The sequence below is a fragment of the Parasteatoda tepidariorum genome, chromosome 4 (genome assembly GCF_982258835.1).
Source record: "Parasteatoda tepidariorum strain Cologne lab strain chromosome 4, Ptep-v5.0, whole genome shotgun sequence".
Taxonomy (NCBI): Eukaryota; Metazoa; Arthropoda; class Arachnida; order Araneae; family Theridiidae; genus Parasteatoda; species Parasteatoda tepidariorum.
In genome coordinates, this window is record NC_141758.1 from 74,692,388 (window position 1) to 74,980,745 (window position 288,358).

The window sequence follows — 288,358 nt, forward strand, 5'->3', positions numbered from 1 at the left end:
TTTAGAAACATTTCTGTATCTATACTAGTTTGCACCAACTGCAAATGCCAAGGAGCTAAATGATATTTAAACTTCTAAAAATGAAAACAATATTTAGAAGTTTTCTCAGGAGGAGTTGTGCCTTTAGAAATATTTAGATTTATACCTCGTTTGGGATTTTTTCCTTCTTGTTTACCAATGTCCTGAAGTTGCTAAATTGGTAATTATTTTGGGGCAGAAATCTGTTATACTTTAAGGCATAAAGTCCTAAAAATCTTTTATTTTTCTTTCCAAATTTTATTTTTTGACTCAAAGTTAACTCTGCATTATTTCAGATTAAACTCTGCTAGGAGCTCATAGCATGTGATTATTAAAATAATTTAATTGTGTGGATGAATACATTACATAGCTGCCTATTTGTGTGCCAAAATGGTTTTTTCTTTCATTAATATAATAAAATTCTTATTTTGCTATTAACAGAAAAAGTGTCTTTTATGATAAACTTGTCCTTCAAGAAACTAATGGTAAAATTGTTTATATTATCTTTTTTAAGAGGAAATTAATTTTCTTTTTTTCTTCAAAAACTTGTGCAATAAAATCGTTGCAAAATGTTTACATTTTAGTAAATAATCTTTTTATAACATAAATAAGTTCATTGATGGAAGAATCTTGTAAAAATTGGTCTAATATAGTCATATAGTCAGAAATCGAAATTTAATACTGTAACCATTTGCTTTACATTTTACATAACAAATTTTATTAGTAAAATCAAGATTTTATCCCAAAACTCACTACCAAAGCATTTGAAGAGTTCTTGGGATTTTTTAAAAATTTTATAGTCTTTTTTTCTAAAAAAAAAAAAAAAAAAACCTATGGAAACCAATTGTTTAAAAAATTTTTTAAATAATATTTGATATTAAAAGTATTGTTTTCTCCCCTCTCTATAAATAGTACTAATTTTACCTTAGTTAAATAACATAAGTTTTTTTGAGAATTCCATAGCAATATTGTTTTAGCAGAAAAATATTATCCGAAAGATTTTTTGCAAAATGGTGCTGTAATTCTTTTTAGGTATTAAAATTGAAATTTTTTTTAATTAAAAGTTGACTAAAATGTTGCATTTTCAAAGAGTATCTATCTTTCAAATTTACACATCAGTAACGATGTTTTTTGGAGTACATAATTTCTATGAAATTTTTGTAAAATGGTGTTATACAATTTGAGTTCTAATTTTACCTTAGTGAAATAACATAAGTTTTTTTTGTGAAATCTATACCAATATTTTTTTAGCATAAATATATTATCCGAAGGATTTTTTGAAAAATGGTGCTGTAATTCTTTTTAGGTATGAAATTTGAATTTTTTTTTAATTGAAAGTTGACTAAAATGTTGCATTTTCAAAGTGTATCTATCTTACAAATTTACACGTCAATTTTTTTGGAGTACATAATTTCTATAAAATTTTTGTAAAGTGGTGTTATACAATTTGAATTTTAGTTATGATAGCTTATTTTATGAATTTTTAGTTATGAAATCTCTGTTCAATTTTGTATTTTATTAAAGCAAATCTGCAAATAATATTTTAGGGGCTCAGATATATTAAATACTAATTTCACTGAAAGTAAGTTATGTCCAGAAGAACTATTTTTTAAACTTAAACATTTTCGACCAAAAAAGTTTCTTTGGATGATTAATATGGATACTAGAAATATGTCCTGGGTGAGTTATAATCCCATCTTAAATTTACAGAGTAGGAGATGGGATCAAAAGGATGGAAAGCTTAAAATATAATGATCTCTAGGCTAGTGATGCAGCATTTCCTATGCATTTTTACGTTGAATTGAATGATGCCAAAATCAAGTTGATAGGACCAATAGTTTAAAAATTATACTCCTTTAACGGAAGGCGAACGAGGTAGACTTTTAGCTTTTAAAGAAATAGGCTTGAGTAGTTCTCAAATTGCAATAAAAATAAGAAGAACCAAGGCTGCAGTGAGTAGTTGCCTCACGAATCCGGAAAGAAGAGGCAAACCCATGTAAAATGGTTTAACTAAAAGGAACAAGTTTGGACAAGGAAATAACAATGGGGAGATAAGCAGGTGTGAGGGTATTTAGTGTATACCCAGGGGCAACAAATTCAATTAAAATGGACTTCCAAATATTGGGAAACGGTTGGATACTCCTAATATCAATAATTAAACTATTCGAACGTTTCAGACTATCTAATGACTATGACGTTTTTTTTCTTCATTATTTGACTATTATTACTTTGGACGTTTAGGCACTGAAGAAATATGTTGGTTGGATACTCCTAATATCATTAAATAAACTATTGGAATTTTTCAAAATATCTAATGATTATGACGTTTTTTTTCTTTGACTATTATTACTTTGGACGTTTAGACACTGAAGAAGGTTCTTGTTAATAGAATTGAAACTATAGTATGTCCGTTTAAATATTTTCCTTTGTGCTTAATTCACGTTGCTTTTTGCTTTAGTTTACCTTAAAATTCTGTGGAGATTTGCGAATTGGCTTTTTTGGCTGCTGCAAACTAAAAATGCAATAAGTAAAAACCAACAAGTACACGAATACATTTTATTTGCGTCTCTTCTTTTCAAGAAATGAAGAATGAAAATCATTGTGAATTACAGAGAACACATACACAGGAAATAAACATTTACACATAGGAAATCAACATTTCCCAAATATATTTTACCACAATATGTTATATACTTTGCATTATCTTTATGATATATCAAAAAGGAAGATAGGATATCTGTTCTTAAACTCTTTGTTTACAAGCTCATTGCAGTATCATTGGACTACTATGTCAAAAGATAACGTTAAATAAAGATATTTGAATACATAACACACGTCCATAAATTTTGCAAAACAATATTTGTTCACCGAATTTTCTTGCTATAGTATGTTTAGATATCATAAAATTTCCTTTTTGAATCCACTAGAACTTTATACGTAGATCTTTACTACGTGTACATGTAAAAGTAATACCTTCCTAATTTTATTTTTATAATAATTTATCATAAATTATATCAATTGATTTAAATTTATATAATAAAATATCATGAAGAATACACAAATGCTACAGTAAGTACTAAAATGTTTACATTGATTGACCCAGTATTGTCACTATTTAAAGACAAAAAATTTAAGGCTTGTAAAAATTGTATTTTTGATTTACGTAAATTTAATTTAGTTATTAATATTATTCAGTTATATTTACTCATATTTTCATTAGAATATTCAACTTTCGTTCTAGATTTTTTAAATACGAATATAAGCGATCAAGGCGTCCCTTTTGCTGCGATTGGTTTATATAGCTCATTACGAATAAAGCATCTATGTAACGGTTTTTAACTTTAAATAAAATTTCTAGAAAATATTCAGACAGAATTTTTTAGTAATTGATTTTATAACGTTTTATGTTAGTGTATAAAAAATAATTGGGAAAATGCGACTTGGGAATTAAAAAATTAAGCAAATCTTAGGAAATTGCAGGATTTTTAGTTATTTTTAAGTTTTATTTCACTGCATTTAATATTAGCGTATTAATGTCATTGGGAAAAAGCGACTTTGGAATTAAAGAAATTAGCAGGTCTTAGGAAATTGCAGGATTTTTAGTATATTTCCAGCTTATTTGATTGCCTTATAATTAGTGCATAAAAATAATTGGGAAAATGCGATGTGGGAATAATAAATGAACAGAATCTTAGGAAATAGCAATAATTTTTTAGGTATTTGCCAGCTTATTTCATTGCATTTAATATTAGTGTATAAAATTAATTGAGGAAAATGCGACTAATAGGTTAAGCAAAAGCAAAAATTGCCCGATTACCTTTTAGTAATTTTACAATTGTATTTTCATTCATTTTTTTTTGGTATTGGTGAACAAAAAATAATTGGAATTATTAGACTTGTGAATTTATGGTTTATTATTAAGAAGAGTTAAGTAAAACAGTAAGTTTTATTTTAGTAATTTTCTAGTTGATTCATTTAATATTAGAGTACAAAAAATAATTAAAAAGATCGGAATTTAGCAGTGATGGGTTAAGCAGATGTTAGTAAAGTTTCATGGAATTTAGTATTTGAGTGCAAAAAATAATTGAAGAAATGCATCTTGGACGTTAAGAAAGACAAATAAATTACAAAACTCACATAAAACGATTTTTTTCATAGTTGTCTTTTAGATTTACTTCAAGATAAAATAAAAAAAAATTATAATATGGATTGTTTTTTTAAAAGTTAAATAGTATTTCCTACGCTGGCATATCATCTCAAATAGAAAAACAAATTTATAACTAAACCGTTTCTCAGGACGCATTTACTGAATTATTAGTAACTCTGTTTTAAACTCTTTACTAGACTTTCACTAAAATTTATTTCATAGGCTTTTAGCAGCTAATATGACAAGCATATAACTATACTAGCTAAGCAATTCTGGTCTAAGTATAACTATGCACTTATTCGACCACGATCGCGAAGTTTAAAGCCGCGTTGCGTGCAAGCTTATAGCTCTGTGGAGCATTAATACAATTAGCAACGTTATTTAAATATGTCTAATTACTGGATATATAATACTGCAAAAATTTACTACTTTTTAGTATAAATATACATAACGTTTTTTTTTTAATTCACTTATAGAATATATATTTTGCTGTTAAAATAGTACAAATTCTATTCTAAATTCAGTAATTTTAGAGCTCTGCTTTAAATGCTTATTTCTTGTTAGAAGCAAGGCAGTAGATACTTATGGCTAGCTCAGAAAGCACATTATTTAAAAGTCTGTTTAAAACTCATATTTATATAGATATATACTTTATTTAAATCTGAGATAAGTATTTTATAATTTTTTTAATTTCGAATAACTGTAAATAGATTTTTTTCTTCTCCATAATAGTCAACAATTGATATATGTGGTATCATATTACATTACATATTGTTTGAAATGAATTATAACGTTATACAAATATACACACTAACAAATATAAATCACTTCTGCAAAACAGATCTTTGATATAATAACGAAATGTGCAATATTGTCAATAGTATTTTAACAACTGACAAAAGTGCTATCATTGACATTACATATATTCCTAAATGAACACATTTTTTAAAAAAAATTTGTCTTGAGACTAAAAGAAATTGTTAAATATCGTCTATGCTTTGGACTATTTCAATGAATTTATGCAATATCAACTTGTACAGAATGTTGAAAATTAAAACTATTTAATAGCGTTATTCAAACATATACATAAAGAAAACAAATTAGTTCTGAATCTCAATTAAATATATTTTATCATTTAAATGTGTATTATTGGCTATAGTATTAAATATTGATTTTAATCATTGATATAAGTGCTATCATAGAAATTGCATATAATTAGAAATGTATGGATATTTTTTTTTTAAATTTCGTTGAAGTTTAAAGGAATTTGTCTAATATCAACTATTTTTTGGACTACTTTTAATGATTTGTTACATACTAACATGTTCTTGAGTCGAAGGAAAGAAATTTTTAGTTAGGTTAAGTTATTTATTAACGTATTCAAATATGAACGTATTAAAAATAAATTTGTATCTTAACTAGATATATTTTATTAGCGAATTATGCAATTTTGGCAATAGTATTCAATGATTTTAACAATTGACACTAGTGCTACCATGAGCATTACATATAATCAGAAATAAATAATTCTGTTTAATAAAATTTAAAATTAAAAAGTAATTAAATTTTGTTTTAAGTTATAGATGTTTGTTAAATATCGACTACTCTTTAGACTATTTTTATAAATTTATTAAATACCAACTTGCACCTGAATCGAAGGATAAAAATTTTAGCAACTTTTAAGTTTTTTAATAATGTTATTCAAATATAAACATATTAAAATAAATTAGTACTGCATCACAATTAGATATATTTTAATAAGGTTCATTTGAAGTCTACAAATTAGTAGGTTTCAGTAATATAACACATAAAAACACATCTCTTGACACACGAACACATTTTCTAAACGTTTACATTTGGGATATTCATATTTTATGTTATATTCATATTTTATGTTCACACTTTCAGCACAGAACACAAAGTCCACATTAAAAGCCACTTCTGGTCTCTTCGAAATGGCTTTGTATGAAGCACATTGACATCCTGATACAAAGATACATTGATAGAACATATTGATAACCATGAAATTGCAGGGCGTAGAATTAAATAATTTGTTTTTCAGTGAAATTATGTTGTCTTGGTTAGAGTGTAGGAATTGATTCATTCAAAAACGGTGAGTGGTCCGAAAAGGTAACATCCGGGAACGTCAGATTCTGGTGATCCAATGAATTGGGCGTATAATTCTTGATAACGGGCTTGATTAATGCCGCCAGCTGCCTTGTCTGCATCCTAAGATAAATAAATAAAAAAAAGCTAAATAATTAGAGGAAGAAGTAAACTCGTTTGATTCCAAAAGCAAAATTGAGTTTTTCCGTTTCATTATTCCATATCTGTGGTTTCTAATCTATATATCTTGGCAAACTTGTTTTAAAATTTAAAAGAAATTGACGAAATTCTTCTTTAATCGGTTTGACACGTACGAAAATAATCAAATGTGGTGGAACATTTATTTTCCATGTTTCCAATAGTTCGTAACAAGGAACGCAGGCATAGACGTAAAACATGGAACAAATATTTATAAATTTAACTCTTTTGAATCTTACGGTCATATTATGTCCCATGTGGACTTCTGGTCTAAACAGATCCGATTTTAACTTTAAATTTGCACATTTCAGTCTTTTAAACTTCCCACGTTCTATTTGGATGGTTGGCATCACTTGTAAAACAGAAGGCCACATAGCTTTGAAGGAATGACATGTTTGTGCAGATTTATGCATCATTTCGTGAGGAAATTAATTGAAGAAAAAGCAAACATGATATAAGCATTATTCTTATCCTTTTACGTTTTTTTTAAAATAATAATTTGGATGATTTTGAAAGTTTATTATATGAAAACAATAAAAACAACCTTATCTTATCAACTTGGGATGTATATGTCCCAGAAATCTTCTTTTATTTTTATGGGTCACTCATTGTAATACGGCAAGGAAAAATAATATTCTACCTAAAGAAAAACTGTCTGCATTAAAATTAGAAACAAGACATGAAATGTTTATAAATTTAAGTATTTTTATAAAAAAATAAATTAAAAAAAAAATCCTTAATGGGGTATTTATATGATGATGGAACTGCATAACGGAGCAACGAAATTCTAGGATTGTATCAATATCTCAAATCCTTGGTTAGATAATATATTGAAACCCGATTTCCCATTGGATAATGTTTTGAACCCTGACCTATTCTGAATATTGGGACCTGATTTTTCCAAATTGTGGCTATTCGCCATGTTTAGCAGTTTAAGAATTTGAATCCGATAAGAAAAGTATGTTTATTCAGAAAAGTAAGCTTTTATATTTGATTTCGTTTCTTAAATTATTGTCGGCCTAAATTAATTAGCATAGTTAATGTTAGATCCTGAAATCATTCGAATTGCAGTCTACCACGTGAAAATGCGATTATTAGACCAAATGTTCAAGTGTCATGTTTAATTTTTGCACGCTGTACGTTATTTTATTTAATTTATTTCGAATAAAACGATTTTTGATAGATGTTTTTTGTAAATAACTTTAACTCAGATTTGAAGATTATTGTTACAAATTACCGAGGTCGAGTTTAAAATTAAAACCTAGGATACTCTTTTTATTCTGGCAGAACTTCAGTACCAAAAAGTAAAATCGTTGAATTTAAGAGTTTCAGTTTCTTTTTTCCGTGCGTATAAACAATGACTGTTATAAGCAAACATTTGTGATAAATAATCCTGTCTTAGTTGAAGAAGACCGGAATTTCATTTCGTGTAAACGTATCGATAGTGTTTAATACAGGGGTGGCGAACCTTTATACACCAACGTGCCATTTTTTCTAAAAAATTGTTTAATGAAATCACGGACGTGCCGTTAAATAATTTTGACTTCATGATTATTGGGAAAATAATAATACTAAATACTATCAACTCAAAATTCTTTATTTACATTGAAAGGAAAATACATTTTGCAATGTCTCAGTTATACGCGTAATTAAACTTAAAGTAACATCAGAGGGACTTCTGTTATTGCAGATTAAAGGACAAATAACTTATATTAAGTTGTAAGATATTTGTTTAAGCAGGACTGTTGATTTTTTTGCTAGATATTTATTGTTAGCTTGTTTTTTTATGCTTATTAATCGTTTTTTTAGCATTAATTGTTAATTTTTTTATTAATAATTGTTTATTATTTTGTTTGTTTTTGTGAATTTTAATTTAATTTTTACATATGGTTCATAGTGTAATAACATTTGTGTAATAACAATTCATAGTGCAATAACAATTGTGATCGGTGGCGTGCCCAAAATATTTTGTCGCGTGCCATAAATGGCACGCGTGCCATTGGTTCGCCATCCCTGGTTTAATACTTAGTTTAAACAATAATTGAAGTTTCGTGTAAACGTACGACATAATTTCATTTTTCAAAATCAGCAGCAAAATTCGCTAGTGTTAAAAAATAATTACTCGCAAAACTAAGATTCATACAAGCAAAGCGGTATCGCATTATATTTTCTGTTGCAGAAATTCAGCATAATCATCGCTGCAGGACTTATTTCAATAAAACGATCACTGAATGGTAAATATTTATACTCCTATGAAATTCCAAATGCGCGATCCCGAATACGTTAGTAGTAATAATATCGTATTTAAAACATCAAGATTTTAAAAACGATGTGGAAATCATTTGACCGGAAGTAAGATAACTGTAATAAATGCCGAGATAACGATTGGAAAATCACGTTGATTTGCGACGGCATAGACACGAATTGAGCGAGTCAAAAGTGATTGCTCAAAATTATGAATTCACCTGGCGTAATAGCATACTTAAAATATCGGAATTTGGATGACCATGTAAAAATGCCGTAAAAAGGAAAAATAACTTGTCGAAAAAACTATTAAAAAAACGTCACGGGGCCGGGATAGCCTGGTCGGTAGGGCGCTGGGCCCATATCCAAGAGGTCGTGGGTTCGATCCTCGCCGGCCGAAGACTCCCCGTGTAGTAAATGGTGACTGATGCACGTTAAATCTGTCGAGTCTCAAAGTCCTCCATGTTCCCACAACAAATCAAAACCTCTGGGGGTACTGATCCAGGAGTTTCCTTGTCTTCTGGATTGGTTCAAAATTACAAGGCTACGGAGTTGAACGGAAGTAGTCGTAAACCCATGAAATTGGGTCGACTGTTCAACGACGGTTATAAAATAAAATAAAAAACGTCACGAATTAACGGCAGAATAGCCTTGAATCATGCGCATCAAAAAGTGATTACTCAAATTCAAACTTTGGGTGTTACAATATTATCGTTTTAAAAATACCGAATTTGAACAATCAAATAGCGATCGCTGAAAAAGCGATTAATAAATATTGAAAAAATCATTGGAAAAGATGGAGATTAGCGATGGAATTGTTACGCAAAGGCGTCAATAAGTGATAACTCTAATTCCAAATTCACTTTTCATAATAATATCGTATTAAAAATATCGGATTTTGAAAAATAATGTAAAAAATGAAAAGAAAAAAAAATTATCGAAAATCCAGACTATTTGACATTACTAGCAATTTTTACTAGTGCGTTTTTCTGTAATTAGCATTTTTTTTTTAAATCAGCTATTTTTTTTTTTAAATCAGCTATTTTTTTCTTGTTAGTCGACGAAATCACGCCTGGACTAAGACCGTTTAAAATTATGTCAAAAAATATCTTTTTTAGATAAACATGTTAAACGACGTTTTGAGAATTTTGATATAATCTGGTTTAGAAACATGTAATATAGTTGAATGTAAATCTTGAACATTGTCTCATTCAAATTGATTTAAACAAGTTAGTTTTCCATGAAAATATAATTTTTAGAAACAAATTTTTTATGTTTCTATGTAAATCAATGTCAATCCAAATATATTTGCAGACCAGTGACATTTAGTATTTATGCTAACATTTTTATAACATTAAACATGATTATTTCCGAAGCGATTAGTTCCTTTGTGAGTATCAGATTCAAAGAAAACTGCTACAATTTACCGAGGTGAAGGTTAGACTTAAAAATAAAACCAGTAACACTCTTTAATTCTTGAGTTGAAAAAAATATTTAAGAATTTCGAGTTTCAGTTTCTTTTTCGTGAGAAAAAACAATGATTGTAGTTAACAAATGTTTGTGATAAACAATGCGGGGAAGCAACTGTTAATAGTGACTGTTGATAATTGCAGCCTTTGTTGAAGAAGAACACAGGAATTTCTTTTCGTTTTTTCTCTTTCTTTTCTTTAGATGGGGTAGAAGGATTGTTCTTTTTCCACTCCTTTCTATTTTTTATTCTAGAGAATGCAGCATTTCTATAAATACTTCGTTAATGACTCACATTAAGAGCAGGATAATGATGTTTAGAATTGAAATAAAGCACTGCATGTTTACAAATGGTAGTGAATATTCATCAATATCCATTTTACTATATAGTTGATTCCGTGAGAAAAGATAATTTGAAGATAATTTTTTTTGAAAAAAAAGTTTGAATTACAATACTCTTTTCACGTGAAGATATTTGCCACGCGAACGAAACTTTTTATTAAATAAATGATGGTATTTAAAAGTATTAATAATGAATACAAATGTCAAAATATACAATTGAAAAAAAATATATAATTACAAAAATATATAATCAAATAAAATATAATGATATATAACCATGTTATCAATTTATTTTGAGAATTTGTTTCATGACAGGAAAATTTAAAGTATCTATATCGAAACATTTTCTGTTATATTGTTGTGAAATAATTACTACATCGTTGGAGAGTTTTTAAATCTGGACACAGCTCGAAATGCATGTTTCAGTAAAAGAACGCAGCTTGAAATGTGTGTTTACAAAAATAGATACAGCTTGAAATGCGAATTTAAAAATGGAAACAGCTTGAAATATATGAATTTAAGAAGATGAGAAAATCTTGAACACAGCTTGAAATACGAGTTTAAGAAATTGGGAAAAATCTTGAAATGCAAGAGTTTAATAAAATGAACACAGCTTGAAAAGCGTACTTAAAATATGGACACAGCTTAAAATACGAGTTAGTTTAAGAAAATGAGACAAATCTTGAAGTGCGTTTTCAATAGACTGAACATATCTTGAAATCAGTGTTTACGAAGTGAGAAAAACTTGAAATGCGTATTTACGATAATAGAAAGAGCTCGAAATGCATGTCGTAAAAAAATGGACACATTTTGATGTGCGTGTTTAAGAAAATGGAGACAGCCCGAAATGCATGTTTATGTAAGCAGACACAGCTTAAAATGCGTGTTATAAAAATGAACACAGCTTGAAATACGAATTTATGAAAATGGAACCAGGTCAAAAAGCGTGTTTAAGAAAATGGGTACAGCTCGAGATGCGTGCTTAGTAAAATATAGACAGACCGAAGTCCGAAATGCGGTCTTACGAAAATTGACACAGCTTGAAATGCGGATTTACGAAAATGGACACAGTTGAAAATGCAAGTTTGAGAAAAAAAATACAGCTTGAAATGCTTGTTTAGAAAGGTGGACACAGTCGAAATACGTGCATGAAAAATGCACATCTAGCTTTTAGCTACGTGAATTGAACTGCAGCCGAAGCGGAGGAAGGTGAAGACTATAATCATATTTTATAAGACTATATCATATATAAGACTATAATCATATTTTTTTTATAAGCATATGAAGTAAGTTAAACTCTGCGAAGTAATTTCCGGCTCTTAAGCATTTAATTCTTCACCGTTTGTGAAACGGCCAGCCATGTTACATTGAAGCTGCTTCCAAACCGCTGCAGCGCAATCGAGGACAATCAAACACCCCTAGCTCTTAGCACAGGGTATCGAACTTCGGCCGAAGTAGTGATAGATGAAGACCGAATGCACCAACAATGAATGGGCAACTACTTACATTTCAAATAAATAGTATCAGTAGTAATTACAAATCACTCTTTAACAGAAATTTTTTACTCTGTCATCAATCTATAGAGGAAATGTGCTAGAGTGAAAAATTTAAATAAGATCTGTGCATTACTTTTCGAGAAATTGTGTCCGCTAGTTTCAAAAATAGTTTTAAAAACTCTATTTCTGGTCGTCAAGTCTAATTAGAAGATGTTCTAAAATCTTTTGCACACGCTGTGTAAGCCTCACTTGAATTGCTACTCTGATTGTCTTCAGCCTTATATCTTTGGATTGACATTTTGTATTAGTAAATGGAGGTTTTTAAATTTTTTTTTTTTTTTAACTTTAAAAGAGACTTTTGTTTTGCTAGCTCTAAGCTAACTCTTTTGAATATATTCTTAAGGTATTTAAAAACTTAACTTCCTAAAAGTTCTAGGATTTTTAAATTAACGATAAGTATTAAAATGAAAATTTAAGGAAACACAATTTTTAAATTTTTAAAATAATTTTCTTAGAAAGAAGTTGTAAAGTTTCCTTACATTTACAAGTTTGTCGTAACAGTCATCTATTTCTTTTATATCCTGGAAAGCACTGCGGTTCACGCAGTCCAATCGGAATTCTTCTAAAGATACAAGGCCATCACCTGTAAAAAAAAATAGAATGTTTTCTTTTTTTTTTTTCTCTTTCAAATTAATTTATACTCTTTTATTTATTGAAATCTTTACAGATAATATGCTTAATTCAACTGCTAGCGTCAGTAATGAATATAAGCTCAGTGGTTGTTAAACTACATTTTTTGTAATTAACTACAACTTCAACTAATTTATTAAAAATGCAATTAGCAACTGCAAAGTGATTTTCTTACATTTTATTTCCGAATTTTAAAATCTAAAAGTAAATATAAGTTTTGTTCGATTGAAACTATTGTTCGATTGTGGCTAGCAAGCCACACTTTTATGATGTGTAATAAATAGCTCATCTTAGGAAGTTAAAATGCAATTAATGTATAATAAATAAGATTAGAATGATTGAAATTAAGATAGATAATGTATAATAAATGAGATTAGAATTATTGAAATTAAGATGGAATTAAATTTTCATACAATTGACGTCAGTAGCATGGAACTTGCAGTTGATAGCATGTTTAAGGGATTGTGGAAATTGTTCGAACGTCTTGCCCATGCACACGCCTTGGACGCCTTGCTTGAACTCTTCCACAGTGACGTTGCCATCCTGAAAAGTCAAATTAAAAGCAGGTATTTTTTTTTTAATAAATGTAAATCTTAAAACAAAAAGATAAATCATCGTTTATAAACACAAATGGCTCGTAAAGCAGCTGGTTGTTTTTGTAATATGCAGTTTCTCTGTCACAGGAAAGAGTAAAAAAAACTCAGAAAAAAAAAAGACGCAGGATATATCGAGTTGCATCAAGAAGTAAAAGCGGGAAGGAATCTAGAGTGTCCAACGCCATAGCTGGCAAATTCTGAAAACATTGATTTGTAGTTTTTCACGCTTAAGTAGTTCCAAATATATTACAAAATAGGCCAAAAGGAAAAACAACAAAAAGGAGGAGTCCAAACTTTCTACTGCTCTCTAAGCTATTGATACCATATCATACAGATTTTGGCTAAGAGTCTAAGTTTGGAGAGTCAGAATCAATTAAGAAAAATGTATGTTTATTTAGAGAAAATACATTTGTATGTATGGTTTTGTGACCTTAAATATTGCCTGTATTTATTAATTAGCATGCTTAAAGTTAAACCTTCAAACCATTAAGATAGCATCGTTACGAAAATTCGTAAATTACATCAAAAGCAATTAAAATGATTTTTAATAGCACGCTTTACACAAAAATACAGTGAATTGAGGTAATTTCGTCTCATTATAATAAAAATGATGCTTTTTAAAGGACTTTTTTCAGTACTTAGTTTAAATAGTTTTTGTTGAAAATGGTAGTTTATTTTAGAATTAAAATTAAAAAGGGAATGGTCAGTTTTTTATTCGAATCACTCAATTCAAAAGTTTAGAAATTAGTTAAAAAATAAAATATAAATGAACAATTTTGAAATTAAAACCGAATTTTTTTTATATGAATATGGCTTTTCTTACTTCATTAAAAAAACTATCTTTAATCTTAAAAAAAAGAAACAAGGAAAAACTTGTAATTTATTACAGAAATAGAGAGCTATAAACTAAGGAATGAGCATTAATTTCGCTTTTAATACTCGGGTTCGATTGATTCAAATCGTTCAAAAAATGAGTGATGTGCTTAGTTTTGTATTTATCAAATTTCATCTATAGCCTCTATCCTTATTTTATTATTTAGAATGTTACATTATGACTACCATAGTATGCAGTTTTAAAATCTTTAGCATCAAAAAAGTACACACATTAGAGATGCAAATTAATATCTATGCCAGGAAAAACCGAAAACGATATTGAAACTAAAAAACCACCATTGCGGATTATAGGAATAAAAACACTCATAACTGCCTTATTGACGGAGGAAGAAGAAGAAATAAAAGTTAGTTATTAAAAACTCGTTTGAATTTCAAGTGATCTAGTTTTAGTGTTTTTTCTTAGCTTAAATGTTAATTTGCTATTCTAAATATGTATATTGTCTAGACTTCACTTTTGACTAGGAGCTAATAAAGGACGATTATTATGAAATACCTTGCACAATTAGTGTTTAAAAAATTTGCCCAAATAATAAGTGGACACGACTGATAGCTTTTGAAATACAGTTGTGATAGCAGAACCGAGAATCAATGTTGAAAATGGGGGTCAGAGGAGTGCATAGCAAATTGCGTATAACTGATTAACCAATTAACATAAGAGCATTTAACGTAAATGTAAAGCCATCCCGAGATGCATGCAGCCAGAACAGTAGTAGTAAGTTTACAGTTTCAGAACGTGAGTATAATGTGGACATTTTTCACTGTATAGCGATCACTGATCAGGACAGAAGGCTATAAACAAATAAAGCTAAAGTTTTCGGGAACAGCGTTAATGAATATCGGATGTGCGAAATCCCAGGACAAACGATACACAATCTCCCTTGAATCTTTTGCTGTTGTTGAAGAAATGATTTGTAATAATCAAAGAATCATAACTCTTGATAGCTGTGTTGCTCTTTGGCTGAATATAGGAACGGTAAATTAACTTCGGCCCCTAAAAATCATTCTAATTGATTAATCCTAAATGCCTGTCTTAACGTGACTTTGCATTCACTTTAAAGGGTCTCACATGACTTGGATAATCAATTACAAAAAATTTTTATTACACCCCTATTAACTTCTTCTATTACGCAAAATACTATCGTAACTGAATTTTGTTCACTTTTCATTTGAGTAATCACTTATATACATGCACTTTTTATTTTCTTCCTGTTATTCTAGGTTTTCTTTTCTTTTTTTAAAAGCATAATTTTTGCAGATGAGCAATTAGTAGCTTTGAACAAAGTGAAAAGGATTAAAAAAGATGCAATAATTTTTAATAATAAAAATAATTTTTGCACATGAGCAATTAGTAGCTGTGAACAAAGTGAAAAGGATTAAAAAAAAACAATAATTTTTAATAATAAAAATAATTTTTGCAGATGAGCAATTAGTAGCTTCGAACAAAGTGAAAAGGATTAAAAAAGATACAATAATTTTTAACAATAAAAATAATTTTTGCACATGAGCAATTGGTAGCTTTGAACAAAGTGAAAAGGATTAAAAAAGATACAATAATTTTTAATAATAAGAATAATTTTTGCACATGAGCAATTAGTAGCTTTGAACAAAGTGAAAAGGATTAAAAAAGATACAATAATTTTTAATAATAAAAATAATTTTTGCAGATGAGCAATTAGTAGCTTTGAACAAAGTGAAAAGGATTAAAAAAGATACAATAATTTTTAATAATAAAAATTTTTTTTGCAGATGAGCAATTAGTAGCTTTGAACAAAGTGAAAAGGATTAAAAAAGATACAAACCCTGTTATAATCAGCTAGTTCTGACATTTCTGTCCAGAGATCGTGCATTACTTTCTTATTCTTATCATGAAGTTCTACATTGTATTTTCCTTTTCCCTCATATATAGTATATTTCTGAAACAAAGAGAAATAAAAATATACATTTTTTGATGATATGGGAAATAATAAAAATATTTTTTAAAGGTATTGTCTGATGGTATCGTTTGTTTTTATTGATAAACATTTACTGAAACTACTAATGTATTTACACAACTAACTTATAAAAACGTTGATATCATTGTTTTATTTAAATACCATTCTTATACTAATCATATTAAGTTTAAGATTCTATAACTTCAATTGAGCATGTTTTATGATTTGTAAACTTTTTTGATTTACTAATTAAAAGAAAAAAAACTTAAGATATATAATACCGTAAATGTACGAAATCCAGGTATCTATAAAATGCCTAAGTTTGACTGGCAAAGTATGAAATTGGCTAGTATTTAACAAATTGCCTAAGTAATTTATAGAATGACTAATAAGAAATTTACACGCATTCATATGATAACTAGTTTAATTATATAATAATTTTCATTGATATTTTGATCAAGCGTTTAGCATTTTTTAATCAAAGTATTAAGTCAATCGTCTACTTCATTTTATCATAACTTGGTGTTGCATATGGAACTGTCATTTAAAGTGCTAATGTATTTTTTAAGCATTATTTGTATTTTTCTTAATGTAATTTAATGTATCGTATTCTAATAGTCCAGCGTCATAAATTGGGGAGTGCAGGAACAATGGAAACTCTTCATGTGTTGAAGAGAATGGAGGGAATATTTTCTCAACTCTGGGACTCAGACCCCTGTTCTGTCGGACATGATATTGACAGTTTAGCCATTTCGGCTATAATATGTACCCAGCCAAGGAACGATAAAATTGGTGCGATAAAAATCTGGTTGTGTAACGATATCAGATAAAAGTAGTTAATAAACGGTCTTTCTAGCAGTTACAGTAAACAGTTTGAATAACAACTTATTTATGGTTATTTGACTTTGCTTGAATATGGTCAAATAACAATTAAATAAATTGTTATTGTCCGAATCATTTCTAATAGTGCGGATACACATGGTAAATTTATATGTGATGAAGTCAAAGATGTACTCGGGGGGGGGGGGCGGCAATTGTCTCAGTGCCCGGAAATGCTGAGGGTCAAACCAAAATTTCTAACAAAAAATAATTGTGTTTATTAAATAGTTTTCTTATAGATGATTGAATGTGGCCCACTCTATGAACGCGTATCTGTGGCAGTGTAACGTGGGTAATATCGCTCTCATCCGTGACTTAGGTTCACAGGTGCCCATCGGGTAATGTTAAATTAGCAACACATCTGGCATCTTCCGAGACGAAGTATGAAAATTTAGTTCCTGCTGTAAAAAAAAATTTTTTTAGAGGAAAATTGAAGAGAATTTCTATATATCTACATAAAGAGTACAATTTTGCACTAAGCACTAAATTCTTATTGTTTGCTCGGGCATGAATTTTTAGCAAATGTATAATAATCTGGCATTAAAATGATTTTTATAAGGATCAATAAAAATAGTTTAGAAACAAAAGAGCATTAAGGAGTTGAAATAGTAGAACAAACTTATATACACAGGCACCGTGATTAAATCAACATTAATACACCAATATGATAGGTAGCTAAGTGCAATTCAGACATTGTTCGCTGGAGAAGCAGAGCAATTTCAGCACAATCCGGGTACCCAGTCTCACTCCGCTGTTCAGTTTTACCCCACTCTCTCAATTTTTATGTTTTCATATCTTTCATATCATATCATCACGTAGTATATAAAATTATCATTAAGTAATTTTTAAGTTTTATTTTAGTACCTTTTTCATATCTAATTCAATATATATATATTTTTATTTTCTAATTTGTTTTCTAAATTATATGTATGTAGCTGCATCCTAATCCTCCCTTCAAATAAAGATTCCGTCCTCAGCTGTTAACTTATAAGAAACAAAAGGATCAAGTGCAGGTCTGTGTGCTGGTATTGTTGTTCATATTGTTCCTAAACAGCATTAGTCATTCAATCTAATGCCAAATTGTTTGAGGCAATGAATCGACTGAGCATATAATAATTAATAAAGGATATTTTTAAGGCAGAGGGCACGCTTCTTGTTTTTCAGTGGTGCCATCTATGGCTAAGAATATGATTTGCCACACACATACCTCAGAACCCGGTTCACAGGAAGGACTGTTTCATACACTTATCCAATCGCAGATCGTAAATTCGACCTGAACCATAGAACGATCAATCTCCAATTCGGTACTACCAGAATTATTGATTTGTTACGGGAACTAGAAGGACTTTGTGACCTCTATAGATTTAGCATGCACCAGCTACCATTTAATACGCGAGGATTCTTCGTCCGGCTAGATATGAACTCCCGTTCTTACAAACGCGAGTCCAACGCTTTATCAACCAGACTAATATATACGCCACTCGTAAATATTCCGGTAATAGGTTAAAATTAGCTTCCAAGTTTTGTACAACATACAGTTGTCGAATAATTTATGTCTAAAGAGTTTATCCATGCAAACAATTTTGAAACTGTAGTTATCAAAACATATTTCAATTGAACGTAAATTCACAAATAAAATTTTAAATTGGAGAAAGTACGACGCAAACGTTTGAAGAAACGATTCTAGAAATGATGTTTCCTAATTTTCAATTTGAAAGTCTTTGCGAAGCAATTTAAGCGGGTTTCAGCATATTTCTCAGAGAAAATATGAATGCATAGTTTTTCTATACTTCAACTTAGTAACAATTTTAAGTTATTTATAATTTGATTTAAATTGAATTTATAAAGATTTCATTATCGACTGCTGTTATCAACCAGTTTACCGTTTATCTATAGATGATATCTTAAATTATTGGCTGACACAAAATTCTTTGAATCTCTTTAATCAAATAATAAGGAGCATTCCACGAAGAATCAATTATCGATACGGGGCGATATTGGAGATAAACGTTTTAAATGCCATTTTGTCTTTAGATGATATTTTTGACTGTCGCTTTGAAATTGATATAATATGTTACTTCGATCATTCCGAATGATTAAACAATTTAAAACCATTTTCATGCATTACCATCAAAGCTAGTTTAGAACACTTGTGAAGGTTGATTAAATTTTGTATGATTATTAGATATTTAGGAAGAGATAAATTCTTTGGGGAATTCTCGCGACCTTCAAATTTTATTTAATAAAATAGAGTATTTAAAGCAATTTTCAATTCACTACAAGTTAAATGAATTTAGAAAGAGATTCAGATTTCAATAATGTTAGCAAAGCTTGAAGGCTTTTGAACACGTCTTGTCACACATACTGTTTGTGCTCATGCGAGAGTTGTGCGAATCCTATTATGGGACAATTGGTTTTAAAAAAATGAATTTTTAAAAAAAATTAAACTAAATTCTTTATTGTTTTCAGAACGTGTTTAATATGTAACTTTATAATAGGATTGAGCAATGATGGCCCAGTGGTTAATGTTGTTTTTCGAAGCTTTGGCCACATGGAAATAAAGAAGCCTAAGTTTAAGCGCTCAAACTTGAAGCAATGCGATTATTTTAAATTATATCTATAATTTTGCCATGAAGAATTTTCTGGCCTTTGAAGCAGACAAACAACTCAAATATTTTAAAAGTTATTAAACATTTTTTAAAATATCCAATTTAGCGATATTTTTCTACTTAAATGGAAATTATGAAAAAACACTGGGTTATTCTGAATTTTTGAAAATTTTTAAGAGCCCAAATAATGCAGCATTGGAGTAAGTTTTTAAATGTTAAAAAATTAAATCACAAACGCTTTTCATTTTCGCAAAACTCTGGCTTTTCTCCATATCGGCGTTTTGCACCATTTTCAAAATAAGCATATACAGCGCCTGCTTTAGATAAACTAATTTTGACTCAACAGCCATGAGTAACTGTTGTAAACTCACAACAGTAATAAAAATAGCATATTTTTCACAAAAAGAATCATTTCCTATGACGACGGAGACTTCAAAAAACAACCTTAACGCACGGAACTGTCACGGTGAAAGACATTGGTTGGATCGCCAGTGGCGACTTGAAATCCAGCCAGCATCAAATCGTTTGGTACCAGCTGGTCTAGGAAGTAAAGGTGACTTGTGCGCATTGCTGACCGCAGTGTCACAATTATGTCATTTGGTTATGAAATTTCTGGCCCAAACTTCTCCGTCTCTGGCTTCCTCAGGACTGATGAAAGAAAGCTTTGCTTTACTATTACTCATAGAGTTAAGAAGGAGGTTATTCCTAGTGTTAATACCCCATGTTCTCAATGCTGACCAGGCTGATCATGCAGTTTGACAGTCATAATCACGCAATCGTGAAATTATAGAGCCTTAACTTACGTGACCTAAGACGGGATATTGCTGGAATAGCTTACTTTTAATAACATCATGAATAATGCACAGCGGTGACGCGTTTAAAATATATAGTTTTTATTTAACATAAATTTTTAATTTGACATTTTATGTCGGATCTTTCAAATAATCAATTGCTTTTGTAAATAATTAAACCTTAAAAATAATTAAAATATAACAATTACTGTAGAGTGAACAGAGAAAAAAATCCTTAATAACCTTAAATCTAGTGATTGAATTTTCATGCGCTAAGAGACAATCTGAATGGTTCGAGGCTTTAACCTCAAAACTGTTAATCAATTGGTGCAGACCATCGGTTCAAATAAAGAACAAAATGAACAGTCGCCATCAGCCACAGGCGACTAAATGTAAGTAATGGCGATTAAAACATTGTATGCTGGTCACCACCGATAACCACTTAATATAATGTTCGGTATCTGCATTTTTTTTTGAAATCCTGATTTTAATTTAATATTCATATTTGAAAAATAAAGCTGTCAAATATATAAATTTAAAATGATGGAAACAAAAAATTTCACTAAATTCTTCCAATTTAAAGTGTAGAAAATATGTCAAAATATTTTGCAAAATATTATTCACAAAAAAATAGTTTAATCTAAAGTATGATGCAAGCGAAGGACGATTGAAATTAAGCAATTACTTAATAAGAACTAACTTTTTGAGAAAGTGCTTCAACAATGGACAGCTAAAACTTTATCTTTTGTAATGAGACAAATGAGTGTCAGTATTAATGAGGAAGAGCTTGTTTTTTGGAAAAAAAAAATATTCTGACCCATTATTTTAAACACGCAAAAAAAAAACATTAAAATTATTCTCTAATAACGAAAGCTTTTGTAAAAGCAGTGATCGATTTATTGTATTAGTTGGGAATGGTTGTTGGTATACGGTAATTGATATACTTCTTACAAAATATTTGTATATTTTTGTCTTCTTTTATTATCGTAACTATGCTACTGACGTTATTTTAAACGGCAAAATCCATCGATGTGAAGGAAAAAAAAAGGAAAAATTCAATTCAAATAATAATTTGATATATAAATCACTTTGAAAGCATTGTCGTAAAATATTTTTTGTTGTATATTTACATTTCAGATATATTTCCAAACGGAAAAATAAAATGAAATGAGTAAATGCGTTTTCAATGTCTTTTCGAAACATAAGATTAAAGCTATTATATTTAAATGTGTAAAAAAAGAAGAGATATGAGACGTAAAACAAAATTTCGAGTAATAATTGAAAATGTTTGATTCAAAAACTTTTATTTATTTGCATTTATGAACAAAAGAGATTGTCTTTAACCTGAAGTTGTGTTGCAAAGAGGAAGTAAAATATTTGTATTTTCTTTAAAAATATTTTATATATATGGCAATTTCATTGGTGTTTCTTTACTTAAAAAAAAATTTAATGTGAGTAATAATATTCAAATTTGTTGTATTTTAATATATAGAGATGCAGGGATACTTTCTTAAAAAAGTGAATATAATTAACCTGTTACATAAAATTCTGATATCAAGCATAATCATTTTTTATGATTTCATCGGCTGAATTTAAGTAATAATGAAAGCTTATTTTTAGCTATAAATTACTGTACAATTTTTTTTGAAGTCTCTCGTTCTTATTCTAAGCTATGCTTGGTATTTTTTTTAAAATTTTGAATTTAATCTACCCAAGAAAAGGACATTAGATGTTACATAAAATTTTGTTTTCAAGCTTAAATATTTTTTTAAAATTTTAAGGGCTGGATATATTATTATTATTATTTAGGGGCTGGATATATTTTAAGTTATTATGAACTATATTTTGAGGTTACTGAATTGTTCCCAAGTTATTCCTTAAAATTAATCTCCAGCAGAATTTCGATTATTAGAAGATTTTGGGATCTGAATTATTTCAATAATCGAAATAATCAAATTATTAGAGGTAAATAGTTTTTCACCATATTTCATTGATAAACTCTGGAAATCGAAATGTCTTGCAATGTGAGTATATAGTATTTAAATTTTATCCAACAACTATTTAATATATATATATATATATATATATATATATATATATATATATATATATATATATATATATATATATATATATATATATATATATATATTTAATAAATGTAAAGATATTATGCTTTAACCATTACCTTTCATAAATATCATTCAAGCAAAACAGCACGTTAGATTGAATCATTAGCTGATTTCATTGAGTTATCAATTTTTTCTTCATTAAACTCTGGAAATCGAAATTTCTTGCAATGTAAGTATATAGTATTTAAATTTAATTCAACTAGTTAATAAATATACATTTTCTTAATAAATGTAAAGATACTATGCTTTAAACAAAACAGCATGTTAGTCTGAATCAGTAGCTGATTTCATTGTATTTTCCTTTTTTTCTTCATTTATCAGTCATTGCATAATTTGTTGGCATTTCTCCGATTACATTCGTTCTATAATAATGCAATTTTCTTACTCAGGTAATACAACACATTTTTTTGAGCAGAAATCTTCTTTAAAAAAAGCCCGTTTCCTTTAATCAGAAGTGGAATCCAAGCTGGTGGCCAAGCTAAGCTACACTAGTAATAATGCAGAGATAAATGTAAAGACGAAAATTACAAATTTCGGACAAGGCAGTCAATATCATCACCTACTAACAAAACCTTTAATTGTTATTCTTATAAAATAATCAGTCTTTTGTAGTCATGCCAAAATCGTTTATTTTAATTTTTTCTCCAAGGCCACATAGATATTTATTTTTTCTTAAAGACACGTTTAAATATTAAAAAAAATCGGAATATACGTAATCGGACACATGTTTTTGGATGAAAGGGTTTCGAATAACCGAGGTCCAATTTTACATTTTATTAATTCTTAAAAATTATTATTTTTTATTTTAAGATCATTGCTATATTTACTTGTATTCTTAATTTTACACGCTAACTTTTTCAAAATATGATTCTAATTAACAGTTTAAAGCATTATTTTGTTCTTTAAAAGAAAGAGTGACTATTGATTGGTTCAGTTTCAGAACTCTATCTACAAAACTATTAGATCATTTTTAAATGCTTGGTTCTAAATATCTTTTCTGTATGGATAAAAAAAATGTTTAATCTTTCCCGTCCTTCGGAAAAAAATCTAATTTCCATTTGATCTTTAAAAGCAGCCTTTGTTCTACAGTTTGATTTTTGAAACTTTTCCAGTGATTCGCAAAATATAGTAATTTTCGCATCACGATTTTTTTTACTCGTTAGCTCTCTCAAGTAACGCATTTTTACAGTTTGAATAACTGAATTTAAAAGGTAAAAGTATTCTCTTTTGTTACAAATTAACCGAGAGTTCATTTTTTATCTCCTAACAGCAATCAGCTAACTTTTTTTTTTGGCAAAAGTTTCCGATAGGGAAACGAAACACTCGCAATTAATCTCAATTTGAATAATTGCATTGTGGTTACAATTGAAAAAGAGAAATTAAAGAACTTAAGAACTTCGTCTTCATTGGGTTGTAGATATGCAAATATCATGACTCATACTGAATATTAACTTATGTTAAAGAATATATTAAAAAAATAGAACTGTTTCCTGTTACGCTTAATAGTGATGAAAAATATCCTTTGAATTTTTTAATAATATGCTCTGAAAATGACTCGAATACAAATCATTTATCAATTGTGATGATGTTTAATTTCATCACCTTTAATGATGAACAGCCAATCTATGAACTGGCTTTGGAGAAATGCATTCCCATGTTAATGCATTTTAAACAACACAGAAAACAATGTGCCTGAATGAACATTGCATAATAAATCCTTTCAAATAAAACAAATTTAGTATTATTTTTCTAAGAAGAAAACTACGAAGGACTTTCGTTAGATCAATGGTAATAAGAGATAATTCTTCCCCAAGATAAAATAAATGGTTGAATATAGTGATAAAAGAGAGGCAAGAACAGTAAAAATATAGGTTATAGAAATCGACTGGTAACACCAACTAGTAAAAAGATACATAAGTTAAAGAGTGAAAAGTTAAAAATTAGTGTTACAAAGTAAAAAATAAGATAATCCTAAATAATATGATCTGAGCCGCGATGGCTCAGGGGATAGAGCTTTCGCCTTCCAATGTGCTGAACCGGGTTCGAATCCCAGTCGATGTGAATTCTGTATCTGGCTTGCACCGTCCACAGTGCTGACGTGAAATATCCTCAGTGGTAGACGGATCATGGGTTAAAGTCCCCTTGCCGTCAGGCTAACTGTGGGAGGTTCTCACAATCTCCCTCTCCATGTAACGCAAATGCGGGTTCGCTCCATCAAAAAGCCCTCCACGAAGGCAAATTTCTCCCAATACTTGATCCAGGAGTTCCCTTGTCTTCTGGATTGGGTTCAAAATTACAAGTCTACGGAGTTGAACATTAGTAGTCGTAAACCCATAAAATTGGGTCGACTGTTCAACGACGGTTATAAAATATAATAGCATGATCTCAACATTGAGATAATTTACTATTGAATGTTTGTTTCTGATGATTTGAAAAGTCTCCCAGAAATCTGATTGGGAGAGTGATAAGAAACATAGCAGCTCAAACATTTTGGTTTCTAGAGCACTCAATATATACTTTTCGCCTAAAATGTGAAATAAATTACAGGATTATCGATACGATTGATAATATGCTGTTTAAACGTATTTATAATTTGAATGATTAGTATCATAAATCTGGTTTAGTTATTTCTGTTCGGTTAGTTTTTTTCACCAAGTTTCAAAAATTCTAATAAAGCACAAATTCAAAGTAATCCTTACTCTCAACAACAAAATTGTGTTTCCAAACTTAGAACAAAATTAATTTTGTAAGTTTTGGTTTTTCTGTATTATTTGTCTGTGCGCACGTCTGGCATTGACCTGGATTTCTGGGAGACTTTTTATGTTATGAAGAAAAATATTGGTGAACTGCTGTGCCGTATTTATCAAATCTTATTTTCTTTGATTTATTGACTGTCGATTTTATCCGTTTTACTTTTTTTAAAAATGTTTTTTCTCTCACAAGAGCCGAACCTAAACACAATTAGTTTTGTCAGTCTTTGTTTTTCAACCATGTTATTCATATATGCGTGTCTTGCATCGATCTGGAATTCTGGGAGACTTTTTATATCATGAAGAAAAATTAATTGTAAATGATCTTAATTCTGCGCCATATTTATAAAATATTTTAAAAAACAAACTTATTTTTTTTATTACCAATTTTTAAGTTTTTACTCTTTTAGCTGTTTTTCTTTCACCTCAAGTAAGCGTAATTTGTTAAGTTTAATCATCTTTGTTCATACCATTCTCTCCATTTTATCCTGTTGGGAATTGTGCATCCTTTGGTATCGTAATCCTTCTAAGTTTTAATAAATATACTATTTGTTATTTTAAAAGTTGGTTTCATTTAATCATATTGATAACGTAAAGAGTTATTCCTGTAATTTCTTTCATTTTTTTAAGATAATATTAAAAAACAGTCAATATCTATCAAAACAAAATGAAGAATCTCCGAAAAGTCAAAATTTGAAGCTTGAGATAGATAACTACTGTGTTATTGCTTTATTCCTCAGTTATCTTTGTCTGTAGTTACTATGAAATTGTCTCGATTAGCATGTATTAATGACTGTAATGATTCCATTGTAATCGTATTCGATAATTAAAGTGATATAATTGTTGCTGATATTTTCTTTTGGTTGATATTTAACATGAGACATGTAATACTTATCTATCGTGAAAATATATTTTCAAATATCGTTATTACGATGGTTAAGAAGTGACGATGAGGGGATAAGTTGCTCAGGTTTACTCTCCTGGTTCTAATTTCTAGCAGGTGACAATCCTCCATATTTTAAAGGTGAATATCCAAATTTTTCAAAAGCGTATGGTGTGCAAATTCCGAAAAAGAGAGTTTTTGTGTCTGATTCCAATTATTAGATCGAAAGTTATTTAGGGTAATGCATTTTTTTTGCTTCCTGTTAATTTCTATCTCGACTCAGGTTTATTTTATAGCAATATTTCCCTTTTTTTAAAGGGTGGACCAAATTATTGGCTTATGATCTAAATATAAGCAATTTTTTTGAAAACATCTACGCTGTAAAAAAGTCTGGATCAAATTCCGGTATGAAGTATCAGTACTTTGGGTGCATCATCTGTAAAATCCATTTTTACTGTAAAATATTATACCATAATTTTTTCAGTAATTTTTATTTAATTGGTGTGATTCAGTGGTTTTACAGTAATTATTACTGTAAAAATTAGGCTATGTAAGATTTTTTTGTTTTGTAACATGTTCCGGTACAAATGAATTTTGAGGTAAAAAGTTCCGGCACTCAAGGTGCCGGTACTTTTACACCGTATATTTTTTACCACAATTTGGCCCTAAATTTTTCATAATTGCGTATATTTAAAATTCAACGAGTTTCATTAAAGTACTTTAAGGGGGTTAGGCGATTTCATTCAAGTATGGTGCAAGAACAAGTACTTACGAATAAGTAAACATTCAAAACTGACTTCAAATTTAAGTCACTTTTCCTACTCATGAAACTTAAGGTATCTGCCTGCCTTAAAATGACCGATTTCATCAAATAATTCGAATTTCTGTTTTTTGCATTTTTGAAAAGAATGAACTCTTAGGATTCTAAAAATGCTTTGTTTTTAAAATTTCGATAATTAGAAGCAAAGTTATAGCTGATTTTGAAACTGGAAGTGAGATTCCGAAACACCGGAAGTGCACTGAAAACGTCAAAATTATGAGAAATGCTGAAAGCGTGATGATGCTGATATTGATGCTGAAAGCGTATAAATAAAGTGCTGTAGCGGGACGTTGAAAATAGTCTATGATTATTTGTTAGTGGCAAACGTTTAGTGAGACCTGAGTATGCCTCCACGACGGTAAACAATGTAGTTTTGAACCAAAAAGAAATTTTTTTTGCTTGTAACGCTATTAAAAATATTAATATTTGTTAATTTTTTATATAATATTAATTAAACGCATCTGGCAACAAATTATGTATAAACTTTTTAAAGGAAGCGAAATTGAATGGTATCAATTTTGATATTTATATTTTCTGTTTGCTATGATTTATTCAGCGTTCAAATTTGCCACGATCTTATTAAAAAAAGCTTTAATATTAAATTGACGGTAGTTTTAGTTGTTATTTAAGTACTTTTTATTGTTATTTAAGTACTTTTATTTCACTGTTTAGTTATAGTAAACAAATATGCTAACATAGTAAATCTTTTTTCAAAATTATGGACTGTAAAATTTTGTGTTTTCATAAGAAAGGCATATCTTATAATGTTTATTTTAAAATAATGCAGTTTTTATTTGAAATAAAGTTAAAAATAATATTAGTGTGTTGTATGAAGTTAATATTTTTACTCATGTAGTTGTGTATACAAAATACAGCGAAAATTAACGCGTCATTTTTGACTGTTTTATGAAAAAATATAAATATTTAACTATACTACATTCTAAAATGACTTAGGTATTGTTTGCCAATTGATTCTAACAACCTAAAACTGTTTTAGAAGGAGTTTGGAGGTAATTTGCTGTGAATTGTTGCACACATAACTAATATTTTGAAAAAAAGAAAATCGCGGGCTCGAGTTACTGTTTGTCGCTCAATAGAAAATTGGTCATAAAAAAAAAGATAACGGATTAAAATTCAAACTGTAAAAAGCAAGAGCTACATAAAGGGCTGAACTACAGATATTATTAAATTAAAGCTTGTTGAATAAGTCTATGTAACTATTTTTGTTTAAGTAAATCTTTAAAAGCGTTTTCTGAAAAACTGTATTTTTCAATATTTTGATTCACGCCAGACACTCATACTCCAAAACTAATGGAAATTTTCGTATGAAATTTGGTAACAATCTTATAAACTATATATACTGTGTTTTGAACTAAAACTAAGTTCCAATTTAAATATTTGGTCATGTTACAGGTATATAAACATAAAAAACTATTGAAAAAAATGAAAAAATTGCTGTTTTTCTAGATTTTAGCACTTAATTTGGGTAATTTTTAAAACTTTCATAAAACTTTAGTTCAGAACACAGATAAGGGTCAAAATAATCTGTACAGAAAAAGAAATTGTATTTTATTCATTTAAATTAAGTGTATGGTGTCTGGCGTAAGCTCTAAATTTCGCTCATTTTAGGCTTAATTTTTCAAATATTTTAAAAACTATGCGATATTCAAAAATATTTCTTCTTGTTTATATCATTTTATGTCACACATGAACCAATAACACATATGTTTAAAAAAAAAATTAATTTTTAAAAAAAATTTCATCGTACCCTGGCAGTAGCCTTAAAGAATATTATTTAGATATATTGAAGCATCTTTAGAGCAATGGAAAAGAAAAGTGACTTTTTTTTTCAAAATTCAAAGTGGTCAAACAGAGGAGAAAAAAAGCTAAAGACAGGCACAAAAAAAATCGGCAATGACAAATAAACATTTCTTTGAATTTGTTCGAATATATTCGCTAAATTTGCCATAGCTATTTCTAGTACTAGCTTCAGAAGCTATATACAGATTCTAATGTTGAATTGTGACTTTTTATCTGATCTATTTGCTTGTTGTCTTCGTGATTTCGAGAAATACTTGAGGGGGTTTAGCGAATAAAAGTCTTCTTTAACTTTTCAAGAGGAATGCTTCTTATCCTGCTTTAAAAAAGAATGCCCCGGAAATAACAAAAAAACAATATTTTAAAATCTTCCACGTATCCGATGGCATGGAAAGCATGAAAGAAAACGCTGAAGGAATGCTATACTCTTTTTTGTTTATTTCCTGTTCACAAAAGTTGAAAGAAAAGTTCGAAATGTATGTGGAATGTAGTTTCTTTCAATCGCTTGGCGTCCAGTTTTTAAGAGCAAGAATAAGATTTTGGTTTTGTATTGCAAATTTTTTGCTGCTGCTTGGACACGCAAAAATGGTGTTTCGAGGCGTTATTTATGTTTGCTTTCCCTTTTCTTCCAATGCAAAGTTCGAAAAGATTTATCACTGTTTATTCACCTTTTTTCAAATTTGAAACAAAGTGAGAAAAATATTATTATATATTAGATAAAATACTCTTTGAGCAACAAACTATCTGCGCAATTCGCAATAATTTTTTATTTTTGAAATCAGCAAAAGTGAAACATCTGAAGAACTCCAATTTAAAGATCACATCTTCAAAAAAAATTTTTTTTGCCATTTTTCTCTAACGCATTGATAAAATTCTTTAAAATTTTGTCAGTGTGCAATATTTTTCAAAGTGGAAATAAAGTAACAAGTTTACTATTATGAAGATTATTTTTATTTCTTTCCATTTTTTTCTCCAATGCCCACCTGTGTTAACATCAGTCAATTCAGGCATATACGGGCGCTTTTGTTGGCCTCTCTTTCAAGGGCAGCATATTAGGTGGGCCAACGTCGCTTCCACAGTGAGGACAGATAGTACAGCGAAGGAAAGAACTTCCATGCCTTGCCCGGGATTCGAACCCAGAACCTTTCAGATGCAAGGACTGTTCCCTGCCCCCTACACAGGCCGGTCGGCTTATGAAGATTATAATAAATTACATTTTTTATAACAAACTGACTGTCTAATTCACAATGTTTTTTTTTTTTTTTATATAAACAAATTAAAGCATCTAAAGAACTCCAAGTTAAAGATCACATTTTCCAAGAAAATTGTGAATTATACTTTTGTATACAATTGTGAATTTTACTTTCGTATGCAGTTTTGTATCCAATATTTGTATACAATTATGAATTATACTTTTGTGAATTACACTTTTAATTGCCATGTTACTATTGACTTTGTTAAATATTTCTAGTAACTTTGTCAAAAATGAATACACATTAGTTTTCGCCAATTAATGTTTAAGCGAAGAAAAAACTAAAACACTGACGAAATCTATTAAATTGCAGTAGAGAAAGATATAAAAATAATTTGATTACCTAATTAAGCTTGAACTATCATTTCTAACAATCGCTATCCAAAACAGTTTTGCTTCATGGGACATTGAAACAGGTTTATTTACATTAGCTTATAAAAATTCTAAGAAAATGGAAACCAAGTCTACAATGGATTAACTGCAAGTGACGTAGTGTTCGTATCTTGATCCTGATTGGTTGTTAAAACGTAGTATTTGTTTATATTAGCAACTGTTCTTTGAATTCTATTTCGAATAAGCCAAGTCCATCAAGTATCAATTCTCTTAAGCGACACATTCTATATTCTTACACAATGATTCTTTCACAAGGATTTAAATTCTTACACTATATTTTTCTTACTTTACATAAAGACAGTCACGATGCTATGTAGAACATAGACTAAATTTCATACATCGAAGTTACCAGATATACAAAGCAAGAATATATCATGGTTAAAATAAATGTCATAAGCAAGTAATAAATCTAAGTTAGGTAACAGATGTAGGCGGTAAATAATTATATTTCTACAAATTTGATGTGTGATAAGACGCTGTATATAATTAACATAACGTAAATTAGTATTCCAACTTATGTGAAACTTAGCTCAACCTTAACACGTTATCTTGCTTATAAACGTCATAATTTACATTTGTGGGTATACGTGATCTCCTTCTTCTTCTTGAAGTAAAAGTACCCAATTGTAAATTTTTAAAAAAATACAAAAATAAACAAATAAATATAGAAATATAATAAAAACTAAAAATATTAAAGACAGAGTTATGAAATTTTATAAACTTTTTTTGTAAAAATAATTACTTTCGTAAAAACTGTCTTCAACAAAATATAATATTTTTAATGAAATATTAAAAAAAAACTTGCAACTCAAGAAGAATTGAAGTGATTATGCTTAACCATAGGATTTAAATTAGATTTTATTGAATACCTGTAAGCGACATCATGGGCGTGTGTATCGAACCAGATTTGCTTCTCAATCGACAAATGCCATGATTTACCGATGACGTTATTTGCGGATATCCAATTGAAATGAAATATATTCAGTTAATTATCGACAACTTTATCAGGTGAGTCAATGACATAATACCTATTAGTTGTTGTAAGTAAATTATTTTGCCGATTATTTCTTCACTAGGCGTTATATTTGATTAGATTAATAAAATAATCTTTTTGTTTGTTTAGCAAGAATCATTTCTTTAAAACTATTCATAAAATATATTAGCCTTGAATATTATAAAAACTAAAGAATGAGGCATTGTTAACAATGGGATATATGGGATATATGCTTCATCAAGTATACATAAAAAGCAAAAATCTTTTTCTTTAACATTTATGATAACTTGATGAATTACGATATAATTCATAAAGGGAGAATTTATGAGTTCACGTTGTGAAAAATGGAGTTTTAATTAATTTTTTATTCCATTATAAAAAGAAAATAATACTGTGAATAGGAAATATAATTAATGATTCTTACCAAGGCCAGACATTCAAAATCATTTACGTCAAGGTATCCATTGTTGTCAGTATCTAAATAATGAAATGCAATATTAAAATTATAATAGTTGTAAAAACTTTCACCATTAATAAAAAAGTATTTTAAGCAGTTTAAAAACTATTAAGATAAATAATGGTATTAAAAATTATATGCCAAAAGAGCAATAACTATATTGGCTGAAATAACTTATACTCATAGTACATTTAAAGTTTCAAAAATATAATTACAATTAATATGATTTAATATTTAGCACTTTTACTGTAAATTGAAAAAGATACACATTTATTTAAAAAATGGTAAATTTATTTAGAATTTAGTTTAATTTTCATGTAACGCAAATGCGTTACCTTTTAATTCAAATGCGGGTTAGTTCCACCAAAGAAAGTCCTCCACGAGAGCTAATTTCTGTTCTATCCTTGATCGTCGTCTTCTGGATTGGGTTTAAAATTACAAGGCTATGGAGTTGAAGATCGGTACTAGTAAACTCAAAATTGGGTTGGCTGCTCAACGCCAGTTTTAAGTTAAAATAAGATTGCAGCATAGTACGTAAAAATAAAACTACTAGAAAAAAAAAATTATGGCGTTCTTTTGCTGTTTTGAGCAGTACATACTTCCCTAAGTTATTTCTGCAAAAGCTATGATAGTGACTATCTCACGATAACTTTTAAAGTTCAGAAGACGGCAAAAACACTCCAGAAATAATATACTCATGTATGAAAAATAACACTCCAATGCTGAAAAAAGTAAATTCCGAAATAGTCATCTTTTACAGCGTATTAAGTTTTGAGTACAGCGCTGGCTGTTTGGATAAGGCTGTTTATATTGAAGCCAAATCAAATTTTCTGTAAGTGTCGAAATGTAAGGCGGGAAAACCATGAGCCCTCAAAACTTTTCAAAATAGAGTGTTTATTTCATATCAGATGTGGATTTTAAATTTTAAGTGAAAGATGATCAAGAAAAAAATAGAAAAAGGAAGGAAAACGCAACAAATGTACTCAGTTTTCTTTATTAATATTAATTCCCCATTCGACGTTGTACTATAATGTTTGTATAATGAAACATGTGTGAGTTGACCACCATCGTTTAATTGCCGTAACTCCGACAAGTATTCAACTTAAAATTCTTTTTTTTTTTGTGTGTGTGTTTTTCTTACATGCAACACACCTCATGTTATTCCCCTATTTCTTAGTGCATTACCAATTAGTGATGCATGCTATTTATTAACTATTTATAATTTCTTAAAATATACGAAAACATATGCAATTATAAAACCTTATATATTAATTATAACCTCAAAATTCAAATTATTATATTTACTTATCATTGTAACAAAACCCATTAATAATTATCCTAAGCGCTCAACTTAAAAAGGAGCATAGGTTTGCTGCTAATACTGTTTCACTAATACAGTGAAATTCTAATATGTAACACAATAGCATACAAAATTTTCTGAATAACTATTTATTTTTCACAATTAACTTTTAATGGGCTTTAAAGAGCATTTAACAGCACTCCTAGGACAATTTGATTCACTTTAGTGCTCTGGATGAACAGGTGATCAGGTTAAAAAGTATTGCTTTTTTTAAAAAATTTCTATTATATACTAGCTAAATACCCATTATCAGTACAGGGTGAAAAAAGTAAGTATTAATAAATCAGCACTGAAAGACATTACAAGATCGTGCTCCAAACAGTAAGACAAATAATAAAGCTAAAATAATTCTAATGCTTCTTTATTTGTTATATTTTGTTGCTTTTCTCGGTGGCTTAAAGGTATTAAGCAAAGCACGCATTTAGTAGTTCATCTTATCAAAATAAAGATAAAAAGTATTCAGTATCATCTGTAATAATAATGTATTCGAGGCATCTCACGATATTTGAAATTTATCACAATTAAGCGCTTTTCTTCTGCACTTGTATTTTCAAGAAATCGTCGAAAATGTGTCACAAATATGTACAGTATTGGTGTTGCTGTAATTGGCACAAAATTTACTCAAAACATACCTTGTACCTAGATAAGAGTATATTTGGTAAATATTATAACTAAGTTTCTAACTATTATAACTAGTTTCCCCTAAAAAATATCCCATTAATTTACTTTTTAGGTACGTAGCTTATCTTTTTTTATTTCTGTTAATACACATTACATTAATTGAGCCATTGGTATCAATAATAATATTGGAAATAATAATAATATTTCTAAAACGAATAAGTATTTTTTCTCAATTTATTTTGGTTTATTGTCAATTGGTTTTGTTCAGATTTTAATTAATACATATTATAAACACTAATTAAGCATCATTGTCGTCAATAATAGTATGGCAATTTTTTACGGCTTCTCTAAATGAATATATGGTGAATAGAAAACTATTCAACATTATTAAGTCAAATGCATTTTTTTTCTTTGTCCAATGATATTACGAAACTTTCAGGAATATAAAAAAAAACGATATTACTGAAACAATAGTTATTAAGAGAAGAAAACTTTAATGCGTAGTTTTGGAATAAAAATCATGCCCAAACGAAAGAAAATGAAGTTTTCGAAATCGAAAAAAAAACAACAATGAGTTAATTCTTGAAGTGAAATTAAGTTTTCGATGAGAAAACATGTTTTTTCCCCTTATAATTCTTACTTGTCATTTCAAATTATTTGAACTAAATGAATTCATATCCTGTGTTCGTAATTAAATGGAAATGACTTTTTCTTTATTTTTAAGTGACCAAAACGTATTTAATTTAAAAATGAGAAAATATGCATTTTCACGGTCTGTTTTCTACTTATTCAAACAAGCATGAGAAAAAAGGAAGATAAAATTATTTTTTTGGCAGATACACTTTCCTAATTTTTTAAATTTGAATTTCATGGAGCGTATGAAAATGAAAGACATATTAAGAAAAAAAAAAACGTTCAGACTTTCTGTGGCAAAAGAAATTAAAAATAGTTGTATATATATATAGTAGTATATATATATATATATATAGTATATATATATATATATATATATATATATATATATATATATATATATATATATATATATATATATATATATATATATATATATATATATATATATATATATATATATATATATATATATATACTTATTGTTTTTCTTAAATTTCTTCGTGTTTTTTTCCTTTTTTTTGTATTTATTTGTTATGCTATTTATATATATATCTATATCTATATATATAATATAATATGCTTCAACAATAGTGAGAAGAGCTTCAAAAACTGAAATCAATTCTTATCTTTAAAATAATCTAGTTAAGAAAAATTATTTTCTATTTTTAATGGTAAAAATCTAAAAAAGAAATAAGTTTTAAGTTTTGCTCAGTCAAGCTTATTGCGATTTTTTTATAATTGTTGAGAATTATATGACAGCAAATGTTTCAATAGGGCAAATTTCGATAATCAATAGATCTTAAAATGTTTAGTAAAATTGTATGCATTGTTATACAAATGCAAACAGAACTTTTTTCTTGAGACATTTTATTTAAAATGGTTCAAAATTAAAAAAAACTACCAATTTTTGTACAGTATGCCTACTGAGATCTGAATTTAAAATACTGAGAAGTACGATGTGACAACAAATGTTTCAAAAGCAAGAGTTTCCGAAGTAAATGGTTTTTGAAATTTTATCTAAAATAGTTTTGTTATGTAATAAACGCTGAAGTTATACAAATGCATACATATCTGTAATTTAAAAATTTCGTCAACTGTCAAGTACAGCACCTTTATTCAGAATGCTGAGAAGAACTATACTACAACAAGAGCCTTACACAAATGCGAACATAATTTTTTTTGTTAATTTTTTTGCGATCTAAATTAATCATCTTAACACCTATAGATGTTTTTGCAGTCATTCCAATTTAGATTTTGTTCAGATAGCTAGGAACTATACAGCAACAAAAGTCTCTTATTATTTTTTTTCCTTTTTAGCTCTTCATTATGAAATTAAGTTTTAAACTAATTGGCAAAAATAAAGTATAACAATGAATTATATAATATTTACTTAATTTAAAATGAATTTTGGTGTCTAAGCTTACACAATATTCGCAAAGTATAACAAAAGTAAATTATTTTCATGGTAAAGCATGTTTGAAATTTATAATAGACTCCCACTTTTATACCCTCATTTCTTTTGTCCGAAACTTTTATTGCAATTTTAATCTGTTTTGTATTGAAAACGTACACAAAGCAAAGATGATAGGATTTCGGTGCGAGAAGTTCAACTATTAATCTTAATTTCCGAGATAATACGATTAATATATCTTGTATGATATCAGGAATTTACTCTTTTTTTAGGTTCGTAAATCTGTTTAGAGGAAATGGTGTTAAGTTCTTTACGATTAATGGTTTTACCTCGAAGGACTTTAAACTTAATTAAGATTTTCAGGGCAATACTAAATCTGTCTATTACTTTTATGGGATATATACTTAAACGAAAACAGTATTGTTTTAGGGGCAAATTTATTATGTTTCCTTTTTAAATGAAATCGATTGTAATCATTCTTATGTCTTTATAATCCTTTTTTAGTTTAGTTAGCCTATTAACCTGATGGTTTTGCGCTTAAGTAAAATTTCAGATGATGTTATTTAAACTATATTATGTACGGCACTTAAACTTATAGCATTATACGTATCAGTTAAAATCAGGATTTTGTAGATTATTTAATTTTGTAGAATAATTAAAGTATCGTTAATTATGAATCTTCTAATTAAATTTTTTTAATTATAATTAATCATAATCTAGCTGAGAAGCAGTTCTTCATGAGGGGTAATAAAAATCGTAAATACTATGGTTACAAAGAAAAAGAAAGTAACTAATATGCAAATACAAAAAAGAAAATACAAAAATAAAAGTAAGTACAAAAACACAAAACTGGCGAATTCGCCCCCCCCCCTGCTGTTTTAACGAACAACTGAAACTAAGTGAGTTGTGAATTGTGACGTGATGAAAAATTAAATGCATATTGCTCGGATGAACAAACAAATTTGCAATATTTTAGTATTTACAATGTTTCTTCATTTGCAAAGTTTTTACAATTACAGCTTAATTTTTAGAAGTTTGAAATTTAAAGAGAGAAATTCGTTTTAATGAAATGATAGTAGAGCAGAATCAGTTGAGTACTGAAAAAAGTGAGGTCAAACCTACCAAAATGTGGTAAAAAATACCGCATTTTTTGATGCGATGGGAACAACAAAAAGTTCGGTAATTTTTACCAAAGCAATAAAATAACGAAATATGGTTTTATAATATGAAATAAAACTCAGTAAATGTGGTAAAATGAAGTAATTTACCACGATACTTTCAGGGTTGCTACGGGCGACTAAAAATGTAAAAAGTGGTGACGAACAAATTTCAAACTTTCATTAAAAGAAATTAAAATTCGCGACTTTTCAAGAAAATTATTTCAGCTTACTATTGAAAGTAATTGCAAAAAAATTCATGTATATGAATAATATGAATAATACAAGTCATGGTGGTATATACGATTGAATAATTAAGGAGATAATAAATTAATAAAAGAGAAGTAAGTTTCTACCACTTTTTACATAAATATTCGTCTGTGGCATTCCTCAACCTTAGACCATAACATAAAAAAACTTTTTCTTCAGGTAAAATTTTCGTTTTAGTTTTATAGTTTTTACTAAATGTGTGATAATACGAACTAAGGCTTTGAAATCCAGAACTTCCGCGAAATTGGTACACAGTTGAATTGAACAGAGTATATATACAGAAAACTTACCAAATGAAGGGTTTAAATACTGTATATTTAGGTTTTATTAACCAAAATTCCGCTTTTTTTTTACCACAAATGACCTTACCATAGAGTACGGTAATTTTAACAGAATTTTTCACTCCATGAAATCAGCAGAAACTATTGTCTATTAAATACTAGAAAAATTTTAATCTTTATTTGGGTTTAATTCCTTTACTACTGTGTTCCGAAACTTACAATTCTGTTACTACTGTGTTCCGAATCATACAAATTTACAATTATGTATGAAGGAAAGTTTTATAAATACACAAGCTAGCCATTTTTATGATACGCATGTTGAATAACGTTGTGTATCGAAATTAAATTTTTCGTTTTTATTCTGACCTTCTACCACAAATTCCCCTACTTTTTTAGCAGTATTTTTTGCCTTGCTTTACCCCTTTGTTTTAGATTTGTATACATCTTTTGATTTGTATACATAGAATTAAAAACTTTAAACTGCTTCCTCTCCAAAGATAAGAAGCCTATTTTTCCCAACGTCCGACAGGGGAATAACCTTTCGTCATATAGGTATCTGAGGGGCAGGTTTTTTAGCCACTTTTTTAGGGGCACCGCATTAGGTAGCCAACGTTGCTCCCAGAGTAAGGACATGATGAAAGAAGATCCACGACAGAGAATGAAATAAAATTCATGCCCTGCCCGAGATTCGAACCCAGAATCTTTCTGATGTAAGGTCACTTCCCTGACCCCTTCACAGGCCGATCGACAGGATAAAAACTAAGAATTGTGAATTGCATTTTGTAATTTTTGGATTTTAATTTTGCGAAGTGTGCCATTATTTTTACAAAACTATAGTAAAACTGGCCAAACGTAGAGATCTCGGATTTCGAAACGATTTTAACTTGAGAGTAAAAGCAGTTTCGATTTGTTGGTAAGTGCAGCGAGTAGGAAACGGGGCCTTTAATATACACTTAATTTTCCCAATAAGCAAATGAAATCAATCTGTAAGTGAAATTAATAAGCAGAAAATTGATAAAAAGTTTCAACACTAAATTCCAACGTCGAATTATTTATTATTTTTATATGTTATACATTTCTTTCTTTGATTATTAAATTTTAAAATTTGTTTAACAGTCAAAAGTCTGTTAAACAAGTCTGAGTAATGGGGTCTGAGTAATGGAGTTAAAATGAAATCATATGCAATCACATGACAAATTCCTATTATGTTTGCATTTTTGTTGTTGTTGTTGATAACCTTAAACTGTTATAGACATTCTTTTTAACATTATAATTTTAAATTCCACAAACGAATGAAATGTTTCATTAATTGTAGAATTTTCATGTTTTGCTTTAGAATATAGTTTCCAACTTTTTTATGCTTCAAAAAAACCTGTTGGATTAGTCTAGGATAGATGGCCATTGTTTTTTTTAAGTCGAAATAAAAGTGATAAAAATAGTGATATAGTTTTTTTTTATACATTTTTTAAATTCTCATATATATATTTGACATATTTTGAGCAGACAATAATTAAAAATAGAAAAATACAGAAAAAAAATTTAAAGAAAAGCTTAAATGTGGCCATTTTTAAAATGACGAGGAGAGTCAGCCATCAAATACAGTAAATAAAGAGTGAAATTAAAATGTGGAATAAACCGCAAAACAAACAGTTAACCATCAGAAATTTATGATAAAGTTGTAAAGAATGAATTGCATCATGGAAAATTAGTAAAAAAGAATGTAATTAACAAAATATAATGTGTAGATATCTGTCCAAACTGATCTAGATATTTGTTAATATGCATCCACTGCAATATATTTACAAATATCGGGGATATTCAAACGGGCCATCTGACCTAGACTTACACTAATTAACGAGATTAAAATAAAAACTTTAAAACCTTCCTATCAATGTTGGGTTTAATGTGAACTCCATGATTGTTGTTTTATTCAATAGATATATCTTCTTCTTACAGCAGCTGGTGCATTGACGATAAAGATAATGCACTTGTTACTTTGATAAAGATGATGTATGTAACGTAGATATTATATACTATATAATTTTCGATATTATATAACGTCCATATTATGTTGTTATCAGGATAATATGAATGTTCTTTCACTGCAAAAAATAGTACATATGAAACTCTTTTATATAAAGATCACTGTTCCTTTCTGTTTGAATTTTCATTCTAAAATTGTGGTAAAAAAGCGGAAGATGTCTGTTCATCCAATTAACCATAAAGTTTATGGTTAAGAACATTTTTAAGTTTCACAGTTTTCAAACCGTTTTTAATTAGTATGGTTGAAAAAAACTATTAATTAACCATTTGCATCTTGTATGGCTTCAAACCCATAAAAAAGAGATTTAACTAGATATTGTAGTTAGATTAGCAGCTTTATGATGCTGCCATCTATGTGTGAAGGAGAGTGTCGTATTCTAATATCCAGGCTCACAAATTGGGGAGAGCAGGAAACTCCTCATGGGGAAGGGAGAAATATTGCAAAAATGGAGAAACAACCGTTCTTTCGGCCATGAGATTGACCTATTAGCCCTTTCGACTATATTAAGCATCCATTTTTAAGAAACAAAGTGGCTTTATTAGGTGGGTCTAAGTTGGTGCGATAAAATTCCGGTCGTTTAACCGTATTCGGTTAAAACAGTTAATAAACAGTTTTTGCGCAATTAACAGTTTGAATACCGTTTTATTATGCTTATTTCCTTTTTATTCTGGTTATTTGTTTTGTTTGAATGTGGTAAAATAATAATGAAATAAATTGTTGCGTAACCATTTTTTTCTGAGATATTTCTAACAGTGTATATTCATGAATAAATTTCTTTTAAGCCTACCTAAGAGCTTGTCAATTAAAGGAGAACTATGTAGTGAAATTAACCATAAAGGATAATGATAAAAAATCTTGATCATCCTCTTAAGTAATTACAGTAAATTTGATTATCCAGTTCGTGATCGCACTAAAATGCAGTCATTAAAGGAACAAAATCTTTGAGTATTCAGTTGGCAGCATTGTTGTACTCAAAATAGAAGTCTTTAACATAAAGTTCTTTTAATAATGTTGAAGATTTCTTTTAGACACTCGAATTTTATTGTTGATTCTTTGGAAATGTGTTCTAATAGGCTTTTATTTTTGTTTCTAAGTGTTTTTGCACTTTCTTTGTTTTGATAGCTAGTTGTGAAACAAACGAGTACTGATTTATTTGTTAGGAGTTGATATATTAATAGTAAGGAATAGAAAATATAACTGTGAACTTCATACGGAAGTGTTATGATGGATCACCAAAAATATTTTATATTTGATGGTAATATAATTTGTTATTGTATAAGATTTGTTAAAGATTCTATTGACTATTTGTATCGTTAGCATCTACATTCTGATTAGAGTTTGATCTTATAATAGGAATTTAAAGCTTTTGGTTTTACAATTCTAAGGGTGTAAGGACATGTTTAATGAATTTCAAATATTGGTCAATAATTATTAGTGGTCAATTTAAAATAGCTTAGTTTCAAAGTTATAAAATCAATTGAAAATATGAATTATGTTTACTTTATGTACTTTAAGTTATGCTTACTTTATTGTATATGTTACGGTGAATGACCGAAATCTGGAAAATGTTGACTCTCATCGGTGAATGTCAACAATCATGTAGTCGCTTGGTGTATGTCCGAAATATTTGCTAAATACCTTTATTTCTGACTCTCACCGGTGAATGTCAACAATCACATAGTCGCTTTGGGGAATGTGCGAAATATTTGCTATATCCAATTTTATATTAATTTATTCGTTAATATATTTATATTTATTCTATATTTTAATACTTACTGACGATTGATTAGAAGAAACATCAGTGTTTGGAGTATCGGGCAAATATATACCGGCAATCGCACTTGACCTTAAAAAAACATCAGTGTAGGGTATACCGGGCAAATGTATACCGGGCAGTGGCACTTAACCTTAAAAAAACATCAGTGTAGGGTATACCGGGCAAATATATACCGGGCAGTGGCACTTAACCTTAAAAAAACATGAGTGTAGGGTATAGCGGGCAAATGTATACCGGGCAGTGGCACTTAACCTTAAAAAAAATCAGTGTAGAGTATACCGGGCAGTGGCACTTAACCTTAAAAAACATCAGTGTAGGGAATGCCGGGCAAATGTATACCGAGCAAATGTATACCGAGCAGTGGCACTTAACCTTAAAAAAACATCAGTGTAGGGTTACAATATCGAATAAATGTAATTATATCCACGAATAAATTCATATCAAATCGAATGTTATATATATTATTTCGGACATTCACCAAAGCATATCTGTGATTGTCGACGTACACCGGTGAGTGTCCGAATGTACCAGAATGTAATGAAATATTCGATCTTTCACCGATGTATTTGGTGTTAGTCGACATTCACCGGTGAAAGTCAACAACCACCGATTTCGGTCTCTCGCCGTGACATATATACTTTAAAGTTATTAAAATTTCTGCTTTATGCAAATTTCAACTTGAAAATTTAAAAATCAAAAATCAAAGGGTGTCTTATGATAACTATATCAAAATATTAACTAACAATATAAAGGGTTATTCATATTAGCTATATAAAAATCACAATATAAAAAAAACAACAAAGAAACAACTTTTAACCTTCGATAATTTAAATTCATACAAATACGCTTTTTTAAAAAATCTCATTTACAGACGAATAAAAAAATCTGGTTAATATTCTATGATTATGGCATTTCTGGTAAAAAAAACAAACAAACATAATTATGGTTAATAAAACTGAAATATGGGGTATTTAAACTCTTCATTTTAGTAACTTATCCGCTCATATAGCATCGGATTACCAAAAATTCTAGATCTTACTACCATACATTTAGTAGAAATACAAAACGGAAAAGTAGATTTAACCGAATAAATGGTTTTTATTGAATGCTCTAAAGTATCATGATAAAATTGCCACATTTTTATCCCTTACTATAAAACTATATTTTATTGTTAATTTTACCAAAATCATTACCAATTTGCTTCGGTAAAAACTATTAGACATATTGGAGTCACCAGAAACACGGTAAATTTTACCACATTCTGGAAGTTTTAACCCCAAATTTTTTTCATTTGCTTGTATCTCAGCTGTATCTAATGCAACTCAGAAGTTTAAAAAAATTATTCTAATATCTTTACTTTAAACTTATTTTCAAATTTTATTTTTAATGTATTGATCCCTCTTTATTGTATAAATAAGAATAGAAATGTAACTTGGATACAAGGAGCTGAAGTTGATGTAGCATAATTTAGTAGAATAGACGAGTTGTCGATTCGAAACGTTTCAGGTTTGTTAAATCTTTTTCTTGTAACAGAATATTTTTGATTAAATTTCTTCTGCTACTCCAGAGGAACATCGTCATTCAAAAAAAAAAAAATTATTTAAAAGTGCTATTAAAATTTTTTGAAATATTTTGAAACTTAGTTTTCAAAAATTCAAATACAATAGTGTAAAGAGCACCAAAAAAACTTAAAATGAAAATTGACAAAATTGATTTTGCTTAGCTTATATTAATGAAATATCAGAAAGCCCTCTTTTTGCGGATATAATTGTGTGAGCTGATGTCGAGGAGTTTTATCTTTATCATACTTACCTTCCGACTTCTTAAATTTTTTTTCTTAATACTTTTAAAAAATCCTTATATTTTTTCCATGTTTTATCGATATTTCAAGGAGTTCTATGCACTTGAAGATTATGCGCATGAAATAAAACTTATTATTTCTCTCTCTTTCATTTTACTCCTTTTTGTCTTTATTGTGTGATATATATATATATATATATATATATATATATATATATATATATATATATATATATATATACATGGAATGGAATAGAAGCACACATAATTAAAAAAAAGGGCGAAGTTGATGTAGCATAAATTAGCAGGAAAGAAAAGATGTCGATTCTTAAAGTTTCAGGTTCGTCAATTCTTCCTAATGAAACGGAAGGTTTTTTATTGGAATTCTTTTGTTACTTCCAGAGAAATATTGTCATCCGAAATGAAAACTGTAAAATCTTTCTTGTTGAAAGTTTACGATCCAATTTTTTCTGTCTGCTCCCTGAGTTCCTTTCCTCCATAGACATAGAACAAAAAAGTCTGATAGTTTTATAGTTTGAAGGGATAAGAGTTTTATGTTTATTACTTAGAATGGATTTTCAGATCGAGTCATATGCCAGACAGTTTAATTACTTCTTCATTTTCCAGTAAATTAACTCAACCTAATTTTGATCTTTCTTAATTTTGTGCATATTTTATTTTGTCAATTTTTTACTACTTAAAATCGAAATAAACATTACGAAATGCGATAAATGAATTTCATTCTTATATCCTACTGTTTAAGTGCAGAAATCAGTTATTCTGCAGATAATCTATGTAATGTGTAGATTATCTACAGTGATCCGTTAAAGTGCTAAATAGTGTTTCTTTCTTTAAATTTTCTAGATAATCAGTAAACTACCTAGGCAATCTGCACAATGCCTACTGGAAAAAACAAATGTTTTTGTTCGAATAAATTAACATAATGTTATCTAATTATTTTTAAATATCTGACTACTCGGGTCAATACAAATAAATGATCTACAAATTAGTTGATTGTTTATTTGCATTGATTATTTACGTATTAATTGTTAATGTATTGTTTATGCATGATTATTTATGATTGTATTTGCATTGATTGTGCTTGATTATTTGCATTGTAGGAAAAAAAATTCGGACGAAGTTACCGTACTGTATGGTAATGACATTACCCGCAAAAAAAAAAACCTAATTTTAGCATCAAAGCGCAAAATATGCGGTATATATATGATTTACATGGTAATTTTCCGTATACATGAAAACGGTTTACCGGAAATTCTATTTTTGAAAATTGTAGTTCTTATTACCACATTTAGTAAAGTTACAAAACTGAAAAGCAAATTTAACCAAATAAATGATTTTTCATGCCATGCTCTAAAGTAAGATAAAATTACCAAATTTCAACACATTTATAAATTTTTTTCTCATAATATAAAACTACATTTTATTGTTAATTTTATCAAAATCATATACCGGAGGGTTTCCTTAAAAACTACCAAACCTTTTTTTCAAAACACGGCTTATTTCCTAGCTATAATTGTTTCAGTTCACACCTATTTTCAGTTCCTCAGGTCTAAGAGAAACAGTTATTCATAATTGAAATGTTTTTAATTTACAAAATTAATTATTGAAAAAGTTGTAAACATGAATAAAGAAAAAAATTCAACCTACTTTCTTCGGATTTTCTTTTATTTTAGTACAAATATAATTACAATAGCGTAACTAATTATTTTTACTAACTATTAGGTTGTTTTTTTATAATTAAAAAATACCAAGATAATTGTTTATTTGTAATTAGAGAGTCAGAAATAAACAGCTATCCTTGTCCCCTATGCATTAAAGGGTTATTATCAGCGTAAAATTTTAAATCACCTAGTTTAGTTAGATAATGGTCACATAAACGGGAAGAATGTCTGAGAAGTCCTGAGTTCAAATCCCGCCGGCCGTGGAATTCCTGTAAAATGGTGACTGGAGCACACTAAATTCGTCGGGGTTACTAAGTCTTCCAAGTTCCTGTAACAAATCCATACCATTGCGGACACTGTATCGGAGATTGATCGTTCTCTTGTTCAGATCAAAATTACGATTTGTGTATCAATGACGTTTGAAAGAGCTCCTCCTGCAAAACGGGCTGTGACGTACGTATAAGGAAAAAGCCATAGATGGCTCCACTGTAAGCCAAGAAGAGCCTCATCTTTCTGCCTTAAATAAGCTTGATCGCATTTGCACGTTGTATGGAAAACAACAACTGAAATCAATATACTATACCTACTGATATCGTAAATTTTCAAACGGAAAATTCTGACTTTTTTTCGCGCTTTTTAACAAAAATCTGATAAAAAAATCTCAGAGAAACGAAAAAAAAGTGCAGTTACATGCAGTTTAACATATTTAATATGTAGTTTAGTAAGTTGAAATTTGGTGATTTAATCACTATCTATTTTTTTTTAAACTATATAAGACAAACAGCTTTAAAATTGTTAAATTTTTGGCATGTTCCTTTTTTTTAAGGTTATAATAGGTCTAAATGTAATTTGACTAAACTAGACTAGACAAGACACCTACTTCAGCTTGACCGCATTTAAGATCTATCAAAATTTATAGAGCTTGTATCAATCAATGATTTGATGATTGACTTTTGAGCAATTAATCTATTTTGTATTTATATATATATATATATTAAAAAACTGCGGAAGGGATTTTTTTTTAAATTTATTTCCAGTGTGATAAAGATACTACGGAGCGTTTCTTAATTTTTACAGTAAAGGAATTACAGAATTTGCTTTGCCTTTTATCAATGTGATAATGAAATTTCGAAATATTCTTGAATATTTTTCCGTTGAGAAAAGCGAATTGCAGAAATATTTGACAACATTTTTTGAGTGATATAAAGAAATTACAAAATATTTCTAGTATAAAATAAGTTAAAATTTCTTAATTTCTTTAGCTATTATGATGAAGGAACTGCATAATAGTTTTGAATTATTTTGAGTATGGTAAAGGAATTTATTTCTATATTACATTAAAAAATAAAATTTTTTATTTATTTTTTTTTATTTCTGATGAGCTGCATTATCGGTCTTGCCGATGAGCAGACCTAGTGCGTTCTCCAGAGGTGGTATCCACTCTTTCAGGACCACCACAATGGGTGAGATACCGTTGGTCATGTTAATTTGGACGTCTAGTTTCTGCCACACTAGATGGCAGCACCGAGACTCTATTTGGATGCTAAAGTGCACTAGGAATTTAATTTTGCCGGAAATGCCAAGAGCCAATAAGGCATTCCAGGGATCTTTTACATGCGGCATAATCACACGACATGGCTGTTGAGGATTTTCTGCATCCCGAAAATCCGGTGTCTGGGCCGGGGATCGAACCCGCAGACTTGAGCTCAGAAGGCTGACGACAAACCAACTGCGCCACCCGGCCACAAAAAAAAAAAAAAAAAAAAAAAAAAAAAAAAAAAAAAAAACTAACAACAGCAATGAATTAAACATTTCACTGAGAAAATTAAAGTAAATTTACCAGATTATGGTAAACTTTTCCTTGTTTCTGGCTCCATGGGAAGACCAAAAATCTTTGGTAATGATTTAATGATTTTTTTGTGCTTTAGTAATATATATATATATATATATATATATATATATATATATATATATATATATATATATATATATATATATATATATATATATATATATATATATATATATATATATATATATATATATATATATATATATATATATATATATATATATATATATATATATATATACATATACATATATAAATATATATATATACATATATAAATTTGGTAAATTTTATCATGAGACCTAAGAGAATGGCATAAAAATCATTTTATTCGGTTAAATTTACTTTTGAGTTTTGTAGTTTTCACTAAATGTTTGCTAATAAAAACTGTAACCAGAATTATGATTTTTTTTATCCAGAAATGTAATTAGTGTAATTTTATCAGAATTTTTTCTCTGTGTTTTAAGTAGAAACTGCGGGAATTTTTATTTCTGAAATATAAATGAAAAAATTTAATATCTTTTCAATTTGTCTTAGTCATATTGATTGAATAGTGGTAATAAATAAAAGAACAGCTTTTTTCTGTTACATGCACTGGTTGTCATGGAAAAAGGTTGGAACAAATATTTGGGGGATATTATTCACTGTACTTAAACAAGTAGCTTAAGTTTTTTCTTATATTTATGTTCAGTTTAAAGACAGTTGTATCAAAGGCGGGAAATAGGATTGCATGACAAAGAGATGTTAAGTTAGATATTTTTACACATTACTAGATACATTGCATTTTCCAATAAAAGTATTGGCTATTACCTCATAGCTGATTTTTTAACTCTGATACATAGATACTTTACTTCTTCCGTGTTAAATAGATATTTGTACAGACATATCATTGAGTTGTCATATTGGAAAATCTTATCATTAGGTAATGTTGTAAAGAGATTAATAAGAAGACATTTGTTTGGACAGTTATTACAATTATTTGAAATCCTGTTAAAAATAACTTTTGTAGCTATAGTAGTCATTATCGAACGCTAAATAAATTAGTTTATATCGTTCTTTATGTAATTTCTTAAGTAATGCTGAATAGCGAATTTACTTTTAATATGCCATTTCCTAATACTCAGTTTGATATTAATGACTATGAACAGAGCGATTTAGATTATACAGAAATAGGTTTAGAAATATTCCAAACCTTTTTAACTTATTATACCCTATCTATGGAATTACTCAAGAAAATCAAAAAGTTATTACATATAATTGTAAGACTACATGTACTATATATTTTTTTTATTTACACCTATACACTTTAAAAAAGTCTAGATTATGGTAAAAGGTGAGTGCTACATCCATGAAAGTCATTTTATCGTAAAACTTTTGTTTATTTTATGAGCTGCACAATCAGCAGCTCACAAGAGCTGCACAATCAGCAGCTGCGGATGAGCAGACCTAGTGCGTTCTCCAGTGGTGGTATCCAATCTTTCAGGACCACCACAATGGGTGAGATACCTTTGATCATGTTAATTTGGACGTCTAGTTTCTGCCACACTAGATGGCAGCACCGAGACTCTATTTGGATGCTAAAGTGCAATTTTACCGTAAAGCTTTATACCGCAAATTACTTTTACTGTAATATTTATTTGATTGTTTTAATTTAGTGATTTTGCAGTAGATATTACAGCGGAAAATATTCGATGGGATCTTTAGTTCCATAATTACCACAAAAAATGGATTTTACGGTAAATAGTACTGGCACTCTTACCGTACTGACACTCCGAGTGCCAGTACTTTTGATCCGGAATTTTTTACTGTTTAGCATACAAATATACGCATTTCAAGACTCTATTGCAAATAGAGACTTAAACCTATGTATCTGTATAAACAGAGGAAATACAGGGAATTTGAAAAAAAAATAATTTTTTTCTATATTAAGGGAATGGGAGAATATTTCATCAGAGTTTCGGTAAAAAGAATTTTTTCGAAAGAACTCATACTTTATCCGTCTGCAATTGGGAATATGTGAAAAGATCTTTGATGATAAAGCAGTTTTTCATTTTCACATTCAAATTCACTTACTTTTCTATCTCAAAGAAATCGGCGGGAATCGCAAACTCAACGGATACATTAAGTTTAGAAGAAAAACGTTGAGAGGTAAGAAAAATGGATTCCATTTATTTTATTTAAGAATTTCAAAAAGAGTAAATAGCTTTTATTTTTTAAAGTATTTGTTATTTTTCACCCCAACAAACGTTAGCTAAAGAATATAAATTTACCAAGAACAAAAGTCAAACTTATCGGAACCAAGACAGCAGCTTTTTTTAGAAGTTATTTAGTTTAAAAGGAAGCAAAACATTTGATTAGATTCCGTTATCTGATAGTCCAACAGCGAAATTATATTTTTAATCCTTGATCATCAAATTAATTCGCAAGTAAAGAATTTATGTAAATACATACTTAAATAAACGGTGTATATTTCAGGTTAAATGACATTTAATTTATCTCTGGCCAAATTATTAGACACACTGCAAGATTCTAAGTAAAATCTTAATTATCAGGTGATACTATACAGCTTTATTATTTTTACACCGCTGAAACCGGTTTGCACTTGTTTACATTTGTGTTCTCAGGTTTAGTCAAAGATTCCAAAAAAAAAAAGAAGATCAGAAATTGCTAAAATTTTTCCGCTTAACATACCAAAATATTTATTCAAAATTTAGACGTATTTTTCCTCAAATACATTTTTAAATATTTTTCAGATCTACATTATCTTCAGATATTTATACAAAAAGTTTTTAAAGTAACTGACTTTCTTTCAAAGACCTTTTATGTTCATTGGAAAAAACCTCTTTTATCGTTTTCTTCTAAATTATAAAATGTAAAAATTTATTTAGACGAAATTAGTTCGTTATTATATTTTTGTATCGTTATCAAGGGAGATCAAAAGAAAGCAATAAGAAGGCACTTCTTGGAGACTATATTTTAATAAGCGGAGAGTGGTGAAAATAAATTGCATATTTGTTTTTTAAAGAAAGCTTGAATTGATACGAATTTACTTTAAGCTCGTTATTTTCAATATGCTTTTTATATCTTTAAGCTCATTTTGCAAAAACTAAGAAGTATTAACAAGTATTTTAGATTAAAGACGATAATGTTTTGTTTCAAGAAAACTAATTAATATTTTCCTTTGTTTTTCTTCAATATTATCTCCCGTTATTATTAAATTGATATAATCCTTTTCTTCTTAAGTTTTACTCCCATTTTATTTCTATTAAGTAGTTGCACAGATAACAGTAACTATTTTTATCTAAAAATAACTTTCTCGAAGTGTGTTTATTAAAAGTAGCATTTTATTAAATTTGCTGAATTAGGCGATTTAAAATTTAGATGTTGTTCTTCTTTGTTAGGCTACCTAATCTTTGTTTTGGTAGTATATTTGTATTAAACTTACAAAATTTAGTAGATTTGATCTTTACTTCTTTAATTAATTGCTGAACAACGAAAGTGGCGCTAATATGACCCCAGTTGGAGATTTGACAGTTATTTACTTGTTTTGTTTATGTGTTTAAAATTATTTGAAAAAATAATTTTATAAAATTTCCCCAAAAATTATCATTTATAAATTTGTCTACCTAGTAAAGTGCGAATCATTTCGTTTAATTGGTTTAAATCGGTTCTAAATGCCTCCTGTGAAACGGAATAGGTATGACCTAGATCAAAAATAGAATAAAATATTTTCAAAATTACATACAACAAAGGAGGAATATAAGTGCAAATGTCATGCACTATTTATATTTTTGTTATTTTTCGTCCCTTGAATTTTTGTGCTGATTTGAATATTTTAATAGTAGCTAAGTATAAGTATTGATAACGGATAAAAATTTTTTTATTCATACTTTATTACATACATTTATTTTGTGTTGTTTTCCATGTAAATATTTTGTTATATATGAAGTATTTTGAGCACTATGAAATGTGTATTGTAGAAACTACCAGGATATGGTAACATTTGCCGTGTTTTTGGCTGTATGAGAGCATTAAAAATGATGGTAATTTTTACCGATGCGCTTTGGTAATGAGTTTCGATAAAATTAGCAATAAAATGTGATTTTTATTACCACGCTGCTTAATAATGAAAGTGAAATTTTTTTTCCTAATTTTATCGTGGTAGCTTTACCTAAAACAATTTGTTCGGTGAAATTTACTTTTCAGTTTTGCATTTTTACTAAATGAGAAGTGATAAGAACTATAATTTTGATAACCAGAATTTTTGGTGAACCGTTATCATACGAACGAAAAAATTATCGAATGAATGGTTTAAATTCTTAACATTTCTGTTATATAACCAGAATTATGTTTTTCTTTTAACCAGAAATATATTAATACTGTAATTTTAAGAATTGGTTTTTTTCTCCATGCGTAATAAATTTTGATGAATATCGTGTCCTCAAACTAATGAAGATAATTGTTGAACTAAACTAATGAAGATACTCAACTAATGAAGAAACTAATAAACCTCAAACTAATGGATACAGTTAAATTGGAGGAAATTTTGCTTGGAATATTTTCCATGAAATATTTTACTCAGTAACGAAAAAAAATTGAGAATTTTGCTATTCAGATTTTTAGTAGCGGGACGCAAGCAATTTTATTACTTGGTATTTAATAGCATTCGGTTTTTATTTAACTAGCACTAATAATTTTTAGTTTATCGTAGTTAAACAGATAGTTTACTCAAGTTTTATTTGCTGAACTTATAAATATATTTCTGTCAGAATATCGATAACTCAGGTTAGTTTGGCGTAAATAAAAGAGAAATAATCTCTAAAAATTCTCGCCTTCAATGATTTTGTAGAAAATATATGCTTCTTAAAGATTATTGAGAATCAATAAATTGAAAACTAATATTTTTTACACTGAATAAAAGTAAGCATTTTTGGTGTTGATATATCGGCACTGGTTGTAAGGATTTCGAAATGTCTGTGCAACAAATAAAATGAGGTACGTTCCTTATAAAGTAAAGTTAAAAAAAATTACTGTAAAAATATGTTAGTTATTGAATAGTCATATTTAACTGATGTGGCTGGTTTGAGCTGTAATACTCTTTAAAAATATTTATAATGTTTCATCATGTTATTGCTTTAATTTGATCTATAATAATCTCTTTAAAGTATTAATACATTTTTTTTTATAAGTTACAGTTTTAATTTGAATAAAAGAGGCACAGTATAAAAGGTGTAAAATATTAAAATAACCGATTAACGTTTGTGGATAATGCTTTTAACTTGCTTTTCTGTGGAATTATGTAATAAAAATAATATAAAAACATTGCAGAGATTTGAATTACTAACGCAATTAAAGCTTCACAATGTATGAGCTAATCTTTCTTTCTCGTCCTAAATTTGGTAATCTCATGATCACTAAGAAATAGTAAATAAATTTTTGCGTTATTGTTAGCGTAAAACAAATGCTATGCAAAATCCATCTGTTATATCGCAAAATACGTCATTATATAAGAAAATTGGAACATTTATTAAGATTTTAAAAAATTGAACCATGCTCATTCAAATAAGAATACACGAACAAATACACGAAGAAAGGATTCTCTACAAATTACCGTTCTGTATGGTAAAGGCATTTCTGACATAAAAAAAGACAACAACCCATAATTCTGGTAATAAAATCCAAATATATGGTATTTAAACGATTCGTATGGTAGCGGTTTCCCGGAACTTCTAGTTTTCACAATTATAGCTTTTATTATGACACATTTGGGAAAAATGCAAAACTGTGAAAAGTAAACGTAACCAAATAAATAGTTCTTAGGTATCAGGACAAAATTGCCAAATTTTACCGAATTTCAAAATATATTATAAAATAAAATTTAAATATTAATTTTCTCAAAAGCATAACATTTCAGTGAAAATTACCGTACTTTTTTGTTTCGAAAACGTGGTAAATTGTTTATATTATTCTGATAGTTTTAACCATAAATTTCCTTTTTTTTAGTTTATCAATGCAGGATAGTAAAATATTTGCATTAATACTGTTACTTACCTTTATCAACATTAGACATTTTTTTTACAATAGTTGATAAATATTTAAATGATAATTTGTTTGTTGTTTATCCTTTGGAAAGATAAGCAAACAGAAATTAATACAGATTGATAGTTTTTAACGATAGGATTATTATATATATTAGAAATTTTTGAAAACTGTCATGTGGGTATCATACATATACATATGAATATCGTACATTTGGGTATCGTACATTTAAGCATGCAAGAACACTAATCAAATCGATTATCGATTCTGAATATTTTTATCTCAGTTATTTTGATCTTAGTTTATCGCTGATATTTTGTGTTCAGGTCTTGGAAAATCAAGATTAAACTAAATTTAAATTTATAAGGTTAAATAAATTAAATATATATATATAATATCTAAAATACTAGCTTAATAAAATTAAAAGGATCTTTCGAGACTAAACTTAAAAAGAATTATAATTTATCTACAGATAAGCTTATTTGCTTTCTGAGAACATTAAATTTCTCTTTCACATACTTAACTTAGCTCTTCGCGTATATAGTAAGTTCCGTTGAATAGCGATGAAATCTTTATTTATACGATCAAAATTATTAATCTTTATATAATACGATCAAAATGAATCCACACCGCGCAGTAAAATATCTTAAAGAAGCCGAATTCCCATTTAAGTCCCGAACTATGTTGATATATTAATTCATCTCCATCTGGTCTTCAGATTTTACGGCACGCCGCTTCTAGCAAGGAAGATATAAACAAAAGAGGTCTGGATGGATTTTATAGATCACATGACATGAACATATGATACGTTAAAAAAGTGTACACTATCTTTTGGAAATGGAAGGCTGAAGATGTGTCTCGGAGGTCTGCTCCAATTTGTACATAATTTGTAAATAGAATTTCTTATTCTTTTCTTCCATAAAAGTATAGAAAATTCATTATGTTGTCATCCTTATAGAAAAGGATATTAAAAATAATTAAAAAATTACTGCAACAGAAAAACTATTAGTATGTATATATATATATATATATATATATATATATATATATATATATATATATATATATATATATATATATATATATATATATATATATATATATATATATATATATATATATATATATATATATATATATATATATACATATAAAATTACTTAAATTAAATATATGTTTAAATTAATTTATTCGAAACATTTTTTCGTAATATGCAGGCAGGAATAATTTCAATGCAAGCTCATTGTTTAATTATTAAAGGTAATTAAATTTAAGGCAACAACTCATAGTGCTTTACATATCCAAATTATCTGATAAAAATTATAAATCCATAAAACTAATTAAATACGTTATAATTTTTTTATTTTATGTAATGTTAGTATTTTGAGAAAGCTTAATTCTATATTGTGCTTACATTAAATATTTTTTTTTCTTCAAATTTTCCAACAATTTTTATAATGAAAAATCGTAAATTTCTGTAACTAATAAACAAGACACTTCAAATATTAGTCAAACGATGAAAAATGTTGACATTTATTGACTAAATATAATAAAATATTATGAAATAAAGAGTTCTTCTTTAAAAGAATGAAACTATTTTTAGAACTCGCCTCTTTTATTGTGTTCGGATCGAATTCCCTCCGGCTAAGCCTAATCAGATATTTCACAAAAATCCGAAACTTTTCTTTGAAGAAATACTCACTTCTTTCTTTCAAAAAATATTATTTGCCTTTGTAATGTTTGATTTAATTAAGAGTGAACCATTAAATAACATAATCAATAAGCTTTTTCTATCATTGATTTGTTATCTAATTAAATTCAATTATCCTCTCTGTCTCAAGTTTGGCGTTAGCATTGTTATGAAGTATTTGAAAACGTGATGCCTGCTTATTAATTTTATTCGGATGAAGTATTGAATTAGCTTTTTGGAATCTTTAAATTTAATTAGTTATTTAACCTTAACCATCCATCATTTTCTTTTTTCCTTTTTATAGTTCTCTAGTTGATTTGAATGTTTATTGTTAAAAGTAATCTAATTTAAATATAAGTAAGTTTGATCAGAATAGATCTTTGATGCTGATGAAAATTCAGATAATTCAAAACTTCAATACCGAAAAATTGGTACGTGTTGTTATTGCACTTAGAACTAAAGCTAAGGTATATTTCGATTTTATAATGACAATTTTTAAATAAATAATTAAAAACATTTGAAAGTCTATTACTGGAAATTATTATTGCTGTTTTCAATATTTCAAATAAGTTTTGTTTAAAAAATCAGAATTATTTTATTTTTTGATGAACGATGTTAAAAATATTTTATTTAACTTATTGTTTATTACTTCCCATAAATTCTTTGATATTTTATATTCACTGAGAATAAAGTATGGTCAAAACTACTAGAATGTGGTAGAATGTACGTGTTTCTGGCTTTATGGAAACATCAAATTGCTGGGTAATTTTTACCGAAGCGCTTTGGTAATGAATTTGGTACAGTTAACAATTAAATATGGTTTTATAATATTCCATAAAATTTGGTAATTTTATTATGATACTTAAGAGCATGGAATAAAAACCCTTTATTCGGTTGAATTTACTTTTCAGTTTTGTATTTTTTATTAAGCGTGCGGTAATAAAGACCATAATTTTGTAAACTAGAATTTTCAGTGAACCATTACCTCATATACGAAAAACTTATCAAATAAATGGTTTAAATACAGTATATTTTGGTTTTCATTTGTAGAATTATGGTTTTCTTCCTTGAAGTGGCCTTACCATGTCATTGCGGTAATTTTACCAGCATTTTTTCTCTGTGCTTAATGAAAGTTATCTTATTCTTAGTTGAAAATAACCTTACTTAGAATCAAATGCATCGATCAGAAACGATTATTAATGTTGAAATAAATATGAACATTCAAAAGATCAAAAACTGAAATTAAAATTATTTTTAAAAATATATTATTTTACAGTTCAGAGTTACAAGTTTGAGTAGATTTTAATTTCATATTGTTAGCATGCCAGTTTTTTAAATGAATCCATAAAAAAGGGTTGAAAAACTGTCATTGAAAAGTATTTTTTTGTTTTAAATTAATTATCCTGTTCATAAAAAAAATCTGAATTATTTTACTTCCTGACATAAAATCGTGTATAATTACTAAATGAGAGAAACGTTGAGTAATATGTGATAATTTTCACTTGCAACATCATAGTATTGTAGCCGATAGAGATGATGAAATCAGCTAAAAAAATGTTATAAACGCGTGCATGGGTGGTGTTTAAAAACAAACAAATTAAAAAATAAATGCCAAAAGCTTAATTAATGCACACTGTATAGTGTTTAATATATTTTGTACTTCTATTTATTGTAACTTTTATCATATCTTAAATAAAAAGTCAGCAGGTAAGTACCCGGTGATAAGCACTAACCAGTTGACGTAACCTCCTATGATTTGCTAGTTTAGTTTGTTAGAACATCAATTTAGTTCGAAATATACATTTCTGTTAACTTACCATACATGTGCCTCACTACAAAACGAACTCTGTTGTCCCATTTGTATGCGTCCATTATCAAAAATACCTGAAAAAAAGGAAGAAAAAGAAAAGAAATTAAAATAAAGAAGCAAAATAATTAAATGAATCACTTATTATAAATCAATTTAAAATATGAAAGTGCAAAATATATTGCCCTGTGTATAATTTAACTGCGATTTAAAACAAATTACACGAGGAAAACAATTATGGTTAAAATACTGTACGATAATGGTATTTCTGGTAAAAAAAACGTAATATTTGTTAAAAAACCAAAATATGCGATATTTAAACCATGCATAGATTAGGTTTTTTGTTGATATATTACTGGTTTACCAGAACTTTAAATTTTCAAAGTTATAGTTCTTATTATCAAATATTTAGTTATAAATATAAAACTGAAAAGTAAATTTTACTGAATAAATGGTTTTTATGCCATGCCCTAAGGTATTATTATAGAATCTAAATTTTATATCCTGATTCACCAATTTTTTCCTCATTTTTCCATAATATGAAACCGCATTTTATTGTTAATTTTACTGAAATCATTACCAAAGGGCTTTGGTAAAAATTACTGAACTCTTTGGAGGTTCAACAAAATCAAAAATACAATAAAAATTATTGAGATCTTTGGTGGTTCATAAAGTCAAAAATACAATAAAAATTACTGAGCTCTTTGGTGGTTCAACAAAATCAGAAATACAATGAAAATTACTGAGCTCTTTGGTGGATCAACAAAGTCAAATATACAATAAAATTACTGAGCTCTTTGGTGGTTCAACAAAATCAAAAATTCAATGAAAATTACTGAGCTCTTTGGTGGTTCAACAAAGTCAGAAATACGATACATTTTTCCAAGGTCTGGTAGCTTTTACTATAAATTTTTTCTCTGTGTAAGAACTATTAATAGACCAAAATATTGTATTTTAAATTAAAACGATTTAATCAATGACAACGAACTTCCAAATTGTGGGTAATTTAGCGGCGATTTAAAAATAGCAGCAGTATTATAATAACATTCTTTATTTTAAATTAAAACTATTTAACTAATAAATACTAACTACTGAAAAATGCTCGTAATTCGGGGATTTAAAAACTGCAGCAGTATCATACCAGCATTCTGCATTTTAAATTAAAACTATTTAACTTATAATAACTAACTAGAAGTTTTATTACCTTATAATAAAATGCGGTTATGAATATTCTTTTTTTAAGGCAAATGGAGAAGCTTAGTTGATGTCTGAAGTTGTGATGTTGAGTAACTTTAAAAGTAACTTAATGGAAGCGAAAAATTTTTATGGAGATTTTATTTTCATGCAACCTTTTTACTCACCTTTCAAAATGAGAAAGAAGTTTAAATTGATGAGCAAAACTTTTAGGAAGTAAAAAGGCGATTTTTTAGCAACTTAAAATAGTTGTATTACATATTCTAAACTGGATTAGGTTTTAGTTGAGAACTGAATTTTCATTGAGTATATTGCTATAAATTTAAATTAACTGTTTCTGCAAAGTGCGGGTTTTAAAAATTTGTTTTTAAATTCATTGCATTTGGTAAAAAAATAAAGACAACAATGGGATAAAAAAAAAGTTTTTATTTTATGCATTTTACTTGAATATGTTAAAAAAGTTTCTAAAATTATATATTTTATAAAATATGAATTCTAATATATTTTATTAAATTCACTAAGTTTGATAATATCAAGGATAAAAAAAATTAAGTTCAAGCTAATTTGATAAAAGGGCCATATAAAGATAATTATTCCTGATTACTTGAAAACTGAGGAACTTTTGGTTAACGGGGGAGAAACTAAATATTTTAAGAATATGAATTCTAATAAATTTTATTAAATTCATTCAATTTGATAATATTAAGGATAAATATAATTAAGGCTTAAGCTAATTCAATAAAAGGGTAATATAAGAAAAAACTATTCCTGATTAGTTTAAAACTGTAGTACTTCTGGTTAACGGAGAAAATCTAAATATTTTATAGAATATGAATTATAATATTTTTTTTTAAATTCACTCAGTTTGATAATATCATGAATAAATAAAATTAAAGTTCAAGCTGATTCAATAAAAGGGTAATATAAAAATATTTATTCCTGATTATTGAAAACTGTGGGACTTTTGGTTAACGGGAAAAAAATTAAATGCGCTTTTATGGACAGAGAAAACGGACCAACCGCGAGTGCAGTAAATACTGAACTTGGTTTTGAAAGGGTGACGAAACTCAAATATCTTGACTCAATTATCACTGAAAAAAATTAATTAAACCGAGAGATAAAGGATAGACTGACAGCTGGAAACAGATGTTACTTTTCAATGCTTCAATTATTTAAATCTTATCTGCTTTCCAGAAAATTGAAACTACAATTATATAAAACAATGTTTAGACCCATCGTCACATGTGCAATCGAAACTTGGACTATTAATCAGGAAGAAGAAAAAATATTTGTTTCTTTTGAAAGAAAGATTCTCAGGAAGATTTATGGATCAATCAAAGATGCAGATTTTTGGAAAGTTAGAAGTAATTTAGAGTTAAGTAAGCTATATAAGGATGAAGATATAGTAAATTTAAAAAAACAAAAAGAATTCAATGACTCGGACATCTGGAGAGAATGGGTGAAGAAAGAGCAACAGAAAAATCCATCAAGGAAAACTAGTGGGAAAGAGAAAGGTTGGACTCCCTAGAAAAATATGGCTTGCTGAAGTTGAAAGAGATCTGAAAAAACAAAAATATTGGAGGATAAAGGGGAGCTGTCTAGTAAGGGAGGCCAAGGTCCTTCATGGACTGTAGGGCCGAGGAGTAGAAGTAGATTAGTTGAAATTTTTGAACAGTGGACTAAATTCGGTCAGTTGGTCTGAAACAAGAAAATATTATTTTATATATTCTGAGTAGTCAAAATATAAAATAATTGACTGATCTTACAAAAAATTTTATTTGCTCCTTTTATTTAATTTCAAGAAGCAATTAAAAAAAATAAATTAAAACGTAAATATTTAATTCAGCTATTAATGAATAGTACATTTTTTTTATTCGGAAAGAGATTTAATGTTATTTTAACGGTCAATGAAGATTATTTTTAACCATTTAATTTAATTATTTAATAACTAAATATTATTTTTTATTATAAAATAGATTTATTATAATTTTCTATGTCAATAAGGTTTTTATATCATGATTAATATAAAGAAGATTTATTGCTATATTATTTTAGGATATTTCTATATTTAATCCGTAGCAGAAAATTACTTAGAAAAAGTTAATTTTTGAAACAAAAAAAAATGTTTGGTTTGTTGCTTTAGGTCTAGAACTTTCTTTAAAGATGTAAGATTAAAAGCACAGAATGTTTTTCAATTGGGGATTAAGGGATACTCAAAAATCATACTGTAAAAAAAGGATATTCAAATATCATGTACCTGGTATATGCTCCTAACAAAAATTTTGTCTAAGTCACTAAATGACTAATGTCACTTTTTCTAGGGAAGGAATTTCGTCTAAAGGGGAAAAAAAATTTCATCATTCTATTTCTGCCCCCTCCCCTCACAAAATGCCATGAAGCACATGAAATGCCTCATAGAATCTAGCAAGTGGTACTGTTGATAACTTTTTCGGGGGCATCATATATCTAGATCAACGTCACAACAACAACGCAAGAAAGACAGATAGGACAAAGAGATAAACTACATGTTCGAAGCGAGACTCAAACCCGGGATCATTTTAGTATTAGGTCAACCCCTTGAACAACATACAGGCGGTCGATTTGTTTCGTCATTCTAGTTTCGATCGTCTTGTCTTTATTTAATTTAATAATTCCCCTTAATACACTGCAATGAGGTTCAGGGTTGAAGAAACATTTTCGTCATATATGCATTTCGCCACAAATCACGTGATTTTGTGACGAGATGATTCTCAAAATTAACGAAATGCAACTCAGGGATTGCTGTATCGTAAGAAGAATTGATTGCTGAATCGTTTTACTTTAGAGAGTATACGCAGTCTTCATTTTGGGTTACAGAAATATTGCTAAACTATTAAAGCATATTGGAAAATATGAGAAAGTTTGCTAGTATAAAGTTCCTGATTTTATAAAATTTCAAATTGAATCTCATCATCTAAGTCTGAAAAACATAACCGGATAAATGATTTATTCTTAAATATAATCACAAAACTCTTAGAAAGAGCAGTGGTAAAAAAAACATGATTCTGGTAATAAATACCAAAATATATGGCATTTAAACCCTTATTTAGCAATTAGTTTCCTTTCATATGCTAACAGTTTACCGAAAGTATTATATTTCAAAATAATAATTCATATTACCACGCATTCTTTAAAAAACACAAAACTGAAAAGTAAATTTAACCAAATGAATGGTTTTTATGCTATGCATCATGGTAAAATTACTAAATTTTACCACAATTTTTTGCTAATTTTATCACATATACCAATTTTAATGCTAATTTTATCACATATTATGAAACCATATTTTATTAAGTTTAAGAAAACCATTACTAAAGCGTTTCACTAAAAATTACCAACCTTTTTGGTGTTCCTATACAGCTGGAAACACTGTTAGTGTTACCATATTCTGGTATATTTGACCATACTTATTTTTTCAGTTTAGAATGCACACAACTTATATTTAAAATACGACATCCTTCAATTTACTGAAAATGATAGCAAAAAATTGTTAGTTTTTGTTTTCAGACAAATGTTTAAATGAAGCAAATGTTTTAAGACAGGATTAATAAGTTAAAGCTTTTCGTAAATTTTACTTTTTATTACTTAGAAATCAATTTGCTTAATAGTGCCTAAGATTTCCCTTTTCTTAATCGATAATATACGCTTATCAAATTTCTCATTTTAAGTGTCAGTGATACAATACGAAATAATCTCGCTACAGTTTTGTTAGAAAACCTTTTAATATACTCTACAAAATTACATTTGTTTGGTTATAGTTGACGGATTCTGTAAACATTAAAACTTGATACCATTGTTGCAGTACTAGAAACTTCCTTTTAAATCTACTGAAATTGAGAGTTGAAATATTCTGTACAAACGACAGTTTAAAAATGAATTTTTATTAGCAATCATTTTAATAAAAAGAATTTTTATTTTTTATGAAATCTGTATCAAATTTTTTAAATTTTAAATTTATGCATACATTTAATTATATAATTTATGGTTTTAATAATTTAAAGTTTTTATAATCTAAGGTTTTAAGGATTAAAAAATTAATTAAATCTATGATAAAACAAATAAATCATGAATTAATTTGTTAATAAATCTATTAATAAATAAAAATTAATTGTTGATTCTTCAAAAATTTCACTCCTCAAATTATTGGAAGTTAGTTTGCTCAAATTAAATAACATAACTCAAGTGCGGACAATTTAAAATAATATTTAAAACTGTAGCGTAAGTTCAATTAAAATGTTCCTTAAATTACACAAATAAGATTTTAATCATTTGATTGTAATTAAAAATAAATCACTCACCCTTTTCTAAGACGTTAAATAAACCTCAATCACAGCGATATAAATCGTGATAAAGTAAATAACTTTCACGTTTAATCTGCGTCTTAAACTTTCTTTACTGAATCAGCAAGTTTTAAATTTTGTTTAGCGTAAGATTTGTTGAATTTAAAGTTTTCTCCCACTTCATTTAAATAGACTTTTTGTTTATTTTAATTTATTTAACTTTACAAAGAGAATTTAGTTCGTTATTTGTCTTCCAAAGTTTAACTTACCCTAAAGTTTGAAACTAGTTTGCGAATTTTAATTTCTAACAGAGTATTGTAATTTTAAGTTGCACAAATATATTACCAATATATGTTGCATTCTTTTTTTTCTAAATATTTATTAGGTAAAATATATAAATTTTTTTGAGAAAAAAATTTATATTAATGGTTTAATAACTAAAACAAGCGATTTATTTTTCATTATTCGGCAGTTCAATGAGCAGTATGAAGGAAAAAACATCAGTGCAGCAAACTCTCGATTAAGCGGGAATGGATTATCCAGAACGGTTTAAATAAACGGAAAAACATAGGGGCTAGACAGCAGTGTGTATGGGGAATATGAATATGCAACTTTTCCCTGTAGAAACTGTGGTGTAATACCTACTCGAATTCCTACTTGGTTTGACAAACTATGCATCCAAACTGCTATAAAATGCATCTTTATAGTTGTATAATAGAGATATTTATGTTCTCATAAAATTACTCATAAATCTGTCAGTTATATGAAATAATTTTAAAACATTTAACTTCTCGGTTTTAATTTTAATTCATATTAATATTTTGTCTGTGCTGCGTATATATATGTTGATTTAATAAAACTAATTTTATTTTAAGAAATATTGTACAGATGCATCCTATATTTATGATTTTTGCTTTCGATCGCATTGTGAAAGTAGTTTTAATGATTCTTATGTATATCAATCATATCTTACTTTAATTATAAATTTCAGTGTAACTGAATGTGGGGAAAGACCACAAGACAATGCCAACCGTCGTCTATCAAAAGATACCTCGAGATTGAATCAAGTTAGCATGTCTTACTATATACTAGTGAATTAATGTTTAATAATCGTAGTGGTAGATACGCCACAATACTCCCCCACCAGAATTTTATTTGGCATAGAATTCAATGAACGGATACCACTAGTTGTGTGTAAGACCGGAAGAGCTGGATTAAGGCCGCCGGGTTTTGAGTTTCAGCCATGAGAGCTGTATTAAGTTCATAGTTGTTTGTGTAGTCATTCTTGTGTTGCTATTAGCAGTCGAGTGTGTGCAGGATTCCCGTTGTGTAAAAATGAGACTGAGAAGCAACAGCGCATTGAGGGCGATGAGGCAGTCACAAATATCAAGTCACCTGTTCAATATGGACCATCGATCGAAGTAGGCGTGATCATATCATGTCCGCAAGTCATCAATGTGGAGGAAAGACCACTAGACAATGCCAACCTTCACCTAACAAAAGGGACCTTAGGATGGAATTAAGCTAGCATGTCTTATATAGTAGTAAATGGATGTTTAATAATCGTAGTAGTAGTTACTCTACACTGAATAACAAACATTGTTGCCGCTATTTTACACCAAGCAGTGTAAAAGAACATTCTAGGTGTTATATTAATCCAGGAACTGTCCTTGGATTTAGTTGTATAGTAGAAAACTTAGTGAAACACCCCTTTATGTTAAGTACTTGCCACCATTTTTGGCGTTCAGAAATACAAAAAATTTTTACAGTGAAAATTTTATTGAATCGTCAAGCCGATCTTGAGTTAAAAGGTGTTGTATTTGTTATTGCTAATTTAAATATTATTTTCTCTCCCTGAAAATTCTAATGATCTTTTTTCTGAATTGAAGGTAAAATCTTCCAAACATGGCTCAAACAATAGTTTTTAAAATTTGCAGTCATTTAGATCTAAGCGAAACAGTTATTCATCATAAGAATTTCCTTAATTAGCAGAATTAATTGCTGATAAATGTTTGAAAATAAATTTAAAAAAATTTCAAGCCATTTTTTTTTTGGATAATATTTTATCGCAAATACATACAGTTCCGATAAATCATGTAGATCTTCTTATATTTCTTAGAATGCTTTTTATAATTAAGAAATACCAAAGTATATTTTTGCTTGTAATTAAAGTGCCAGAAAAAAGTATATAAAAGGGACACAGAATTAATAAGTGGAGACGATATTTTAAGTCACGAAATTAGACACAAAAACGTACTTTCTCTGAATAAACATATCTTTTTTTCGATGAATTTGGAATAAAGTATAGGGGATAGCCACAATCTGGGAAATATGGTGCCAAGAGTTAGGTCAGCAGAGCGGTCCAAAATTTTTGACCTTTGAATGTTAATTTTACTTCTTGCGTATTTTGTCATATTTCGCGAGCTTTTTAAGCAAATTGAGAATTTTTTCCAGAAAATATATATATATTTTTTTATCCATAGAAAATTGCATGTAAATACTAACTTTTAGTAAATATTTATTATCTTGTATTATTTTATTTAATAATATTCGAAAAAAATTTGAATTGTGAGGTTAAAAGTAGACTTTTAAAAAAGGGTAAAGCAATTTTTTGCCAAAAGTAGCTCATCAAACAAAAATGTTAAACATATAAAAATCTGAATTTAGAATATTCCATTGTACAGCAATATACAAGCGTTATAGTGCACCTTTCACCCTAACGAAAGCAAAGCATTCAAGGTAAATAAAAAGACTCTTATTTTTTAAAAATAAATAAATAAATAAATAAATTGATCATTCATCAATCAAGTTAAGAAAATTTTGAGTGCGTTTTGTCTTAGAAACAACATTTTCCTCAGAAAAGAGACTTAAATGTATGTTCAATGTGATTTAAATCATTTCAATTTTTTTACCTAAAACAATAGATAATTATCCTCAAGCTATGTAAAACCTTCTTCATATCGAATTATCAATCACGATTAATTGCTTTTAGGAACGATACATTTTCTTTCGGTTAGGATATAACAATAGTTTCGTAAAAGCAGTTATTACGGAAAGCTCATCAATCTTAAAAACAGCTAATCATTCTACTCTACAGAAATATATTAAAACAGAAATGAGCAGTTTCTGCTTGATTATTCATGATAAAAGCCTTACTATCTTTATGTGGCATTAAATTTGACTATGTATCCTTGGTGAAGGCCACAACAAGAGTACTGATTCTGAATATATCTATCACACTCTGCTTGAATGAAATATTAAAATTCTGAAAATCAATGCACGCTGCCAAACATTTTATTCTCAGTTCTGAACACGTCGTTCTATAAATTTTGTAATATATTGCCACGACATTTTTTGAAGCGAAGTGAAGCAAAAAACAGTTCTGCTTCTATTTTTAGGCCTAAACAGTAGACGAGCCGAACGAAATAGAGTCCTCTTTGACGAAGTCTTTTATCAAAAAGCGAGATGGTTGCTGAAAGCTCGATTCAAACAAGGGAAAAATGGCGGGAAAAAAGAAGAGCATCAATCTTAACAACGTTTTTGAACTTTCGCGAAAGTTTTGAAAGGTGTTAAAGGGATTAATAAATGGTGATAGCTGAGACTCTAGTTCGTAAAGAAAAAAAAAAAAAAAAAAAAAAAAACAATACTTCTTTGCTGATGGTTTCGAGGCTAAAGGAATAAGAAAAAATCGTCTGAAAAAATGTTTTGTTTCCTAGATCCGGATTCGTTTCTGATTGGAGAGAAAATATTTCAAATCCTTCGAATTCAAAGAAGTTTACCATGTTATATCCTTAGATATATTTTAAATATTTAAGCAATGCTATTTGTTTGTCTCAGTTTATCTACGACAACAGAAACAGAGGATTGAAATGAATAGAATATATATTTTGCCTTGTGTCTTTTCAAAATACGGAGCATCGAAAGGAATGATTTAAAAACTCAAATAACGCATGGATCTTTAGTTTTTCTGAAAGCAGCTTCCTAGCGGGATTTAATAACTTTCACTTGTTTTGTGCAAATGCATAAAATTAATATTACATTTCGCAAAAATGGTTTCTCGTTTTAAAGGAAAAGATGCACCATGAATAAAGAATTATGGAAACTAAATTTAGATGAAAATGCATAAAGAAAGAAGCACGTGAAACTGAATTATTTATGTGACATTTAAAAATCATGTTTTGTTTTTTGCTTTCTTTAAAGTGCTTTTAGTTTTTATTATCTAAAGACTGAAACAGCAAATTATATTAAAAATTCCCCCAAGGAAAATTTAAGAGGGAAGAAAAACATGATTTATTATCGAAAAATGACTTCACTTGCAGTAATAAGTTTCAAAACTTCGATTTAATTAAATAAACTTTACCCAGTTTTCACCCAGAGGAAATAAATTTATCTTCATTATAATGAGTAAAGTGAAGTAAAATGGAGATAACTAACATTTCATAAGATGGTAAAGCTTAACTCTTCAACCTAGTTTTCACGATTTTGCATAGAAATACAAATATTCCTTATTTATTTGAATGTGATCTTTGCTAGAGTGCCATTAAATTAGTTTACTAGCTCTTAAATTTTTCGAAGAGAATCAAAGTATTTTATCTTACCAAATAATTGAAAAGTTTTACGCTACTGCATACTCATAGAGTTATTAATCTAAAATTTACTAAAATTCTAAAAAAACAAATAAAAAAAGCAAAAACTGAAATTCGGGGTGTTATTTTGAATAGGGGGTTCATGAAAGCCATTTACCACAACGCTATAAAAAAATTCGTTGGTGCAGGGGGTAGTAAGGTACAAGGAATGATCTTTACACTACTTTTGAAATAAAATAGTTGTCTCCTTTTTTCTGGCACTCTCTAATAGTGGAAAAAAAAGATATGATAAGCAGTAGAGTCAGTAGAGCATTTTTACGATACAACTTAAGACGAAGACATTTAATTTGGAATGCACGCACTAATTCTTATAATTCTTAAAATAAAATTAATTTATAAGTCAAACATACACTTATCAAAGAAAATATTAAGATGAATTCAACCGAGCGGAATAGAATAGAAATTAAGAATCATAAAATTAGTTAATACAATTGACGGATTTTTCAGAATTACAATATAGATATCCCAATTACAAGCGTGAAAAACAACAAATAATTCCATCCATTTAGTATTCAATTCACTGCTGACGATATACGAAATTTCCTAAAATTGATGTTTTCGCAAATGAAAATAATTCACGAATAGTGTGAATGTGCATGAGTTTGGTATAAACAATCTTCAATTTTGGTGTTTTGGATCTAACTACATCTTTTAGGTTGTATTTGAACGCTCATTTTGATGTTAATTTTAAATAAAGGTTTTTTAGGCTGTTTGACTCCAAGGTCGAATTCTTTTTCGCCACAATATTTACTGTGTATTAGTTCATTAGGTACCTATGACCTCAATTACTTAAGCAGCACTGGCGTCAATAATAATTAGCCATTTTCTTAAGATCCTCGGAAACAGAATAGTTCTTTTAGTGCTGCAATCATTTGCTATAATTTTTCTGTATATAGCTCGGTTAGTTAGCTAAATCTCAAGTTTAGAAGCCATAAAAGTAATCGAGAGTTCTATCCATGTAGGAGAGTTCTATCTAAAGTAGGAGAGTTCTATCCATGAAAAAATCTGCTATCTGACCACATTCTGCAAAAATGCTCATCGGGCAAATCCCTTGCCATTCTTAAAAATAATGAAAAACGCTACTTAATATCGTGTACTTCCGAATCGTGTATAACCGAAGTGAACCGATGACCCTTTTTTTTGTTACGACTACGAATAATCGACTCCATAGCTTTGTAATTTTGAACCTAACTCCGAAGTCAAGAGTCGCCCGGATTAAGCTTTGGGACTTCATGGAGGACTGTTTGGTGGAACTAGCTCGCATTTACGTTACGAAACACCATAAAAAACACCATGAACAAAAATCTATCGATATTAGTTCGATAGCAAAGGAAATACTAACGCATGATCCGTCATTTATTAAGGAAATGTTGCGTCAGCATTGAGGACAGTATGAACCTGGAGCATTATTTGTATTCACCAGTCATCACTGGGACTCAACGTTGGGTTTACTTATTGGAAGGGAGAGTTCTATCCACTGAGTAATATGACTAATTTCCACTATTTATAGGGATGGTGATTTTAGCATTATATTCTATGCTTCAACATGTGTCACGTATCCATGTATCTTATGCTATGGGGTTCTGGTTAAGTGATTTTGTAGGTGAATTTCGTAACCAGTAACATGATCTTCCAGAACGAGGAACTTCGCTGTTGCCATTTTTACAAATAGGTGTGTCAACAGCATGCTTATCGTGTTGGTCAAAAGGAAAACATTGAACACTCAGAAGGTTACAATGAACTTGCTGCTTCAAGTTAGAAGTCACCACAGTGATGTCTAACTTGAAACAGTAATAACTTGAAGCAATAAAACAATAAAAGTAAAAAAAAAAAGTCTCCTCAATACTATAGACCTAATTCCATTGCGTGATTCATTTCGTGGTTTATCTAAGGGTCTAAAGATATGAACAGTTTTAAACTCAAATGAAGACTATTGGAGAACTTCTAGAATGCACTGAGATTGTACTCCAGTTAGGCTACAGTATATTCAAATCCCGTGATTTTTGAACGAAATGATCGGAAAAATAGCTCAAGAATTGATATACTGTTTTAAATAAGAGTTTTGCTTCTGCGTCAGATATTTTCGGATAGAAGCTTAATTACATATTCCCACTAAAACACATTATTGCATCTAAGAAAAAGTCAGTTATGTGTTAAAAAAATTACAATTATTTTTGTTCGATAAATAATTTTATTTAAAAAAAAATCATTACTATTTTATACCATCAGTTTTGATTGTAAACACTTAAAAAGACTACGCATGTTAATTAAGCATTAATAATTTGATTTTTATAAAGTTATTAAGCCTAAATTAGGAGAACTACTCCTTAAGATGGTATCTTCACCATTTTGCACAAACAGTCGGTTTTCATTTGGCTGTTTTAATAGGATGTTGGAGTTTCTCAATCAAGACTTTCCTGCAATAAGCGAGTAATTAGAAGACGGGGAAGTGAAATGAATTCAGGAGAAAGTAATATAAGTAAGGTAAGTGTGATGAGAAGAGCTAAAGACGTTTGGAGAGATATTACTTTCATGAATTCGTTAATGATTAATAAAAAAGAAAGTTTGAAAGAACGAAGCAGAAAAATATATTTAGTATAAAGTGGTGTTGATACACCGAACACCTATTAAAGACATGCTATATTGTATATTTTATCGCATTAATTAGTTATTTAGCCCACCAGTAATTAATATTATTTCCAATTATGTTAGTTTTAGAGAGAGAATTTGCCACTTCAAAATAACAAATGTTTCATTTCTAAACTAATAATTAAATGCATCTTTAAATTAACATATTTTTCTAAAACCAATACATAATAACAATAAATTTTTATAATAAAATATATGTTTTAACCCAGTACGATACTATTGCATAATAATTATTTTATACAATGTAATAGGTCTCTTAGTAGTACACCATGGATAATATTAATATGCTGTGGTGATAACCACAATTAATATTGGAGAACTCGCAGCTTAATGACTTAATGGAAAAATAGCTTGGCACTTGCTAATAAAAATAATACTATCAGTTTTGTTTTTATTTGTTTATAATCAAATATTAACAATGTATGAATAATTTATGATTGGCTTGTAGTTCTTAGTATACCTATCAGTTCAAATGCAAGCTTCGGTCCCTCGTTAGATATGACGACACACTAATTTAAGAATAAATTACAAATTGGGAAAAAGATGTAGTTTTAAGTTTGGTCTCACATGAAGTGCCAGCTCTTTTCATTCTACACATATGTCTCATTAATATATAAATAATTTGCAAACGGAGCAAAGTATGCAGTTTTTAGTAAGAAATCAGTTCAAATGATCGCTCTTAACATTATATACCTCCCTAACAATGAATATAATTTGCAAATAAGGTAGAGTGTGCAATTCTAAGTAAAGGTATCAATTCAAATGCAAGTTCTTGTTATCTTGCTTAGGATTTGTTTTAAAAGTTAAAAAAAAATCCGGTTAGAACATTTTGATTATTGAAATCTCAAAGATTTTCAAATAAATCAGATTCGCATTTCTACCATACCACATAAGAAATAATTCTAGCATTAACAGCAAGATGTGCTCACGCATCCTTAATTAGTACTTTCCTTATATATAAAAAAATTTGCAAGGATCGTCAACTCCACCATTGTTTTGGGTGTTTAATTTAACCTTGCACTTCGTTTTGATGATTAAAAATTACGAGACTTAGGTATTGTAAAAAGTATCGGCATTCTGGTTGCCGGTACTTTTTAACGTGAAAGCCGTTAAACAAAAAATATGATAAACCGTAATTTTTACACTCTAATGATTAACACAAGAACACTGAATTATTCTGAATAAAGAAATATTACTTTTCAAATTACGGTATAATATTTTACGGAAAAAATGTGTTTCACGAAAGATGCACCCAACGTGCATCTATCCAATAATTTGATCCGAAATTTTTCACAGTGTATAAAAACTTGCTGATTAGCGACGATATAATAAGTACTGTTATATTCTAAGTCACAAATTTGATATTTAGTTACATAAAAGGTACACTGTTGGAAATTTCGTGAAAAAAATGATTAAGTAACAATTTATTTAATTGTTTTACCATATTCAAGCAAAACAGTCAAACAACCATAAATTAGATGGTATTTAAACTGTTAGAAAAGCCGCTTATTTACTGCTTTCACCAACTACCACCTTCACCATTTAGACCGGCCTAATGAAGTCACTTAGTTCCTTGCAGATGGGTGCATATCATAGCTGAGAGTACTAATCTGTCAATCTCATGGCAGACAGGACAGGGGTTTGAGTCCAGCGTTGACACCACTACATTTTCTTCATTCCCTTCAACACATGAAGAATTTCCAGTTACCTCCACACCCTAATTTGTGATCCTGTACTGTTAAAGTAAGATACTTTCTTTCACGCATAGATGGCAGCACCATAAAGCTGCTAAACTATCTCCAATGTCCAATTAAATGTCTTTTTTACGTTTTGAAATCATGCTAATTGTAAATGCTTAAAAAAACCGTACAGTTCATGGTTTTTAAGCTATACTTGATGTAAACGGTTTCAAAACCATAATAGTAAAAAAATGTTCTTTACCGCAATATTTACGGTTAGTTGGATAGACAGACTGCTGCTGTTCATCCAAATTATTTTACCATAATTTTCGAATTAAAATTCTAACAGTGTATTTATTGCTTTAAAGTTTAGTAAATGTTGCTATTTATTAGATTAAACTGTAGCTGCTAAATTCAGCACAATTAGTGGGGTAATGAAATTTTTATTAGAAAATGAAAAAAAATTCCTTCCCACCGGACTAATATATAATTACAACAGTTCAGAAATAAGTAATTAATTTTTTATGAGTATTTACGGCGGTTCATTAGAAGTACCGTGAAAGCTTCGGCGGTGCAAAAAAAAAAAAAAAAGAAAAAAAAAAGAAAAGGAAAACTAAGCATTCTTAGATAAGCTTCATAATTAAGTGCTCGTTTCAGATTAGGTGAATAAAAAACTGCAACTTTTACTTTTAACTTGAAACGCTGGGATGCACAGAACTAAATGACAGAATAATAATAAAAAAAAACATGGGATTGAATTTTCATTTTAAAAAGAAAAATTGTTTTGAATTAAGTAGAAGTATGCGTAGTTTCAAATTATTTAGCTGTTTCATCAATTTTTAATTGTTGGATAACGCTATAGTGTAATTGTTAGTGTAATAAGCATGCCATAATAACTGTTAAGATTCTATTAGAAGAAACTTAGTATTCCTTAATGGTTATGTACAGTTAAAAGTTTAATAGCCACTGTATTAATTAAATATGAATAACACTGGGGAACAAATGTTTTGTTGCTTTTGTACAAATACTTGGTCTTGTCTATTTTGGGTGTGGTGCTTTCAAATCTGAAATTAATTTTTCCTCTAAATATACGAATTTTTTTAAAACTACATTTTCAGTGTAAATTTTTTGTTGAATTGTACAAGTTTTAAAACGTTATATGAAGCAGTTAATCGCAGAAACGTTGCGACAAACTTCTAGGGAAGCTAGTGAGCATCATCAGGATTAAAATTGTATAGGTACTCATGCCCGGAAATGACGTCGCTTTCGGCTAGAGGCTCTTTCCTATTATGACCTATTCAAAAGTGAACGAGGAAACAGTTCATAATAGAAAAGCACCTCTAGTGACGTATGACGACATTTCCGGGCATGGGTCCCCACGCAATTTTAATCCTAATAGTGATTACTATGTCCTCCTGAAGTTCGTCGCTACTACCTCTGAGTCAACCCCCTGTTATAAATAACAATTTTGAAAGTGTGCATCTCGACAAAAAAATAGAATAATGCCTGTGAAAAGAGAAACTGTAGCTTAGAGCGAGAAACTGATTTCAGATTTGAAATCAGCAAAATGAATGTATCTAAGAACAAAATAAAAAAAGTGTGCCCTAGTGTGTTATTAATTAATTTCAAGGCAAAAAAGGCATCATTATCGGTAACTACTAGTTGCGTATCTAAGTCCTTAAACTTTAATAACTAGTTTTAAGGCAATAATGTTTCATCATTGGTGAGGACTTGTAGCGTATGTAAGTCCTTGAACTTTAATAATTAATTAATTTAATCATATGTAATTGGTGACGACTAGTAGAATATTTAAGTATTTGAACTTTAATAATTAAATAATTAATTTTAAGGCAACAACTATTGATGACTACTAGTAGCATATGTAAGTCCTTAAACTTTACTAATTAATTAATTTTATCATATGTAATTGGTGACGACTAGTAGAATATCTAAGCATTTTAACTTTAATAATTAAATAATTAATTTTAAGTCAAGGATGAATCATTATTGATGACTACTATTAGCATATGTAAGTCTTTGAACTTTACTAAGTAATTAATTTTATCATATGTAATTGGTGACGACTAGTAGAATATCTAAATATTTGAACTTCAATAATTAAATAATTAATTTTAAGGCAACAATGTATCATTATTGTATTATTGATGACTACTAGGTAGCAAATCTAAGTCCTTGAACTTATCAGAACTCGAGGACACCAACTTAATCGCGCTAAAGCTAGGAAAAGAGAAGAATGGTCGGGGATCTTAAGGAATTTGTTTTCTATACCTGGACGTTCATTGTTTTCTTTTGTCTGAGGTTTCACTATCAGTCGTTCCTAAAATAAGAACGAATTAAGGAAATTGACAAGAATCCAAGGAGTTGGAAAACATTTGTACTCGACAATAAAAAGTGGAATGGTTTTTCTTGCTTTCTGAAGTTGTTGAATCTTTTGCTAAGGGGATAAAAAAAAGAAGCTGACTAACTGACCTTGCTATCTTATTTAAAGTGTGAAGAGTTCACTGGTATTTCAAAGTCTTTGATATCTACTAAGCATATATTCGGCATGTTTGATGATATTTATAGTTTTCCTTTACGAATTATCGTGGTATTTCGAAAATAAAGTTTGATATCAGATATTTTAAAATTTATATATTCCAAAAAAACTGATGAAGATAATTTTATTTCTTTCAAGAATAAGATTCTCATGAATCCAATATCGGATAATGGGTGTTTAGTTTTACAAGCATTAAAGGCAATAAAAATGTTTCGAGGCCAGCGAAAATAAATCAAAAGGAGTTTAAAATGTTTGGATATGTGTAATTCAAAATTTCTCGTAGTTTATTGCAATTTCAAATCTGAATTGTTTTTATAATTTGCAAAAAAAAAAAAAAAAAAAAAAAAATTGAAATTGTAATAATTTTAATCAATTGCATTAAAAATTGATTAAAATAATTAATTAAGACAGATCAATTCTGAATTAAGACGCTCAATTTGAATTTAAGATCAAAAGTAAATGACTCAAAACCGCGAATTCAATTCAAAATTCAATATTTTGTTTCTTTTTTTGAAGAAAAGAAAACTTTACTGAGGACTAAGAATTGAATAGTAAAATTTCAACTGAAGATAAATACACCATTGAAAGTAATTCGAAATTTCGATTGAAAAATTCATGCAGTAAAAAAATTTTTACAATTTTAATCTTGAATTTGAATTTAGTGTGAGATCTTAATTTAAACTAATTACAGTAGTTGGACAAAATATTGGAAACACTTCTATGCTAACACATTTTTTGATCTTTCTCAAAAAACACATAAAGAATCATTTTATCAATTTAAATATGTTTAGGTTATACGGTTTCTCATATTTATCACTGAAGTTTATATCTTCTACAGATTTGAGGGACCGAGAATAAATTGCAAACGGAAAATAGTGTTTTTGAACATCCTATGCCAAACATTTAGCAATAAATTTGTAACTTGTAATATTTGTTTTGGTTATTATAAGTAATAATTGCTCAAATTTTCGTAAATCTGGCTTAAATATTTATAAAAATATAGAGATTTTTATAAAAAATTATTTTTTTGTCTCTTGCTTTTTTGTTATAATTTTAAAAATACACAATAAAATTAAAAAAAAAATAGAGCAATTTAAAATCTAATAAGTAATGAAAAATGTTCGATTTGTATATCTTAAACTATTTAAAAAATGGATTGAACCCTTTAAAATTTTTAGGATATTTAAATCGAAATTTTTTCATTAGTTGTAAAATATGATTCACTACAAAATTATGAAAAAAAGCTAAATTTTTTCCGTGCATGCGCAGTATAAAAGAACTACTTTAATTACTTATACATTGCACAGTTTTCAAGAAAAATATCAAATTTTATAGTAAAAATTTTGTAATTAATTTTAAATTATTTAAAAATTCAATTTCATTGAATATTTTGAAAATTATAGCAAAACAATGTAAGACACAAAAATTAGTACCTTACAAAAATGCCCATATATCCATAAATATTTAAGCTAGACATGTGAAATTTTGCACAGTTATTGTATACAATATACAAAAAAATAGTTACAAATTACAATTTTATTGCTGAGTTTTTTCGGAAACAAATATGTTCAAAACAAATTCCGAACAAATATGTTCGGAAACAAATATGTTCAAAAACACTATTTTTCGTTTCTAAGTTAAGTCCGTCAAATCTCTAAAAGATTTAAATTTCCGACATAAGTATGAAAATTCGCATGATCTAAATACTTCTAAATTTATAAAATGATTCTTTAAGTATTTCTTGAGAAACGTGAAAAAGTATATCAGTTTGTCTCCATTATTTTATCTTCTCCTGTGTGTGGTTTATATATATATATATATATATATATATATATATATATATATATATATATATATATATATATATATATATATATATATATATATATATATATATATATATATATATATATATATATATATATATATATATATATATATATATATATATATATATATATATATATATATATATATATATATATATATATATATATATATATATATATATATATATATATATATATTATACACATACAGGATATAATTATTTTTCAATTATATTCTTTGACATACTTTCATCTAATATGTAATAAAAATAATACCTCACTTTTCTTCTCATATTGTTAATAGTATATCAGTTACTTTGGAGCAGGATAGCCTGGTTGGTGGGGCGCTGGACTCATGTTCGTAAGAATCCAGCTATCGAAGACCTCCCGTGTAGTAAATGGTAACCGATGCGCGTTAAATCTGTCCGGTCTCAAAGTCCTCCATGTTTCCATGGCAACTTAAACCTCTGGGGGTACTGGATTGGACATTGATCATTCTCTGGTTCAGGCAAAAGTTACGATCGACGGTTGAATGAATGGATGCATGACTGGATCCGCCCAATAAAAAAGGTGGGTTTGGCAGAAGCTGAATCCTTGGCCATAGATGGTGCCACTGTAAACCAAGAACAATCGCATCCCCATTTGCCTTAATGGCCTACGACAGCAGGACACGACTACAGCAACATCAGGTTTTTTAAAACCTAATCACGTATTAAAACTTATGATAGTGTTGAAAAGAGGAGATATTACTATCTTTATTTTAATTAACTTACATAGTTCAAACCAGTTTTCTCAACAATCTTTTAAAAGTAAGCAATTACGAAATTTATGAGAATCGACTTTCAACACATGATCTCATAAAATGTACTCTTTTAGACTCTGCTTTGATAAATATAATTTCCAAATATAAAATTTCTACGCGTATATTTTCCTCGTTTTAAAATTAAACCACGTATTAAAATTAATATTAGTGTTGTATAGTGGAAATATCACTATCTTTTTACAAGTGGAAATATCAATATCCTTTTATTAGAGGAAATATCACTATATTTTTAGTAGTAGAAATATCCCTATCTTTTTGCAAGTCAATTTTTAACATGTGATTACATATATGATTACAATATTTTAACATATTTATTTCTTTACACTCTGTTTCGATAAATATAATTTTGCAAAAAACACATTCTTAAAAGTACTTAAACGCATTTACCTTAACTCAAGTAAAATGTATAGTTGAAAGTACTGGAATAATGTATAAAAACACTCTTAAATTACTTGGAATATTAAAAATACAGGTGCGTTTGTATTAAGTTATTTCAATGTTAAGCTATAGGGAAATTTTTAATAATTTGAAAGCATCGTTTATAATGCAAAATACTCAGAACACCAAATTCCCTTTGGCATCAAGAATTCTCTACTAATTATTTCATTTCCAGAGTTTTCAGCACTAAAATAAAGAATTAGAGATATTAGCAGCTCTCGCAATTTTACAACCCACATTCAAGAAACTTTTACAATATCGTAAAATAGAATAAACTCATTAAATTACGAACATGAGATGAATGCAATGGTACACGAGTTCAAACAGAATCTTCCGTTGTCGTTCATTTTCTGAAATTGTTCTATTTCCTTTGCAATAGTGCGTTACTACAATCAGTGCAACTAATGTCCTTCTAAACCTGAGGCAAAATTGTTTGCTTTAACTTCCCCTGCGTAATTTCCAACTTTTAGGAAATCTGATAACTTCCGAATACTTTATCAGTTTCTGTAACTTATGTGTAGCTGGGAGGCTGAAAGAGTGGACGAGATTAATATTCTTAAGGCAAATACAGGGATTGTTCCTAAATTACACCATTATTCTGGATAACTAAGATCTATGGTTATTGCAATATTAAAGTATCGTTTATAAATCCTTACGCCCACCAGAAAAGAAAAAAAAAATTCCCTAGCATATAAGGTATTTTAGATGTAGAATATTCTGGTAAAAATAATTTGTAGATGTAGATTATTCTGGTAAAAATGGCAATCATCATATCAAGGAGAAAAACATTCTGGTAAATTTACTGCATGGTGATGACATTTCTGGAAAACAAAAAACAATATAATTCTGGCATTTAAACCCAAAATACATGGCGTTTAAACCATTTGCTTGGTAATTTTTCCGCTCTTATGGTAACGGTTTACCAGAAATTTTGCTTTTCGAAATTATGGTTCTTATTGTCTCACATTTAGTAAAAAATACAAAAGTGAAAAGTATATTTTACCGAGTAAACGGTTTTTATGCAATGCTATAGATAAAATTACTAATTTTTACCATATTTTCCAAATTTTACCGCATTTTATAAAACCATATTTTATTGTTAATTTTACTAAAATAATTACCAAACCACTTCCGAAAAAACTATCAAGCTTTTTGTTGCTCCTTGGTAGTTTTGACCTTTTCTTTCAGTAAAAGGTTAAAAGTTTGGAGTTATTTCTAGAAGTATATATTAAAATTTGAAATAATTTAAAATTTTTGTATTATATTTTTAAAAAAATGAGAGCCGTTAGCTACATACTAGTTTTTTCAAGCATCTTTCAAGGACAGTTTTGAGAGAAAGTAAAAAAAGGCGGGTTCAAAAGTTAGTTTTAAGGCAAGCAGGTAAATTAAGCTGGTATTTGAATTGGAAAAATGTGCAGAAATGAGGATTTAATCGAAAAAAAGAGTTTTATTTAATGTTTTAATCGGAAAAGTGTATATTGGTTAATATTTCTTTTTGATTAAATCTATAAGAATGAACAAGTTAATTTGAACTTGAAGAAAAGTAATTAATTTCTGTACAATATACGTATTTTTTTTTACTTTATAAGCTTGACATAGAATGCATTTGAAAAAATAGTTTTTTAATTTTACTAAAATACAACTTTACTCACAAGTAAACAGAGATGTTACTTTCTTGGTTGTCAAATTAAATTAAAAATCTTTTATATCCTCGAATTTAGAAACAAACTTTGAAAAATTTTTTTAATTATCTCTTCCCATATTAAATATCGTTGAAATTTGTTCGGTATTTAACTCCAGCTTTCATCAGGTAAAAAAAAATCTTTATGTTAATGAATGAATTTTTAAAAAAATGTTTTGCAAGAATTTTTTTGTTCATTTCTTACACCGGAACCTTTTATTCTCAAAAATATAAATGAAATCACTTCGTAAATGAATAGACTAATCGCTCGGAAAATCTTTTTTACGGGGTATTCCATAATCACCGCTATTAATATATACTCTTAGAATTTTTTACCAGGAATGCAAGGAAAATGTTGGCACTTTAAGGAAAGCGAATAAATTGAAGCAGAAAGATATATTTATTGAAAAAAAAAACGTATTTTACTTTGGAAATTAAAAAGGGAAAGTCAATATATTAAGAGCACTCGAAACAAGACTCCCATTATAGAAACCCGCCAACACATAAATAATAAAAACTAAACAGATTTTTTAAAAAAAAAACACAAAGTTCTTAAAGAAGTTTGAAAATAAAATGAAGGTAAAGAAAATAAAATAAAATAAAAAACAAAACATAAACAGTTGAAGGTGAGGGGAACGATGGTGGCTGAAAGAGGCAAATCAGAACAGGATAAATTTTCAAGCTCAATGAAATAGAAGTGTGAGACTAATGCTCACGACTCTCAACAATCACTGAGCTAACGTAAAATATCCTAAATGATAGACAGATCATAGCTAAGAATTTCCTTACAATCGGGGTAACTCTGTGAGTTTTTGTGGATTTCCTCTCTCTTTAATGAAAATAAAAGTTAGTTCCCTCAAAAATAAAAGGCTACCGAGTTAAAAATCAAGTCGTAGTTTAAATTTATCGAATCACTAGTGAGAAATATGGTATGAAAAATGTAATGAACTATAGCTCGTTCACCAGGAGTTGGCACTTGGCTGCACCTCCTCGGACGCGAAGCTCATTTCAGAGCGGGAGTAAGAGGAGAAGCATTTCCGCGCTTTGAAATGAGACAACACTTAATGCGTGTCAAACACTAATCAGTGAATTCTTTTTCAGTTCATTCTTTTTCTTTCGCTTTGTCATCTGCTATTATACTTTTCATTACTCTAGCTCAAGGGGTTTCCAACTTACACGAGGCCGGGGGCCACAATTAAAAACACCAGTAAAGTGGCGGGCCACAACTTTATCAAAATTTCATATAGGACTCTTTTATGTTTGAAAGAACATTAAATATTGTTATTAGATTTTTATCAAAGTTTTTTAATATTAAAAACAAAATAACAAGCATTACAAATAATGCTTGTTACGTATCATTTTGAATCTTCTCTTAATCAGAAACTTAGTGACAAGATTTTTTTTTTAAAATTTAATTCTGTGATAAATTAACACTTTTTTCGACTTATTAGGAATTGCAGCAACAACAAAAAAATTCTCAAGCACCTGAAATTAATTTTGTTTCTTAGTTTCCGCTCATGAGATATTCAATTCAAGGAATTTAGATAAAACATGATAATCATTCCCTCTTTTATGAGGTTTAAAATTCATAAATGTAAATAATTTTGTCCAAAATGAGTAGTTTCAAAAAGTTAAATTTTGAGAAAATTTCTGATACGCACGTGCTAAATTATGTTCACAAAATACAAAAAAAAACGAGGTAAAAAAGAAAAACATACACTATTATTTTTGTATTTGAATAAATATTTTCTTGGATGCAGAACCTGAGAAATAGATTTTTTTGCACCGTTGGTATGTTAAATTTCACAGAAGCAAAAAAATTAATTTTTTTTAAAATTTCTTTTTTATTTAACGAGAAAAGTATTTTTACCCCACCTAGATTTTATGAAAATTGTCAGCAAAAAAATGAAAAAAATGGCCCGCGGGCAGCCAGTTGGAAACCCCTGCTCTAGCTAATTAAATATGCTTTAAATTTAAAAACCACTGTTTTCCCCGCAAAATGTCTAAAAAAAACTATAAAGATTGCGAAATAAATATTTTTGTCATACGATTGCCGAATAAAAACCTCGTTCAGGATTGTTCTCATCCTTTTCCCAAAAATATTGAAATAGTAACATCGGATACCACGTGACGAATGCGGAGCCAAGTGCCAACTCCTGGTACACGAACTATAGTTTTATTGCCCAACGAAACCTAAAAATGTTTCTAATATCCACTCCTTTTTGTTTCCTGTGGTAATCAAATATGTTTTGATGTTTTTCGTTACCGTTTCGTTAACAGTAATGCATTACTTTTCAAAGGAGTTTTTTTCCCTCACTTAAATATTAATATAAGACTTTTATTGTTAATTTCTTATTGAAAGGGATGCTAAAAATATAGCTGTTAGATAAGACCATACAAACATTTTGAGAACTAAACAGTGTAAGTAAAATAAAACTGAATCAGAATTAATATTATTTTTTAAAATTAAATGATAGGAATTTTTACATTAAAGGGGAACAATGCCGATGAGAGATTTCTAAAACTTAAAAGTCCTGATTAAATCAACTTGGAGAATTTTTTTCCCTCAGAATTTAATTACGATGTTAATTGTATGAACACTTTACTTTCAATTATTTAACTAATTTTTTAACACTTTACTTAAACACTTTACTTTCAATTATTTAACTAATTTTTTTAACACGAAGATTTATTCGATTTATTCTTAGCCTAAAACTCAAATCAGCAGTAATTCTAGTTGAATTTAAAATTTCCTTTGCAGTTTATTGAAATTAAACCTTAGCGACAATAACAACTTATTATTTTTAAAGTACATTAAGCAATTTGCAAATTCAATCATAAGAGAGGAAATTTATCAGTAGAATAGAGATCTCCAATTAAATTCTTCGATACTAATCTTGAGTTCTTTTAGTTTAGAGCAATTCAATTCTTGTTGCTGAAAGGTTTTCGCATTAACGATAATGGATTGTATTGTATCGCTACACAAAACGGGTAAAAGTTTTGCTTTTAAGCGAAGTTGTTGGTCGACAGAATTGAATGAAACGGCAAAATTTTCTTTCAGAATGATATAAATTTCCTGCAGATAATTAAGTCACCGTTAATTAATTCTGTTGAAATTAATTACACGCATTGACCTTCTATAGATATTTAGGATATTTTAATATTAAGAACATTGCTAAAAGATTTTGAAAAGCAATGCAAGTCCCGAAGAAGTTTTAACAAAAGTAGTCTTGGATACTATTGAGTAATAAATATGAAAGCAATTATGAACTTAGCAAAAATTGTTCTTAATTATGTCCGAACTCGATACGAAAATTCAGAAGTTCATTTGAATGTTTCTGTAAATTTACAAAGAAGAATCATACGTAAAATTTAAAATCCAGATATATTTGTATTATAAGGGTATATATCGTGTGTAACAAAAATTGCTACTGATTTGAGAAATCAAATGTAAAAATAAATAAATAAATAAATAGTCAGAAAGATATAAAAAAGGTATAGTTTGCTGCGTGCTTTTTTAGTTAACGAATTTTGTTAGCATCAGCAATAAGTTTTAAAATTAGTTGCCAAGTTTCTCAAGATAGGACATTGTTAATTTTTTTTAAAAAAAACTGGAAAAAGGTGTGATTAATAAAAGTATATTCTCTGTAACAACGTGACTCATTATGAGGATCAAAATTAACTGACACCCATTTGATTAATTCCATTGGAGTGATTTTTATAGTTTTACAGTATACAGCGCCATCAATATACGAATTTAAAAACTAAATTATAATCTTAATAATAATAAAGAGTAATTTTCAAAACAGAATGCAGAAAATGTACATGTCTGTCTCCTTTCCATTTTCTCTGGGTTTTTTTTTCAAATTATTAATCATTTTTTGGCCATTCTGGTATTAATGAGATCGCTCCTTATGTTATCATTTTTATCATATATTTTTATGTTATCTATGTAATGTTATTAATGATAAGAGTTTCTTGTTTAACTTTAATGAGATCTTAATGCATTTAATAATATCTCAGGATATGAAGTATGCATATGATAGCATTACTGTTAGATTAGAAATGCATCAAATCGTTGAAAATAAATTCATTTGAGAAAGTTTTTTGTCAATTTTAATTGTTAATTGATCAGCATTTAAAATTTTTGCCATAAATATAAAGCAAGAAGGCCATTAAAATATGCGTGTTCTGACAAACATACTCAACTGGCTTTACTTAAAATGACTTGGTGGGTGCTACAGAATTATTCTAGTCTACTGAGAAAGTTTGGAATGACGCTAGTAGTAACATATAATAAGATATCTTATTTAAAAGTGTAAGATTAAAATTTAGGGCAATATTTGTTTAATAAAAATTAGATCTCAGAAGAATAATTAGACTTCTGAGAGAAATACTCAGAGTTATCTGCGTAGCTGCTAAAGAAAACAGTGTTTGGCTGAGTCGGTACAATTATGAATTATACAGAAAATTTAGGCAACCAGACATAATTTCAGTTATTAAATCCTATAGAAGAAGATGGCTGGGCCACATCTATAGAAGAGATGATTATAACCCAGTTAAGAAGATGATTTTTGGAAAGTTCATAGGCAACCAAAAAAGAGGAAGACCAACTACGAGAAGGATTGATTCCGTGGGAAAATATCTCAAAACCTTAGGAGCCAATAGATGGAGAAACCTAGTGCCTGATTCGTAGGAATCCGTGGTCTGATCCGTATCTGTCATAGGCGACCAAAAAAGGTGAAGACCAAATACCAGATGGATTGATTTCGAGGGAAAATATCTCAAAACCATAGGAGCCAATAGATGGAGAAACCCAGTGTCTGATCAAGACAGATTGAGACGACTATTTGGAACAGCTCTACCCTATGCAAGGCTGTCATACTGATGGAAAAAGAGATTGAGCAGATTGTCCATTTTAACTTGAGAAATACTATACTTGAAAACCATTATAAATAATTTTAACTATCACAACAAAATAAGGATGAAATTAATCAAATAAAAACAATCATATAAAAACAATCATAATAAAAATAAAAAAAAACGATATTTTATTATCAAGTAAGTTTTCTTGTTAAATAAATATTTTTTAAAATGATTAACGTAACATACGTTTTGTTTTGATTATTTTTAGGATGTTTTTAATTTTATAAAAGTACAAGCTTCAATGGCTCTTGATTATTTCTATTTTATTTTGCAGTCATAAATAGCTAAGTATTCATTATTTATTTAACATATTTGAAAGTAATATGAAAACTTTATTTACAAGCCCATTTTATTGAAACTCCTTTACTTTAGTCAAAGTATTTTATATTAATATTTACATTTTACCAAGTACTTAGATGATTTTAAGAAATACTTTTACGTTGTTTTTGACAACTCAATTTTTGATCTGTCGTAACCAAACACTTAAAACTTCAAGTATTTCAAAAGATATCAATCGATTATCGAGGACGTAACTTGAACTTTATAATTAATATTTTGAGTTTTCTAGAACATCGTCTCCAGAATTTCCTCCATTAAATTGGAAAGAGTGTGCTTCATATAAAGTTTGTTTTCTTTCTTATTTTTAAGAAATTTCCTTAATAATCGTTTATCAGAAGAATAATTTATTTTCTATTTCAAAATGGCTAGACTATATTTGTATACGTTATATTGACTGTATGTATATAGTAATGGTTTCAAAACTTCGAGTTTACGATACATATTATGCGCTAGCAAATAAAATAATTGTACTTAATTATTGATATAACTTAAAAAAGAATATTTTTAAAGAAATGATGAAAAGACATTTTAGTTAATTTTACGTTATCATACAAAGGATTTTTAAATATTTGATTTAATATTTTAAAATCTTTTGTTTATTTTTTTATTTAATTGAAATATTTTAAATGTTTAGTTTAGTTCAGCAATTTAGAACAACTTGAAGCCGAAGTATGTAAAACAATTAAAATGCTTACTTTCACATGCTTCAAATTATTAAAAATCAGAGTATATCAAATACCAGGGATAAATATTTTGAAATGTACTGAAAAATTCTAATTTAATGAAGTTAAGCAAAAAGGGAAAGAAAAATTTGAAATTCAAAACTATCTGACTTTCGCAAAGGTTTTAAACGAGAATAATTATTTGTCATGAACCCTAAACCGCATATTTTTAAAAAATTGTGATTTTTACACATATATGTTTTATATATGTTTTAATAATTAGATGATTAATATGTTTATTAAGAAAAAACAGCAGAGAGGAACTTCAGGCGAGGATATTTTCAAGAATTATTAGACTTAATTTTTTTAAAATATATGAAAACATGTAGATAAATGAATAAGAAATGCATATGCTTTTAATCATTATGTGATAATGCAGATTTTTCAAGGGAATTGAGCCTTTTTAAGATGATTAAAGTAGTGCTAGTTTTTGGAAATCTTTAAAACACGTACTCTTTAAAAAATAAATCTTTAAAATAAGGAGTGGTAGTATATATGAACTTGCAGTACATATGGCAGTATATAAGATGATGTACATAAGTGAAATAATATTTGGTTCGATCAAAGGAAAACAGTTTTAAAATGAACACAGTCTTGCTAATACTAAAATTGCAAAATCACAAATATCACAAAATTCTGAAGTTCAAAGACTCCTTTAAATATTCTATCCCAATAACGCAAAATCGTTTCGCACTAGCCGAAAACATGTCTTCCAAAATATACATATATATACTTTATTGTATTCAAATCAGCGTTCATAACTTAAAATATCAAAGCTTAATAACATAAATTTACTAAATTTACTACAATTAAAATCGCAAAATTCTTCATTTAAAAAATAAAACTAAAATAAACCAATAAAAGGTAAAAAACAGTTTCGATCGCAAATGTAAAAAAGAAAAGATTTTTCTCCCCAGTTCAAAGAAACTATTCAAATTTTCATTTGAAAATAGCGGTAAAATAACCGCCCTGTAAATTAAATTACCACCGTTTGAGAAATAATAAAACAAAGAGTGACAGCATATATTTATTAGGAAAGCATATATTAATTTAAAAACAGCTTACATAAATGAAATAAAAATTAATTTAATTGTGAGGAAAAGAAATTTAGAATAAACATCATGTCTCTAAAATTAAAATTGTTAAATAGTTCGTTTTCAATTCTGTTTTCTATTTACTTCACAATACCTTCGAATCTTTATGACTTTATTCCCTTGCTTTTGAGCCGTAAAGATTCTCAGAAATCAGCAATTAACTTTGACATGCAGATTAACTAAAAACAGTTTGAATAAATTATACAAAACTGGAATGAGAAACAAGGACCAAGGGAGCTCTAAGCGTGGAAGGAAAGCTTCTTTTCATGAATTAACAATGACTTCGCAGTGAGATATTTTATTAAAATGCAATTTCTAAGCAGGAAGTGACGTCAATGCTTATGATTTCTTCGCAAATGGTATAAGCGGTAAAATGTTCTGGGTGGTTACTAAATAAATAAGAAGAACGCTTTAGGGTAAGTTTTGTCATTCACATACTACTGAATGTCAGGTGTTTGAAAAATAGTTAAGAGTTATAGCATCATGGGAAACATATAACTTTTTGGAGTTAAAATTTAATTAAATTTTAATTTTATTGCATGTATTCCTCCTAAGAATGTGTGAGGATATATTTTTTGGAACAATTGCAACTACTAAATATTTTCTGGAAAGTTGTGCTTGCTGCGACAAAGTTTTGAAATGTGTCTAAGCGCATCCCGTGTGAACTATTATAAATAATTCGAACAAAAATCTGCTTTAGGTATATTTTTAGTTCTTTGGGTACGACAAATTCCGCATTTTATGGATGTCATATTTTCAGACTTCAACAGAACGTAACAAAGTTTAAAAAAGACAAATAGATATAATAATTTTTGTTAAAATAATACTTAGTGTCATTTATATTTACTCCAGTTTTTAGTAGTCTGTTTAAAATCAATTGGAAACTAATATTTAGTTTTAAGGGCGTAACTCTGTAAATAGCAGGCAGTTTTCAATTTTAGAAAAACATTTAATTTTTCTAAAAAATAATAAAAATTGGAGCTTGTGTAAATGAAACCATCAGTTATTTTATAATAAATAAATAGAACTGCTTGATTTGTTTACTTAATATTTATTGTTATGACATTCGTAAGTTGTGATATTATCCTAAAATATTTTTTTTTTGAGCTTGTGCTCTTTTTGTACCATTTTGAACATTTAATACAGAATTTCTCTTGAATAAACAATTACTCTTCTACATATAATTTTTTATATTCTCAGTGCTTTAAAATAAAAAAAGGGATGTTAACCCTTTCAAAAAATACGTTTCAACATTGAACCATAGTATTAATAGCTTGAAATATAACGTACAGATTTATTCCAAATTGTATAGAGTTTAGAATTGAATCATACACTGAAAAAATGAGTATTCAAATTTCACGAAACTTTTCTCCTTTAAAGAAACCGTAACCTGGTACATGCTCTTAGCAAGTTTTTAATCAATGTGTCGAAATAATTGTCCTCACGTTTTTGAGGAAACGTATTTCGTCAAAATCAAAGAAATATTTTTTTACACTATTTTTTTCTAAAAAATAATTTTCGAAGTGCCTAACGTAGTCAACATTTTTAATAAAACTTTATCGTGGGCACCATATAGCTGGATCAATGTCACCTTAACAATACAAGAACGACGGACATGACAGTAAGATAAATAACACCCATGCAACCATATTTTCAAATCTACCAGAATTTGGTAAAATTTACCGTGTTTCCAGCTCCATTATTTTTACCAAAGCGCTTTGGTAATGATATTGATAAAGTTAACAATGAAATATGGTTTTATATTATGTGATAGAATCTGACAAATGTGATAAAATTTGGTAATTTTATCATGATACTTAAGAACATGGTATTAAAATGTTTTTTTTTTCTGGTTAAAGTTATTTTCAGTTTCGTATCTTTTATTAAATGCTTAGTAATATTAATACAAATTTTAAATGTCACAATTTCTGCTTTTAAACTTCGCTATTAAAAAAATTCAAAACGTCTAGCAAATTTCTTTTTTCAGCCTTACTAAACAAAGGTCGCAAGTCTTTTCCTCATGTATTTTGAATTTTGCACAGAATGATATCAACAATATTATGGTGTAACTAGATCCAAAATTATGGAATTATCGAAAAGAAAATTCTAAACTTTTGAGTAAGGTTTTGAAGAACTTATTGCTGGTTGGTGGCAGTAGAGCGGAATTCTTTAGTCTGAGTAAGCAAGTAATAGATTTTAGATGATGTTTGAACTTAATATAAAACTATGGATATTTTAATAGTTGGAAAATGTTGTTAGACTAAGTTATGTTACCAAAAACCTCGCTGTGGCTCTTGGTATAGAGCTCTCGTCAACCAATGACGTGGCCAAACAGTTCTAATCCCACAGATGGATTCTGCTCTCGGTGTGCATTGACCTCAGTGCGGACGTAAAATATCCTCAGTGGTAGACGATTACGAGTTAGAATCTCCTTGTCATCAGGCTAACCGAGTGGGACGTTTTGCTCCTTATGTAACGTAAATGAGGGTTAGTTCCATCAAAAGCTTCTCCATTATGACTAGTCTGTTCCAATGCTTGTCTCAAGGGTTCTCTTGTCTTCTGAGATAGATTCAAAATGACAATGTTACGAAATTGAACATTGGTAGCCGTAGTTACGAAAATAATCAACTGTTCAATGCTGGTTGCAAAATAGAATAATTTTTCCAGTTTTTAATGAGTTATATTCCTTTTCGTCAAATTTTGATTAATTAATTCAAAGCATTTATTGTCAACGTCTGGCTAATTTCGTCCCAGGTGTAGCATCCGTTTACAATATTATGGTTTCCTGATATAGTTGGAATTATAGCTGCTTCTTATGTCATTTGAATAATATCAACAAAACACCAAGTAAACAGCTACGAATAATATCAACGAAATTATGGTTCAACTAGATACAAAATATATTTCATTTTACACGGAGAGCAAAAACAAAATCTAGTAAAATTACCATACTACACAAAGAAACATTTTTCAGAAAAAAAAGTAAACCAACAACATAATTTTGGTGCATTAAAAACCAAAATATACGATATTTAAACCATTCCTGTGGTAATGTTTTCATTCTTATGGTAACACTCAAACGGAAACTTAGGTTATCGAAATAATAGTTCTTATTACATTATATTAGCAATTACAAAAATACAATTTAACCGTATAAGAGGTTCTTATGCCATGCTCTGAAGTATCATGATAAAATTACTGAATTTTATCATTTATTATAAAACCCTATTTTAAAGTTAATCTTACCAAAATCATTACTAAATGCTTCGTTAAAAATTACTTACCTTTTTGGTGTTTAGAGCCAGAAACACGATAAATTTTATCATATTTTGGCAATTTTGCCCCCACATTGTATTTTAAAATTCCATTCAAAGCACTTTCTCATATAACTGAAACTACACGAATTAAAAGAATAATTTGATGAAATAGATTGATACATTGATTCTTTGAGTATCGTTGAAAGGAACTTTATAAGGTGGTAGAAATCAAACGCAATAAAGGTGATAAAACTTTGGAATCTAATTGAGGTGCTTTTCAATTTATGTCGGGCACAAGTTCAAGTCCTAGATTTCGAAGCATCATTTATCAGTAAAAGTTCTGCTAAGAGAACTTTTATCTAGATTACTTATTTTTTTCTGTGGTTTTCTTCATAAGTTTCTCTTAAAAAGTATTTCCAAAGAAAGGTTTTCTATGCATTAATTCAAATAAATGTTTTTAAATGTTTATTAATAATCTTTTTAATCTTAAATGTACATTTTTAAGAAAAGAAAACTGAAAAAATTCAGTTAACTAAAGCATTTTGATATTGATGTTAGAAAAATATATAAATATATTTGTTGAATAAAATTTATATGAAATGTTATATTGTAGACGAAGACTGTATTTAGAAAAATCAATAAACAAACAAATTTTTCTAAAAATGCATTTATTGGAAACATTTTAATTAAACAAAATAAGAACAACTTTTGAAATTTAGCATGGGAAAAGTATATTTAGTGTCAAATTAAAAGCTCTCAGAGTGCAAAATCAGAGAATCGCTTAGACATATTTCCGAAATGCATAGAAAAGTCTATTTACGTTAATTTGGTTGCTCTGCTATTACAATCAATTATCACGCAAATAATGTTTGAGAAATTAATTATATGAACATAATTTTATCTATTATGCATCTTTCAAACGGTTAAAAATAGATTAATCTAAAGACGTTTACACTGAAAACAAGTTATGCCAGTATATTTTCAGACAATTATTTAAACAATATATTTAAACAAGCTTATTTTCAATATGCGTTTGAAAATTCAATATCATTTATAATATTTTAAGCGACTATTATTTAACTGGTATTATTATTGAGATAATTAAACGTTAATAAAAATTGCGTATTAATTAAAATTTAATAAAAAAATATAGATCAATATTATAGATTATACACTGATGAAATAAATTAAGGGAATTTTCATACTTTGTCATATTTCATGAAAAGAACTGAACTGAATGTAAAACCACTGTTTCTAGGCAATTATTTAAACAATATATTTAATCAAGCATATTCTCAATGTACGTTTGAAAATACATTATCATTAATAACATTTTAAATATTATTTAACTGGTATTATCATTGAAATAATTACACGTTAATAAAAATTATGTATTAATTAAAATTTAATAAATAATTATGGATTAATATTATAAATTATACACTGATGAAACAAGTTAAGATAATTTGCACACTTTGTCAAATTTCATGAAAATAACTGATTTGAATTGAATGTAAAACCACTGCTTCTAGACAAAAATGCAAATCTTGTACATCAAATATGTAAGCGTACACGTGTAGCGTACGCAGAGGGAGTAGAGAAACAGATTTTATAAGTGCGCGTAAGATAAGACGCATTTCATTCGCTAGCACACCTCGTTCTTGGTGTTATTTTGCAGCAATAGGTTGAATTCAAATTGTAACAGTAAGAATAAGTAACCACGAACGTTTAGGTGATGAAATGAGGTGGCGATTTATGGGGACGCTTGAAGCAGGCCACTCTCATTTCCAGATTTGCAGAGAGTTCAATTTAGCGCCCAGCGTCGTTTGGAACTTATTTAAATAGTTCCAAGATATCGGATCCATCGAGATAAAGCTTGGGCAAGGTCGTCCAAGAGCCCCGACGGCCAGAGAAGATCGTCATTTGTGAATCATAGTTCGGCGTAACAGGGAGGATACAGTTTCTCAGTTGTCTCGTGACTTGTAAGCAGTCACAGGAACCCGCATATCAAAGGTGTCTGTTTCCAAACGACGTCATGACAGAGGGTTGTTTACAAGAAGAGCTGCTGTTTGCGTCCAGTTCACTTCTACGAACAGAAGAGTCCGTTCAGTATAGTGCAGGGAGCATAGAGATTGGAGTATGGATTAATGGGTGATAGTTCTCCTCACTGATGAGTCCCGGTTCAGACTAAACACCGATTCTCGCCGTACGCTCATATGGAGAGAACCAGGGACTCGCAACCTACCTTCCAATGTCCACGAAATCGACCATTATGGCGGAGCAGGTTTAATGGTCTGGGCAGGCAACATGTTGGATGGCCACACACATTTCCTTGTCTTTAAAAGAGACTCTGTGACTGGTGTGAGGTATAGGGATGAGGTCTTGATTTTTCAGGGGTGCAGTTGACTTTGAGTTAATTTTAATGGAAAATAACTCGAGACCACATTGAGCTCTTTCGGTCAACGAATTTCTAAAGAGTGAGGATATTCGGGGGATGGATTGGCCAGCCAGATCTCCAGACCTCAACCCTATAGAGCATGTCTGGGACGCTTTGGGAAGGGCAATCGCAATTCACTACCCCTCCCCGAGAACCATCCAGGGAATGAAAACAGTGTTGCTGAACGAGTGAGACCAACTGCCACAGGAAAAGACAAATTGCTTTATTTCAAGTATGAAATCACCCTGCAAAACCTGTATATCTGTAAAAGGGGACAATACCCGCTATTAACCCATTTTTGTTTTGTTTATTCTGCAATCGCTGTTTCATACCTTCTGACTCCAACGAGTGTTACGGAGTATTATGCGTGTGTATTACAATTGTTGAATGGTTATTTGTTTTGTATTGTATCAATGAATGTGCAATTCAGATTTCATTAAAATCGATCCAGTATCTCTAGCGATAAGCGAGTAAGTCTGCCAATTCTTTTAATTTCTTACACCAGTTCATATAAAACATTAGATAAAAAATTAATAGATTATTAGAGTAAAAACTCAATTTTTTTTTTGGTTACAGCACTTTACAGTGTAATAATAAAACACCATCACCACAATTATGTGTCAGGGAGGATAGCACTTTCCTTTTCCAGCAGTTTATTTATGTATTTTATATTAAAATAAGTTCCGTAAACTTTGTCTAAGTATTAAGTAGAAACTGAAAATCCGTAAAAAACGGAAAAGTTTGAAGATCTTGACAATCCTTAGAGGAATAATTAATATTTACTTAATTTGCTAAGTTTGAACCTACCTAATCTGAAAAACAAAAAGTTGAAGCGAAGAAAACTTGTGTAAAGCAGTATAATTCCCTTATGATCTGTTATTGTTTTGCTTCGTTTTTAGTTATTTAGTAATTATTACTAAATATCTTCTGTTTATTTTAAAATTTTTGAGATTTCCTTTATTCAACAATATGAATGTAATGAAGATAATAGGAACACCTGTAGTGTAGGAAGTAGCCTAGATCCCTTAAAATAAATTACGTTCGAAATTCAATTAATTGAAAATGAAAAATTAAAATTTAAGTCTGTACGAGAGCCGTGGTGGCTCGGGGGATAGAGCACTCGCCTCCCAATGAGGTGACCGAGTTCAAGCACATGCGATTGTTGGTCGATACGAATTTTACACGCGTCTCACATCTACTATAGTGCTGGCGGAGAGTATCCTCATTGGTAGACGGATCATGGGCTAAAGTCCCCGTGCCATCAAATTAACCGTGGGAGGTTTAACGTGGTTTTCCTCTACATACCGGTTAGTTCCATCAAACAGTTTTCCCCGAATGCTAATTTCTCCCAATACCTGATCTAGGAGAGCCCTTGTCTTCTGAATTGGGTTCAAAATTACTAGTCTATTGATAATTGTCGAAAATTACTTGAATATTGATAGACGTAAACTCGAAATTGGGTCGGCTGCATAGGTTTATTATTAGGTATTGTTATAAATTAAACTACAGATACTATATCTTTTCATTTAATTAAAATGCATTACCAGCGATGTTTGCTAGCTTACATCTTTGTTTGTTCAGAAGTGGATTTTATTGCAAGTTTTTAAAATTTGTTTTTAATTAATTATGTCAGGTAAGTAAAGGCAATGTGAAATGACGAATTTTGAATGGCAAATTCATTTCAAAATTGTCTGTAATTAATCCAGATTATCATGTATAGGCCGTCATAAATAATTAATAGCACAGTTTTTGGTGCAGAATGATACTGAGTGTAGTTTATTTTTTATTTAAGAGCTAAATTTCAGAGGAAAAAAAAATTTTACTTAATCCAATAACTTGAAATAACAGAAAAGGTTTCCAAAAAAAATAATAAAAATAAATCTGAAGTCATTCTAACTTATTTAATTCTATCGCTATAATGATTTCATTTTTGGGCATAACGTAGATAGCATAATGTTGATATAATCGTTAATTCTTGACTTTTATTACTCTAAATGGTAGTTAGCTAGTAGTATCAGCTAGTATTTTATAAAAATGCGTGGAACAGAAAAATGTACAAAACAAAATTTTTATTCGGCTTGGATCTGTAAAGAATTTATTGCATAATTTTCGAAGCAGAAACCAAAATTGAAATCAACAAATAAATTGAGCCACCAACACATGCGGTAGCAATCCAACAGCATTTTCCAACTATCAAATTCTAAATCGTAAAAATTCCTCTAGCTTCCAATGGTGTTACTCAGCATGAAACTATTTTTTGTTTCGTTTTTATTTGGAGTACCGAAGATGATAAGATCAGAAAAAAATAGAAGCATCACCATTATCTGATTCCGGTTCTTTTCACTTCACTTCTTTCAGTTGGCATTCTATATTTTGAGTGCTGTTGTCAGGAGCTTAATTGATGTTATATTTAGGTACACAAGCACACACACAGAGAAATCAAGGATTAAGAGTTATTTCCCAATAAGCCCTTCTTTTTCTGAGAATTGGATTCTTTTCTCCTCAACAAAAATACGATATTTGTGCCAGGAGAGTAAAACCTTTTTTTCCATTGGCGATGGAAACCTTTTCCATCTGTTATTGATTTAACTTAGTTTTATTTTTTAAATACAGAATTTTGCCATTTTGATTGTAGTAAATTTATGTTGCCAAGCTTTAATCTTTATTATAGTTATGGACACAGAATTGAAGACATTAAGTACTTTTTGGAAAGCATAAATTTTTTAGGAATTTTAAAGGAAATTCGATCGGCTAGTGAACAACAATTTTGTATTATTGTGTTAAATTATTTAAAAGATGCTTTGAGTTTTATTTTCTGTGATATTTTATGTTACATACCAACTTTGCATTACATTACTTATCAATTATGCCGTATGCCCTATTAAGGGAAGGTCGGTAATTTATATTTATTATTACATTACTTATAAAGTACTACAATAACTTAGTTAATGTTATATTTAGGTACATAAAGCACATTTTCAGAGAAATCAAGAATTCGGAGTTACTTCCTAGTAAGTCGTTCTTTTTCTGTGGATTGTTTTTTTCCTCCTTTATAAAAATACGATGCTTGTGTTTGAGAGTAAAACCTTTTTTGTCCTATTTGCAACCGAAATTGTTTTAGTTCATTATTGCTTTAACTTTTTTCTATTTTTTTAAGTAAAGAATTTTATGATTTTAAATGTAATAAATTTATGTTACGTAAATTTATGAAGGAGATTACAATTATGAATTACAATTATGAATTATGAATACACAATTATGAATAATCATGAATACAATTATGAATTACAATTATGAATACAATTATGAATACACAATTGAAGTTCTTTTTGGCAAATACATTTTGTTTTATTTTAAAAGGCATGTTTTTGAGCAAACTTATTTTTATTACGCAAAATGATTTTGTATTATTGTGTTAGAAAACTCAAAGAGAGGCTTAAGCTTCATTAGTGATATTTTATGTTGAGTAGCAACTTTGTATTACATTACTAATCAGGTATAACAATAACTTAGTTAATGTTATATTTAGGTACACATAGGTACAGATATTGAAAGAAATCAAGGATTAGAAATTATTTCCAATGAAGCTGTTCTGTATATGTGAATTGATTTTTTTCCGTCTATAAATATGGTGCTTGAGAGAACATCATTTTTGTCCCATAAACAAACAATTTTCTTTCATTATTGATTACACTTTGCTCTATTTTTTTAAACAGGAACTATGCGACTTTGAATGTGTTAAATTCATTATACAAAGCTTTTTTCTTTATTATAGTTATGAACACAAAATCGAAACTTTAAGTTCTTATAGGCAAGAATATTTTTGTGATGCAAAAATATTTCGAGTTGCTGTGTTACAATCCTTAACAGAGGTTTTGCGATACATTATTATGGAAGATTTTCTGTTGCATGTTAATTTAACATTACTTTAGTGATTATGTATTACGATAGCTAAGTGAATGTTAGATTTAGATACATTCATACTAAGAAAAATACTAAGAGTCATGCTAAGAGATAATTCTCTATATACCATTATTTTCATTCGATTGCATTTGCTTTATTCTGCGAAAATGAGATATTTGTACGGAAGAGAAAAAATATTTTTTCTTTTAATTTACGAACAAACTGCCTCTATCTTTTATAGATTAAACTTTATTTATTCTATTTTTAATGAAACTATGTAAAAAAAAATTTGGTTTTTCGAAGAATTATTGAACGTAGTAAGCTTATAATTCTAAGCTAGACTACATGAATATAAATTAGGAAACATTAAATTCTGATTAACAGTTTTGAGATTGCACAGTTTTGTAAATGATTTGTTTCATATTTAACATAATTTAATGAGGCTTTGTGGCATATGTTGAAATTATATTACATTAATCTAAACCAGATTCAAATTAATATATATATATATATATATATATATATATATATATATATATATATATATAAATATAAGTTCAAAATGAAGAATAAAACAAAGAAAAATTATAGACATATGAAAAAAAAGGGGGGGGGGAATATTATGTAAAAAATAACAAACAACAGATTAGATAATATGTATTAAAAAAAAAGGGATGAAATTTTATTTAAAAAACCGGAAAAATAAAACCGGGAAAAAAAAGATATAATCTTTTCTTCAGCCCACACGATTATATCCGCAAAACAGAGTGCTTTCTGATATTGTATCAATAAAGCCAAAGCAAAATATATTAATACAATAGTGTGAGGAGCACTCAAAATTTTTTTTTATAAAAATAACAACGAATAAAATAGATCACAAAAAGTAAAAATAGCATGTAAAAACAGAAAATAAAATAAAAAAAACATTTAAAAGGGACTATAAAGCGAGTAGCAAAATCAGATCAACTTACAAGGACAGAAAATTTTTCAAGAATGATTTAAAAATGTTTTCGCAGAAAGATTGCCAGATTACAAAATATGAAAACAGAAGATGAAAACAAAAGCGCAAATTGAGTGTAACAAGTGGGTTTTAAAGTGTCGTTCTTACTGCACTGCTGAAGTGAATTGTTATTCTGAGCTTTGATTTGTTAGTTACCAAGGATGGGTTCGAAATGGATGTGCGCAAGGTAATATTATACTGGATAATTTTAAAAATTGATCATAAATAGTTTTAAAAGACAGATGTTTATTTAAGAAAAAATATAAAAAAGAAAAGAGAAACATAAATTGCCTGTTTTGCAAATAATTTTAGCCGCGGATTTGCACAATATGGATTAGCATATATATATATATATATATATATATATATATATATATATATATATATATATATATATATATATATATATATATATATATATATATATATATATATATATATATATATATATATATATATATATATATATATCCAAAATAGCTCAATGTTCAACTTTTTTAAACTCATACGAAAGATGTGAAGTAATATTGAACGCTCTCAAAGGTTTTTTAATTACATACTTTTGCTTTGTATTGTTCAATTTTTCGAAATCTAATACTAAATTTTGATATACGTATTACGCTGGAAGAAATGATGATCATCGCTGTATACTTTAAAGCTTCATCTAACTAAACTCACTTTCTTTTTCTCAAGGAAAAAGTTACCATAGCATTAACGTTGGTGACTTGTATTCATACAGCCGAAGTTTATGTTTTCTAATAGAGTGAAAATGGCAGTAGTAAGATAACGATGAATAATTACGCTGGTATTTCTTAGTTTAGAGCTTGAAATAAATGGATGTTTCTTGATATTATAGCCTTAAAAACTGTTTTCTTGTTGTTTAAATTATTTAATATAAAATTAATATACAGGAAAACTTTAATGAGAGAAACATATATGTTTCGCAGCAGTCTGCTATCGGGAATTCAAGAAACCATCTAATGCTTAACATTGTTGGAATTTTAGGAATATATTTAATTTCAACAATGCCAAAGTTATTTCCACCCTAGTTACATCAGCTCATCTTGATGCCCTGGAATCTTGTTTTATTCATATGAATGCTGATTCCCTTGCTAAAGACATTACTTCCTCACCATTTCTCCATAGCACGTGGAAATACACTTTATCCTGAATTGCCCCTCTCAGCCACTATGGTTTTTCTTCTTCTGTTTTTCATCTCTTTTTACTCTCGGCTACGGTGGTTTTTCCAGTTTTATTACTTTTATTTTTCCATTTTCAGTTAGAAACTTTTTTTATTCGTTTCAAATCACTTCTGTTTCATCTTTTTTACTCTTGGCAGGTCTTGAAAACGAGTGCCTATTTTTGAAGTGCTGTTTGTGTGTTTTTGAAGTGAATGAAGCTTCTAATCAGGTAATATCTTACCGATTCAGTTTCTTCAGATTACTTATTTAATATACATTAGTAGTTCTTTTCTAAAATTATTAGGTATTCATTCATCTAACTTAATGTGCTTTTTTCCGGGAAAGATAAAGTTTCTCAGCTAATTAATGTTGAGAAAAATTAATTTGCAAATTACTCATCACAAAATTACTTAAAAAACATCATTTGCATCTGCCCAAACCTCTTCAGGGAAACAAACACAGATTTTATTAGATTTGTTTGTTATTCCTGATCACTTTTTTAGCACAAACATTGTTGATGGATCGCATAACGCTTTTAGGAAGAGGAATACCAACAAATCTTTCTTTTCAGAGTGACACGCTCCACTTCTTCTTTTCTGTCAAAGCATCCGAGTAGAAGTACTTAATGAATACCTGTAACGCAATCATCCAATCAGATGGAAAGCAACTTCTGCCCAAAAACTTGCTGCTCGCCACTTCCTCTTCGCGAGCCACGGATCGTTGCCACGACGACGGGCCATAAGGTCCACTCGAAAATGCGAGAGCGAGCTTCCGTCTCATTCTAAATAAAGCCATTCGAATGTAGCAGTCTATTACATGAATTGCTTTTAATGTTACCCCAACGAGGATTATTTCCTTCCTAATACCTTATCGGTGATATCGATTTCCAGGTAGTTCTTGTCTCGATTGGAACATCGATAGAATATGATACTAGATTAATTTATTGTTCGGTAAATGTTTGGAGGGATCTTGGGTTGAATTATCGATGCACAGATTACCGAAAGGGTGAAATTAGACAGCTGATTACGTTTTTGACTAGCCCCTTGGATGCCCAGTATTTATGCGAACAGTATAAACTCGGATTTAATTCACTTAGACTATGCTTGATCATTAACTAATATTGCATTTGTAGCATGATACGAGGGTATTGAAGCATTTAATTTATGATAGTTTGATTATTAATTTATCGCCTGCATTTTTTTTTTTGGCCTTTTGATACTAGCTAGTCACTTTTTTTTGGACTCGAATATACATTCAAATTATCTAAATTTTTTCAGGGTAATAAAATGTAACATGCATTATTATCTTCATTTTAAATTTCAATAATCAGTGCTATGTAGACTTTTAAGGGTTGAATTATTGATAAAGTATGATACTTGATTAGTTTATCTTTTGTTAATTAAAAGGGTTCTAGTGAGTTGAATTATAAATACACAAATTACCGAAAAACTGAAATTAAACATCTGAACTTTAGCTACCTTGGTTTTCTGGAATTTGCGCGAGTATTAATAATCCAAATTCCATTTGATTATACCTGTACCATAAGGAAAAAAGGACAGTCCCGAATAAGTTTTGATCTAATGATCAGATCTTCATGACTTATTATTAATGTCACGGTCTAGGGCTTACTATTAATGGTTCAGGGATTAACCTCAAATATGCTAATCCGTCAAGAGATTAGTTCCTGAGAAATCAAATTCAAAATTACAGCTCTTCTCAATTTGCTTTCTCAGTAACTATTCGACCAATTTAATAATGACCAGATGTTAATGTAAGCAGTAACTTTCCTATTAATCTAACAGAACTTAAACACTTCATTGGCCTTTTAGGCCTTTCATCACATTACAACTATTATATTGACTATTGTACAGTGCGCAGAAAAAAGAAAAAATTAGACTATCCGAGTATATTCATATTGAGAACTAAATATACCCACCAAGTACCTTAAAAATTCTTGTGAAAAATACAAATTATTATGCAATTTCATCTCAATTCTAAGTTTTAATAATCGTTTCTATCACCTTTTATCGATTACATCATCAAAAAAATATGATGCCTGATTATTTATCGCTTAATAAATGCTTCAGTTACTCTCAGAATATTCAGTTTAATTGTTAATGACTGTCAAAAAATCAATTAGTAAGTCGTTTATGTTCTAAATTAATCTGTAGGTTTCCATTATTTATGGGAATAGCTTGAAAAAAGCTTTAATTAAGAATAATCTTGCAAATGCAAATGGTATTAAATCAATAGTAATTGTATTAATGGTAATAAAATTAATATTCAAAGCAATTTCATTTTTTAAAATTGAATGTTATTTTTCGATGGTGTTTAACTTGGGATAAAGATAAATTTATGATAAATTCTTTGCTTTTTTTTATAATTTCGGTAAAATTAGGTAAAACAGTAATTAAATATAACACATAGCAATAAATATTTATTCAGCAGTATCCAGTTAAAATAAGCTTTAGATAGAAATATAGCAAACTAAATACTTTGTAGTCAATTTGAACATTATTATTTAATGATGATATTTTCAAACTCCTAAATAAATTGTTATCATCTTTTATTTGTGTAATAAAGGAAATAAAATATTTATTTTATATGATAGTTAAATTGCAAGATTTTTGTGTGTTAAAAAATCTTTTAATCGTAAAAATGGAAGATGTATTTTGAGTAAGAATCTAATGATAAATTAAAGTCAAAATAATATTATTTTTCATAAATTTAAATTTATGTTATGAAGTATATTTTGCATGTAGTTTGATTCCATTTCCATCATTATTCATATTTTATGAATGCAAAAAAATAATGATAACATTTGTTAATTTTTCTTTCGTTTGTGAAATAATTTACTAAATATTCAATTTTTATAAGAGAACTACAATGTTCACGAACGCTTGAGAAGATAATATAACTGCTTATTAAACAAATTTAACTTTTTTTAATTTTCAAATTTTAAACCTAAATTATAAGTCCGAAACCAAATGATCCATTTTTCGAAAAATTGGTTTTTAAAAGTTCTATTTTTAGATTTTGAATGATTCATTGAGTTATGTTGTGTGCGAGCAATTCAATATCAATTATGGTTTTTATTCAGAAAAAATGATGATTTTTTAAAAATAATGAACTTTAAAATAGAAAAGATTGGATAAGCGTGTATAGGCTCAACTTTTGCAGAATTTGCAGGTGGCTAATAACAGTGGCAGAGGTTATCACTATCGCTAATGCAAGGTATGCATTCATTTATAATTAGTATTTTTCTCTTTTGTTGAAATTCTTACAATGGAAAAAGAAAATTTTTCTGATAAGGTCCTGGCCTTCAGAGGGATGTTACACTTTTTCTTGTGTTATTTGACAACGATAGAGTTGAACTTAACTTCAAAGAGTTTCCAAAATTGATATTAAATAGATTCTTGCTATTAACAGTTATCTTTTTTAAATCTTGAGATTTATTTTATTTCCAAGATGCATGTGTTGTTACAAAATAACTTCATCAGCTTTTTTACTTGTCTCATTTATAAATTTTGCTTAACCTTAGCATTATGTCTGATAGACATATAAAAATTCAAAAAACCTTCTAGCGACTCTTTTTGAGGCGAAATGAAGATTTTATTTTATTTTATGATCGTCGTTGAACATCTGACCCAATTTTGAGTTTACGACAAATGTTATACTCCGTAGTTTTGTAATTTAAAACCCAGTCCAGAAGACCAGGGATCTTTTGTATCAAGTATAGGAATAAATTTATCTTAGTAGCGAACTGTTTGATAGAACTAGCTGGCGTTTACGTTACATGGGAAGGAAAGCCACGAAAACCTCCTATCAATAACAAAATGACTCAAACGCATGATCCGTCAATCACTGGGGATACTTCCTGTCAGCATCGTGTTCGGTGTGATCCTGGTGTAGAATTTATATCGACGATCTATAGTTGGAATTCGAACCTGGGTCACCTTATTGGGAGACAAACTCTATATCCAGGAAATGAAGATTTAGAAACTTCTTAGTTAGAGCTCGATAAACCTAGAGATTAGTAAGAAATTAGTTAATAAAATTGCAGCGATGAAAGCATTTTAGGGCCTGTTATTCCATTCTGTGTCTGCGAAGTCCTGAATATAGTTTTTATGCGTAATATTAGAGCAAATAAAGTTAAAACTCCAATTCCAGAAGAATATGTAATGTAAAATAAAAATAAATAAAAATGAAAGTCCTATTTTAAAGTCGAAGTATAGTTTGAACAGTCAAAAAAAAAAGAAGAAAAAAAAGGAAAAAATTGAAACAATTTTGAAGAAATGTACCTAGTTCATGAATCCTTTTAATATATTGTAAGAACTAATCCTGAAGAATATTCAGAATATCTCGTCAATAAATAATTATTTTTAACTTAACTACCAGTGCAAATTATTAATACATTACAGAAATTAATATTTAATAATTTTTCAGGTTTCTAAGTGGACACACTTCTTTTCCACCCAGAAATACGTACTGGAACGCAGCAAAAGCAGTCGTATGCTTTTGTTAAAAAAATGCTATTTCTAGGCTAATATTCCAAAAAATTAAAAATTAAAAATGCTCTTAAATTTTTTTTCCTTCATTTTTTAATTTTATTGTCTTGAGATATTCTTTAGTAGTGAACTTATAAAATTTCGTGTCATTTGGACAATCCTTTTTGAATTCAGAATTTAGAAGGTTAATTTAACATATTTTATTCTAATGGAAAGTTAAAAATAGATAGAAAACAATTGAAAATAAAGAACAATTGATTTTAAAATGTAAAAGTTTAATTTTTTGAGAGTAAAAAATATTTACAATGCTGGGATATGTTAAACTCTAGCAAAAATTGATATCTTAACAATTACCTTCAGAAAAATATCAGCATATAAAATAAATGGAATTAAAAGTTACATGGTTGCTTAAAACAACACAAAAGTTAATTTAAACTAAGAGTCAACTTCAAAACACCAGAAAAACATAGATGCAATCAGATAACTAAAATTCTAAATTATAGAATGTGTTTTTTCCCCCAAAGAATTAAAGACATTTTGAAATACTTCACCAGGAGATATTCACGATTTAAATATGCAGTTCCTAAGGCATTCGACCAAATTGGACTCAAAATATTTTTGATAGTAAAATTTAAACTGATTTCAATTTGTTTTGTTAATACGTTGAGACTTTCTTTCAGCTTTTTAATTATTTCTAGAAGCAAACTACATTTTAAATTTCGGAATGAGATTAATATTCAATAATTAAAATTAAATGGGTTTATAAATAAGAAATGGCTTTATCTGACTCAATTGGAATCATAAAGATGGCGCAACACAACGATTTTGAATAAATAACATGAGAAGATGAATTGCTTTTACTGAGGAATTTTTGTAATTAAATTTTATCGTGTTTGCAAAAGCGCAGCTTATGAAGTATTTGCAAAGCATTGAACGTTCATTTGAAACAGCGCAGGACTAAATAAATATGTATTTTATATGAATATAATGTCTGATTCTAGTTCCAAGTATTCATGGAGTCTCCGCCTAACTCAGAGATTTTTGATCTCTGAGTTCGATAATTTTCATAGATAATAGATTTTTAAAGTATGAAATTGAAATTGTGAAGCAACTGTAATTTTTTGGTTTGAAACATAATATAAATTCATTATTCGACACAAGGAAATACATTTTTATTAATAAACCATTATTAGATAATAATGTTTTATAGCTCTTTAAAAGAGCATTTTATTTCTAATAAAATATCATTACGAACAAAACAAACTCACATTACGAACGAAAGCTAACATTACTAACAAAAAGATAAGAGTAATGTTTGTACTTAAGTTTTAACGATAGACTAATAGAAATTAACACTCATTGAATTGAATGTCACTTTACTGATAGTATTTTATAGATAGATATTTATTGAAAGTTTAGAAAAATAGTATATATTTCAAAAGATTTACATTCTAGTTTAAGTATGGATTGATTTTAAGCTCTTCCAATAATTTTTCTGTCATTCCTTTGTTTTACTTGTTTTACTACTTTGGTTTACGAACAAATAGTGCAATTTTTAAAGTAATTAGAGAAACTTAAACTTAATCTTTTATTCTATACTCTTCTTTTTTCCAAGTTGCTAGCATGACGTTCAATTTTTTTTTCTTTTTTATTAGTTCCTTGCCGTTTTAAGTACTGTTTTAAGCACTTTGCGGTCATGAATACATAATATCTTAAGATAAAATTATTTTAAATTCGTTAATATAATGGGAAAAATATGCTTCGGAAAAAAAGTTCCAATTTTTTCATAAGGGGTATTACATCATTTAAAAAAAAGAAAGAAGCTTTTCACCTCTAAACAAGGGCAATTTGTCTAAAATTATTAGACATAATATGTAATATAGAATTTACAATCATTTATTAGCTCCATGAGATTTTCTGAAGAACCTGTTAAGAATAAGAAATTTTTTCTAAAATTTATTTTAGTTATCTGAAAGTTTTAATATGTTGTTTTAATGTTCTATATTCGGTAAAGAAAATTTTTTACCTTAGCTGTTTTGAAACCGTTTACATTTAATAAGATTAAAAAAACCATGATTACAATGCTTCGCGGTTTTTTAAGCCATTTACGACTAACATGGTTTCAAAAGTACATTATATTACATTACAACTATACATTGTTTTAGCTGCTTTATGGTCTTGCCATTTTTAGCAAGAATGAAATTATCGTATTCTAATAGCTCAGGGTTATCAATTGAGGAGTTCAGGACTCTGGAAACTTTTCACGTGGGTTCAACGTTTATATATATATATATATATATATATATATATATATATATATATATATATATATATATATATATATATATATATATATATATATATATATATATATATATATATATATATATATATATATATATATATATATATATATATATATATATATATATATATATATATATATATATATATATATATATATATATATATATATATATATATATATATATATATATATATATATATATATATATATATATATATATATATATATATATATATATATATATATATAAAATGGATGGTTAATTGGATGAACAAACCGCAGCCTGTAATTTTACTATGATTTTAGAATAAAAATTCGAATATTGTGCATAATTATACATTATAAATAGTCTCTTAAGTAACTTATTGTAACAATAAATCATTTAAAGGTAACAATTTTCATTTATTATATATTTCATACTATATACTTTTTCTATGTATAACTGCACAGCAACAAAAAATAATATCTAAAATATTTTTTTAACGGTCTATTTTTACAAATTAGGAACAAATATACAACCAACCATTTGTAAATAAAATGTAACCTATAAAACGTTTAGTTAAGATAACCTAGCTTTTCTGCAATCCTTTGAAACGAACACAGTTTGATATTTTAAGTTCTTATTTTTATTCAAGTCTATCTTTTAGACATTTTATTTATCTATTTGGATTATTTTTACGATTGCTTCTAACAAATTATATATTTATTTTCAGTAAAATGTTTTAAGATTTGAAATAAACTACTCAAAACAAAATAGGCTAGAGGGGTATATTTAAAATATAACTTCTACATTTTTTTCAACTCAAAATATGTTGATTTTATCAAACAAATTCTACCCCATAGGCTATTTAAAATTGAATTTTCCGAATGCTGGGTTTAGTTTAAGTCAGAGTTTCTATGTTTACCAAATGTTTTCGGATCCCAAAATAGAATATTATGGTAATGTCATGATAGCTTGTTCGACATACTCTGAGTACTTTCTGATTTAAAATAATTCATTTATGTCTTGTATTTATTTTTAGCTAGCGTTTTTAATTTTATTTGGTTTATTTCAAAATAAAATTAGATTTGAAAAACATTACTAGACTATCTTATATTTAGTCTTCATAGCATATATTTCAGACTTTTGCTGTATGATTTAAACTTGAAGAAGTGATATAAAAAATATTTGTACTTTTTAGTTCAAATATTTTGTTCGAATATTTAAATATTAATCATTTATAATATTGAGCTGAAGGTTTTAAAAAAGTTACATACATAGTAAACTGTAGGTCAACATTGTGTACCCCATATGGGACCTAAAATTAATTCCTTTGGTAGGGTACACTATTCCATGTGAATATAATGCGTGGCGCAATTAAAATATTATGTGTCAATATTAAGGATCTATAAGGATAAGGATCATAATTTTCCCCCATAAAATAAAAAAAATTAAAAATGAAGATTTATATTAATTAATTGTTATTTCTTTCCTTCCTCAAATAATATAATTGTTCTCCTTCAGCTAACAAAAGTCTGACTTTAAAATGAAATGATACTTAATTTGCCTGCATATGCTTACCCTATTAAGCCATGATCTCTGAGTCTTTAAGATACTGAACTGCCATTTTGAAGAACTGGAGTTCGATCCCCAGTGGCGGCTTGAAGACCATCCAAATTTCATATACATTGGAACTCGCATGAAAAAGCTGTCTGTGCGCAATGATAACCAAATTGCCGCACTTCTGCCGGTGATCATGAAATTTTGGTGCCTTAACATCCATTTTCACCTTGGCCCACAGTGAGTTGTTGCTTTACTTCTAGGATATTACTCATGTATTTATGTTAAAGTCATAAGAGTTCTAAAAACAGTCTTGTATAACCTTTTTCAACTTTAATACGCTAAATAAGTATAATAAGTATCATTTATGCATAAAAAAGTAATATTAGTTCACTATAATTACTTGGACTGTTTTTAAACAAAAAAAACATGTTTACAGTTAAACATACTAATACATGTTATAACATGTTAACACACGTTACAAAACATGTTTTAAACACAAAAAACATGTTTATAGTTTGAACCATCATCTGTAACCACTTGAGCACTGCTATGAAAGAATTCTAGTGCTTTTTTTAAAGATAACCGTAACCTGTTAACAAATTTGAAAACTCACAAAATTTATAATTGAAAAGTATATCAGTCTTAAGTACTTTTTAGTTATTTATTATAAATTTATAAAAATGTGAAAACGAACGTAACGATTCTGCACCCTGATTTTTAAAATATTTTCATAAACTCTTCATAACCTTTTGTTGTTAAATAACATGAAAAAACATTATTCAAAATCATCAATCTGTAAGTAATGCAGAATTTTACAACAAATTTTAGCGTGATTGTTTTGGAAAATGTGAACTTAACATGTTTTAGCAATAGCATAACAATTATAAGCTGTTGGAAAGCTTGCAAAGCATTTAACTATTATATTGTTTAAATCTACAACAACCTTATATGGTGTTAAATTAAAGCATTTAGTCCAGCTTCATAAACTTGATTATACAATGATATAGTAAAAGCTAAACTAAAATATGATTTGATTTAGCATTTTAATAAGAGCAGGATGAAGAGCATTTGAATTTTTAACGTTAAACCAATTTCCTTGAGATTGTACAAGGTAATTTTCATAAATAAAGTACACTGGTCTTAAAAATATTCATAGAAAAAGTGTCAAGAATTGGAAAGCTATAACTTTTTTTAAAATAAAATATGCTTAACAGAGAGATAAATTCAGTCATACGCCATGATATTATTCGCGAATACCCTTTTACACTACAGCTTTAAAATATAATTTTAAAAAAAATGCTAAATGCCAATAAAATGCAGATATCATGCAGACTTGATGAGTTTCATAAACTGATTTGATTTTTATTTGAATTTCAAAGTAAAATTCTTTTTTCCCCAATTCACTCTTCAAAAACTAGATTAAAATAAGAAAGGAGCTTCATCTATTATTCATGAGTTTCAGTAAGATTACTCAAAGTTTTTACTTATGTGTTAACTGATGCATTTTCAATGTACTATTTCAATTCTTATAACTTTAAATTTATTTTCCAAAAGTTAAAATACATTTTAATAACGCATATTTTAAAATTTTTAAGACAATACATTATGGTAAAAGCTGTTGAAAGTGCTGAAACACTACCTTTGTTTTGTATGCGACTTGGATAAATATGATAAGAAATTGAAAATTAAACTTGCTTAGTTTTCTATTTTTAACTGTTTTGTTTAAAACGAGAGTTTATGTTATTCATAGATCATTTGATATTCTAACTTCTTAAAACTTTTTCGATGATTAGTTTAAATGCTCGAATTTATTATTCTAGGAAATAAAAAGTGCTAAAAAATATATTAAACACTGAATATTTTGGTATAGTAAGTTTTTCAGTAAAAAAAGCATCCTAAATAACTATTTTCGAATCATCAGATTTTCCCCAATCAATTGTAAGAATAATTATTTGAAGACTTGTAAAGTTTGTTAGTAAGTATATTAATCTATTTTTGAAAAAAAATATAACTGATATTTCTAAAATGACCGATAAATTTAAAAATCAATCAAAGAAAAGGAAGATGTGATAGAAATGCACGGTTTGTTGCAATCAGCTAAAGAAAACATATTTTATTTCTCGCTAAGTTTCAAAATTAGTTACAGCGCTCATCAATAGATGGAGCTGCTCAGCTAGGAAATCTGAAAAATTGTATCTGTTGCATGTTAGAGCATTCCGACTGAAATATTTGACCAGCTTCAGTTGATTTTGGGTTAGGTTAATGCTGCAAATTGTAGTGGAAGAAAATTAAAAGGTATTTTGGAATTTTTCTGTATACCATCGAATATTGCAGTTAATTTTAATACTTAGTTTATTGATTTATCGAGATGAAGTCGCAAATTTTTCATTATCATTTCCTTCAATTTTATCTTTTTCAATTTGGTATTTTCGTTACACCTTATGAAAAATAATTACATTTGGTGACATCAAAAGCATTCAAAACAAACGAAATTATCTAAGGAAGAAAGAATCGTGATGAAAGTAACTGAAGATGAAAGATTGCGAACAAAGTATCAAAAAAAGAAGAAAGAATTAAAACAAAAATATCCAAACCACAAAGTATTTAACGTGTTGTACACTAATGTAACATAAAAATAGATTGGCTCCAGTTGCGAAAATATTTACGTTTATCGTGACGTACAGTTGCTCGAATTAATAAAGATATATAACATATATCCTATATATACCACGTCATGTACCCATAAGAAAAATTATCTTCTGCCCAGTTTAGAAAAAAAAATTTTTTTAATAGGGGGAGGTACAGGCTTAGATTAGAAAGCGTTTCAAGAACCCTAAGTTTAAGAAACTTACTCAAATCAAAGAAAATAAGATTCGGGATGCAATTGGAAAGTCCTAAATCTTAACATTATATTATAATGCATATATTTTTAAACAATGAAATCCAAAATACGAAGCGAATTTAGCTGTCACTTTGTCTTATTCATATTAACATTAAATTTATTTTCAGATGAATATATTCATCGAGGAAGTAGGAACTTCTTTCAAATGTGCTGTCTAGTGCACGAAGTAATCTATACAATGGAACTGATAACCATGAATTCGGAAAAAAACATATATTTTTAAAACAAAGTCTGTCAAATTTTACTTTGTAAACTGTTTGTTTCACACATAACGTTTTTTCTGGCTCATTCTTAACTTGCAAAATTTTGTCATATAAAAATATATTAGAAAAAAATAAAAAAAAGAACTTGAAAAAGTTTTTCAATGTCAATAACTGATGTCACTGAAATTCTTTGAAAATTATAGCAAAAATAAGATTAATTAATTTTTTAAAAAACTTAACATTTTTGTAGAGTTTTAGAAAGAAAATAAAAAAAAATTCGTAGCAAATCTGAAAAAAATATTTCGCTTTCTACAGAATTTCTGATTTATCGGTACAGTAATTTTATTTTAAAAGTAAACGTAACAACACCGAATAAATAACAGTTTCAAAACGAATATGTACATGTAAATGATCTTTAGGTTTAACAACTTCGAAGGACAATTGTTGCATAAGATAATTTAGGATTAATAATTAAAATAAGAAACGAAATAGTTAATTTTGATTTTTTTGTTGGAAATTTAGAAATAAGGAAAATAAATTATTATTGTGAGACTTTTATAATGGGTATAACGTAAAAATTACGCTTGCATGATTGATCTAAATATGATTGCAGATGAAGTAATCCTTTTGTTCTCAAACAATAATAGGATAAAAGCAGTATGACAAATTGGGTCTTTAAGAAGCGTAAGATAATACACAAAATAATGTTTGAAATAATGTAATGGTCATTTCCTTAAAAAGTAATACATTTAGAATGTTTCTAGATATATTGTGCAAAAACAAAATGATTCTTTTCTTTTTATATTTCAAAGTTCATTTTGCGACTGTCGAATTATGAAGTTTTTACAGCAGCAATATCGACATTTGACAATATTTTATTAAAATTATTAATTAAGTAGTTTTAAACTTGATTATTAGATATAGATAATTATTAATAATTTTAGTTATTAATTAAAGAAATAAGGTATTCCAAATTATAAAAATTATTGTACCCTGTAACTTAACTGTTTTTAACTATACATAAAAATTAAATGATAGTGTCGCAGATTCCATTGCAGTCATTGTCAATAAGAAAGTTTTACACTCAGAAAAAAGTCAGGTCAAAACTACCATGTTGAAATTTACCGTATTTCTGGCTCCCTGTGAACACAAAAATTCTCGGTATTATTTGTACAGCGTTTTTTGTGAACGACAAAATTACGAAATAAATGATTTAAATACCGCACAATTTTGGTTTTAATACCAGAAAAATCTCATTACCGCACAGTACGTTTTTCTTTTTTATAAAAATGTTTCTCCATAAATTTATTCAAAGTGAACAAATAAACTGCAACTGCAATTGTATCAATCGTATTTGATTATATCCTTATTTTTTTCATGCGTAAGAGTACACGTAGGTTAATAAGGAACAACAAAAAACATGGTAGTCTTCACCGAGGCTCTTTGGTAAGAATTTTGATAAAATTAATAATGAAATGCGGTTTTAGATTGTGAGATACAATTTGGTAAATGGGGTAAATTTTAATAATTTTATCACAATACCTCAGACATAAATACCATTTATTAAGTTAAATTTGTTTTTAAAATTTCAATTTATACTGCCATAGATAAGTAAGTAGAAGTAGGTAATAAGATCTGTAAGTTTGAGAACCTTTATCATTTGAATGGAAACACTTTCTCTTAAATCTATGACAAAAATGTTTATTCAATTCGGAACCTCATAAAAGTGCTTTGTGAGTGATCGTAAACTGGAATGAAGACTAGATGATCGGAAATAAAGTGACGGAACAAGCCGACCAGTCATTTTGGTGGTCAAGAAGTTGTCCTCGTAACTGGACTTTCCCGGGTTCAAATCCCGCTTCGGGCATGGATGTAATTTATTTTATTGTTCTATCCGCCCCTTTTGTGTTATTGGGGCAATATTGATTTATCTATCTGATGCTCCCGATAAAGTGGTTATTAGAAAAGTTGGATACATTGAGCACTGGAAGGTTGCTTATTAATTAATTTATTTTATTTGTCTTATTATTTTACTTTCTGAAAAAAAATGGAATTATGAAATATTTTGTTATTGTTGGCGAAATTTGCTTCCTTGAAGAAATGACAATAATTATTTCGTCACTTTGACGAAATTTTTGTTCGGAACATATAAACAACAGTTTCAACAGACCAAAAACAGTTCTATCAAAAACGAAGAATTTTTCATGTTATGTGAGCACCCATTTCATACAGCGCTCATAAAAGTTTAATTTGCGTCTCTTGATTTGAAAATTTTTATGACAAAAAGTTTAGAAATAAATTTATATTAGGATTATATATTATGCATCCAATACAATGAGAATTTCTGTTTCATTTCCTCTAGTTTATGCTCTGTTAAGAAATAAAGTGCAATTTTGTAACGGAAACAAATTCTCTTCTTTAGCAAAGCGAGTTATTGCAGCAATTGTATTTGAAATGAAATACTTTTTCAGACTGATTTAACGATTTCGACAATCCGTTCGAAAAAAGGTCTTCAAAGAAACCATTTCTAAGCGACATCTGCTTTCCCGTAACAGATTCTTTCAACATTTACTTTGTCCCTGTCATTTCCCGATTGAAAGTATTCTCAACCGAATTAATGCTCTTCAGAAATCTAACGTTTGAAATCGTAAAAAAAATGAAATAGAAACATATGACAGACCTCTTATTATATAGTTTGATGCTAAAAGCTTGCACAGAAACATTAAACATCGAATTTGACGAGTTGAATAAAACGGTATACTCTTTTGTATTTTTTATGAGTCATGCTTTTGCCTAAACATATGCTATTTTAAGAGTTTTATGTAGTCTGTAATAGTTTTTATTACGCACATAAGTGTTATTCTTTAAGTAATACTTTAAATTATTTATTTTTGTGTAAATACTAGAGATTTAATTTAATTCCTTTCTACCGATTTAGACAAATATATAAATATTTGTCCTTAAACTTTACTAAAAGAAAACTTTTAACTAACAATTCAGTTAGCTATCCTAAAATTTTTAAAATTTAAAGTAGAGATTTATATCAATTTAGTTGCACCAATTTGATTTTTACATTTACTAATTCTGGAATATTTAACCATAAATCAGCAATTATGTAAGAAATTTAGTATGCTATCCATTAATTTTGCATTGATAGAAACTTAATATAATGTTCTAGCTATTCAGTCCCTACACAGAAAAAAATTCTGATAAAATTATAATGATTGATAATATTTGATAATGATGTTTTTGGTAAAACAAATATAGTCCTAGTTAAAAAAAAAACTAAAATAGACGGTATTTCAATAATTCATTTGATAATTTGTCATTTATATAGTAACGCTTTACCGTAAATTTCGGATTTCAAAATTATGGTTCTTATTACCACACATTTAGTAAGAAATACAAAACTGGAAAGTAAATTTTAAAGAATAAATGGTTTTAAAGACATGCTATAAGTTATCACGATAAAATTACTAGATTTACTAAACCATATTTTACTATTAATTTAAAAAAAATATTACCAAAGCCCTTTTTCAAAAATTACTGAACCTTTTGGTGTTCCCGTAAGAATAAACGGTAAAAACAGGGTAAATTTAACCATCTTACGGTAGATTTGATCATGTTTTTTTATTGCCATCTTAATTTTATTGAATTAAAATGAAAGTCCAAACAGTAACTAAAGGGATTTTCAAATTACTGTTTAATTGGAAATTTAAAAATCGAAAATAATAATTTATAACTTATCTTAATAACTAAAACAATGACTTTATGACCTAAATATGATATAATTCTGAACCGTAGATCCAGTTAGAATTTAACTTGTTTGTTTAAATTTTTTTATAAAGCTTAGAAGATTGAAAATATAGTTTAAAAGGTATAAAGTAATTTCACTGGTAGTACTGAAAAAATTGTGTACTGAAATGAGTTTTACAAATTAGCACAAATAAAATTGTATTCTAAGACTTTCATTTACTATAGTAAAAGAAAAAGCAAGTGAAACACTTTATATTCAATTAAAATACTTTTGCTATAAGGAATATATGTATAAAGTTTTATTTTCAGGGCACCAGAATATATTAATGGAGAAAATAAAATTTTCAAAAGTTATTTTATTGATTTATGATTATAAATACTATGATTTATTCTTAAGATTCATACTTGAAATATTTTTATTTTTATTTCTTTTAAACTAGAAGTAAAATAGAAATTAAATGCTCATATTAATTTATATAATCATTTGACTATATTTTAACACAAGTTTAAAATCATCGTATAATATTTTATTTTTATCATCTAGTTAACTGCTTATAACAGACTGTGTATAACTTTTGTGGTTAAATCTAATTTAATGTAATAACTCTGGTAGCATAAATGTTAAGTGGTAATTTTAATTACTGTCTGTAGTTAAACTTATTTCGTTTAGTTAGCTAGTATTTTAGTCCCGCAATACATTATAATAATTCGTACTTTTTTCTCATCAAATGCACTTTTTCTTGCTAGAATTATCGCAAATAGAGTGAAATTAAGAAAATTGTGGAATGCCTTCTTAAAAACGATAAAAATAAAAATATATAATATCATGGTGTCAAATTAATAAATGTTTTTGTGACATTATAATCTCTCTCTTGAAAAGTTGAGCCCTTTTAATCTCTTATGTAATGCCACTTAGATTTCTTTTCATAGATTGTGGATGTGAATTTGTAATATTACGTCACGTTTTTACTCAATCGTCGTTCTTGCGTAAATGTTAAATGACTTTTTTGACGAGACTAGTAGGCTATTTCCAAAATCGGTCAGAGGCATTCAGACTAATATTTTGCTGATAACATTAGAGGGTCACATATTTGACGAAAATCGATAATCATTAAATGAATGGTGAAGCATTTTTATTTATTTCGTCACGTTTACTAAATGTGAATAGTTTTACTTTCTAATTAAAAAAATTAATTTGTTCATAGAAATATTTATCAATAAAATGAACATACGTTTAAATATTGTAATCTTTCATATGAATATTAAAGATTAAATTGTGGCACTTTTCAATCCTGTTATATTAAGATATTAATGATAATTATTAGAATTTAATAACAATTGAAATTTACAATTATAAATAATATGATAAGATAATAAAAAAAGGATTGATACTGATTTAATACACAGAGAAAGGGTCCTTTTTGTGTTAAATTTCTGTCTTCACCAGTTCTGATAAAATGTTCATCAGAAGTTTGATACAAAGCTAAGGACTTTACATGAATCTCAAACCTGAACGCATTTTTCAGAAATAATTTTTTATTCCCTTTAAGACAAAGCATGATTCATGTATGCACTATGAACAATTTTAGTGTTTCTTAAAACTAAAAATGGTGACGATTACACACCAAAAATGGTGTAGTAAAGCACTAGAGATAATTCTGGGTGTGATGAAGCATTAAAGTCAGTTCTTGGTGGCAAGAAATATCGGAAATGTTCTTTTAATTACAATTCATTAATAAATGTAAACTATTTAGTGTGTATTATGTAAATGTAGATTATGTATTTTAAATAAATTAATTTATGAAAAGTTGCCAACATTAAAAAAGTGTATAAACATTTGTCACCATTTTTAGCTTTCAATAACACTTAAAGTTTGTAATAAACACACAGAATCGCTAAAGTCATTTTTACGATACACTTTAAAGTATGAGCATTTTGTTAAATAATGCGTAGAAACTTTAATTCTTACAATAAAATTAGCCTGTAAATCAAACAAACGCATAACAATGAGAATATTAAGTCGAATTTGTATTAGGCTTAATAGAATAGAAGCCGTAAAATATTAAATACGAGGAGTGTTTATTTAAGTAAGGATAGTTTTGTTGTGTACACTAATAGATGGCGCCAACGTCGCAATGAGTACTTTGTATTGTGCCATGGCATTCCTTAGGAACAACAGTGCAGAGTTGCTACCATGTATGTAGACTGTGCAGTCAGTTCTGTGCTTTAAAATGTTAAGTTATTGAATAACCCTGATAATATTTCGCAATTATTGAATCACCTGCCTCGTACGGAATACGATCAGTGGTGCATTTTCTTGTCGGAAAATAACCTGCCCGATGCAAACGTCGGTAGATTTGTGAAGTTTACAGAGCTGTTACCATGCTGACAGGCAATTTTGTTACTCCATGACAATGACTCTCCAGCAGCTCAGATCAGAACTTTCTTGGACTCTTTTGAATGGGAAGTTTTAGACCCCCCCTCCTGTAGCCCAGACCTTGCTCCGAGCGATTTCAATTTTTTCTGATATTTCAAACATCATTTCGGTGGTAAACACTACAATTCTCCATTATTGGCGTTTAAATTTATATCTTTGAAACATACACGAACTGATTTGTCGTTGTCTTGAAATAACGGGAAGCTACTGCACCACACTTTAAATTCAGAAAGCAATTATATCACAGTTTTTATAGTATAGAGGAAACTTTTCGTGCAAAGTTTTTGTTGGCATCATTTCTGAGCATATTTTCAACAATAGTCCGATATAGAGCTGACACTTATATAGAACTTGGAAAGCATAATGTACGTTTCATACTAAGTGAAATAATTTTTAATGCCCTTAAAACATATCATAAGTTACTTTACAATATAAGAGCTTTAGTGTATAAAGATTCTAAGTGACGTACTTAATAAAAATAAAATTTCTAGTTTTTATATTAGTCTTATTTAACTATACAAAATTAAATTTTTTACCAATTCATTAAATTTCGACGATCTCAGTAGAATATAACGTAATAGTTTTTGAAATTGGAATAATATTACAAATTCATTTGGTGAAGAATAAACGAGTAACGTTAGAAAGTCATCTTTTAGTAGTAAATAACACTACGCTTATAGTGCGAGCATTATAACGCGAAGAGTGGGGATTTTTAGATATTGCTATTTAAAAGTTTGACGTTAAATAATTTTTATTTCCTAACATATATCAGAAACTTCGACTAATTTAATAAAATCTACTAAAATATCATTCGGTATTGTAAATTTTAGCAATTTGAGTAAATTTGAACAGTTTTAACAGTAAATTCGGATAATTTACTGAAATGTCACTTAGAACTCATTCACTCAGCTTGTCAATTATAGATACGATTATAAGTATAAGAAAAAATTGATAAAATCTGATTTACTTCATGCGGAGTTGGTCTCCTTTGTGCTAAAAGTTTTTTAGAAGGAATTCTGAGCATACTTTCAACAATAGTTTGATACAGGACTTTAGCCTATACATAAAATGAAAAGTCTAAATCCATGTTTTAGAAATTAGTTTTAATCCCATCCACCCAAAACATATATCATAATTTATAAGAAAAAGAAAAAAAAGCGTTTTTAAATTATAATTTTGAGAATGTAACATAAGTGAATATATCTTTATTGATAGTAAGAAAAAAAGTATCTTTAATGAATTAGTTAAAAATGTAGGAGCGAGTTATGGAAATCGAGTTCATAAATTATCTTAATGAGTTGTAAGTAAATTCTCCTATTCAATGGAAAGTGTTAAGTGAACTGTGTTAAGTAGCAAAAAATTTTATTGCTGTTATTTCAAACTTCTTTCACATTTTTCGATTTAATTGATTAATTTATTCTTTCATATATAGATATCAGTACTACAATTTTACAACGAATTTAGAATTTTAAATGCAATAAATATTATTAGCAAAATTAATATTTTTCAATTCTAATGATAAAATCAAAACGTTTCTGGACATTTTTGCCATTTTACTAGTTTTTAATTAAAAACATTTTATATATCTTTAAGGTTATTAAAGCTTTTGTTGAAAAAATTTTAAACAGTTCTTCTAGAATATGGCGAAAATTCAGTATTGTATTGTTATAGTACAAAGACATTTTTATTGCAATATTATGGTTATATTTTCAGTTTTCATTTCAAACATTTTAATGTACTCTTAGTCGTCATTAACACATGCGATTTGTTTTTCTTTTGTTATGACTGGTCCAAAAAGCGATCCACAGAATATGATTTATAGTATTAAATCTAACCTTTTCCAAGACTAGGATAAATATTAAAATATTCTATTTAATTGATGTAAACAAGTTAATACATTCTAAGGTAGAAATTTTATTAAATTTATTTTACTCTTCTGTAGGAATGAAATGTTTTGCACATTAAATAGTGATGAAAACTCCCCATATCGCATATAATTGAACTAGTTTCTGCCTATACATGTCAGATTTAAAATCAGAAAACCTTTGTCTTAAGAAGCTGATATTAAGAAATAGTATTATTTCGACAGTGGTATGTATAGTTAAATCAGTATCTAGAAGTTAATTAAAGTTTAAAACAGAAGTATTAAAATTTCTTCAGTCAAATATCTCCGTCAACATTGCATTTTTTATTTCTGAATCCTTTTTAATAAAATAACCATTTTTAGAACTATATTAACAACTTTCTGTCAATAAATGCATATCTTTATATGAAGAAATAACAATATCAGGTTCAAAAATGATATTTGTGTACATACAAAAAAAATATTTCTGAAAAATAAAACTAAAATATACGATTAATGATAAAATTACCAAATTTCATCACGTATTATAAAATAAGATTTTATTATTAACTTTACCAAATTCATTACCAAAGCTCTTCGGTAAAAGTTAAGTTAGTTGTTTTCCCCATAGAGCCAGAAGGCAGTAAATTTTATGATATCCTAGTGACTTTAATCATACTCCTCTCTTAGTGTGAAAGAAAAATCTATTAAAGTTCTTATTTATTCAATCTGAAAATATTTTTAGTGATTTCAATTAAGAAAATAATAATTTAAATACAAATTGTTTTTTAATTAAATGTTTTTGAAAGATATAATGGTGAACAAAACATGTAATTGGAGGAAATAAAAATGGAAAATGGGTATTTTTATCAATTGTAAGTTCTTTACATGTTTAGTTACACAGAAAATCAGTTTGCTAAATTACATAAAATAGCAATACATTAAGATAATTATATAGTTCCTTAAAAGTTAATTTTTACTTGCATGCATTCTGATATCCCAAAATATTTCTCAGCGAGACTGTAAGTAAATATAGATAATTTCACACTTCAGAAATTTTTTTTTTATATTTCTTAAAATATGAACGATTTGAAGCCTCACAATATGTATAAGAAACAATGCTTCGCTGTATTTACATTTTTCACTTTCTTTATCTTATGCGCAATTCGTTGCGTTTTGTCAATATAATAAAATTATTTTGAAGAATATGTACTAAATTTATTTTTCCAATCCATTTTTTTAGTTTTTTGATTTTAGTAAAAATATGAGTAAATTCTGCTTCATAATATTTATATAATGAAACAAGTCTTCTTAGAACTTGTAGTTGAATTTCTTTTTTCTGTTTTTTAGTCCAGTTTACTTTATGAAATTTGCTTAAAATGCTCCACGTCTTAAAATGAGACCTTCAAAATAAAAGTTTGCCAAATTCATCTCTATTATATTATTCGTAATATTGAATCACATATTTATTAAATTCAGTCTTTTTTTAGATAAATATATGTGAAATTGCTAGCATATCAAGAAATGACTGTTAAATATAAGAAATAACGGAATACATTAAGTAATTCAATTCATCTATTGTTTGAGCTGTCTGATTTAAGAGATAACTGAAACTAATGTAGTAAAACATTACTTCAGACTTAAATTAGGTTTTAAATTTATTATTAAATAAAGAATAGATTTTGTAAGAGAAAACTGCAGAATTATCGAGCATTCATAAAGCTTAAGTGCATTTTTAATAAAAAAAATTTCACTTAGTCGAGCAAAAGTTTTAATCTAATTCAAGTTCAAATTAAGTCCCTAAATAAATTTTGCGTAATAAATCTCACACACTAGAAGATATCTTCATATTACAACTATCCAATGTGTTATACAAACTACTATAGTTCTGCCAAATGTTTAATTATATTTCACAAAAACTAAAAAGCAATAGACAAAAAATTCAATTAAATAATACATCAACCATCTTAAAATTATCTAATAGAATGAAAATTTTGTGAATTATTTTCATTAATCTTTTTCAGAGCATCTGCGTAAGATATTTGTTAAAAATGATATTTTTACTATTTATGGTCGTACACCTAAAAACATTTATGCTTTTAATCGTACCTATAACAACAATTATATTCCTTACTGATGCACTCTTCTTGGTACGGATGATTTAAATTAAATAAAACTCTCCTAATTAAACATTTAAAATATTTAAGGAATCAAGATTTTATGTATACAAAATTCCAGTGTGATTTCCAAATTTTATATAAAGAACATTTAAACAATCAAGATTTTATTTCTAATTCCATACATTTATGCTTCGAAATTTAAAATACAGCGTTTTTTCTGTAAATAACAGCGAATGGATATGCATATGGTCGTTATTTTTCGTGTGAGAGAATCAACTTTTTATGTTAATATTTCGAATGTAAAAACTTAAATTGGGCAAACTTTTTAACGAATAAAATTTTTTTTTAAATAATGTGCACTTTTGCGTTACATTATATAATGGAATTATTTTCTGTTAGTTATATTAGATATAACTTACAGTATTAAAGGCAATCTCAGTTATGTAAAGTAAAGAACTTTTTATTAATTTTTGCATAAATTTAGAATGCGTAATAAAATGGAAAGAGTTTCATATTTTTTTAAAATAGAGTTCACAAGTTTTAACAACGAAGCTAACTTTGTTCTTGTTAGATATTGCCATTTATAGTTTAAAATTATTGCTCATTAATATATTAGAATATTTTACGTAATACTTGTAGTTAGCATTTAAAGAAAAGCATTTAATATTTGTAGTTACGTTTTTAAATATTTTTTTTCAATTTAAGTTGAAGAAAACTTCTTTTTAATATTTAAATTAGAATTTGCTTCGGTGATAATTGAATTCTAATTTTCAGTTCGTTTTTTTAATTGAAGTATTTTACCGGTTTTTAAACTAGAAATTTTTAAAAGAAAAATTGAACTAATAATTTTCCTTTCTTTCTAAATAAAAAAATTTCAATTATTTTAATACGAATTTTATTAATATTTTCTATAATTTTTTTAAAAAAAGAAAACTATTTTTTTTTTCAAAAAAGGCAATTCTATTTCTTTTCTAAAATTTATATTTAGTATTCCGTGCCATTTTTTCCACCAGAATTTTGATAAACACATTAAAAAAGAATTCTTTCAATGACAAAACTGCTTCCTCAATTTTAGAATCAAGCGTATAGCATTTGTAAAAACATTTAATAAAACTTAAAATAATATTTAGAAAAAACATTTACCTTTTAAAATCTTCTAAGTTTAAAATATTTAAACAAGCACTCTTGTAGCTGGACTTCCGATCAAATGAGCATCAAACGATTTTGTCAAAATCTGAGAGACTACCTGTTGAAGAAAGCTCACAAATCCCGGGCAAAAGAGCAAAACTGTGGGGGTGTTTTGGAAGATTGGAACGTTGCGTTCTCTCGATTCTCACCTAGATCTGAAGACGAACAAGGTGCGCTAGGAGAAAATGTTTGGGAAGTCACCATGCGCGTTGCTCTGTCAATTCCTGATGTGGAATGTGTGCGCAGGCGCGCGTTGTTTTGCGCTGCCCAGCCGGTATTTATTTTTTGAGTTTCGTTCGTAAATTTTTTTTGGATAGGAAGGTATCTTCTTTTGTGTTCTTTGATAGTTTCTTCTTTGGTATCGCTTGCAGCTGTGTTAGAAGGCTTTCCTGTCAGCAGTTTAATGGTGTTTGCTGCCTCAGTCAAAATTGTTCGTTTTTTCACCAGCTTCTTAACTTGGTGTTGATGAGATGTGCTGATAGAAAAGTTACTTCTGTGACAATAGTTTGAATCCGAACACATTCTGTGGTGTATTTTTACGAGGGGTAGCGTAAAATTTGATGTTTATCTTTATTTGAGAAAAACAAAAATACCGAAACGTTAGGTTTAAGTTGTTTTTTAAATTAGCAATTTTGCTTAATATGTTGGTATCTTTAGCTTGTTAAATTGCTTTGGATAGAAGCTTAGGTATATTTGCCAGTTTCTTGGTTGATCTGAGTGAAATGATTTTAAACCTTTATACGTAACTGAAAGACAGTACACTTGATAGTTAAGTAGCAAAATTAACGAAGAAAGTCTTTACAATTGCCCATTTAGATCCTTAAATTCTTCATTTGTTAATGGGCTCAAATTCTTCGGCAATATGTTAAACTGCTAAAAACTATGTAAAACTGCTAAAAACTATGTAAAACTGCTAAAAACTATGCTAAACTTACATTATGTTAAACTGATAATTTCATGTATATGTACTAGATACTTTCAGCTCTGAGTTCGCCATTTTTTAAAAAATTTACCAATAATGAGCCGTTGTGGTTCAAGGGATAGAGTGCTTGCCTCCCAATAAAGTGCCCTAGGTTCGAATACCAGCGATAGCTGGCAGATATGAGTTCTGCACTCGGATAGCACTGATCACAGTGCTAATGTAAAATATCTCCAATGGTAGACGTAATCATGGGTTAGAGTCCCCTTACTGTAGAACTAACTATTGGAGGCTTTCATGGTTTTCCTCTCAACGTAACATAAATGCAGATTAGTTCTATCAAAGAGTCCTCCTAGAAGGTTAGTTTGTCAAAATGCTTGATCCAGAAGTTCCCTTGTCTTCTGGATGTTCAAAACTACAAAGCTACGGAGTTGGACATCCATAGTTGTAAACTCAGGAATGAGCTGTCTGTTCAACGCCGGTTATTAAACAAAATAAAATTCAAATAAAATCAATGAAATATTCATTATTTTATAATTAAAATTTATATAAAAGTAACACTTTAAAACAGAATTTATGTTTTTTCAAAGTTTAATATGCATATAGTTATTGATAACCTATGGAATTTTATTCCTTTCTTATAGCAATTGTAAAATGCATACTTCTGAAATTTTTTAAATGCCTTTGTATATGAGTTAGCATTTAATATTCACTTAATTATAATAAGCTCTTATTTATTACAAGCTTATTCATAAAATAAAGGAAACAAAAACAAATTTGATGAAAACAGTAACATAAATTTTTTCTAGTAAAAATTAAAAATAAACACTAAGTTGCCTACGAAAAATGCAAAAAGTAAGGTGAGAATCAAACCTAGAACAACCACAGTAGCCTAAAAGATTACAGTGGCTAAGAGGAGCAAATCGAGGTAAAATGCATTTCCACGCTCTTTAGAGACAATTTTCACTCTCTTCTGGCAAGTCTTGAAAATGGGCGCATGTTTTTGATCGTTTGAAACTTGTCAGTTATTATTTCTTGAAGCGAATGAAGTTTTTAATCAAGTAATAGACATCTAATGTTATAACTTGTCTTTAATACGGCTTCATTATAAAATAATAGTTCAGTTGAAAATTGCAAATTAATATTACTCTTTGGTCAAATTTAACTAAAATAAACATTGCTAGAAATAATTTTACAAGATTGTATTTTTCGGCAAAATTAGCTTCATATTAATTTTACTTTCTTTTTCTTCATAAGAAGCAATGGATTCAATAATTAATTTTACGACTAATTTAAAAAAAAAGTCATCATAATCGCATCATAGACGATTTTTTGTGTAGACAAAAACAGATTACTGAAAAAGTAGATACGTATGCATTCAGATTAGCTTAGTTAATGTTTAAAACTTAGGCAAAGGTTTAAATTTTAATAAAATAATAATAGTTAGATATAAAATGATATGTTGGTACAAATTTTCATTTTAGTTTTTTTTTCTTGATAATGCTTTTCGAACTTTTATTTCATTAGGAATTGATTTTAAAAAAATTAAAGAAGGGGTCAAAAATAAAATGAAGTAAAAAGGGTAATATTAAGCTGTTTGAAAGGCATTTTACGTTAATAACTGAAACTTATTTTAAAGGTGGATATCATAGAATTTTCGAATGGCGTTTATTGAATATGTGCATTTTATAAAATGGAAACAAAATTTTAAAACAGTCTTCAAAGATAAACCAAGAAATATCTCATATAAGGTTCAATTGCTGCATTGAGAAAACCATAATTATTACACATTCAAAATAAATGATGCTCAACAACATCAAGTATTGAAACATGATAAGCCTAATTTTGTCAGCGAACACTGTTAGAAATATCTCAAAAAATGGTTAAATAACACTTTATTTAAGTGTTATTTCACCATATTCAAACGAAACAGTCAAATAACCATAAATAATATGGTATTCAAATTGTTAACTGTGAGAAAAACAATTTTTTAACTGCCTTCACCTAATACAATTAAATAATTTGAATTTTATGACCCTAACTAGATCCACCTAAGGAAGCCACTTAGTTCCTTGCAGCTGAGAGATATAGCCGAGAGAGGTAATCTGTTAATTTCATGACCGACTAAACGGGAGTTCGAATCCCAGCGTAGACGCCACAATATTTCCTCCATTCCCTTCAACGCATAAAGAGTTTCCACTCCCCAATTTATGACCCTGGGCTATCAGAATACGGCACTCTCATGCGCACACAAATGGTAGCACGATTAAGATGATAATGTAATGTATTCGTACATGCTACTTGTAAACGGTTGAAAAACCATACAGTTTTATAATAATGGTTTTTAACCATACAATTGTAAATAGTTTCAAAACCGTAAAGATAAAAAATTTTACCTACCGTAAAATTTTCGATTAATTGGATGGGCCGACTGCTCTGCTACTGGTTGTTTTACTATAATTTTAAAATGAAACTTCTAAGAGTGAAGCTGAATCTTTTTAAATAAAGAAAGCTTTTATTAAGATTTTTTAATCATGGATTGGAAAATGCATTTCAACTAAATGCTGCTTCGACTGAATTCTAAAATGAACTCTACTAAATTGATTAATTTAAAGCTTGTTAAAATACAACTGTCAAAAGCTATTTTTTTTAACTTTCATTCATTTTTATTTCTTTTAAGCTGTTGTAGCATAAATTTCAATATTTTATCCAAACAGTCACAGGTACATAGTTTTTAAAAAATGAGCTGGTTGAAAATCCAAGGAAAATTTATATTAAAAAAGTGTCACTCGCTCAAGCTACCATAAATCATCCTCGATTCTTTCTGACTATAAGACCGCTTTTTTTTTATCAGTTTGACAAATTGTTGACTTCTTTCAAAGCACGAAATTATGAATAAATGTGGCAATAGCATACTGAATAAATTTCATAGATTGACTAAAAAAAGTTCTTCTTACTTTTTTTTCTTGAAAAAAATATTGATTTGTCAGTTAAAATTAAGATGGAATTCCAAATTTTAATTTATGTAATTAAGTTCATATTTTGTTTTTTAAAATTTTTTTTGAGACCAAAAAAAATTTTTTTTTTAAATTTAGAAAAGTATATATAGAGAGAATTACATAATTAGATAAAGAATAACATATTTGCTATAATTTTTTTTCCTCACGAGAAACAACAAACATATTTACTAAAACTCAAATACTTGTTTAGAAAGAAGGAATGAGAAGTTTTAAATTATTTATTTGTAAGATGAATATGAATTTATATTTATTACAATTCAAATACTTTTTTGCAGAGAAAAAATAACAAATTTATCATATTATATTTTCTCAGATTAGTCACTACACAGAGAAAAGAATTCTGGCAAAATTATCACATTTAAGAAATTTTTAGTGAAAGAAACAACAATTTTTTAAAATAAACCATATGTGGTTTCTTTGTAAATACAAAGAACGAATCACAAACCCTTTTCCGATTAAAAACAACACGTTTTTACAAAAAAACAGCAAGAATATATTTCGAATCTTAAAGCGGGATTCAAACCAATTACATAAACGCTTCTAAGCGATTAATAGAATAGTAATACTCCACAGCGAGGCTGGGATCACTATTGCTGCGGGTCTTGTTCTACTGCTAAACACTCAAAAGCATGAAGATAGTGGGTTCAATATCTTTGTGCTGTTTTTTTTCTACATTTTTATGCTATTTGCTCTGAAATTTTGCTAGAGACGAGCAATAATTTGCATTAAAACCATGATCATGTATATGTATTTAAACAGTAAATTTGACCATATTTTGGTTGCTTTCAACCATACTTTTTTTCTTTGCATAAGATGGTTATTACAACTCAAATACTTGTTTATACAGAAAGAATGACATACTTAGCATATTATAGTTTGTCTGATGAGAAGGAAGTGATAAATGTATTACTTCTCAAATACTTGTTTATACAGAAAGAATGACACATTTAGCATATTATAATTTGATGAGAAGGAAGAGATAAATGTATTGCAACTCAAATACTTATTTATACAGAAAGAATGACATATTTATCATATTATAGTTTGTCTGATGAGAAGGAAGTGATAAATGTATTACAACTCTAATACTTGTTTATACAGAAATAATAACACATTTATCATATTATAGTTTGTCTGATGAGAAGGAAGTGATAAATGTATTACAACTCTAATACTTGTTTATACAGAAATAATAACACATTTATCATATTATAGTTTGTCTGATGAGAAGGAAGTGATAAATGTATTACAACTCTAATACTTGTTTATACAGAAAGAATAACACATTTATCATATTATAGTTTGTCTGATGAGAAGGAAGTGATAAATGTATTACAACTCTAATACTTGTTTATACAGAAAGAATAACACATTTATCATATTATAGTTTGTCTGACGAGAAAGACTGATAAATATACTACAACTCAAATACTTGATAGAAGAGAAGGAATAACATATTTAAGTGTATTACATTTTTACAGATGAAAAGGAACTGATATCGTCATTTCATCTAAAATAAAGAACTTCATTGCCTTAAAAACAAGCAGATGGAAATAAAAGTCGATATGTCTTTTTTTTTTTCATCTGTCCATTTTTTAAGCCAATGAAGTTTTTTTAATGAAGTAATATCTCATCGCTTCAGTTTATTGGGATTATTTATTTAAAACTCTAATACTTGTTTATAGAGAAGGAATAAGATATTTAGTGTATTATATTTTGACAGACGAGAATTGAATGATGTATTTATTTTGTTAGTAGTGAAGAAATAATATATTTAGTATATAATATTTTGACAGATAGGAAAGAATTGATATATTTATTACAACTAAAATACTTTTTTGTAGTGAAGAAATAGCATATTTTTTACATTATATTTTATTCTTAAAAGAAAGAATTAACATATCTCACGTCGTTGAGTTCCAAGGTTAGAATCACAATATAAGGGAAAAATAACTTAAAGAGTAGTTTTAAAATGCAACTTGTTAAATTTATTCAGTATAATTTTAAAAATGAATACAGTAATTTATTAGTCAAGGCAAATATTATGTGATTGTAGTTATTATTTATTATCATATACCAAGAATAATTTTTCCTTATTTACTTTTAGAATATTTCATTAATTTTCAAAATAAAATCCCTTTTTTTTCCTAACTCTCCTTATTTTTCCTTATATTCAAACAACACCCAACCTGCATTATGTAAGAAGCAAAATATTAAGCTTCTGTACTATTTTTAAATAGATTATAAAAATAAGAGTTTGGAATAATGAAAAAATATCAATAAAAAAAAAGTCAAACATTGCATTTTTTGGAACACATTTAAAGCGCATTTTTGCTTCGATTTCATAAGTATAAGAAAAGATAACTGCTGTGTTTTATTCAGCACGCATATTGCACGGAGTATTCTAGATGACATACCATGAATATTGCACGTTTTCTTAGAAGTTCTTGGCGATGAAACATTTTCCTGAACTTTATCCTAGTAAGACGAAGACGTGAGTTTTGGGCACGTTTTGTAGATATCCAGCTAACGTCTTTTTCTTCTTGAAATAGATGATGTTAGTTCCTTTCATGTATTTTATACATTTATGAGATAGTTCACCGTAAAACCATTAAAGGTATTTAGATAATAGTGCATGATACATTTTGCTGGTATCAAATGAAAGTTTAAGCGAAACACATTTTGATACGTTAACTAAGTGTGGTAAATAAATGCTTAAAGTCAAATAAAGCAATAATTAATAAGGCATAAAGAATAAAAATCTTAAAGCATAAATTACAAATAGTTTGAAACTTCAGTTGAAATGAATGCTTAGAACATGTTAAGCGATATTTTTGCAAATTTTTTAGTGATAACTTTAAAATTCTTAGAAATACCAGAACAATAGATTTCTGGAAACATCAGATTCCAAAGTGCATATCAGCATCAGAATTGTCAAATGTATAAGGACATAATGGCAATGAAATGTATTTAAACATTAGGTCTGCAGAATGTATGCGAATATTAGAACCTTAGAATTTATACAAAAATTTTAGAATTATAGGGTGAATATAAGCATCAGGATTAAAGAATTTTTATCGACATAATTGCTAATTATAACAATAAAATAATACATAATAAAATAACAATTAACTAACATAATAAAATGTATTCAAATGTCAGGTTGCTAGAAAAATCACAATAGAAATTCAAAAAAAGTACAGAAACATCAGGATAATATAAGGGATATATAAATATCAAAACTATTGAATATGTACAATCATAAGAACGACATAGTGTATATAAGCATCGGGATTGTTAAATAGATAAAAATAAGGACAATAGAACATGTATCTAAATATCAGTGAATATGTAGTGCTCTAAATTTGCATTAAATTTCAAAAAATTAAAAAATCTGGCCTTTCAGTTTAAAAAAAATCATCAGCGTTACTTGGACAATTACTCTGTGAATCGGTGCAATAATTTTTTTGCCTAAGTATTCTTTTTTTACATGCAAAAATAATTTACATGAAAACTTCCATTTGGAAGATGGAGAAATTAAAATGAGTGAATCAGTATTAATGATAAAACTTGAAAAAACTTAGTTACTCAATATTAAAAAAATGCTGACTTGACATTTAATTTGAATGTACACGATTTGTAACAAATGAAAAAAACTTTGTTCATTCAAAAAATTTTTCATTCATATTCAATATTAAAAAGAATGGAATTTCTTCCTAAAAATAAGCATTTTATGTCTCTGCTATAACAAAAAAAAAAATTACGAATGAAAAGCATAATTAAAAGCATAGGTAAAGCAGAACCAGGTGTTTTTTGCTCATGGTGAAAATAGTTAGCTGCGAAACATGTTGATTAGTAATAATATTAAAATAAATTTCATTTTCATAAAAGCATTGCTTTTAGTTTGAGTTATTTTTCTACATAAAGGCTTAGTTTTAAAATTCTATGCAACCTTTTTTATTTATGAAAGCTTTTGAATGTACATAAAAAATTAGAATAAGATGAAAATACTTTAATATTCTTTTCTATGAATAATTTATGCTTTTGGAGAGAAGACACCGTTGCGAAAGAAATATCTTAAACCGCTTTGTATGATAACATTTAAATTAAAGCTGCATGTAGGATTTTGTTTAAAAAATGTCGTCTACATGAAACTTCTGCACGATGTTTAAATTAATTAAAAATCAAAATCAAAGTATTATTTCATTACAGTTCCTAGTTTGTTTCTAAAAATTTATTAGACGAATAGAAACGAAACTATGTATTCTTTTAAATTAATAAAAAATATACAAGGAGAGGTTTTTCATTTTACAAAAACGAAGTTAAACAAATTTTAACACTTTTAAAAACCTTATGAAGAGATATTGTTTCAAAAATAAACTAATTTGTGAAGATTTAACAATCGGTGTTTTTTTGTGACGACGCTTTATTAAACGTAATTTTTTGATGATTATTTTGTCACGAAATCATGTACTCCTGGAAAAAAACATAAATTCGCAATTCCCTTACGAAATTGTTTCTTCACCTCGCTATTTTAATACCCCAGGAAATTAACAGCATTTTTTACGATTTACAAACTCATTACTCCATATTAGAAAGTGCAGAATTGAACCCTTTCGTTTAACTAGCAAGTTTTTTGCGTTCAGTTCCCGTGTATAACTAAGCACTCATTCTCAGATATTCTTATTATTAGATTAAACAATTTCTGAATTTTTTTTCCAATGCCCACTTGGAGAATGACCTTTCGTCATACAGGAATCTGAAGGGCAGATTTGTTGGCCTATCTTTTAGGGGCACCATATTTGATGGGCCAACGTAGCTTCTAAAGTAAGGACAGATAGAACAAAAAGGGACCGAATATCCATGTCTTGCCCGGGATTCGAACCCAGAACCTTTCTGATGCTGGGCCAGTTCCATGACCCATACGCAGGCCAATTGGCAAATTGAATTGGCCGGTCCTTGAAATTTATTTGGTTATTTTTTTATGATCTTTTTGTCACGGAATCATTGTGACCTCGGAAAAAATATTACTTCTCAATTCTTTTGTGAAATATTTTTCTTTACTGCCCCATTTTAAAGCGCAATGGTAGTTAATCAGCATTTTTTTATAATTTACAAACTAATGACTTTGTATTTCGTTGATGTTGAAAGTTGAGCAAAATTACATTTTCTTGCTGCTTTAAGGTTAATTCTAAGATCAGGTCAAATGCGCGTCGCACATATGTTTATTTTTAGGAACTACTCGTATTTACAGCAGTGCACAACCCTACAATAATATCAAAGACACTTTCAGTTCCGCCATTTTTCTCTTAATTTTTCGAAAAATACAAAGACATAAATTTAGAAGTGTTTAGGCCATTTGATATCTTATACGTATCAATAAAGTTTAAAGTTTTCAAGGGTTTGAGGAATCAACATAAATTACGAGAGAAAAGGAGTGTTTTTGAACTCCCAATTCTAAAATATAAAGCAATAAGCTTATAGTTTCCAATCATTAGTTAAGTTATCATATGAATAACTGCACTAAGTTTCGTAATTTTAGCTTAAATATTCATGGTGATATGGACATTTTTATATTAATTTATTAATATAAGTAATTATTAAATAACAAATAATTAGTATTTTTGTGGAGAAGTATTCAATATACTTGAATTGTTTTAATTAACTTTAATTGCATATTTTATTATCTACCGAAATTTAAATCTTAAGGTAGTAGACATTTTAAAACTCCAACTAAACTCAGTCAAAAAAAAAGTTTTTGAAAAGTTTTTGATTGATTTTGAAAAGTTTCTAAAAAGAAACGGAATTTTTAATTTTAAAATTAAGTCATTAAGTTAGGAATATATTTCAAAACGTACAAAATTAAACAAATATATCCAATAATATTAATTTCGTACTGAATAAATAAGTAAGTTCAGAACGTACAATTTACTGCAAAAATATTGAATTGCTTGATACTAAGCAAAAAAAAAAAAATTCAATTCGAAAGTGCTTTACGAAGAATTAGTGCACTATAAAGATTTTAGTAAGTTGGAAATACAAATCAAGCAAAAAAAAAGAATTTCTAAAGATATATAAGAAAGTTAGGAACACAAATCAAACAACAAAAAAGATATGTATAGGCAAATTTGGTTTTAGTTACTTTTAGCACTTTTCCATTTTGAGAAAAATTTGGCTTTAGCTGCTTTTAGAGCTTTTCCAGTTTGACTTATTATTATTTTACATGTTATTGTCTTTTTCTTATTTTGCTTAAATCAGTTTCATTCTTTGATTGGATTCACAATATAAAGAATTAACAGCGTCAGATTTAAGCACCTTTTAAAGTACAAATATCATGATTTTAGGAGCAAATGAAAGTAATAATATTTTTTACTGGAAAAAACCTAAAAGTTTTTAGATTTTAAGGTAATAATCTGAATTAAATAAGTTTGTATTCACGTGTAAAAACAAGTAGGATTTTCTTCAACTTAAAAACTTTTTCACATCCGGTGCAATACATAATTGACTTGTGTGAGTTCTTCTCCAGTTTCTACTAGAGTGTATATTGGGATACAAATGATCTAGAAAAAATGAACTACATCATTAGTTTTTAAAGTGATATTCAAGAAGTATGATTTTATTTCAATTATATTGTGTTTTCAAGCTTAAATTTTATCTGGAAAGCAATTTCTTGATTGGAAACAAAATATCACATAGATCATGTTTTAATCACCTGCGATACGTAATAAGATATAATATACAGATGTAATATTATATGTAATATTTTTAATGATATCATTATACCATAAGTAATCTTTAAATCTTCTGATATAAATCATTTATTCAGTTTATGAAATTCGTTTTATTAATGATTTTTGTTGCATCTATAACGAGTAAGAAGAGCTAGTTGTTTAATTTAATGATTAAAAAAAATTCTTGAAGTTTCACTACAAGAAAAACAGCACATGAATTCGAAACTAATGTGTCTATAACAACAGTCAACCTAGATCTACTTATAATATTATGCTTTATTTTTTAAGAGATGACCATGTTTTGTAGCTCCGGTTGAAATCGTCAAATTTTTAACTATTGTCAGACTAATAGTAGAAATAGTTAGTCAATCATAAAGAATAGGTAATTAGTTGTTTTTATGATAAGCTAGAGAATCAACTTTAAAGAAAATTTTTCTCCGAGTCTACATTCTCCCCTTTTTTTCTTTTTACCTTAAATGGGAATTCGTTGAAGTTCGGAAAATTATTACTTTTTAAATTAGAGTTTATAATACAAAAGGCTTTTTTTTACAAAAGGCTTTTATATATATATATATATATATATATATATATATATATATATATATATATATATATATATATATATATATATATATATATATATATATATATATATATATATATATATATATATATATATATATATATATATATATATATATATATATATATATACCTACTTCACTTGATTTAATTTATAACTTTGGAGTGTTTAGGTCCTGAGATTTCTCTTAATTATCAATAAAATTTAGAGCATTCAGAAGTCTGGCTTATAGTAAAAAATATTGTAAAAAAAATTGAAAGACAAGAGCATTTATATAGTTCTTCTTTACTAATCTTAAGCGAAAAACATTTTGTTTATTTTCACAATTTTTTAGTAAATGGTATTGATTAATTAGTAAAAGAAAATCCAAATTTCAGAAATTTGAAACAGTTTTTAGTAGTTTATGTATTTTTTTGAAAGAAAGCTCTGAATAGTTGTTTTACGCAAGTATCATTTTGTTTTTGTATCATCATTTTCTTATGAAATTTTTGCAAGATTTATTAAAATTACATCGCTATTATGGGGGATTATCACATTTAAAAGCAAAGCAAGTTTTCTTTTACATGTTTTCTTTCTTTATTCAATTAAAAATTTGTGTGCGGATTATTATTGTAAGGAATTATAATTTTTTAATAATTTTTTTAACAGAAAATTTCTAGTTTTGAAAGTCCCCTTACCATTCAGATTCTTATATCTGAATTTACAATAATTAATTAAAATTGCTTAAATCCTCTTAATTTTTCATAGTATTCAAATCAGATTTTTCCATTAATTTATAAATATGATTCACTACAAAATTATAAAAAAAAACATACTTTTGAATGTTTTCAGCGCATTCGTAATATGCCAGAACCTCTTTCAATACTTTTTTCTTGTGCATTTTTTTACGAATTTGTTTTCAAATTTTAAAATAGTATTTTTGCTGTTAAGTTTTTTCAAAGACGCTATTGTATTTTAAAGTTATAACAAAAAACGCAAGATAAAAAAATTAGCTTTTTAAAAGAGTTCCATATCACCGCAAATATTTAAACTAGACTTACGACATTTTATGCAGTTATTGCTCATAATAACCAGAATGATAGAATCAATTCACAAGTTTATTGCAATATTTTCTGACATAGGTTGCGGAAAAACATTTTTCGTCGTTTTTAACTTATTAACGGTCGTTCGAATTTTATAAAAACTTTAAACTTAATTGAGTATGAGTTATAGCATAATCTAAACACATCATAAATATCTCTAGAGAAATGTAAAGAGCAAATGTAAAAATTTTTAAGTGTTTCATAAATTATTGTAGCGTAGCGTATATTGTAGCATGTGTATAAAAATGAATTTTTCTCATAATGGTATTGGAGAAGGGCAGAACGGGAAAAGCTTCTGAGGAATGCCCAGGCTCACAAAAGGCTGTCGTGCCAACGCTGATGAGTATTGGGACCCAGAGTGCTGTTACATTTTACGATAATTTCATTAGGAATTTTATACAATGCAATCCTAATACATATCTTAGATTATTTTCAAAAATGAAGTAAAAACAATATAAAAATTTCTTGCACACATGGATAAAATTCAAGAAACCTGATCTAGAAGCCCCGAAGAACAGTAACTAAAAGATATTACAATTCCGTACACATTCCTCTAGTTCATTGACATGCCAATATAAATTAATATTGCAAATTTTTATAAACGTATTTTCGTTTCCAATGGCGGGAAATACAGACAACTAAAATAAAGAAAGAACAAAAACCTCTAAAAACTAAAAGCAGAATTAAAAAAAAGTCATCGCCTCAGAAGCTACCTCGCTCGCAAATATCTTTCAGTGACTGCATTGTTTTATTTTCAAAGACTTAGAAACAATTATTCAAATGATATTTTTTGAAGTATTTCAAATTTGATTTCATTTATAGTAGTCCGTTGGTAGACCGATACAGCAATAACTTGTCTCGTACAACCTCACGATAATTGTCTGAGGTTCCCTGGATGCTAATCTAGCATCCTTTGACTACTCGCTCTTTTCTTTATAAATTTTTCTCTTGACTGTGGCTTATACCAATTACAATACGAGCCTATAACACGACTAAAAACAACGTTTTCAAAATAAATACTATTTGTAGAGGCAGCACAACATAGTATCAGGACAAAACTAACAGTTCTCGTGCATATATTATAGTTTGAATGATATGATAGGACTGTGTAGCATTAGATATTGTATTTCGCACTTTATAGACAGCAATACCATCTAACGACGAATCTTGATGTAGACGAATCTTGACTGATTGTAGACTGAGACTGAGACTTTAGAAGAATTCAAGAAACGGTTTTCTTTGAACATTTTTGTTACCTAAACTACAGCATGTCACGAATCGAGTTTTTTTTTCTAATCAAAGGATGAAGAAGCTGGTCGCTAAATGACGTTGGATAGGAAAATCGCTCCCCTTACCAACAAACGATTTGAAGAAATGATATGTTTTTTTTTAACTTCATTTTTCTTGTCTTCGCTTGTGTTTTTGTCTACAAATAACATATTTCATCGTAACTAAGGCATTACATATCTTCTGCATTGTAATTTTCGATTTGAATTTGCTTTACAACTTTTTTTAATATACTAGAGACAAGTAAATGGTATATTTTCAAGTATTTTCATATATAATCTGAATTTATATGCTCCTGTAGAAAGACTAATTCTCGAAATTTAAATTTCAAGTGATACTTATTTCCTTAAGTAGTAAAAATTAGAATTCAGGAAAACGTGCTCTTTCATATGACAACATAATTCTCTCTGTTTCATAATTTCAACGCGTAATTTGTGAAAATCTTCTATAACCTCCAGCTATTCTAAAATATCACCTAAACTAACTTCTCTAACCATTCAAATTTACTTACATATCCGTCAAACATGTTTACCCGTTTAATTGGCTTTTCCTAAACAGAATTACTATTACAGTACCGGAACAAACATGGGTAAAAGTATAAGTCTGCACTTTATTTACATTGTAATTTACAGTGTATAGAATATATTCTATAAATTTATTTTATTATTTTTTTTAATTATCATTTACATGTAAATTAATGAAAAGATGAACTTTGGTTTACTTTTCTTCAAAAGGAGGGATCAAAGTTAGCAAACTTTTCTAAATAAAATAAAATAGTAAATCTATAATAATGCTTTGAAATTTTCACACTATCTTAAAACGGCGAGTTTTAAAATGCCTGGTGAGTAAATAAACTTTTTATGGAAACTCATTTAGGGATGATGTTATGCTTATTATTAAAATAAAATGCAGAAATCAATAACAAATATTATGTGGTTCCAAGAAGAAGAAGAAGAAGTTTAGAAATCAATATTATCAGATTTTAAATACCCCTTAAAATTACACTTAAAATTAAACTTTAATTTTAACGCAATAGCTTTCTTGTAACTTAAAAAGACTTTTGACTGTCTCAAAAATAACTAAGTATTCGAAAAAAGTGGAGCGAAAGAATTTAGTTCCTTGCTTAGGTGCAAAAATATTTATTCTTCTATAGTTAAAATATGTGTTGTTAAACGATACTAATAAAGAATGATGTTTTCAAAATAAATAATATTTGTAAGGACAACGCAGCATTGTCTCAGGACAAAACTAGCAGTCCTTCATGCATAGATTTAAGTTAGAATAGTTGGACTATGCAGCATAAAAAATTGTATTTTGCATTTTTAGACGGTATCTCATCGGTTGACTTTAATAGAATTCAATCATGGTTTCCTAAACAGAGTGCAGCAAACATGCATTTTTGCCTCTTTTCGTTTTTCTTTAATTGATTTTTCTAATAGACGATAATTTTTGGATGCATGTTAAAACAATCGCTCTTATAAATCAATAAAAGTGTTCCCGCATCATTACAATACCTATTCCTGAAAAAAAAGCATGGCTTAGAAGGAAAATTTAAGGAAATTTTTTTGAAGAAAATTTAAATAATTTTATAAAGGATACTAAGAGTTCAAAAAATTCTAGCTTTAACTTGTTAAATAAATTTTTGAATCCTTAGAGCATTTTCGTACTAGCCACATAATATAAGCACGTATAATAAGAAACATACAAACATGAACTCTTTACAAAATTTGTACTTATATTATTATTACAAAAGTTTGTTTTTGTATTTTGCATTCATTATTTATTATTCAATAATAGATGAAACGACAAAAATAGAATGCAAGCACACATAAAAAACATTGATTTCATGTCTTTTAAGAGCAGTGCCCAGTGCCTCGAGAAAAAATAGTTCTTAAATCACAAGAATTTACCTAAAGAACGTATATATCTCCTTATATCATTAAAATGAAAACTGTGACTTTTTCTTTTTATAAAATATGCTATTTTTAAGGTTATTTTCTTTTCCCCATCGAACTACGTTTGGCAAGAAAACATTTTTTTATCTTATTACTTTACCCAAAAGTTCAACTGTAATTTATCATCATTCAGATTCAATTCAGAATATTTTTTATCAATATTCCCTATATTTGAATCTTTTCCGCTTCTATGTCTTTAAAATCCCTTTTTCGTATATTCTTTCGTTTGTACGGAAATAGGGATTTATAAATTTGTTTCCGTAAAGCTTTTGCCGAATTATAAAGTCTATATTTTTCTGTTTTTCAATTTCATTAAAATTAAATGAATACTTCTAACAAACAAATCACACTCTACACTATCTCAGCATAATTTATCAAACAAATTACTTATTTTGTAAAAAAAAGTATTTAGCACTTGTTTGAGTTGGGCACATAATAAATAGCTATATAGTTTAACATTGAAAAAAATGCATCTGAAATAAAATATCCGTTGTACTGTGTAAAAAAGAAGAATAAAACTTGAGACTAGGTCAAAGTCAATGTGTGATATAATACACATATTATACCACTATGTCCCAGAAATTACTGTTAATTTGTGAAAAAAAACAACGAAAAATAATCGGAAGTGGACATGCATGTACGGTTTCAGCATTCTGTTTTGGTAACTCGAATTTTTATTCAATCAAATCCAAAAATTAGCTACAAAGTTACTCGGTAGATGGCGCTTCTCATGTATTAAATAAATTCCTTGAGTCATATTGCATGACTGACCATTTGCATGAAATATTTGCACAAGTGTTTAAGATTTAGGGTTCAGAGAGTACCACTTTGTTTCTTCTACTTCTGGTTAATAAGTTATTATTTTTTTTAACACGATTTGTAATTGGGTAAGAATGAATTTTCTGGTTTCCAAAGAAGCGCGTAGCAAATTGTACTTTTTTCCATTCCTTTTTTAAAAAAAAAATTTCTAATTGCAAATCCTTTTTGGGAAACCCGGTAAACGTTTAATAATTTTAAAAAAATATGCAATTTAAAATTTATATTTTAAATTATTATTTTTTTTTCTAATTTCCTGAAATTTTACATTATTCCAAGATAAAAATAAACACTAACATAATAACATGTCTAATTGAAGGAATTTAGAGTGAGGAAATTAAATTTTAATGTTTTCGGAAAGATATTTTAATTATTGTTTTAATTTTAATTTTAAAATATGAGTTGTAAATAACAAGTAAATTTGATAATTTTTCTCTTATAATTATATTCTGCTACTCGTATTATATTTTTTTCAAAATCAAATGAGTTTTAAACAGCTACATTTCTGTAAAGTTTCTTTAACTTTATCAGCAACAATCTCTATAAATCATTGAGGAATTCTTAACATTGATGCAATTTAAATTGTTGGCAAATTGTCAAGATTTCTTAACAGGGATTTGATGGATGTCGTTACACCGTTTAGTGCAAGTTGTTTCTGAAACATATTGTAGAAACTCAAATAAAGTGCATTTTTCAAAATCGTTAACTTGGATCATGTTATTAAATTTGCGAATAGGCACATTGACTTATTTTGAAAGAAATAATAAAAGTGAAAACAAATCAAAACATAGTTTGATTAAGTTTATTTTAATGAGGAGTCAGTGAAATTTAATGTAAATTATATTTTTCATGTATTCAGCGATAGAAAAAAAAGATTTAAAAAAAAATGATAGTATGTTTTTAAAGTAGAACTACTGCATGCCTAATAGGAAATATTTTAAAATATTTGAAGAAAGCAATTATAAACTAGTTTGTGCTTAAAACGTTTAAATTAAAAGCATTCATTGTAAATAAAATATGTTCTACGGATAGCTTCAAACAAATTTCTTTTCCTTGATATTACATGGCATTAATTGATGCATGGCATAAAATGAAAAAATTTAAAACATCTTCAATAAATTGGGCCGTTATGAAACTTCTTGGATTAATCTAAAATATCGCATGGCATTAATTGATGCATGGCATAAAATGAAGAAAATTAAAATATTTTTAGTAAATTGAGCCATAATGAAACTTCTTGGATTAATTTGAAATTGCTTTATTTTTAAATGATCATTAGCACCAAAATATTAATCATAACCAAAAATTAATGGGTTTTACTGCTTCATTTGCAATATCTTAAAACCTTTTTTTTTTTTAAATTGAAACTTATATTTTTCAGGTTTTTGTAAGTAGGCGTGAATAGGGAAGAGTGGAGTCAATTGTAACATTTTTACTTAACTATTTTTATCTAACAGAAAATCCAATATATTATTAGTATTAATTGACAGACGAGTAAAATAGACTATCCTCTACTAGAAAAAAATAAATAAATAACTTATTTCAAATGTTATTATATTAGTTATTGACAATTTTTGACAGTCGTGCACTTGTTACAATTGTCCCCACTTACGGGGTCAATTGTAACAGTTCATTAATTCAACTAAAACATAGTTAATTATACATATTATCACAGTTGTGATATATTTTTTATTGATCAAAATAGTAGTGATATTTTAGGAGTAAAAATAATAATGAGCAGAGACCTAGAGGGTTAAGCTTTTAACTTTGAGGGGTTAAAAATTTTAATTTATGCTGTGAAAGTTGATAAATAAAATAATGCACATGCAACATAATATAAATGATATATGAAACTATTGGTGGTTCTTAAAGAGTTAAGTAATGGCTTGTAAACATAAGATTATTTATTTTCAGCTGTTACAATCGTCCCTTTACTTATTGTTACAATCGTCCCCAAGACGCCATTTTAGCTTCATTTGTTAAAAACAATGCTAGTTAATTATCAAAACTAATTTTTTTTATTGAAATGTTAATTAAGGTGTCCACTTACATATTCGGTTAATAATTTTTATTTGTTTAAACAAAATTACTTTGTTACAATATAATATTCTAATACCAAAAAAAATACTTACATAGCGTTAAAATATCTTTTGTGATATAACTCTTTCAAAAGTACATAAAAATGGTAGCCAACAGGGGTGTACAAGTAGATTTATTAAATACACCTTGTGCGTCACCTAGGAACCAAATCTAAAACCCGACACTTGAAATTTTTGCTCCGTTACGATCGTACCCTGTTACAATTGACCCCTCTCTTCCCTACTCCTGAAAACTCAGCATAACAAACACAATCTGTAATATATTAAATTAGAGATAATAAGATATTTAGAACACTTTTTATTACATTTATAATAACTTTAAAAGGTTACTCTTCCTTTAGCCCTTAGAATAACTTTAGTCAATGAAAGCATAAATGTCATATAAAGAAAAATAATTATAAATTAATGTAAGTCCAGAATGTTTAATATTTTTTTGAAGTCAGGAAGATTGTAACAAAATAAAATTTATTTTCAATGGAAGTCCTTTATTCCGGCTTTCAGTGGATTAAGTTTCGAGATTTTTCAAAAATCCAATTTTGTTTTTATTTTCATTATTCATTGTTGTTGAGTGTGCAAAAAACTGGAGTGGGAAAAATTATACTGTTTCTCACATTGGCTACATAAACTTTTTCAAATTAGTCTCATATTTTTTCACAACATATTTTTTCACATCATACTTTTTCACATCATAGTTTTTCACATTATATAATCACATTTTTTACATATTAACACTTATATTGCTCCGCATTCGTTTTAATATTTTTCCTATAGCCTCTTTCACCGTTTTATATTAGTCTTAAATATTGTTTTAAGGCTCATACTCTATTTTACATTAGTCTCAAACACGTTTTAATATTAGCTTTATACACGAATTGTAAATGAAATATTGTTTCATATTAGTCTCATACACGATTTCGTATCTGTCTCAAATATAGAAATTCTTAGTCTAATACACTGTTTCACATCAGTCTCAAATACTGTTTCATATTAGCTTCATACGCTATTTCACATTAGCCTCATAAATGGTTTCACATTTGTCTTCAATACTGTTTTTAAATGCCTCATACACGATTTCACATCAGTCTCAAACATTGTTTTAAGTCTCATACTCTGCTTCAAATGGATGCCACATTAGTAACAAGCAATGTTTCTTTAGATTTTACTTTGATAATCTGCAACTTACAAGCTACATACATAAAAAATATTGAATTTCTACTGTCTTCAAATAGACAACATATATTTTTTACAGTCATTTATTTAAATTATGTTGAGCGGCTACAGGTTTGTGAAACATCTTTTCTTGTGAAAAATAAAGTATATTCAACTTTAATTTCAATTAAGACTTTAAATAATAGGATATATTTTTACAATATATACATAAACTCTAGTTTTGTTTCAAAAAAATGGAAGTGTAATGAGCATTTTCCGAATTAATTCCATTAATGTAATGATACTAATTAGCCTTTATTGAGATTATCCTTTTTTTAGCTACACTTTTTCCGAAAAACTATGTAAATTAAAAAGAGTACATTAGGAAATTAAAAAAAAATTATTTTAAGGACAGTTAAATGATAGTGAATGTTTAAAACATTTAAAATATTTTTATGAATTAAAATAGTTAAGCTAGTTACTTTTTTTCATTTTCCGAAAATCTAAAGAAAATTTTAATCATTGAAAGAAAGGTTACTTTTTATTACAGAATATTTTATCTACGTTTTTCGCTAAATTAAAATTTTATAAAAGAAGATATTTCAATATCTGATTGCTATGTTCTGTTTTAGATTTTAAAAAATATAATAAAAAGGATTAAAATTTTAACTCACTTAATTTTTTAAGCGTGAACAACTGATTACCGTATAAATACTTAAACGAGGTAGTAATTAGTCTAAAATTGCTTCGTGTTTTTATTTGTTAGCAGACATTTTCAAATAAGGTTTCATAAGAGAAATACTTTTGAAACCAATTTTTCTCCTCAACAATAATTATGAAACATTTTGTTGCGAATGAATTCCCGTTACTAATTCAATTTAATACACAAATGCATTATTTAACGCTCATTTTATAATTGCTTTTTAAGCTGCCTAATTAATATGAAACATGATACTACGTATCTCCATAATTTTTTTAAAAAAGTATAAAAAAAAAGATATAAGTAAAATAATTACTAAAAATGGATTTTTTTGAAATGGAAAGCGGAAAAAGAGGTACTATTTTTTAAAAATAAAGAAGATACAGTTGCAGAATTATGTATTGCACTTAACGTCCTTGAGGTATTGATTGCAAGAATCGTTGTTTGAATTATATAGTTGAATTGTTATGATACAAATTTGGTTCGAGTTCATTTAATTATTTTAGCATCAAAAATATCTTAAAAAGCATTATTGAATAATAGGCACCATTCATTCATTTAAAAGTTAATCTGAAATACTTGCATTTTTTCTCATTCAAATTTATAATATTCTTTTTTATTAAATAATACTTATACCATTGTTAAAAGGATTTTAATCATATCCTACAAGAATAATATTATTACATTTCTGACATTTTTGTTAAGAAATTTTGAGACACATTTTTCTTTCTTTCTACGAACACGTATGTTTTTTCAATGTTACGTTACACACCAAAAAATCGCTGAATTGAGATTATTCAGAGTATTGTAAAGTTTTATGTATTTATTGATTAAACTCTGTTTAGTATTTAAGAAAAAAATAAAAGAATTACCTGTGAATATTAAATTCTTGTCTGCTATATATAATTAATATAAGCAGAATTTTATTGATACTAAAAAAATAGGATTTCTTTTTAGTTTTAAATTATTACATATAAAACATTTTCGCTCATATGGATTTTACAGCATTTATTTTCTTAGAACAATACTGCTCTAATGTAAACGTTTAGGATTTATGCAACATGTTGTGAACTATAGTATCATTTAAGTATGCTACCACCTTAAAATCTGGTAAAATTACAGTACTGTATGCTTAGAACGTTTTTGGTGAAATAAATAATAATCCTGGTTAATGGAACCAAAATATAGGACATTATAAACCGGTAATTTTTTAATAAAAAATTCTGGTAAAAGAAAGTTCTGTTAAATGGTTAAGAGGTTCTCTGTTAAACGGTAATTCTGCTAAAAGGTGAACGGTTAATAGGTTTACGGTTAAGAGAATATTCTTGTTCTCAAAATTATAGTTCCTATTAAACCCTTCACACATTATTTGAACAAAATTAAAATTATTTTCTGTAAATAAGGCTTTTGAAAAAGAGAATGTATCTAGAAAATCTGAAACAGAAACACAAAATATATACCGAGAAAAAAAAATCTTTTAAAGTAATCGTACTGTATAGTAATAATATTTCTGAAAAAAAAAAACATAATTTTGGTTGATTAAATAAGAATATACGGTGTTTAAAATATGCAGTTAGTAATTTTTCCGTTCATGGGGTAACGGTTTTCATTCTTGTTTTCAAAAGTATAGTTCCATTCACTTCACATTTGGCAATACAAAACTGGCATCACAATACAAAACTGAAAAGTAAGTTTAAACGAATAAATGGTTGATATGCTGCCAGAGTGTAAGGTATCACAATAAAGTTATCAGATTTTTTCTTATTTACAGCGTTTTATCATATATTATAAAACCTTATTTTACTGTTAATTTTCCCAAAATCATTACTAAAGCGCTTTGGTAAACATTTCCGATTTTTTTGATGTCCTCAGAGCCAGAAACATGGTAAATTCTACCATATTTTGAAATTTTTGACCCTACTTTTTTTTCTTAGCTTAATACGAAAGTTGAACAACATCTTGGGAACATAAAATAATCATATCGCAACGTTTGGTTTACAGACGGTGCAGAAGTGTACGGAAATGGTCAAATAGTGCGAGAAATAAGTATGGAATTAAAAAAAAAGTCTGAAAAACAACAACATGAATTTAACGACCATAAATTCAACATTCCAACATCATCCAACGAGGTGTGAAAGAGGCAACTTACGGAACTTTTATTTCTTACAACTTTGATAACCTCAAATTTGTCACCACCCACAAATGCGTTTTAATGAGACGTGTTTCTGTCCCAGCTTAACCGAAATATCTTAACCGAAATTATTTTTTGCAATGATATTGTGGATGTAGAGACGAAATTGACCAATTCACAGTACGAGATCCATAAGTGCCAAGAGGAAACTTAAAAAAATATCAATAACGTTTCTGGAAGTATATTCGATTGCAAAAAATATCTGTATTATTATGTTACTGAAATAATTTGAATTGCTTAGTAATTCCGCCAGCTTTGAGATATCATCTTATAAACTTTTAAACATTTTATAAAACTCGTAAACATTCTCGAACATTGATAAATCTGGAAAAATCACATAAAATTCATGTTATAACATTTTGCTTTTCAATTTGTGGAGTTTTTTTTAAAATTTCTTTTAACTCCCTTATAAATTGTTTTCTAATAATTGTTTTCATAGATCTTATATATTATAAATTCCTTTTCTTTACTTTTGGACTAGCGACCTAGCTAAAAATTTTCAAATTAAGCCTGAAAGGAAAAAAAGAACTTTTATTATGTTATATATACAGTTTCTTTTGTCAATTTTTTACACTTTTCCGATATGATGCATTTTTAAATATATCGCTAAATGATTTGAAATTCCAACTGACCAAGATATTTTTGTTTTGATTTTTGATAATCTTTTTTTAAAAAAATTGATAATACTTAAGTGCGAGCATTTTAAATTATATAATTAAATCACATATTTTACGAAAATAAAAAGAATGGAGATTATTTAGTAGACACAAAAGAATGAACGTTCATGTTTGTCCTTTTCTGTACTTTCATTTGTGCTTTATTCACATTGTTTTTTTCTTTAGCTTTTGCATGTATTTGATGTTTCTACCTGCTCTTCATGTGGGTTGCATCAATGAATCAATGCTGCATCAATGACTGCTTTGTTAACATATTCGCTGAGTTAAGTTTGTGAATTATTTTTCAATATAAATTAATTCTAACGTGTACTTTTAATTAGCATTTCTTCTATAAATTTCTAAAGATCTTCTCGTCCGTTCCATCGTAACCCCCAAACAGCCTCCTAATACAACCCCCTAATACAGCTTCTAGAAAAAAATATGAATGTCTTAATTTATTAAACGTAAATAATTTATTAATAACATTCCATATTTACCTCGTTATCTCGAACAAAACACGGTACAAAAAATGTAATTTTAAAACATGCGGATGATAAAGATTTTATAATTATTAAAATATAATAACAGTTGGTAATTGAAGGAAGTGTTTCTGATTTTATATGTACATGAACGATACTAGATGTTTTCAAGGTTTTTGTAAAAACGTCTGTCAAGAACTGTCTGAGATAAAAAAAAAAACTGCCAATAATGTTGGGAAATGAATGCATGATTTTGATAATAGTGAAAATTTCAAAATTACTCAAAAAGCCTTTTCTTCGCTAACACATTTAAATATCTCGTATTATTTTTTAGTATAAAAATTTAATTTTTTGCAAATTAAATTGAAATAAAAAATATTCATATCAAATGAAAATGAAAAATAGTACCCCCAAAAAAATATACAGCCAAAAAGACAACATCAAGGCTTTGAAATATTTTTAGCAATTTTCGCGTCTAAGTAGGTAATTTAATTTCATCCGTTCTAACTTGAACAGCATTTCTGTGTGATTAACAAAACAATGGTAAACGCATTTACGTTGAAAGAATGGGTTGTGGTACTAAATGCATTCCGAGGCTGCTAGGCTTGCGTTTCCTTTTCATTTGGCGTTAATTACCTCATTCTGGCGGTCTTTTTTTGTATGGAGAATTTTTTTTTCAATTGTTTTCTTTTCTTAAACATCGAAATCAGTGCGAATAAAGGGCTTTGGCTTTCTCTGAAGGAAGGATAAAGTAAAATTAAACTCACTTTTTTCGCCACTGACATGGAATTTACTTTCAATGACTCATAAAAAATATTTTGGAAAAAGAATGAAAAGAAAATCAAAGTGATTTTGCATAAACAGGAATGACGTCATTTGGCGTCTTGTGATATTAAAATTTTTTTGAGTTATTAAATGTTATGACAGAGACAAGCAAACAGTATATTAACGCGGAATTTTTTGTTTGTTATTATTTTTTTTATAATTTACTTTAAACAGGAACTAAAAAATACTAATAAATAAGTGGAAAAATAAATGGAATAAAAATATTTTTTCTGAGAAATATTTAATTAAAATAACTTCATTTAAATATTTAATTAAAATAACTTCATTTAAATATTTAATTAAAATATTTTCCTTGAAATATTTATTTAAATAACAAAAAGTGTTGAATTATCAATAAATTATTAAAGCTGTTAAATTATATTTATTTTATTAATAAAACAGCTGAATTTTATATATTTTAATGACCAATTCACTTGAGTTATCCTTTACTAAAAAAACTGTTGAACTTTTATATCATTTAATAACAAAAGGTATTGAATTGCACATCATTAAAAATAAAAGTAGTAGTTACATCTTCTAATAGCATAACCGGTTGAATTTTATGCTTTTTTACAATAAAAGCAGTAAAATTATGTATATTTTTAGCAACAAAAACTTTTCAGTTGCATTTTTTTATTAAGAAAAATTACTGAAATACATAATTTTTAATGATAAAATCTATTTTTTAATATTTTTTGGCAATTAAAACTGTTGCTTCAAATTTTCACACTTACGCTATGAAAGGAAACTATAAATTGACTAATGAAACAACAATTCAAAATTCAAATCTTCAAACGTACTAAATTTAATGTTAATATTATTATTAATTTGTATCTATAGATTTGATCTATTTATGTTGTACCAATAGTATGATTTCACCAGTCACATATTTTCTTCTGCACAGGGAGAAAAAATTCTGGTAAAATTACCGCACTGTATGGTAATGACATTTGTGGTAAAGAAAACAACAGCAATTCTGGATAATAAAGCCAAAATGTAAGTTATTTAAATCATTCATTTGGTAATTTTTCCGTTCATGTGGTAACGATTTCCCCGTAGTTCTGGTTTTTAAAATTATAGTTTTTATTGCCATAAATTTCGTAAAAAAATATATAACTTAAAAGCAAATTTTACCGATTAAATAGTTTTTAAGTCCTTTTTTAAATTATCATGATAAAATTACCAAATTTTACGACATATCTTATTGTTAACTTTACTAAAATCCTTTTCAACTTATAGTTTAGTAAAAATTATCGAGCTTTTTGGTGTTCCCATATAGTCAGAAACAATTTAATCTTTTTCTTATTCTGGTCGTTTTGATCATACATTTTTTTTCTCCGAGTGACAATATCTTCTTCAAACATTTACACTACATTTTAATGGAAGGATGGGTCCGGTTTTAGGCCCTAAATTGCGTAGGTCCGTAAAAAGAAGGCTATTTTTCGATTGTCTCAGGCAATTTCTGACCACGCAATATTCGATGAGTTTCAGTTTCGCAAAGATGTATTTTTTAAGTGATTTTGACGATGTAGCGTGACGCTAGCTTTGTGATATTTTTACCGGCTAAGCTGTGTTTTATATTTAAGAAACAAGCTCTGTTTAATACGAGACAATAACAGATGATCCTTTTTGGGTTTTTATAGAGAAATTGTTAATAACTTTATTTCAAAAGTTAATTAAAATTTAAGATAAGAGATATTTAAGAATGGAGAATTGCGAAGTTTTCAATCGAATGACTATTTTTCTGATATTTTTCATATGATAAGGTGCAATTCAAATATATATATGTCAGAACAAGATTTAGATTAAGAAATTATGAGAAGAACTTTAATTTTGAAAAAAAAAATTATGAATTTAACTTGAAATAATGAATATTGTACAGGCATTTATAACCAAATTTATTAAAATATAATTAGGTCGAAGAAAAGGAAGTTCTTATAATATTTATCTAATTTTTAAAAATACATTTGGGAGAAAGTTTTTGAATTTGTAAGATATTTTGGACGTATGTGATGGATAAGTTTTTATTTTACTACAACTATTAGACTGGTCAAATTTTGGGTGTTTAAATCGAATTAAGTAGATTAAAATTATGTGAAAGTTAGTGCACATTACAATTAAAATTTCTTTGTCAATAATTTAGTCAAATAATAAAAAAATGGAAATAACTGTACATTTTAACTTTTTTATCCAAATTAAGTAATTTCAAATATTGGGAGAATTTAGAATCATAAAAGAGACATTTAGAGATGTAAAGAAAACGACATATATAGGTCAAAATTTTCAACCGTTCTTTTGACCTAAATATTTGGTTCATGTTTTTCAATTGTGGTAAATATTGGTAATTTTTTCATGATTTCCAGCATGACTTAAAAACCCTTTTTTTTTAATTAAATTTGCTTTTTAGTTTTGTATTTTTCACTAAATGCGTGGTAATGAGATCTGTGATTTTTAAACGTAGAATTTTTGTGAACTGTTATCATATGAATGCAAAAATTTCAATTCAAATAGCGTATATTCTGGTTTTATTTACCAGAATTTTTTTTCTTCTACTTTTTTTAGAACGTTAATTTCACAGGACGATAATTTTTTCGGTTTAAAGTTCGGCTTTTGAATAATTAAGCTGAAACCTTAGTTCAAAAAAATACGATCACTAGCCACTAGCACAAAAAATTTTCAATTTTTTTGCACACTTTTAAAGCTGTTATTGCTAAATAAAGCTGTTATTGCTAATAATATGTATAAATGTTAGGGAATCGACCGTATCAAATGGCTATGAACGAAACACTTCATAATTTTTGGGGGGAAAATTGTTGAGAATTATTATTTTTTTAAATATTTCTGTTCATAATTAAAAAACGAATGTAAGTTTAATAAAATTCCTTGATTTTTACCGTCGTTACCAAATTTTTTCTCATGTATTGGAATTGAACACCAAAGAGATTTTCCTTTGTTAAACAACTTAGATGTCTTAAGGTCGTTAAATTGAAGAGCTGAATCCTATCATAGTAAACTAATAAAATATAGTATTTCTTATAATACAAAACTAATTTTTGTAAAGAATTTTCTGAATGCTGGAAAAGTCCTTGTACCTACTACTTTAAAGTCAATCGAACCTAAGAAAATATCAGAAATAAGCGAAATATTTGATACCAAAAACATTACTCACATTAAGTATTAAAAATATACTCAACCTTATGCTCTTGTTAAAAGTATGTATGAAGCACTTTGAAGACTATAGTGATAAACTATATATTTTCCACAGGTGCTATTTTTACATTATTTATTGCTGCTTTCTCATAGGTATGTTACAATTTTCTGGAATTAATATGCCGAAACACCTTATAGCTTACATTTTTTAAATCTAATTTAATTTCAAATCCTCTCCTAAACAATTAATCACTCTCCTCTTAAAATTTTGAAATTAATTATTTTTTTTATTTAGTGACGTTTTTCATATGTGTATATATTTTTATAACGCCTGTACACAATTTAAATAATCATAAAAATCTTCATTAAACTGGATAGTTTGAGCTTTAATGTTTTTTTTATTAAATTAATTCAGTGTTTGTGTTTCTTTTAATAATTCTTAAGAGATTGATTTTAATTAAATGAAAAAGAAAAAAAATCATTGTTTCGTTGCTACCAAAACCTAACTGATATAGAAAAAGATAAAACGACATATTTGAATAATGAAACGTGTGTTGATCTATTATGAATGCAAATTTACTGCCCACGCGGATAAGACGAAACAATCTGCAGTTTTTAAAGGTCAACGATGATCATTTTATTTCATGAAATGATTTCAAATATAAGTAAAATGCTCAATAGTTCTTTTAAAAGATTATTATTACTTTTACTATCATGATTTCCCATTTTTATGATATCAAAGGAATATTTTTTCAATGGTAATTGTTAAATTCATATTATATGTAAAATAAACTAGAAGAAAATAGTTAGAAATCGTTTTCTTTTATCACATTTATGCAAAAAATGCTTTTATTTTCCTTGTGGGAAAAATATTTTATTGAAAATAATTTATTCTTCTTACATTGTCTATAAGTAATGTTTATAAATAACAATGGGTCTATTTAGGTAAATGATAATGACAGCGTTAGCCTGATTGGTAGGGCGTTCAGCCCATGTTCAAGAGGTTGTGATTTCAATCCTCGTCGGCCGAAAACTAACGTAAACTAAGTAAATGATGACTAGGACATATTACAAATGTCTCGTCAAGAAATCCTCCAAGTTCCCACAACAAACCAACACCTCTGAAGGTACTGAATAGGATATTATCTTACTATTTCCTTGACAAAATTACGATCTGTGGATGAATAAATGAATATATGAATGGATCTGCCCTTATACAGGATTGTAACGTGTGTGGCTGAAGCCGTATTCTTGGCAATGAAGCCGTATTCTTGGCAATGAAGCCACTGAAAAATAAAAAACGCACCCTCTGCCTTAAATTCGCTTGGTTTCACCAAGCAGGCTTGCTTGTATAGACAAGTGGCATTAGAAACAACAACAACAGGCAATTGCTAAGAAAATTATTTTAAAAAAGCTTCACAGTTGGTCACTTGGATAGGTCACGAAATGGGTGCCAATTTTGTAAAAGCTTCAAAAACTTTAATACATAGAATATTTAAGGGCACCCATATTTGGCGCTTTTATTTCTGAAATAGGGCGTATAAATGCAAAAATTATGTGAATATTATCTCACTGAAAATTATGAAGCGATGTTTGTTAAAAGAAATAATTATATAGAGAGACATAATTTTTATAAGCAATGAGACTGGAATTATTAAAAGAATTATGTAGAATGACATAATTTGTCAAAATAATATGAGTGGAATTATTAAAAACTTAGAAAACTGCAATAATTAAAAAATTTAGGGGTGCCCATATTTGGCACTTTTAGTTTTTAAATAGGGTGTATAGACGTAAATATTATGCGGATATCATTTTATGGAAAATAGTGAGGCGATGTCACTTAAAAGAAAGAAATATGTGGAGTGACATAATTTGCCCAAACAGTAAGACTGAAATCATTGAAAGTTATTCAAATAATTTCTAAGGAATAAGCTGAAAGTAATTAATCTTTTTTACCAGATTAATCTAAATATAGAATGCATAAGTAATTGGGAATTGTCTTTCTTAGCACCACACTTTCACACCTCTTAAAACTTTTCGAACAATCTTACGAAATAAGCGAGAGAAATATTTATCAAAATATTTAGTGCATATTCATTAGCGTAACTTAAATTGCTCCGAAATGCATTGTGAATTAAGTAAAATTTATGAAACTTTCAGCCATTCATTAACTAATCTGCATAATTTGTTTAAATGATAAATTTAGACGTAGGGTGTTTCTTCCTTTTATGTTCTAAAACATAAAACTTGAAGAAAGTATATTATAAAACTTTTCCGCGGTGTCTTTGAAATATAGTGTTTGGGAAAAAATAAGCAGATTTCACAAATAAATACTTTCTATATGCACTGTTTATCCTAAATTAAAGAAAAAATCGCAAAATAATGTATAAAATAGCATAAAAAGTATTAACCACACAATTATGGTGTTACAGAAATTAGCATGTGCAATAAATGAATAAATCAGACTTATCTGTGTGGAATAGAAAAAGTACCTTCAGTATGGAGTATAATCACCTTTAGCAACAACAGAGCTCATGCAGCGATGTAGGATACTTTCAATTATGTAGTCTACCAGATCCATTGAGAAGTGCGAGTCTTTGTTCTTTCAAAGTACTTGCACGCGTGGCAAAGGTCTGAGAAGGAGGATTAAGAGCAGTTACGCGTCTTCTTAAAGCATCTTAAACATACTCGATAAGAATCAAGTCCGGTTATGAAACTGGCCACTCCATGCGCTGAGTTGTTTGCTGCTGAAGATAATCATCTACGATGGGCGCCTTGTGCGGCGTTGCGTTACAGTCTATTGTAGAATGAAATCGTCACCTATTGCATCAGTGTAAGGGTGCCCACAAACATTGAGAATGTGATCTCTATGCTAAGCATTCATGGTTCTACATGAAAAGACATGTAGGTCCCAAAGGTATACACTGCTTCCTTGGTATACATCTCTTTCAAGGATGTTTGATAGATGATATTGTGTTCAAAAGTTTCTCCAAAAGAAACAATGCTTGCTATTCATTTGGAGGCTATACCTGGACTCATTTGTGCAGAGAAAAGTCCTCCATCGGTGCACTGTAAAGTGGACATGCTGCTGCTGACACCGCAAACGTAAGCTTCTATAACGTGACGAGAGTGGCACACAGATTTCTTTTCACCTGTTAAACAAGCCACGTCCGTTAAACTGTTTACGCACAGAAGACGTTGACAACCAATCTTTTAGTGGCTGCATTAAAAGAAGATCTGAGCTGACTCGGAGTTGCGTTTCAATTGGTGCAGTGCACATAACGATAAATATGAGTCATCGGTGCTTGTCGTAGCATTTGGCCGTTTAAAGAGGAACCTATAAATTAACCAATAATTGAATTGAACTTAGTAAAGGGCAAATACTTTTTACTCAAATGTCTTTGATTGGAGCACGATGTTACGGAACAGACTAGTTGATCCTATAAAAATGCATGTTCTGCATGTTATGTTGCGCATAAATTTAAGATTGCACGCATCTCTGATAATTAATTGATATTTTGGTTAAAAGTTAATGCTATTAAATTTAATATTAATGGATGCATTAATGGATTGAATGAATTAATGGATTGAATGCAAGAAACTATGAACAACTTTATGCGCAAATATACAAGCTTGCCACAGTTAAATTACAACCTGCTTCCTACTTTTAATTGGAAAATGAATGAATAGAAGACAGTGAAACATTGTTTAATGAGAAAATTGTCATGAATACTTTGAAAAAAAAAAGCTTCCAGTAAGGAAAGTACCTAATCTTTACTGCAATATCCACGTGGCATCTGATTTCCAAGCCGTCAATTATATTGTTGGGACAACGAAAGAGGGACCGAAGACCAAACATGGAGTTACCCTGCTTCAATACTTGTAACGACTACACAGTGAAAAATTTGAGATCTAACGAAAATTGAGATTAAAAAGTATTAGGTACTGGTACTTCTTACCACAAAATTTTGTGTAACAAAAGATCTGACATACCTAAATTTATACAGTAATGTTTAATGGGAAATAACTCAGCCATTATAACTAAAAAACTATTCCGATGAAAATGGAGTTTACGTTTGCTGCTCTGAGAATTCCAGTACTTTTTGCCGTAATTTGCAGAAATTTTGCAGTAAAAGATTACTCGGAACAGTAATTATTTTGCTAAAACGCATTATACTTCAGTAATTTGATTCTGAATGTTTTACAGTGCAGGAAAAAGGCCTCAAAGCAGTAACTTTTCAGTGAAAACACATTTTACTATTTTCCGTAATTTGACCCAGAAAGTTTTACAGTTCAGGATAGAGGACTCATAGTAGTAACATTTCTGCGAAACTAGCCCCAAGCATTCTTTATCGGATTCAGGTTTGGAAAACTACTGTTTTTTTAAGAAGAGACTTGTCTGTCAAATAAAATTTGTTTATTTTAAACCATGCTAATGATTAAATTTATGTAAATATCTATATTGCGTTCATTAAAAAAATATCTGACTCCTATTTTGCGAAACGTTCTTGTTTCCATATTCATTAAGTTATAATCACGTATAACGGGATGGGCCTTAACATTCTATTGCAAGTATATGTTTAATTGAAGCTTGTAACTTAATATACAAAAGATATCTATATTAAGCTTGTTATCAAATTAATATGTTGAGAATTATTTGAGAAGTACAGTGTTTAAGAAATAGCTAACAGATTTCACAAAATCAGTCTTTTGAGCGTTGTTTTCTTATTTTATAATGCGTAGACCATTTACGTTAATAAACATGAAGAAACTAATTTAATAGCATAAACGAAACCAGTGCCAGACCTGATTAATGACGGATGAAAAACGGTAAGATCATACGTTATGCAAAAGTTACACTTGCAATGACGTACGTGAAATATCAAGGAACTAACGTCCGGAAAGAAAAAAAAAAGAAATTACCATTCGAATAGGTTAAAATTAACTATTCTAATATAGTAAAAATAATTCCTTATGAGTTCAATAAAAGTTATATAAAATATGTTTTACATTGGAAAATATCTTTTATACCTGTATCTTTTTTGAATTTTAAAGTTTGACACAGATGAAAATAGACTTTTCATTTGTGTAGGAGATTTAATTAGCTTTGATATTAGGGTTCTGATAGTGCGAAATAGGTAAACAATGAAAGGAACAGAAACAATGATTTGTGATTTACATCAGACTATTTAAACTGCACTATTTCAATATTTGCACAGATGTTTGTTACTATGTACAGCAACTTAAGACACGCTATTTCCGCAAAAGGTGCTTATTTTGATGGTGTAGTATGATAGTTTTTCTCAGTTATTAAAAATCCTTTATAGACCAACTTTGCGACAATTTTCTAAATATTTTGTGCATAAATTCAATGGTTTACAAATCAGTTCGCAGCTAAAAGTGCAAATCTGCTTCCGTTTTATTTTATCATCAATTAAAAAACGAAATGAAACAAAAATACGGTTTTCTGATTTCGTTCGTAGAAAACCAGAGAATTTATTCCGATAAAACGAATTACTCACTCATGCCGACCGATGATATTTTAGTTGGAATGGTGCATTCCGCATAAAGCAGTACTTCAAAATTTTATAGTCAGCAATGCCATCTGTTGAGGAACTTTATAACTAGTTTTACAATTTGGTGAGGTTAAATTAATGCGTTTCTAAAGCAGAACAAGGCTAGTAATGTCCAATAATTTTCTTTCTTTTTTTTCACGATTTTTTAAATTGCCGATAATTTTCGAACACGCCTTTATCATTTCTTTTCGTTTATCATGATTTTTGTCTACATTTATATCCAAAGTAGTTTAAATTTATTTTCAAGATTATTTTTTTTTCATAGTTATGCAAAGCAAACTAATAAATTGAATGCATTTTGTTTTCTAAAAGGTTTCTTTCAGACAAATAATACTTTATAAACTTACATGAAATCAGGAGGTCCAAGTAAACGAAAGGGAAGCGTTTGGGAATAATCCTTCATAAATAAACGACAGTTCTATCCTTCGACTTCGACATTCTTTTAACTGTGAAAAACGTGATGCCACATAAAATTCGCAAATATCAGCTTATTTATGTATACACTATTTTTTACGCCTTTTAGCACATCTTTACGATATCTAGATCAACTATTTTTTTTTGGGTAGGGGGGGGGCAAAATGTCTGTGTTTTTACGATTATCGATTAAAGTGAAAAAGGAAAGCACACGGTTTTGCTATAAATAGCGAAATGGAAGAAAAAGATTTATTAACATGTATTGTATAGGGGGGATATTTAACTTTACTGTTCAAGATGTATGATGGTTAGCTGGGGGCGCTAAACAACTTAAAAAAAGGAAAAGTTTGGTTTTACTAAACAAAAGATTTTACTATCAGTGTTTGACGAAATTTGGCTTTAAAATAAAAGTTTAAAAGAGGAAAATTATTGCAACCATCGTAAAGTTGCTAGCACAGATTCCTTTACTGCTATTGAACTAAATTTGGGTATCTGCCAAGAAAAAAATTTGAACAACATATTTTAAGATAAAATAAAAGAAAGCTATATGCTTATTGGTTTGAAAGAAAAAGTAACTACTTGCAAGTTTTATTTACGTTTTCAAAAGTGACTAACAATATTTCTCTTTCAGAACTCGATTTCAAAACAGTTCTAAAAAGACTTTATTTTCAAAAAAAGGGGGAAAAAAAGAAAGAAAGAAAACGAAAAAAATTTATCAACGTAATAAACAATAGGTAGTTCAAACTAAGAAAATTAAAACCTGTTAATTATTTTAAGGCAATATTTAATATTCGCAATATTGTTCCGACTAAAAATAGTGTTCCATAATCATTGCCCTTAATATACAAATTGTAGCAGAAGCCTTGTCAAGAAAAAGTATACAGATTAGGGTTTGCAAATTAATTTTTTAACTTTGAACTATAACTCTGTCAAATCACTAGGGAGAAAGGTGAGACTGAAAACTTTTTTGAAACTTGAAGATGATTTAAATAATTGCTTTTTAAATCCATTCTTATTTCTTAGACAAACTAACAGGTTTTGGTGTTTTCTGACTTGTCTTCCAAATTTATTGTTTGTTTCCGTTCTATGAAGTTTTAATTTTTTTTTCTCGCTGAATTATATATTTAAGTAAGGTTAATGATGCACGAATAGCAACTGCAAGCCGTGATTAATGGCATTTCAAATAACTGAGCCCTAATCTGTTAAAAACTTCGCATGTTAATGGTTGAATAAAAATTTATTTAATTGTAGTTATACATATTCAGCCGAAACAAATAACTATAAAAATAATGATATTTTAAATGTTAATTGTGAAGAAAATTGTTTGTTGGCTGTTTTCACCTCATACGGTTATACTACGGTTTCACCTAATACGGTTATCCGACTTTTTTTAACGCCTACTAGTCACAGCCAATAAGAACCAAGCGCAAGTTTTTCAAAAACTGATAGCTAAGTCATGTGATAAGAAATTCATATTTTTATTTTCCATTATCAAATGTGTAATATAACAGCTGATGCTTCGTAATTTTGAAGTAATAAGTGTGTTGTAAACACCTTATAATACCATTTAGTTGTTTGCCGTAGGGTCATGGAATTGACAGATTAGCTAAGCGTACTAATCTGTTAATTTCATGACCGATTGAACGGGGATTCGATTTCTAGCATTGACACCACAATATTTCTTCGAGTCCTTCAACACAAATAGAGTTTCCAAAGTTCGGCATCCCTCAATTGGTGACCCTTGACCTATTAGAATACGATACTCTTATTAACCAATAGATGGCAGCACCAGTGAGCTGTTTAACACAAAATGTCTAGTATTCCGATCTCCTACTATACATCACACCACTAGACAAACTACAAAAATAACCTAAATCTAATATCAAGCTCAAAATCATTTTTAAGGTTTTGATACCATGCTAGTTGTAAAATGGTTACAGAACCGTATTGTTTCGTATTAATGATTTTTTTTTTAACCATGCCAATCGTAAATGGTTCCAACGCGTAGAGAAAAAGAAATGTACCTAAATGTAAACTTTAGGATTAATTCGTTAGACAGACTGCCTCCAGTTAATTTACCGTAATCTTAAAATGAAAAACTAAACAGCGTATAATGTGCGTGCATCCCCCCTCCCCAAGTTTGCACATAGAGTTAAAAATCAACCTGTCTACCTGATGGTTGTATTAATAAAACAACGCAACAGAGACAATAAAATTGCGAAATTAGAATCTTTTTACAAAGAAAGAAAATAAATAAGAATTTAATAGATTTTGCTATTCATCTAGATTTTAAGCTAACTATTGTTTAATAATGTTGTTTAATAATGAATTTTAAGAAAAAGAAATAAAACTTATACTTGGAAAATGCTAAAAAATTTAGTCGTAAAGTATTTATTTTTTGTTTGTTGTTCTTTACTGTTAATGAGAATAAGAAAATGAATAAAAGTATTTGGAGTTTAAATTAATCATTGTTTCAGGAAATTGTTCCGAAGGAAAAGTCATTAAAACTAAGCATCAAATTGCTTTTGCTGTTTTTGAAATAAATTTAAATATTTTTGAAAGTATTTAGAAATAGTCAAGAAGAAGAATAAATCTGAAGGATTATTTATTTTTAATTAATAATTTCCTTTCTAAGATTGCATTTTCAAAAACAAGCTTCCTTATTATAAGTTATGTTTTTTTGAAAGAAAGAAAATTATTTACGAATACTTTGCATCGCTTTCGTTCTTTTTTTATTCATTTCCAAATTTTAATTTAAGAATATAAATCAAAAATATTGACAAAAATGCTTTGTTAATTTTTTATAAGAGACTAAGACAAAAACAAGTTATAAAATTTTCATCTTTTTAATTTTAGTTTAAGAGAATAGTTCGAAACTATTGAATTTATTAATTCCAATTATGGCATTTTATGTCGACATATTTTCTGTGCTGTTTATAATAATTAAAAATAACTTAGTTTTTTTCAGTCTTTTTTTTTAATTCGTATCAAAAACTTTAAATCATTTGCTGTATTGTATATTTTTTAAGTAATAATTATGATTTTGTATTGCTACGAATGATTCAAAATTCGAGTAAATGTATTAATTTAAATCTTTCTGTGCAAAAATAAATCCCACAATATTACGATACCAAGTATCCTCATACCAAGTTCCAAGGAAATATACCATACGCCAAGGAGTTAGATAAATTAGGATTCCACATACCCTTTTTAATCCCATAACATAGTGTTTATTTATTTTTTTATTTTTATTTTTTTTTATTTTGCTTCTTTTATTTTGTTTCATTTCTCTCTTAATAGTTAATCAGGCATTGTTAATGAAATCATTTGATTTCATTACCAAATTGAAATATATGAAGATCAAAACATATTAAGATATAAATATATTAAGATTAAAAGATCATTATTAATAATTAGTTTTAATACAGTATAGCTTCTTCCGTATGTTGTGTTATGACACTTTATTAGACTAGAGTTAATCCGTATATTCATGTCGTTTCTTATTTGTAAATTTTGTAAATTTGTGCTTAAGAAATATAGATTTTAATACAGAAATATAATATAGATATGTATATAAATATATATGTAGTATAGATATAATATATATAGATATAAAGATATATAAATAATATATATAGATATATTAATAATATATTGATATATGTAGATATATTTTAATATAGAAATATAGAAATTTGAATTATTTATTTATTTATTATTGAAATTTGTAATTTCCAATTACAGAGTTACATCTCATCAGTTGAAAAAGTTCATTTATGATAAGTCAATTAGACAAACAGTCGCACAGATTAAATAAAATATAAAAAAAAATAGTTAATACAGTGAGTTAAAAAAACATAACCCAAAATGACTTTTGTTCCATTGGCGGATTCTTCAAGTAAAACTAAAATAGTTTATTGTATTATAGATTAAAATTTATAAAACTGAAATAGTTCAGATGTATGTAACATGCGCAAACATAATAATTATCGGTAAAGGCCACAAGCTCGAAATATTTTCTTAATAAATGATTTGGAACAATATTTTTCACTTTACATCCATCCCATATTTCGATGATGGCCAATCATTCAAATCTTTCGGAATAAAAATTAATATTTATTCCGAGAAAGCAGCATTTTTCGTCTGATTTTGTATCTAAATTAAAAATTACTAAATTTATAGTAAAGTATACAATAAAAAAAGTATGGTCAAAACTATATATAATAGAATATATATTATATATATATAGAATATATATTTTAGAATAAACTATATATATTAGAATATGGTAAAATTACCGTGTTTCTGACTCTATCGGAAAACCAAAAAGCTCTTAATTTTATCAGGGTAACTTAGAGAATGGTATAAAAATCCGTGGTTATATTTTATTATATCCGTTATTTGGCTAAATTTGCTTTGCAGTTTCTTATTTTTTACTAAATGTGCGATATACGAACTAGAATTCGGGAAACCAAAATGTTCAGTAAGTATCATATGAACGTAAAGAATACCAAATGAATGGTTTATATGTCATATATTTTGATTTCATTAACCAGAATTATATGGGTTTTTTCCCCAGGAATGCTATTACCATACAGGATAATAATTTTAGTAGAATTGCTTTGTTTGTGTAATAATATTATATTTCAGATAAACGTTTCGAAACTTTATTAGTCTTGTTTCTCATGTAGTTTGTTAGAACAGAATTTTTTTTAGGTGAGGTCATTTATTGTCAAGTTAATGTTTGTAGCAGAAATGTCTGTACTGCGAAAAGTTTGTCAAAATATTATTTGATTAATAATAATAAAAAAGGCGAGAAAGTTTTATGGTCAACGTGCCGTATAGAAATTATATTTTAATCATGGCAATCTGATCGATAATAAACCACTTAAAGGTTCTTCTTTCATTGATTTTTTTTCATGCCCCGTTAAACGAAAGATTTAACCGCAATAAAATTGGAAATTATCAACATTATTCACATTTATAAAAATAACTTGACTAAATTGTCTTCTGTTTTTCTTTTTTTCATCCAACTGTTAAAGGAGCTTAGGAATTGAGCTAAAAAATAGTGTAGCGTTTTTTGAAAAGAACACTTTATTTTTTACTTTGAAATTTTCGCTTAATATGTTATATTTTCGTTTCAATTTGTGTGGTGCTCCCCACTCTATTGCAATGATATATTTTGTTTTGGCTATATTAATACAATATCAGAAAGAACTCTTTTTTCGGATATAATCGTGTGAGCTGATGACGCGATTGTATCTTTTTCCTCTTTTTTTGTAATTCAATTATTTAATATATCAGCTGTCTCAAAGTTTGTAGATAAAAACATTGACAAGTTTGAAGATTAAAATGGGAGATAATATTTTTCTGAAAGAAATATCTGTAAATCTCTTGAGTTTATTATACATTGAACTATTGTGAAAAACAAAATTATTTTTTTAGAATTTTATTCTTTAAGTACAGTTGAATTAAAAACATTAATTTAGTTCAGTGAAATTAAGCTCTTTACATCAGGCTCTCTATTAGATGACTCAAAATTTACTTTCCAAAAGCAATAGTGACGAACTTAAAAACCAAATAAATAAATAAATAAACGAAAATATATGAAAATAAAGGAAAAACAAATAAATAAAAAGAACATTTATTTTACTCAAAGAAATCGTCCAACAGCATATCGCGTTTTCTAGTTTATTTTATAATATATTTTTATATAATGCAAAATAAATTTCGAGATTTTCACTCTATGAGAATTATGAATTAAAACTATTTTTTAAAGTGAAAGATTCAAAACCTGTATAATCAGATTCTCTTTTATTTCGTTTATGACAATTATAAAAGAATTTATTTTTTACATTAAATGATGAAACCGTGTGATTTCAGTTCTTCCTTTTCTCTTAAGATGTCACTACCAGATATAAATCCATCGGACTGTAAGAGTCTTTATTGTAGCATTTGCCTAATAGAGAGCAGCACTGTTCAGCATTAAAATAAAACTTGAATGCCTGAAAGAAAGTTTTCGGCAGTTTTTTGTGTAAATAGAAGAGTTTAATAACCAGTTTTAATCAGAAAAAAGTTTAAAAGGTTTGACTTTTAAATATTTTTGTTTTAGTAAAGGTTTAGTAAAGGTTGAATATTTTTGTTTTAGTAAAGCTTTTTCCAATGAGTGCTACAAAAATAAAATAAATACCTCTAAATATATATTTTTTAGCATGTTTAAAAAGTTTTTCCCCCAATAATCAATCATTTGCTGTTATTAGTATACTTTTACGATATCTAGTAACTCATAGCAGGAAGTGTGATGCGGATAAGGCCAATATATTTTTAAGTGTAAAATTTGTTTTTTTTTCATTTTCTCTTACAATCAGAACGCAATATGAGAAATTTATTTGTAGAAGACAAAACATATTGTTGTCTTTAATTTTACTAATTGTAATATAATTTATTTTTTGGTGTTTATAATACATAATTATAATCTTAATTTTATTTATTTTATTTAGTTTTGTTATTTATTTATTTGTTAATTATTTAAATCAAGGCCGTCGTTTGGCATTGCGTGCGTGAGCCGAGGTAAAGCATTTTGCATGATCCTTTTAATCTTCTCTTTTTAAGGGGCTCATTGTTGACCGTTAGTATTTTCGCCAAAATTTTAATAATAAATCACAAAATTTATTTATTTAGGAAGGTAACACTATTTTAACAAGCTTAACATTAGTTTCCCATTCATTTATTTTATTTTAATATTTAAACAATCGCTTAAATATTATTAATTACTTATCTGGAATGGGATCCAAAAGGTATAAAAAGACCCCGCTTAAATAACAAAATTATAAGGTTGAACTATATTATATTTTTCTTTAAATTCTGCGATTTTGATTTTTTCTGACTTGTTTTCTTGTAAGGGTCCTCCAGAAGTATAAATACAACCGGATTTAAAAAATTACGTGCATGCTATTATCAATATGCTTCAAATAGAAAATGTTTTTTCCATATTTTATTACTAAAGTTAATTTATTTTTTTAAAAAAAAGTTTTTTTTTTTAATATTACTGGCCTAGATTCATGGTGGTTCAGAAGATACAGTTCTCCCCCAAATGAGGTGACCCAGGTTCGAATCACCAACGATTGCTGGTTGATACGAGTTTTGCGCCTAGATCACATCGACCATAATGCTGATGTAAAATATTTTCAGTGGTAGACGGATCATGGGTTAGATTTCCTATGCCGTTGGGCTGACCATGGGAGGGCTAACCAATGAAGATTATGGGGTTTTTCTTTCAGTAAGCAATATAAATGGATATTAGTTCAAACAAAACATGTCCTCCATAGAGGATAGTTTCTCCTATTGCTTAATCCATGGTGTTTCCTTGTTTTTTCGGACTGGGTTTAAAAATTACAAAGCTACGACGTTGCACCTTGATAGTCATAAACTCGAAATTGGGTCTGTGGTATGAAATAAATTATAACTGGTACGGATCCTGTAAAGTCATTGAAATATGGCGCCCTAGGTAAAATCTCCATTTGCTCTGCTATTACAAGGATTCCAATTTAAATCAATAAATAAATGCACAACGTATTTAGCAAATTACAATAATTTGCCAAATTAATTGTATATTCACTAATAAACTTTTTTTGCAAAAACACTTGTTGTTTTTTTATAAAATAAGAGATAGCATAAAATTAAGTAAATAGTCAAATTGTACTCACTGAACTAATTATCCTTCAAATTTTATAGTTTTTATTCGCCAATAACCATTTATAAATTTATTCTTTAATTCAAAGCAAAACATTATTTGCACACATAATAAGTAAAGAAAATGCTATCAACATTTTACTCTTAAAAGTTTTGTATTTTAATAACTTTAAGTTATGACTTAGTTCATGATGATTAGTATAGTAATTCCAACTATATAAACTTTCGTATTCTTGTTTGAGTTTCAAATTTGTTTCGTTTTATTTATTTGGCTTTATTACTTGGGTTAATTTTTTTAAAAGTCAATAATACAAATGATTATTTTTTGTTTTAAAAAAATGCAAGGTTAAGATTATTTTTGATTGTTTAAACATTACTGTCGCTTTCAAATTAAGGTTGTTTAAAAAGTAAATTAGTATTAAATTTAATTAACTTTTCATAGTTAAATACCTACATGCATCACGGAAAAATGCCATGAGTTGAAATCTCACATAAAGTTTCATAAAATCATAATAATATTTTTAAAATTAAATATTAGAGTTTCACTCTGGTAGGCTGTAAGATATTTCCGAAAAACCACCATTAAAAAATTCTAAAATACTGTTAGAAATGTTTGTAATGAAAACGTCTTTAAACATTCATACATTTCATTGATATTTCAAGGCTGATACTCAATAGCCGTAGGACGCTGGACCCATATCCAAGGGATTGTGAGTTCGATCCCCACCTGCTAAAGACTCCTCGTACAGTAAATGGTGATTGGTGCACGTTGAATCTGTCCAGTCAGAGAGTCCTACATGTTCCCATAACGAATCAATACCTCTGGGGATACTGAATTGGAGATTGATCGTTCTCTGGTTCAGGTCAAAACTACTATCTGTGGATGAATAAATGGTAGCATGAATGGGTCCGTCCTATAAATGGGCGGAGACGTGTGTGTGGCTGAAGCTGTATTCTTGGCCATTGATGACGCCACTGAAAAACAAGAAACGCACCTCCTGCCTTAAGTTCGCTTGGATTCACCAAGCAGGCTTGTAGGTATTCGGCAAGTGACATTAGAAACAACAACAATAAATATTTTATTAATGGTAGCAGAAAACCGGCTTATTATACATCGTCTGGAAAATTTTGAAACTTTGTTTTCTACCTAGCCTTTTCAACGTTTCTTATTTATTTGAAATTGTTTTTTTTTTTTTAATTATAGAATTGCAGACAGAAAAATCAATGAGGAAAATCCTTGAAAGCTTTTATTCAAATGGAATATAACCGAATTTCTTGTTAATTAAGTCACAAAAAATACCGATTCCTGTCAGCACATCTCTCTGAAGTGGCTTTTTTACAAGAACTACAATGTATATTCATTTTACGAGAAATTGACCGGTGTGGTGGTCATATCTCTTATTCATCACGGTTTGATTCGCTTTCCCATACTATTAGCTGTTTGATTGATCGGATTCATAATTTTCAACACTTTTACAGAAATATTCCGTTTTTAATTCTTCGTCATTTTACATGAGACACTTGATCAATAATTTTTAGTAGATTCTTGTATTATTTTTTGTGTAGTTTCTTAAAGTATGATTTTATTAGCACAATAAATATAATTAATATTGAAACATCAGTTGAACTTTTTTTTTGTAATAGTAGCTAAACTACATACTATTCCTCAGTTACACTTATTTAAAATTAGTTGCAGTAACGAATATTTTTCACAAATTGGTTTTTTTTTGTTCCTTGTATTGTCAAGAGCGCAAAATAAAAGAACAAATTTTATAACTGCGAACATTTTTGTTTTTTGATTTATCAAATAGTTCCAGAAATAAGTTAAAATGCGCAAATAGTAAAATTAGCAACCAATGTCTTAAGGTGTTAACCATTCTCTTAACTAAACTATTGGGGCTAACTTTCTAGATTACCTTTATTTTTACCTTGAATATTTTGAAGGTGAAGAATCCGGATCTCGGCATAAAAAATATGTTTATTCAAAAAAAGTTCGTGCCTGATTTCGTAAAACAAAATTTCGTCTGGACAAACTAGTAAGCCTTATTTAAGATTAATTCCTGAAACCATGATACTACGAAAGCAATCCGATAATTCGATCTAAAAGATATTAAAGTATTACTTCTTTTAGTGCACTTGAACTTTTAGTACGTGTTACATTGAATAAAAATTGACAAATTTACTAAAACTCAAAAAATTTCTTATATGAACCAACAGAGAAAATGAGTTTTATCATTACCTTTCCCCAAATTCTTTGTACATTTTCAGATGATTAAATTGAAAATTAAATAATTCGATGAATAATTGAATTGGTAATTGGTATTGGTAATTGCAGTTCATTGCTCTCGAAAATCACCTAGTTGTAACAGTTGTTCTGAAATGTTTTAAAAGCTATAATTTTTGGCCCAAGATGACTTTGTATGTTCATAGAATTTGAGGTAAATGCGTATTTGATCTTCGACTCGAAATGAGAGATATGTAATTCACATGTACCTGGCTCTTAATTGCATATATACATGACGATAAGAGAATTATATAAACGTGACGGGATGTTTCTAACTCGCAAACTTTAAGACGGCTCTTTAAAATGAGCACGTGCTATTGCTTATAGTAATTGGGAGAGGTATTATTTATTTATATTTTTAAAAGAGTTCTTTTCACTGGAGTTCTGTCCATTTCAGTTTGCAGTCCTTTTTTCATTTAGCAGTTAGATCTTGTAGACACATTTTTTTAAATATTACATTGTCGAAGTGTTGAATTAATATGTTTTAACTAAGCTTGAATAAGCAGAAATTGTGTAAAAATGCATGTCAAACAAACTATATGTTAATAAACCATAAAATTAAAAAAACAATATATCCAATATATGATGTTTAATTTATTTTACAGAACAATATTAAAGAATACTTTTACATTTCTATGACTTCAAACACCCTATCGTACTGACCAGGAGCTCACGAAAATTACTCATGGCCTCAGCGTTAAAAACGCGTTCACAATTCAGTGACATCATGGATTTAAGCTTCTCACGAAAAGTACTATTAGCCTCTGCGTCAAAAACACGTTCCCAGCTCGGTGACTTCTTGGATTTAGGCTCAACAGGAAAAACCTTTCGGCCCTGGACAGGTGCTCACAAAAAAGACTCCTGGCCTCAGCGTTAAGTGCGCGTAGCAAACGCGAGGTTAACGCCTTCGCAAAAGGGTGCATTGAAGCTGTTAAGATGTGTTTTAGTGAACGTTAACCCAACTCTAATTGTCTTGTCCCTTGTCAAATTATGATTTGAGAAAGTACTTGCATGAGTTTTGCGTTGATACTTTTAAAAACATTGCATGAGTGCTACACTGTGTTAAATATAAGTACAGATATAACAGTTACAGAAACGTAAATCAAAAAGAAGTTGTTAAACTTACTTACTTCTGTATTTTATTTCAGCTAATTGCCTTCACATACAACGGTTCATAGTCTATTTAATTACTCAAATAGTTTCATCGCAGTTTAATTTAGAGCTTGATCTGCAAATCAAGATTTTAAGAGTATTATTGTTTTTGCAACCACATAAAATCTATCTTTTATTATCAAAATTTGTGAAATATTAATTGTTTTATAACCAAGAAAAAAATAATTTTTTGAACTAAGAAAAGATTCATAATTTCCAAAAATGCAAAATTGCAATTTTCTACTATTATAGTTCATAAAATATCAATGCATATATGAATTTATAATCATATAATTCTATGTCTCATTAATTTCATAAATACTCAAATAAATAATATTTTTACTATCACGCTCAACAAAAAATATTTTTATAGCAATTTTAAAAAAAATTAAATAGTGAAAAAAAGCAAAGGTTTTCTGCGATATAAATGCATATTTTTTCATTATAGTTTTAAAAATAATTATATTTTTATAAGCATATGAAAAATATAATATTTGTTATTTTTTTGCTTTTAATTCATTTTAGAAATCTGCAGAATTATTGAAAAAAAAGCTGTTTAATTTTTAGTTCAAATTTTATTTCAGAAAATTCAAATTAATCACAAATAAAAAAAGCAATAAAATTATTATAAAAAAATGTATAATTCTTCAGGGACGCAGTTTTGCATGTTTAGAAAAAAGAAAACGATGCAGAACTACTTACAGAGATAAAGTGGAATAGTTAAATAAGACTTACAGGACGTTTTTAATTAATATGGTTTAAAATGATTAAAGCTGAAACTTATCAATTTGTGTTATTATTGTTATTTACCTGCTGGTAATTTGTATTTAATTGATCAACTTTAAGAATTCAAAGTTCATGTCTATATTTTCTAGATTTGGAATTATATGGATTTATAGCCAGATAATTCTATATCTCATTAATTTTATAGACGCTCCAATAAATAACTTCTTTTTATCCATTCAATAAAAATGTTTTGTATGAAAAAACATTTTTTTAAAAAAAATAATTAAAAGATAACAATAATTTTTTGCTGTATAAAAGTCCATTGTTTCACTATCATATTTTAAAAAATAACTATATTTCTATGACTATATGAAAAATAAGTTTTTGTGTTTATAAAAATTCTATGATTGTTAATAAAATATTTGTTTTGGAAATTTGTAAAATAATGGAAAAGGTTACTTAACGCTTAATTAAAATTTTACATAACAAAATTTGAATTTGTCACTTATAAAAAAATGAATTTAAAAAATGCATAAATATTTAGGGTCGCTGTTTTGCATATTTAGAAAATATAAGTTAAAGATGCGGAATTACACACGTGAGATTAATTAAAATAGTTAAAGAGACAATTTAGGATGTTTAATTAAATATGGGTTAAAATGATTAAAGCTGAAAACTATCGATTCGTGTTATTAGTATTATACGCTTGAAAGCAATTTGTAATTGATTGATCAACTTAATTAAAGAATTCAAAGGTTCTTGTTTACATATACTGAAGCACAATTTTATTTTCTGTAGTTCATTTTAATTGATTTATAGTTAAGTATTATAATTATTAAATAATGTCTTATATATTATGTTTATGTTGAATTTCAAAAATTAATAATTTTCTTTAGTTTAGTAGCTTTTTATTTTGAAATCTCTTCTATAAGAAATGATTTTAGATACAAAATTTTCTTTGAAGCTTATGTCAACTAAAGTTATTATTTTTGCTTATATTTTTCTCATAAGTTTAAATTTTAGCATTAATAATATTGATTTGTACTGATTGCAGCTTCTGATTAAGTCGTTGCATGGCATTACCTTTATATAAAATATTTTATACTGATTACATTTCTTTAACGCTTTACAATTCATTAAATGTAAAACATTTATTGTACTTTTTATAATACTTACTAATATTAATATAACACTTTTTTTAGTTGATCAATGATAAAAAAAATGATAACATGATAGGCATTGAATAATATTTAAATTCTAAAGTGGCATTAGTTTTTTGTAGAATCGTTGAACTATCTCTTAAGCAAAGTGCCTTTACCGAATTTTTATAGAAATCAAAAATTAAATTTATAATTAAGAAGAAAAACGATTTTGTAGAAGAAGTTGAAATGATATTTGAGGAAAATTATGAGAATCAAATTTTATCTCTGAATTAAAACCAAAATCTGCATGATTTTCCTCCAAAAACCTATGTGGGGTTGTTTTGGTATCTTTGTTAGAGTCCCCACTTAAACTCTAAAAAGAAATATAACTCTAGGAAAGCGTTCCACATAAAAATGTTTCCGAGAACGGGTTATAGGTTTCTTCATAAATAACACTAAGTTTAAATAAATAACTATCTTTATTAACGTTTAGGAAACTTGTAAATTTAACTAAAACATTTTAACATATATAAAACTTAACCACTTTAACATTGAGGCAGCATAGAAAAAGCTGCGAAAAGGTAACCGACGAGAACTGCCGGATTGCTAGCTAGAACCGACGGGGAGAGAGAGCGCGCAATCTGTGAGGATGCGGCCAAGTTATATCCAAAACATACTGTGCGCATTTTGCTGATTTCGCCCTTCACGCATATCTCCATTCAGGTATGAGGTTTACGTCAATTATCGGCTGCGAGCGACGTAGTCCAAGGTCAGAAATTCGTAATTCGGACTTTGCATTTCAGACCGCAACGCCACAGGTACTCCCCCTCCTGTCTGAAAGACGAAAAAAAAACAATTACAACAATGTAACAGTAACCATGTAAGCAGTTATAACCATAAAATTGTGCATGCAACCATAACACGATATACAAGCATTAAGGTAATAAAAAATGGACAGTGCGTTTTGAACGGAGTTCTCTGACATTGTCAACTCCACTCAAAATGTAAGCTGGTTTTAGGCGGTTAATACCTATGTTGACCTCTTTATCTTTGATTTTGAGCTTATAAAATTTTCATTACGCTGTAACACTTCATAAGGTCCATCGTATGGTTGCTGTAAGGGCTTGCGCACGCAGTCTTGTCTAACAAAAACATGACTTGTCGATAATAAATCCTTTTGCACAAAAATGTCTTTGTGACAGTGGCGAGATGTTGGAGCAGGACGCAATATGTTCATATATTCCCGTAAAACCTTTAGGAAATCATGATACTGTGGTAAATCAGTTGTATGGCATCTAAAAAATTCTCCAGGCAGTCTTAAAGAACAGCCGTAAACTAACTCTGCTACTGAAACGCCGATATCAGGCTTCAAACTGGAACGAATGCCCAAAAGAATTACTGGTAGAACTTCACTCCAGCGGTCAGTAGAGTGACATTTGATAGCGTTCTTGAGTTGCCGGTGAAATCGATCTACGATTCCGTTTGATGCGGGATTATATGCTGTGGTGCGTCTCTTTTCGCACCCAAGAAATCGAGCCAATTCTTGGAACTGATTGCCTTCGAACTGTGTGCCTTGATCGGACACTATTACATCTGGTACTCCGAAGCGAGCTATCCACCCAGAAAAGAAATTCTCAGACACTGTATTTGCTGTCTGGTCTGGCATTGGAAATGCTTCTGGCCAACGACTATATCTGTCAACACATGTCAGACAATACCTGTATCCTTTAGATGGAGGTAATGGACCCACTATATCTATGTGGACATGACTGAAACGACATCGTGGAAGAGGATAAATACCAGGTTCAGACTTTGTGTGTCGTTGAACCTTAGACTTCTGACACCGCATATTCAGGATTTTTCATCTGGCTTAGCTGGTAAAACTATATTCTCAAAAATTGACCTGGTAAAAGCTTACCACCATTAGACGCGGATTCGAAATCTAAAAGTGCGGTAATAACACCTTTTGGTCTTTACGAATACAATTGCATGTGTTTTGGATTATCAAACGCAGCGCAAACTTTTCAAAGGTTTATTGATCAAATTCTACGCGGATTAGATTTTTGTTACGCATATTTAGATGACGTGTTAGTCGCTTCCGCAACTGAAAGTGAGCATATGATGCCAAGTTATATCCAAATGCGGCCAAGTTATATCCAAAACATACTGTGCGCATTTTGCTGATTTCGCCCTTCACGCATATCTCCATTCAGGTATGAGGTTTACGTCAATTATCGGCTGCGAGCGACGTAGTCCAAGGTCAGAGATTCGTAATTCGGACTTTGCATTTCAGACCGCAACGCCACACCTAAAAATATCATGTCCAAATGATATATCACAGGATTTGTTTGAGTCTTATATTTTTAAAGAAATTTTTTTTTTGTGTACATAAAAATGATTATTGATTTAAAATTTTATAAAAAAAACTAAAAAATATTTAAAATTCCTTCTCCTGTTCTGTCCGAAACTTTTTATGAAGTTTATTTAAATTTCTTACTCTATCCAGTAAAAACAATTCTTTTGGGCCAAATCTGAGAAAATTATTTTATTTTATAACTATCGTTGAACTCCCTACCACATTTTGGGTATATGATAACTAATGTTCAACTTCGTAGCCTTGAGATTCTGAACCAGATCCAGAAGACAAGGGAACTCCTGGATCAAGTATTGGGAGAAATTTTGCCTCCGTGGAGGATTATTTAAAGAAAATAACCTGCATTTGCGTTGCATGGAGAGGAAGACCACGAGAACCTTCCAAGGTTAGCCTGAAGGAAAAGGGACTCTAACCCATGATCCATCTACCCCTGAGGATATTTCACGTCAGCACTGTTGCCGGTGCAAGCCGGATGTGAATTTGTGTCGACCAGCCATCGCTGGGAATCTAACCCGGTTTGCATCATTGGAAAGCGAACGCTTTATCCACTAACATATCAATAATCAAAGTATTATGGTAGTGATAAAATATGTATACTTGAATGTGAAAAAGGTGAAGGGTTTTTGTAACCGTTGAGTCATTTAACCCACCAAGGTTTGTCATTTGAAATTTTATCATGTAATTATCCTTGCTCAAGGGATTTTTCTATCATTTTTAGGAAAAAAAATGGGAATATTTAGCATCTGAATCACTGTTTATTTCTCCCATTTAGAATGATAGATTGTGTGCTTTGATAATATGATTCACCTAACGTTCTTTTAAAACCTTTGTAGTTTTAACTTGAGATGTGTAACCGTTTCTGTTGCCATTCTTCTGTATAGCAATTCGTTATAGGTGAAAACATTCCTGAAAAAATAAAACTTATTTTTATGAGTAACAGTTACATGATTCTAATAGAAAATAATTATTAAGTCTAAATTTGCCTTTAGAGCTCAGTAACAGGTATTTCATAAAATAATTTTACACTATTGGTAACCAAAATGTCAATCTGACATTTTTTATCTGGCTTATCAGCCAACATTGTTATAAGGATTCCACTTGATTGTTTGTGGTTTCTAACGATACTCGGACGAGCCATACTGGCCACCCATTAGTCCTGGCGGATTAGGTCATGAAAGTGTACCTTTCGTTTGACAAGAGAGCACCGCAAAAGGGAAAAGTACGTCTTGGCCTAGAACCCCACTGGTAGATGACAGCACTCATTCATAAGGATACTTCCTCTATTTAGACATGGATCTGAAGGGGAGGAAAATTTAGTCCCGATCCCTGTATCAATGGTACTGTTCAACGATTAACCACAGGACATTCCCCACAGCACAAATTTTATGAAAACGTGTATCGCATGTACTCGGTGAATGTTATCTGAGTCGAGGATCGAAACCCGACTCCTCCGGACCGGAGTTCGATTCTCTATTCAGTGGGCTACTACGACTCAGCAAAAAGATTCGCGACCTTATTGTGCATCGTTAATTATTCCTACAAATCTAAATTAGTCCCTGATTTCCGGATACAGTTTTCTAATCCAGCTGTTTTTAACGACCTGCTCTCTTGTTTGGCATTAATTTTTTTTTTAGTTCAGGTAACAAATTTTAAATTAATTAAAATTTTGCATTATAATTGCGACCAACTACAGCCAAAAGGAAAATCTCCAATAAAGAGAGCGAGATTTTAAAGGTCGTTGGATTGTAAATTAGCTCTCCCAACTGGAGTCTGATTCTCTAACCACTGGGCTACCACGATTCGCGAAATAAGTCCACGGTACAGTACGGTAAATTTACTTATGTTGCCCTAGAGCTGTCCATTGGGCTATTGGCGATGGAAGATGATCCGTGAAGATGATCCGGAGACAATATGCATACGTCACATCCTGTTTTACAGGGACGGCACATTCACACACCATCCATCCATACGTAAGCAGATCACGATCAATCTTTGATTCAGTGCTCCCGGAGGTATTGATTTAAGTAAACTTGGAGGACTTTGTGTCCAACAGATTAAACGTGCGCCAGTCACCATTTTGTACACTGGAAATCTTTGGCCAGAAAGGTTTGAATTCAAGACCCCTCGGACATGGACTCCCAACTAGCCTGGCCATCTCGGTCCCAGTGGAAGTGGTTCTATAACAATATATTTTCAATATATAATATATACACTGGATAATATATTTTCTTTAATTTAGGAAATATTTGATTGTCTCACTCAAAGATTTAATTTTTCCCTTAAAAATTCAGAAATGCGTTATTATTGTAGGCAACGAAATTCCCGATAATGCATTTGAAGAATTGTACTTAAAAAAGGGAAAGAGGTTTAGTATGAATGTAAATAGATTTTTAAATTTTTAACATGAAAATAAGAAGTTTAAATAAAGTAACATTTACTGAAAATCGCTAAATCGTAATTTTTATTTTCCAACATATTTTAGAAATAATAAAAATTTTATTGGTTTGCTTTCAGATTTCAGTAATAATTTAAAAATCATTTTAGGGTTTTCTAAATCTCTTCTTTTATTTAAATATCAAGTGAGAATGGAAACAGGTGGTAAACGTATTAATATTCTTTCCGCAGATATTCTTTTAAAAATAAGTGCTGGTTAATTTGCAGAACACATTTAATTAAACTATTTTTCTAGATGTTTTCATTAAAAGAAATATTTGCTTATCAAACTTTGATACATTTATTTTTTGTGTTAGGTTTTGCTAAATCTTAATAAACCATGCAGGAAAATGTTTATATATTTTGAACCGACTTAAATATAACTGAAGTTAAGTACACGGTGTTCTGTAGCCAAAGCCCTCAATATATATTTGTAGAATCATTGTAAAAAAAAAAAGAATTACACAAATATGTATTTGAATTTCTTGATGTTATTTAATTTTGTTAAAAAAGATATGCAAATTCTACATCAGTGAAATTAGCTTCATATTTATGTCGATTTATTTTAGCTGTTGTTTGTTTTAATTCAACAACAAAAGTAATATCTTTATCTGCAATTTTTAGAAATTACTTATCTTGATTCACTATCTTTGTTTAATGCGTTTACACTGTGCTGAAACCAAAATAGCTTTTGTTGTTGTTTCCAATACCACTCACCAATATCATCAAGCCTGCTTGGTGAGACTAATCGAATTTAAGGCAGATTGTGCATTTCTTGTTTTTCAGTGGCGCTATCTATGGCCAAGAATATGAATTCCACAAAGAGCTCGTTTACAGGGCGCACCCATCCAATAAACCATTCATTCATCCACAGATTATGATTTTGACTTTAACTAGAAGCGATCAATCTCTAATTCAGTACCTCCAGAGGTATAGGTTTGTTGTGAGAGCATGGAGGACTTTATGACCCGTCAGATTTAATGTGCTCCAGCCACCATTTACTGCACAGAGAAATTTGGACCGGTGGGGATCGAACTCTTGGCCTGTGATCGAACTCTACTAACCAGGCCCGTAAAATAGTTTTCGATAAACAACTGTAAAAAACATTGTCTTACAAAAAAAACTGAAAACGTCAAATTTTAGTAACGAAACTTCTCCAGGTTTGCCCTGTCTCCTAACGAAAAAGTTGTTGAATAATTAACTATATGAAATTATGCGATTATTTTTAGTCAAATTTTCTAACATGAAAATGTTATTAATGCGGGCAATATGTTTGAGTTTGTTTTTTCAACATGGAAGTTTTTTTTATATTTTATTTTTGTATCACTTTTCCTGAATTATAAAATTTGAATTTACAAAATGAGTATATAGTTTTAAAAAGTTAACAAAAAATTCATTTTTTCCTCTTCTTATTTTAAACAGAAGTTTCGATAATAATTAAAGAATCAATACAGAATAAAAAAATCGATAATAATAATAAATTAATATAGAAAGCGTCGCTGAAAAAATGTAGTTCATTTTGTTGATTTCCTCCATTATTTCTCTTATTTGATATTAACCTTGAAATCATACGAAAGCGACTGGTATAAATTTATATTGGAAGTGATTATAATATTATAATATGTATTATACTATGTATTATACTATGTACTGATTATAATATGTATTATACTGAAGTGGGTTCAGGTTAAGAAACGATAGGAGGTTAAATGGGTGACATCAAAATGTCTATATAAAATAATATAAAATGAAGTATACATGAATATAAAATAAAAGTAAAGTATATTGAAATGAAGGGTTAAATAAAGTATACTATTTAAAATAAAGTATACATGAAGTGAATTGTTAAAATCTAAAGATTGTAGAGAATAAACAAGACAAAGGTGTAATATGGCATCACAGCTAACTCAGATCGCCAAACGAGCAGAAATGAACTACGTAAGCAAATCTGGTAATTGACGATCTGAAGTCAGGTGTTTCTTGTTATTATCGGAGAGGTAAAATAAAAGATAGAAGTGGGTTCAGCTATAAAAAAAAGATAAGTTTCGAAGTTTAATGAGAGACATCGAAACGGGGGTGAAGCCCTTAATCTATTTAAACTAAAGTATGCAAGAAATAAAGGATTAAGATATTGACTGGAGTGAATAAATAAGTCAAAGGTGAAATGTGGGATCACCGCTGGTTCAGATCGCATAATGAGTTTGTAAAATACGTAAGCGAATCTGGAAATTGACGAACTGAAGTTGGTGTTTCTTCTTATTATAAAAGAAACTAGGAGGCTCCGCCCCCTGCTCGCTAAAGCTCGCCAACCCCCGAGAATTGCTACGCAATCCTATGCGGTTCACGCCGTGAACCATGGCTCGCTGCGCTCGCTCGCCAATGAACACAATGTTCTAACACAAAGACGTAGTATATTATCATCAAAGACACAGTATTTAATCATCAAAGACATAGTATTGTACTTATGTAGAAGAATTCTATCAATGTTCTTATCGGCTTTTAAAAAAGTATATTAGCTATTTAGATTGTACTTGGTGAAAAAATCAAAACATTAGCTTAATGACAAACATATTAGCAAAACAAATTATTAAATATTGCAATTACTCACCTAAATTCAACTAAATGTGTATAATAAATTAGTTAATGCTAGAAATTCTGAAAGCTTTAGAAAAAAATTTTATTATTTAAAAATATAAACTTTAAACCCTAACTTTTCCTTGTGAGATAATAACCCTCAAAAAGTCTTTCATTTTCAAGAACACAAAAATTTGTTTTATCGCCAAATGAAATATTTTTTGGTGATCAGCATTATTGAAATCAATTTCTATATTAATTAACATTTGCGATAAAGTACAAAACATTAGAACAAAGTAAGGATGTTTTACATACAATAAATTAAAATGCATGGCTGTTAGCATTACCCGAGAAATACCACGTGGAGGTCGCCATGCTGCATTTCTAATCGGGGAGTTTTGATTTTGTCAGTTCCACTTGCCTACTGCCAATAGAAGTTTCAATCAAATTTTTTCCAAAATGCATTTTTTTCTGTAAAGCTTTAAGAAATTAACACTAAGCATTTAGAATTTCTTTGAAAACACAATTATAGATTTGGCATCTTGGAGCAATTACTGAAAGGCTGTCAAATGACTTAACTCTTGACAGGCCAACAAAAAGTTATTCATGACTAAAAACTTGTTTAGTCAATACTAAACTGATTTTCTCAAAAGTCTGACCTTATGACTTATTTATGGACACGGAGAAGGCCAGCCTAATTAATTCCTAATTGAGTCTAAATTAAATATAATCATGTTTTTAAGGCATGAATCTGAATTGAACAACCTGCTAATGCTCACTCTGGTTATTGTTTCCGTTTTTAAAAGCGCTGTATGTTGAGCCACCTCATGTGACATTTGCCATGTGACATTTTTAGCAGCAATCATTGGTCGATTTTCTAACGTTGCCATTCGGGGAGTTGTAATGAGGCTTTTTTTTGGTGCCGTGTAAGAGAAATATATATATAGATATGCACGAACTAATGTAAATGGGAAAATATGTAATAACTTAATGAAGGTAAATTTATAAATAATAAATATTATCAATTTATATTGCACTAAAAACTGGAGATCGAGCTAATGAGAATGAATCAAATGCAAGCATTTTTAAGTGATTCATGAATTTCACTTCAATAATAAAGTGAATAATATCAAAATTCGTGTTATTCTGTATGAAATAATTGCCATAAACTGCTAGGAGTAAATTAACTACTTGGAAGAATTTCTCATTCATTCAAAAGGATTCATATCTTTATTCTAAAAGTATTAAAAAGTATGATAATTGCAACAAGGTAAAAAACAGATGTTTTTATTTACTTTGTGTAAAATAGGAAATTCGTTTTGTATAGTCACTGCTTTTTATGTACATGTGATTGTTATTTTATTATAATTGTTCATGATTCATTGCTTTTAACACTTTTAGGATCCCTGAAAGCGTTTCAAATGGATTTATTATTATATGTGATACATAGTAATGTAGAATTTATTTTACATTAGGTATAATTTCCAAATGTATTCAACAATTTCATGTATGTTTCAAAATATCAGTTACCACAACATTAACTTTTGCATGAAAACAAAACAGTTTTTTTATTATATTTGTTTCGTATAAAAACAAGCATTATTTCTTAAAAAAAATATTATTAATTTTTATTTTCAGATTTATACCCAGATTTCAAGAAATTAATACTGCAAATGTAATTAAATATTAGGTTTACCAACATAACGAAAATTTCAATATATAATGATAAAGTTTCTGTTACAAGTATCTATAAGTCGGCAAACAGTTTGCTTCAAAAAGATTTGATATGCTTCGCAAATTGCTTTGCTTTTTATTGAATAGAAAATAACTTATTTTGTGTTAGTGAGTTTTAATATCTAACTAAATAAAAACCAAATTATAAAGTACAGTTATGTAATAATCATATCTGAGTCATATCCTGTTTTAATTTCAGGAATTTTTTTGAAAAAAAATTATGAATTATTTAAACCTACTTTAATTGTGAAAAAAAGTTTTATTCGGAGGAAATCTTTAGAATTTCTACACAAAGATACTTTTTACTATTTTTACAGGTTTCTTATGACAATATTTGCCATTTTCACTTTCTTCTCATAGATGGAGCCAACTGACAAAACCACGTGTTCGCCTTTTCACTCATCCTTTACGTTGGGCATTTCAGTGGCGCTAGGATCTTATGGCGGCCTGCAAAACTAAATCGAGCGGGCAGCAGTTCAAATATCGCCAGTACAGTACTGTCTTTTGAAATTGTGACCGGATACCATTATTTTTTACTACTGACAAAACCAAAACGTGTGCAAATTTGTTTGTGAGACACTGATTGTTTCGAATTTTTGACAGGTTACTTATCGAATTGGAATAATTTCTGAAATTTTTTTTTTAACCCACGGGACATCAGAAGTGTGAAAGGTAAGAAAAGATTTTATCCTATTGCATGGGGATTTTTAGGGGAATAGGGCTTGGATTTGGATGGTGTGGGGATGCGGTTGCTCTAGATGAGGAAGGATATAACGGCGTGGGATATCGACCCTGCATTTACAGTTTAATATCTCCTCGTGGGTTTGGATTTTCGATTTGTTTTATTTTATTATTATTCGATTTTCGATCGATTAAAAAGAAGATATTGCGTATTGCATTATTTCTAACATGTGGACTTAACATAAAATAAGAACTTTTGCTTTTAAACAGATTTTATACGTGTCTTTTTTTGATGAGATGAATTTATAATATTGCAGTTGTTATTTATATATTTTCTTCACAATAGCAAAAACAAGAAAAACACAATTTTTTTTGTACATTCTTTGAAATCTGAAAGTTTTAAACTAAAGGTTTTCTTTTCTTAAATTACTTAAGATTCATATTTTCAAGCGAAATAAGGAGTTTTAAAGTTCTTTCAAAATAATTGATTTAAAGCTAATGTTTATGTTAAACTTAGTTTAAGAAGTTTAATTCATTTTGAGTGCGCTGTAAAGTATTTGAAAAGCATAAATAAAACATGACGTGCATTTTGTAAGTCATATTTTAAGTATGTATAATGAATTAGTTAATTTTATTAGTTAATTTTATTATTAAAGTTAATTTTATGTATATATAACTCACTGAAACAATAACATTCATAACATTATTTTTATGATGAAGCATGTACACAAAAATATTCCTTTAATTTTTTATTTTATTTGCAATATTTAGTTTATATTATATTAGTTTGCTATCTAGAGTTAATCAAGAGATATTTATAGCAGTTCCTTATTTAAAACTTTAAATAGAGAAGTATTATTACTAGGTATTAAAATTTTATGTAAAGGTGAACTAAGCTCCACCTAAAAATATTTGGAAATGATATGTTTGATGTGTGGCAGAATTATGGTTAAAAATACGAAAAAAAAATCTAATTATTACTTCCCAATAATTGTTGTTTCTGTGCATAAAACAGCTTTTTCTAAGTAAGTTTAAATTATTCTCCTTAAATACAAGTACTAATAAGAATTGTTTTTGGTCACGCGTGTGCCTCACTTCTCTTTTCCCTAATTATTCTATTAAAATCTATTAGTGAACAAAAATAATTTTGCTTACATCATTTTTGGGAAATAATATTTTAAATTATAAGTCAAATGTTATAATAAATTTTGCGATTTCCCAACCGTAATTTAATAATTTCGCTTATCAAACAAGTTTAGATATTAAAAACAATTTGTGCATGCATTATATTGTGCATTATGTTGATCGTTAAAATCCTAATCATTTAATAAATTTGTTTAATTTCAATTTATTACAAATTAATGTAATTTACCCCAAAATTAATAATTGTAGGACTATTAATAATTTTAGAACTGATTTAAAAAAGTTTTTCTTAAAATGTAGCGTAATAAAGTATTATCATTGCATTTCGCTGTAATAAAGAAGCATCTCTTTTAGTTTTAAACTCTTAATTTAGAAGATAATCATAATTAAAAAAAGTATTGATAGCCATATAAGAAAAATAAATGTTACAGGTAAATACCTTTAAATTAGAGTTGCAAAAACATTTTACATCAAAAAAATACCTTTATGACTTTTATCCATTTTATGCTGATTATAACCAAAAAAATACGGAAATTAATGTGAGAAAGCGGGATTTTACCATGTGATTTTAAAGCTGAAAAATATGCACAGACAACAATAGAAAACTGTGTTAAACCATTTTGTTCATCAGAACATAATGGTTTAACATAGAGAAAACATAACTGCAAATTAAAATCAGTGGTAGCTAAATATTAAACTAATATGAAGTATACAATTTAGATAAATAAATTGAACCAGTTTACTATTTAAGGTTATCTCAACGTTTTAAGAATTTTCATTGAAATTAAATTTTAATTATGATTCCTTTTCTAAGTCCGAGTTTTTTTTATAATTTTTTAACCGAAAGTTTATAAGCCTGGGCTTCAAACTTGATTCGTGCTGAAAGTTCTCATTTTAACTATTAAACTTATAATTATACTAATTATTAAACTATAAAACTTACAACAATTTAAACTTACTGAAAGTATATCTTACTTGAGGTAAATTTTGTGGGCTATTTTGTTCATGGTTTGTTAATGGTTTTGTTCATGGTTTGTCATGATCTATTTTGTTCATGGTTGTTCAAGTTTGTTATAATACGCAATTATTTCAAAATCTTATTTATTTTAGCTATGTTATATCTACAGTAGTTTTTAAGTGATTTTTTTAATTCTTTTTTGCTTATATGAAATTAGTTTTTTTTTAATTTTCTGTACTTTCTTTGAAAGCTTTAATTGTGGGAAAATTCGTGAGATATGAAAACAAAAATATTCACGTTGTCTATTTTAAGCATTTAAAACTTTAATTATACATGCTTTGAAACTTTTTTAAACTGCACCTAGTTTTAGAAATTTTCATATAATCAGCTTTCTATTTGATTGTAACTTGATGCAGTTTAAAAAAGGTTTCCAAACATTGAGCAAAAATGTATCAAATTAGCTTCGAAACACATCATAGTCTTATTTGAAAAACCCGTGTCTTCAAACTGAAACATCATATAATAATTTTTGCGCAAAATGCATTGTCTCAAAAGTGTCGAAGAAAGTAATCTGTGAGAGAGTGGTTCGTTGGCTGCCAGCAAGATTCGAACCAAGGATTTTTGTTTTCCCAACAATATACGCTAACCAAAATAGTTGTACACCTCAGTCCACAAGGAGAGTCAAGAAGCTTTATACCGTAGCCGCCGAAATGACACATCGTGATTCAATTTCAATGGTAAAAAGGGTTGCAGTCTGGAAGATATAATTCTTACAGTTTTGTCCGAAGTTTGGTAGATTTAATTTAATCTATTTTGCTATGTCTAAAAAACATTTAAGCGAATACAATGTATGCCATAATGTGTTATTGCGGAGGCCGCTATATAAGACTACCTAACTCTCCCTGGACAAATATGTACAGTGCGCAAAAAAAAAAAAAGAAAAAAACTGACCACCCTGAATAACTTTTGATCTAATGATCGGATTTTCCCTTTTTAGGACTCAATCTTTATTGTTGAGGGTTTGATATGCCAATAAATAAGTGCAACTGATGCTTTAAGTTACGAAATCAGACACAAAAAGTTTTCTCGGAATAAACATACCTTTTTTTCGACGAATCGGATTTCTGTCCCCCAAAAGTTTTGGGGGTAGCCGCGATTTGAAAAATATGGTCCCAATAGTTTGGTCAGGAAAGCGTTCCGAAGTTTGGAACCCTTAATGTTAATTCTACTTTTTGCGTAATTCACTATATCTGTAAAAGCTTTTAAGCTAATTGAAAATTTTTTACACACAATTATAAAATTCGTTTGTCCAAAGGCAATTCCGTGCAAAAAATAATTTTTAGTACATATTTATTACTCTTAATTATTTTATTCAATAATGGCAGGGTAAACCAACCAGTGAAGGAACACTACCCAGTGAAGGAACATTTCATATATATTGATTAAAAATAAGAATTTGAAAGTTTTTCTTTAGATTGATTGGTAACAATAGCTTACTGCCAAACAATGGGAAGTCATCTAGCAATGTTTTGAATTACCTGGTGCAAATAGACTACTCTGGAAAAATATTTTTTTTTTTTATTATCTCTGCAACACCTTGTTTCTTTAAAAAAATTATAAGGTGAGTGTTTGTATTTATATGTTTGAGGTGGAATTAATTGCAGTTAATAGTTTTATTTTTCTCACTGTGAAAATAAGAATTCAAAATATAGTTATTGAAGTGACGTTTTATTTTTTAAGCATCAGAGCATAATCAAGTACTGAGATAACGGGGTGTTTATTCACTAGATCACCATACAAACGAGTAAAAACCAGTGAAGGAACAAGTGTTCCTTTACTGGTTTTTTTCTAAGTTGATGAAAATGGAAGAAAAACTTTAATTTTCTTCTATCTTTAGTGATGTTTTGCATCAGAAGTATGTTAAAAATACAAAAAACAACTTCTAACCAGTGAAGGAACAGGCATGTTTCTTTACTGGGCATAGATTTCCCAGTGAATGAACAGTATGTGTTAATATGTTGACACTTTACTTTTCAATTCATGATTACAAAAAAAAGTTAACATTTTCTTAGTATTTGTATGTTATAATTTCAAGAGTTTTTAGATATTTGTATGGCATATAAATTCATAAAGAGCATTAAAAAATATCCAAAATTAAGTGTTCCTTTACTGGGAAATTTTGCGTTCCTTCACTGGTGAGAGCTGTTCCTTCACTTGGTCTTCTTACTACTTGTTATTTGAATCTCCAAAACTTTAAAACAATATTTTGTAAGTTTTCTACAATTTTTTTACATAATTTGCATTTAATAGCAAATATGTTGACACTGTCATTTTACTAAAATTACGAATTTTGAAATTAATATGATTTTTTAAAAGGCAAGCGAAGCTTAAGTGTTCCTTCACTGGTTAGTTTCCCCTATACAGTTTTTTTGCATCATTTTAAAGTTTATAATTTTGCACGGCAAAATTCAAAATTTGTGCGAAAACGGTCGATTAGTTCGTAAGAAATCGAATTTTAAATTTCTGAATTTTTTGCTGTTGTTCATTTACGTCGCACTAGAGCTGCACAATAGGCTATTGGCGACGGTCTGGGAAACATCCCTGTGGATGATCCGTAGACATTCCATCACAATTTTGATCCTCTGCGGAGGGGATGGCTCCCCCGCTTCGGTAGCCCGACGACCTGCGCGCGAAGTCGAGCACTTTACGGTAGAACAGTTTAACGAGGACCAATACCGCACACCCTCGGTCCCTACGCAGGCTGATCCAAGTGGTCACCCACCCGCACACTGACCGCAGCCAGTGATGCTTGACTTCGGTGATCTGCTGGGAACCGTGTCTTAACGATCAGTCCACTGCGGGATTCTGAATTTTTTGAAATCAAATCTATTTTATCATTTTTGTCTTCATTGAGGGGGCAAAGCCCCCTGTTCGCTACTGCTCACCAATCCCCTTAATTGCTTCGCATTTATTGTCGTTTCTTGGCAGAGCACATTTTTTCCACTAAAGTTAAAATTATCCACTTAACATATATGTAGTAAAAGAAATTCTGTTTGCATACGCTTGTGCCTCTACTTCCCACGTCCAAATAATATTATCTATTAATATTATAAATATTTCGATCTATTGGTAACCAGAAGTAATTTTTCTATGTAATCATTTTTCGAAATAACAATAGTTATAACAATATATAGTTATAACAACATATTGTTTAATCAAATTTGATGAGTTCACAACTGTAATTTAAAATTTTCGCATACCAAATGGGCTGATATATAAAATATTACTTTTGCTTGCATCTCATTGCGCATGAATCTGATCATTAAGTTATAAATCATTTAACAGATCTCTTTACATGTAACTTATTACAGTATATTAACGTTATTTGCACAACTGTAATAATTGTAAGACGGTTAATAAGATTTGACTACCTTTCTAACTAACTTTATCTAAACATGTAGCGCAGAATTACATTATAATAATAATAAATAATACAATTATTCTCTTAGTTTTAAACTCGAAAATTGAGTTAAAAACGTAATTATAGCTATAAGGGAAAATAGATATAAATTAGGGATGCAAAAATCCTTATAGAAAAACAATATCTTTACGACTTATATTAGTTTTATGCTGATGACAACCAAAACAAAATGGAAATGAATGACAAAAAGCTGGATCCTGTCACGTGATTTTCCAGCCAATAAAAATGCATGGACAACAAACTGGTACACCATCATTGGACAAATTCAAAACAAAATAAAAATTTCGACAAACTTTAGCTAGTAGGTTTAGTTGTAACAATTCAGCATTAAATTAAAAATTATGAGTTTTTCACACTCATGCGTTCTCAATTTTGATTGGTTGTTTTGTGCGTCACCAACCGCAAGTCTTCTGTGATTGGCTGTGTATCACAATAATCACGTGTTTCTGGAAAGTTATGGTTATCAAAAATAACGAAACAGAGCTCAAACATTATTGAGTAATAAAATTGTTTTGTTAGTAAGAGTGAATTCTTTTGAGGCAAGACAGCATTCGAAACTGCTTCAAACTTTCTTTTCGGAATATTTTTAAACTGGCTCCAATGTATTATACAAGAGACATTTTCTGTTTTGAAAATTACCTAAACCATTTAGAAAAGCACAAATAAAAGTGTTGAACTTATGAAAATTATTTATGCCGCATTAAAATAAATCTTGGTTTGAGTTATTTTCACAGGCTGATATAAATGATTGAACTAACGACTTAATCGATACAAAACTGTTATTCTAGAAAAAGAAGAAAATCTGAAATTAGAAAAATGCTCATCCATATTTGACAAACACTGTTTCAAAGAGCGAAATGTCCAATCAAATCGCTGTATTTTTTTAAAAAAGATTCATATTTTTAAAAACATTTGCCCTTATTTGCCGAATAATTTAACGAACAAACGAATAAATAAAATAAGCAAATATATTATTAAATAAATTATTTTTCTTCTTAAAATATTTTTTTTAAGTAATAAATTTTTACTTTTAAATTATTCACATTTTTGAAAACTTAATTAATAAATAACAATGAAATAATGGCCCACATGAAAGAAACAATCGTCTTTACTAGATATTTTTTTCTATAATTCAAAAACAGTTCTTTGAATAAATTAAAATATACCTCTAGAAATTTAAGTGGAAAGAAAGGCTATCTAGCGATTGTGAATTTATTCCAAAACGCAATTATAAATAAAAAGATTAAGCAATTAAAGTTAGGAAATATAATAAACCAATTTTTTTTAAAGAAAGAAATTATTTTTAAAACTTCTGAGATAAAAATTTAATTGATGCTAGGTCTTCAGAGAAATAAAAATCTGTAAGGTAGGTGACATAATTACTTTATTCATGAGCGAATTAAAAATGACTGGAATTAAAAAGTTAATTTTTATTCTTAGAATTACGATATTTATTATTTTTTTGAATTTATTTTCCAGACTGCAATATTACACCTGACTGATTATTTTCTTCGTTAAAAATTCTTTGATGGCAATAATTTGATTGATTTAAATCTTTCCATGCACATTTTATAGTTTATTTAAATATTTTTTTTGATAAAGAATAAGTTTTATTCGATTTAATAGATGAATAGTTAAAGCAGTAATATGTTTTGAAGGATTTTATTTATTTTTTATTAAGACTAAATATGACTTTCATGTAGGAGTTATGTTTGAAAAGTTTATGTTCGGTAGGGATTTGTGCAAAAAAAAAACAGAAAGAAGAAGTGCAGTTTAGTTAAATTTTCATTAAATTGCAGAAAAATACTAAAAAGTTTGTGCAATGGAAATGTTAGAAAAAGTACCTCAAGTTGGATTTGGTTTTTATTGTCGCAGCTAATTAAGTTCTTAAAAATGTTGTGAATGTTAAAGAATGTTATACGCGCCCTGCAAATTACGGTATGAAAGACCGTAATATATATTATACCGTAAATTTTACACTAATATGAATTCAATTAAACTGATGCAATGATTTTATGGTAATTATTACTGTAAAAAAATTACGGTATATCATTTTTTTTTAATTCTGTAACATGTTCTGTGAAAAGAAAAAAATATTTTTTCTGCAAGAAGTACCGTCACCCTGATTGCCAATAATTTTTATCGTAATTTAATTCAGATATTTTTTCAGTTGACGCACGTGTGCATGTGATTTATATATGACTTAATATTGACGCAAATAACGAGATAATGAGCACTCTTGATAAAACATTGAAATGAACGTATTTTTGCATACGCTTGTGTTACTGGTGTATCACTAATCAGTTTCATGATGTTAAGCGTGTAATTCGTATATGATTTTATACTGACCCTAATAGCGAGATAGTGAATACTCTTGATAAAACATTGAAATAAACTTATTTTAGCAAACGCTTGTGACACTGGTGTATCAGTTCACTTATAAGTTTTATCATGTTCAACGTGTATTTTCAACCTGATCATTTCTATTCAAGTATTCTTTCTGACTATTTTTATATCGCTTTTTTGCTGGAATAAATTTTTGCAAATCTTAGGGAAGGTCAATTTGAAAAGTGAAATACACTGTAAAGGTCATAGATTGCGATATAAAGTACCGAAACATTGGGTGAATCATCCGCAAAATTCCTTCTACTGTATCTATTTTTTCAGTAAAAAGTTATACTTTCAATTTAGAGTGATAAGATTTAGAGTGTGATTAGAGTGATTGATGGATTTTATGGTAATTATTACTGCAAAAATTACGGTATATCAGATTTTTTGCTCCTTAGCATGTTCCATAAGAAATTAACTTTACAGTAAAAAGTACCGACCTCCTGAATGCTGGTATTTAATAATTTGACCTCGAATGTTTTGCTATGTAGTTAACCATTGATTTGAATTGCTGTATTTAATAATTTAATCTTAATATTTAATTTCTCCGTCAGAATTTAAAACATTATTTATGTATGTGGATGTCATAGATTCAAGTCAATTGATTTTGAGACAGTTGCGATAGTTATTTTAGGCATTTTAACATAAATCTAATTTTGACTGATGATAAACGATGCATTAAAAAAACTTTGATATGAAAATTTCCCCTAGTGATCGTGTCCACTTCACACGGAAATAAAAAAAAGTTTTAATCACACATGCTCCTTATATCCATGTTTGAAATATTTTTAACAAATGTAAAAAGCCAAAATTAGTTTTGATTACACTTATGAGAAAAAAAACAGTTCCCCAAATATAGTTGGCCTTACTTATGCATTAAAGAACGACTATGGACAAGCATGTTATGTACCTTGCGCAAAAAAAGAAAGGGACCACCCTAAATAACTTTTGATTCTAATGATCGGTTCTTCAAGTTCTAGGACTTAGTCTTAATGGTTCGAAGCGATGATCACAAATATGCTAATTAATTAGTGCAGACAATATTTTAAGTTACGAAATCGGACAAAAAATCGTACTTTTTCTAAAGAAACATATTTTCTTATGAATTCGGATTTCTGACCCTTAAAATATAGGGAGCAGTCGCAATCTGGAAAATATGATCCCCATAGTTTAATCAGGAGAGCAGTCGAAAGTTTTGACCCCTTAATGTTAATTTTACTTTTTGCGTATTTCGCCATTCTCCGAGAAATTTTAAAGTGGATTAAAAAAAATTTCCCAAAATTATAAAACTATTCGATTTAAAGATAATTTCATACAGAAAATAACTTTCAGTAAATATTTAATATTTTTTATTATTTTACTAAGTAATAGTCGAATTTTTTTTTAATTCTAAGGTATATAATTTTTGTACATCATTTTAAAGAATATAATTTTAGCTGTTGTTGCTGTTGTTAATTTACGTCGCACTAGAGCTGCACAATGGGCTATTGGCGACGGTCTGGGAAACATCCCGGAGGAGGATCCGAAGACATGCCATCACAATTTTGATCCTCTGCGGAGGGGATGGCACCCCCGCTTCGGTAGCCCGACGACCTCCCGCTTCGGTAGCCCGACGAATATAATTTTAGATGGCAAAAAAAAATTTAGCAAAATCTGCCGTTCCTGAGAAATCGAATTTTAAAAAAGTCATGTATTTAAAATTTGATTTCTCAGGAATTGTCTTCAAATAAGCGAATTTTAAAATTTTATTCAAATTTTTTTACTTGCTTTAAAAAATCACGAGGTATGGCAAAATAATCAAACGGGAAAATTAGCATTAAGAGGTTCAAGCTTGGGACTGTACTCCAGACCAAATTTGGGGGACCATATTTCCCAGATTTCGGCTACCTCTTCTTATATTTTCAAGGTCAGAAATCCGATTCCCGATTACTAATAACTGATTTGCATGAGCTCATTTAAATTTAATGTAAAGAATAATGCATTCCACAAAGAACAACTCACAGTAGTATAGTTTTCTTTGACAAAAAATAAGCGTTATGAGCATCTTTATTTTCAAATGCATCTGCACTTTGACAAGGAATGTTGCAATTCCATTGCCTTCTGGTATGATAGAACTTACCACTTCACGTTCTGGATGCATTCTTTTAAGCTCGACTTTGCACTAATTTTAAATGTTATTATTCTAACTGGTAAATTAAGTATACAGAATCTGTGGTGCACTCTTTTTATATTTCTCGTGGTGCTATTATCACTACTGTATTTCTGGCGCTATCACAAGTGTTCGCTTTTTATTTGAGCTACTTTTACTGGCAAATTAGGCGTACAGTATCTTTTGTGCACTCTTTTTATATTTCTTGTAGTGCTATTATCACTGCTGTATTTCTGGCGCTATCACAAGTGTTTGCTTTTTATTTGAGCTACTCTTACTGGCAAATTGCAGAATCTGTTATGACTCTTTTTATATTTCTGGAGGTACTATTATCTCTACTGTATTTCTGGCGCTATCACGAGTGGTCACTTTTTATTTGATCTAATCTTACTGGCAAATTACAGAATCTGTTATGACTCTTTTTGTACTTCTAAGGGCACTATTATCTCTACTGTATTTCTGGAGCTATCACAAGTGTTCGCTTTTCATTTGAGCTACTCTTACCGGCAAATTAAGTATACGGAATCTGTTATGACTCTTCTTATACTTCTGGAGGTACTATTATCTCTACTGTATTTCTAAAGCTATCATAAGTGTTCGCTTTTTATTTGATCTACTCTTACATATACTTATTCCAACGTTCAATTTTTTACAATATATGAAAAATACTGTTAAAATTGTTCAGTATATGACCACTTTGTTGTTCTTTGATTAAAATATTACAATACAGGTATTTATAAATTATTTTAATCTTTATTCCTTTAAATAATTTTTTATGGACGTATAAAGGCGCATTTTTACATTTGAAAGTGAATGTAGAATTTCCAATTTGTTATCTTTTAAATTCTCAACGTTATTTTATCAGTTAAATTACTGCTCCCTTGAATTTGATAAATCACTTGAAATGATTATTCGGTTGATATCATGTTGAGACTGATTAAACTTTCAAGAGCCTCTTTAAAAGTGAACGAAATACTTATCGTCTGAATTTCGTACGCATTTCTCGAACCATTAGTTTTCGTTTATTGCTCTTTAGTTCAGAAATGGAGCTTACCAACACTTTTATTAAAATCAGATTTTTTTTCCTTCATAACATGTTATTGGAAGAATTTATAATAATGAAAAGGATGTTAATATCATTGAATCGCTTAAATATAAAGGGAACTTTAGAATTTTAAATGAAAACGTGATATTAACTATCCATTGGTATATAAAACTTATGATTTAAGAGAAGCGATTAAATCATAACTAATTGCAGAAATGAATCGCAGACGCGTTATGAAGTAGAAAATTTGATTTTTTAGTATCAATGAAATGAACCAAGAAAGTAATTAGATTTATCTGTTTTGGTTTTATTACTTAAGCTTTGTCCCATCCTTCTCTGTTTAACTTACATTTGTTTTATATATTACATTATTAGTTATATGTAAGCATTAATTTATTAATGAAAATTATATAATGGATCAAGTATGTCTATGTGAATTTGTATACAATGTTTCATCTAGACATCGATAATATTATCAAATATTCCAACAAATATGCATAAAAAAAGTTAAATGATACAAGCACAAATTTAAGTACAAGTAGTGCTTAGAAAGTAGCTCAATTTTCAAAAGCAATATATTTTTTAACGACAAGAACTTTATCTGCAAAGAAAATTACATTTTAGTCTCAACATTATGGATATTATCAACAAGTTACGATTCAAAGGGATTGTACACTGTTAGAAACTGTTAGAACTTTCATTCTAATATTATGGTAAAATAACTGGCAGGTAAAGTTTATGGTAAAGAACACTTTTTGCCTTTTAAAATTTCAAAATTCCCTTAAAATAGCATGGTTTTAAGACCATGAATACTAAACCCATGTGTTTTTTTAACCATTTACAACTAGCGTGGTTTCAGAATCGTAAAAACGAAATATAACTGGACATAGGAGCTAGGCTTTTCGTAATGTAATGGACATTGGAGAGTGCACGACACTGGAAAATTTACAGGTGTTGAAGGGAATAGAGGAAATATTGTGGTTTCAACACTGGGTCTCTAACCCCAGCTCTGTCGATCACGAGACTGACACATTAACCCTCTGATCTATAATAGGTCATAAACGGCATCTTGTTTCATTCTGAATTGACTTCCTGTTCATGGAAAAAAGTGCAGGTAAAATTGCTGTACTGTATAAAATGGCATTTCTGGTTAAAGAAAAAAACATAATCGTGGTAATAAAAACTAAAATATACAGTATTTAAACCACTTATTTCGTAATTTCAATACGGTAAACATTTCATACGGTAAACATTAGCCGGAAATTTTTGCTTTTAAAATTATAGTGTTTATCACACATTTAGTAAAAAGTACAAAACAGAAAAGTGAATTTAATCTATTAAATGGTTTTTATGCCATGGCCAAATTATCAAGATAAAATTACCAAGTTTTATCTAGTTTATCAAATTTTACCACGTATTATAAAACAGTATTTTATTATTAATTTCGCCAATTACATTACCAGAGCAATTAAAGAGTTCTTTAATCTTCTCATAGAGCCTGAAACATGGTAAATTTTACCTCATTCTGATAGTTTTGACCATTGTTGTATGCCTAAGTTAACAATAAATAAAATGAGCTGAATTGAGGATTTCGTTAAAAGGAAAACAACAGAGAACTTTTTAAAATGTCGAAATTGTTAACAAGGAGACACATTTTAGAATTGCCTAATTTAGTTAAATTTAAAAATTAGAAAGAAAATAGCCAAACATATCTTTACAATTGCATATCCTTTATTTAATTAATAAATTACATTACTTCATTAAAAAATGGCTATATTTAAAAAGAATAAAAACACTCTTTCTTCCTTTATGAACATTTTACATAAATAATTTATTAAAAATAATTGAAATAATAAGTAATGAATGGATCATTGCTTGAATTTAAATATAATTATGTAATTCATGAAACGTAACTGCTATTTTCATAACTAACGATTCAATAATCATAACTGGTAAAACAAGTATCCCAACTCTCAAACCCCCTTTTATCCATTAAAGAAACAGCTTTTGGTAAAAAAAATATTTTTTGAACTTCTTTTTGGTTTGCGGTAATCAAGAAAAAACGCCTTTTTGTTCTTGATAAAATGGACTAAGTTAATAAACATCAATTTTCACGTCTCATTTATCTAAAAATACAATAAAAATTTAGATCAAAGAAACTCTTTGGAAATACTTCAAAAAATATCTCCATTTCCTCCTTTAACTAAGGGTATAGTCTAAGAAAAATAGGAGCGTTTTTCTGTTTCTTTTTTTTTTCTATCCAATATCGTGAAAGGGAAATATGAGCTATTTCGGAGAACTGTGATTGAAGACCAATGCAGCACTTTCCCTTCGCATTGCAACTCAATAAGCATTAAGGGAAATACACGAAAAACAGATATCTCTGTGCCAGTACCTTCTGGTTTCTCTGGACGTTTATTGGTTTCCTAGACGCAATCTGCAGAATGCAGGCGGTATTTCATAGAGAATAAGACACAATTTCGCCAAGGAATATAGCTTTTATGTTTGGTAGTTAAATATGAACCTTCTCAAGTTAAGAAGATTTGGCAGACTATAAGGTTATCTTGCATTTAGAACAATGTCATTTACTAAGTGGTTTCATTTGGTTTTAGTTGCCCAGAATTAATAATAGTCCTTTGATATGATGCATACATAATTTAGGACGTTTTTAGTAAATAAAATGATATTTCATTGAAAATTAATGACAATTAGCACGTAGCGTAAAAATAGCGATATTATTCAAAATGCCCAAAATTTCTCACGAATTTAAAAATTTTTTACTTTAAGTTTATGAAGAGTAATAAAATATTTACAACGACATGTAAAACATTGTTAGTAAATACTTTTTTTATTATTTGTGAAGCGTGAAAAACTTCTAGAACCCCCAAAAATCGTAATATTTAAGCCTTGAATAGTAAGCATTTACCTTTTTTATACAACTACAATTTAAACTATTTGCTAACTTTTTCAAAGGTTTCTTAAACATTTCAGACAGATTAATCTTGTTGCTATGAAACTTATATATTAGGTAACAGTTCAGATTACGAATGTAATAAAAACTTTTTTTCGTCTTACCTATTATAAACCAATTGATAATTTAATAATTTTACTAAGAATCTCTGAAAACTTTAAAAAAATAAACTATTTTCTCAGGCTGATTTATTAAAATAAACTTAATTTTTTTAAAAAAAATAATTTTTAATTTAAAAAAAATCTTTTCATCTATTGAAACATCGAATGCTGATAACTGGAAGCAATTATTAATGTATTACAATTAACAATTTTTGATGGATTTATTATTATAATTATTATTTTTTGAGCCGATTTATTATTATTATATGGACCGGAATAGCCTGGTTCGGAATAGTTTAAACTATTTTCTCAGGCTGATTTATTAAAATAAACTTAATTTTTTTAAAAAAAATAATTTTTAATTAAAAAAAAATCTTTTCATCTATTGAAACATCGAATGCTGATAACTGGAAGCAATTATTAATGTATTACAATTAACAATTTTTGATGGATTTATTATTATAATTATTATTTTTTGAGCCGATTTATTATTATTATATGGACCGGAATAGCCTGGTTCGTAGAATGTTGGGCCCTTGTCCAAGATGTCGTGAGCTCGGACCCAGCCAGCAGGAGATTCTCCTGTGTAGTAAATGGTGACTGGTGCATGTTAAAACTATTTGGTCACAACGTCCTTCAATTTCCCGTAACAAATCAATATCTCTGGGGGTACTGAATTAGAGATTGATTATTGTCCGTTTTCGGTCAAAATTGCGGTTTATTAATGAATGAAGGGATGTATAAACGGCTCACCCTTTTAAAACGTGTTGTGAGGTGTGTGTGGCCGAAGTCATATTCTTGGCAGTAGATGGCACCACTGAAACATAAGAAACGCACCCATTGCCTTAAATTCGCTTGGTTTCACCAAGCAGGCTTGCTGGAATCTGGCAAATAGAAACAACAACAACGATTCATTGTAAGATATAATTTATTACAATATATAATTTTTTCATTACATTTTGTCTCTTATAATACACTGATATTTAATGTAAATTGTTTATGTCAAGAATTATCCATATTTTATTTAGGGAAAATGAAGTCTAATACAGTATTCATAATTAGTCTCAATAAAAAAATGTATTTTTCGTACTTATTTTATTTCATCATTAAATAATTTTTTCTAATGAAATGAACCATTAACACAATAGTCAGTTATTAAGATTAAATCTCTGCAATTTCGAGACTAAAGGCAGGATTTTGCAATATATTGAGCATCGAACGTGGCTTACTTTTACTTCTCAGACACGCTGGTACCCTTTAGTCTGAAGTTGGCTGAGCTTCATTTTGCCACATTGGGGTTTAAATCCCAGTTCCTCACTTTTATAGTTTGTTGCACTAACCCTTAAAGCATCGAGGCTTTTTTTTCTAACTTATTTCGGCATTGCATTTTACGAAATAAGACAATGTTTCTCAAGAAAAAATTATAAGTTTTACTTTAACTATATATATATCTTTTTTTATAATCACAAATGAATTTTTTCATTTTTTCCTATTGATTATTTCGTATTAAAGAAAGCAAGCGTTTCTTGCACACGAAGTTTTAAATTATGCTAAAAATTGGTGTGCATTCAAATAAATATTTTTTAAGGTACTTTTTCTGTAAATTAAGGCGCAATATTTTATACTTGTGCACCATTTCAATAATTATTTTATTAAGACTGGCACGTATGGTTTTCACTAATTTTATTATTTTTAATTTTATATTTATTATTATTAATTTTATCTATTGTCAATAATTCTGAGGACATATATAAAATATTAGTTATTCAATTGGAGTAAACACTTTCTGTTGCTAAATTTTGAAACTACTTTAGTTAACTTGAAATGGTTATTAAAAATTCAACTTTTCGTGAAATTTAATTGTTCCATTTAAAAATTCCATTGACAATTTTCATTAATAACTATTCCATCTACAAAGTTTTAACAATCTTTTAAAGTTGCAAGTTTTGTTAAAAAAAATAAAATAAATTGTATAAAAAAAAATACCTAATGTTCAATTAAATTGTTTGAAAAGTAATTTGGCCAAAGGTGCAAATACGCACCATTTAATTCCTAAATAAAATATTTTTTTTTTTCATTAACGAAACTCTTTTTGTGTATTAATGAATATAATTTAAGCATATTCCAATAAAAATAATACAATCTTTTCATAAAATGTCTGTGTTTGTCTCAAAATGGGTTAAAAAAATTGTACTCATTAAAATTTCATAAAAATTTTGACTTTTGAAATAACTTTTTCATGCTTTGTAAAAAAAATAATCACATTCCATTAAATTGCTGTTTAAAATTGCAACCACTTCCTCAAATGCACGATACTATTTTATTATTTATAAAATTCTGTAATTTTATTTATTAAAATGCCTTAATATAGAAAAGAAATAATTTACGTTTAAGGAACACTTTTTTTAAAAATTTTATTCCCAAGGGAATATTTCATTTAAAATTTAATGTAATATATTTATAAGTATGGTTTTTGTATAGTAAATATTAAATATTCATTTTCAGAAACATATTTCTTTAGGAAAAGAAGAATTAACTCTTTATTAAAATATTCAAAGGGATAAAATTAAAAAAAGACACTTGCGGAAACTTAAAATAAATGAACACTTAAGAAATTTATTTCCTTATTTAAATACTATATATTTATGTTTCGTTCATAATAAAACTTTGTATTTTATGAAGATTTAATTTTTAATTATCAAAATGTTGCATATTTCTCCAGTTCTTCTAGAATTACTGAATATAGATATTTGGTTAATTTCAGGCATTCTATCATATGACGTTAAAAAAACTACAGTAAGGAAAATATTGTTTAAATAATTACTGTTTAAATTAAATGTATTTCATTAAGAAGCAGTTACTTTGAAATGAGTTTTTTTTTCAGAAAAGTTCTTCTTATCATTGCTTTACTTTTTAATGCAATGGAGAAGAAGAATACAAAAGAAAAATTGGAATAGTATTTTTTTCAAAAATACGAACTATCAGAAAACTTTCTAACTTTTGAAAATTTTAAAATCAGAACTTTTAGGTTACTGTAAAATTTATCATGTTTCTGGCTCAATATTCATCATGTTTCTAAATTCACCATGTTTCTAGCTCTATTTTCATCATGTTTCTGGCTCTATATTCATCATGTTTCCATCTCTATATTCATCATATTTGTAAATTCATCACGTTTCTCAGGAACACCAAAAAGCAGGGAAATTTTTACTTAGATGCTTTGGAAATCATTTTGATACGATTGACAATGATATATTGCAGTTTTATAAACTGTGATGAAATTAGGTAACTTCATGATACTTTAAAGCATGTCATGGAAACAATTTATTAGCGTAAATTCATATTTCGGTTTTGTATTTATTACTATTCAGTTTGTATATAATTTGAGCTATAATTTTGAAAACCAGAGTTTCCGGTAAATTGTTACCGTATAAACCGAAAAACTACCGAATGCTTAAGTGCAGTATATTTCGGTCTTATTATTTGGAAGTATTTATTCATTAAAATTTATTTTCAAAGTTCGTATCTTTTACTAAAGGTGTGGTAATAAGAACTATAATCTTGAAAACCAAAAATTACGGTAAATTGTTACCGAACTGAAAAAAATTACCGAAGGAATGTCTTAGATAAACGGTTATAAATATTTCGATTTTATTAACAGGAAGTAAGTTTGTTTGTTTTTTTACCAGAATTATTATTATCATACAGTAAAGTAACTTTTTCAGAATTTTTTTCCTCGAAAATAATTGTTAAAACTTCATAAATTTTCTAAGGATTTATAGAAAGTGTTTGTAATAAATGCTCATCTAAATAACAAAACTATAATAATTCAAAAAACTGAAAACGTTTTTTCCAGCAAATTACTGCTCTACGGTCTTTAGTCATCTTAATGCACACTCCTCATTCATTGCAATAACGAAATATTTACGAATAGTAAATACAAACAGAATTTATAAAGAGAGATATTATAAACAATTCGCTTAGTCATAGTAATATCATTCTAACAAATTACAAAATCGGATACTCAAATATAACGAGACTCTCTTAATTTTTGATGAAACCATTTCCCAGTATATGCTTCGTCAATTTGAAGAAATGACTATCGTGACCCCTTCCAGGAAACGAATTTAGACAAAATAAAAGAAATATTTAATCACTCGATTCCTAGACCAAAAAAAAAAAACCTCTGTATCTAACGTACTAATTTTTCTAACATTCACTTTATCATAGGCGCCATGTACATGGATCATTGTCACCCAACAACATAAGAAAAGCTGAACAGAAACATAATTTACACTCATGCCCGAAGAGGGATTCGAACCCGATATCCTTCGGGTATAATGCCATGTCCTTGATCACTGTAAAAGGTAGTCTATATATTTCATCACTTTATTTTCAATTGTCAAGTCTAGTCCTTACTCTAGTTTCGCCACTCAAGTTAACAATTTCCCACAATGCACTGTGATGAGGTTGCAACTTGAGGCATAATTCCCATCACACATTAGTTCGCGTTTCATCACAAATCTCAAAATTTTGTGACGAAATGATTCTAAAATTTAATGAAATACAGCTCAAAGAATGCTCAATCGTCAAAAGTGAACACATTTTTTTCAGAGAGTGAATATGCATGATTTTATAGAACAAAATTTTATTTTATATAACTTGCATTTCGAGCTTTAATCTAAAAATTGCACTCTCCAGGTGAAATTGACCATAAAAATAAATTCCTAAATTCTTGATCTTTTGAAAACATTACATAGAAAGGAGGTATTCGGTGGAAGGTGTATTTCCCAAAGAAAAGTCATAAAGCCTTTAAGTAGTGCAATCGAACGGAACAAAATAAGAAAGAGTGTAAGTTTAGTTACTTTTTCTAAGAAGAAAACTAGGATGAATGAAGGCTTTTTACGAGCCTCTTGAAACTCTACCTCATCAATTGTTTATATGAGATTTAAGGTCATATCATAAACAGGCGAATGGATTCCGTGGTTGTTTCAATAAATGTTGTCAATTAAGTAGACTTTTCGGAATTAGGAAATAGAAAAAGTATTTGTGATGATAGAGCAACATAACTTAAAAATTAATTAAAAACCACCAATGCAATATATATATATATATATATATATATATATATATATATATATATATATATATATATATATATATATATATATATATATATATATATATATATATATATATATATATATATATATATATATATATATATATATATATATATATATATATATATATATATAACTTATATGTAATTAATAACTTGTATGTAATATGTTTCAATAATATGCTTTCAAGCACTGTCGTAAACTTGTTACAGTTTTTTATAATTAATAGTTTACATGTTTCGTGAATAAAAGGCCATTTTTAGAATTCTTATAAGTTTGTAACAGTTACTCATAACTGATAGATCACATGTATTTCCAATATTCAGCCAGTGAATCATCAGCTATTTGAATTTTTAAACTTGCACAAAATATCAATATGAAGAAAAGGTAGCTTGCACTGAGAAAAAAATCCTATTAAACTTAACATACTGTATGGTAATCAAATTTTTGGTAATAAAATCATAGTTTTGGTCAACAAAATCAAAATATACGTATTTAAACTATTAATTTTAAAGTTTTTTCGTTCATATAGTAATGATTTACCAGAAATTTTGGGTTTTAAAATTACAGTTCTTGTTGAAACTTTTTTAGTTTAAAAATGCAAAACTAAAATACAAATTTAACTGGATAGAACGTTTCTATGACTTTCTATAAGGTATCATGATAAAATTACCAAACTTTACCACATTTACTAAGTTTTAATACATATTATGAAACCGTATTATATTACTAAATTTACCAAAATAGTAACTAAAATTACAAAAATTGTTTTGGTATTCTCTTAGAGCCAGAAACACGGTAAAGTTTAACATATTCTGGTAGTTTTGATTTTACATATTCTGGTAATTTTGGAAGAACTTTTTTAACTCAGGGTGGTATGATCTGATATAAGTGGAGATGAAATAAAGCGTGCTTTTACGTATTATTCGTAATAGCATTTTGCTTATGAGTTATGAAGAAGCGTCTTCAAAATAATATTATGGAATTAAAATTTGAAGATTTAAATACAAATTCTTTATAATTATAAATTTTGGATCTTTAAGGTCATGAGCAAGCATCTTTTGCTTACGGGGCAAACCTTTCTTTCTTGTTTGAAATCAATGCTTGGCACAGTGCCTGATCTTTCCAATGGCTTGCATAGTTTAATGGATCCACGAAATTTATCTACGGAATTTCTGTACCAGCATTTAACTGTATTAAGATTTTCTATTCTAAGACATAAAAAAGAAAAATGTATTTGGTTCTAAAAGAACATCATTACTTTTGTTAAAAATATATTTCAATTCTTTTATGAAAAATTTACTGTGGGAAACGGGGAGTGAATTCTTAGTAGTAGAGGTTTAAAGTACATTTTTATCTTTAATAATCAGTAGGAAAACGTTAATCTATTCGGAATTTCTGAATCCTAACCGCTTTCCAATGAAGGAGCAATCAATGATTGTATTATGATATTTTATTCCAACGTTATGAAGTAAAAAATATTGCTAAAATTTTTTAGCATTTATTCCCATTACTTACAAATAAAGGGTAACATAAAGAAAAAATGTATAAGATAATCGAGAAAGTGAAACTCAGATCTTGTATTGCCTAATAACTTATATAGTCTAGCTGTGCAGGGAAATCTCAGAAATAGCATTCAGCTTGTATACTGTAAAAAAAGGATATTCAAATATCACAAAAATTTCTTTGTTTTCGACAAAACTGCTTTTTTGTATAAATAACTATAATAATTTCTCAGAGGAAACTTATTTCGTCAAAGAAAAGTAAAGAAATTTTTCGTTATTCTATTTTTTTCCAACAGAAAGTATCTCGTAGTGCCTAATGTACTAATTTTTCTAATTATCACTTTACCGAGAGCAAGGTGGATATATATAGGTGGATCGATATCAATCAGGGTTTGAACCCAGGATCTTCCTGGTACAAAAGCCACTTGCTTGACACCATGAGCCAGTCGGCTTAATTTTTCGTTTTTATTTTCGATCGTCTAGTCTACATTCTAGTTAGCATTCTCTTACGGTACATTACGATGAGGTTTCGAGTTTGGGAAATATTTTCGTCATATATTTGAAAGTTGGCGTTTCTTCACATATCACATAATTTTGTGACGAAATGATTATCAAAATTAACTAAATTCAACTTAAAGATTGCTGAATCGTCAAAAGTTAGAGGTTTTTTTCTGAGAGTGAACAATGCAGAAAAAAATGAATCATCTTGGCTTTCTCGCACTAGGACTAGGATTTATCGCCTACATCAAACTCAAAACTTACATTTATCTGCATTCTTTTTTAATTTATAAATTCTTATGTTTAATCATAAACCAAATGCTGCTTAAAGTAGACTGCAGAAATAAAAAACAATTTTATTTATTTAAATGACTTATATTTTTAAATAAATAAAATTGCTTTATTTATTTAAATAAAACAATTTTTAATGTTATATAATTAATTGATATAAATTTAATCAAATTTTAGTCCCGCAGTGGACTGATCGTGAAGACACGGTTCCTATCACCGAAGTCAAGCATCACTGGCTGCGGTCATTTTTCGGATGGGTGACCACTTGAGTCAGATTGCGAAGGTGTGCGGTATTGGTCCTCGTTAAACTGTTTTACAGTAAAGTGCTCGATTTCGCGCGTAGGTCGTCGGGCTACTGAAGCGGGCGTGCATTCCCTCTACAGAGGAACAAAATTGTGATGGCATGTCTTCGGATCATCCTCAGGGATGTTTCCCAGACCGTCGCCAATAGCCCATTGTGCAGCTTTAGTGTGAAGTAAATGAACTACAACAACAACAATGTAATTTTAATAAATTCAATGTAAAGTTAATGTATTTAGCATAAATTTAAGTTAAATTTTTTATCAGACATTTACAAACAAATCAGAGACTAGAATATTTTAAGTAATGGTTTCATTAGATACCAATGGTGGTAAAATACCACTTCAAAAATAGTTTTGTTTTCAATACTTTAGTAATTTACTCTATCAGAAAAGTAATTTTAAATATTCTGAAATGCATTGAACTTTAAACCATTGTATTTAACTTAAGTAAATTATCCCCATAGTGATTTTTATTTGAAGGAAAAATTCAAAATTACTTTTCCAATATCCCAAAACATTATCCAAATCTCAGAAAGTGAATTAGAACTTCAGGAACTGGAATTTATTTCAGAAATTGCATTCCGGAAAAGTGTAGAAATGTGAAAATACTAGAACAGTTTCCAAATTTAACTATTTGCGTTAAATATAGTAAATTGGAAAATATTTTTATCTTTTTCACTTGCATTAAGTTTGTAAAAACTCCACATACAATTTAATTATTATTACCAATAACTATATATGTTACCGATAAAAAGGAGAAAACAGTTATTCTACAGATTATTAAGCTGATGTAATGTTCAGATTAACTAGGTGAACATTAAAGAGCCAAAAAAATTGTTTTATTTCTCAAATTATATTTATAATTTGCAAATTGCCAACTAGATAATAGTTAAAAGGAAAATAATAGATTAGTTGAAACAACAGAAACGTTAATATAAGATTAAATTTATATAATGTCATTTCCTGATTGAAAAATTCATTTGCTTAAAAGTATACATATTGGAAACAACAGTCATTATGTTTCAAGCACTTAAAACAGGCGCCCATTTCTTAGCAGGCTAGACGTGAATGAGAACAGACAAAAGTGATGTGAAATTCACGTTAGGCAAGTCTTGAAATTGGGTGTCTGTTCTTGAGCGCTTGAAACATATTGACAGTTATTTCTAATTAGTATATTTTTGAGGTGAATGGATTTTTTAATTGAATAATATGTTACCACTTCAATGTCTTATGATTATTTGTTAAATAATGTAATTATTTACACATTTTTCTTTACTTAAAAATTAAGTTACTACGGTTAAACAATCAACACATATGTTGGTCAGATCAACTATCAGTTACTTTAAAACCATTGTATAAAGAATCAAACTTTTGAACTTTAAATACATGGGTACTGTTGATTCACACAATGTGGTTTCAGTAAGTTGCGGATCAAACTTGATTCCGCACTTTAATGGATCAGTTAATGTGCAGCTTTGATTAACTTTTTCAATATGCATAACCATGGCTTTAAAAAAAACTATTCCATAAACAATTATATAATTTCCATATTAAAATAAATGCTGGGAAATTTTGATAAGTACAAGAAGCTCCGTATTGTGAAATACAATATTTACACATGTTGTTACTGGAGCTATTCGCTACATGGTCTGACTTTCCACAAAATTGTATCTGCATTTTAATGTTTCTAGTTTAATACTGTCAATGTATCTTATCCAAAAATGTACAAGGTAAAAAATACGGTAAAATTACCATACCTGCATGGTAACGATATTTCTGGTGAAAAAAAACATGGTTCTGGTAACCATGATTCTAAAAATTGGTCAATTTTAAAAAGAAAAACTAAGCTTTCTATAAATTATGTCTACTTTAAATAAGAAAAGTAAAATATCGTAAAATTATCTAAGGAATTAAAATTTAAGAATTTATTAGTTCTTCTTAAAATAAACTAAAATCTCTAAACAATAATCGAGATCTGCTTTTGAGAGCAAAAATATATTTTTTAAATTAAACCAAAATATAAAAATTAAGAATAATGAACTATCAAGAAAATAAATTTAGATATCTTTAAAGTTAAGTAGTTTATCTTTAAACCATCAAACAACTTATATTCTTAAAGAATTTAAAATAAAAGAATGGCCAGGAAACATCACTTCTACTAAAATGCGTTCGTAAAAGCCACCAAAATGGAATTATGGTGATGTAAGTCAATTATCTATTGAAACAGCTGTGGAAAATAAATTCTATCGAATTGGAGTAGAAAAGAATTTTTAAGATATTAACTAAAACTTAACTTTTCACAAAAAGAGGATTCCCGCACACTAAAGGACTCGAAAATTAGGTCACGAAACAGATTTAGTTTTTCCCAGTTAAGTAGAAATTATGGCTGGTTTCTAAAATGTGTAACGATTAGATCTCTTTTAAAGAACACAATTTAAATTGTTTAAAATTAGATCTACTTTGAAGGAAGAAATAACTAAAAATAACTTGCCTGAAAGGTCAGATCAACTTTAGAGACCAAAAGCTTATTATTTTAGAACCTTTTTTAAATGAAGCCTAAATTCGACAACAATAATGGTGAAATTTGGAAAAAATATATATATTTACTTTAAAACTTATAAACAACTCTCAGTCTCGAATAATATAACGTAAAAGAACGATCTGGAATATCACTTCTATTCAAATGACTTCTTAAAAACAACCAAAATGTAATTTCAGGGAAAAAAATTGTTTCTTCTAGCAGCTTTACAAAACAAGTTCTATCAACTTGATCCAAAAGAAATTTTTAAGATAGAAACAAAAACCTAAATATTTCATAGGGGTATATTTCGCAAAACCCCTCAATCATTCTAGAATCCCCCCTCTAGCATCATGCATCCACTAGCATTCTAGAATTTAGTCACGAGGTTAATTATCTTTCCCCAGATAAAATAGAAATGATGACTGGTCTCCTAATTCTCTTACGATTAAGTCTGTTATCAAGAACACGATTTAAGTTCTCTAAAAGTTATGCCTATTTTAAAGAAATAGCGAAATATCTAAAAATTACTTGTCTGAAATATACGATCCACTTAGAGAACAAAACTATGAACTTCAAATGAAATCGAAATTAAAAAAAGAACAATAATAACGAAATCTGAAGAAATAAAGCATTTTACTTCAAAAATAATAATCAACTTTTGTTCTTAAATAATTTGAAGTAAAATAATAGTCTAGAACTGCACTTTTCTTCTAGCTCGTCAGTAAACTTATCAAAATACTATTTTATTGAAATAAGTCAATTGTTTATGCAAACAGCTTTACAAAATCAGTTCTATCGAACTCGAATTGAAAAGAACTCCTCATAGAGGAACTAAAACCTAAACGCTTAAGAGTTTCACAAAAGAGGGATTCATACACCCTCCAGCATTCTAGAATTTAGCCAAGAGTTTAATTTATCTTTCCTTAGATTGAGTAGAAATGATGGCTGGTCCCTGAAATATCCAACGATTAAGTCTGATTTAAAGAGCACGATATAATTGTCTAAAAAATATGACTACTTTAAAGACAAATAAAGCAAAATGTCTCCAAATTGTTTGTCCAAAATATAAGATCTACTTTAGAGAACAAAACTATTAACTTCAAATTAAATCGAAATTAAAAAAGAAACGAATGATAAGGAAATATGAAAAAAGCAATTTATTTTATAACTAATGATCAACTAGTGTTCTTAAATAATTTAAAGAAAGGTCAGGTCGTTCGAAAAACCCTCAAAATTAAATTTCCGTGAAATAAGTCAATGGTCTACAGAAACAGCTTTGCAAAATAAATGCAATCGAACTCAAGTAGAAAAGAATTCTTAAGATAGAAACAAAAACCTAAGCATTTCGCAGAGCTATATTTTACAAAAGGGTGATCCATACACCCTCCAGCGTTCTAGAATAGAGTCAAGAGATTAATTTATCTCTTCCAAGATTGAGTAGAAATAATGGCCGGTCCCTGTCTCAATGCACCATTGCCATTTCCTTTAATACGTTTCTCCACTGCAAGTTTGATATACGAGAAACGGTTATAACGCCTAACTGCCAATGACAAGGTTCAATATTAATGGATACTTTGACACAGTGGTATCTTATACTCATATCTTCGGATAAATTTCTTACAGAAAGAAGTATGTCCAATGTGATTGCTTGGATTAATTCATTTTGTCAGTTATGTACGTTTATTTTATTTTTTTCGTTAGGATAGTTCTCAGATATGTATCATATTTTTTCTTGGTAAGATATCGTGCTATTAAGAGCTATGTGCGTGATACGGAAAATATGTAACACTTTAGGAAAATTGGCTTATTAGCTATGCATGTCTTTTTTACTTACTTAATATTTGTTCCGAAGTTTTAACAGTTCTATACGTTTCTATATTGCTGTTTCTCAAGTCGGCTTATGCATATTGTAGTTTAGTAAATTAGAAGAATGCTACATTGATTAAATAAGGATGGTCAAATCTTCCAGGATATAGTAAAATTTACCATATAGCTGGCTCTAGGGGAACATTAAAAAGTTCGTTAATTTTTGCAAAAGACATTTGGTAATGATTTTTTAAAAAATAATAATGAAATATTGTTTCATTATTATTTGTAAATGTGGTAAAATTTAGTAATTCTATCATTGTATCTTAGAGTATGGTATAAGAACCATTAACTGTGCTAAATTTCCTATTTTTTTACAAAGTGTGTTGCTATAAGAACTATGATTTTGTAAACTTTACATGACCCTGGCTCTAAGGTACGTAAAAAAGTTCGTTGATGTTTACGGTATGGTGTAAAAACCATTTATTATTCTAAATTTACTTTTAATTTTTGTATTTTTTCACTAAATGTGTAGCAATAAGAACTAAAATTTGCAAGAATTTATCATGTCTCTGGCTCTGCGGGAAGATAGAAAAATTCGTTAATTTTTACGGAAGCTCCATTGCAGAGATTTTTAAAAATAAAATAAAATATTGTTTATAATATGTGATTGTTAAATGTGTTAAAATTTAGTAATTTTATCATGGTACCTTAGAGTAGGGTCGAAAGAACCATTACTTGTGCTAATTTTACTTTTAAGTTTTGTATTCTTTTACTAAATGTGTAGCAATAAGAACTATAATTTTATGATGAAAAATAAAATTTAGGCTAATAAAAACAATTTATTAGGCTAAATTTACTTTTACTTTTTGTATTTTTTAATGAATGTGTAATAATGAGATTTATACTAAAAATGTCATTACTCTACAGTAGACTAATTTTAGCAGAAATTATAGAAGTTTTAGAAGTGTTAGAAATAAGATTTAATACATATAGATATTTTATTTTTATAGTCTTAGACTATTTTTTCGTGTTTGGGTATTTGGTCAAATGTACATTTTAGTTCATTTATTAAGTTTTCAATTTTGTTTGTCAATTACCAAGTGTAGTTGAAAATTGTTAATTCTAAAAAATTGTGTTGCGATGTATCTTCGTTTAAATACATCGTAACTTTTCATGTGTTTTTCATAACATGATAAAGCTCTAGAAAAGCGTGCATTGAGTGTAGATGACTTTCAACAAGTTTAGAAATTTTTCACAATTTAGATATTTTGTAAGAAACATATTTTGATTATATTAAATGTATTATTTTTTATTTATATAATTCGTTTTTTTTATTTTGTATTATTCTATTATTTTATTGATTTATTTTGATTATTTATTTTATTTATGTATTTAATTCATTAATTTTTTTCAAACTAGCGTACGTAACTAAAGCTCTTTAGTTTGAATATGTATTCTTTTGTTGTAAGAAACTACATTTGTCATAAATGTTGCCTCTTATTATAATTGTTGAGACCGTCTGAAATATGTTGAACTAGGTAAAGAAGTAATAAGAATAAAGTCATAAAATCTACACTTTAACTAGCATAATTAATAATGTATTAGAGAAGAAGCAAACAAAATTACTGAAACTCTTTAGTTTGAAAATGTATTGTATGTAAAAATAAATGTATTGTGTAAATGTAATTTGACAAATGTTGTATGGAACTACATTTGTCAAAAATAATGTTTCTTATTATCCTTGTTGAGAACATCTTAAATATGTTGATCTAGGTAAGGAAGTAATAATGTAGAGAATAAAGTCTCAAAATCTATACACTCTTAGGAGCGTGATTAATACGTTTAGCGAAAAAAAACAAAAACGAAATAGTTTTCAAAATCTTCTTCACTATAAAAATTATGCTAAAATTAAATATTTTTATTATATTTTTCGTACCACGGAATGTATTTGTTCTTCTAAAAAACGGTTGAAATGAGAAAAGTTTTCCCGAATACTTTCAGTTAAAAGATGCAAGTAATTTTGAATAAAATAGCAAGCAACTGTCTCATGTTTAACTTAATTTATACTAATATATATATTTGTGTGTGTGTGTGTGTGTGTGCGTGCGTGCGTGCGTGTGTGTGTGTGCACGTGCGTGCGTGCGTGTGTGTGTGTGTGTGTGTGTGCACGTGCGTGCGTGTGTGTGTGTGTGTGTGTGTGCACGTGCGTGCGTGCGTGTGTGTGTGTGTGTGTGTGTTTTACAAAACAAAAATTATCCACTTCATTACTGAAGATAATACTTCCTTTTCAAATGAATAAGGACAGCCAGTTTGAAATAAAATGTATTCTTATTTGACATAAAATTGTTTAATATTTCGCATGTTACACAATTGTGATGTTTCACAATTGTTGTTAATATTCAAAAATAATTAAGAAAAATAATTAAGCTTTAATTAAGAAAAGAATAATGCGAAATTGGCATAAACTCCTCTCCTTATACTTAAAATTTAGAGATAAAAAACTGAACACCCTCCATAATTTAATGACAATAAAAAAAATTGATTTCCACTGATTAGGAAAATTAAAAAATATTTAAGCATCTGTCCTCATATTCTAAAAATATGTTTGCTTGGAAACTTTTTTCCTATTTTACATATTTTTAGGTATCCGAAAAATTCAAAATAGTAGTATAAAATCTACAAAAGATGGAAAATAGTGCAACTGTCTTTTAATTAAGTATTAGCTAATTAAATAACTGTTCTGCATTTAAATTTCAGTTATTCTGGGAAAATGCGGAAAATGAAATAAAAACCCTTCATAGTGAAATAGATTTTTTAATAGTTTCCTTTTGTGTTTGTTTAATTATTCATATCTATGCATTGAAAATTAAAGGTTCTTATTTTCCATCAATTACTACGTAAAATTATTATTCATTAAATTTTATAGTAATTTGGATGGTTGTACTTCTTTTCAACTGATATTTTTATCATACATAAAAAGACATTTTCTCATTTGCACTCATTTGCACTTGTTTCAGTTTCAAAAGTCTCATAATTTCTGAAACTTTCGAAATTGTTTCTTTTAATATCAATGCGGTTTTTATTATGTTAAAATTAGGAAAGTTTAGTAATAATTTCCTTGAAATCTCAAAATAGAAAATTGACTACACTGCGTATCATGCTATTAAATTATGGATTAAGGTACGTGTACTCTGGGTGCGTCATCCGTAAATTCCATATTTACAGGAAAATCCATTTTTACTGTAAATATACCGTAATTTTTCGATAGGGTTTATTCAGTTAGAGTGATTCAGTGAATTCACAATAATTATCACTGTAAAAATTATTATGAGTAAGATTTTTTTTCTGTAATATGTTCCGATAAAAATTGATTTCAAGGTAAAAAATAACGGCACCCTGAATGCCATGACTTTTTACCGTAATTTGATCCAGAACTTTTTAAAATTTATTAATTTAACTCTTCGAGTAAAAATTTAAATTTTTCTATGAAAAATTACCTTCTGCAATGAAAAAAGGAAGGAAAAACTTAAATTCGTCTAGATTCTAAATGTTTAAAAATTTTATTGTTTGTTTAAGAAGTGAAAATGACTAGATAATATTAATAATAAGCATTATGTGAATAATATAAAATATTTTCTGGGTTTTCACAATGTTTAAATGAGATACTCAACAACTTTTATTTAATTAAAGAAATACAATAGTTGAAAAACTTTTCTTTATCAAAATTAAAACACGCATTTGAAAGCTAAAATATGAATTGAAAAGTAAGTAATGTGAAAAACGAAAAAATTAAATTTTTTAAATGCCCCAACTTTTAAAAATTGAAACAATTTTAAAAACCAAAACGAATCCCATTGAAGAATTAATTTTATTGTCTTCATATTTTATTATTCTTAATTTTTAAATTTATAAATCTAACTCGTTTAATTCGACTAACAAATAAATAATTTAAGCTCATACATTCCATTAATGTATGAGCTTAATTAACAATCTTTGTTGTGATAAACAATAGTTAATTACTTTTTTCTTTAAAGTAATTATTTGTCGCTTTGTCAATACTTATTTTAAATTTCTTAGTTTATACTGAATGAATTTTTCAGAAAAAAGAAGATTAGAATGTAATTCAAAGAATTCTATAACTAAATTAATTGAAATATTTGCATTTAAATTATTTAAAAATTTATGTTTAAAGTATGAACGGCTTTTCAAAATGAGAAAAGTCTCACATTAGTTGCAAAAGACTGAAATTTACGCTACTAAAACAAGAAAAAAAGTAATTTTGTTAATTGAAAACACATTACTTTTATGCTTGTTGCTTTCCTTTCAACTAAATTGAATTCTTAGTAGTGATTTTCTTTAATGTCGTCACCTGCGTCTTTTTGATACCCACAATTATCGTCTGAAAGTTATAATGATCTCGTAATTAAAAGAGCAATTTTGATTTTATTTTTATTTTCTCTTAAATTCTTCATGAAATTAGTTTTAGGAAAAAGAGAGCTTGTTTCAAAACTGATAACGTTGAACAATTCAGTTTACATTAAAAATCCCATTAGAAGAAATCTTTAGTGAATATTAAGTTTTTCTCAAAGTTGAAAGGGGATACCTATTTAAAATTGTTCACGCTACGACAGTCTTAATAAGATCAATTAAAAGTTTCCTAAATAGCGTTAAAAAGAAGTATATCATAATTTTTTATATAAAAACATAAATATTTGATATTTACTAAATATTGATTGAGACCAAGGTTCAAAATTCCTGCTGGCATATCAGCATAGCAAAAAATTCGAATCAACTGAGAGTAGAAGAGTAATTCTAGAAATATTAACAAAAAGAAAGTTTCTTTTGTGAATTATTGCTAGAAAAGCAGAAAAAAATTAGCAAGTATTGATAGTGATTGCTGCTAGCCCAGCAAGATAATCTAGTAAACCAAGCTGGTTTTTGTATGCTGGACAAGCTATAAAATGTGCCAATACACATCACGGCATGCTAGTAATTTTGCTGGAACAAGCAAATATTTTTGCTTGTTCATGCTGGGTTTTTTGCTAGGGTATTGCATTTCATGCTTGTCTAGCAAACAAATATCAGCAAAACTTTTAACCAGGGACAGTCAAAAAACAAGATTTATATCCAAATTATTTATTTGAAAAACACTTTCCATTTTTAGACTGTATAATCTATTGTTAGGTTAGAAAACTGCTTGCCAAATATAATTAAAAATCCTCAGAAAGTTTGAAATTATTTACGTTACTACAACCGTAACATGATCAACTAAAAGTTTCAAAAAAATTTTAATATTTTTTTTAATATAAAATTTAAATATTTGATTTTGGACTATCTAATCTATCATGAAATACTTACCAAATATAATTAAAAAATCCTGAAAAATTTCAAATTTACTAAGGCTACTGCATTTTTAATAAAAATCAGTCAAAGTTGCTTTAAAATAAAAATAAATAATTTGAAAAGAAATTTTTAATATTTTTTTACCAAAATCATACACATTTGACATTTCCTGAATATTCATTGAGAACTTCATCTGATACAGAAAAGAAACAAGATTTATATAAAAATTACTATTTGAAAATCTTTGTCATCTATAGACTGTTTAACACATTGTTAGGCATACTTAACTCAAATACTTCAGCTCACAATTTTTAAAATGATTTAACAATCAATTTTGAGTTTTTTAAATCCTAATAAATTATTTTATTGCGAAGAAAGCAGTATCTATTGTTATTCTTATTCAAATGAAGTATATTTAGAACTAGAGTCCCTGTTTCTACCTTCAATTAGAGAGTCATGTGATGCGGGTAAAGTTCTCTGATTAGTCGAGAGATAAAATTTGCCGTTAGGAAAAGAAATACACATTTATTAGACTAAACATAGAGCCATAAGATATTTTTTCACAGCGGAATTTCAACATTAAAGGCACGCATAGTTTTCTGTCTTTTAAAAGTAATCTTAGCGATTTATAATATTTAATTTACCAAGATTGATATGAAATAGTCATATATTTTAAATAACTAGACTTTAGGAGTAATTATATCTGTATTTTGAATAATTATGAAGTTACGTATACTATTATGCCAAATAAATGGATATTTTTTCATAGAATGTTGCCAAGAAGTTATTCATCATAGGAATTTTTAAGAATAAATCAAGGAGAAAACATATTTTAATATTAAAAGAACTGAATTAACTAATAAATAATATAAGAAGCTTCGAATCTCATTGCTAGGGGGAAAAGCATAGTGTAGCTAAATATTTTTAACATAACAATAAAGAAGCTTCATATATTTATTATATGACACTATTTATTCACTATGTCATAAGAATGAAAGCACAGAAATAAATTTATACATTTCCTTCTTCTTCTATGTAGCTTAACAGCCTGCTGCAGGCCAATGCTGTCATGAAAAGTTTTCCTCGATCGGGAATTATCAGCTGCCACTGTTTTGTATATTGGCTATGTATCTAAACTAGAAACTTCAAGATGCTTCTATTATTATTTCATTAGATTAGTTAGGAATTGATCTGAAATTCCTTGAAATAATGAAATATCAAAATTCAATCTGATATTACGTTATTTGAATAAGTAAATGGTTAAGTCCGAATTTTGAGACATTCCACCATTAAGCCTCACATCTTACGCAATAATTTGGTATCTGTTTGATCAGCCGTTTTGGTACATTTTCAATTAGCCTCGTAGTTGAGTTAAGACAGATTTTTCTTGTACGGTTACATGAAAGATCGATGTTATGCTATTAATTTACAAACGTTTCAAGCCATTAAGCGCAATTGCTACAAGAACTAGTCGCAAAAGAGATTTAGAAGCATTGACAATGTACTACAATTTAAGATCATAAGTACACTGGTGGACAAAATTAAATCAGCGTATCAGCGAATTATCAAAATTAATGTATGAGAAAATCAGATTTATAAGATCAAATGTATATATATATATATATATATATATATATATATATATATATATATATATATATATATATATATATATATATATACACTGGTGAGCAAAATTAAGAGATGGAAGACAATAATTCCCAAATATCTCAAAAAATACTCAATATAAATAAATGAAATTTGGTATGGATATAGCTTATTCCATGATAATAAAGTATGCAAAACAAAAATGAAGGTGCCATTCACTGGCAAGATCTATTGCCAATAAATCCAATGTAGTCTGAACTTAAAGATAAAAGATGACAATAAAAGTGAGGTTGTACAGTGTGTATTGCCTCTAGTATGGTGCACGGTCACCCCTGACAGACAGCATGCACAACGAGTATGCATGCTGTTAATAAGAGAGTTAAGGAGGACTTGTGGAAAACCCTCCCATTCTTTCACCAGAGAAATTTTTAACTCCAGAATGGTTCTGGGGGGAGGATGGCGAATCGCAATAGCTCTCTCAAGAGCATCCCAAGCATGTTCAATAGGATTCAGGTCAGGGGATTTGGCTGGCCAATCCCTTCGTTGAATATCCTCACTTTCCAGATACTCATCAACCATGAGAGCCCTATGTGGTCGCGCATTGTCGTGCATAAAAGTGAACTCAGGGCCAACAGCGCCCTTGAAAAGACGCACATAGGGCTCTAGGACCTCCTGCCTGTACCTCTGGGCATTCACGGAACCATTGTCAAACACATGAAGTGGTGTGCGGGTATCTTGCATGATTCCTGTCCAAACCATCAGTCCTCCACCAGCATAATGGTCCCTTTCGATAATGTTGCTGGGATGGTATCGGGTTCCAGGTTCCCTCCATGTCAATAACCGTCCATATAGCGTCACAACGTCATAGAAATGTGCGTCATAGAAGAATATAGCGTCATAGAAATGTGCGAAAATGCTTTCCATCTCCTAATTTTGTGCACCAGTGTATTTTTAAATTCTAGTTTTACAAGCTGGTGAATTTATATTTAATGCTTAATATATAACTTTTGCCGAATAATAAAAGGACAAAATTAAAAATTTTAAATTGGGATTATCTTTCGGTAAATATGAACATGCGAAATTTCTTTTTCATGCCAAAAAAATTCTTTCAGTTAAATATTATTTTTCCAACAATACAAGAATAGAAGAGACATGAGAAGATACCTTCAAGCAAGGCAAATATGTAAAATTTGTCTTAATAATTAATTTCACCTGAACAAAAGCTTACAAGATTTCCTTCTTCCAAGTTGTAGCTATTTTATGTGCCTTACAAGAATTTTAAAATATTTAACTAGAAGGAAAAACAGCTAACTAAATTTGCTATTGTGGATTATTACCTTTAAAACCACAAGGTACGCAAATTATAATAAAATCATGAAATACGTTTTGAATATCTACTTCTAAAACCATACATGCTTTACTTTACATTTTATGCTACAAACTTACATCTTCTAAATTATACTTTAATATCGTTCATATATATATATATATATATATATATATATATATATATATATATATATATATATATATATATATATATATATATATATATATATATATATATATATATATATATATATATATATATATATATATATATATATATATATACATATATATATATACATATATATATATACATATATATATATATATATATATATATATATATATATATATATATATATATATATATATATATATATATATATATATATATTACTATAGTATATAAATTGAACATCGTACGAAGTCAGAAGATAATATAATTAATTTCGAAACGTATTATTGTGAAAAAGTATTTAGAACAACGTCGGAATATTTTTATATATTATCATTTAATGTAACAAATCTTTATACACATTTTCTTAACCCGTTTCTTAGTTCTTTAAATACTTATATCAAACTTTAGTTTAAAAATATATAAAATTTTAGTGTTATTTAACCAAAAAATACACTGTATTAGTTGATTTTTTTTAAATCCGTGTTAATATTAATGTATATCTGCTATTTTTAAGGGCTATAATGATTATGATGAATATTGCTATTAATTATGATTATGATGGTATATGATTGTTATATTTAAAAATATCACTATTATTTTTTTCTTGTTATAATTTAATTTCAGTTATCCGTGCTTATTTAGCTAACAACACGTTTACTAATTTGAAATTTGTAATCCTTAGTAATAATATACGTATATCATCAAAATAAAAATTGTAATATTCAAAAATTTACGTAGTTCTATAGATTAAAGCTTAAATAAAAAAATTAGGATTGCTATTGAATTACAGATTAATGCAAAATAAAAAACTAAAAAAAGGGTCGAAAATATTTTTTTTTACAAAAAGTACTAATGCTAACTGATACGTCAATGTATTGTAAATATTAAAAAGTAATAGAAAAATTAGAATTTTTTTTAAAATTGAAAAACGTAAATATCCTTCATGGATAAAATTTAATACTTTAGCGATTAAAAAGGACTTTATCTACTTATTTCAGTAATATTAATTGCTCTATGTGAGAAACCGTAAGAAGTACGTTTTGTCGGGAAAATAAAAGATATTATATTGTACTTTTTAAAAGGTTAATGCAAAAGGAAAAGCATCATTAAGCCCACAAGCAATTTTAAAAAATAAATAACACTGCAGTTACTTCAATATGTATATTGAAAAATATAATACAAAACTGCAATTTATTTAAAATTATAAAAATAGAAATTTTACTCATTGATACAACTTAATGCCTAATTAAATAGAAAAGCAACAGCAATTTCTTTTAGAAATATAATTTGTTTTTGTGAGGAATCAAAAAAAATAAGTTTGTTATTACGAGAAAAGGCTAGATAAAAAACTTTATTTTTTGAACGATTAATGCAAAGCGAAAGATATTAATAAGAAGGAAAATATTTTTGAAAGAAAATCATTACGTTACTTTAACATGAATATTAAAAAACGTAATAAACTGTATATAATTTATTTAAATTTCATTCATAGATAAAACGTTATGCCTCAGCACGTAGAAAGGGCTGCAGCAACTTCTATTAGTAATCTGCCGGGAATTGGAAAAAAAAAATCTGTTATGACGGGAAAATGATAAATACGATATTATGCTTTTTGAAAAATTAATGCAAAGCCAAAAACATCAATTAAAACAATTTTTTTATGAAAAATATGGCATAGTGATATGTAACTTCAATATAAATGTTAAAAAATGTAATAAAAATTTACAATTTATTTAAAATTGAGAAAAAGTGAAATTTCGCTTTTAGATAAAACTTAATGCTGATTAAATAAAAAGAACTACATCGACTTCTTCCCATAATATAAATTGTTTTGTGTGAGGAATTAGACAAAAATTCCGCTTTTACGAAAAAAGACTAGATAAGATTAATGCAAAGCGAAAGACATTAATAAGGACGAAAATATTGCTGAAAACTCATAACGCAGCAATACATAACTTCAATATGAATATTAAAAAAAATATAATAAAAATTTACAATTTACTTAAACTTTAAAAAAATGAAATTTCGCTCTTAGATAAAACTTAATGCTGATTGAATAGAAAGAACTACAGCGACTTCTTCCCATAATATAAATTGTTTTGTGTGAGAAATTAGAGAAAAATTCTGTTTTGACGAAAAAAGGCTAGATAAGATTAATGCAAAGCGAAAGACATCAATACGGACGAAAATATTGTTTAAAAACTCATAGCACAGCAATACATAACTTCAATATGAATATTAAAAAATATAATAAAAATTTACAATTTACTTAAAATTTTAAATAAAATGAAATTCCACTCAAAGATAAAACTTGATGCATCAGAAAATAGAAAGAGCTATAGCGACTTTTTATAGTAATATAAATTGTTCTCTGTTAGGGAATCAAAAAAAAAGAAATCTGTTTTGACGGGAAAAGGTAAGATAAGATAGTTGCAATATCATTCATTTTAAAATAAATAGAATAGAAAAGTCTTTACTTCTTTTAGAATTTCGAATCTTTATTTCAAAGCATGGGCCAATAGAAATAAATGTAGTTCAATTGAAATTCAGAAAAAAAGAATTTATTTCAATAGCATTCAGTTTGCTTTGTGTGAAGAAATGATTTTTGTACCTCTAAAAATAAGCATTTTCTATTGAAACTGAACAAAGTGTTGTATTCTTTGATATGAGATTTGAAAAGCAGTAAAAAAATTAAATGAATACATGGGTTTTCTAATACATATAAATAAGTTGAATCCCAATAAAAATTCTTTTAGGCTTTAAACGTATAACGTATGTATTTTATTTAGAACGTATGTATTTTATTTTTTGTTCGATAGAGACAATTCTTATGACTTAATCTGATTGCATGACATCTGAAACATTTATGACATAATCTGAAAGTAAGCATTTATGGTCTAATATGACCCTGAAGAATTTACAAAATAATATGAAAGTCTGAAAACTCAAAACTTTATGATATAAAAGAGAATATGACATCTGTAGAATATATGACATAAACTGTAAGAATGACATCTGTAGAGTTCTGAAAGTGAAAAATATTTATTTTTTTTTAAAGAAAAACTAAAATTCTGACATGGGAAAAAATTATGACATAAAAGAGAATATGGCATCTGTAAAATATATGACATAACCTGTAAGAATGGTATTTAGAGATTTTATTACATATTCTAAAAGTATGACATCTGAAGTGAAAAGTCCATTTTTTTTAAAAAATAATAAATTTGGTCTTTTGAAATAATGGGAGCATATTCTTTTATTTTATTTAAGTAATAATAATTTATTTTATTAGCCACCTTTAATAAACAACAGATAAAAAATGCTGATGTTCCACTTACGGACATCCAACAGCTAAACATCATTATTTTAACTGAACTCAAAAACAAGTAGGTTCATTAACTATTGTGACTTAAACTATGAACCTGAAATTCGCAATACAAATCCCGTAATGATTTGGAAAAAAAGAGCATTTTTTTAAACTTGTACTTTAGCTATATTTAAACAGATTTATTATTATTTTAGCCACTTTGTAAAATATATACAACTCGGTGTCCAACGCCTCCTCCAAACACTTGCCACCAACATAAAAAAGCGAAACAGTATAAATGAGAAATTTAAACTATCAAACTGGAACAATATTAAATAAAACAATATGCTAAAGAAACATCTTATTAAAGGAATGATATAGAAGAAAAATAAGGCAAAAAAGCGAAACAATATTGAAGAGAAAAATCATAGAAGACAAATATTTTGGAACAGAAACAATATAGAATGGGCACATTGTAAGAAAAAGAAATTATATAAAAAAGGGAAGCAACCTAAACAAGGGAAACACTCTAAAAAGGAGACAATGTAAAAGAGAGAAACAATAAAAAATTAAAGAACAATATAATGTGAAAAATATAAAAAAGGAATAATACAAAAAGAAGCGATATAGCTGTGAGAAAATATAAAAAAGGAATAATATTAAAAAGAAGCCATGTAAAACAAAACACTATAAAATTGGACTGATATTAACGAAAACAGAACACTAGAGAATCATCTTAAAAGGGAAATGATATAGAAAAGTAATATGAAAAAAGAGAGACAGTATAGAAACGAAACAATTTAGAACAGAAACAATTTCGAACAGAAACAATAGAAAAGTGAAACAATATAAAGAGAAACAACCAAGACCAACAATATAAAAAAGAAGCAATGTAAGAGAAATAAATACAATAAGAGAGTGAAACAATATAAGCAAGTAAAACAATATAAAAGATAAACAATGTAGGAAAAAAAATAAAAAAAGTAAGGAGCAATAGAAATGAGAAGAAAAATGTAAAATAAAAGCAATATTAAAAAAAAGGGATATAGACGGAAGCATTATAAAATTGGAACAATATTAACGTAACAGAGCACTAGAGAAACATCTTAAAAGTGAAACGATGTAGAAAAGTAATATAAAAAAGAGGAACAAGGTGAAAAAGAAACAATATGGAATGGAAACAATATTGAAGAAGAACAATATAAAAACGAAACAATATGGAAGCGAAACAATATAAAAGAGAAAGTATGTAGAAGAAAGAAATAATATAAAAGAATGAAGCAATGTAAACAAGTGAAACAGTATAAGGAATTGAAACAATATAAAAGAGTAAAACAATATAGAACAGAAACAATAAATAAAATTGTGTTCAGAAGAAACATAAAAAAATGATATAATGAAAAAGACAAACAATATAGAAGTGAAACAATACGGAAGCACGGAACAATATAACGGAAAGAAACAATATAAAGGAGAGAAACAATAAAAAAAGAGGCACAAAGAGAAACATATTAAAATAGGAACAGTAATCAACAAAATAGTGCACAAGAGAAATATCATAAAATAGAAATAATGTATGAGAAAAACAATATAAAATGTAGAAATAATACATCAAAGTGAAACAATATAAGAGAGTGAAATAATATTAAAAGGAAGTACTTTAAAAAGGAAGCTGTTACAAAGAGAAACGTTAAAAAAGAAAAATGAAGTGCAATCACACCAGCAGATTTTTAGGTAGTAATACTTTGTTTCAGTTTCCTCTATTCATACGAAGGATTAACGAATCTAAAATGATTTTGTAGAGTCTTTGTTACACATAATTATTAAAAGAATGAAATGCACAAATGTTTGAGAATAATTTAAACTCCTAGCTCATTAATAATAAGGCAATTCTCTATTCATTTGAACAGAACGATTTCCCATTTACGGATATCTGATTTTCGAAAAGTAAAAAAAAAAGAATATTTTAAAGATAACTTGACGGGTAAAATTTTATTGACTCCATTGTAGCTATTCCTTCTGTTTTGTCAAAGAAATCTGAAAAAGATGCAAAATTGCTTTTAAACTCTCGGTTCTCTACAAAGCAGCCATTAATCATTTATGCAATGCTAAAGTTGTAGCACACGAAGTGTATTAACGGTAGATAATTAAGTACGCTCCTTTTTAAGCGAGGACAAAAATGTTCTTTTTTTCTCTTCAGTTCTTTACAAAGCCGTGTCACAGCAGGTGTTGGAGCATGTCATATGAAACTCCTATTTTTAGCTCCATTCTTTACAACTGAATTACTTCTTTTATATTCTGTTTGAAAGAGAAAAATCATTTAAAGCAGATGAAAAAAGATCGAACAATCCTTTATTTATCCTGATTCTTATTCTAGATTAGTTTGAGATCATAAACAGAATGAAGCACTGCTGAATCATCGGGGTAAGAGGCTTTAAAAATCTAAAAATAGAACTTATTTCCTTTTCGAGAAATGTATTGCAGAAAAGACAATTGGGATGCATCTTGTAAAGGTAGTTAATATTTTCATCGCCCTTTTAGAAGATAAAATAAGAAAACTTTATTGAGAAATTGAAAAGTATTTAATTGTTAAAATGCACAACATCATGAAATGTAAGCATTTATACTATCTAAAGCATATTTTATATTTGCATTTACATAATTAAAAAGATTAGTTTGAGATCATAAATTGGTTGAAGTAATGTTAATTGTATGATTTAAAGAATTTAAAAATAAAATTTATGATAGTTTTGAAAAAATATATTACTTATTGTCATTAAAGCAAATGAAAAAGGACTTTGAATTGTTAGATATAAAGAATTTAAAATTCTTATTACCGAATATATTCTCTTTTTGAGACTTGAATTGTGTTTCATTGCATATTTTTTGCGTATTGTCCTTATGAAAATAAAAAAGGATTTAAATTGCAAAAATATAAACCCTAAGTTACCGAAACACTTGTATTTCATAATGTTTTTCATTTAAATGTTTAAGATATTGGAAATATACGCAAGCATTTAATTGTTAAAACATAACTGTATATAATTTAAACATTTACATTACTTAAACTATATTTTTGTTGAAAATATTAGTCTGAGATCATACATTGATTGAAGCAATGTTGAATAGTTAGGTTTAAAGAATTTAAAAATTTTAATACCGAATATATTCTCATTTTGAGTTTTGCATATTGTTGTATTGCATATTGTTGTATTGCATATTGTATTACATATTTTCATCATGAAAATGAAAAATGGTATTTAAATTGCAAAAATATAAGACCCTTATGTTAACTCAACATTTATTTTTCTAATGTTTTTCATTTAAATGTTTATAATATTAGAAATATTGATTTGAAATCACAAATAAATGAAAGAATCATTGAAATAAAGGGTTCTGAAATCTAAGATTAAAATTTATTCTCTTTACGATAAATATACTGCATAAAAGTAGACAAGGAACTTTAAAGGTATTTAATATTCTCTTCGTCGTTTTAGAGGACAGAATAAAAAATTGTCATAATGAGAATAAGAAGGGTTAAGCAGTTAAATTACACAATATTATGTAATTTAAATATATATGTTAATTAGAACCATTTTTTATCACATTCATATTTTAAACAGGATAAGGTTGAGATCCTACATAGATTGGAGCAACGTTGATCTGTAGCAGTAAAAGACTTGTAAAAAAATTAAAAATATAATTTTTACTCTGCTGTTTAGAAATGAATTGAATGAAGGAGAATGCGAATCTAATATCTTAAAATATTTTCTTTGACCATACATAAAAAAATTACAACATATCATGTGGAAAATGTCTAACTATTGGGAGCAAAATAACGAATGAACTAGGTTTGGTAAAAATGTACAAGTAACAAAATCTGAATGAAATTTTAAATTACCAACGTTTTCAGAGTCTTCAGGCAAGAGGATTTAAAACGACATTCTTTTTTCATTCCATTTACGGAATTTTCTACCGTGCATCAGCCAATAGTTTAGCTTTATATGTTTACTAAAATTTTTAAAACATTTAAGAATGTTTAATTGGGTTTTGATCTTAATCAAAATAATCTTAATTAATTAATTAATCAAACTAGTTTATCCTAATTAAAATAATCTGTGCTTTAAATGTTTAGTGAAATGTGAGCTGTAGCATCAATTGCTTCAACAAAGTTGTACTTATAATCAAAATTTAAAGCTTAGTTAACATAAAAATATTAATTTTAGAAACTTAACACATATTTGAATATAATTTTAAAAAAAGTTTTAAAATGAATTTCGTTTGCATTTGAAAAACAAAAATAAAATCCAGTTACTCTTTTTAATATTAATGTTTAATTTTAATTAACGCATATATTCTAGAGCAGAGATTTTTAAATTAGTTTAAGTTTGAATTTTGATTCAAATGTCAGAAGTGTTGAAATAAGATTACGCACCATTAAACTGACATTTTAAAAGACATTAAAAATCAGTCGATTTTAATTATTAAATCAAAATATGAATCTTAATACCAAAATATAAATCTTAGAACCAAAAATATGAATCTTAACAATCCTTTATATATTATAAAAAAACTTAAGTACGGTATTAAATTTTTTTTACACGTTATGGCTTTGAAAAATGTCATTGAAATTGGATCGTGATAGAAGCTTTGTGAATATTATAGTTGTTCTCTATAAAATACAAAACGCTGCGTAATTTAAACATATATACATAGGGACAATATCTCATGTGTTGGTAAATCATTTGCTAGTACAAATTATGTAAATTTAACCAGGAAATATAATTAACTCCTAATTACATACTGACAAGGATACTGAAACATTCAATGTTTTAATTGGAGTTTCAGTCAGTTTCCTTACTGCTGTCAAGTTGAATAATACTAGGTATGAATGGCATTTTGTATGAATGGCATTTTGAATCCAGATGTAAACGCAGAGTAAAGCTTACTAGGGATCTACTGTAGTCGAAGTGGGACTATCATTGCTGTAACTTATTCTGCAAGGCGATTCTCCCACAGCTTGGTTTGTTGTCATGGAAACAAATAAAATTACGTAGGGATTAGAATCTTAGGACGATTTATTTTATTATATCAATATTATTTTATTATATCAATTATTAGCAAATATTCTCTATAGTAACTTACACAGACTAGAGCATATTAACCATGTCTAAAGCTTATTAATCGATTAAAAGCTTTATTCGTTCAAAAGTATACAAATTGGAAATACATCGACATGTCCTCGACATGTTTCTGGAAAACAGCCTCCCATTTTCCCTACCAGACGCAAGTCTTCATTAGCAAGTCTTCATGACTGCTAAGTCATGAAGACTTGCTAATGAATGTACTGGTCAGTCTAATGTATAGTTACTTGAAACTTGCCAATGTTCAGTGGCACATTTCAAGACATGTCAATGAGTTGAATTGACTAAACGTGGATTTAACACTGATGTAGTTGATTCAGCTATTGCTTAACTCACTAGGCACATTTACCACATCCCTTGTCAGTATGACCTTAGATACATCGGGAAAACTAGATGCGCTTAAAAATTTAGACATAAGGAACACGATCGATGTGTCCGTTATCAAGAATACGAAAAATCATTAATTGCTGTACATTGTTAGAATCTTAGGCATAAATTGAATTTTGATAAAGCCAATATTTCTAGCCCAGTTACATCAGATCGTCTGGTTACGCTATAATCTTGTTTTATTCATGTTAATGCTGATTCCCTTATTAACGATAGTAGTTCCTTACCACCTCTCCACAGCGCATGGAAATGTATTTTACCCTGTTTGTCCCTCTCGGCTACTCTGGTTTTTCTTGCTGTGATTCTCACCTTTATTTGTCCATTTTTCGTTGTCAACTTTAAGTTTTATGTTTCAAATAACTTTTGTTTCTTCTCATTGATGTTTGCCAAACCTTGGAAATGGGCCCCTGTTTTTGTGTGCTTAAAAAATATCGACTGCTATTTTGATTTTTATAACTTTGAAGGGAACGAAGTTTTTAATCAATTAATAATATACCGCTTCAGTTTCTTTTCATTATTTATTTAACACACTTTTAGCGATCGATTGAAGAATTTTTAGAAAGATGAGAAATACTTAGATTATCTAATCTTTAATTTTAAACATTATATGTTTTCCTGCTCAGGAGAATTAGCTTGGTTTTATAATTAACAAACATTTTAAATATTTAAAAAAAATAATAAACTTGTTCCTAAAAATTCACAAATTTGGCGATATTTCTCTACAATTCTTTGTTTTTGTATATTTTATAAATTCTAACAGACTTTTTATCGATCTATGATGTAAAAATGCTTCAAATACAAAATTTTGATCCAAACGCTCTTCATTTTCAGGAAATTACAGCTTTTCTTAAAATTTCCATTTTACACCAATTATTATTATCAATATAGAAAGCGCTGCTAGAAATAGGCAAAACCGTACCATATATCTGTTACGAACGTACAACTGTCATACAATCAGAATATTATTCGCATAAATCATTATTTCACAAGTCGGAAAAACTTCAAAAAATGACTATTAATCTAAGATGCAATATTCCGTTTCGGCAATTGCAAGAAGCCTATTACCACAGTACATGCTTTAGGATACTATATTAGTATATTAGGTACATATTTCCCCCATTATTTACATTTTCTAGACAGCTGCCCAAAGAATTTGTTTTTGGGGTGTTCTATGGTTACTCTAGTTCTCTTAGTTCCTGAGACTGTAAACACTAACTCTGAAATGTATGTGGACATTCTGAACAATGCTGCTTTCCCAACTCTATTGAAATATTTTGGGGAAGGCTCATTTTTCTTCTCGCAGGAGAACTGCTCTATTCACTCATCGAGATTTACATATCAATGGTTTGAAGAATTCAAGCGTTCAAAAGACGGAGTAGCCTTCTCAGAGCCCCGATCTACTGTAGCCTATAGAACTTTGGGGGTGAATTAGAAAGCCGATTAGCACGCCACAGCGGCCATCTTCACTGCCAGCACACCCTCATCATGTGATGGACGTTTTTAGGTCAATTTCTAAGGTTAGTCAGTTCCTTTAGATTTGTAAGTAAATTATTATGGTAAGTCGATTCCCAACAATTTGTAATTCAATTCCTAATGTATGTCAATTCTTATCAAGAACTGATGTACAGTCTCTCCAGATGAGTGAAGGATGTCATCAATGCAAAAGAGGTTGTGATGTAATCAGCGTACTTGTTGAAGCAGCGAAGTTCATGCTCTGGCGAACTTGCAAACTTCAAAGTACCCTCAATGTATTTTTGTAATGTCCTTAATGAACTAAACTGAAGTTCAAGAAATGAAATGTGATATACCATCGTAAAATTTTGTTCTTTTCTCTTTTTGTGACTTGCTTTACGTCTATCCTTTTGTTTTTATATGTTCGATTAATCTTAGATGTTTTAAATTTACTTGTTAAGATTTTATTAAAGTTATGTTTAAATTTCGCATTTCTCCTTTTCTTATCTTTGGCGACTGACTTAATTGAAAATGCAGAGCATAATACAAAGATAAGTGGTGACCCGGTTTTTGGATTTAGCGCCTCTATTCCAGTTTGTGGATTGAATTCTTCACGTATGTAATTGTACAACATCAAAATTTTCCATTGAAATTTTCCAGTATACTTTAAAATATGCCACTGCCGGAAGATAATACCAGTTCAGAAGCAGTACCAGTATCGGAAATATCACGAAAAGCAGTCAAACCTCCACCTTTTTGGAAGAATAATCCTAAGTTGTGGTTTGCCCAAATCGAAGCCCAATTTGAAATTGCAGGCATTACAAGAGAAGACACTTTCTTTGGTGAGATAGGTTGCTTGTATTATATTCCGCATTTTTAATTAAGTCAGTCGCCAAAAAGTCGTTGCATATTAAGGAGTTCGCACTACTGAGTATCCGGAGTTTTGGGTCTGGGAAAGTATTACCACAAAGCCAGTAGTGCAGATTACAACAATACCGTTAGTGCATATTGACAAAATTAAATCAGCATCACTGATGTCAATAATAGTTTAATTCCTTTTGAAACGGAGCAGTACCACATATAATTCGTGTGAAAAGGAGGTCAGAAAACTATACACATATGGAGACTCAGATTAGAGTTGAAATGAATAAAAAAATATTTCAAACTCTGACCAATTACTTTAGAGGCCAATGTGAGCTTTGGAAATAATGGAATAATTTAAAAACCGGTTATTTAAAGATTTTAAAAAAATTCAAATTTTAAGGAAAATAAAGTTAAATTAAAGCACGTTGTCAAATAAACTGTTTCTGATGACTTTAATCATTATTATGATTATTGTTACTTCAATAATAATTAATCAGAGTTTTGAAAAACAGTTTTTTTGCATCCAAAAAATGATATTTTTTACTATGCATTTAACGACTTTTATATAATAAAGCGAAATATGTCATAGATCTCCGCGAATTATTATGACAAAATAAAAACAATAATTACGTCCTCTGGATAAAAATAACAAAACTTATATATGGCAGCAAATATTGACGTAATTATCTGCATGTCAACACTTGGAAAATACTTTCTTGTCCTGCTACTTATGTTCATAATATCTTATTTACAGATCAAGTCGGAGTTCTTTTGAGTCCATTATTTTACCTCGGTACTACCCATTCTTGACATGTATTCATCTTTTTTTATAGCTGCAGTTTTTCCAGGCCATCTGTTTCGATAAATAGCCTTGAAAGCCATTAGAGTAACTACATTAGCCAGTTATCTTCCTAATGAGTTTACTTGGCTTTCCCCAAGAGGCAGACATCTGTATTTCTTCGCCAAAGTAGCTTTAGCTGAAAACTCGACATGAATATTGAATGCGTTAAATGCCTTATTCGCAGACAGATCTGTATTTAATGATATCATCTTGCATTCCGTTTGAATGTTCATTACCGGTCGCTACGTTTAATTTAAATATTTAAAATGAGTTTCATTTGTTTTTTATTACTATTTGAGGCGCCGATTCAGTTATACCAGGTTCCAGTTTATTGTGAATCTTATTTTTAAATAGATTAGTAAATGTAAGTTTTTAAGTATCTAAAACATGATTAAACTATGGTTTAAATAATAAATAAGTATTAATAAAAATTAAGCAATAATTTACTAATTAAATTATGGATTCTGTCGCATGTCAACATAATTACATTAATCAAAAAATAAATTCAACTTTAGTCCACTTGAAACAAGTTTATGCGTTAAAAACTATTTGCATAAACTCAATGTTTGATGTTCAAAAAATTAATTTCCTCTCTAATATATGCATGCTAGCCCCTTTTTTGCGTCATAGAACTTGAAACTATCTGTAACACATTTGGGATATTTATGAAAATTTAAAGAAACGTGTATATAGACTACGTGTATAAACGTGTATTGAGACTCAAAGTTAAACATTTTTCCTTTTTTTTTAAATTCGTAACGTTAATAAAAACGTTCTTCAATATTTCCTTGAAAGTTTCTTTTTAAATTTTAAATGAAAATGATGTTAAATGGTTTTTAAGATATTTGTAAAATTATTAGAAAATCTGTTATAGTTTTCGAGTATAGTTTGATAACATAAGCAAAGTACTTTCTAATGATAGCTGTAAGATAATATTTTCGACTGTGCAATATGTGAAATTCATAAAACACTATATAATTAAAGATATATGCAGCAAAACTCATGTTTTTCTGATGCTTTGATATTTTGCGGAATGTTCTTCATCGTTTAGCACTATATTATCATATTCTGATGAATTTCCTTAACCAGAATTCTCCTTCTATGCTTTTTTGAACACTCTTAAGAAATTTCATCTTGATGACATTTGAGATTCAGATAAGTAGAATTACAGCAAACAGTGGATCGAATAGAAACAACGCAGTGCTGCCATCTGTCGAGACGGAAGGAATTTGCGTGTTAGATGCCCGTAGTTATCATTGTGGCGGTGGTTCAAGCGAGATGCTCGTTCCGCCAACTGGGTTTGAACTCGGGGTCTTTTTGCCCGTATTCTGATGTTGTAACCATCGTGGGAATATGTGTAGACTGAGGAATTGAGCTATAGATCTTATAATAACCTTAAAAATTAATGGTCAACTCAACTAATTTTGTTAAAACTATGGGCAGTGTTTTTTTTCTGTCACAAAAACATGATATTTGAAAAATTAAAAATTATTTTATGGAAATTTCTTAAAATGAAATTAAAAACAGCACCTTAGGGACATTAAACAACGGAAGAAAAGCAACTAACTTTTTTGTTCATAACTTTGATACTAATATAATATGTATAACTTTGCATGTTTGAGTTTTCCTCTGGATCAATATTATGTTAAAAAAAACTTTATCAAGCTTGTGAAAATAAGACATTCATATGTATTAGGTAAACCAGATTTTTTTTATTTCTTTAGCAGGAAGTAAAAAAGGAAAACTAATTAATCTGTATTTTTTAAATAAAATATGTCTTGAAACATTAAATGAAACAGAGTTTTAATTATATGACTTTCGCAACATAATATAGAGAATGTAACTCTTAATTATAATATTTTTTAATTCAAGTCAGCTTAATTTGTATAACTCTTAGAGTAATTAGGTTAAGCAACTTTCAGTTCCTAACGTTAATTTTAATTTTATCCGGAGTGAAAGTCGGGAATTATTTTTTAAATTTTATTTTGACATTTTTCGCCATTAATAATGTAAGCACTTATTTTTATTGTGATTATATTTTTATATTCAAAATTGATTTGTTATATTATAATTTAATTTAATTAGCTAATAGTTATGAATTTATTTTCTAGAAAAATTTTAATAGTAAATTATGATGTTGGTTATTACAAGTAATTAGTGTAAATTAATGATAATAATAATACAATAAATAATACAATAACTAATACAATAATACCATAAATTAATACAAATGTGGAACTCTACTTAAAGAATAGCAGTCTCTTTAAACACAGATTTTTTTTAAAAATTTTCGAATTAATTTCATAATTCTTTGCATAATCCTTTTTAGTCATTTCTGAAAATCCTTAAATAAAATTAACTTATAAACTAATTTATAAAATATAGTTTTATACCTTAACTCATACATCGATGAAAATATGCTTAAGGTATATTTACCTAGTTTTTTTTATGAAACATTCATAACAATATTAAAAAGGGTATTTTATAAGTTTGAAATACTTCTTAATTTTTCTAGAATTTAAAATAACATCCCAATCATATTAAAGTTTAACCCGATTTTTAACCCTTACAAAATAACATTTCCGAAATATTTTTGACACTACGCGAGCTGTAAAAAGGATTTCTTAAAATTGTGTAAAAATCTGTCAAAATAGCTATGAAACAAACCTAGTAGAATTTAAAAACTATCTGATACTTATTTTTGGATACAGTGGCATGCTCAAATATGTTTTTTCAATGTATATGATGTTTCACGAGTATATGCTTTTAAATTTTAAGCATGGCACTATACTTAATAATTAGTGTATGGGGTTTTAATCTTAAACTATATTTGTAAAGAAGATATTTTGACACATTTTGCTCAATTTTGAAAAACTCTTTCTTATAGTGTGGTAGTTTCTACGAGAATTATTTATCTCATGAAAAAAATTGAGATATTTTGATAATTATCGAAATATTCAGGCACTGGTGTTCAATAATAAATCGAAATTTTCTTCCCAGGATCTTGTGGTTCTGGCAATTAGTAATACCGCAAGTAGTGGTTTTGTGATCGAATCCCAAAATTCTGAATTTTATATCCGCTAATTCATTTTTAAACTATTGTGCTTTCGGTTTGCTGTTTTATTTACGGTTAATTTTACTTAAATAACAAATACACTTAGAAATTAAAATGATTAATTTAAAGAGCAAAAAAAAAACCCTAATTAATTTCAGAGTATCATAATTTTAAAACAACTTGTAATTTTTGAATCCTGAACTAAACGATTATTGAGTCAATTTTTTAATGTGAAACTAATGCATTTAATTAATAAATATATTATTTATTTTATGATTAGAAATAATAATTAATTAACTGCGCAACACAATATTATAAGCAGTACTGCATCGTTACAAGTGAAACGATTATTAATTTTCTACTCAATACATAATGTCTTTCTTCATACTTGTTTTTTATTGCTAAATTTTTAAATGAAAAAAAAACCCTATAAAGACAATATTTCTATTCCCTTAAGATCATGATAGCCGTTATTTCATCCCCTCCAAATCAAATAAATCCTTTTACAGTAACAGCATTGATTGTTTTGAGTCCAACAAGATTCGGTAAGCCAATAATGGAAACTTCTTTACTTTATTTATTTTTCTGAATTCCAAAGTTCTCTTAACACCTTTTCTATATATTTAGAGAATGAGACACCTATTCTTATTTAATCAGTAAGTTGCCAATACGAGTGTTTCGAAAGGAGTTAAGGCTTCAGTAGTTATTGTTTTTGTTAAAAGGTTTCTTGTGTTTTTATTACTTTGGTTAATAAAATGGGCCGAAAAAGTGCTTTTGTCTGTTTTTTCACTAGCTTTATAATGTGGGAAATACTAAATATTAATAAAAAAAAATTAGATCGAAATTAATTAAATAATAGGAAAATATATGTATAATTATTATGAGGTTTCATGATAGTTATTTCATTAAATTCATTGTTTTCTTTATAATAAGGAAAACAATGTACACTTGGCGATTCTCTTCATAACTTTTCAAATCTATATACTTTTTTTTCTCCATTAAAACTTGAAAAACATAAACTGAAATTGATAAAATAGACTTTAGATTGCATTAAAAATCAAATAATTGAAGAAGAAGAAAAAATCAGCAGAATTTTTAATTATACCTACTATTTTTTATTATAATTTTTTATTTATTGTCTGTTTGATTACGACGTGATATTTTTTCATTGTTTTACTTCAATTGACCTACTTTTTATACCATTATTTTAATACCATTATTATAATATTATTATAACATTATTATATCATTATTAAAACATTATTCTAATATTATTATTATATACCATTATTTTAATACCATTATTATTTTAATACCATTTTTATACCATTATTGAAATTTTCTTATGCCATGCTATCTCGAAATCACATGTAAACAAAACATAAGGCTCTAATGAAGCTATTTTTGATTGAATATTGCAAGGAATATTATCAATCTTTATACTTTTGTTCTGTACCAAAAAAAAAATTCTTGATCAAATACCGACACTCAGGGCGACGGTTCTTCTTACCGTAAAATCCATTTATAATCAATGTTAAAGAACAAAAATCTGATAAGCGATAAGTTTTACAGTAATAATTATGGTAAAATATCACTCTACTGAACTAAATATTAATGAAATAAATATAATAAATCACTCTTTTGAAATGAATATTACTGTAAATATTACGGTATAATATTTCACGTTGTAGTTGGTTTTTACAGTGAAATACATTTTACGGATGGTGCACCCAAAGTGCCGGTACTTTATACCGCAATTTGATCCGGAATTCTATCAATGTACTTGATGCCTGTCTTAGTTTATATTTTTTCCTTTGAAAATCTAACTGTTATTATTTCCATTGCTTTATCCAAGTTTTCGATTTTCTCTTTCAACAATTTTAACAGCATAATTTGCAGCAATTATAGTCGGAATAATAATTCTATTTAATGCTACTTACATGAATATGTCAAAAAAAGTAAGGCAATCTAAATTTTTGTCAGCTATAATATATAGATAAGAATTAATTCATTATTTATAAATAATTACCTACCAAAAAAAAACACACCTACTAATTTTGATAACTTGCTTTTAATATTCAAATAGTTTTGCATTTTTAAGTTTTTAGTTTTACAGCGCACAACCACGATAGATTATACAATATGTTGTAAAAATTTACTGAAACATGTTAAGAGTCAAAACATATGCATTATTTATTGAAAAGTAGGATTTCAAATTATTTCTAAATAAATTATTCAATAAATTATTGTCAAATTATTTCTAAAGAAAAATAAGCCATTTCGATTAACTATAAATTATATTTTAAGGCCAGCAATAAAAATTGTTTTGACTGTAATAAGATTCAAATAATAGGCATAGGAAAATAGAGCAAAACTGTTTTTTACAACAATCCTAAAAATTTTCGGTTTAAATTACGATAAAAAGTACCGTAAAATCCATTTTTACCGGTACATGTCAGGAAACAAAAAAATCTCATGTACCGTAATTTTTACAGAAACAATTACAGTATAATAACTGAATTACTTTAATTAAATAAATATCACTGTAAGATTTGCGCTATAACTTTTCTTGGTAAAAATGAATTTTATGTTAAAATGGATTTTACGGATGCTGCACCTAAATTGCTGGAACTTTATGCAATAATTTGATTCGGGATTTTTGGAGTATAGCAAAGAATTATTTTTTTTTCTACCGTCTATAATTTTTGGCAGCATATTTTCTTTTTATATTGATCTATTTCGATTAATTAACTAAAAGCACTGAAGAAATTAGATTAATTATTTTTATGTAGAATAAGGAAATAATTTTTATACTAAAATTTTTGATTATTTGCTAGATGTAAAGAAAAAACACTTTTTGAAAGAATGTTTATCAGAGTATTACTTTCTAAGGAGCGATACTAGGTAATTAATTTTTTAAAACTAATTAAGTTTAAAAAGTTTCAGAGAGTTAGAAACACTGGGGAATCAATTAACTATTTCATGAAAGAAAAAGAAAATGATGAAGAATTAATCGATGCTGTCAAATATTTCTGTTGCATATATCAATTAAGTTTATTTAAAAATGGGCTAGATGAAAAAAGAAAAATCACTTAATTTTTTTTTCTGGTATTATTAATTTAATTATTTTTACGTCATAGTTTTAATTGAAAACATTCTAGATAGAGTACATGATTCCAGCATTTTAGAAATCAATTTTTTAGGATTTTATGAGAATTGGAATTTTTTAGTTTGTTTAATTTTACTACATTTTATTTATTTTTTTGTGCTATCACCTTCATTTAATAAATTTCCTGATATTTTTTGTGATTCTCTACTTGAAAGTATTTTAAATCATTTTATAATCCTATAATAGTATATGCGTGCAATATATTTATTTCAGTCAATCTTTTTTTGTAATATTTAACTTTAGCTGCATTTTCTTAAACAATTGTACGAATTTAATTATTTTTTTATCCAAACTGGACATATTTTTGTTTGGGAAAAGGGATTATAAAGAGATTTATTTCAAATTGTAAACTATTTTGTTAATAAACATGTATAGTTACTTAAAAAGGAGTACTTAAAACAGGTATTATAATATTAAAATACTTTTTCTGACATAAATAAAATTTTAGGATAAGTTATTTTTATTTTTTACAGCACAAAATTTTATCGTTTTTTATTAATAATTATAAAAATGCTAAGTAATAAAGAATTTATCAAAATAATTACAATGAATTCATATATGGATATAAAAATATTTGCTAATTTTTAGTTTAAGTGGTTTAGGAAATTAACAGGTGTTTGAACATTTTTTGAAGATACGATCTTTGTAAATAATATGCAGTGATACAATAGATAAAACCTGTTTGTTAGAAGAACATGCTTTTTTTCTGACGCTTTTTAGATTCACTGCTTCAGTGAGAAATAAGGTACGGAAGTATGAGTGACTTTAGCTATGAATTTAATAAAACAAAGTTTTTCGAGTTATTTTTTTCAATGGTATTAATATTCATCATTTCTTATTTTACTTATTATTTCTTATCACCAACTAATAAATATGTATTTAGAAAGACCTAACTAATTTATAGTTTCAAACATAATCAATACTGTAATATTCAATAATTCATAGAACTTTAATTCTAAAAATAAATCTGAAAATGCAATTCTATATTTCATACCTACCAAATTTATGAATATAGTTAATAAGCGTGTCAGTTCCTTTTGTTTCGTAAAAATATTCCCTCTATTTAAGATACCGAACTTTAAATGCCTGAGAAAGAGATTCTTTAATAAATCTTGAACAGGTTTGACTAATGCTAAAACTCAATCACATCATCTTTCCGATGACGATGATAGATGATGTTAGACGTCTATATTTATATACCATAAAAAATCTCCTAAGATTTGCGATTGAAAAGAGGCAGCTCGATTGGTTGTGCAACATCACAGAAGTTACGCAGTAAATGCGCAGCCACAAAAGTTTTTTTCCACATAAGAACAAGTCTTTTTCCAAAAGTTACAAAATTATTCCGTAGTCACAACGGTTAGTTACAGTTCAAAAACAAGTTTTTTCCTGTAAAATTACGAAAAAAATCCGTACTCACACCAAATTTTTTGCCAAAAAGGTTTATATTTCCTTCGTCAAAGTCGTGTGTACACCCACAGATATGGATATTTTATGTCCACTATGGTTGGTCCTAGTCTAGAGCAGAATTTGTATCTATCTATCTATCATTGCTTGAATTCAAACCTGGGTCACTTTATTGGAAGGCGAAAGCTCTGTTCCCTGATCCACTGTAACTCAGTGTTTTATTATTTTATTTCATAAGCAGTATTGAATAGCTGACCCGATTCTGAGTTAACGACTAGCAATGCTCAACTCTGTTGCCTTGTAATTTTGAAACAAATTCAGTAATCACGGTATCTCTTGGATCAAGTCGACCGGCGTGTGTATGGGTTAGGGAACTGCCCTTGCATCAGAAAGGTTCTGGGTTCGAATCCCGGGCAAGGCATGGATGTTCTTTCCTCCTCTGTACTATCTGTCCTTACTGTGGGAGAACGTTGCCCCACCAAATATGGTGCCCCTGAGAGGCCAACAAATCTGCACTGTAAATTCCTGAATTGACGAAAAATGTTAACATAGGTGGGCATTGAAAAAAAACCCTCTTGGATCAAGCTTAGCACAACTAGAATTCACAGAGGACTTTTTTGAGGGAACTATGGGGAATGTTGTATCGACAATGTCAACCTTCATCTATGAAAAGGTACCCCCTCACAGAATCGAGTTAACATGTCTTATATACTACTAGTGAATTGGATATATATATTTGCAGTGGTAGGTATACTACAGTACTACCCCTCCAGAATTATATCTGTGATAGAATTCGATGAATGGATACCACTAGTTGATTCATTGCTGTTTTCTGAGAAGCCAGATGAGCTGCATTAAGATCGCCGTACTTTTGAGTGCTGATCTTGAGAGCTGCATTAAGTTCACGTGCCATGGTCATTTCTATGTTGCCTTTAGCAGTCGAATGAATACGTTGTACGTTGTGTGTGATCGAGACTGAGTAGCAACAGCGCGAGGCGGTGGATAATGTCTCAGTCATATGTAGCAAGTCAACTGTTCAATGTGGATAATCCATTGAGGTAAGCATGTTTATATCGATGCGGAAGTTTCTGTCAAGGTAGACATGTTCACATCACGTCTGAAGTTCACCAATATGGGGAGAGTTGTATCGACAATGTCAACCTTCATCTATGAAAAGGTACCCCCTCATAGAATCGAGTTAATGTATCTTATATACTAGTGAATTGCAATTATATATTTGCAGTGGTAGATACACTACAGAACTAACCCGCATTTCCGCTACATGAGGAGGAATACCAAGAAAACCTCTCACAGTAGTCCCGCAATGGGATTCTAAAGCATGCTCCGTTGATTGAGGATATTTAATAATAGCACTGTGGTCTGTGCTATACGGTTGCAGATTTTGCATCGACCTAGCCAACACAGAAATTAGAACCTGGGTCACCTCTGCTATCCTCTTAGTTATCGCGGCTCAGTAATTTATTATGAAGAAAAGTTTGAAACAGTCTTTACCTTAAGTTTTTACCTTAACTGTAAACTTACTTGAATTTTTCTTTTGTCCTTCAAATTAAATTAATTCGATCGAAAAAAATGTTTATGGAAAAAAATTTCCTGTTTTCATTAATTCTCCTGCTGTAAATTTGCTGACAGTTTTGAAATATTGAATTAGTTTAGTACCATAGCTATTTTAATTCACCAGAAAGGTCGTTTTAGGTCATTTTTGCTTTTTATTTACTTTAATGAATTTTTTCACTTTTAAATGTTTTGTTAATTATAAGAGAGTTTCAAAATTTCTAAAATAAAAATCATAAATCTCAAAATGACTTATTAATTTTCGCATAATTTTATTTATAATAATTGGTTTTGTCTAAACATAAAAATTGAAGAAAAGAGCATAATTTTAATTTTTCTGAAATAATTACTAAAGCTCAGTCATAAATAGTTATGAGGCTACAAGACTTGTTGTTTTCACTTCAAAGAAAGATTTATTTGCTTTTAAAAATCATAAATAAAGAAGAGCTGTTTTATTTTAAAGAATGTGGTTTATTTTTGACGCATTTGGTATGTTCATCAATAATCTTTTTTGTTTTTTTCTTTTTCTAATTTACGTCTATTACTCTTAACGTTGAGAAAATATGCATCTGCTTCATTTTATTGGAAAGCACTGCTTCTCAACACAGTATTGTCTTCAAGAAATATTTAAGTTTTGTTTATTTATCGGAAACTGCGAAAAGGTTACACAAAAGCTTATGAATACTTTTGTTTTAAGAAATACTTCAAAGCAGTATATATTTTGAACATTTCTAACTCTCAAATAAAATATCGGTAAACATACATTTAATAAATGAGTTAAAATGACAAATATGTCGTCGTTCATCGTAAAAATGGTCTAATTTCACATTTTTAAAATATGTTTCTTTTTGCTTAATTACATCATGTTTAGTGATAATTTCCATTAGAAAATTGTAGAGACTACTATAATTGAATTAAAATTTAACAGATGCATCCTAAGACTGAATAATTTTATGTACTTTATCCCATTAAATGTGGAAAACAGTCGTTATTTCTATAACTACATTTACAAGGAGATAACTCACTTTTCCAATAGAAACCCAAATTTCAGGTAAAGGGGAAACTTTTTCGAAAACTTTGATTTTTAGAGACTGAATACTTTTTAAAAATTTAAGCATTTTCACAAACTGATAATTTTTTTTTTAAATATTGTGTTAAGATAAGGTGCACTAATTACATCGCTGAGAAAAAAATATGGTAAAGAAACAGAATATGGTTAAATTTAACATTTTTCTTACTTTTTAGAAATTTGTCATGTTTCATGGAACAATAAAAAACTCGGTAAATCTTACCGAAGCACTTTGGCAATAATTTTGGTAAAATTTACAATCAAATACAATGCACTTAAATATATACTTAAGGAACACGATTTATATGCCCGTTATCAAGAACTCAAGAAACCATCAATCTCTGCACATTGTTGGCATCTTAGTCATAAATTCAATTTCGACAATTCCACCGAATTATTTCCACCCAAATCATATCAGCTCATCATGATAGTGCGGAATCTGGTTTTACTCGTTTGAATGTTGATTCCCTTGTTAACGACGTTGGTTCCTCACCACCTCTTCATAGCTCCTGGAAGTGCATTTTCCCCTCTGATTCTCTCCTCTCGGCCAATGTGGCTTTTCTAGTTTTATTTCTCTTCTTTATTTTCCAACTTTTCATTGGCATTTTTGCGTTTCATTTTTCAAATCACTTTTTTTTAATTTCATTCACGTTAAGCAAGTCTTGAAATTCGGAGCCTATTTATGAAGCACTTGAAACATGTCGAATGTTATTTCCTTTTCATGTATTTTTGGAGCGAATGAAGTATTTAATCAGATAACAAAATATGATTTTATATTACATGATAAAATTTGATAAGTGTGGTAAATTTTGGTCAAATTATCATGATGAACTTATAAATTGATTATCAAATTATTATGACTTTAAAGCATGGTATACAATCCATATATTCGGTTAAATGTACTTTTCAGTTTTGCATTTATTACAAAATATGTGGTAAAAAGAACTATAAATTTGAAAATCAGAATTTCCAGTAAGCCGTTACCATATGAATGGAAAAAATGACTTAATGTATGGTTTAAATACCGTATGTTTTGGTTTAATTAGCGAAAATTATGTTTTTTTTCACAAATGTCATTATCATTATAGTAATTTTACGAGATATTTTTCCTCTGTGTATATTTTGTCATTTCGAGACAGATTTTCTCGATATATATTCTTTTTCAAAAGATTTATTTACAAAAAATAACTTTAATTTTGTTTTAAGTAATGGGTTTAATTTTTTAGCTTGTTATATCAGTACAATGAGCATTTATATGAACAGTCAACGTCTTGTTTTTTTTTTCCTTTGATAGTAGTCATGGTCATGGTTTCAGTAAGATTTTAGTCATTGAGGATCAACTTTTACTTATATTATTAGTCATATGATGAGTTTTATTTTTTGTTTTTCTACTATTCCATTAACAGTATTGCTTTAATTTATATGTAGATTGGCATAATGGGAATAAGCATGCCTTGTAATGTATATAATAGTTTATCTCAATAGTATACACCAACATATGAATAATTCGATTTATTTGTTCTTTAGATGATCAATGTATTAGTTGTACATTTATATATTAACTTGTAACTATTCATATTGCCTTATTTATTAAAAACCGTTATTTGAAATTTCTGTCATCTATTTCCAATTATTGGTTATTTATGAAAGCACTACGTTGTTTCAACATCAAAATATATATGCATTCTTATACCAATTAAATTTTTCTATTTCAAAAAAACATAATTTGGTTAAATACTCACAAAAATATAAGTCCATCTCCTGCGGATTCCTTTTTATATAAATTAATGCAGAATTTCTCCAACGATGAAAAATCATCACTTGCTATAATTGATTCATCAGTTTTTGTTTTATTTTAAGAACATTTGAATTTTAGTCTGATTTAAAACTTTACTGTATTTGATTGAAATCAGAGATATTTTTAATATTTTTTCCCATGAGCTAAATATTTATTTGTTAAAAATTCTACTTCCTAACAAAAATAATAGTAATAGATTTAAATTTTTGGTGCCTTAAGAAAGGATAACTGTACCCGTATTAACATTCGCTACCGTCTTTCCGCGCTACTGAGGATAAACGCAAGCATTCCTTCAACTTTCACAAGGAATGATTGGAGTTTATTTCAAGCCCGGAAGGTCTGCCAGAATTTCATTGTAGAAAAAAATCATGGTAATAAAATTCTATTGGGTTTGTGGAAATCATGTAATTGGCACTTAGAAGAACATTTATATGTGAATATGGCCTAAAACTTTATTGCAAATTTTGATTACGGTTACAGTGATTTTTTATGAAAATTTTTACTTCAGCCAAATATTTACTTGTTAAAAATTCAATTTCAGTTTAAATAAAAATAGTAATGGGCTTAAATGTTTGGTGTCTTATGATCACAAACTATGATTGGAATTGTTTCAAACTCCGGAGTAAATTAAAAAAATAAGGAAACATTATAGCAAATATTTCTTAAATTCTTTTTCCCTCGAGGAAAAACATGATATAGGCTTATTTTAATTCCAAATAAAAGTATTATAACTTTTTTTGAAGCATTTTAATTGGTTAATATTTTATGCAATTAATAGTCTTTTACAATAGAAATATTCCATTATATTTGTTTAATATATACATTTAACGTATATGATACTTTAACAGTTTTATTTTTCATTTTAAATAATTTTAAAACTGTAATAATTACTAAAATAAAGTCTTCTAATGATGGCAATATCTCATTAATTCTATTACTTTGAGAAAAATCAAGAAATAGGCTTATTCCAATCCTTTAAAAAATTTTGTTTCTGTTTCAAATCTTCTTAAAAGATCAAATTATTGACGATTTAGTATAACTATAAATCGTTTACAATAGTTATATTTGGTTGAATTCGTTTTAAATATATATTTAAAAATTATAATACTTGCGTCCATTGTCCTTTTTTTTAATTTTAAATAATTTAATAGCAATAATAGTTATTATAAAAAAAATTAGTAAAATTGTACATTTTCTTAACTCAATTACTTCTAGGAAAATCATTAAATGGGCTAATTTCAATCCTTAATAAAATCATTATAACTGTTTACAAGTATTTTAATCGTTTAATAACTTATACAACTTTTAGTCGTATTCAATAGAAATATTCCATTAAATTTGTTTATTGTAAATAGTAATTACATTAATAGTCTTTCTTTCATAATTTTAAATAATTATAAGAAATCAATTCTTCGTGAAATAATTGTGAGGTTTCAATTTTCTTCATGAAATAATGTACGTAAATTGTGAAAAAATATTCCATTAAAATAAAAAATAATGTTTTAACTTCAACTTGACTCGTGTGGAATGAAAATATTTAATAACTAGAAACTTATTTTTGCTACCAGTTATGCAAGAAGAAGTAGGTAGAACTTATCGTCAAAGCTTACCGTTAGATTTGACTTCAAAGAAAATTTTAAAAGAAAGTTGCGCTTTTATAAAAAAAATGGCTAAAAAGAAAGCAAATTCAGTTGTTCGTGACGAGCGTTTTATCTCAAAAGTTATTTAATTTTCTCAACAATTTATTTTGTCGTCAAAGCATTTTTTCAAAAATATTCGCAAAACATAAGGTTCACTAAGGGAACACTTCAAAACGTGAAATGAAAGTTAGTTTATGTATTTAATATATTTATATGATCGTGTGTAAAATAATCTCTTTGGATATTTTTTTATTATTTTCAAGTAAAAAAATAAACATGAATATTTTATCATCTAATGGAATATATGAAAATTTGAAGATTTTATCAGTTTTATTATTTTAATCATAAAAGATGACTACACTGAAAAAATAAATATGGCCAAAACTACCAAAATATGGTTAATCCTGTCTCTATGGGAGCACTAAAAAGATGTGTAATATTTTCCGAAAAACTGTGGCAAAGAATTTTGCTAAAGCTTGAAATAAAATATGGTTCTATAATATGTAATAAAATTTGATAATTTTATTATGATACCTTAGAAAGTGTCAAAAATAATTTATTCGGTTAAACTTATTTTTCAGTTTTGTATTTTTTACTCTAAGTCTGGTAATAAGAATTATAATTTTGAAAGCTATCATTTTCCGTAAACCCTACTTACCATATGAATAGAAAAATTAGCAAATGAATGGTTTTAATACCGTATATTTAAGCTTTATTAACCAGAATTATGTTTTTCTTGATTTCTTTTTTTTTACCAGGCATGTTATTATCATACAGTAGGGTAATTTTATTAGCAATTTTTTTCTCCGCGTATGAAATTACCGACAGATTTTTTGCACTTTGTTTTATCAAATTTAAGTGCAAGGGTTGAAGAAAAAGTTATCTTTATGTTTCATAAATATTTTAAATCTATTATTATCACAAAAGAATATTTAAATATTTTCTAAATTTATATATTAGTTAAATCTGGCATTAGTTATTAAATTTATCATTTTTCTGGAACAATTTTACCACAATCAATTTGGTGCATTTTCATGCATTATTCTTTCTGCTACCATATGAAGCGGTAATTTATATTTCTGGAAAATAATAGAATGCTAATTATCTTCTTTCCGCACGTTAAATTCTGGAGAGTTCAGGGAAATATGCTTTCATGCTGTATTTCTACTTGTACATCTCGTAGAATAATGTGTCTGAGTGAGATTAGAAATTTGCGTAAAACAACCGTATTTTCCATTTAGCCTGTATACATTCTGGACGCTATGTTAGAAATACTTCTCACATTCTGAAATTTTCGATTGACTCTGTTTTACCTGCTAACATATTATTATAAGTATACAGTTGATGCACGTTTTTTTCTCGGGTATATCAATGGTTTTAAGTCTGTATTTTAGTATAAAACCAGTATAGTATCTTGTTTTGTTTTTTTACCATATAGAGACTTTTTAACCATATTTATTATTGTTAACTATATAATTGTTTATTATTGTAAATTATTAATTATAGAAATAACTATTGTTTATTATAGAAGATTATTGTTTATTTATTTATTTACTCATTTATTTAGTTATTTGTTTTTAATGAAAGAATGAATTCCAAAAGCAATATTGTTGGAATAAAGTTATTTCTCCCGGTATTCGACAAAATCTTTGGTTTTTCTCTTACTTGTAAAACATTCTAGTGTACATCACCACCAAAAGGTTGGCAACTACTTAACATAAAAATGGTGTATTTAAACCCCCTACAAAGTTCTTGGATATTTTTTAAAAACAGCAATGTTCTTTTACACTGCTTGTTGTAAAATATTCGACACCATTTTTGCTACTCAATAGCAATAAAATTTATAACTACAGTAAAATAAGATGCATGTAAGAGTCAGTAAAGTTTTTTTACAGTAAAATATAAATAAGAATCATTAATTTAGAATACATATATATATACAAGTATACTAACTCTTATAATCGAAAAAATAAACTAATAAAATTAGTTTGTAGTAAATAGTGCTATATAATAATTAATAATTAATAATTAATAATTAATAATTAATAATTAATAATTAATAATTAATAATTAATAATTAATAATTAATAATTAATAATTAATAATTAATAATTAATAATTAATAATTAATAATTAATAATTAATAATTAGTTAGTATTAATTAGCAAATTAATAAATTATATTAAAATTAGTTTGTAAATAAAACATGCGAGTAGCATTGAGGAGAATATAACGATGAATTCGAACTAGGCTTAATAGATAGGTAGCGGACAGAAATTACACATAATAAAATCAGTTAGCACAGCTCTCAGAGATATAAAAATTAAAATATAATTATTCTTATTATAAAACTTAAAACATAAATATATATTTAATGGAGAATTTTTGTTTTTGTTGATGAATATCAGCATTAAAAATAACTGTATACTCTCTCCAGCTCTCCTCAGATTGTAGACAATCTACTCACGATATTCTACTTGACGCTATTTCACTTTTATAGCCTGCGAATATTTATATTTTCAGTTATGAAAATTATTCTCGTATGGGGTAAGAGCGTGAAAGCTTGGCACGGGATTATTCGATTATAAGTGTTTAAATTTAAAATACATCCTTTAAATCACACGTGAGCGCTCGATTTGGGATCAACCCAGAATAAGGTGTTCCTTTGCACAATTATTTTGGATTGTACAGATTCTGAGAGATATCATACCACAGGTTTTATAATGTACTACAGAAAAAAATATGTAATATCACTGTAAAAAAGTAGTCAAAGTAGTATGTGTGGAGCAGCTGTTGAAACATTTATGTTACTTGAGATATTATTGCCTATATAAAGCAACAATAAAAGAAACATTAAAAATATTCTACAAAATAGAATATTAGCCCAAAATATAAACAATATACATTTTTCATGCTAAATTAAAGCATATTGTACAACACATTTATTTATTTTTCTATTAGAAAAAACACTATTTTTTTGTATTTTTTCAGTTAAAACAGATATAATCTTATAACTTGAACATTCTTTTTGGTACTTTTTGTTGTTCTAGAAATTTAGTGTAATAGAACACCATTCTTTTTCCAGAGGACCTGATGGAGTAAAATCTAATTACTTTTTCTTCTTTCTTTACTGCACCAACAGAACAGGTTTTATCCTCGTTAGTTTTATCTAACCTGTATTATTAGAATCTTTATATACATGTTGAATCGTCTACCATTTTTAGGATTGAACCTATTAGAGGGGCGTAATCCATTCAGTTACTTTGTTGAATTATTTAAATATCGTGTTATACAGAATATTTTGTAGTTTTTTGTTGTGTCATTGTTGAGATCTGCTTAGCCATTGTTATTATCTGTTGTGCCATTGTTAGCCTGAAACAGAAAAATAACAAATTTTAGTTATGATATTCAAATTAAATATATACTCTTAAATAAATTATTCTTTTTCAATAACGATATTGATTTTTGAAAATGTTTTATGTTGATTCATTTTTTCGACAAAAAAGCTAAGATTTAAATTACGCCAACGATAATGTGGTTAAAATTTCACCATGTTAAGAAGATTAAAAATTTCCAAAATATCCATGATTTAAAATTTCTCATAATGTGAAATTCCTCTGCAATTTATTTTGTCACTAAACAACATTTGTATCATTTTTTTCATCATGAGTTTTCCTAATTTCTTCATTTTTTCTCAACCTTTATAAAATCATCGATTTTAAGTGCCGAGGTATTATCGTTATTGCTATTTAAATTTTAAATCTTCATTATTATTTGCTATTGAACTATAATTCCTCAGTAGAAAACTGTTCAGAGTCCTGCAATGAATAATTTATAGTTTCTTTTCATGCACGTCAACAAATCAGATCGTTGTTCAGCATTTAAAGCGATACAGGCTGTGATTCAAATTTCTTGAATAAGGTGGACATTTAATGAAGCTTGATCGATTTAAATATCAATAATTAGACCACGAATTACATTAGCTTTAACAATTACTTAAAATATTAAGATTTTCTCAGCTCTTAGTATAAATTATTAAAAGATAAAAGATTAAATCTTTCGAAAGAGATTAAATATTTTCAATAAGTGCACAATTTCGAAAGCATCAAAATATTGTTCACTAAAATATGACTGTAAGATATCATGGCATATCTTAGGCTATATATAAAAAATTAAATTTTGAATACGCATTTTAAAATCTCAAGTGATTTATTTCAAATAAATAAGGAAAAGAAAATGATAAAAATGATCAGAAACTATTTGGCAAAGGGAATTGTCTAAGATATTAAAAAAAATATTATCATGTAATAGGGATGTATAATTGTATAACGGACAAAAAAAAATAGAATAGTATTCGGTATTTAAACCATTCATTTGGGAAATTTTTCTTTCCTATGGTAATTGTTTACAGGCAAATCTGATTTTCAAAATTATACTCCTTATTACCACACATTTCGTAAAAGATACAAAACTGAATTGAAAAGTAAATTTGAATGAGTAGTTTTTATACGATGCTCTAAGTTATCATTAAAAAATTAAAATTTATCACATTTACCAAATTTTATCACATATTTTATTGTTAATTCTACCAAATTTTATTGTTAAGTTTACCAATATCATTGCTAATTTGCTTCGATAAAAACTATAGATCATTTTGATGTTCTAACAGAGCCAAAAAATTTGGTAAATTTGAAACGTGAAAGAAAACGTGGTTTTGAAAATACTTTTTTTTCTAAGTGTGCAAATTCTCTAAAATATTAAAAAAAGAGTAATCTTGTTAATGGAGATGTATAAAATGAAAAACAATCGAGCAACTATTTTGTCTTTTATAGCTATCGATAACTATTTCAAGTTATATTACAAAAAAATTTAAATTAGTATATTTTTCAAACAAAATTTACTTAAACATAAATGCTTATTTAAAAACAAATGTTTTAAAATTTACAAGAACAAATAGATATTTAAACTAGGGACCTTGAACACTTCTCTTACTTACCCCTAACGCCAGGTATAAAGTTAAAACGCAATCATCCGTTTTTACTTTATACCTGATAATGTAACCTGATTACATTAAACTAATAATAAAAGTAAATATTACTTATTTTGTTTAATAACTGTAAAACGGTTTTTAAGACAGATAACGTTTAAAATATATTTATCAGAAAAAAAATTACTCCTTTACAATAAAGGAACACTGCTTTTATTTTTAGGTTTATAATTTAGAATAATGATGAAACTCAAAACCGTAATAATAGCACAAATTTGCGCTCTATACTTTGGACAACAGAAAATCCTTGTCAAGCTTTGTTGATTAAGTCTGGTACAAAGAATTTTACTTTAAAAATGAATGATTTATTAATATTCTGTAATATTCTGTAATACATAAATTATTTTCTATTTTTCTGTAATATTCAGTTTCAAGTAAAACCTATTTTTTTGTTAAAACTAATCATTTAAAATCCAGCCATTTAATTTTCAATCAGCCGATTAATCAAATAATACAGGATGTAACCAGGTGCTGGGGTACACGTGCAAGATATTTAAACTTTCAACATTATGCCACTATATCATGTATTTAAAACACTTACAGTAATTTAACTTATAGTGGTATAAAAATAAAACCACTATCAGAACATACATATAGTGGTTTTATTTCTCGATAAGAAATCTGCTAATCCATGTCTTACTATTGTTTGCTTATTATAAATTAATTTTAAAATGTGCGCTGCTAAAGTTATTGGATTTTAGTTCTTTTTTCGGAAACTGATATAAAATCTGTACAAAAAATAGTTATATTGATTGAAAGAAAAAATCTACTATGATATTGTCAAAAAATTTACGCGAGAAATTTAAACTGCCTAGGTCCTTAAGGAGTAAAGAAATAATCAAGTGCAGCTATAACAAAAATTTTTTTATATTATCATAAAAAAATTTATATAAAAAGGATAATATATACGCTGCGTTTTATCAAGCGTACTTGCACGTTTAGCGAAAAGAAACGATTTACTAGCATTTAATCTTGGTGTCGGATCTTAAATGACTTAAATCTTATCACTGAGAATAACATACAAGCAATTGATTAGAGCATTTTTAATTTATTTTAAATAAAATACAAAATCTTTCACAAGGCATAAATCTCTCAGAAAATAAATAGATGTTTTCCTTTTGCAATTAAATAGATAAAATTATTTGAACTAACGATAAATTGCAAATAACTCAAACAGTCGAAAGCAATTTCTGATATGCATTGACTCTGCCTTATGACAACCATTCCTGGTAAAATATCTTCTCAAACTATACGAACGTTATCTGAGCAAAGCAAAACAAGATAAGTCAATACACAAACTTTCTCTGCCTCCAAACTATTTCCCGGTGAAGTCAAGTGATTCACTTACGTAAGGCGCACGAATTGATCGACCCCTTCTCTCAAAAAGAAGTGATTTGTTTTCGCTCGCAGCGGTACAGAGGAATCATACACATATCCTCCTCCTTCGAACAGCTTAGAAAGTTCGAAATCCAAGTTTTGATAATTTAGAAGGATGTTAAGGAAATAACTTAAATTCGAGAACTGTCATAAGCTTGTCGATAAATTGTAAGAAATTGTGTCTGATTTAAAAATAGATACGTTAGATTGTTGCTGAAACTAATTTTAGTTCTTGTATGAAACGAATTAAGTTGCTTTACTTTTTAAAATTTTTTTTATTGGAATGCGTTTTTTTAAAAAAAATTTGCTCAACATTTGTTTAAGAATTTTCTTACATTATTTCTTTTTTTCACTTATTGATTTTTTATTTATTTATTTTTTATTCCTTATTTTAATGTATTTAGGTATTTGTTTTTTATTTAAAATTTTTTTAAATATTATTTAATTGAAATTATTGTAATTATTGTCATTAAATTAGTGTGCATAAATTTTATTGAATTGAATTAAATATTATTTTAAAATAAATAAATGAAAATAGTGACACACTCTGTGTTCTGAATTGATTCTCCATATTCTCTCGAATGGTTCAAAAAATTAATTTTGTTTAATTTTTTTATAGTTAAATTTAGTTAAATGCTTTGAATATTTATGTTTTCGAGTCTTGTGCACCATTAATTCATTTTAACTATCAAAAACTTTTTAAAACTTGAAGAAAACCGGAAGACACATTTCGTTTGGCCCACAGCTTGTTTTGTTCTCAAAAATAATGATTTTAAACTTGATCATCAAAAATAATGGTCATCACGAAGATGTGATTGTACAGCAAGCTTCACAAAATACTCTACATCCTATTTGGAGTGTTTTTCAGACAACAATTTGTTCTTTCGCTTTCAGTTGGCGAACTCTTTCTCTCTCTCTTTTAGATAGTATCTTTAGATCAATGAATGCTGGCATGCACATATCTTCATTACAGCTTCTGTCAGTATTGTTATTATCGTTCTATATATTATTTCATTTGATTTTATATACCTTACATTTTTGAATTGAGAAGTAGTTTCTTTCTTTTTAAAGCACTCAAATAGTAACAACAAAGTTAGTTTAATCGTTTTATTATATTGCCTACATACATGACTTGGACACAGTTTCTTCTTTCAATCGATTAGTGTAGTGAAAGTCACTGTCAATATTATACCTTTATTACCTAGATCTAACCACTAACTTTAGAAAATTTAAAGAGTCATCGAGAAAACTTTCGAAAACTTTATGGAACTTTTTTCTAAACATAGCAAAGAAATTTAGGATAAAGCTAAGCCTCGTATTTGAACTACTGAAAGATATATCATCTGCAGCAAATGTAATCATTTGGCCTACAACCTGCGATAAATTGGAAAAACTAGGAAATTTGTTAATAACAGCCACTTTTTTTGATCAAGTTTCAGACAACATTAAAAATATTAGAGGTGAAAGTTTTACCCAGTTTTAACTCAGTAAGAGAAAAGAATAAATAACGCAAACTCAAAGTTAAAAAGTTAAAAGTTAAGATTGTTAAAGATTAAGATTGCTAAAGACAAAGTTAAAGATTGCTTTTTTACCATTTTTATTATTATTCTATTTTTAAAACCTTGAATATGAAATAGTGAAGGTTTAAAAAACAATTTGTTTACATGAATAAAATTAATGTAAATTTCGAATATGTGAACAAATAGAACTTTAAGATAAGCCTTACATTGATTGTATACCAGCACAAACTGCATATTTATTTACTAAAACACTCAATTCATATTAAGCATTCAAAATGAGTTATTCTAAACCATAAGTATAAAGAGCTTTGATATGATTATACCGTTGATCTTGTTCTACAAACAAATTTCCAAAACTACTTGATTCATTTAAATAAAATTCTACTGAAATCAATCTACAAAACCAATCTAAAACGAACCGATTAAACTGAAAGTCAATAAACACCGCCAATAACCAATTAAAGTCTAAATTCAGACATTTAATGCAGCCCTCATAGCAATATTCCAAGTTTTAGATGAAGCAAATACCACTTTGTTCACCTCTCCGAACAATCCCAAAAGCGCAGGCTTCAAAGTCTTTGAACGCAATTTGTCCTGGTATGGAGTGTAGTTAGGACTAAAAGCCAAAAGGGTGGTCGTTGGATTAACCAGAATACAGGACTGGTGGACCGGAAATTACGCAAAGGTGAGCGTTTCTGGAGTGACTGAGCACGTAATTCGGAGCGCGAGAAACTCATGAAGTACTATGTTACCCAAGATAGAAAAGGATTCCGTTGAGTTGTCTTCATTTACTATGTATGGAGTAGGCGAAAAGGTTACCAAGGATTTCCATGCCATCTTTGATATTTAAGCAGTGGAATTTGGAATTGAATTAGCAAGTCAAGATTAAAAGGGGGTATAAAGTATATCAACTACGTTTAAATGAATATCATCATCAGGATAAATAACGAAGCTTAATTTATATTATATAAGAATATATAGTATGAATGAAATATTAAAAAAAAATATTGACTCTTTTTAATTTGAACACAGATAGTTTCAAAATATACGGTAATAGAATTTTTTTTAAATTTCTAAATCAAAAATTAAATGCACGATGAAACTAAATATGTAACTAATACATGCGAAATAAATCACAAGGCAAATAGGCCATTAATCTTCCGACCTTCAAACCACTCTCTGTAACCACCATACCGAGTATGCGCTCATAGCAGATTCAGTCTTTGTGACTCACTTAAATATAGTTGATGTAAAATACAATCTTTTTCCAACCATAGTGGTTACAATACTCCTTTCTACATACATTTAAAAATATCAATAATAGATCTGTACTCAATCGAAAATGTTTGGTAAACGTCTCTCTAAAACTACACATTTGGACTATTGGCTATGATATGGGATTCATTATTAATGATGATCCAAAGACATTTTCATATGCGAACACTAGTATGGAGGGTAGATAGGATAGTATTCTCTAAACGTTTTAAGCACGATGACCAACCACCCCACCACACATGGGCATTTCGGTTAACTAGAGCCATTACATTACAAAAGATTAAAGGCTACTAAGATATGGTTGAGGAATGTCAATGAATGGTAAGTCTTATTATCAATGAATTTGATTTTATTACAACTCATATTGTGTATTATTAGCCTTGCAGTTTCAGTTTCAAAAGCGGAAAATACATTTCTTACAGATATAAAGAAAAATCAGTATTACTCCTAAATAAATAACTATTAGGCAATTCTAGACTAATAACTGAAATTAAATTAATAGCTTCTATATAAATATACAATGAGTCTTCTCATTTCTTTGGACTCTTCTGATTAGAGTTAAAAACAAGCTTTCTTGTCGCGGTTACTTACAATCCAAATGAGTTGAAAATTTTAGAAAATGAACTTAATAAGAACTGTGAGAAACATATGTAAAAAAAAAGTCAAAAAGACACAGATGAATTTCACTTATGTCAGATTCTATACTGAATATCTTTTCTAATATGCACTAAAATCGTATTCAAAGAAATCAGCTATTCACATATTTCTACGAGGCATTTGAAGATATCATATTTACAATAGTGCTTTTAGAAGTATGTTTGACTTTTGAAAAAGCCTTTGATAAAATACAAAAAGGCTTGAATTTCTTCAAAAATAAGTAAATAAATAAAAAGCATCATACTACTTAATATCAACTTAAACTTACATCACTGTTCGTTATTTTATGCATCATATCCCTCCAAAACAAAAACCATCAACGATACTTAAATAAATAGAAAGCACCATAGTATACTTAGGATATACCTTTAATAATATTACAGAACAATACTACAGGTGAAGTAAATCCGTCTTTGTTCGAAGCGCGAATAGTACCAATGCTCTAAAGGCATTACATATAATTCAGTCTCTCCTTCGGTCTATCTGGAAAATTCTAAGCCGAAGTCCTCATTGTAGATTAGACAGAATATAGGAGTAGATGTTTTGTGAATTTCGCAACAGGCACTGTTTGCAGTGGATGAGAAAACGCTATTTGTAGATCTGAAATCTTCTAGATACGCAATGTAAAGTGAGACAGCTCATCCTATGTAGACGAAAATGCTAATCGAAATTGTTAGATGTTGGAGTTATAGCCAGAGAGAATTGAATAATTCGCTGAGATATGTAATGGCAGGTGCCTCTATAGCTCAGGGTTTTGCATTATAAGGGGTACATATTATAATAATTCATTGCGCTTATATAACGGCAATAGGCGGTTAGTGAGAGCTCATACATATAATGTTTGTAGGAATTCACGATAAATTCCTTAATTTGTTGGCGATAAGTTTTAGCACGTAGCCATGAAGTTCTTGTGCCGAATGTGTGAAAAATCGTAAAAATACGTTAAAAAAATATATTTAGTGAAAGATAAAACAGTTTCCAATTTCTGCTATATTATATAAGGTTATCATTATATAATGGTAAAGAATAAAACTACTAATTTATTATTTCTTGTTCTATTTTGACGCATATTTTGTATATCTACGTTTAGAGATTTTTCTTTCCAAATACATGTCATTATTTTTCAAATCTTGGAAATCGTTTATTTCGTTACGAATTATATCTTAACAAAATGTTTTTTTCTTGAAATGGTACTAATCATTCAATTTATGTAAAAAAAAATTATATTCCTCTATCAATTTAAAAGAAAACGAAGATAAAACAAAAATAAAGGGAAAGCAACCGTGGGCTGGTGAACAAAACAAACAGGGGGTGGAGCCTTCTAGTTCATTTAAAAATAAACATAAATTAAAATGCTTTACGGAAAAAACTTGTTTAACCGACAAATTAATTCCTTATTTTGTATTAAGTGCCTACATTTTCTTTACAAATCCCACCGACCAAAGAATCCTCATGTATTATAAATGGTGACTGGTGCGCGTTAAAGCTGTTGGGGTAGCAAAGTCCTTTAAATTAAAACAACGACTCAATACCTCTACTGAACTGAAGATAGATCGTTCTCTGGTTCAGGTAAAGAGTACAATCTGTAGATGAATGAATGGATCATGCTGGTCATCCCTATAAATCGATCTGTGACCGGTGCGTGAAATAGATTTTGCTTACAATGTTTCCATCCATGCAATAGTCGTAAGATAAAGTAAAAATATTTTTCAGATCGTTTTTCAAAAACGAAAATTTTAGAGAAAAGTTTTGATAACTGCATCATTCATTTTCAGTAACCTGGATATTGTGGGAATCATAAGTCACTTGAACAAGTACAGTGCATCAAAAAAACGAACCATCCTGAATAACTTTTGACCTAATGATCAGGTCTTTACGTTCGAGGACTCATTCTTAAAGGTTCTAGAGGGTGGCTTCAAATATGCTGATTATTTAGTGCAAACGTTATTTTTTGTTGCAAAATCAATCAGAAAAACGTGCCTTCGGACATCGAGAGTTGTCGCAAACTGAGAAATAGTGTTCCTGAGACAACTATTAGGACCATATATCCCAGACTGCTGCTACCCCTATATTTTGGGGATCAGAAATCCGATTTCGTTAAATAAAAGTTATGTTTTTTCAGAGAGAGAACGTTTATGTGACTGATTTCGTAACTTAAAATACTGTTTGCATTAAAGAATCAGCATATTTGAGGTCATCTCCTCTAAACTTTAAGACTAACCAGTAGATCAAAAGCTATTCAGGGAGGTCCATTTATTTGCGCATTGTAAATCAGACGTATCCAAATTGTAAAAAAAAGGTAATCTGTAGTGGAAGGTTTAATGCATTTGAAATGGCATTTGAGAAACTAATGCCTTTAGTTCTACTAAAGCATTTAATAATTGGACTAAATAAATTTGGACTAAGAATTTTTACTAACAAATGCATTTTCTGCTAAGGGCTTTTGGTAATTGATTAAATAATTTTATAAATTATTTTTATTTAATTGGGATTTATTTAAATGAGATTAAGTTAATATTTAAGGCAGATTTCGGTAGTGCTTGCTATTATATGTAATGAATGCATGCTTGTTTAAACATGTGATTAATTTCATACTATGAGTTGTTGTATGCACTATTCGTAAAAATTGAAGAATGGGTTGAAGATGAAATAACTTTTTCGAGAAATATAAGGAAAGTTTTTCTCAAAACAGGAGAAAAGTAGAAAACGGAATTGTTTCCTGGCACGAAATTTTGTTTTTGCTTGCTTTTGTCTCAAATTTCCTTTATTTAATTTGACATTATAAATCATTCTTTTTCTTTTTTATACTCGGAAATGTTCCATTGGAAGGTAAAAACAGTAAAATTCAAAAATTGTTACATTGTTTAGTTTTTCATTGCTGAATGATTTTCAAATAATTTTCTCTTTTATCGCATCGAATCGTTTTTAATATTTACTTTTGAGATATAAATGGTCTTTATAGTTTTTTAAACAAAATTATCAAAGTTATTTTTGTTAGAAACAAAAGGCATATATTTATTTTTTTGCTTTGTTTGATTTGCTTTTTAGAACATAGATTGGGTATTTATGCAGTTTGCTTGAGAGCAAGTTAGATTATTTTTTGTCTGGAATACATACCTGTACGAAAATGTTATTTTCCTCGTGCACTATTTTACGTACGTAACTTGCATGCACTAAACTTGCAAGTTTGCAAGTTAAGTACATATACAAATAGTTTTAAACACAAAAACAAATTCAAAAATTTAAAACCATTTTAATCATTTTTCAGCAATCGATAACTATTCTAGAGAAAGTTTATGGAATTGGCCTACGTGGAATAGTTTTAGTTCTTTATGTAAAATATATTGCACTATGGAAATAAAATTTGTTTACAACTATGTTTTCAAATTGGAAAATAATCTAAATTGCTCTAAAAACAACTGCATAAATACCCAATCTATGTTTCTAAAAACTAAATTAAACAAAACAAAAATAATAAATTCCTTTTGATTCCAACTTAAATAAATTTGAGTACCTTGTTTCAAAAATATATGTAAAATATTACATCTTGAAAGTAAGTATCGAAAATTCGGTAAAAAGGAAAATCATTCGAAAATCATTCAAGAATGAATAACTAAACTATATAACAATTTTAGAATTTTACTATTATAACTTTCCAATGGAACATTTCCTATTCTAAAAGGAAAAGAATGATTCATAATTTCAAATGAAATAAAGGAAATTTGAGAAGAAGGCAAGCAAAAGAACAAAATTTCTTGTCAGGAACCAATCCTGTTTTCCTCTTTTCTCCCCTTTTGAGAAAAGCTTTCGTTATATTTTCTGGAAAAAGTTATTTTATCTTCAACGAGGGAATATAAACTACTTTCTCTAGGCTATAAAATAAAGTAAAAATTTATTTAGAACAGCAGATAATGTAATAGTAATAATTCAGAAATATCATGATAAGCACTAATTACTGTTTATCCTTATGTTAAATAATCATTCCAGCAAATTTATTAATAAAAATAAAAATTTAGTAGATGTTGTTAATTAAGTTCATAGAGATACAAATTGAATTATTATATTTTAATAAAAAAGCAAATACAGAAATGCAAAATACATACACTCCATGCCAATATTTGTTATTAATACTTTATGGTTTTGTGTATTTGAGAGGAGGTACAATAAATATTCCTGAATCCAATTTATTTAAGATAGCACGAAATGAAGTACAAAAAATTCCCTTGAAAGAAAAAAAATAAATGTCTCCGTTATTTTGGTTTAATAATGAATTTGCACTAACTTAATACCATAAATATACTATCATAGTCCTATATACTATATTATAATACTGTAATAGATTTAAATACTATATTAGTCCTTTAGGAAAATAGTGATATTTATTTTATACATCGTGACACAGTTACTAAAATGTTCTGTCGTAACAAATCCTACAACAAATAACATATGTTCAAATTCAATTTTTTTTTATAGAAATACAAAGCAGACAAGGTTTTTTGCATGAATAAAGGTTTAAATTAATTTCAATTATATTTGGCAAACGTCTGAAGCTTGTCCTTCATCCTTGTTTCGAAGGTCTAAAAGGATATTTTAGGGACTGCGAGCTTTTGCTTAGAAAATGTTTGATAACTGGTTGATGAACGTCGTAAAAGAGACGCAAATAAGTCGTAAAGTTTTTAATGGTTTCATTCAACCAAATTTTGTATTTTGTTCTATAACCGTCACTGAACAGCCGATCTTATTATGAGTTCATGACTACCAATGTTCTAGTCCGTAGCCTTGCAATTTTTAACCCAATCCAGATGATATCACGTACAGGGAAAAATTTTTCTTCGTAGTGGACTTTTTGATGGAACTAACCCGTATTTGCGTTACTTGGAAAGAAAAGTCACGAAAACCTCCTACGACAAGGGGACACTAACCCCTGATCCGTCAACCACTCATGATATTAAGTCAGAACTGTGGTCGGTGTGAACTGGGTTTTAACTTCGTATCGACAAGCCGTCACTGGGATTCGAAACCGGACAACTTTATCGTAATGCAAGCACATTATCATCTGAGTCACCACGTCTTCATTTAATCCAATCGCGTAATGGTGTATCTTCCGATGGGAACATCGTATCACACAACAAACATGATGCAACAACAGAAATCACATTTTAATATAAAATGCATGCACATTTTTTCTAAATATATGCAAGTATTACATGTTGAGAAATTATTACAAGTATTACATGTTGAGAAAAAGAATAACTGTGTACATCTGAAAGTATGCTTTCAAAAATAAATTATTAATTTAGGTTTGTATAAAGAATTCAAGATGCAAATTAAGGTCATGAATCCTATTACTGGGCTATGGCTGCCCCATGGGTAGAGAATTGGACTTGGTCCGGAGGGGCCTGAGCTTGATTCTCGACTCCGCGAAAAAGATCGTATAAGCTCAAAGCTTTTTAAAGCTTACACGATTCTTTTCGTCGAAACATTAAAAACCTTTTGAAGACCAATGACTAATGACACTTATGTTCCTTTTGTAATATACCGCAATTTTGACATTTCAACAATACTTTATGGAATGCAAATACCATTACAACGCCTCATGGATATATTTAAGAAGTAAAGAATTTCAATCTATAATCGCTGAAAATCATCCCAGGGAGAGAGGTCAGAAAATAAAAGTTTTTCTTTGTCAAAAATTTGCATTTTTGCAGAGAATATATTCTGCAAAGGATATACTAAACAAATCCATCTCACCAAATTCCACCTTTCTAGGTAGATCACTTTATTTACGTCACACTAGAGCTGCACAATGGGCTATCGGCGATGTTCTGGAAAACGTTCCTGAAGATGATCCAAAGACATGCCATCACAAATTTGATCCTCTTCAGAGGGGATGGCTCATCTGCTTTAGTAACCAGACGATCTACGAGCGAAGTCGAGCAATTTATGGGAGAAAAGTTTAACGAAAACCGATACCGTGCATCCGTGATCACTACACAGACTGATGAAAGTTACCTACTGACTGCAACTAGTTATGTTTTACTACTAGTTATGCTTTACTGCTAGTTATGCTAGCTTATGCAACTAGTTACGCTTCAGCTATGCTTTTTGGTGTTCCATCGATGTTGGAAACGATCTACTTCGGTGTTCCACTTGATCCTTCCATTGCGGGCCTCTTCTATAAATTCTCGGTTTTCTTGACTTACAAAATAAAATTGAATGCTAAAAAAAATCAATTTAATGAAATGAAAACAATTTTCGACACTGGTGGTTTTCAACACACAGCAAAGAAGGTTTATCGTAATCAATAAATGCATTTAAGGTTTAATGTATTCAACTTAATCCATTGATGATTGGTTAGTGAACAGAAGAAAAGTTTGGATTAAATAGTATTTAAAAAATACTTGATTCAGGAAAAAAGGAATATGCAATAGGAGATTTCGTTTCGCATTTGAAAAGAAAAGAAGAATGAAAGAAGGAAAAAAAATGGATTCGCAATAAAGTTGGATGTCATGACTGATATTGACTCGTCAAAATGAAAAATGCTCCGAAAAAAACAGGTTCTAGAAGATTTCGAAAGGTATTTTACGCTAGAAAGATGCCATATATTCAAAAAAATAGTGTTTATTATTCCTTACGAAGCAACTTCACTATTTTTATGCACGTAGTTTTTATGCAACTGAATATATATTGGATGACAACTTGAACATGTTTATTACTATGCCTAGTATAAATAATATAATTTAGAGCGACTATGCTCTTTAAATAAAAATTCCTTTTATAATTACAATTTTTATTTTATCATTTATAGGAATATTGATACGTAAGCGTTAGTATAAATTCTTTTAAAAGTCGAGGAATTAAATTATAGAGTTTAAAAATATATAAGAATAGAAATATAACCATTAAGCTACTAGAACGAGTAAAAATATTACACGAAATCGTTTTTTTTATGCAATTACAACTCTGTAACTATAAATACCAATCACATACTGCAAAGTTGTCTCTTATTTAAAATTTAGTACTTACAGCTTTCTATTTCCCCCCTATTTCATTGTATTTTCATACTTCCAAAAATTCCTCATTTCATCGAAATCATCTAAAATCAATCGAAATCATCATCAATTAAAATCATCATTTGATGTCTCATTCCTTAATAAGCATGTGATTACTTGAAAAACTGTGTTGGTCCCATGTCCGAGAGGTTGTGAGTGCAATCTCGCCAGCAGAAGTCTCCTCGAGCACAAATGGTGACTGGTGCTCACTAAATATAAATGGGTCACAAAGTTCCTGTATCAAATCAATACTTCTAGGGATACTGAATCGGAAATTGATCGTGCTCTGGTTCAGGTCAAAATCATAATCGAACGATGAACGGATGGTATGTGAATGTGCCTTTCTCGTTAAACGGGATGTGAATTATGCATGTTCTCACCGATCATCTTCAGTGATGTTTACCAGACCGTCGCCAAAAGCTCAATAAGATACGCTAGCTCTACGTAAATAAAAGTACCAAGTGAAAAGTGTTTTAACATTTAATATATTTATTAGATGCACATTTTTTTCAAATAACATCAAATCGGCGTAAGTAACCATGAAGAATGACGATATATACGGTTATGTATACCGTAGGCTGAAGTCATTTTTAGTTTAGATTCATTCCTATTTATTAGTTTAAAAAAGGTTAATTGATAGAACAGATTAATTTTATACTTTTATTTTAAATAGTTGCGAAGTATTGTGGTACTTTAATAAGCACTATTTAAATTTCAATAGTTTCCGAGTACTGTTAAGTAAGTTCTCAAAAAATACTAACTACGAAGAAGACTATTTTAACAAGATTCCAGGTATAGCAGGGAAATTTTAAATAAATCGATAGTTTAATGATTAAAAAAATACATAGTGAATGATTAAAAAAATACAAGTATCAGTTTTTGTGTTTATTTATAAACGTATCAAATCTTCATTGTGGCTTACATATATTTTTTGTTGAAAATTATTTTCATGGATTCGTGAGTGATAAATGTATTTAAAAAAGAAGATTTGGCTACAACTATTAAATCAGTTAACAACCGTCAAGGGCCTAAATGGTCGAAGAGAATAATCCTACTGCTTGAAGTCCTGAAGTGTAGAGGTAGTGGGTTTGAATTCCACAGTGATTCTGCAATTTAACAATTGTTTATAAGGCATTTTTGTGTTGAGAACATAAGACTCTAAATATGTGTGAATAAAATCTATCATCTACAAATACATATGTAAATAAAGATTTAAAACATTGAATTATTGAACTTCTGTCAGTAGTATCTGCGTATCTAAATCTGTAGTATCTGTGTCAGTAGTATCTGCGTTTCTTCTGCTGCGTATCTTAGGCATAAAATAAGAAGATCTAAGGCTTAAAATATGAATTTCATGCATAACACTAACATAACTTCTTATTACATCCACAAAAGATAATTGTTTTAATAAAATCAATTGATTTCTACTGGGGGAAAGAAAAATCCTTTTCATAATGATTTTTGAATGCTCAGACAGTAAATAAATTGCCGGTAGACAATTATTTATCATTTAAGTTTAATCTTTATTAGAAATTAAAATTTAGAACAAAGATGCGTATTAAGATTTTTTTCAATTGCAAAATATTTAACAGAATAAAATTGTAATTTGTGCAAAATTTAAAATGAAATTCCAGCATATTTCTGACATAATCTATAAATGTGGCTTTTCTCTGTAAATTAGGAGCCATAATAGTGAACTTTTTTGTACATTATATTTATAATCTAAATTTCGAAAAATAATTACTCTTAGTTTCTGTACTAACAGTTGTATGGAAGTTTAAGGAAAAATCATTCAAGTCTAACTTTATTTTTAAAAAAGTCTATCCTATTCTGTAATACAACACATTTACTTCATATTATAATTGCAAAAAATTTTAGCGAACAAATATTAAATAATTCAGTTTTAAAACCTTTTTTGACACTGATAAAAATTTGAAAGAATGCAGTATTTACACGCACTGTTCAAAGATGTTTCATATATCCTCGTTCCAGCAGAATTTTAAAAAGAACGCCCGATAAACTGTAAATTATGCACCGCTGCATGTAAGGAAAATGAAAGGTAATTGAAATTTAAATCTTACGCTGTGTCTTTAGGGCTTTTTCTTAACTGAATTTAGTCTTCCATTCGTTCCGGATTGAGTTTGACTTTAATGAATAAGTTATGAGTTTAAAGGAGTGAATGAGAAGGGTATACCTTATTCATAATATATTTATCTTGCAAACTAGTTTATTCAAACTATATTAATTATTTAATAACTCCAAGGTTTGTTAATTTTCCTTTAATTTAATCAGATATTACATGAAGATAAATGATGGGAAAAGTAAACAGAAGAAATTTTCAAATTAGATCATGAAGAAATCAAAGATAATTAAAATAAAAGATGATTACATGATATATGAATTTTGATTTTTGTAAAATATACGTAAAATATTTTGCTTTTTGCAAATAAATAATGTTTTTAATAAAACAGGTTATCATTATGATTTAACTACACATTTCAAGCACATCGAAATCGAGAGTTTGAGAAAAATCTGCATGCCAATGAATATTTTAAAGTATAATTAACTTAGTTACGGCCATTTCAATGTCATTTTTAAATGCTAGCTTAAGGCAACTCATCTTTATACTTTACATTATACTATATAAATTTAAATGTTTTTAAATTAGAATATTAAAATATTATTTTAAAAGTTTATAGATTGTACCAACAAATTCTTGAAATTATATTTTTAAAATTTTCGCATTTTTAAATTTAATTTTTTTATCTTTTATTTAAAAACAGTGTGTTTACTATTACTGACGCATATATTCTGATAAGTTTTTAAAATATATTCATAGAAATATATAGTTTCTTATAAAAGACAGCTGGTTCAAGTTTTAAAAAGGATTATGAAAACTGCATACACCATCACAACGTTTGAATACGCGCTCTAGTGCGGTGGATATTTTCAGGCTACAATTTATTAAGTTTTCATTTGATTCTATCAGAATCATTGGGAGAGTAGGACGATTTTTTGTCAGTAGCAAATAGGAAACAAAATTTACCAAACGAAAAGGCAGAAAAGCTTTAAAAAAATGACCCAGAACATCGGTAAATCATTCTGAATCTGAAACAGAAGAACAATTTCTCATTATTTTTTTCCTTTCTATTATCAACAAACTTGCAACCGATAACCTCCGATTTCATGATGGCATACTATTACAGATGAGTGTATTTCGGTGAAATATTTTTTTTTGTCTTCAAATTCACATAAATTAAAGTTAAGTTATTTATGTCCACATTGCTTACTTTATTTCAATGAATAAATTTGATATAAGAACGTTCAGAAATGTAATAGTTATAAAATATTCTTCGTCCTTATAGAATAGTATATATTTCTGTATCTGTCTAATTTAGAAAACAACAATAAAAAATCATCAGAATTACTTGATATAGTATCCTTTGTGTTGATTATTAACAAATATTTATTGCTTTGTGTGAGATATTTTTCAATTTTGAAAGATTATTTCCAACTGTTTTTAAGTTACATATTGAAATTCAAACCATACAATTATAAAACTGCAGTGGGTGGTATGTCATCCTGAAGTAATGAAGGGATAATCTATGTATATATTATTTGAGAATAAAATTTTCAATCGAAAAACATTTCTTTTTGGAATTCTCCAGATTTATAAAGCAGATAACTATTATGATTATTATAATAAAAAATTTACTTGTAAATAATTATTTCCTTAACTTGATGATAGTTCTCGGCAGAATGATTTTCTACATCTGATAGAATAAAAAAAACAATTTGAAAATCTTTAATTTCAATATGAGGCATTTTTAAAATCGTTTTTTGTCCTTCTTAAGTATTCCTTATTTTGCATTTTTCAGATCCTAAATAATGATTTTTTATTGAAACTTTAAAGTTTTTGATAAAAATTGTTGCCAAAAAACTTTTTTTTCGAAATTGAATGATATAGCATTGTGTGTTTTTGAATACTTTTCGCATGTTTTAATGTTTAAAGTAATATGATTCAGAAAAGAAAGAAATTCAATAGACCCTTCATATAAGATCATTAAATTTAATAGAGTGATTTAACAAGCATTCGGTTTTAACTCCAATAAGAAGATAAGACTCATTTTTGTTCTGTTTATTTACCAAGATTTTTCCGATGTGTTTTAGATGTTCCTTCTCTAAAAAAAGCTATTCCATTCTGTATTCTCTTGCATAAGAAAGAGTATCAAACATTTTTCTTTTTTATATTTTATAAGCCACAATATAGAATGAGCGCTTCTATGCTACACTGAAGAGACATCCAGTGCAACTGATGATCGTGTTGTATTGCTAGCTGTCATTCACCTCAAACAACAACGCTTCCAGTGTGTAGATGGTATATATATATATATATATATATATATATATATATATATATATATATATATATATATATATATATATATATATATAAATCGCGAAATGGCTAAGAATGCTGTAAATTGGCTGGTCAATTTTCTTGATTTCGGGAATTGGCCGGCCCTTGGCCAAAGAAAACGTGTTCTTTGCTCGCCTAGGGCCGGCCAGATCGCGAAGTGGCATGGGAGGATCAGCCAAAGTTGGAAGAAAAAATCATTGGCACGTAATATGGGCTTTGTTTAACCATAACATCATTCTCTAAAAAGTACTAACTGCGGGTACAGCAGCTAGTAATTTTGCGGTGGGATGTGGCCATTTGAGACAAAGTAAAAAATTAAATTTCTTAAATTTTAATTTAAATACTTGTCTATTTTTTATATTTTTAAATTAGAAGATTTATATTTTTAAATTGAAAAAGAAAGCAAATGGGGCAATATTAGCAAATTCCCTTTTTAATAAAACAACAGTTGCTCTGTTGCACTGATGAAGGTTGCCCTTTGAGCATCCGAAACAGCTGTCTGCATTTATAAGCATTTTTTGTGCTCTTAAACGTTGTTCACCTTAGTTTGTATTTTAGCACAAAGGTCGCCCACTTTTGTATTTATTTCAAATATTAAAAAGTTGCAGTCCCACCGTACCACCCGGTATGTGAAAAAACATACCACTACAATTTTTTTCTGTAAAGTAAAAGTTATTAGAAATACAATATATATTAAATTGATATTAAAAAAGTAGTAAAATGGTCAACATAAAAAATTTGTATTCTTGACCGGACATTCTTGAATGAGCACATCGCGTTTTGGCCGGAACATCGCGGCAACCACTCGAAGTGGCCAGACTTCGAGCCTTGGTCGTAACATATATATATATATATATATATATATATATATATATATATATATATATATATATATATATATATATATATATATATATATATATATATATATATATATATATATATATATATATATATATATATATATATATATATATATATATATATATATATATATATATATATATATATATAAATGGTACATGTGATCAAGATGTACACCTGATACGGTTATATTTTTTTAAGATAAGGGAAAAACACGGAGTAAAAATATGTTTCATAAAGTTATATTGTGTAAAGCTTATGCTTGATAAAGCTATGTTTTATACATATATATAAAGTGTATGATGATAGACAAATATCAATGTAAATATATGCCATGTTTGAAATCTTTGTTTTCTGGATCGACGTTTACATACATATGCTTTTTTTTCTTATCATTATAAATAAATAAGAAAATATATGGTTATTTACTTTTTTTGTATTGATAGAAACACTTTCGAATAGGAAAATGAATTTGTTTCTATTGTTATCGATACACTTCCAACGATACTTGAAAGAAATGTTCCTTATTTATTGTTTGGGTACTCAAAGAATATGTTTACGGGATTGATTCTTATTCAAGAGAAAATAAGGGTCTTCTTTCACAAAACATTTGAATCAACAAGAACGGAAAAACTATGACAAAATCAATTCTTTTTGTGTATGCAAGAGACGAAATACGAAACACGGTGGGAAAACAATCCAAATGTAAAACTCAAAAGAAAACTGTTGTTTTTTAGAACGTGCTTCAATTCTTTATTTTTTTTCGACACAAGAAAAAAGAGGGTTTATTATAGTAAATGAATGTTTCTTAACATAAAAAGAAAATAAGATCTTTTTTTTTATTCGTGACGACGTAAAAGTGCGTCTACAACTGCTTATTTAGCGAAAAAAGCATATTCTTTAAGAAGAACAATTACTTACAAAAGTTTACTTTAAAAATTATTCTGAGAAAAAATTTAAATGCCATACCTTTGTTCATTTTTTTTTATTATTTTAAGTTTATATGTAAATGTTTCTCAAAGGATGGTGTACTTTTTTAAGCTTGAACAGTACATTTGCCATTCTTACAAATTGAATTTCAGAGCAACAGAAGAGTTGTTTTTCTGCTGTTTCTTTGAAATGTATGTTTTCTTTTTAAAATTAACGTTCTGCAGTTTCTTAAATGGATTCCAAAATTTATCTTGTTGAAAATGAATAAAATAAAGCTGTTTGTATTCAATTTTATTTGTTTTTGTTAGGAAAATTAGTAATTTTTTTCTGCAAATTATTAGGTTTTTTTATTATCAGGTTTCAAATATTTTTAATGAAATTAACCTGTTTATTGTTCGTCAAAAAATTAAATTGAAAGAAATGAATAATAAAATTACGAAGTATAAAGATTTTTCATTTAGAGAAAGATAGTATACTTCTTTTTAAAGTTGTAAAAAAGTTGTTCTTTTAAAAAAAATCACTTAACACATTTTGATTAAAATTGGTTTTTATGCTTAAAAAGGGTTCTTTGGTTTATTTAAAGCAAAAGTTAAGCCCCAAACATAAACATGTTAAGCCCCAAATTAAAATTATTAAACTATTAAATTTTTTCACTAAAATCTTTTTAATGATTAATATTTTGATAAAGAAAAAAAATAAATCATCTTTTAATTATTATTATTTGAATAGGAAAATTTATAATACCTAAAGGTTTAAATATGCACACTTTTTACTTCATAACTCCATCTAATAATCAAATAAACATTTAAAATATAATTTTTTTAGTAGTTCATGTATGTAAAAGGTAAATTACCTCATTGGTTATTAGTATAGATAAAAATTTTAAGTTTAATTACTGTCTTTATTTTTCAGTATTTTGCATGAAGATTTAACAATATTCGTATTGGCATATGGCAGCTTTAAATAAATAGGAATATACTTTAAATACTTTAAGAATATTTTAAATCAACTTAATATTTTTGTCATATAAAACGAAAATGTAATTTAAAAATTAAAATAATGAAGAGAAACATACTGTACATATACAATGCAAATTCATTTATACGGTTACCTAAAAAAATCTAAAATTAAGCTGAACAAATAAAATGCAAAAAAGCAGTTCATTTCCCTTAATACATTTGATTCTGATAAAAAACGTAATGTGTTGAACATGTAATGTAAACAAATAATATAATGTGTGTAACACATCGTTAATGTGTTATTTAATTACAAACATAAAATGTTCAATATGTAGATATTAATAAACTTTAAAAAATTTAACCCTTTCAATAATTACACTATTTAACTAATTTTAAAAACCATCGAACAAGGGATATCTTAAGTATTTTCAAGGCATATTTGATGCCATTTTAAACATGCTCACATTATTTAATGACATGGGTAGCAAGTGTCTTCCACAGTAGAAAAAACTTCTTTTAGAAACTGCGGATAAGACCACCCTGAAAGAAATAGAAGAAATTCGTTTTCAAAAACAAATATCAAGTATTTAATCATTTATAATTAGAATCGAGTTAAATTAGTACGAATTTACGACCTATTTGGTGTGTAATGTTTAGATAAGTTAAAACTAAATAAGGGGAAAAATTCTGGAATTTTTTTTATAAACTTCTAAAAACTTAAAATAACTAGTTTTACAATATTTTATACCAAACTGTATGGTATAGCTACAAAACTTTGAAGCAAAAATATACGGTATTTAAAACGTTGGTTTGGGAATTTTTCCATTAATATAGTAACGGTTTACCAGAAATTTTAGTTCTCAAAATTATTGTTATTATTACCACAAATTCATTAAAAAATACGAAACTGAAAAGAAAATTTTATTGAATATATGGTTTTTCGGCCATGCTCCAAGGTATTGTGAAAAAATCACCAGATTTTATCACACATTATAACACTATAATAATTACTCATTACTATCAAACCATTAGCAAAATCATTACCAAAGCGCTACGATAAAAATTACCAAGCTTTTTGGTTTTCCAATAGAGCCAGAAACATAATATATTTTATCATATTAAGTATTTTTGACCATACTTTATCACTCAGGGTGCAATTCGTTTAATTTTTTGATGATGAGTTAAGACATCTTTGAATATTTTGCCAAGTGATCAGATGAAATACATCTTGCATATTTAGCTGAAAGCGAACGGCAATACATTGATTTGTTAGCGTAAAATATGTTTACATATTCCTTTTGGATGAATTTTTCTAAGCGAAAGATTGAAACTCTTCATAAATCCTGAATTCCTGAATGATCCTGAATACCTCTAATCAATGTAAAAGAACACTACAATGACATAAATTTTAAAAAAATAATAGAATTTCTTTTAGAAACACACTAAGCGCACGTTCCAAGAAAATTTATTTGTATACTTGATATTATTATGTACCTTCGTCATAATTTTCAACGTTTTTTAAAGTCCATATTTTTTTTGCACATAATTTAAAGTACGTTAAGAAAATAAAAATATGATTTCAAGCCCGTATTGTAATTGCAATATAATTTGTTTTTCTCATTTTATTCATATAATACAAACTACTTTTCATTTGGTTTAATTTTCAGTAGTATTACATCAACTATTAAAAATGTTACAGGACTATCTTTTTTAATGTGAAGAGCTAAAAAACAATGAAATATTGTCGAGAACTTATTTTATTAGTAAATATATACAGATATAATATGAAGATTTGTTAAAATTAAATCACAATTGTAATTTTGCGCTGCAACATCGCTGTCATCTTGATATTCTGTACAGGATATAATATCCAATTATGTTGAATGTATAGCAATTTCCCAATTACGCTAAGAATTACATCCAATAATTTCATCCATCATAATAAGCTAGGATTAATTGTATGCTTCAATACAATTAGTTGCTCTGATAACGATATACATGTAATCTATAAATGATTATAATCCAATGTCTTAATTATGCATTATACTTTTAATGCGGTCAATATATTCAAAATCTCGTTAAAGGTAATGGATCTTAACATTAACTGAAACCTATATTAAACAAACAGTAAAAATGTAAATCAGTGAATAAAATATTATAAACATTTAGTAGTGAATAAAACATTATATAACATAACATAATAAAACATTATACTTTTCTGACAAAATATTGCAGAAAATGTGTCACGCAAAATTCAAAATTTAAGATACGCAGAAAAAAATTCTGATAAAATTATCGTACTTAATGGCAATGACATTTCTAAATAAAAAAACACAATTTTGGTATTAAAAACCAAAATATATTGTATATAAACTATTCATTTGTAATTTTTCCGTTCATACGGTAATGGTTTTTCGCAAATTCCGATTTTCTCAAAATTATAGTTCTTATTACAAAACAATTAATTAAAAATACAAAACTGAAAGGGAAATTTAATAAAATTATTGGGTTCTATTCCATGCTTTAGGCTATCATCATAAAATTACCACATCTTAAAATTTTCCCCAAATTTTGTCACATATTACAAAATCATATTTTATTGCTATTTTTATTGAAATCATTACCAAAGCTCTCCAAAAAAAACCCGAATTTTTACCATATTTTAGTATTTGTGACAATGTTTTTTTCTCAGTGCAGATGCAGTGCTAGTGTAATTTGGATAATCAGTATCCAGATATTGAATGGGTTCATATTTACATATTTACAAATAACAGTACTTATAGTACTGAAACAGCTATCTGCCCTTCGAAATACTCATACCGTAAACCGGGGCGAGTCTACTCATCCAGGGGCGAGTCTACCCATTTTAATTTTATTTAATTTTCACTATTTTGAATTGCAAATAAAATTTTTTTTACCGTCGGAGGACTTAGTTCAGACTCTAAGGAAGATGGCGCTGTAGTAGTTTGATCCGTTTTTATTTATTTGGTGTCTTTTTAACCGACCTGTTCAAGCGTCTTTTGAGAGATTTGTAATGAAAATCAGCAAACTTTTAGTTGATGCTCCGTAAGTATATTATTATTATTACTATTTTCACTTTGGTTAAGTGATAAACTTATCTAAGACTAAGATTACATTAATTTTATATGAAAAAAAACAAAAAGAATGTAAGTTTTGCTGTTGTAAACAAAAAGCCAGAAGTCGCGGGGCGAGTCTACCCATTCGTATTTAGTTTTAATAAAGCATAATAATATAATTTAGAACTTTGTTTATATTAAAATTAAGTCATTTTAAATGAATTTGAGTATATTATTTTAATTCTGCATTGATAAATTTATCATTAATAAGAAAATTTATATGTTAAATATAAATGTAAATATAAAATATGTTTATTTTACCTATTTTTTCAATTTTTATATTACAAAATTAACTTTTATTTAATATTATATTTTAACGAGAAAACATTGTAAGAAAAATCACACCTCCCAAAGGAATGGGAAAAGGATTTTTCATGATTCCCAATGTTTGAATTTCGATTTTGTTAATAATCTTTAAGTATTATTATTTATTAATTATTTAATTGTAAATTTATATTAATTTTAATTTATTTTTATCACCAATAATGAGAAAAAAATGCTATTTTATAATGTTAATGATTATAAAAACAAAACTGTGATCAAAATGTGATAATCGATCAAATACTCAATTTGTGTTATTTTATGAATAAAAAAATTGAATATATAATAAAGTTATGAATTTTACTTCATAAATATCCTATATAGTAACTTAAATAACAATTTTATAGTAAAATTTGATTATTTTCAATGTTAACATTCATTTTAGTAGAATGGGTAGACTCGCCCCATACGAGAGATTTGTCAGCAGTTCTATAAAAATATACAGTAACAGCGTAACTGTTAATATTTTCTAAAATCGATTTCACAGCTTTAAAGAGGGATAAATAGCGATTCCAAAACACCTATTAAAAGTCTTTTTTCTTTAATATTTACAAAAAATTGACCACTTGAAAGTTGACAAACTGAAAAAATGAGTAGACTCGCCCCGGTTTACGGTACGTGTTTTTCGAGTTATTTTTCACGTTATTCTCCTTCAACACCATGAGAATTTAGCACCATTTTTAATTATACATGAATATTTTTTTTAAATAAGTAAAAAATATTGAATATTCAAAATAAATATTCGAAAGTATTTTCCTATGCCATCGGCTCATCAAAATTCCAATAAGAATTCAATTAATTTTTTTTTATTTTAGCTACAATTTATAATTAATTATTTAATTTATAATGAAAAATTTAGAAAGAATTCATCTTTGAAATCTAATTAAAAACCACTTTCGTTAATTAAGCTGAAAACTACGCAATTTATATCCAAATTTGGCCTTTTGTCAATGACATTTAGTACCAACATTTTCTTTTACTCTTATCCTTTGTCCTAATTTAGGATAGCAGAAGAAGTTTCTTTGATGACAAGCTTGAATGGATACTGATAAGAACTAGCATCCTTTTTTGGCGAATGACTTAAGTCAAGCGAGAAATAACCAGGCAGGTTTCTTGCTTATTTTTTCTTCGTTTCTGGGACACCCGCTTTACCTCACTCTCTATCGATTGGCGCTCATCGGGAAACTGGTCTTTCTCCAAGAGATTATTCAACTGAACGGTTGCACATGGATAGGAAGGCTCTGTAACACGCAACCATTGTCGGTCTTAATGCACAGAGATGACATTGTTTAGGGAAAGAATTGCATGACATCAAGCTCTTTTTATTTACCAATACCATTGATATATTTCATGTATTCTGGAATAAATAGAATGCAATTCAATCGGTACACATAGCTAGCGTTGAGTATTTTTCAACATAAAAGGTCAGTAATGCATTTGGAACAGTTTTCAGAACTAACATTGCTTCCAAAATTTAACACAATGGTCAAAAAATATTTATTTCAAATGATAGCGGTGTAAAATGAATACTGTGCTATCTTGAGGTACAGAGCGCAAAATAAAAAACGGACCACCCTTAAACAACTTTTGATCGAGTGATCGAATCCAGAACTCACTCTTCATGGTTTCAGGGGGTGGCCTTAAATACGCTAAATAATTAGTGCAGACGCTATTTTAGGTAGCAAAATCAGACACAAAAACGTACTTTATCTAAATAAACATACCCTTTTCTCGGCGGATTCGAATTCAAAATTATATCTGAACTATTAGCACCATATTTCCAAGATTGCAGTTACCCCCGTATTTGGGGGGTCAGAAATCCGAATCCGTCGAAAAAAGTTATGTTTATTCAGAAAAAGTACTTTTTAGAGTCATATTTCGTAACTTATAATATAGTATGTAGTAATTAGGTAACATACACTGGTGGACAAAATTAGGAGATGGAAAGCATTTTCGCACATTCATTCGCACATGCAAGATACCCGCACACCGCTCCATGTGTTTGACAATGGTTCCGTGAATGCCCAGAGGTATAGGCAGGAGATCCTAGAGCCAGATGTGCGTCTTTTCAGGGGCGCTGTTGGTCCTGGACGTTTTTTATGGACGACAATGCGCGACCACATAGGGCTCTCATGGTTGATGAGTATCTGGAAGGCGAGGATATTCAACGAATGGATTGGCCAGCCGAATCCCCTGACCTGAATCCTATTGAATATGCCTGGGATGCTCTTGGGAGAGCTATTGCGATGCACCAACCACCCCCCAGAACCATTCTGGAGTTAAAAATTGCTCTATGGAATTGCTATTATGGAAGAATGGGAGGGTCTTCCACAAGTCCTCCTTAACTCCCTTATTAACAGCATGCATACTCGTTGTGCATGCAGTCTGTCCGTCAGGGGTGATACACCATACTTGAGGCAACACACACTGTACAAGCCTCACTTTTATTGTCCTCTTTTATCCTTAAGTTCAGACTACATTGGATTTATTGGCAATAGGTCTTGCCAGTGAATGGCACTTTCATTTTTGTTTTGCATACTTTATTATCATGGAATAAGCTATACCCATGCCAAATTTCATTTATTTATATTCAGTATTTTTTTAGATATTTGGGAAAATGTCTTCCATCTCTTAGTTTTGTCCATCAGCGTATTTGAGGTCACTCCCTCAAGTCTTTCAGATTGAGCCCTAAAAATGAAGATCCAATCATTAAATTAAAAGTTATTCATGAGTAGTCCGTTTTTTTAATTTTAGCACTGCGCATAAAAACAAGGAGGAATCTTTTCTCTAAGAAAAATCAGTTATTTTATTTAGCACAGTTCTATCGAGTTATGAAACAGCATTTAATAGCCAAAAGCATTTTTTCTGAAACTAAAAACTTAACGTAATGATGTAGCATAGTTCAATGCTATTTCAGAGGAACAGTGTGCAAAAAAAGGATATTAACCTAAATAAATTTTGTTCTAAAGATCAGTATTCCATGAGAATAGTTATAATCTGAATAGCTTAAATCAGTGCTTCTCAAAGTGGTTCATATGGACCCCCAGGGGTCCGTGGTACCATTCAGGGGGTCCGTGAAAAATAAAAACTGATTTGGGGGTCCCTGAACAACGTCAGGGGGTACACGTGAGGTTTAATATAAAATAATATAATTGTGATCGGTTTTTATTATTGTGGAAATTAAGATAATTGAAATAGTAGCGATAGAATAAAATAGTTACGTCTTAAGTAAACTATAAATGAAGGTGGATGCTTATAATTATTAACGGTGGTTTGTTACAAATTAAACAGTTGATTTAAAAATTTTCTTATATCTTTTGTTCCCTTTTTAAGAGATTACAGCATGAATGAGTCGAAGAAAAAGCACCGAAAATACAGTGTTGAATATTTGAAGTATGTCCTTCACCAGGAAATAGTACTTTGCCTATGTGTCTTCTATGTAATAAAACTATAGCAAGTGATTCAATGAAGCATTCCAAGCTTAACGAACAATTGATAAAAAATCCATAGTGACAAAAAAGATAAAGATTTAACTATTTTTCAATTAGTCAAAGAAAAATATCTGAAAACAACGTCACTGCAACAACTTATCGGGACAACATCTAAGCGAGGTTACGATGGATTGCGTGTTTCACATAGTTTTGCATGTTTCTATATATTACATGATTGCAAAGTCCGGAAAGCCTCACTCCATCGAAGAACTTATTTTACTAGTTGTAAGTGAGATAATATTCACCGGGTTGCACAAACCAGCTTTTAACATTGTAAAAAGAATTCCACGGAGTAATAATAATGCACAAAGAAGGATTGACAAAATATCTCAGTGCGTAGAAAATTCCTTATCTGAGTACCTAAAAATATCTGAATTTTCTATTCAGCTTGACGAGTCCACTTATCCAGGAAACGAAGAGTAACATTTTTACCAAGAATTATTATTTGCTAAATGTTTGAAAAGCGATACGAAAGGTGAAACGCTATTGACTGAATTAAAAGCTATACCCTTGACTAATATTTCTGTAGCTACTGAATAAATATATTGTAGCTACTCCGTTGACAAATATACTGTAGCTACTCCGGCAATAGTAGGAAGATATATAGGTTTTCTGGCTAACTTGAAACAAGCTGCAGCGAATGTATTTTCAGTACATTTGCCAAACTTAACGAAACTAAAATCGTAAAACTACGTTTGTAGCAAAACTTTTTCTGTAAAAACAAAACTTGGGAAGAGGATATTGTTCTCTCAGTTTCAATGCCGTAATGAACCTCATCACAAAAAAAATAAATGATTAGAAATTCGTGCTCACAAACATTGAGCTGGACATAAATACACTCTTAAAATCTCATCACGTTCATCCAAGTCATTAATTTTTTTATTTTATTTCAAACAAAAGATATAATTTCAATAAATAGTTCTTGAACAAAATGTTTTTTTAATTTGTAATTTTTATACCGTTCATATATGCAGTTTTTCACTTGGGGATCCGTGGGCAAGGTTTGACTATAAAAAAGGGTCCATGGATCAAAAAAGTTTGGGAACCACTGGCTTAAATGAATACGTTTTTAAAATACGACTTTTTTTAAATCTGATTTCTCAGGAACTATTCGACCTATTTTGCTCAGTTTTTGTATTTTCTGATGTAAAATTACATTCTTTAAAATTATTTAAATAGCTTTATTACTTATAATTCAACATTAATTGAGCTAATATTAAATAAAATGATACAAATTATAAATATTCACTAAAAGTTATTTTTGCTTTTAATTTTCTCTGAATAAACGAATTTTATAATTGTGTTCAAAAATTTTTCAATTTGCTGAAAAAGTTCTTGAGATCTGGAAAAATGCGAAAAAAGTAAAATTAACACGAAGAGGTTAATTATTGGAATCACTCTCCTGACCAAACTATGCGCATAATGTTCTCAATATTGCGACTACGTGTAAGATATGTTTGTTCAGGGAATGTAAGCTTTTGCAGATGATTGAGAAACTCAACTTGTGTCTGATTTCATAACTTAAAATATCGTCTTTAGTAATTACTTAGAATATTTATGGTCACCCTTTCGATTCTTCAAGATTGAGTCATAAAACGTGAAGATTCAATCATTAGATCAAGTTATTCATGGTGGTTCTTTTCTTTATTTTGAGCTCTACATATTGCTTTACCTCGTAACTTCGTATGCACTAATTATTAGCAAACTTAAAAGTAAATTGTAATATTCTGGCAAATTTACTTTTTCTGAAACATCATAAAACATCATTTATGCAAAAGATGGCTGAAAGTAAATTCAGTCAAACATAAGAAAAGTTAAATGTGCTCCTCTTGATTTATTTTTCCATCTTCAACCATACAGAATCAATAAAAAATTATATGAAGTACAGATTTAAATTTCATGAAAGTTTTCTTTTTAGTTCCCAGTATTATGTATCTATAACTATATAACATATAATAATAATAATATGGATTCATTTGGCCAAATTCAAGAGTTAACATAACCGAGAATGCCCCAATTGACTTGTTTTAATTTTGCTATAGTTAAATGTATTTTTACAGTATTGATTCGTTAGATAAAGCTATTAAAAGTAGTAACACACATAATATGCTAATAAAAAACCAGTAGTCAAAAAAAAAATAAGATGCCTATTTCACAGAGAATAATTTTAAAAAAAACGTTCACTAGAAAAACCATATGGAAACTAATATATTAGTACATAATAGCTTGGTTGAAAAGGTATAGTAAAAATTTACCAAATCTTGCATTTAATCCCACGCTTTTTCTACTTTTTTAAGTAGATTATTAGTGTTAAAGACAAACAAAGTAAGTCTGTTAAATTTTGAATTTTGTATTCATGCGTAGAATAAATTTTCTTTTAAAATGCAAATGTGAAAAGTTAACTTATTTTCTATATTCTCAGTTTCTTTCTACTTTATGAATAAGAAAATATATCGCATTACATTCATTTTCGCAAAATAATTTATATGTAAGCAAAATCCACTAAAAAGTGTTTTTGATCCCCTGAAAAAGGCTAAGAATCAGTTTTTTGATAGAATTTCAAAATTTTCTGGTCTAAAAATATTTTATCACAAAATTCCTCAGTGTTTATTTTCGACGCAGGCTACCTGAAACACATAAACAGCTATGCCTGTAACAAAAAAAATTTTTTTTTATCAAAAATCGTTGATTCCTTCAAAAAAAAATTCTTTTCGCTTATTTTCGAGTCTATAAGAAAACTCATACTATTCTCTTAAAACAAAAGAAAGCCATTGCCACATCACAGGGAGAAGTTTCTACGCAATAAAGTATTTCGAATTCCAATTTTGAAACTCTTCCAGGTCCATAATTTTTTTGAGCTTAAATCTTGAGAAAATTCTTCCTTTTGCACCAAGTCATTTTCTAAAACTCCATACACGTAATATCAATTTGATAAAAAAGGAAGAGAGAGAGTTTTCAAGGACTTTTTATGGCTTTCTCTTTCGACGGTTTCTGCTCGCTTCTTTTAAGGGTCAATTCTTGGAGCGATCTGCGATTACAAAAAGTGGTTTACGAGATGTTCCGCTTTGCCTCTGGGGATCAAATATTGATTTTGCATCCGAGTTTTATTTTGAGACCTCATACAAATAGAGGTCATAAATTATATGTGAAAACTATTAGTTTTACGGTATTGGGACGTGGAAAACTATGAGTATTAATAGTCCTATTTTTTTGAACACAATCCATAGATCGGGTGTTAAATATCACCATTTTTTTTACAACTAGGATTACAGAATCTGTTAATTTCTTTAAATATTGCTGGTTTTAAGAATATATTTCTTGCTGTTTATTCTTATTTAAATGAAAACGATTTAATTAAATATGATTCCTATTTGATCGTGCTGTTATAGTTTAATAGGAGGGGAATTAAGAAGAGGAATCTTTTCGTATTATTTTGGGAATATATTAGGACGTGGAAAACTATGAGTGTTAATAGTCCCATTTCTTTTAACACAATCCATAAATCGGGTGTTAAATATCGCCTGTTTTATTATAAACAAAAGTTTTTTTTTAGCACTCGGATTACAGAATCTGTTAATTTCCTTAAATATTTCCTGTGTTATGATTAGTTAATTCACAAATCTTAATCTTTTTTAATCAAATCTTTTTTATGTGCGTCGGAAGTAATTTTTAAACCTTGGGCAGCATTTACAACTGACCATTACTTGCTGGTTTTAAGAATATATTTCTGGCTGTTTACTCATATTTAAATGAAAACGATGTAATTAAATGCGATTTCTATTTGATTGTGCTGTTATAGTTCAAAAGGAGAGGAATTAAGGAGTGGAATAGATTCATATTATTTTAGGATTATATTAGGACGTGGAAAACTATGAGTGTTAATAGTCCTATTTCTTTTAACACAATCCATAGATCGGGCGTTAAATATCGCCATTTTTTTTTACAACTCGGATTACAGAATCTGTTAATTTATTTAAATATTTCCCGAGTTATGATTAGTTCATTGATAAATCTTAATCATTTTTAATCAAATCTTTTTTAAATGCGTCGAAAGTAATTTAAAGCTTGGACAGTATTTACAACTGACCATTACTTGCTGATTTCAGGAGCATATTTCTTGCTGTTTATCCTTACTCAGATGAAAACGATGTAATTAAAAACGTTTTCTATTTGATTTTGCTGCTATAGTTCAATAGGAGGAGAATTTAGGAGTGGAATCTATTCATATTATTTCAGGATTATATTAGGATGTGAAAAACCTATGAGTGTTAATAGTCCTATTTATTTGAACACAATCCATAGATCGAGTGTTAAATATCGCCGTTTTTTTATTTTAAACAAAGGTTTTCTTTACAACTCGGATTACAGAATCTGTTAATTTTTTTAAATATTTCCTGAGTTATGATTCGCTTATTCACAAATCTTAATCATTTTTAATCAAATCTTTTTTACGTGTGTCGAAAGTAATTTAAAGCTTGGGCAGCATTTACAACTGACCATTACTTGCTTGTTTCAAGAGTATATTTCTTGGTTTCAGGAATTTATTTGTTGCTTTTTAGCCTTATTTATTTTAAAACGATGTAATTAAAAACGTTTCCTATTTGATTGTGCTGTTACAGTTCAATAGGAGGGGAATTAAGGAGTGGAATTCTATTCATATTATTTTAGTATTATATTAGGACGTGGGAAACTATGAGTGTTAATAGTCCTATTTCTTTGAGCACAATCCATAGATCGGGTGTTAAATATCGCCATTCTTTTATTATAAACAAAAGTTCTTTTTTCAATCTGGATTACAGAATCTGTTAATTTCTTTAAGTATTTTTCGAGTTATGATTAGTTCATCGATAAATCTTAATCTTTTTTAATCAAATCTTTTTTAAATGTGTCGAAAGTAATTTAAAGCTTGGACAGCATTTGCAACTGACCATTACTTGCTGGTTTCAGGAATTTATTTCTTGCTTTTTATCCTTATTTATTTTAAAACGATGTAATTAAAAGCAATTGATATTTCATTGCGCTGTTATAATTCAATAAAAGTGGAACTAAGAAGTAGATTCTGTTAATATTATTAGTCATATATTTTTTATACAATCAATGGATTATTAAATATTGCCATTTTGTTTAATAATCTATTGATGTCCAATGTTTTTTAACTACTCAGACTATAGGATATGCTTATTTCTTATTAGAATTAGTTCAATTACAAAATGTAAATAAATATTTTATTTTTCTATTGGCATTAGTAATTTTAACGAAAATTGTTTAAATATTGTGATGTATTTATAAATCTAAATTACTTTCTCATCTCAAGAATTTTTAATTTGCTGTTTATCCTAATTTAGTTTAATATGATGTTATAAAAAGTGAACTTTATTCTATTTCTACTGTTAAAGTTCAGTATGTGAACATGTGTTTTAATTTTTTATGACCATAAATAATAATACATGAAACAGTTTGATTTGAAAATAATCTCTACATTTAATAAAATAACAAATTTGTGAGCTAATTATGAAAATTTCAAGGTTCTAATAATAACGAAATTTGATATTATATAGTATGTCTCGAAACAAATTGATTCATTGTAAAGTCCATATGTCAGAATTTCTGATTAGATTCCTTAATTTTCAAATCTTTATATAGGATGAATACCTCATCCTTATTGGAGTTATAATACAAATTATTTCAATAATTTATTACTTAAAATGATGATGCAGTGCTAGTAAACATTTAGGTCAATTTTGGATAAATATACTTTCCCGCTATTTTTTATTAATTTTTTATTATTAATTAATTTATAATATAAAAGGACATTTTTATATTTTTTTTTGTTTCATAAGAGTTTGTAGAAGTCCTTAGTAGATGTCAAATTTTATCATAGCGGAGGATTTCATAGCTGCCTTTTCTTAAGAGGTGCAAAAACCACTTTTCATGCAATTTAGATAATGTTTTGTATTGTTTGCTCAATACACCATTGAAGAATTGAGTAATTGAGTACTGGCCCAGAAAACCCTAGCCTTCCTAGTAAGTAACATTAAAAAAGTGATTTTTGCGAAAGTAGTGAAGATCTGTCGGGGACAATAATAATAACAATAATAAGACAATAATAAATAAGGATACAACTTAAAGGTGCTAAGTGGCATAAAGTCAGTTGCTAAGCTGAAATGATCTTGATTTCTGGTGTATAAGTTCCAAGAACTCAATGTGAAACAGAACTCCGATACTATTAATGCCAGCAAAATTTTACAACCATTCACGTGAACTATTTATATCACTGCTAAAGGAGGTAGCTGTGTTTTTTTCTCCTAGTTGCTACTTAGTCAAATCATAAACTCTATTTTTCATTTACTTACGATAAGACATTGGTTAATTTGTAGTTGCAGATTATTAAGTTTATGATGGTTAATTAAGCTTCCTATACAATTTGGGAGGAAGCTGCTAAATCAATTTGAAGCTACGGAATGGTAATACTGCAACAGCGGATAAATGTGTGATTGAAGTATCAAAACGCATTAGATTGCATCACTTTTCATTTTTTATAGATTAAATTTTATTTGGCTCAATTGTTAGACGTGAAGCAATGAGAATTGCAGTTGAAATAAGGCTTTTGAGCATTCTGTGCTCTATTTCAACCATATCCGATTCACATTATTTCTTGGTTTAAAAAAAACTATTCAGTAGTACACGAAGAAAATATGAATATTACAATATTTTTAACTTACAGTTTCATAACTATATAAACAAAGCAGAATGTTTATATGTATGCGCCTTACACAAATCCGCAATTTTGTACCAATCCACATCGAATTTGATTCACAGTGCGCAAAAAAAAAACGGTCCATCCTGAATAACTTTCGATTATAAAATTCGTTCAACCAAATCCAATGAAAAAAATTAGTTTCAATAAAAATATATAACTATTTATTACATGTTTTAGTAATTGTTGAAAAATTTTTTATTCAGAGAACGTAGGTTTTTGTGTCTGCTTTCGTAATTTAAAATATCGTCTGCTCTTATTAGCACAGTTGAGGTCACCAATTTGAATTATTAAGAATTAGTCCTAGAACGTGAATAATCGATTATTAGATCGAAAGTTATTCTGTTTTTTGGTGCACTGTACATACGTTCGAAAGCACAGTCTACATTAAAACTCTGATGACGAAATTCACACGCTACATCCCATGGAAGAGATTTTTTCATAAAATTTCATAGATTTATAATATTCGAGACTTGCTTGCTTACAGATTTATTTTTATCAAAAATTATTTTCACTGATCCCATTTCTACTCATTTCTTATGTTTTTCTTATGTAGCACATTTAAAAATAGCATTCTTTGTGACATTGGCGAATTAGGATTTTGGAAAATTTATGAAATTGCATGTTTATTTTGCTTTTTAAGCATGCTTCTTATAGCCTAAATAACATACATTTAGCAAGAATCAAAAATAAAATATAGATTTGAAATAATTTACAAACAGCAAATTTATTGGAAAAATGTGGTTGAGTTTAGTTTACACAATCAGGGTAAAAGAATAAGTAAAATATGTATGCATTAATGTAAATGTGTAAAGTGAGTTTAATAGGTTAAGCGTCTTATTGTATTTCCTGTTTTAAGCGTAAAGGATGTTTTATGTATTGTAAAGGTAGCGGGAAAGGATAAGACATAACAAAAATTGAAAATTTAGAAGTAAGTACCAATTTAGCAAAAACATTTGTCGCAGGGTTCAAAAATAATGGCATTATCATGAATTAGTCAAAACAAAATTAATGTAAAGATATTAGCGACATCCATTAGTATTGTTTTGGAGGGTAAAAAAAATCATTAATTTTTATTGACGTGAATCGTATATGAGTTTTATCGTATTTGAGATGTAAATACAAATATATCAGGAAAAAAAATATTTTTCTTCCGTTTTGGTAGCTGTAAAAGTTTTTGTAGCTTTTCAAGATTAGGATCAAGTTTTCATAATTCTTCGGCTCCCCGAGATAAAGTAGTACAGTCATTATTTTCAAGAATTATGATTACGACTTCTCTAAATCGATATTTTTCCATCTCAGGGGCCATAAAAAACTTATTACAACTTATGCCTATGTTAATATATTAGGTAGTTATTGCCACAGATATTGCTGAAATTAAACAACAGAGGCTTCAGTACTAGTTTGGCAATATTTTAAGGTTCCCTAAAATGGAATAATATCGTTAAATCTTGTCAAAACCAAAGTATTGTCAGTATTATAGAGGGTGATAGTATTGTCAAAATAAAAGTATTACATCTGGGCATTAGATGCCAAATTAGCCGAATCATTGATGATGATTAGCAGTTCAGAGCACTAATTTTTAAAACCAAACTTTTTAAAACCAAAAGAAGAAAAATGCGATGAAATATTTATTTTTTTTTAAATTCCTTATCTCTTAAAAACTTTTAATAAAATATATTGTTTTGGGATGTTAGTCTTTATTATTTCGGAGGCAATAGGTTCTGTGATAATAGGTTTTTTATCCTCCTTCCTTCAGTCTACTATGAAAGCGATAAATACAGATTAAAAATTGATGGATTGTGATATATTTTGAATATCATGAGTTGGCTTCGAGCAAGAGCTTCATGAAATATTAAACTAAAATAGTTGGTATTTATTTTACTATCGTTAAATTCTAAAATCATGTTTATTTAGATAATAATTTAAACACTGTAAAAACTTTTTATAAGGAAATTGCCACATTTTTTGATGTTGGAGTAAGCAAAAATTTTTCACAGTGTATATAGTCACATTCCATTTACTTTTTCTCTGTTATAGTCTTATTTATTTATTTTTTACACCTGTTCATTGATAATAAATATTTTTACTTGCTTTAGAATCAATTTAACAGTTTTATTGCAAAGACATCTAGTTTAAGGAAAAACAAGCTTATTAAAACAAGTTATATTTTTAGTAATATATTCTCACTAATTCTATCAAGCAATCGTTATATATATATGTATATATATATATATATATATATATATATATATATATATATATATATATATATATATATATATATATATATATATATATATATATATATATATATATATATATATATATATATATATATATATATACTATATATTAGCACTAATCTTAAAACTAACTTTTGTAACTAAAATTTAAAACTTCTACAATAAAATTTCCGAATATAAAGATGTTACAAATACAATTTTTAAGTACCGAATTGGAATTATTATGGAAAGTTTTATATAAAATTGACAAAATAACAATGGTTTGAGAATAAAACGGCGAATATATTGATAATAATGTGTTTGTTATTTAATCTAAATGTTTTTGTGATGGAGCAATTAAATCGATTCTAACATGCATGGAAATATGTGTTGTAATTAAACAAATTCATAAAAATGAATAAATAATTTTAAAGAATTATAACAGTTGAAAAGTAAATAAAAAAATTTGATTACGTGCACTGTTAAATGAGTTAGTTTAGCTCAACACAAAAAATGGTGTCAGCTATTTTATATCTAACTTTTTACGTTGAAATCACCGGAGCGGGCAATAAATAATAAAAAAAAATGAGAGCTATTTATTTTTATTAACTGTATCGGTACATGCCTGTCAGTAATGAGCATGATTTCGTAACGTTGATCAATATCGATTTATCGAAAATTTAAACTTTTTTTCAATCCTTAGGAATAATGGTTTTTAGTTGTTTATGAATAAAATGCTACGTGTTTGTTATGGTGGAAAACATGTAAAATAAGACTAAAATGCGCTGCGTTATAAAAATTACTAAAGGGTCAAGTTTTTATAAGGCGGAGGTCATGTATAGTTTTCACCATGTTGAAATGACGTTCAATAAGTCTTATTTACGATATGCAAGTATAATATCGATTTCTCTATTCTAAGTAAACGCTATTGAATTACAAGAATCGTTATCTTGAAAGAGGATATTTATGTAAATGTTTAGTCAATACTTAACTTCCATATTATTGACCATTCTGTGACACAGCATGTATGTTTAGCTCGCCCTAAATGGATATTACTCGATAAACTATTATCCTATTTTCGAAGGTAGGGGGAACCACTATTGGAACTTCATTATTTACATCATGCTCGTTGTTTTCGCAACAAGATGTAGAAAATTTTTAGTACCAATTAAGTATTGACATTTAAAGCCAATACTTTAGAATAATTGTAGAATTGTATCATAGTAAAATGGAATTGTATTGCTTGTCGTACATTCAGTTAATTTACTATAAATAAATAGTAAATATTTCAAGAGCTTAACTTTAAAGTTATATTAGATTAATCTTTAAATACTATATGTTTTGTATTTAATCTCGTTTCGTGTTTTAAATGCATTAAATTCAAACGCAATTCCAGCTGAAACCTTCAATTTATTTGTGTAAAGTTCGTTAAAAAATAGAATTACCTTGAATAAATTTTGATCAAATTATTGAACTTTAAAGTATTAGGACTCAAGCTTAATAATTCGATTCGAGTGAGTGATATTAACAATTCTAATTAGTTAGTGTAGACGAAATTTTAAGTTACGCAGCAAACAGAAATACGTATCTTTTTTTGATGAATTATGATTATAATAATTTCAACAAAAATTACATTTTTCAAAGCATTGGATTTAATAGTCATAATCATTCTAAAACATAATTATTTTGAATAGAAAACTGGACCACATCAAAAACTATTTTAGTTTGAAAAGAATATTTCACTTTGATTCTCTACAAAGTATATGTATAACTTAAAATATTTTGCAATTTCCTTTGAACATCATTAGGAATATAATATTTCAGTATCATCCATATATCATTATTAGAAGCATATTGCTGTGTTTATTGATGAATAGGCCATTAATAATTTTAATTTTATCATCTATGATTGATTGAAACACTAAATCTTTATTTCTTTTAACTTTAGTAGTAAAACTAATGAGTGTTTTTAAGTAATTACAGTTTTTATGGTATATTAACCAAATATTGTATAGCTCATGTGAGCTGTTAGAATTTATAATTTTCCCCCAACATAATTATTAGATTTAGCTACTATAAATCTTCTTCATATTTATATTATTTAATTTTTTCTTACTCTGCACAATCCCATTATTATCGGTATAATAATATGCAATTATATTCTTTATGAATTGTAACAAAAAGAATTTAACTGATTCAAAGATATTAAGAATATTTTTTCCTTTATTCTTTAATGTTTACTATATCTTTCAAGCAAATAGTTATGAACATAAAGCTTTATAAACTTATTAATCTTATAAAGCTATCTTCGAAATGCATTTCCTAAAACGTTAACAATTTAAATAATTAGTTTTATTTTTAAATACGTATTCAAACGCCTATGGAATTTAGAAATATTTTGAATCAGTGCACCGAATTCCTTTATTCCATGAAATTGCATTACCCTGGAGCAATTTAATTAGTACACTTACGTTTAGCTTTGTTTATTTACGAATGTTTCTCTTTTCTCCGAAAAGTAGTTAATCTTCAAATGCAATGCGTTTTATTACATTATAATCTTACTTTGAATACAAAATAGCCTAATCTAGCTTTTAATGCACATAAAAGTCAAACGAAGATTTTCTTAAATTCTTCTATTTCCTCTAATACATAAAACGCGAGAAGAAAAATATATGTTGTTGTTTTCATTTATCTTCATGGTAAGCTTCTTGCAAGGCTAATATGTTTTAGGATAAATGTGGAAATAAAAGAATTGTTTGGAATGCTGGCTTGAAACTAATCTAATTTCCCCTTAAGATCTGCTGTTTCCTTATCGTAACTAGATCATTTATTAAATTGTCAACAAACAAACCTGTCAATGAGATAGCATTTTCTATTAGTTTAAACTCTATGAATTAACTTTCTCAAGTTTACAATTGTTTTTTCTTTTGCGTTTAAAAATGTGTTAGCTCCACATGTTGAAAAAAAACTTTTTTCAAATTCTTAAGAAGTGACTTTTGTTGAAAAAGCAAAGCTGCATCGTGCGTTGGACAAAAAGAAATATCTTGCTGCATGATGAATTTGCAATCATGATCCTCTTCAAGGTCCATATGTGTTTGAACCCTAAGAAAATTTTTGTTTTGAATTTTTATCACTTGATGCTTATAAAAAAAACAAAAACGAAAATTAAAAAAAGTGTTAAGAAACAAAGGCATAGAAAAGGCAAAAATGTTGATCAAAAAGTTGCACGGTGAATTCGTAATTATGATCCTCTTCAAGATTCATAGATCTTTGACCTTCAAGAAAGATCTTTTCTTCAAATTTTTGCCATGCGATGCTTATTGAAAAAAAAAACAAAGACATATAAAAAAGAAAAAAATACAAAACGTTGATAAAAAAAGTAGTATCTTGTTGCATGGTGAATTATTAATGATTCTCTTTATGGTTCATAAGTGTTTGATTTACATGAGAGGTTTAATTTACTCATGCAACTCTTATTGAAAAAAAACAAAGGCCTAAAACAGAGACTTGTTAAAAAAGCAAATACTTAAATACATTGATCTAAAAGTAATATCTTGTTGCATAGTGAATTTGTAATCAAGCTGCAATTCGGTATGTAGACATAGCAAACATAGCTGATGATATCTTTAAAATCTTTAAAAAACTGAATCGTCTGTGGCTTATTGTAAAACACTGACTTCCACTAAGCGAATAAGAAAACTTCATTCTTTAAATGTCTTTCAATCTAAAATATAATTTTCACAAAATCGAAAATTGGACTTCTCAATTTGTTTACAATTCTGCTAATTTAGATTCATTTTGAATCTCGCATTCTTAGAACTTACGGTATACCCTCAATCCGGTTTACGCACAGTCAGATGGACATACACAGAAATTCTTTATTTTATTATATGGTTAAATTATTTGTTGCTCTCCTAGATGAATTTACGTTATTAGATTAATCAAAACACATTATTTGCTTTTTAGCAAAATAAAGGCTAACTGCATCATACAGTATTATCTGGCATAATGCTGTTTCTCAAGACAACTCATGATATAGAAAATTTACAAAAGTCAAGCTACTTTCTTCTGTGCTCATATCTTCTAAGGGCAGTATTGGTTTCAATAATATTATTGCGACTTCTTACGTCAACCGTAAAGAATAAGTTCATTTTCTCTATTAATTTAGTATTTTAGTACTTAGCTAATTTTTTTAAAGGTTTCAATTAGTACCTATTACCAAAATTAATTGAGCACCCTTTTCATTAATATCAGTTTACCGATTTTAAATGTTCTCTTAAATGAAGAAATACCATTTTTCGATCAGTTTTCCTTTTCAATACATGTCTTATTTTTTACTTCAAATTGTAAATATTACCGAAATTCATTATGATTGACATCAACATTAATATTAGCGTTTTACTACTTTCTCTTCAATTTATTAGTACTATTTTTCTCTTAATATTTCTTTTCAGTACAAAACTTTTTTTTATTTTCAATTATCGTTGATTTTAAATTATTTAGTTTTATAAAAATCCGTTTTAAACGCATAACAATAAACAAAAGAAACAAGTGGTTTCTGATGACTTTAAAAATATTAATCGGGTGACATATTCTGCTTATGCTAGCACGATCATGTTGATCTTTCAGATGACCTTGCATAACGAATGAAACATAATTAAGTATTGCTGAACTCGCAATAAACAACTTTTTTTAATTAGATCTCTATAAGCTAACAAACACCACTGGTGTTATTCTTTAAAATATTTGACGTAAATGTTTCGTTATTTTGAAACTGTATGGTTTATTTTGAAACATTAACTTACACTAAACCAATGAGAAAATTCCATTTCTTCAATATCTTTGAATTTAAAAATCTGATTAAAAATCGACAACCGGGCTTCGTAAAAAGTTTGCAATTGTACTCATTCTGCGTCATGTTGAATTTCATATTCTTGGAGTCAACCGCTTACCTGCAATCTAGTATATTCACCCACGAAGTCTTTATTTTATTATATGTAAAGATTGGGATATTTATTAAATGTAAAAAATACCATTAAGGATTTGTAAGTAATTAATTTGATTTTTATGAGCTTTTCAGTATAGAAATGTAAAACAAAACGTTAATAATAAGCGCAAAAGCGCATAAAAAAACTTCGAAATAACCTTAAGTCCAAAAATACTTTCGTTATCTCTACATTCTTTTACGAAATCAATTTCATATACTAATCTCCATTGCTACAGCTGCACCATTAAGTATTTAGGCATATCAATTAGTTTCAAAAGAAATTTTTCAATGTTTAAATTTTTGTAAGGATGTCATTTTGAATTTTTTTAAACATTGTTACACAACGAGCTAAATAATGAGATTCAAATTTTGTTTTTCGCAGAAAAGGACGATCTTTGCAACACTAATGAGAATTTAAAATTATTTCTTTCAGTAGTAAAGCTCGAGTTTCGTTTTGAGAATATATTAAAGTGCGCAAAAATATCTTCCTTAATGAAGGTAAACTGAATGTTTGCTACATCATTTAAATTTTAATTACATTTGAAAACCTTCTAACTTAACTACATTTAAATGTTTCGAAAGTAAAAGAAAAATAAATGGTTTAAAATTTTATGCGCAAGACTTTTTTATATGAAGTAATTAGGACTACAAAGAAATCCTTTCCCATTACAATTTCATTTTATTAAATTATTAATATATTTTAAAAATATATAGATCTGTAATAAGTTTTATAATACGAATGAATCATTTTAATTTTTGAATGATTGATAAATAAAATTGCGCATCTGAACAATTCCCAATACAGAATTATAATCGTTAGTATATAATATTAATTTTCTAAAAATAGCTATTATTAGTTATTTCTTCAGCAGTTAATAAAATATACTTTTAAGAATATATTAAAATACACAAAAATTCTTTCTTTAATGATGTAAATTTGTTAATTATTTGCTGCATCATTTAAACTTCATTTGCATTTAAAAATTTCAGAATCTGCGTTAAAAATTTCAGAAAGTTATAAATTATTTAAAATTTTAAGCACTTGTTTGTTTATAAGAGAAATTAAAACAACAAAATAAATTATTTTCTAACATGAATATAATTTAATTCAGCCAATAATGTATTGCAAAAATAGATAAATGGAGTTAACTTAGATTTAGAATCATTCGAAATATTAAAACATGAAAAAAGCGATGACTGTCGTGCGTCTAAGCAATGTTCAATCTGAAAAACGTTTATAGTCATCTATGCATCATAGAAAATTCCTCTTCTTAAAAAGTTAATTTTCGTTATTATTATGTACCTTTAAGTTACCTTTTTGAGATTATAAGACAAAAATATTATTTTAAAGGAAGTCAAGCTAAATATTTGCTACTTTATTTTTATTTTAATTGCATTTGAAAAGTGCGAAAAAAATAATTACGTTATAATGTTTTAGACAGTGGAAAAAAATAAACGATTTAAACTATTTAACACAGGAGCTTTTTGCAAGACTAACTAATACAATATTAAATATGTTCCCTTCCAAGAACACAGAATTATATATATAATAAAATTTTTAAATATAATTATTGTATTTTACATTATCTTTCAAATGAGCAATCTAATTATTGAAAGATAATTAAAACGATCTTCAAAATATCCAATTGTACACTAACCTATTAGTTCAAGGCCATTGAATCACAATATTATCTTCTCGCCAAACTATTAATGTCTTAAAGATATTACGCAAGAAGTAAATAATTTGAATCTCCAATTTGTTATTTTCACGCATTTCTTGATAATTACTGTAAAAAATTGAATTAAAATTTACAGCAAAATTTAAAACTTAAGGCTGACAAATGCTTAGTTGCACTAGCATCATGTGCATGGAGTATTGGTTTTACTAATCGTGAGCGTGAAGTCATGCGTTAGGTTTGGATTTCTTTATATTTGCTCTAATGCTTAGTTGCACTAGCATCATGTGCATGGAGTATTTTTTTGACTAATCGTGAGCGTGAAGTCATGCGTTAGGTTTGGATTTCTTTATATTTGCTCTTATTTAATTTCTTCCAATATATCAACTTTTACCCCATACAATAAACCAATATTTTATTGTTATCCTTATCAAACTCATTAGCAAAGCACTTCGTCAGAAGTTATTGAATTTATTAGTGTTCTCATAGAGCTAGAAACATGATAATTTTTTCTGTATTCTGGTAGCTTTGATGATACTTAGAGGAAAAGTAATTCAGAGTACGTTTTTTTTCCTTTGCTCTCTGCATGTTAGAAATAAGATGTATTGAAATATTAAGTAAAAACAAGAAGAAGCAAAAGTCAGCTAGTACATTTTATATATTTAAACCATAAATGTTGCTTTTCAGTTTTATATGTAAAAATGAGGAATCTAATGTACATAAGAAATCAGTTTTATGAATAACGATATGGATTTTTTTTTAATAATTTAATTATTTTCTTAATTATTTCAGTAACTTAATTAACCAAATCACACTATTTAATAAATAAATAAAACAAAATTTCAAAAATAAGAAAAATAACTTGTAATGTTTTTCATTCCTATCATAAATAATGTACTAAAATGTTGCATGTTTAGAGAAATACATTGAATTCACTTTGAAGAATGGTTTCGTATTTAACTATACAAGGAACAGATTTCCAAAATTTCATCTGCATTGGAAATAACTCGATTCATTTCAAATTCAATTTCAGATACCAAACTCATAACTATTAATTTCAATCAGAGTGAGGAATGACATGACATAACAGCAATATGTTATATTAATGTTTTGCGAATGATGAGATGAGTATGTGTTGTCTTCTACTCTGCTTTGAATACATAAACATTATTCTGGAAATAAATGATTTAGAAACTGAGAAAACAAATTTTTATTGGTTGCCCTTATAACTGGCATTAAAATCAAGAAAAGAAAAGAAAAGTTCTTATATTCAGAAAAGAACCACAAATACGAATCTTACTTTGAATTTTACTCTTAATTTTATGAACTCATATACAAAATATCGAAACTTTTATGAGGTCTCAGATAACCTGCTTAGGCCAAGGCAAAGTATTTGACATTTTTTGACTAGAAATAGCGAGTTAAGTTAGTATTATAATTGGTATTTTTTACAACATGTGTATAAATATGTGTAGGCTGAGTAAACATAATCAATCTTTAAAAAAATCTCTCAAATTTTTCTTGTTTTTAGGAAATTAAAATTTTATAAATCAATATTTATACATAATATATTGTTAATAAGTATTACAAATATATATTATAATTAAACAATAAAATCGTTTATAATAATATATATTCTTTCTTTTAAAAGTGGATCCTATTCCACATTAGTATGATTAAATTTGTTTAAAATAACTGAACAAATAACAAATGCAAAAACAATAAACAAATGCTCACTCTTGTAATTAAAGTGAAATTCTGTAAAATAATAAGGAAATAAATTCACATTTTTTAATTTGATTCCTTTTAATCCGAATCCTTTTTAAGGCAATTTATTTCACATATTGAGAAAAGTTTTTCCTTTTTCGACGGGATACAGTTTGCTTAAAAGTAGTGTTATATTTCATAGTTGTTACAATATATATATATATATATATATATATATATATATATATACATTAATTAAGTAAAATATGTAAATATGTTTGTCATATACCATATATTCATATGTATGGTATACATCGTTTCTTAAACATTTTACATGTTTTTGAAGGAGTAAAATTTAAAATCCAGGATGTCCTTATAAAGAAATATAATTATACTAGTGTATAAAAAAGATATCAATATACATAAAACTGTTTTAAGATATATAAAAGTCTCTTACAAGCTTTCAATTTTAAAAAAAATCTAAAAAAATGTTGTAAACTCTTAGAACGAAAACAAAAGCAAAAGTATGTGTTTATGTGCAGATTAAAATTTAAACTAAAGTAACAGGAATAACAGTATAAGCATAAGTATAAAAAAATTAAATATTATAATAAATTCATGTTTTCAATTAATAATGTTAATTAATAAAAAAAATAAACAAGTAAAAAAATTAATAGGTACGTAGGTAGGTACTTAATTTGCGTCGCGCTAGATCTGCACAATGGGCTATTGGCTACGGTCTGGGAAGCACCCCTGACGATGATCATAAGACATATCAAACGCAATTTTCATCCTCTGCAGAGAGGATGACTCCTCTGCTTTGGTAGCCCGACGACCAGCGAGTGAAGTCGAGAACTTTACGGTCGAACAGTTTAACGAGGACCGATACCACGCAACCTAGGCCCTTACGCAGGCTGATCAAAGTGATTATGCTTGACTTCGGTGTTCTACTGGGAACCGTGTCTTTACGATCAGTTCACTGCGGGACTAAAAATAGTAGATAGATAAATTTCAATTTGAGTTAAAAATATACTTCTATCAGTTATTTCCATCTGAACCTGTACTTTTAAACTTCATTTTAAAATATTGAAATGTTCCTTTTAAAAGGAAGAACCATGCATTCTTTCATCCTAAAACATTTGCTTGGTTGGATAGAAGATCAGATTCTAAGTTAATACTTATGCTGATAAGCTCTGGGAATCTAAAATTATAATGCATTTGAAGTATTCAGCTCTCAACATTACAAGTTGGAGATACGAGAGATGTACTGATACAATAAGTGTAACTTTACACGCTATTTATTCATCTCCGTCCCCTTTCCAAATGAAACTGCTTCCATTCCCTTTTAGACAGAAACTCGCGGAAATAGTTTTCATATCACGCACCGCGCTTTCACATAAAATTTCGGGAAAGAATGGTTCGAATCAATCCTTTCATTTTATTCAGGAAGCGCTGTTTTCCGTTTGTATTTTACAGATGACATCTTCAGTTGATTATCTCGACCAGAATAGTTGAAAGTTTGATTTTTCCTTTCTTGGCGACCGCTTTGTGGTCTAAATTCAATCACGTCACCGTTTTTCTTTGATGCACCAATACAAAATAGTACATTTTTGAAGGTTAATTTTTAGGTTGTTTTTCAAGTGAAATTGATCTTTTAAAAGGATTCAATATCTTATTTTAAAAGTAATAATCAAGATTTGTAAAACTAAATTTTTTGCTTCATTTTCTTCACTTCATAACAATTTTTTTTTTTTCATTTCATGAATTATTTCACCTAATTCCTGTATAATCATTTTCTTATTTTCTTAATTTCCTTATAGTCGTAAATTAATTAAATAAGGGTTTATTACAATAAATACAACCATAGCAATATGTTTGGAGGCATATTTAACCAATTGCGATGTGAAAGAAGAAAGACGTATACTTAAAATTCAAGAATTAAGGATTTAAAGCAATTCCCTTCACTCTGATAGTTTGATTTTCTATTCGGAACCAACAATTTTAACCCCTTCCTACTTGCTCTTGTGAAAATGACGGGGTGAGTTTTCGTCCGCTATTCTGCGCTCCCGTGTTATTGACGGGCTGGAGTGTTCAGTAGTAACGCGCCAATAAGAATAAAACTAATTAATTCATTTCGCCCGGAAAAAAAATTATTTCTCATTTTACACACCTGATGTCAGTAACAGGATATTTCTAAGGTAATTGCAGAAATTTAGTTTATTTTAAACTAGTTGCAGCACTAATCAAATACGTAATAAAAATGTAAAAGCCAAAAAATAGGCATTTTTATGACCGTTTTCTTGAAAATTAACCGATCGTTAAGGGGTTAAACATTTCAAAAAAGTTTCATTATGTTATACAGTAAAAAAAGTTATATGAAAAAAACGATTTTCTAAATCATGCAACATTTTTTCTACAGATTGCTAGATCTTTTTAGATTGTTTTTCAGGTGAAATTGATCTCTTAAAAGGAAATAGATGAAGTATTCAATATTTTATTTTAAGAGCATTAATCAAGATTTGTAAAACTGAATTTTTTCCATCATTTTCTTCATCACTTCATAATTCACAATTTTACACTTCATTTTCACCTAATTTCTGTATTATCAATTTCCTATTTTCTTAATTTCTTTATAGTCTTAAATTAATTAAATAAGGGTTTATTACAATTAATAGAATCACAGAAATATGTTTGTTGGCATATTTAAACTATTGCGATGTGAAAAAAGAAAGACGTATAAAGATTCAAGAATTAAGAGCTTAAAAAACAATTCCCTTCGCTCTGATAGTTTTATTTTCTATTCGGAACCAACTATTTTAAACATTGCAAAAAAGTTTCATTGTGTTATACAGTAAAAAAAGAGTTATATGTAAAAAATGATTGTCTAAATCATGCGAAATTTGTTCTACAGATTGCTAGATTTTTTACGTTGTTTTTCACGTGAAATTGATCTTTTAAAAGGAAATGGATGAAATATTCAATATTTTATTTCAAGAGTATTAATCAAGATTTGTAATACTAAATTTTTTCCTTCATTTTCTTCACTTCATAACTATTTCTTTTTCATTTCATGAATTATTTCATTTAATTGCTGTATAATTAATTTCTTATTCTCTTAATTTCTTTATAGTCGTAAATTGATTAAATAAGGGCTCATTACAATTAATACTACCACAGAAAATGTTTGGTGGCATATTTGACTAATTGCGTTGCGAAAAAAGATGGACGTATATTTAAAGATTCAAGAATTAAGGATTTAAAAAAC

General features: G+C 28.1%; 2 protein-coding genes and 1 long non-coding RNA gene across 5 annotated transcripts in view; 1 reads left to right on the forward strand and 2 right to left on the reverse strand.

Moving 5' to 3' along the window:
* Positions 1 to 2,560: 2,560 nt before the first annotated feature.
* LOC107440520 (sarcoplasmic calcium-binding protein 1) lies at positions 2,561 to 126,192 on the reverse strand. Of its 3 annotated transcripts, none has more exons than XM_087161371.1 (7): positions 126,173 to 126,192; positions 56,345 to 56,411; positions 31,875 to 31,927; positions 15,998 to 16,111; positions 13,122 to 13,251; positions 12,558 to 12,661; positions 2,561 to 6,394 (listed from the first exon to the last, which is right to left on the reverse strand). In XM_087161371.1, the coding sequence occupies exons 1-7, from the start codon at positions 126,173 to 126,175 to the stop codon at positions 6,266 to 6,268; spliced, it is 600 nt and encodes a 199-aa protein (XP_087017497.1). In that variant the 5' UTR covers positions 126,176 to 126,192; the 3' UTR covers positions 2,561 to 6,265. The 3 variants fall into 3 exon arrangements, with proteins under 3 accessions (XP_087017497.1, XP_087017498.1, XP_015908960.1); XM_087161372.1 differs by lacking the exon at positions 126,173 to 126,192 and adding an exon at positions 119,772 to 120,063; XM_016053474.4 differs by lacking the exon at positions 126,173 to 126,192 and adding an exon at positions 115,633 to 115,705.
* Positions 126,193 to 175,972: 49,780 nt separating this feature from the next.
* The window catches only part of LOC107444278 (uncharacterized), a 684,996-nt gene continuing 572,610 nt past the window's right edge, over positions 175,973 to 288,358 (forward strand). The window contains exon 1 of the mRNA XM_071182438.2: positions 175,973 to 176,234. The gene's annotated coding sequence lies outside the window, so the exon portion shown is untranslated. The remainder of the gene's footprint in view (positions 176,235 to 288,358) is intronic.
* The window catches only part of LOC147811064 (uncharacterized), a 124,481-nt gene continuing 75,719 nt past the window's right edge, over positions 239,597 to 288,358 (reverse strand). The window contains exons 2-3 of the long non-coding RNA XR_015433140.1: positions 261,257 to 261,332; positions 239,597 to 240,063 (exon numbers count right to left, since the gene is read on the reverse strand). This is a non-coding gene — a long non-coding RNA (uncharacterized LOC147811064). The remainder of the gene's footprint in view (positions 240,064 to 261,256; positions 261,333 to 288,358) is intronic.

Excerpts from the sequence above, each read along its gene's own strand:
- LOC107440520 (XM_016053474.4), bottom strand. The coding sequence starts at position 115,689 with ATGCTCAGAATTCCTTCTAAAAAACTTTTAGCACAAAGGAGACCAACT. Across the intron at positions 56,412-115,632 it reads GGAGACCAACTCCGCATGAA|GTATTTTTGATAATGGACGC; the intron begins GTAAATCAGATT and ends CCTTTTTTTCAG. Across the intron at positions 13,252-15,997 it reads AACTAGCTGATTATAACAGG|GATGGCAACGTCACTGTGGA; the intron begins GTTTGTATCTTT and ends TTGACTTTTCAG.